The sequence below is a fragment of the Choloepus didactylus genome, chromosome 3 (genome assembly GCF_015220235.1).
Source record: "Choloepus didactylus isolate mChoDid1 chromosome 3, mChoDid1.pri, whole genome shotgun sequence".
Classification (NCBI taxonomy): domain Eukaryota; kingdom Metazoa; phylum Chordata; class Mammalia; order Pilosa; family Megalonychidae; genus Choloepus; species Choloepus didactylus.
Genome location: NC_051309.1, coordinates 71,201,149 through 71,466,931, shown reverse-complemented (window position 1 = coordinate 71,466,931; position 265,783 = coordinate 71,201,149). Strand labels below are relative to the sequence as shown.

Below are 265,783 nucleotides of genomic sequence, written 5' to 3'. Positions count from 1 at the left end.
CACTCCTCTATCACTTGTTAGTGTTGACTACTAAGGACACACAGTTATCCTTTTCTTCAGAGAAATATCCTCAGCTTAAAGGAGCCAATATCCAGATATGTCTGAGAAATTATACCAGCCCCACCTAGCAGGCAGATCTCAGCCAATGAGTAATTAATATGGGACCACAATTCTATGTTCTCATTCATACTCCAGTGCTCCATGTGGGCTCAGGCTAAGGCTAGACTTTAGCTGAATTCACATCTTTGCCTAGCTCCTTCTTGTGCCCAATCTTGTTTCCTCACTCTCTTATAGGTTTCACCTTAGAGCACTCCTCAAATTACTAGCATAAGAATCTCCATCTCAAGCTCTGATCCTAGGAACTCAAAACAGCGGTTGATTTAGTTTTCATATTAGTTGAAATGTTAGGGGGAACAGTTTTGTTTAATTTTTCCTAAAATACGTAAGTGTACTTTTCTAATTTAATAAATCCAGTATAGTAAATGCAATTGTATCTTTATTGTTTCAGAATATCTTGCCTAAAGTTCATCATGCCTAACATGAAATTTCTTATATTATATTGTAAAGTTAGATGCAGATGGTTAAGCATTTAAATGTAGCTATACCAATTTTAGGACACATTCTTGTGTTTGACAAACCCCTATTATCACTTTGTTTTCTTTTTATTTGTCACATTGTCATGAAAGTACAATGCAAAAAATTTCTAGGTAACTATAATTCTAGTTAGTAGAATTCCAGTTAATTCAGTTTTATTGTTCAAAGACTTCTGCTTAAAAAGCTCTTCACTTGTCCCTTTGGATGCTTTGGTTACCTAGCAAGGAAAAAATCTACATAACAAATAGCACTACATTGTTTATGGATCCCTATCTATAAAATTACTCTTTATGAAAAAAAGGCCTTCTATACATGATATCTGCATTATAAACCAGGAGAAATAAGCAAGGGATGAAATTTGTTTATCTTCAACTTCCTATTATCATCCCTGCTTTTGAATAATAGTAATAATAGATTTCCAAACTACAAATTCTAACAAAACAACAAACCAAAAATTTCAGATAAGAGGAAGTATGAATATCACTTACTTGACTAAAAGTATCTTTTAAAGAACTTGTTAAATAACTACAGCACCTCTGAATGTCAACTCTCTTTTAACCTTGAGTCCTAAAGATTTATAAACATAATTTTTAAAAATATCAATTAAAAACTGCATTTTTAAAAATTAGTCATAAAAAATTAGTGTCATTATCATGAACTCTGACATGTATATTTATGTTTTCTGGGGAGAGAAAATCAGGCTGATAGTGGCTTCTTGCATGAAGTGGTACTGGATATGGAGCCAACTTATCTGGATTCAAACTTTGATTCTGCCACCTCTTAGCAGTGTGACCTTGTACAAGTAACCTAACATGTCTACTATTCAGTTGCCCCATCCATAGAATCAGGGTAATATGTCTACAAAGTACTAGAATAGTTACCAGCATGTAATAATTTCCATATCAGTGTTTATTAACCAAAGTCTTTATTTACAACAGTTTGATATACTTGAAAAATTGGATAACTATTTATTTTATATTATTTCCTCCTGTTAGAGGAATGTAATTTACAAAAGCAAAAAGAAAAAAATAATAAAATGGGAATTGTTTACATCAGTATACTCTTATCCTTATGAAATATTCTGTATAGGTTTGTGGGATATTATTCTCATTATTGACTAAATAGTAATTAGGAAATAGTTCAGTCTTACTCATAAAGAGAAAGTCCCCAGCTCTCTATAGAAGTAGCATGGGGAGCAAAATGATTTTTTTTAATTTCTTTACTAACTTTCCAGAAGAAATTACTACATATTTATATATTTGTTAAATTATATTAATTATTTCTAAGCTAACTCCAGTGGCACTATAAGGTCCTGTAAGATTTGGAAATCTATGTAATTCTTCTCCTAAGAATAATTGTAAGGCTTATTTAAACAGTGAGGAGAATATACCATAATTTAAAGCAGGAAATGTTGATTTTTAAAAATGTTTATTGAAAGGAGCATCAAGGAATTATAGCAATAAAGGAACCACTTTTAGAAACATCAGAGACTTAATACAAACATTTTTAAAAAGTAAAATAAGAAAAAGAATAAGAATGAAATAATAGTCAGTGTGTTACATAGGAATTAATAGGATGCCAATTAATATCATGTGAGCCCAGTCTTACAGAAAATTTCAATAGAAGCAGATAATACCAATAATTTACTTTTCTAAATTGTATTTTTAAATCTTATATTATGCTACACTTGCTTCATAAATTCTTAATTAAAACAATTATTGGAAATCTAGCTTTAAAAGTTCCAATTTCAAAGAAGATGGGATTAAGAAGTATTGTGTTTTAGAATTCAATTATTTTATGAATTAGAAATGCTGTGTCAACAGATTATAAGTCAAAAAATAATAATTATACTGTTTTTAATAACCAACCACCCTTATGAATTTTATTGGAAATAAAAATATATTACCACACTAAAATTATGAAAATTCTTGTGTTGTTAGTTTCTGTTTAGTTATATATTCTTAATTATAATAAAAGTAAAATAAATTACTGCTTTCATTCTTATTAAACATATCAATTTTCACAAATAAACATGATCATTAGGCTTCTGCTTTTTCATTCATTTTATAACATTGATGATTTATTTTATCTACTTTTTTCCTTAATCTACCTCCAAAATCTTACGTCTTTTTTTTTATTGTTTTTATTTTTTTTAATTCAGTTTTCTTGGGATACATTCACATACCATTCAGTCATCCACAGTATGTACAATCAGTTGTTCACAGTATCATCACATAGTTGTGGATTCATCACCACAATCAATTTTTGAACATTTTCATTACTCAAAAAAAAATTAAATAAGAATAAAAAATAAAAGTAGAAAAGAACACCAAAAGTATCCTATCCCACTCTTTCCCTGGTATTATTTAATTTTGTCTCCATCTGTCCATACACTAGATAAAGGAAGTGTGAGCAAAAAGGTTTTCACAATCACACAGTCACTCTGTGTAAGCTAAATAGTTATACAATCATCTTCAAGAATCAAGGCTACTGGGTTGCAGTTCAACAGTTTCAGGTGTTTCCTTCTAGCTATTCCAATACACTGAAAACTAAAAAGGAATATCTATATAGCGCATAAGAATAACCTTCAAAATGATCTCTTGACTCCGTTTGAAATCTCTCAGCCACTGAAACTATTTTATTTCATCTTGCTTCCCTCTTTTGGTCAAGAAGGCTTTCTCAATCCCATGATGCTGGGTCCAGGCTCACCCTGGAAGTCATGTTCCATGTTGCCAGAGAGATTTACACCCTTGGGAGTCATGTCCCACATACGGAGAAGGGCAGTGAGTTTACCTGCAGAGTTGACTTAGAGAAAGAGGCCACATTTGAGAAAAAAAAAATAGGGGTGACTCAGGCACAATTATAAGTAGGCTTAGCCTCTCCTTTGCACTAACAAGCTTCATAAGCGCAAGCTCCACAATCGAAGTTTCAGCCTTCTATGTTGGTAGTCCACAGTACTTGTGAGAATATCATAATTATCCAAGTGGGGAAGTTTAATATTTCCACATTTTCCCCAGTCCCTTAAGGGGGCTTTGCAAATACATTTTTTTTCTCTGCCCAAATAACTTTAGGATGTATCAGGACTTCACACTAACCTGTTCAAACCAACCAGATCTCACTCCCTATTCAAAGTTTCATGTAATTACAGTGTTTGAATAAACTGATGATACTAGTGAAATACATAGTGTGCTACAGAAAGTATAGATTTTGCACCAAATACTTATCTTTTCCTTTGATCTCACATGGAAGTTGAAGCTTTAAAACACCATCAATATTGTCCTTTACCCTTTAGTCTGATTTGCATTGGTCCTAACTAGATTGGCTTCATTCGTATCTCTAATTGAAGTCTGAACTCTCTCTCAGGTAATACTGTCATTCATAACTGCTGAACTTTAGCTCTGAGTCTCAGGTGTCACACAAATACCCGAAGTTCCAGGAACTGACCAGGTTATACAGAAAGCACTCAGCATCTCAGAATTTAGAGATAACCATTGTGACTCAGGAATAGACGTGGCTGTTCTAAGAGCTTACAATCTAGAAACCTTTACAATAAGCCTTCCCCTAATAACTTATGCTCTAAGATTCAATTCTCAGACTTTGCACATTATAGTTAGTCCATATTACTGAGACTTTATAATGTTTGTCTTTTCTTTTTGGGCTTATTTCACTCAAAATGCTGTCCTCAAAGTCCATTCACCCTGTGCATGCCTCTCAACTTCATTCCTTCTTGCAGCCACTCAGTATTCTATTGTATGCATATACACAGTTCACCATTTCACTCATCAATGTACCCTTTGGCAACCTCTGTACATTACAAATCGTGAATACTGTCACTATAAACACCAGTGTGCTATTGTTCATTTGTATTCCTGGTCTCAGTTCTTCCAAGTATATACCCAATAATGGGGTTGCAAGACCTTATGGCAACCCCATGTTTAGCTTCCTGTGGGAGCACCACACTGCCTTCCAATGGGCAGCACTATTCTACTTCCCAAACAATAGTGAATAGGTACATTTGTCTCTCCACATTTTCTCCAGCACTTGTATCCTTCTGTATATTTTTCTCATGTAATTTTATTGAGATATGTTCACATATCATACAATCATTCACAGTGTACAATCAACTGTTCACAGTATCATCATATACTTGTGTATTCATTATGATAATCAGCCCTTGAACAAATTCATTACTCAAAAAAAATTTAACTAAGGATAATAAAAAAGAAAAAATAAAAATAAAATACAATAAGAAGATCAGACAATGACAACAACACCGAGAATCCCATACCTCTCCCTTATATCCCCCACTTACAGACAGTTAGCTTTGGTATATTGCCTTTGTTACAATTAATGGAAGTATATTACAGTGTTACTGCTAACTATAGACTAGTTTGCATTGATTGTATTTTCCCCCCAATATCATCCCATTTTCAACACCTTGCAAAGTTGACATTCATTTTTCCTCCCTCATGTAAAAAACATTCTTATATTTGTACATTTAATCACCATCATTGACCACAGTAGGTTTCACTAAGTTATACAGTCCCAATCTTTTATCTTCTATCTTTCCTTCTGGTGTCATACATGCCCCTGGACTTTCTCTTTCAACCATATTCACAATCATCTTTGTTCAGTGGCCCCTAGACTTTCTCTTTCAACCATATTCACAATCATCTTTGTTCAGTGTACATAGAATATTGTGCTACCATCACACAGTATTGTGCTATCCATATCCAGATCTATAAAATCAATCCTGCTGAATATTCTATACTACTTCAGCATCAAATACCCTTATGTCTACAGTGAGTCTCTCATAGACAGCATATAGATCAGTCCTGTTTTTTAATTCATTCTCCCAATCTAAGTCTTTTTATTGGGGAGTTTAATCCATTAACATTTAATATTGTTACTGTAAGGGCAGTACTTTCTTCTACCATTTTGCCTTTTATATGTCATACCTTACTTTTTCTCTTTCTCCTTTTATCCTTCCTGATAGTCTTCATTTCTACACTCTTTCCCAAACCTCTTTCTCTTTATCTTTTCCTATCAGCCTGTGGCACTCCTTTTAATATTTTTTGTAGCGCAGTTCTCTTGTTCACAAACTCTCAGTGTCTGTCTATCTGAAAATACTTTAAACTTTCCCTCATTTTTGAAGGACAGTTTTGCCAGATATGGAATTCTTGGTTGGCAGCTTTTCTCTTTCAGTATCTTAAATATATAATACCATTGCTTTCTTGCCTCCATGGTTTCTGTGGAGAAATCTGTACATAGTCTTATCAAGCTTCCCTGGTATGTGATGGGTCACTTTTCTCTTGCTGCTTTCAGAATTCTCTGTCTTTGACATTGGACAATCTGATCAATAAGTGTCTTGGATCTATTCTGTTTGGTGTTTGCTGTGCTTCTTGAATCTGTAATTTTAGGTCTTTCATAAGAATTGGGAAATTTTCCATGATTATTTCCTCCATTATTCTTTCTGCCCCCTTTCCCTTTTCTTCTACTTCTGGGCCACCCTTAACAAGTGTATTCATGCACTTTGTGTTGTCATTCAGTTCCTTGAGACCCTGCTCATATTTTTTTCATTCTTTTCCCTATCTGTCCTTTTGTGGGTATGATTTCAGATGTTCTGTCTTCTAGTTCACTGTTCCTTTCTTCTGCCTCTTCAAGTCTGCCGTTGTATGTCTCCATTGTGTATTTCATCTCTTTTATTGTGACTTTCATTCCCAAAAGTTCTGCATTTTGTTTTTTCAAGCTTATGAATTCTTCTTTATGGTCACCCAGTGTCTTCTCTATATCCTTCATCTCTTTTGCCATATTTTCCTTCAGCTTGTTGATTTGATTTAGAAGATTTGTTTGAACATCTTTAATTAGTTGTTTCAACTCCTGGATCTCAAGTGAAGTGTTAGTTTTTCTTTTTGGTGGTCCATATCCTTGTGCTTCTTAGTATGACTCATGATTTTTTGCTGTCTAAGCATTTAATTTTCTTGATTAGTTTATTCTGGAGTTTGTTTACACTCTTTTACCTAGGGTTTTCCTGTTGGTTGGCTTTGTTCTCTATCTGTTCTTTGGCATTCAGTTCAACTTATTCTAGACCTCTAGCAGAGCTTCTCTTTAGTTGATCAGAATTTTTCAGCTCTTGTTTTTCTGGTTCTTGCCCTGCCAATATGTAACCTTTTTATGAGGGGGTCTCCCCAGATATGTTCTACCCCAATCAGATTTTCACAATCCAGACAGGCCCAGGTCTCTGGAGAAGGGTTTAATCTGTACCAAGTTTCCAGTTCTTTGCTGCAATCTCACCCATTCCATCCATTCAGGACTGATGTACAATGTGTGTCCAGTCACAGAAACCCCCTGAAATAGTTGTTCCAGACAGTTCCTGGCTATTTACCAGCTGCCCTAGAGGAGTAACTAAATTCCACACCTTATCACTCTTCTGTCTTGCCTCTCCACCCCTCACATCAATTTTTAACTATAATTTCCTATCATTTACCTTTGATACATCTATACTGAAATGAGAACTATAATAAAGTCTTATGGTATGACTCATCAAAGAAGATACATTTTCAGAAAATGAAACTGAATCTGCCATTTAGATGGCTATACATAACCTAATATGGGTTAGATAAATTTGTAACACTTTAATAATTTGTTCCTTATCTCTCTGACAATTTTGTATGAGCACTTACTTACAATCAATAGTCCACATTCCTTCCTCAAATCCCTCACCTCATTTTAAATGCTCCCTTTTTACCCATAACACAGTTGTCACAGACACTATCATTCTTGCTTAAACAATATACATTGTATATGGAAAACAGAAAAAAATATATATACTTTTTCTCCAAATATTGTGTGGCTTCTCTTTTCTCATTATTAGATACAAAATTTTCTCCCAAATAATCCTTTTTCACCCACATATTTCTCCTCTGGAAGAGTTGCGTTCTTCTGTTCTTACATTCATATTGATAAAATAAATGAAACCCATTTCTTGTTCCCCTGAATCACTTCCAAACCATCTTCATTCACGTATCCCCCTCAATAATATCACTCAATAATATCTCTCTCCTTTAACTCAACAACCAACCAGGCACTGAGGATTCAAAAATGACACTCACAGCTTAAGATGAAGAGAGACAAATAATAATCAGGTCAGTTTGATAATAAAATGCATGCAAAAATTGAGGTATGTGCATGTTTGTGTTGGAGTCTTCTCAAAATATGTCACCAAAGCATGAGTGCCTCAAAAATTGATGAGGGTATTGTGACATTAAGTACATTGATAATATGGGTAACTTTCACCATGATCTTTTTCCAGAATATTTTTATTATCCCAAACCAAAAATTGTACTTACTTAGTAATAATTCCCAATGCTCCCTCCCCTCACTCCCACCACTATTCTGCTTTCTGGCTCTATGAATTTCCTTATTCTAAGTATTTCATATAAGAGAAATCATACAGTATTTGTACTTTTGTCTCTGGTTTATTGCACTCAACATGATGTCTTCAAGGTTTGTCCATGTGGTAGCATGTACTAGCACTTCATTTCTTTTTATGCTGAAGAGTACTCTGTTGTGTGGATGTACCACATTTTGTTTCTCCATTCTTCTGTTGATGGACACTTTGTTGCTTCCACTTTTTGTTTATTGTGAATAATGCTGCAGTGAACATTGGTGACCAAATATCTGTCCAAGTCCCTGCTTTCAGTTATTTGGAGTATATACCTAGGAGTGGAATTGCTGGTTCATATGATAAATCTGGGTTGAAGTTTCTGGTGAACAATCAAACTGTTTTCCACAGTGACTGCACCATTTTACATTCCCGTCAACTATACATGAGCATTCCTATTTCTCTTCATCCTTGCCAACAATTACTAATTTCAGTTTTTTAAATAATAACCATCCTAGTGTGTATGAAGTGGGATCTCATTGTGGTTTTAATTTGCATTTTGCTAATGCCTAATGATGCTGAGCATCTCTTCATATATGGATTAGCCATTTGAGTATCTTCTAGGGAGAAATGTCTGTTCAAATACTTGGCCCATTTTTTAATTGGATTGTCTGTATTTTGGTTGTTGAGTTGTAGGAAATTTATATATTCTGAATATTAAATCCTTGTTAGATATGTGGTTTACAAGTATTTTCTCCCATTCTGTAGGTTGTCTTTTCACTTTCTTCATAATGTCCTCTTTTGAAAGTTCAGTTTTATTGAGATACATTCACATACCATACAATCATCCACAGTATACAATCAGTTGTTCATAGTATCATCATATAATTGTGCATTCATAACACAATCAATTTTGTGAACACTTTCATTACTCAAAAAAAAGAATAAAAATGCAAGTAAAAAAGAACACCCCCTTTTATTCACTTAATATTTGTTCCCATTTTTCTACTCATCTGTCCATACACTGGTTAAAGGGAGTGTGAGCCACAAGGATTTTTCACAATCACACAGTCACACCATGAAACCTATATAGTTATACAGTCATCTTCAAGAATCAAGGCTGCTGGGTTGCAGTTCAAAAGTTTCAGGTATTTCCTTCCAGCTATTTCAATACACTAAAATCTAAAAAGGGATATCTATATAATGCATAAGAATAACCTCCAGAATGACCTCTCAGCTCCATTTGAAATCTCTCAGCCGCCAAAACTTTATTTTGTTCATTTCTCTTCCCCCTTTTGCTCAAGAAGGCTTTTTCAATCCCATGATGCTGGACCAAGTCTCATTCCTGGGAGCCATGTCCCCACATTGCCAGGGAGATTTCACCCCTGGGAGTCATGTCCCATGTAGAGGGTAGGGCACTGAGTTTACCACCAGAGTTGGCTTAGAGAGAGAGAGACCACATCTGAGCAATGAAAGAAGTTATCAGGGGGTGCCTCTTAGGCACAATTATAAGTAGGCTTAGCCTCTCCTTTGCAGTAACAAGTTTCATGAGGGCAAGCCCCATCAAGGGCTCAGCCTTCTAAATTGGCAGTCCCCAATGCTTGTGAGAATATCAGTAATTCCCTAAGTGGGGAAGTTTAATATTTCCACATTTTTCCCCAGTCCCTCAAGTGGTCATTGCAAATGCATTTTTATTCTCTGCCCTAATTACTCTTGGACGTTATTGGGGCTTCACACTAACCTGTACAAACCAACCAGATCTCACTCCCTAGTCAAAGTTCCATGTAATTATGGTGTTTGAATAAACTGACCATGCAAGTTATATTATATAGTGTTTTAGCACGCCTTTTAGGGCAGGTCTTCCAGTAATGAACTGCCTCAGTCTTTGTTTTTCTGTGAATGTCTTACTTTCTCCCTCATTTTTGAAAGAAAGTCTTACCAGATACAAAATTCTTGGTCAGCAACATTTTTCTCACAGTACTTTAAATATTTTAACCCACTGCCTTCTTGCCTCCATTATTTCTGATGAGAAATTAGGACTTAATCCAATTGGAATTCCCTTGCACCTAACACATTTCTCTTGCAGCTTTCACAACTCTTTCCTTGTCCTTTGCACTTGACAGCTTGACAGTTATGTGTCTAGACCATTTCCCTTCAAGTTTATCCTGTTTGATGTTTGCTGAGCTTCTTAGACGTGCATGGTCATATCTTTTGTTAAGTTTGGGAAATTTTCTGTCATTATTTCTTTCTATATTCCTTCTGGCCCTTTTTTTTTCTTTCTTCTCCCTTTGGAATTCTCATACATGTATATTGTTATATTTGATGGTGCCACTGAGGTCTTTAGGCTATTTTCACTTTTTATAATTCTTTATTCTTTCTACTCCTCAGCCTGGCTCCTTTCAATTATCTTGTCTTCAAGTTCCACTGATTCTTTCTTCTGCCAGCTTCAATCTTTTTGTTTTTTGTTGTTGTTGTTGTTGTTGTTTTTGACATTAATAGTACACCAGAATGTATTTTTTTATCTTCATTTTATTGAGATATATCCACATACCTCATAGTCATACAAAACAAATCATACATTCGATTGTTCACAGTACCATTACATAGTTGTACGTTCATCACCTAAATCAATCCCTGACACCTTCATTAGCACACACACAAAAATAACAAGAATAATAATTAAAGTGAAAAAGAGCAATTGAAGTAAAAAAGAATACTGGGTACCTTTGTTTGTTTGTTTGTTTCCTTCCCCTATTTTTCTACTCATCCATCCATAAACTAGACAAAGGAGAGTGTGGTCCTTATGGCTTTCCCAATCCCATTGTCACCCCTCATAAGCTACATTTTTATACAATTGTCTTCGAGATTCACGGGTTCTAGGTTGTAGTTTGATAGTTTCAGGTATCCACCACCAACTACCCCAATTCTTTAGAACCTAAAAAGGGTTGTCTAAAGTGTGCGTAAGAGTGCCCACCAGAGTGACATCTCGGCTCCTTTTGGAATCTCTCTGCCACTGAAGCTTATTTCATTTCCTTTCACATCCCTCTTTTGGTCAAGAAGATGTTCTCCGTCCCACGATGCCAGGTCTACATTCCTCCCCAGGAGTCATATTCCATGTTGCCAGGGAGATTCACTCCCCTGGGTGTCTGATCCCACATAGTGGGGGAGGGCAGTGATTTCACCTTTCAAGTTGGTTTAGCTAGAGAGAGAGGACCACATCTGAGCAACGAAGAGGCATTTGGGAGGAGGCTCTTAGGCACAATTATAGGGAGGCCGAGCCTGTCCTTTGCAGCAACCATCTTCCCAAGGGTAAAACCTATGGTAGAGGGCTCAACCCATCAAACCACCAGTCCCCTATGTCTGTGGTCATGTTAGCAACCATCGAGGTTGGGTAGGCCAATACCCGTGCATTCTCCACAGGCTCCTCAAGGGGGCACTACACATTTTTTTCCTTGTTTTTTTTTTTAACTTTTTTGTCTTTTTTAAATCAACTGTATAAAAAAAACTAAACACAAAAACAAACAAACAAAAAAAAAAACACAACATACAATAAAAGAACATTTCAAAGAGACCATAACAAGGGAGTAAGAAAAAGACAACTAACCTAAGATAACTGCTTTACTTCCAACCTCTTTGTACTTTACCCCAAGAAAGTTACCTAATATAGCAACATTTCTGTGAACTTGTTCCTACTATATCCATCAGAAATTAACAGACCATAGTCATTCCTGGGCATCCCAGAATGTTAAATAGCTTATCTGTTCTTCTTGGAACATTGTTTCCCCTTCCTTAATTGCTCTCCATTGCTAGTTCCCCTACACTCTACACCATAAACCATTTGTTTTACATTTTTCAAAGTTCACATTAGTGGTAGCATATAATATTTCTCTTTTTGTGCCTGGCTTATTTTGCTTAGCATTATGTCCTCAAGTTTCATCCATGTTGTCATATGTTTCACGAGATCATTCCTTCTTACTGCCGTGTAGTGTTCCATCGTGTGTATATACCACATTTTATTTATCCACTCATCTGTTGAAGGACATTTGGGTTGTTTCCATCTCTTGGCAATTGTGAATAATGCTGCTATGAATATTGGTGTGCAGATATCTGTTCATGTCACTGCTTTCCGATCTTCTGGGTATATACCAAGAAGTGCAATCACTGGATCGAATGGTAACTCAATATCTAGTTTTCTAAGGAACTGCCAGACTGACTTCCAGAGTGGCTGAACCATTATACAGTCCCACCAACAATGAATAAGAGTTCCAATTTCCCCACATCCCCTCCAGCATTTGTAGTTTCCTGTTTGTTTAATGGCAGCCACTCTAATAGGTGTTAGATGGTATCTCATTGTGGTCTTAATTTGCATCTCTCTAATAGCTAGTGAAGCTGAACATTTTTTCATGTGTTTCTTGGCCATTTGTATTTCCTCTTCACAGAACTGTCTTTTCATATCTTTTGCCCATTTTATAATTGGGCTGTCTGTACTCTTGACATTGAGTTGTAGAATTACTTTACATATACAAGATATCAGTCTTTTGTCAGATACATGGTTTCCAAAAATTTTTTCCCATTGAGTTGGCTGCCTCTTTACCTTTTTGAGAAATTCCTTTGAGGTGCAGAAACTTCTAAGCTTGAGGAGTTCCCATTTATCTATTTTTTCTTTTGTTCCTTGTGCTTTGGGTGTAAAGTCTAGGAAGTGGCCCCCTAATACAAGGTCTTGAAGATGTTTTCTTACATTATCTTCTAGGAGTTTTATGGTACTTTCCTTTATATTGAGATCTTTCGTCCATTTTGAGTTAATTTTTGTGTAGGATGTGAGGTAGGGGTCCTCTTTCATTCTTTTGGATATGGATATCCAACTCTCCCAGCCCCATTTGTTGAAAAGACCATTATGACTCAGTTCAGTGACTTTGGGGTCCTTATCAAAGATCAGTCGGCCATAGATCTGGGGGTCTATCTCTGAATTCTCAATTCTATTCCATTGATCTATATGTCTATCTTTATGCCAGTACCATGCCGTTTTGACTACTGTGGCTTTATAATAAGCTTGAAAGTCAGGGAGTGTAAGTCCTCCCACTTCGTTTTTCTTTTTTAGAGTGTCTTTAGCAATTCGAGTCATCTTCCCTTTCCAAATAAATTTGATAACTAGCTTTTCCAAGTCTGCAAAGTAGGTTATTGGAATTTTGATTGGGATTGCATTGAATCTGTAGATGAGTTTGGGTAGAATTGACATCTTAATGACATTTAGCCTTCCTATCCATGAACATGGAATATTTTTCCATCTTTCAAGGTCCCCTTCTATTTCTTTTAGTAGAGTTATGTAGTTTTCTTTGTATAGACCTTTTACATCTTTGGTTAAGTTTATTCCTAGGTACTTGATTTTTTTAGTTGCTTTTTCTTGAGTGTCTCTTCAGTTTGTTCATTTCTAGCATATAGAAACATTACTGACTTATGTGCATTAATCTTGTATCCCACTACTTTGCGAAATTTGTTTATTAGCTCTAGTAGCTGTATCGTCGATTTCTCAGGGTTTTCCAGATATAAGATCATATCACCTGCAAACAATGACAGTTTTACTACTTCTTTTCCAATTTGGATGCCTTTTATTTCTTTGTCTTGCCGGATTGCCCTGCGTAGCACTTCCAGCACAATGTTGAATAACAGTGGTGACAGCGGGCACCCTTGTCTTGTTCCTGATCTTAGAGGGAAGGCTTTCAGTCTCTCACCATTGAGTACTACACTGGCTGTGGGTTTTTCATATATGCTTTTTATCATATTGAGGAAGTTTCCTTCAATTCCTACCTTTTGAAGTGTTTTTATCAAAAAGGGATGTTGGATTTTGTCAAATGCTTTTTCAGCATCTATTGAGATGATCAGTTGATTTTTCCCTTTTGACTTGTTAATGTGTTGTAATACATTGATTGATTTTCTTATGTTGAACCATCCTTGCATGCCTGGAATGAACCCCACTTGGTCATGGTGTATGATTTTTTTAATGTGTCTTTGGATTCGATTTGCAAATATTTTGTTGAGGATTTTTGTATCTACATTCATTAGGGAGATTGGCCGGTAGTTTTCCTTTTTTGTAGCATCTTTGCCTGGTTTTGGTATTAGATTGATGTTAGCTTCATAAAATGAGTTAGGTAGTGTTCCATTTTCTTCAATGTTTTGAAAGAGTTTGAGTAAGATTGGTGTCAGTTCTTTCTGGAAAGTTTGGTAGAATTCCCCTGTGAAGCCATCTGGCCCTGGGCATTTATTTGTGGGAAGATTTTTGATGACTGATTGGATCTCTTTGCTTGTGATGGGTTGATTGAGGTCTTCTATTTCTTCTCTGGTCAGTCTAGGTTGTTCATATGTTTCCAGGAAATTGTCCATTTCCTCTACATTATCCAGTTTGTTGCCATACAGTTGTTCATAGTATCCTCTTATAATTTTTTTAATTTCTTCAGGATCTGCAGTTATGTCACCTTTTTCATTCATTATTTTGTTTATATGGGTCTTCTCTCTTTTTGATTTTGTCAGTCTAGCTAGCGGCTTGTCAATCTTGTTGATCTTCTCGAAGAACCAACTTTTCGTGATATTAATCCTCTCTATTGTTTTTTGTTCTCTATGTCATTTATTTCTCCTTTAATCCTTGTTATTTCTTTTCTTCTACTTGGTTTAGGGTTGGTTTGCTGTTCATTTTCTAGCTTCTTCAGTTGATCCATTAGTTCTTTGATTTTGGCTCTTTCTTCCTTTTTAATATATGCATTTAGTGCTATGAATTTCCCCCTCAGTACTGCTTTTGCTGCATCCCATAGGTTTTGGTATGTTGTGTTCTCATTTTCATTCGTCTCTATATATTTAGCAATTTCTCTTGCTATTTCTTCTTTAACCCACTGATTGTTTAGGAGTGTGTTGATTAACCTCCAGGTATTTGTGAATTTTCTAAGTCTCTGCTGGTTATTGACTTCTAATTGTATTCCATTGTGGTCAGAGAATGTGCTTTGAATAATTTCAATCTTTTTAAATTTATTGAGGTTTGTTTTATGTCCCAGCATATGATCTATTCTGGAGAAAGTTCCATGAGCACTAGAAAACTATGTGTATCCTGATGATTTGGGATGTAATGTTCTGTATATGTCTGTTAAATCTAATGCATTTATCAGATTGTTTAGGTTTTCAATTTCCTTATTGGTCTTCTGTCTGGTTGATCTGTCTATAGGAGATAGTGATGTGTTGAAGTCTCCCACAATTATTGTGGAAACATCAATTTCTTCCTTTAGTTTTGCCAGTGTTTCTCTCATGTATTTTGTGGCACCTTGATTGGGTGCATAGACATTTATGATTGTTATTTCTTCTTGTTGAATGGCCCCTATTATTAGTATGTAGTGGCCTTCTTTGTCTCTCAAAACATCCCTACATTTAAAGTCTATTTTATCTGAGATTAATATTGCTACACCTGCTTTCTTTTGGCTGTAGCTTGCATGAAATATTTTTTTCCATCCTTTCACTTTCAGTTTCTTTGTGTCCCTGTGTCTAAGATGAGTCTCTTGTATGCAACATATTGATGGTTCATTTTTTTTGATCCATTCTATGAATCTGTATCTTTTAATTGGGTAGTTTAATCCATTTACATTCAACATTATAACTGTGAAGGCATTTCTTGAATCAGCCATCTTATCCTTTGGTTTATGTTTGTCATATATATTTTTCCCCTCTCTCTATTAATATCCTTTATTGTACCCATACTGAATCTCTTTAGTACTGAACCTTTCTCCAAGTCTCTCTCTCCTTTCTTTGTTTCTCTGTCTGTAGGGCTCCCTTTAGTATCTCCAGCAGGGCAGGTCTCTTGTTAGCAAATTCTCTCAGCATTTGTTTGTCTGTGAAAAAATTAAGCTCTCCCTCAAATTTGAAGGAGAGCTTTGCTGGATAAAGTATTCTTGGTTGGAATTTTTCTCTCTCAGAATTTTATATATATTGTGCCACTGCCTTCTCGCCTCCATGGTGGTTGCTGAATAGTCACTACTTAGTCTTATGCTGTTTCCTTTGTATGTGGTGAATTGCTTTTCTCTTGCTGCTTTCAGAACTTGCTCCTTCTCTTCCGTGTTTGACAGTGTGATCAGAATATGTCTCGGAGTGGGTTTATTTGGATTTATTCTATTTGGGGTTCGCTGAGCATTTATGATTTGTGTATTTATGTTGTTTAGAAGATTTGGGAAGTTTTCCCCAACAATTTCTTTGAATACTCTTCCTAGATCTTTACCCTTTTCTTCCTCTTCTGGAACACCAATGAGTCTTATATTTGGATGTTTTATATTATCTATCATATCCCTGATGTCCATTTCGATTTTTTCAATTTTTTTCCCCATTCTTTCTTTTATGCTTTCATTTTCCATTCTGTCATCTTCCAGGTCACTGATTCATTGTTCAACTTCCTCTAGTCTTGTACTATGCGTGTCCAGAATCTTTTTAATTTGTTCAACAGTTTCTTTAATTTCCATAAGATCATCTATTTTTTTATTTAGTCTTGCAATGTCTTCTTTATGCTCTTCTAGGGTCTTCTTGATAACCTTTGTATCCCATACTATGGTCTCATTGTTCATCTTTAGTTCTTTGAGTAGCTGCTCTATGTGCTGTGTCTCTTCTGATCTTTTGATTTGGGTGCTTGGGCTTGGGTTATCCATATCGTCTGGTTTTTTCATATGCTTTATAATTTTCTGTTGTTTTTGGCCTCTTGGCATTTGCTGAACTTGATAGGGTTCTTTTAGGATTTGTAGACCAATTGAAGTCCTTATCTCTAATTTATCAGGTCTACAGCTTCGTGGAGTACACTTTCTCTAAATAACCAGCAGGTGGCGTCCACGAGCCACCTGTTCTCCACAAGCCAGTTCTCCCCTGCTTTGCCTTTGTGATGAGTGGGGGAGTGAGTCTTGTGGGGTCCAATTGGTGTACCAAGCTTGCGTGTGTAGTTGGTATTGCCCGCCCTGTATATGGGACGTGTTTCTGGGCAGTCAGGGAGGTGGGGTGGCTCTAACAATCAAATCTCCCTGGTGATCCTGGAGTTTTAAAGCTGCTGCAATAGTCTAATCCTTCAGTTCAGTCCTGCCACAGTTTGTCTCTGCCACTGACCCACAAGTCCTTGGTATTGGTGTGTGGCTCCTGAGACTTGCAAGTGGGTCCCTCTTCCAGACGGTGCACCCCCGGTCCTCTGTTGAGGGATGACTGTGCTATGTCACAGGTGAGTGCCATCCCACCAGGGTGGTTCTGGGCTTCTGCGCTGTGTAGAGAGGCTCCCAGTCTGCTGAAATGATGGCTGAATGGGGCTTTGTTAATTCACACTGCTCCACCTTCCCAACTCTGGGACAATCAGCTGAGGTTGCAGGGAAGGCTAATGTCCACGCCCAGTTTTGTGGTGTGTGCCTGTTATTTGAAGTACTTCGGTCACACTGGGTTGTCTGGGGCAGCTCTGGGCTACGGGGCTGGCGATGGGCAGGAGTGTTTCCTGTCCACCAGGATGATGGCTGTGAGTGGACACACCCCTTTTCTTGGGAAGTTGTGGTGCTCAGTGAATTTTCTCAGCCACTGGATTATTGCCTTTTGTCTCAGAGCTCTCTTAGTTCTGCTCTTGTCTTGACCTGCCCAAATTGCAAGTCTTTGAAGCTTTCTGTATTGGGCTTCTTAGAGTAATTGTTTTAGAAAAAGAAAAAAGGATTAAAAAAAAAAAAAGGGCCCTCCTCACAGATCTAATGGGTTATTGAAATGCCAAGAGACAAAGCAATTAGGGCCATTAAGGAAAGGTCCACAGGGCAGAGAGATCAGCTTTTCTTCGGGATTTGCATATGAGCCTCAGGGCCTGAGCTCTGCCCTTCCCCTCTCTATGTTCACCAGAACTCCAAAAATCCTCTGCTTTTATTTTGGAGTTTTTTGTGCTGTTTTTTTTCTATGCCTGTCTCCTATCTGCTGGGCTGGCTGCTCTCAGATTCTCTGGTGTCTGGTCTCAGTCTATCTATGGTTGGACTTTGGATCAGTAGAATGAGTTTCCGATAAGGGCTGCTACTGAAGTTCTCCCTTCTCCTTCCTGGAGCTGACAGCCCCTCCTCCCATGGGACTGAGCCTGGCAGGGAGGGGTGCGGGTCCCCTGGCCACAAAAACTTACAGATTTTGCTGATCTCAGCAGTTCGACGTTTTCATGAGTGTTGTATGAAGTATGCCCAAAGTCAGATTGCTCTGTGGTGTCCAGTCTACGCAGTTCCTGGCTTTCTACCTACTTTCCTGGAGGAGTAACTAAAACATACAGCTCACCAGTCCGCCATCTTGCCCCGCCTCCCAGAATGTCTCCAATCTTTTTGAAACCCAAACTTTTGGCAGTTCCTTTGAAAACCCCCTGAGAATTTTTCATTTTAGCTATTGTGCTCTTCAACTCCAGTAGCTCTTTTCGGTTTCCTTTTTTTTATGTGTATTTTGTAATTCAGTTTTATTGAGATATATTCAAATACCATGTAGTCATACAAAGCGTACATTCAATTATTCATAGTACCAATATATAGTTGTGTTTTCATCACCAAAATTAATTTTAATATATATTTTTATTGAGATTGTTCACATACCATACAACTATCCAAAGATCCAAAGTGTACAACCAATTGCCCATGGTACCATCATACAGCTGTGCATCCATCACCACAATTAATTTTTTTTTCAATTTTTAGAACATTTTCATTACTCCAGAAAAGAAATAAAGACAAAAAAAGGAAACTTAGATCCTCCCATACCCCCTCCATTATTGATTCATAGTTTTGGCCTAGTACATTTGTTACTGTTGATGAAAGAATGTTAAAATACTACTAACTAAGAAGAGAACCTAAGATGGCAGCTAGGTGAGACAGGGGAAAAAACACCTCCATGAAAAATGCTAGATAAAAACCAGAAAGTGACCCAGAACACCACTTCCAGAGTAGCACCAGCCAGACAAGTTTTGCCAAATCCACAGGGAATGTGCATTTGGTGAAACCAGGAGTCTGCAGTCTGAAATGAGTGAGTGAGTTGGCTGAGAGTCCCTCAGCCATGCTGCAGTATGGGGAAATGGTGGGTTGGCATTTGGAGATGGACTAGTTCTTTAAAAAAAAAGAAGCCCAGGAGCAGCTCCAGATACGATGGGAGCAGGCTGGGCTAATGCCTTGGTGTCTGGCATGGAGGATAACCCTTCCCACACCCATGCTGATTGTCTTGGGCCCAGGAGAGTAAAGGGGAGCCAAAATGAGAAAAAAAATGCATGACTTGCAGCCATCTCCCTGGTGGGCAGGGGCACTCCTGCCCAGGGCTGAACCCACAGCACAGAGCTGTGCCAAGAAACCCAATGTGACAGGGAGTCTTTCCCACAGCATCACTCACATGCCACAATATTGGCCATGGACAGTGGCCTTTAATACACCCATGGCTGACTGTCCCGGAGCTGGGAGGGTGGAGCTGTGCAGAAAGGGGGAAGTTAATGCCTCCCATTCAACCATCTTTGAAGTGGGCTGGGAATGCTGCTGCACAGCCCGGTGTCCCAGGGCTTCCCTGGAGGCTGGTGTGGACTTGTGAGATGGGCATGGCCCTCCCTCCCTCAGCAGAGGTCCTGGAAGAGCACAGCAGGGAAGGGGGAACCACTCAGAAATCCCAGGGAACCTATGCCAATACCAAGGACTTTTGGGTCAGCATCAAAGAACAGCCTTAAATCTCCAGGAACACCAGGGAGGTTTGATTATTAAAGCTGCCCTTCCTCCCTAAATGCTCAGACACAGGCCTCTCATTCAGGGCAGACAGCACTGACAACACACCCAAATTAAGTGCACCAATTGGACCCCACAAGACTCAGATCCCCACACACCACAAAGTTGGGGAGAACTGACTTGAGGGGAACAGATGACTCACGGACACCATCTACTGGTTAGTTAGAGGAGGTGTATGTCACCAGGCTACAGTTCTGTCAAATTAGGGATCAAATAAAGCAAATGCCAAGAGGCCAAAAACAACAGAAAATCTTAAAGCATGTGATAAAACCAGATGATATGGACAACCTGAACCCAAACACACAAAACAAAAGATCAGAAGACACACAGTATTTGGCACAATTAATCAAAGAACTAGAGACAGGCAATGAGAGCATGGCATGGGATATAGAGGACATGAAGAAGAGCATAGCACAGGATATAAAAGACATAAAGAAGACCCTAGAAGAGCATAAAGAAGATATTGCAAGAGTAAATAAAAAAATAGAAGATCTTATGGAAATTAAAGAAACTGTAGGCCAAATTAAAAAGACTCTGGATACTCATAATACAAGATTAGAGGAAGTTGAACTCAGCCTCCTTGAGGACCAAAGAACAGAAAATGAAAGAACAAAAGAAACAATGGAGAAAAAAATTGAAAAAATTGAAATGGATCTCAGGGATATGATAGATAAAATAAAATGTCCAAATTTAAGACTCATTGGTGTCCCAGAAGGGGAAGAGAAGGGTAAAGGTCTAGAATGAGTATTCAAAGAAATTGTTGGGGAAAACTTCCCAAACCTTCTACACAATATAAATACACAAAGCATAAATGTCCAGCAAACTCCAAATATAATAAATCCAAATAAACCCACTCCAAGACATATTCTGATCAGACTGTCAAATACTGAAGAGAAGGAGCAAGTTCTGAAAGCAGCAAGAGAAAAACAATTCACCACATACAAAGGAAACAACATAAGACTAAATAGTGACTTCTCAGCAGCCACCATGGAGGTGACAAGGCAGTGGCATGACATATTTAAAATTCTGAGAGAGAAAAATTTCCAACCAAGAATACTTTATCCAGCAAAACTCTCCTTCAAATTTGAGAGAGAGCTTGAATTTTTCACAGACAAACAAATACTGAGAGATTTTGCTAATAAAAGACCTGCCCTACTTCAGATACTAAAGGGACCCCTATTGACAGAGAAACAAAGAAAGGAGAGAGAGAGAGAGAGAGAGAATTTTAACAGACATATATAGAATATTACATCCCAGGTCACCAGAACACACATTCTTCTCTAGTGGTCATGGATATTTCTCCAGAATGGACCATACGCTGGGACATAAAAACAATCCTCAATAAAATAAAATAAAATAAATGAATTTGTTCAAAGCACATTCTCTGACCACAGTGGAATACAAATAGAAGTCAATAACCATCAGAGACTTGGAGAATTCACAAACACCTAGAGGACAAAAACGAGGGGGAGATGAAAACATTCTCAGATAATCAAAAGCTGAGGGACTTCATCACCAGTAATCAATTCTATAAGAAATGCTAAAGGGAATTGAGCAGGCTGAAAGGAAGGGACACTAAACAATTGACTGAAACTACGTGAAGAAATAAAGATTTCCAGTAAAGATCACATGGTAAATATAAATACCAATACTACTGTATTGTTGATTTATAACTCCACTGTTTACTTCCTTCAGGATCTAAAATACATGAACTGTAATGATAATCAGTGGTCTTGGACTCAATGTAAAATATGTAATTTTTGACAAGAACTATGTAAAGGTGGGGGAATGATGGAGTATAGGAACACAGTTTATCTGTCATATGGAAGTTAAGTTGGTATCAAAGAAAAACAAGATTGTTATAGATTTAAGATGTTAAATTTAAGCCCCATTGTAAATACGAAGAAAGTATCAGAGAATATGACCATAGAGATGAAAAGTAGAGTAGGGGTTCTGAGAAGTGGGGGAAGGGGCAATGGGGAGTTAAGAAATGAGAGTGGGGTTTCTGTTTGGGGTGAAGGGAAACTTCTAGAAATTGATGGTAGGAAGGTGATAGCATTGCAACATTCTAAATGTGATTAATACCACTAATGGAATGCTAGGGAGGGGGTAGAATGCGAAGATTTAGGCTATATATATGTATCCACAATTAAAAAAAAAGGCAGTCTAAATAGATAACAATTAAATGCCAAGGATGATCCTGGATGGGATTTGAGGATGGAGGAGAGGAGGCTCAAAGGGACAAAGAAGGGACACAAGAGAAAAAAAAAGGAAATATGGAATGTAAGCCTTGTATCAATGTTGAATTTCTTGAACTTCTTAGCTGCACTTAATGGGATTGCATAAAAGAGTGTTCTTGTCCATGGGAAAGGTATATGTGAATTATATTTTTTGTTCCAAGATATGTGCAGCTTGCTCTCATATGTTCAGAGGACAGAGCAATAGATGATGGATGATAGATAGGGAGGGAGGGAGCAAGGGAAAGAAAGAGACGGTGGTGTGACGGGATCTTAAAGGTGATGGATTGGGGTATCGGGGAGGGGGGTCAGAATATGATGGAGTTCTATGATGAGGTTTGTGCTGTTTTTGCAACTGTTCCTATAAGATTGAATTTATTTCAAATAAAATTTATTAAATTAAAAAAATACTACTAACCATAGTTTATAGTTTGCCATAGGTATATATTGTTTTCCCATATGCCTCTCCATTATTAACTTCTAGTTATAGTGTCATACATTTGTTCTAGTTCATGAGAGAGATTTCTAATATTTGTATAGCTAATCATGGACTTTGTCTACCACAAGATTCACTGTTTTATATATTCCCATCTTTTAACCTCCAACTTTCCTTCTGGTAACATACGTGACTCTGAACTTACCCTTTCCACCACATTCACACATCTTCCAGCACTGTTAGTTATTCTCACAATGTGCTACCATCACCCCTGTCTATTTCCAAACATTTAAGTTCACCCTAGTTAAACATTCTGCTCATAATAAGCAACCACTCTCCATTCTTTAGACTCATTCTATGTCCTGGTAATTTATATTTCATGTCTATGAGTTTACACATTATAACTAGTTCATATCAGTGAGACCCTGCAATATTTGCCTTTATGTGTTTGTCTCATTTCACTCAATATAGTGCCCTCAAGTTTTCTTCAACAACCCATTTCTTTTGAGATGGTTTTGTTCACACAACATACATTCCATCCTAAGTAAACAATCAATGGTTCCCTGTATTGCCACGTATTTATGTATTCACCACCATCCACACTACCTATATAAGGACATCTCCATTTCTTCCACAAAGGTGGAGGAAGAATCAAAGAAAGCAGAGAGGCAAAAGAAAAAGAAAGGAGAAAGAAAAACAAACAAAAAAAAAACAAAACTGGATAGCTAGAAAGTGACAAAAGGAAAGATAGCATTAATCTAAAGTAGAATAAAGAGTCAGACAACACCACCAATACCAGGAGTCCCATACCCTTCCCCTATTCCCCACCCCCCTGTTAGTATTTAGCTTTGGTATATTGCCTTTGTCATATTAAAGGAAGCATAATACAATGTTTCCATAAACTATAGTCTCTAGTTTGCATTGACTATATTTCCCCCCCAATCCCACCCTATTTTTAACACCTTGCAATGTAGACATTCATTTGTTCTACCTCATGTAAAAATATATTTGTGCCTTTTATTATAATCGTTGAGCACCCTATGTCTCCCTGAATTACACAGCCCCAGTCTTTATATTTCACCTTTTGTTCTGGTGTCCCACATGGCCCCAACCTTCCTCTTTCAACCATATTCACAGTCATCTTTGTTCAGTATACTTACACTGCTGTGGTATTATCTCCCAAAATTGTTTTCCAAACTGCTCACTCCTGTCTTTTCCTTTCTGTCTGCAGTGCTTTCTTTAGTGTTTCCTGTAGAGCAGGTATCTTGTTCACAAACTCTGTCATTGTCTGCTTGTCAGAGAATATTTTAAGCTCTCTCTCATATCTGAAAGAGAGTTTTGGCAGATATAGGATTCTTGGTTGGTGGTTTTTCTCTTTCAGTATCTTAAATATATCACCCCACTTCCTTCTTGCCTTCATGGTTTCTGCTGAGAAATCCACACGTAGTCTTATTAATCTTCCTTTGTATGTAATGGATCGATTTTTCTTGCTGCTTTCAGGATTCTCTTCTTATCTTTGACATTTGATAATCTGATTATTAAGTGTCTTGGCATAGGCCTATTCAGATCTATTCTTTTGGGGTATTCTGTGCTTCTTGGATCCATAATTTTATGTCTTTCATAAGAGATGGGAAATTTTCATTGATTATTTCCTCTATTATTGCTTCTGCCCCTTTTCCCTTCTCTTCTCCTTCTGGGACACCAATGATATGTAAGTTCTTGCTTCTCAATTTGTCCCTAAGTTCCCAGAGACATTGCTCATATTTTCCCATTCTTTTCTCTGTCTGTTCTTTTCTGTGTAGGCTTTCAGGTGCCTTGTTCTCCAGTTCCTGAGTGTTTTCTTCTGCCTCTTGAGATCTGCTGTTGTATGTTTCCAATGTGTCTTTCATCTCTTGTGTTGCATCTTTTGTTTCAATGGATTCTGTCAGTTGGTTTTTTGAACTTTCAATTTCTACCTTATGTCAGCCCAGTGTTTCCATTATATGCTTCACATCTTTTGCTATATCTTCTCTAAATTTTTTTAATTGACTTATTATTAGTTGTTTCAATTCCTGTATCTCAGTTGAAGTGTAAGTTTGTTCCTTTGACTGGGCCATAACTTCATTTTCTGTTGTCTAGGCATGGTTTCCTTGGTTATCCCAATCAGGTTTTCCCAGACCAGAATGGGCTCAGGTCCCAGAAGAAAGAAATATTCAGGATCAGGATGTGTCTTAGAAAATTGGCACACCCTGTGAGGCCTCAGGTCACTGTGCTTTTCTGCCAACAGGTGGCCCCTCTCAGGAGGTGTGGCCTGTGGCTGTTTTCCCCCAAGCTCTGGGGTCTAGTTCTGAGTGGAAGGTGGGTAGTAGAGCTGGGCCTCACCCCTTTCCTCTTAGAGAAGATAGACCCCCTAGGGAGAGGTCATTAGCATTTCAATGGTCTCTCTCTGCTTGTGCTATCTCCATCTTTGTCTGGGTCAGAGCACTGGGAACTGAAAATGGCTGAGGCTTTCTCCACTGAGCCAAAACAGGGACAGAAAGTCCCCTTCAGGGCTAGTCCATGGTGACCCTCCAGCTCTCCAAGCTCAGTTTTCACCCAAAGCCTCTGTCTGCTTTTTGGGGATTTGTAGCTTGTAGTAAGCAGTCCACACTTGCTAATTAAAACCCCAATTGGATCTCAGCTGAGCTATATTTGCTTGCTGGGAGAGAGCTTCTCTCTAGCACCATGAGGCTTTGCAGCTGGGGGGGGGAGGGTTCTCCCAGCTTGGATCCACAGTTTTTACTTACAGATTTTATGCTGTGATCTTGGGCATTCCTCCCAATTCAGGTTGGTGTATGATGAGTGGATGGTCACGTTTGTCCCCCCAGAGTTATTCTGTGTTATTTACTAGTTGTTCCTCATTTTTTATTAGTTGTTCCAGGGGGACTAACTAGCTTCCACTTCTCTGTATGCCACCATCTTAGATCCTCCCCTCTGGTTCTGTTTTTATAATTACTATCTTTTTATTGAGATTTACATGTTGTTCATTCATTGTTTTCCTGATTTCCTTTAGTTCTTTCTCTGTATTTTCCTTCATCTCCTTGAGCATATTGAAGATCTTTTTTTTTAAGTCTTTGCCCAGTATTTCCAGTCTGTTCTTATCCATTGATGTTTTCTGGATTTTTTCTTCTTCCTTGGGATTTCCTGTTTCTTTGTATTTTGTAATCTTTTGTGGCACCCTGTGCATTTTAACATTCTAAAATGTTAACTCTGAAAATTATTCCCTGAGCTGTCTATTTCATGTGCTTTATCAAGCTAGTGATATGATAGAGATTTTCTTGAGTGCCAGGAATTAACAAAGCCAAACAAACCAATGCAAAAAAAAAGCGTCTTTTAAAAGTCAAATTGCAATTGGCTTTCTTTTGCAAATTGGCTTTGCAAATTTGCTTTCTATTGGCTGGCGCTCTCCTTCAGCATTCAGCCCTTCTATCAAGAAGGTCAGCCCTAGGTTAATGCAAAGTGCAAGTTCCCGCCTGTCTTTTCCAAGTCTATGTCTGGACCTGGGCTTGTACTTGCTAGTGGCATTAGGAGTTCCCCTAAGGAATTTGAATGCCCCTTGTACTCCCTAGGAAACAGCTCTTCTCCTTTTCCCAGTCACTCCTCCAGGGCAGGACTTAAAGCAGATAAGCTTTTGCCCCAGGCCACCCAACTCATTTGTTTCTTGTACTGCTTTAGCTGTGGGAAGCTGCTTTTGCCTGAAGGAAAAATTCTTGGAGGAGGGGCAAGCCAGAGAGGAGTTTCCTAAGTCAGTCTTTCCCAGCTTGAAGGAGGCCAGGGACCCACAAAGGGAGGTCTGGTCTGTTCCACACCACCCTGGAGAGGGAAAGAAGGAGGGATCAGCAAGGGTGCCAGGAGATTCTCCTACATTTCTTTGAAGGTGCATTTTCTTTTCTTTTCTTTTTTTTAATTCATTTTATTGAGATATATTCATATACCATGCAGTCATACAAAACAAAGCATACATTCAATTGTTTACAGTACCATTATACAGTTGTGCATTCATCACCAAAATTAATTTTTGACATTTTAATTACCACACACACAAAAACAATAAGAATAAAAATTAAAGTGACAAAGAACAATTAAAGTAAAAAAGAACAGTGGGTGCCTTTTTTTTTTCTTCCCCCATTTTTCTACTTATCTGTCCATAAACTAGACAAAGGGGAGTGTGGTCCATATGGCTTTCCCAATCCCACTGTCACCCCTCATAAGCTACAGTTTTATATAATCATCTTCAAGATTCATGGGTTCTGGATTGTAGTTTGATAGTTTCAGGTATTTACTGCTAGCTATTCCAGTTCATTAGAACCTAAAAAGCATTGTCTTATTGTGCATAACAGTGCCCACCAGAGTGACCTCTCGGCTGTTTTTGGAATCTCTCTGCCACTGAAGCTTATTTCATTTCCTTTCACATCCCCCTTTTGGTCAAGAAGATGTTCTCCATCCCATGAAGCCGGGTCTAGATTCCTCCCCGGGAGTCATATTCCACATTGCCAGGGAGATTCACTCCCCTGGATGTCAGATCCCACATAGTGGGGAGGGCAGTGATTTCACCTGCCAACTTGGCTTAGCTAGAGAGAGAGGGCCACATCTGAGCAACAAAGAGGCATTTGGAAGGAGGCTCTTAGGCACAATTATTGGCAGGCCTAGCCTCTCCTTTGAAGCTGCATTTTCTTGATTCAGCACTTGTACAGTAAATTCAGCCCTTTAATTGTTTTCTGTGGTTTTGAAGAATGGGACTATCTTTAAGACCCCTCTGCCACTCTTGCTTGAGGTGAGATGGACCATTTGCCACCTCAGAGCCTAGTCCTCAGCAATCTGAAGTAGCTGATCTAAATCAGTGATCAGTAATCAGACAAAACACCTCCAGATCTTGGAGACCTAGAACTTTATATTCCATTGTGGTACCAGCAAGCTGAATTAGGACCTCACTGCTGCCTATCAAGAGGCTGGAGGATGGGCAACAGTAGCTGTCAAACCGAGAATGAAATTCGCTGGTATTTACTTCAATTTACCATCCTCTTTCTCCCATTCTTCCCTGGATAGTTCACAGTGTTCTACTAGACTACAGAGTTTCAGAATAGTCATTTCCAACAGCCCCTACCTCTTTAATAGTTGTTCTGGTGGAGAGACTGATTCCTGGAGATTCTTACTTCACCATATTCCCACAATCCCAGGAGTGATATTTTTTTAAATAAAAAGACAGGAGTAAACATCAAAGCCTTAGCCCTACTAAGCCTGCTGTGACATATTAACATTAAGTAGACAGACAGGTTCAAGCCTGGATAATGCTTCTAAACAGATGTTTTTTTCTCTTGCTGCTCCAAATCATTCTGACAACAGCTTGGTTGCCGCTTCTTCCAAAATTATCAGACCATCATTAACAAAGTAATGAAAAGGGAAAAATATAGAAAGAAGGAAGGGAAGGTAATGAAGGTGTCAGGGATTGATTTAGGTGATGAATGTACAACTATGTAATGGTACTGTAAAGAATCGAAAGTACAATTTGTTTTGTATGACTGCGTGGTATGTGAATATATCTCAATAAAATGATGATAAAAAAAAAGAAAAAAAAAAAAAAAAGAAGGAAGGGAAGGGAAGGGAAGGGAAGGGAAGGGAAGGGAAGGGATGGGACTAATACTGGAACATTTCTGTTCTAGTTTTTTGGGTTCTTTTAATTCATTTAATGTAGATGTCAAAGTGCAAAATATACTTCAGTTGAGATTTTATTATGAAGGTTTTCTTCCTTTGTTCTTTTGGTTGCTGGTCCACATACAATAGTTTTTCAGATTTGTGAATCTATCTACTGGTTATCTTGTTTTGTTTTGTTTCAAGCACATGGCCCAGATCAAATCAACTGATGAAAATCCTTTTGAGTTCTTCAGAAAAATAAACTGTTTTAGTCAGAACTGTATGGTTATAAAGAACCTATTATGCTATTGTGAGTGGTGCAAATTTTATGGACACAAACCTCAAATGTGAAAAAAAGGTTTTCTTTAATATTCTGTATAAATTTATTTCATTGTCTCTCCTAAAATCTCAATAGCTTTTATGAACCGAGGACTAAAAAAATAGTATTTCTTTCCATCTACTGTGACTCTGAGTTAAAACACTAATTTTTTAATGTTATAAACATTTTATTTTTATAATACAGTTTAACTTATTTGGAAGGTCTAGCAGCAATTTAAAATTTTCTTTAACATATGATTTTACTTATTTATTCTTATTTATGTGTTTGTGCTGTAATTGTGCTTGAAGATAGATGTGTTGCATTCTAATCTATTCCAAAGTACACAATTCTCATAATTTCTGACTCATCTATTCTTCCCCTTAATTATTCCAAAAGAATAAATTTCAGAAGCAAACTCCATTAGAAAACATTCGCATGCCATTCAGAAAGTCACTTGGGAAGCCAGATCCCAAGCACTGCAATATAATTTATCCAAGTCTGTGAGTGGTGACAGGAGCCAGTAATTCTGGGGATGTGGTGAAAGCCAAGAGTGGGCCCAGATAAACAACTGGTCTCAGCTGCTCAATATCCAGGACAGCACAGAGGGAATGAGGAGACATAAGATATTTCCAAAATGGTTACTTCATCTTCTATAATACCAAATAGACTCCTTAAGGGCCTTGATGTTGCCTTATTCACCTAGGTATCACCTGCAAAGGCTAAGAAAGTAGCATATTTATTCAGTAACTATTTATTAAATAAGTGAATACAAGGCTGAGTGAACAAATAAATGAAGCAACACACCTAAACCATCTAAGTCCAAATAGCCCCTTTACCCTTGACATTGTTCCTGCTTTGACTGCCACAAAAACAAACTTGTTGGCATAGGATAAACCAAGCTGGTGATTTAATAAGTTCCAGTGTAAACTATAGTGTTATCAAATAACATCATCAAGCACTCACTATGAAAGTTAGACAGTAACACAGAAAATGTTTGTAAGTGGCCCAATGTGAAATGATCAGATAATAAAGAAATATAATTATTTATTCATATTATATTGTGTATATATATAAATATACATAAATACAGTTATAGCATTTATACAGTATTCTCTCCAATCTCTAGTTACCCTATGCAATAATGGCAAGCATAATATTTAAAGTTATAAAATCAAGACAATAATCAAAAAATGATTAAACATTTTTATTCTAATTTAAGTATAGATATTCTAACCATTTTTATTGATTGCCAAACTTGAATGCAGTCCAATTTATATTACATCACATGTTAATCTAAGAATCAAGTATTAATTTTGATGTTTTGTGGAGGGTGGTTTTAAATGAAAATATTTGTGGTCTTGTGTTTAAATGCTCAACAGTCTATATTTAAAAAAGGAAACAAAGACATGTTTTTGAGAAATATATTAATTTCTTAAGACAGAAGATTTTAATTGGATCAGATTCTTCCACTTTTTTTCACTTTCATTTTGCATATGCCTATTAGGAAGTACACTGACAGTAAGTTTGTAGAAAATGTCTTCATTAAAGTTAATTGAATAATGTCACGAGTAAATTTTAAATTCTAAATTAGGCTTCAAGTGTCCTTCATCACTAAAGAAAAATGTTGTGAAAACCAGGCCATCTGCTGAGATGCTACAGTTACATGTGGCCCTCAGAATACGTTCGGCTTGATCTCTTTCAGCACTCTGATGGATTATGAACACACAAAGCAAGTTCACCTTGATCTTTCACATAAGTCCAAAGTATCTCAGGGTCAAAATCTGACATAAATCTAAATCCGTGACATTTCCATCTAAAGAAGGCAGAAATAAAATGGGACTTTGGGTTCAGTTACAGCAAAACATCAGAAGTACCAGAAATACAAATCTTGAAGATCTATTAATTGGGAAGTATGGCAATCAGTGCCTCTCCTGAACAGAGTCAAGATCACTGCCCAGCTGTCAACAGCAGCTTCCCACTGATGCAGGGCAACCTCCCCACCCTGACCTTATCCGGAAAGATCCGAGCGACGGTGACTTTCCTCCTTTTACTACTCTCCACAGCCTTTAACACTTCTTTCTTGTTGAAACTTCAGAGATGGACTCAGAAGAAAGAGAAAGGGAAAAAGCTCTCGAGAATGAAGGTGCTTTTAAAACATCTGACCTTAGCCAACTTATTGGAGACTCTAATTGTCATGCCACTGGACGGAATGTGGAACATTACAGTCCAATGGTATGGTGGAGAATTCCTCTGCAAAGTCCTCAGCTATCTGAAGCTCTTCTCCATGTACGCCCCTGCCTTCATGATGGTGGTGATCAGCCTAGATCGTTCCCTGGCCATCACAAGGCCCCTCGCTGTGAAAAGAAACAGCAAAATAGGACAATCCATGATTGGCCTGGCCTGGATCCTCAGTGGTATCTTTGCTGGACCACAGGTAACTTGTTAGGGTATGGAGATCACAGGATTCCTACCTAAACTTGAGTAAAGAGCTTGTCAAGAACAATATTGTACTATCTTTAAAATTTGGGGCTCTGAACATCAGAAACTGGCATTTAATCTGACTCTGCTGTATTACTTTGGGCAAATTATTTAGCCTCCTTGGCTTTTAGTTCCCATTTATAAAATGGGAGTAATACCTACCTCTTGAGGCTTTTGTATTGATTAAATGAATAATGTATTAAAGTGTTTAGCATAATCTTGAGTATACAAGTGCTCCCAGAAAAGGTAGCTATTCTCAAAATTGATCTCATTCCATTCTATGCTTCCATCTATTTGTCCTTTTATTCTAGTTGAATGGATTTAATGGTTAGTTGAGAGAACTTTTAGGAATTGTGGAATTCACATATGTAGAAAGTATTTGCAACTTGTCTTATTTGAGATTTCTCGAATGGAAACTGTAAGAATTCTGTCAGTATGGCTTAGGGAGACTTATTCATGATTAGTATGCTGTTCTGATGTTTGCATTTGGGTAAGATTGAATAAAGAAGAAGTGTGGAAAATCTTGGACTTTTGGAAACTCGAATACTTCTCTGAGATTGGTGTGAGTTTTGCTGGAGATAGGTTGGACTGTGACAGACTATTGACTAAACTATATGCCCACTCTGTAGGGACAGGTCTTCATCAGAAGCAGAATCTGCCATTTTCAACAGTCAAATTTTTGAGAAAAAGTATAAATTCTTGCAAAAGCCATAGATCTTTTAACAACAGATGAACAGGTTGTCAACTATGCTTATAAATATACTGTAAGGTGAGCCCAGAGAACAAGGGTGTGTCAAGAATTAAAGCCACAAGGATGTGATTTTTAAAAAAAGAAAGAAAGAGAGTCAGCAGGCCTGGAAAAAAAAAAAAAGCAATGAGGTGCTGACTCATACAATACAAATGAATCTTGAAAACATTATGCTATTGGAAAGAAACCAGATACAAAAGCCCATATATTGTATGACTCCATTTATATGTAATACTGACACTAGGTAAGTATTGAGACAGAAAGTATATTAGTGGTTACTGGAAGTAGGGGGTAGTAGGAGGGAAGGAGGAATGGCTGTTAGTGGGCATGGGTTTTTTTTGATATCTCAAGAGTTGATTATAAAAACCATGGCAAGAAAAATGGGAAAACTAAATGTTTTGATTTCCCTGGAAAGAAAGTATATTACAGTTGCTTTCACAGGGACTGAATATATAAGATTAGGTCAGTGACATAGCAAATATGTATCTTGAAATGATGTGTTTTAGCCAAGGCTTATACTTCTGAAATTTCCCATTTTGTTACTTTGAGGTATGAGTTGCTCATTGGTTGGTCTTCTTAGAGAAGCTAGTTAAACACAGGTTATTTTCCTAACACTAAGCCAGGTACTGATGAAACAAGAAGCAGCCCTCCAAGAAAATGTAATTCAGTTGTGGAAAAAAAAACTTATACAAAACTAATACAACTAGATAACAAAAAAAATTTTTAAACCTATTAAAAAGATAAGAAGAAGGATATAGATGAGTATGGGTAGAAATGGTGAAGGAAGGTTTTAGGGTAAAGATGGGGGTAACCTGAGCTACTAATGATGAATGTATTTGCATGGAAACTTTTCAGCAAAGGCTGAAAAGTGTGATTAATTTTTCTAGGAAACCTGTCTGGCTGAAGTGAAAGAGTAAGAATTGGGAGTAGTGGGGAATTAGACTTGGTAGTTTGTTCCCTTTCCTTTGATCTTATAGAATACTATTTATTTGTTATAAAATATTGTGATTATTGTTTATCTTTTATACAATTAAAATGTAGGCTACTAAATGGTGGGGACTCTATTGTGTTCAATTTAATTATATTTACAACACCTAATATGATCCCTAGCAAAAATAGAAATTACATCATGTTTGGATAAATTAATGAATTAATGAGGGGTTTAATATATTTATATTATAGCAGACATTGAAAGCCAGGGAAATAACAAAGTTAATGTGGGAGCTGTATAGCTCTTTTGAGTCTTGTGCAAGGAAAAAAAATTACTTTTTTAAATAAAAAGTATTTTAAGAAAATTTACCTATGCCTGAATGGGTAGGGAGTGGCGAGAGCTAAAGAAGCCTTTTCAATCATCTGGCATTGAGGTGATTAAGTTGGGGGCTAGGGTGTGTAAAATGAAATTGATGGTAAGAGGAATATTTTAAACAAACAAAAGAAACACAATTTGGCAACATATTGGATTTAGGGAGTTACTTATGGAGCAGAGTAAAATAAGGCTCCAATAGTTTTAGCCAAGGAGTTTAAAGTAAAACCATTGAATTAAATGTATTGAAAAGAGGGGTATTTTGTCGGTCTATCTGTCTGCCTGTTTATTAGCATGTTTCCTTAGTTGAAAGGAGAGAGAGGGCAGGCTATGAGAGAAAGAGGTAAAAACATTTGCTTTAGGACATAATATCAGCAATATAAAGTCTTCATGTAAGTATAGCTATGTGGAAAGTAGTGGTAGTTTGGGATTCTGATGTAGGTGGAACTCCAATCAGCAATAGAAATAGGTCAAATTGTTATAATGATTGAAAAGCACACCCACAATTTTACTCTCCTATAAAGAATTCCCCCAGAAGTTTTAAATAAAGTACTGACTTAATAATTCCATTATTTTCATTTAAGTATATCACAGCAGTAATTGAAAGATAATGCCAACTACTTACCTTTCTTTATGTAGTGAAAAGAAAATACAATTTAGCTTTGAATAGATTAGGAATTTCATGTAACAGCCTAACCTCAAATACATTACTCTTCCTGAGAGATTTATGTGACAGTGATGGTAATATTTTACTTTATAAAACAAATGACTCATCCTCACTTCCAACAGCACTTTAAATTTGTAAAGCATTTTGCTGAAGTTTCCTGGAAAACATCACGTATATAATCTTATTTGATACTTACATTAACTCTATGAGGTACAAAGGAGTCATGTTATTATCTCCATTTCACATTTAAAATAACTAAGGTATAAACCTTTGAAAGCAATTACCTTCAAACATTTTTGGCAGTAATTCAATGTAAGAAATGCATACTACATCGAGACCTAGTTTGTCTCTCTCTCACACACAAATATAACGAGAAAAAGTTTTCACAAAATAAATATTCTATCTTATTACATTTAAATTTTTAATGTTGATTTCAGCTCACTGATGGGCATAAACTGCAATTCAAACAACACTGATTTAAATGGATTAATTGGTTTCCCAATGTCACTTGGTCTGCTAGACTCACATCTTTTTATTAAATCCTGTTTTATTTTTATTGTGGTTTTCTGCTTTCTCCCTGAATAAAAGAGGTTCCATCCCTGTGAGTAATGTTACATATAGTTGATGGGGAAGACAAGAACTAGAGAAGGCCCTTTATTTCTAGACTATGACAAACGGTGAGTATGCCTCATGCTTCACTACGCTTGATGGATCAGCCATTGACAAAGGAGCATCATGTTTAGGCTAATTTACATTGAAAAGGCAACTTTAATCTTCATCCTTTGATGCATGTATTGATTTTGTATTCTTGAGTAATTCCTACATCGTTAAAAAAAAAATTAATAAGCTAGATGTTACAACTCGGGGCTGGGAATTCATGACATTTTGCCAGAGTTCAGAATGACCAAATCTCAATTTGGCCACATTAGTTTATAAACTTTCTGATTACTAACCTCAGAAGCTAAATTCTGTGATTGTTTTAGGATATGTTTTCCGAAGTTCCAGCATGGTAAAGCATAATAACTTTCAAACTTTTTACCAGTAATGGAATTCTTTAAAAAAAAAAAAATCCTATGTGGAACCCCAATGAATGAAACGGTTATAAATAGAGCTGCTCTGGATAAAATAGGGATAAATGAGGCCCAGTACTCTGCTTGAACTTTCACTAACCCCCAGTCATGGTCCCTTTGAAGAACTCTGAGCTCCCACAATAAAGTTTGAAAGCCAATGGGATAACAGAAATGGCGTGGGTATTGGTTTCAAACAAAATTGGGTTCAAATATTAATAGTGTCTCTTACAGCTATCTGTAAGAGCAAATTATTACACTGAACAAACTACTTAACCCAAGTCTAAAAGGATAATTGTAAACAATAAATTGTAAATAAGGTACGTAAAATCATGTTGTATAAGACTTGATACTTAATGTTCATTTCCTTCTTCCCCTCCTATATTCCTTTCCTCCTTCCTTCAAAATAGAGTTTTTGATGTCAGATGAGAAAAAAAAATAGGGAAATATGAGCAAGATAATGTATGGTTAAGAAACAGCAAAGAAATATGCTTATATAAAAGTTGATCATTTCAGATTTCTGAAAATTACTGCTTTCATTCTGACTGATAAATAAATTTGACAAACCAATTCCCTAGTCACAAAAACTATCCTACTCACTCTGAAAGCTATAGTTGCATATTACGATTGGGAGGCACTCTTTCTAAAAGCAGGATTAGAAAGAAAGAAAGAAAAATGCAACAAACGTGCCCAGGGATCTGATTTAAGACCTTCTGTGATTAGGCTGGCAATTGCATGAAGAGGAGAAAACATTTCCTAAGTTAGGAGTCACCTAATACACCAGAAGGATTCCAAAGAAGCAGATTATTTTCAGTTAATACCACTAGCTTATCTGTGTTAGTGTGGAACATTATATATTGACAGCTTTTAAATTCTATAGTTAGCTGAGGCCTACAGGCAAGATATATGAGTCACCTCAGTGTAAAGATGTGTGGAGGCTTGCCTTGATACAAAGAATTTACAGAGGTAGAATGCACTTCTGAACTTGGCAAAGAATTTAAATTCACTAAATACTTACTACACGTGTATAAAATGCCAGGCAGTGTGTGGGAGCATAGTAGTAGTATATTATGCAGCAGAAATAACGATGGTAATAATAACAATGATGGTGATAAATAATAGTTATTGAGGACATAAAAAACAAAGTATTTACCAGGAATTGTGCTAAGTGCTTTTGCATACATTATTTCATGTAATCCTCCCAACAACCCTATAAATCAGGTACAATTATTATCTTAATATTATACATGGAGAAACTAAGGCTAAGCATGTTATATAACGTGCCTAAGATACATGCCTAGTAAGTGCAGTCTGTCTACTAAGTAGAGGGATCAGTAAGTCAAGTTAACTCCACAGTCAGAGCTTTCAACGACTACACTATACCACACTATGAAATATTGTATATTTCCTTATTTCCTGTAGGAGGTTGGGGAAGGAAAAAAGGGAAAAGCTTAAGGTGAGAATAGATGGTTAAGAGACACCAGGAAAAAGCATTTTATACATTTTTTAAAATGAAAATACATGCATATGCATATATATTTATAAGTTGTATACCTCAGTTTTTTAATCACAATAATGGTTAAGATTTGTATACTGCTAACTGTGTAGCAGGCATTAGTCTAAGTGCCTTACACATTAGATTCTCATGACAGTCCCTAGAGGTAGATACTATTATTGTTTTCATTTTATAGATAAAGGAGATGAGCACATCATCTGAAGATAATTACCTTTGGAAAAGATTAGGTAAAGGTGTAATTAGTGTGACATCAGAATATTATCTTTAACCCTCTAAGAAGAAATGAGCATCCAAAGTTTACTGCAGATATGAATAGTAGAAGAATGCTCTAGTTTATTGTGAAATAAAGTAAGCAGTGATGAGAACCTGGGCAAGGGATAAGGGAGGAGAAGCATAAAGAAATTGAAGAAATACCATCCAAGGACAAAGGAACCACTGAAAGTAGAGTAGATTCCTACATTAATCATTCGAATGAATATGGCCTTAGAGCACAAAATAAATTGAACCAAGCCAAAAACAAATTAGTTTATGGGCAAGAAAGATTCTGAATTTCCATAGCACTTAATCTATACTTCTTTTTTGAACCTTACCACAGCCTCTCTTTTACAGATGTCACATGCATGCTCCCTACCAGATATTAAATTCCTTGAGAGCAGGATACATATGGTTCATCTTCTGTGACAGAGAACACCTAATGTAGTTATTTTTACCAAGAAGTTGCTTTAAAATAAGCATTTATTAAATAAATAATGATGACAAAAGTTAACTCAAATTATGTACTGTGTTTCAAATTCATTGCTATTGCAAGTTTCACCATTATGACTTTAAAACATGAAATATTGCAGTGAAATGAAGACCCAGTGCAGAGTAGAAAGTCAAACTCAAATCATTTGATTCCAAATCCAGTTGGGAAGTAGGGAGGAAAGTAGTGGACTTTAATGAAATATAAGGCTCCATGTCACATTCTATGTGAAGTCTTCCAAAGACCAGCTCACAACAACTGTGGAGTTAAATTGAAAACTGAACATTAAATAAGGTTGGGTTGCAAAGAAGTATAGAAACTGAAAATCTGGGAAGAGTTGGTCTGGATAATGAGGCAGAATTAGTTGAATGCACTTGTTTGGGTTTTTCCTAACTTTAAAGGTGCTATTTTGATCATTGTACGCCCTCTAGTGGATTAACTTATTAATACTTTTTTTCCTTTGTAACTGAGAAAAAGGCCTGAACTTTGGTATTTCCATGATGAAACAGATCAATATTTCAATTACAATGATTAGGAACTCGGTTATTTCCCCTACTCTACAGAATGAAGAAATGAAATATTTCATACTATTCTTTATTTTAAAAGGCATACATCATTCCCACTCCCACCATGCCAAAGAGGAAAGAAATCCCAGGCCTGTTTAATTAATTTAATTTAATTTAAATTTCTCAATTTTATAGTAAAAATAAACACTATGAGTACTGCCATTCATTTGCTTAAAATAAAAAGAAACACTGTAACCTTTGTGTTTGAATTTACTTGCCATTGGTTTAAAAATGCTTATGCCTTCATATTTTCTCATTTGAATAATGTAAGTCTCACAGTAAAATGAAGTTTTTCAGAGGAAAAGTTGGGAAATCACCAGGTAAAAAGGATGCTTGATGCATGGCAAAAGAATGAATAAATATCTACTAGAATTTGATTTTGAAAACCTACTTGCAAACTTTCCTTAATAATTGATTCAATCTGTGTTTTAAAAGCCCTAGACTAAAGGCCTTTATTTCTTTTACATAATTTCACACTTTGAGGAGGTTTGCAAAAATAGTATAAATAATGCCTGAATACCTTTCACCCAGATTCCCCAAATATTAACACTACTACATTTGTTTATTTGCTTTATTTCTTGTGTTTTGTGGGGGAAGGGATATATTCTGAATTATTTAAAAGTAGGTTGCTTATATAACTACTTGTTAAAGTATACTTTGAAAGCTTTTACCTTTATATATATATATGTTATATTTCACAATCATGAAATAACTGAAACTGTGGAACTGCAACCTATAATAGTCTTTGAAATTTGTTCTCTAATTACTTGTTAAATTTCACTTGAAAAGATAAAAAAAAAAAAAAAAAAAAAAAAAGTAGGTTGCAGCTGTAATGCCCCTTTACCCTAAATACTTCAGTATGTTTCCTAAAGACAAAAACTGCTTTCATATAACCACAGTACAATACTCCCAATCAAGAAATTAGCAGTGACTCGATACAACTCACAGGTTATCTGTCCTGGTAATGATCTTTGTAACAAAAGAAAATTCAAGATCATGTGATATAATCGGTGCTGTATTCTTTAGTCTTTTCTAATCTGGAACCCTTCCTTGGTTTTTCTTTGTATTTCATGACAATGGCATTTTTGAAGAGTACAGGTCAACTATTTAGTAGATTGCCCCTCAATTTGGGGTTTTTCTGATGTTTCCTCGTCATTAGATTCAGGTCATGCACTTTTTAGCAGAAATGCTAATGAAACAATACTAATTTCTTCTCAGTAGATTATATAAGAAGGCAGATGCTGTCAGTTGAATCTCATTAGTGACGTGACTTGATTATTTGGTTTTGTATCTATTGTGAAGTTATTATCTTCCCTGTGGGTAGATACTTCCAGACTACGTAAATATCCTGTTACTCCTCAAACTCTTGCGCGCCGCTTTTCTCATCCACTAACCATTCTTGCCTGAATCAATTATTTTTATAGTGATTATAAATGGTAATCATTAATTCCGTTATTCCTCCTACATTTATTTAGTTAGCTTTCTCCCTCCCCAATTTATGTTTTTATTTTGTAATTTATATCCGCATGCGCTCATGGATTCTTAATGTATTCAATAGTTTATCATTCTCTATCACCTTTTTAAAATGTTGATGCTTCCATTGTCCCAGATTTGACCAGTGGAAATTCTTTCAAGCTAGCACCTTTCAAGCTAACATGCTCCATCATTCTTTGAACACACTTCTTGACTTTTTGGCACAACAAATTGTTTCAGGCACATATTTTGCCTCTCCCAACCCTGAAGTCACTCACTTCTCCAATGAGTGCTGGTTCCTGTTAGTGGAGAATGGTATTTAGAAGACAAGATCTAGGTGCTAAGTGTGTTCACTACTATGGAATATCAATGTTTCTAGGCCCTCTTAGCAGACAGAGCTAGGAAACAGATACACACATACACACACATTTATTTATGAATACACACATATACGCATAAAGATTTCCCTCACTATTTTTTACAGACATATCGTACTCCATTGAGTGGTTGCACCATAGTTTATTCAGCTATTGTTTTATGAATCAATATGGAGGTTATTTTCAAGTTTTTCTATTACAAACAATGCTGCAATTAATAAGCTTGTGCACATATATTTTCATATGATGAGGAGGTAAGTACCTTCAGGGTAAATTCCTGGAAGTGGGCTGGGTCAAAGGTAAATGCATATGTAGTTTTGCTAATTACTGCCAATTTCAATGGTTGTTCCAATTTGCATTCCCACTAGCAGTGTATGAAAGTATCATTTCCCCATAGCCTTGCCAACAAACTGTTATCATACTTTTGATTTCCGTAATCTGATAGTAAAAAAAATGGCATCTCAGTCTAGCTCTAATTGACATGTCCCTTATCATGAGTGAGGCTGAACATCTTTTCTTATGTTTGAGTCATTTTCTGTTCTATTTTTGTTTCTAACTTTTTGAAGTGATATAAAGCACAAAATTTCTCATTTTAACTACATTCAAGTATACAACTCAGTATTATTGATTATATTCACAATATTGTGTACCATCGTTAATATTACCTCTCCTTTGTCATCACCTGAAACAGAAACCAGTCACCCATTAAGCTATAACTCCCTTTTCCTCCCACCCAAACCCTTCCCCTGACAATTTTAACCCACTACCTGTTTCTAGAAATTTGCTTCTTCTAAGTATTTCACATAAGAGATATCATAGAATATTTATCTTTTTGTGTCTGACATTTCACTTAACAGGATGTTTTGAAGTTTCATCCATGTTGTAGCATGCATCAGAACTTCATTCCTTTTTACAGCTGAATAATATTCCAATGTATGTATGTACCACATTTAGTTTATCCTTTCATCTGCTGATGGACACTTGGGTTGCTTCCACCTTTTAGCTGTTGTGAATAATGCTGCTATAAACATTGGTGTACAGATACCTGTTCAAGTCCCTGCTTTCAATTCTTTGGTTATAGACCAAGAAGTCGGATTGCCATATCATATGCTAATTCTATTTTCAATTTTCTGAGGAACTGCCTAACTGATTTCCACAATGACTGCACCATTCTACAGTGCCACCAGCAAGGTATAAGGGTCTCTATTTCTCTGCAGCCTCACCAACACTTAGGATTTTCTGTTGTTTTTTCCGTAATCACCAATGAGTAGTACCTCATGGTGGTTTTGATTTGCTTTTCCCTGATGACCAGTGATGTTGAGCATCTTTTCATATGCTTATTGGACTGCTAGAATATATTTAAAAAACTGTACAACTCAACAACAATTTAAAAGAACCCAATTTAACAATGCACAAAGTATGTGAACAGACATTTCTCTAAAGAAGGGTCATTTTTATGTCTTTGTGAACTGTCTGTCCATGTCTTTTGCCCATTTTTTATTTTTAAAAAAAGGCAGCCATTTTAATGGGGTTTTCTGTCTCTAAAAGAAAATCTAAATACATATTTTATTGGACATATTCTAAGTGCCAGGCACAGAAGCACAGTTTTTACATACTAGGGATATAACAATGAACAAAATCACTGGTAATGAGTTTACTCAGCATTAACTATACCTGAAAATGAAAATACAAACAAAGCTTAAATCCTTAGTTGATGAATATTCTGCAAGGTTGAAATAATTTCCAAAACTTCCAAAATCCTATAGATCTATTCACACTTACCCAAGCATATTTTAAGCAAGCATCCACTTATTACTTTTTATAGAAATGCCAGAAGGATATTATCAAGGAGCTAAGCAATTGCTTTGGGCAACATGTTGGGGAGCTAGCACAACACAGGAGAGAAAACATTCAAGAAAACATTCACATACTGTTTATAAAAAGTAACATAACTTTTTTTCTCTCATACAGTTATACATCTTCAGGATGATCCATCTAGCAGATGGCTCTGGACAGGCAGTTGTCTTTTCTCAATGTGTAACACACTGCAGTTTTCCACAATGGTGGCATCAAGCCTTTTATAACTTTTTCACCTTCAGTTTCCTCTTCATCATTCCCCTTCTCATCACGTTGATCTGCAATGCAAAAATCATCTTCACCCTGACACGAGTTCTTCATCAGGATCCACACAGTATGTATTCCTTGTATTTGGACTTAATGATCGGAAAAGTTTTTAAACAGTGATTTTAAAGAGCAGAGCAGCACTGAATATGTACCGGGTACTGTTCTAACCAGTTTACATATAACTCATTTAATAATCACAATCTCCCCATGAAGTATATACTTTTATTATACCCAATTTACAGATGAGGGAGTTTAATAACTCCTGTTCTAAATTTGGCACCCTAGAATTAAGGATGAAAGGACAATTGCCTCATTTACCAGGATAAGCATTGCTAAATTACTCATTACAATGCTATAACACCTGATTTCTAGAAGGTAACAAAGTACAACCTGTCAAATGCTAGCCAATAGAATTGTTAAGCTATCAGTTTCACATTCAAATCCCCTATATCCTCACAATCCAAACTACGTACAGTTACGTATATGTGTGAGTGGGTGTGTGTGTGTATTGGATGTGTGAACTTAGTTACATATGTAATTGACTATTTCATCCAAAATCTTCATATATGTGGTGCTGCCTTTTTTGTTTTGATAATTTGGTGCATTCCTGAAAGCTAAAATTTATGAATTTACAAAGTAAGCATGTTAAGCTGTGACATTCAAAAGACACATTATCAGTGGCATAGTGCATATGTTATACCTGGTACAAATTAACAGGGAAATTGTAGTAATTATTATGGGGTTCTCACTCTCAGTAGATTATCTTCTTTCAAAAGAAGATAATTATGGTGATGCTTTGTAATGGGTACTTAGACAGTTTCCACCTGCCAACATAAAATGATATTTGATATTTGCAAGGAAGTGTACTGCAAAAACAATTTGCCTTCAAAATATTATCCTAAAAAATTCAGTTTTATTGGGGATGTCAAAGAAGAGCACAGAGAAAATAAGAAGTTGGATTCCAAATAGGGGTTTATCTAAAGAAACGTGAGCAGTGCAGAAGCAAAAAAAAAAAAAAAAATAAAGGGAGAGAGAGAGAGGGAACAATAAGATAAAAGTATTTATTTAATCTTTTATTTATTTGACTAATATGTACTGACTACTCATTATTTCCGAAAACTGTGTTAGGTGGGGATCCTGCTCTCATGGAGCTTACAGTTTAGCAGAAAAATCAGATCGTAAACAGTAAACCAATAATCAAGCGTGGTGATATTTCAAAAGAAGGAAAAGTACAGCCTGTTGTGAGAGTCCCTATATTTTTTTTCAGATTAGCCATCTGGGCTAAACCAAGATGCTTTCTAATATGTTCCCACTCCTATTGATTGCTTTATTACTTATTTGTTACTTAGCTTTACAGATAAAATGAAATAATATGTGAAAAGAGCAAGGCCCATAATAAGATACTTGGTACATGGAAATTTGGTTTGTGTTACAAAAAATCTATAATCAAACTGTGTTCCATAAATTACCGATTTTAACATTTTAGTCAAAAATTGATTTTATAGTTAAAATGTCATTCATGTAAATTTTTCCCTCCATATTTCCACTCCCTTGGTGATCAATGAATAAGAAGTTGCAGAGTAAGTATTTCTGAATTAGCATTATCTGTTTCTCTCAAAATACAGTATATGAAGAGTGTTTTTTTTTTTTATTTCAAAACAGCAGTTCTGGGTTATGAAATACAAGAACAGGCTATGAGCATTTCAAAACTGTGACTTTTTCCTTTTGGAACAAGTCCTAAATTTCATGTAGGCAATCAGATTATTAAAGTCAGTGATTCCATTAAAATCTAGTGAATTTCTTCACAAAGGGAGTAACCTATGAACTTTAAAGAATGTATTGATATAAAAAGTGAAATCATTTTGGACATCATTAAAAGAAGTACATGGTGAAAGTATATAAAATGCACAGTTCTTATTACCTTTTGTGGCAGAAATACTCACATAGTGAATATAAGTCTGTGTAAACTCAGAATTCCACTCAGATCAGACATCATCTACTCTTAAGTTTTTATTTCAAGGATTTAAGTGCCCTCACACATCAAACCCAGATTAGTTTGATGGAAACAACTTTTAAGAGCACTGTCATCCTTTGTCTTTCCAATTCATTATATGACATTGTGGAAAACTTGGAATAAAATCATGCATTTCAAACAAATTATCATTGTTCAATTGTGGAAATTTGCTTTCATTGTTTTGATTACGTTCAATTAGTGATTCTCTCATCTTTTACATCTATTCTAGTTTTGTGAGAAAGCTGGTCATTAAACACCTATTGTTTTCTCTATCTAATAGAACTACAGTTGAATCAATCCAAGAACAATATACCAAGAGCACGACTGAGGACCCTAAAGATGACGGTTGCATTTGCCACTTCATTTACTGTCTGCTGGACTCCATACTATGTCCTAGGAATTTGGTACTGGTTTGACCCTGAAATGTTAAACAGGGTATCTGACCCAGTAAATCACTTCTTCTTTCTCTTTGCTTTTTTAAATCCATGCTTTGATCCACTTATATATGGATATTTCTCTCTGTAGTTGGTAGACTACATAGGAAGTCACGCAAAAAAGAGCAAGTTAATAAATTTTCCCAACTGGACATGATGAATTCAAAGGTTGTGACACAGCTCCATTAAAAAACAAAACAGGATTTGAGGCCCTATTTTCATCCTTATTCTTTTAGAAGTCACCCTGTAAGAGCCTCAATTACAAAAAGCAAAACAAACAAAAAGAATACTGATACATATGCTCTTAATAGTAAATATCTGAATTAATCACTGTTCTTTCTGAACACCTATAAAAAACACATTGTTTTTCATCAATTTCTACTTCTATAATATAAATATAAATATTCAAAATAGCCATGACCAAAGACAGAGTGACAGGAAAAAGTAAGGCAGAGAAACCACAACAGAGTACTACACTCAGCGTGCCTTGGACAGTTTTTAGCCAAACATGTTTTGCAGCAATTACAACCTTATGCTATAACTATAAGTAGAGCACAGAAACAGTATTTCCTCCATCCACAAGATCGTTTTCCCTCCTGTGGTGTATTAAAAAAAAATGGATGCAATTAACCTAATTTTCTCTTTGGCTTCAAAACATTCTGAGGTTAGGAGTACTTGGCAATCAACTCCACCATCCACTTCACCAACCTGACAAAATTTATGAGTTGTTGTCCTTAATCTCTCTCTTTACAAGGTACAGGTTGTGAAGTGCCTTCACATAAAGGAGGATTTTAGAGGAGTTAAGATTTGTAGAGGGGTTTAGATTATTTCTCTAGGTTTTCCAGTCAATGGGGTTTGTGGTAACCAACTGTGGTAATAAAAGTATTTTTAAATACAATCAAGAAAAGACCTATACTGATTGTTCTATGTATAACAGTCCTTCTATATTAACAATATGGTGGATTTTTTCAATCTCCTGATCTTACTAAATCCATAATCCACAGATTGCTGAATAAATTAATAAGAAATCAGAGTTATGCATGTTATGGTGCCCGTGAGTTAGAGTATGAGACAGCCAAACAGAATTTAAAGAGCCTTTATTTAACCGGCCAGTGACTGCCCCTGTCACTCCGCGCAGGGAGTTCAGCAAGCAGCAGCCCCCACCGGAGAGTGCTTGAGACTTATATAGGCAGAAATCACATCCTGAAAATGCAAGCAAGCTACTTTGACAAAAGCAGAGTTGGTGGTTAATTAATGGGTGCTTAAGATCTTTAGCAAGCTTGAGAAGTTTTCTCAAGGCTGGTGCAATGATTAATTATTGAAACGGTTACGCTTGGCTAATGCATACATCTGCAAGTCTCACTCCCTAAAACAGCACAGTTTCACTCCCTCCTTCTCAGGGCTTAATGTTTACTTTGCAGTCCTTACCGGTTGTGGGGGAAGGGGACTCTCTTGTTACAGATTTAGGGGAGGGAGCTCACTTTAGGGCCCCACTTCATGCACAAGTGAAAAGATGTTTGATACATAAAAGGAACTCTGAAGAGAAAATTATACAGTTTTAATCTATACAGGTCAAAGAAGACAATGGGGAGAACTGAAAAAAAAAAGAGAAAGAAAAACTCTGTCAACATGAAACACCAACTGATTTTCACATTAAGCAGTACAGTTTCTCAAGTATTTCTGCACAAGATCACCTCTTTTAATTCAAGCCTATGTTAAGCCATTGAATGCAAAAAGGGGATAAGAGAAAAATAATGGGACTATAATATCTATTAAATGAGAGAAGCATGATAAGGAACTTAAAGGAAATTCAGCCATTATTTAACTTCTTAGAAATCAGGTAAAATATCATTATATTCATCTGAGATATGTAGTGCCACACAAAAGATGAAAGATAAATTCCAAATATTCTCAGGTAGGTGGAATTGTGAAACATAAATTGCTAGCTAACCTATTGGTAGGTATTTCTTTACTTTTTTTCCTCATATTTTCAGTTTTCTTAGTGCTGTGTGTTTTTTTTTCCCAACATCCTACATTTTTTTCCAATTCTGTCTCCATTGATCCTATTTTTGTCTCCAAGGAACTCCTTCCTTCTACTCTTCCACTCATTACTTTCTATTTTACTAGACTCATACCTTTAATGAAGCAATTCATGGCCCAACTGAACAGCTGAATTGGGCAAAGCTCAAAATTTATAGTGTATTAAAATGCTCAAAGTTAGCTTGAAAGGCAAATACATTGGTGTCAAGATTTTATCATCCTTCTAGGTGATAATAGGAATGTAGTTAAGTCACAACAAAACCAATCTTCTGCAAGTATTTTTATCATGTACTTATTCCTAAATGAATAATTCTTACTTCTGTATTTAAAGGCAAAAATAATACATACAAACAAGATGCAATCTAAGGGCTTTAGTACATATGCTTGGTTCTTTTATATTCAAGAACTATTCTACTTGGGTATTTTCCTCAGGCATTTTTTGATACAAAGGGCTATTCAAAATCTTAATGTCCAGATGTCCTTAATCTATGGCCCATGCATAAAACTAGATTTCAATGTATTTGTTTTTGTTTTATTTAGTCCTATTTGTATTACTTTAAGCATTTTAAAACATTATTCCAAGAAGGGGTTTATAGGCTATACAGATTGCCACAGGGGTTCCTCACACAAAAAATGGTTAAGAATCCTTGGTTTTTAAATATTTATTAAGGAAGCATATTACAATAAAAAATGTACCAGAAGGTATTCCTTTGTTTATGTATATGAACAGTAATTTTAATATTGACAGTAGATTGTTTCAAATTATTTGAGCACCTTTTTCAAACCCAGAAAATCACTTATGCCCAATATAAAAGGCAAAACCTCATTCTATGAATATTATGATCCATAAATTATAATGTGGATATGGATTTAAACTAAAACTCAAAGCCCAAAAGGTAAATATGCCTTTATTTTATTGTAATTGGTTAATTTTTAAATGCAATTTTATTAAAGTATGTTCACACACCATACAATCCATCTGAAGTATATAATAAATGGCTCACAATATCATCTCATAGTTGTGCATTCATCACCGTGATTAATTTTAGAACATTTTCATTGCTCCAGAAAAAGAAATAAAAATTTAAAAAATGTTCATTCATGTCTCTGCCCCTTAGCCCCTCTTATTCTTATTTTTAATTAAATGTAATTTTATTGAGATATATTCACATACCATACATTCATCCAAAGTGTACAATCAATTGTTCATTGTTCACAGTATCATCACATAGTTGTGCATTCAGCATCACAATTTTTTGAACATTTTCATTACTCCAAAAAATAAAAATGAAAATAAGAATAAAAATAAAAATAAAAATAGAAGTATGAAAGAGCACCTAAAACATCTCACACTCTTTCCACCCTCCTATTATTCATTCACTTTTTGTCCCCCTTTTTTCTACTCATCTGTCCATACACTGGATAAAGGGAGTGTGAACCACAATGTTTTGACAATCACACAGTCACACCATATAAGCTATGCAGTTATACAATTGTCTTCAAGAATCAAGGATACTGGATTGCAGTCCAACAGTTTCAGGTGTTTCATTCTAGCTATTCCAATACACTAAAAACTAAAAAGGGATATCTATGAAATGCATAAGAATAACCTTCAGAATGACGTCACAACTCAATTCGAAATCTCTCAGCCACTGAAACTTTATTTTGTCTCATTTCTCTTCCCCCTTTTGGTCAAGAAGGCTTTCTCAATCCTACAATGCCAGGTCCAGACTCATCCCCGAGAGTCATGTCCCACGTTGCCAGGGAGATTTACACCTATAGGAGTCATGTCCCATGTAGGAGGGAGGGCAGTGTTGACTTAGAAAAAGAGGCCAAATCTGAGCAATGAAAGAGGTTCTCTGGGGGTGACTCAGGCACAATTGTAAGTAGGCTTAGACTCTCCTTTGCAGTAACAAGTTTCATAAGGGCAAGCCCCAAGATCAAGGGCTTGGCCTACTACAATGGTAGTCCCCAGTGCTTGTAAGAATATCAGGAATTCTCTAAGTGGGCAAGTTTAATATTTCCAATTTTCCCCCAGTCCCTTGAGGGGGCTTTGCAAATACTTTTTATTCTCTGCCAAAATTACTCTGGGATGTTATCAGGGCTTCATGCTAACCTGTGCAAACCAACCAGATCTCACTCCCTATTCAAAGTTCCACATAATTATGCTGTTTTAATAAACTGAACATACCAGTTAAATTATATAGTGTGCTACAGAAAATATAGATTTGCCACCAAATAAACATCAATTCCTTTGGTCTCACATAGAAGTTAAAGTTTTAAAACACAGTCAATATCATCCTCTACCCTTTAGCCTGGTTTATTTTAGTCCTAACCAAGTCCATTTTGTTCATATCTCTAATTGAAGTGTGATCTCTTTTTCAGACTATTTAACATGTGCTTTGTGGGGTAATGCTGACAATCATAGCTGGTAGTCTCTGTCTCTGAGTCTCAGGAGTCACACAGATATCCCAAGTTCCAGGGACTGACCAGGTTATACACAAAGAGCTCATCATCTCAGAATTTAGCAACAACCATTACATCTCATGAATAGATGTGACTGCTGTGAGAGCTTACAGTCTAAGAACTTTTAGCATAAGCCTTGCCCTGATAACCTGTGCTCTCAGATTCAATTCTCAGAGTTTGTACATTACAGTTAGTCCATATTAGTGAGGCATTATAATGTTTATCTCTTCAATTCTGGCTTATTTCACTCAACATACTGTCCTCAAGTTCCGCTCACCTAGTTGCATATCTCATAAATTCATTTCTTTTTGCTGCTGCTCAATATTTCATTGAATGTGTACACCACAGTTCACCAATCCATTTATTGGTGGTCTATTTACCCTTAGGTTTCTTCCTTCCATTGCAATTCATGAATACTGCCACTGTAAACACCAGTGTGCAATGTTCATTCATGTCTCTGCCCTCAGTTCTTCTAAGTATATTCCCAATAATGGGGTTGCAGGACCATATGGCAACCCCATAGTTAGCTTCCTGTGGAACCACCCCACTGCCCTTCAGACAGACTGCACCATTCTACTTCCCCACCAACAGTGAACAGGTACATCCCTCTCTCCACATTTTCTCCAGCACTTGTATCACTGTTTATTTTTTAAACAGTTGTATTCACAACCGTACAATCCATTCTAAGTAAACAATCAATGATTCCCGGTGTAATCACATAGCTATGCATTCACCTCCATGACCTACACGAGGACATTTCCATTTCATCCACAAATAAAGAGGAAAAGGAGGGGGGAAAATGAAGTATAAAGATATACAGCATAGAAGAAAAATAAAAAGAAAGTAAAATGCAATGAAAAGGTCAAACAGCAACACCACCACCAAGAATCCCATATCACTCCCTTATAACCCCCTCTTACAGACATTTAGCTTCGGTATATTGCCTTCGTTACAATTAAAGGAAGCATCTTACAATGTTACCATTAACTATAGACTCTAGTTTGCATTGACTGCATTTTATCCCTTGTACCATCCAATTTTCAACACCTAGAAAGGTTGATATTCATTTGTTCTCCCTCTTTTAAAAACATTCTTATATTTGTACATTTAGTCACCATCATTGACCATTCTAGGTTTCATTAGGTGAAAATAAACAAATTTGTAGGAAAACACTTTTTTAATTCACTTTTATTAAGATATATTCACACAGCATAGAAACCATCCAAAGTTGTACAATCACTGGTTCACAGTATCATCACATGGTTGTGCATACAGCCCCATGATCAAACTCAGAGCATTTTCATTACTACAAAAAAGAAATAAAAATAGAAAAGGAAACCCTAATCCTCCAATACTCCTCATCCCCCTTTATTATTTTTTAGTGCAAAACAATAAAATTTTATTTGTTTACAGCAAACACAAGCAACTGCCTTGACATTTTTGATTATGTTATTGACCCATAACATCAATGTGGTACATTTGCTGCTGTTGATGAAAAGCTATTAAAATATTACTGCTAACTATAGTCCATAGTTTACAACAGGTACATTTTTTCCCATATACCTCTCTATTATTAACTCTTATAGTAGTGTCATAACATTTGCTCTAGTTCATGAATGAACTTTTTAGTATTTGTACAGTTAAACACAGACATTGTCCACCATAAGATTCACTGTGTTATACATTCCCATGTTTTAACCTCCAACTTTCCTTCTGATGACATACATGATTCTAAACTTCCCCTTTCTACCACACTCACACACCATTCAGCACTGTTAAATTGTTAAAATATTGTGTTACCATCACCTCTGTCCATTTCCAAATGTTTAATTTCACCCTGGTTAAACATTCTACACATATTAAGAAACTGCTCCCCATTCTTTAACCTTATTCTATATCCTGGTAACCTATATTCTATATTTTATGTCTATGAGTTTACATATTATAATTAGTTCATATTAGTTAAATCATAAAATATTTGTCCTTTTGTGTCTGACTTATTTCACTTAATGTAATGTACTCAAGGTTTATCCATGTTGTTGCATATTTCAGGACTTCATTCCTTCTTGCTGCTGAATAATATTCCAACAAATGCATATACCACATTTTGTTTATCCATTCATCTGTTGATGAACACTTGGGTTGTTTCCATCTTTTGGCAATTGTGAATCATGCCGTTATGAACATCAGTGTGCAAATGTCTGTTTGAGTCCCTGCTTTCAGTTTTTCTGAGTGTATAGCTAGAAGCGAATTGCTGAATCATATGCCTATTCTACACTTATCTTCCTGAAGAACTGTCAAACCATTCTCCACAGTGGCTGTACCATTCTACAGTCCCACCAGTAGTGAATAGGTGTACCAATTTCTTCACATCCTCTCCAACACTTGTTGTTGCCTGTATGTTTAATAGCAGCCATTCTAGTAGGTGTGAGATGATAGCTCATTGTGATTTTGATTTGCATTTTCCCGAATAGCTAGTGAAGCTGACCATCTTTTCATGTGCCTCTTAGCCATCTGCATTTCATCTTTGAAGAAATATCTATTCATGTCCTTTGCCCATTTTTTAATTGGGTTTATTTGTCTTTTTATTGTTGAGTTGTAGGATTTCATTATATATACTGATAACAAACCTTTATGTGATTTCCAAATATTTTCTCCGATTGAGTCAGTTGGCTTTTCACTTTTTTGACAAAGTCCTTTGAAGCACTGAAGTATTTGATTTTGAGAAGTTCTCATTTATCTATTGTTTCTTTCGTTGCTTGTGCTTTGGGTATAAAGTCTAAGAAACTACCACCTATCACTAGATCTTGTGATGTTTCCTTACATTTTCTCCTAGGAGTATTATGATACTGATTCTAATATTTAGCTCTTTGATCCAATTTGAGTTAATTTTTGAATAGGGTATGAGATAGGGGCCCTCTTTCATTCTTTGGTTATGAATATCCTGTTCTCCCAACACCATTTATTGAAGAGACTATTCTGTCCCAGGTGAGTGGGCTTGGGAGTCATCAAAAATCAATTGACCATAGATCTGAGGGTCTATTTCTAAGCTCTCAAATTGACTCCATTGATTGACATATCTATCTTTATGACACTATCATGCTGTTTTGACCACTGTGACTTTATAATATGCTTTAAAGTCAGGAAGTGTGATACCTCCTGCTTCATTCTTCTCTTTCAAGATGTTTTTGGCTATTTGAGGCCTCTTACCCTTCCAAATAAAATTGATAATTAACTTCCCATTTCTGCAAAGCAGTCTGTTTGAATTTTGATTGGTATTGCATTGAATCTGTAAATCAACTTTGGTAGAATAGAATCTTAACAACATTTAGCCTTCCAATCCAGGAACATGGAATGTCTTTCCGCTTACTCAGGTCTTCTTTGATTTCTTCAGCAGTGTTTCATAGTTTTCTGTGTATAAGTACTTTGCATCCTTGGTTAGATTTATGCCTAGATATTTGATTCTTTTAGGTAAATGGAATTTTTTTTTCTTGATTACCTCCTCAGATAGCTCATTACTAGTGTATAGAAACACTATTGGTTTTTGCTTTGCTGAACTTGCTTATTAGCTCAAGTAGCTTTGCTGTCATTTTTTCTGGATTTTCTAAATATAGGATCATGTCATCTGCAAATAGAGAAAGTTTTACTTCTTCCTTTCCAATGTGGGTGACTTTTAGTTCTTTTTCTTACCTAATTGCTCTAGATAGAACTTCTAATCACAATATTGAAGAGCAGTAGTAACAGTGAGCATCCTTGTCTTGTTCCCAATCTTAGAGGGAAAGTTTTCAGTCTCTCACCATTGAGTATGATGTTAGCTGTGGGTTTTTCATATATGCCTTTTATCTTGTTGAGGAAGTTTCCTTTGATTCCTACCTTTTGAAGTGTTTTTATCAGGAAAAGATGCTGTACTTCATTAAATGCCTTTTATGTGCCAATCAACATCATGTGGTTTATCCCTTTTAATTGGTTAATGTGGTGTATTACATTAATTGATTTTCTTGTATTGAATCACCCTTGCATACCTGGAATAAAATCCACTTGGTCATGATGTATAATTATTTTAATATACTGTTGGATTCTATTTGCAAGTATTTTCTTGAGGATTTTTGCATCTATATTCATTAAAGAGATTGGTCTGAAGTTTTCTTTTCTTGTAGTATCTTTATCTGGCTTTTGTATTAGGATAATGTTGTCTTCTTAAATGCCTTAGGTAGTGGTTCCTCCTCTTCAAATTTTTGGAAGATTTTGAGCAGGAATGGTATTAATTCTTCTTGGAATGCTTGGTAAAACATGCTGCAAAGCCATCCAGTCTGAGGCTTTTCTTTGTTGGCAGGTTTTTGATGACTGATTTGATCCCTTTACTTGTTATTGGTTTGTTGAGGTCTTCTATTTCTTCTTGAGTCAGTGTAGGTTGTGTATTTGTAGAAACTATTTCATCTAAGTTGTCTAGCTTGTTGACATACAGTTGTTCATAGCAATGACTTATAATCTTTTTTATTTCTTCAGGGTCCATGGTAATGCCCTGATTTCTGATTTTATTTATTTGCAGTTTCTCTCTTTTTGTCTTTGTCAGTCTAGCTAAGGATTTGTCAATTTTATTGATCTTCTCAAAGAACCAACTTTTGGTTTTATTTATTCTATTTTTTTGTTGTTGTTCTCCATTTCATAAATTTCTTCTCTAATCTCTGTTACTTCTTTCCTTCTGCTTGCTTTGGGATTAGTTTGTTGTTCTTTTCCCAGTTTCTTCAGTTGTTCACTTAACTTGTTGATTTTAGCTCTTTCTTCCTTTTTAATGTAGGCATTTAGGGCTGTAAATTTCCCTCTCAGCACTGGCTTCACTGTATCCCGTAAGTTTTGATAGGTTTGCTGTGTTCTCATTTTCATTTATCTCCAGATATTTACTGATTTTTCTTTCCATTTCTTCTTTGATTCACTGATTGTTTAAGAATATGTTGTTTAACCTCCATATATTTGTGTATTTTCCTGTTCTCTGTTATTTCCAGCTTCATTCAACTGTGGTCAGAGAAAGTGCTTTGTATAATTTCAATCTTTTTAAATGTATTAAGAGCAGTTTTGCACCCCAGAATACGGTCTATCCTTGAGAATGTTTCATGAGCACTTGAGAAGAATGTGTACCTCCTGTTTGGGGTGCAGTGTTCTATATATGTCTATTAGGTCTAGTTCATTTATCATATTATTTAGATTCTCTGTTTCTTCATTGATCCTCTGTTTAGTTATTCTATCTGTTGGAGAGTGTTGTGTTGAAGTCCCCCATTATTATGATAGCCATCTATTACTCCCTTCAATTTTGCCAATGTTTGCCTCATGTACTTTGGGACACCTTGATTAGGAGCATAGATATTTATGATTGTTATTCTTCTTGTTGAATTGCCCCTTTTATTACTATATAGTGCCCTTCTTTATTGCATAACATTTTTGCATTTAAAGTCCATTTTGCCTGATAATAGTATAGCTACCTGTATTAGTTAGTGTTCTCTAGGGAAACAGAATCAGTAAGAGATATCTGTAAATATGAGATATTATAAAAGTCTCTCATGAAACTGTGGGGATGCATAAGTCCAAATTCTGTAGGGCAGGCAGCAAACTGGCAACTCTGATGAATGTGTTCGATGAACTCCTCCGGCACTGAACTGGCAACTCCAATGAAGGTGTTCAATGAACTCTTCAGGAAATGCTTCACTGACCAGCTGAAGAATTGAAGGTCCTCTACTTTTCCCACTTAAAAGTCTTCAAGTGATTGGATTAAATCCAGCTGATTGAATTCTCTCATTGCAAAAGACATGCCCTTCATTGATATAATCAGTCACAGCTGCAGCCAATTGACTGATAATTTAATAAACCAGTCTTCAGGTTTATTAACGAGCCACAAATATCCTTGCAGTAATGGTTAGGCCAGTGCTTGCTTGACCAGACACCTGGACACCATCACCTGGCCAAGTTGACACATGAACCTAACCATCACACTACCCCAGCTTTTTTGGTTATGACTTGGTGTGGAATATCTTTTTCCATCCTTTCACTTTCAATTTATTTGCATCTTTGGGTCAAAAATGAGTCTCTTGTAAACAGCATATAGGGGGATCATATTTTCTATTCCATTCTTCTAATCTGTCTCTTTTGATTGGGAAATTTAATCACTTAACATTCAAAGTTATTACTGCAAAGGCAGTTTTTAATTCAACCATATTATCCTTTGGTTTTTATTTGTCAGATCTATTTTTTCTCTCTCTCTTTTTATCCTTTAAGTTACCCTTACTAATACTCTTCAATTCTGTGCCCTCGTCCAGACCTTTCTCTTCTGTCTTTTCTTTTCATCTGGCAGAACTCCCTTTAGTAGTCTCTTATTAACAAACTTTCTCAGCTTCTGTTCACCTGTGAATATTTTAAACTCTCCCTCATTTTTGAAGGCCAGCTTTGCTGGATAAAGTATTCTTGGCTGGCAATTTTTCTCTTTCAGTATCTTAAATGTATCATACCACTGCCTTCTTGCCTCCATGGTGTCTGAAGAGAAATCAGCACTTAGTCTTTTTTGTTTGTTTGTTTGTTTATTTTTGTTTTTGTTTTTGTTTTACCATTTTTATTGCATATGTACAGTATTTCATTTATTTCTATAGACTAGTCAGGGAGCCTAATCACTATTTATAGTATTGTTTTTTTTTATTTTAAAATAAATTCAAAATTATAGGAACAGTTGCAAAAACAATACAAACCCCATACACAGAACTCCAGCATACCCTGACCCCCCATCCCCTGATACCCGAATCCACCAACTTTAACATGGTGTCACACTGCTATTTCTTTCCCTCCCTCCCTTCCTCCCTCCCTCTCTTCCTATCTGTCATCCATCATCTATTGCTCTGTCTTCTGAATATATGAGGGCAAGCTGCACATATCCTTGAACAAACACTATAATTCACATATACAATTCCCATGAACAAGAACATTCTTTTATGCAATCCCATTAAATGCAGCTATGAAGTACAAGAGATTCAACATTGATACAAAGCTTACATTCTATATTTCCTTTTTTTTTTCCTTATGTCTCAACTGTGTCCCTTACAGCCTCCAGTCCTCCATCCTCAGATCCATCCAAGGTCATCCTTGACATTCAATTGTCATCTATTTAGACTGTCTTTTTTTTTTTTTCTCAATTGTGGAAACATATATACAGCCTAAATCTTCCCATTTCCCCCCCCTCCCTAGCATTCCATTAGTAGGATTAATCACATTTAGAAAGTTGTAATGTTATCTCTTTCCCACCATCCATTACTAGAAATTTCCCTTCACCTCAAACAGCAACCCTACACTCATTTCTTAACTCCCCATTGCCCCTTCCTTCATTTCTCTTAAACCATACTTTAGTTTTCATCTCTATAGTCATAGTCTCTGATAATTTCTTTGTGTTTACTGTGGGGCTTAAAATTAGCCTCTTAAATCCATAACAAACTTGTATTTCTTTGATACCAACTTAACTTCAATAGGACACATAACCTATGTTCCTATACTCCTCCATTCCCCCACCTTTATATGGTTCTTGTCAAAAATTACATATTTTACAATGAGTTCAAAACCACTGATTTGTCATTAGAGTTTGTGTATTTTATATCATGTAGGAAGTAAATAGTGGAGTTACAAATCAAAAATATTGACTTCTATTTCTATTCCATTGTGGTCGGAGAATGTGCTTTGAATATATTCAATTTTTTTTTTTTAATTTATTGAGGCTTGTTTTATGTCCCAGCATATGGTCCATTCTGGAGAAAGATCCGTGATCACTAGAGAAAAATGAGTGTCCTGGTGATTTGGGATGTAAGGTTCTATGTATGTCTGTTAAAATTCTCTATCTCTTGTTCTCCTCTCTTTGTTTCTTTGTTGGTAAGGCTCCCTTTCGTATCTGAAGTAGGGCAGGTCTTTTATTGGCAAAGTCTCTCAGCATTTGTTTGTCTGTGAAAAATTTAAGGTCTCCCTCAAATTTGAAGGAGAGTTTTGCTGGATAAAGTTTTCTTGGTTGGAAATTTTTCTCTCTCAAAATTTTAAATATGTCATGCCACTGCCTTCTCGCCTCCATTGTGGCTGCTGAGTAGTCACAACTTAGTCCTATGTTGTTTCTTTTGTATGTGGTGAATTGCTTTTCTCTTGCTGCTTTCAGAACTTGCTCCTTCTCTTCAGTATTTGAGAGTCTAATCAGAATGTCTCAGAGTGGATTTATTTGGATTTATTCTATTTGGAGTTTGCTAGGCATTTATGCTTTGTGTATTTATATTGTGTAGAAGGTTTGGGAAATTTTCCCCAACAATTTCTTTGAATACTCTTTCTAGACCTTTACCCTTCTCTTCCCCTTCTGGGACACCAATGAGTCCTAAGTTTGGACGTTTTATTTTTTCTATCATATCCCTGAGATCTATTTCAATTTTTTTTTATTTTTTCTCCATTCTTTCTTTTGTTCTTTCATTTTCTTTCTGTGGACTTCTAGGACACTGAGTCATTGTTCAGTTTCCTCTAATCTTGTATTATGAGTATCCAGAGTCTTTTTAATTTGGCCAACAGTTTCTTTTATTTCCATAAGATCTTCTATTTTTTTATTTACTCTTGCAATATCTTCTTTATGCTCTTCTAGGGTCTTCTTTATGTCACTTATATCCTGTGCCATGGTCTTCTTCATGTCCTTTATATCCTTTGCCATGTTTTCATTCCTCAATTGTAGTTCTTTGATTAATTGTGCCAAGTACTGTGTCTCTTCTGATATTTTGATTTGGGTGTTTGGAATTGGGTTCTCCAAATCATCTGGTTTTATCATATGCATTAAGATTTTCTGTTGTTTTTGGCCTCTTGGCATTTGCTTTGCTTGGTAGGGTTCTCTCAAGTTGTAAAAAAAAAAAAATACTAATCTAATTTTTCAGAAATACAAGTTGCTGGTGTATACTTTCTCTAACTAACCAGCAGATGGCATCTGCGAGTCACCTATACCCCTCAAGTCAGTTCTCCTCAACTTTGTCTTTGTGGTGTGTGGGGAAATGATTCTTGTGGGGTTCAGTTGATGAACTCAGTTTGGGTGTGTTACTGGAGCCGCCCTCCCTGAATGTGGGGCATGTGTCCAGGTGGCTAGGGAGGCAGGGCAGCTTTAATATTCAAATCCCCCAGGTGTTCCTGGAGATTCAAGGCTGCTGCAAGAGTCTAAGCCTTCATTTCAGTTCTGCCCCAGACCCTCTCTGTAGCTGACCCACAAACCACCAACATTGACATAGCATCCCTGGGTTTTCCAAGCGGGTGCCCCTTCTCAGCTGTGATTTTTCAGGACCTCTACTGAGGGAAGGCTGTGCTACATCACAAGTGTGCGCCATCCTTCAAGGGAAGCCCCGGACCACCAGGCCATGCAGGGGCGCTCTCAGCCTGATGTAAAGATGACTGAACAGGGCATCTCAACCTCCCCCCTCACGCAGTTCCTCCTTCTCAGCTCCAGGACAACTGGCATGGCACTGAGCTGTGGGCACAGCCCTGGGCAGGAGTGTCTCCAGCCCACTGGGGAGCCAGCTGCAAGCCGTGGGTTTCTTTCTCCTTCCAGCTCTCCCCTCCACTCCTCTGGCCCTGAGGGAATCTGCAGTGGGCTATCCTCCAGCCACTCCTGGATTTTCCCCTTTTTTTTTTTTTTTTTCAAAGAACCAGTCCATCTCCAAATGCCAACCCCTGGCTTCCCCACACCGCATCATGGCCGCGGTTCTTTCCACCAGCTTACTCACTCATTTCAGAATACAGACTCCCAGTTTCACCAAGTGTATGGCCCCTGTGGTTCTAGCAGACCTTGTCCAGCTGGTGCATCCCTGAAACCAGTATTCTGGGTCACCTTCTGGTTTTTATCTAGTATTTTTCACAAAGGTGTTTTTTGCCCTGTCTCAGCAAGTCGCCATCTTAGGTTCCCCCAGCACTTAGTCTTATGTGACTTCCCTTGTATGTGATGAGTTGCTTTTCTCTTGCTGCTTTCAGAATTTTCTCCTTCTCTTTGGCATCTGACAGTCTGATTACTGTGTATCTTGGAGTGGGTCTATTTGGATCTATTCTGTTTAGAGTATATTAGTCTTCTTGAATTTGCATATTTATGTATTTATAAGGATTGGGGCATTTTCAGCCATTATTTCTTTGAATATTTTTCCTGGCCCTTTTCCCTTCTCTTCTCCTTTTGGGCACCCATGATATGTATATTTGAACACTTTGTGTTGTCAGTTATTTCCCTGAGACCCTGTTTCAATTCTTCCATTTGTTCTTTTGTCTGTTCAAATTTGGTTGATCTGTCTTCTAGCTCACTGATTCTTTCTTCTGCCTCTTCAAATATGCTATTGTGTGTCTCCAGTATATTTTTAATTTCATTTACAGTGTCTTTTGCTTCCATAATAACTGTTATTTTTCTATGTATTCTTTCAAAGTCTTCTTTATGCTCTTCTAGTGTCTTCTTAATATCCTTTATTTGTTTATACACATTTTCCTTCATTTCTTTGAATTGATTCAGGAGATCTGTTTGCACATCTTTGATTAGTTTTCCAGATACTGTATCTCCTCTGACTTTTTGATCTTTTCCTTCAAGTGGGCCATTTTTTCTTGAGTTTTGGTATGTCTTGTGATTTTTTGCAGCTATCTGGTCTTCTGATTATCTTGATGGGTCTATTCTGAAGATTGATTTCTCTCTCTTTTCCAGGGTTTAGTTGTTGCTTGGGTTTGTATTAGGACACTGTTTGACAATTGGGTTGTCTGCATGTCTCAACCAAAACAGAGCCAGATAACCATGCAGGGGTGTTGACCAGCTCCAATGGACCTGGGATAGGGTTTGGAGAGACTCTGAAAAGCCCTGCAGTTTTCACCTGCACTATCCAGTCTGTCCAGCAGATGGCATTATTTGGTGTCTTAATCATCCTCAGAAGCTGCGGATATCCTAGAGCCCTGCAGTGTCTGACCGGGTGGGACTGAAACTGCAGAGCTCCTGTGCCCTCACTTCACCAACCAAAGTCTGGCTCATTGTGGGGCTATGTCCTCCACATTGTGGTGGAGTATTCCCCCAGCTGCCCCAGTCTGCAGCCTTCCCCCAGGCAGGGATACAGCCTCCAGCTGCTGTTTTCCTCAAGGACAGGGGATTGGGAACCAGGAGCCAGTGCTGGAAACACAGTCTTTGTCCACATTTTCTCAGACTCTTTATCCCTCACTGACTTGGGCCTTGAAATGTCCTCCCCTGACCCCCTGGGTCCCCAAACAATTGATTCAGACTGTTTCTGCCTAGCTACTTGCTGCTCATAGGGAAGATTTTGCAGTGCCCACCATGATCCTCCAATTTGAAAGATCTTCCTTACTGCCCTTTTGTATTTTACCCTCCCCCATGGGTCCCTGTGGGTCCCTGTGGGTCCCTGTGGGCTTGGGTCTGTGCCTGGATATAGGGGATCTGTCTCACTGCTGTGAGAGATTTTGTAGTCTGTGTCCCTGGTGAGAGGTGAGATGGATCCCAGCTGCTGCCTCTGGGCACTTCCCAAGCTGTGTGAAGGAAAGCGGAGAAGAAGGAAAGGGGAGAGGAAGTTTTCTACCTGATATTTTTCTCTTTCTTCAATTCAGCATTTGTAGAATCCTCCTCCAGTCTATACTTTCCTCCAGAGTTCTGAACAACAGAAAATAATCCATTTTTTTTTTCACTGAAACTTCAGGGAGAGGTTTTCAGTAGCTGTTTATGTCACCATGTTGATGACATCACTGGAAAACATGTTTTATAGGTGTTTATCTCTTGGCATTCTGAAATTGTCATTTCACTGCTTATTCAACACCACTACCTAGTTTGTTAGAGATGATGACCTTGACTCGGTGTCTACTTCCACACCTTTGCTTCCTATCCCTGCCACCTAGCCACATTGCTGAGGCTATTGTCTGGATTGGCTATACCTGCTAGAAGCTCAACTACCTGGAAAATAGAACCTTGCCTCATGCCCAAAGCCAAGTGTTAAGAGTATTGTGAGAGAATATGACTCACTCAACACCTTCTTCAGTGAGGCTGGTATTGTCAAGCATGTGTCTTCAGGATATTTGTGAAGATGGAACCAATTGTCAGTATAAAGTTTACCTTGGAATACAATCACTGGCTAAGGAGATGTTTCAAATGAATGTGCCTCTAGCCACTATGTCATTGAAATGTAAACTACTGACTTAATATGGGATAGGACTCAAGCTGGCTGACCTATGTACAGGTCTGTCTTAGTTTTGCTAAGTGGCAATCACAGATGCCACACAAAGGATTGGTTAACAATGGAAATTTATTGGCTTAGTTTCAGAGGCTAAAAGGTTTACTTCCTTCTTGGGTTGGTAGCATTCTGGCCTGCTGGCAATCCTTGGGTTCTTTGGCTTACCCATCACAGGCAATGTCCTCTCTTTTATCTGCTGACTTACTTCTTGCTTCCAGCTCCTCTCTTTGGCTTTGGCTTTCTATGTTTGAATTTCTTCTGCTTATAAAGGACCCCACTAATCTGAATGAGGGCCCAACTTCATTCAATTGTGTCACACCTTAACTAAAAATAACATCTTCAGGAGATCCTATTTATAATGGGCTCCCACCCATAGGAATGTGGACCAAGACCAAGAACACATTTAAATTGGGTTACATAATTCAATCCATCAGAAGGTCTTTGGGCTTTCTTGAATTTTTCTTGGTTGATGATAGAAAACAGTTTTTATTTCAGGACATTCCTTCATGCTGATGGAATTTTTATTTGTTAATGACCAAAACAAAGTTTTCCATTTACCCAGTTTTTTAGTTTTACTTAGCTGTAGTTGAAGTCTTCAACTCCATCTACCTTGGAGCACTCTGATTGTGCTTTATATCAGATAATGGAGCGATACATGTTTTGTGTCAGAGATTACTAAATCTGAGCTGGCCAACCAGCTAATGATATGTGACCCTTACAATGATAAATATATTGCTCACTGACTATTGTATCATGGGAATATTCTCAAAAATATGAAGGCTGCCATTGCCACCATCAAGAACAGTTTATAGATACCCCTCTGACTTCAAGTTGGCATCAATTATTAGCCTCCTACTTGTTTCCAGTAGATATTGCCAAAGTAAAGCAAGCCATGTGCTCATTGAGCAATGCTGCCACTCTAGCTGAGCCTGAGTTTATCACATGTTTGTAATAATGCCAACAGTGCCTTTGTTCACTGTGTGTATAGGTGACAAGATGGAATAAGGAGAGCATTCTGTAGCATAGAGAGATATTATGAGGAGGTTGGTATGGATTCAAGAGGATAGAGTAAAGAAGATAAATGCCAGTTATCCATTCTCTTTAGTTTGTCATGTCTACTAATCTTTAGCTTAAATCACAAGCTAACTGATAGTACAGTATCCGGAAAGATTGTCTTTATTCTCAAATTTTATCATGTCTAAATAACCCATGTGCACCTGTAAAAAAATTTCTATTTTTGTCTATGAAAGCAAAGGCTTTAAGAAAGAAAAGAGACAAAGAAATAGAGAGAAAGAGAGACAGACAGACAGAAAGTCAAAGAGAGACAGTAGGTTTAGAAAGGAAAAGGAATCACTCCCAATCTTAAACCACCTAAAATATGTGTTCTACCTACAAAGTTCCAAGTGACTGGCTCATAGCTCCTTTCTAACTTCCCCTTCTCACTGATTCATTATAACCGCACTAGTCTTCTGCCCTGAAGATTAGCTCTTACTATTCCCTTTGCTTAGCACACCTCTCTCTCAACCATTTGGAAGACTAGTTTCTTCCCATTTCTCAGATATAACTTCAAGGCACTTCCTCAGAGAGTCTAACCCTAATGGTTGGTAATTCCAAATTAAGAAGATTTTTTAATGGAACTTAACTTATTTGAAAGATTTGAAATTTACTGTGATACTTTCTTTCCCTGTGGAGTAACAGCCCCCTCTCCCACTCCATAATTCCATCATATAACTATGTTTACCTCCTTCATAGCCCTTATTAACATCTATATTGTCTTGTTTATTTTTATTTTCTCATGTCTTGACTTAATCCCCCAATAGATATGAAGATCCATGGATCCATGAGGGCAAGGACTTTGTCTGTCTTATTAGCTACTATATGTCCACTGCTTAAAAGAGTTCAAGGCTTTATAAGTGCTTAGTATATATTTGTGTTGTATGAATAAATTCCTTCAACATGTTACTACTGTTCAATAAAAAGATCTCAACCTCTTAAATTCCTCAGAAAATCTAACCACTAGTAACACATAACAGTGAGTCAAATGATAAAATAGGGTATTAAATCCACACAATCCCAAAATATCAGAAAAAAATCAAATTTTTTTGAGAGCTGTGAAGTGGGAGACATGAAGTAAATGAGCAAGTTATAAAGAGAAGGGGAGATGAAAAGATAAATTGTTTATTTCCTAGGACTTAATGTAAATACACCAAACATAATGAGGTCTATAGTGTATATCTACCAATTTTTTGTCTTTCCAGCATCCTTTCCAATATTACTTCAATTTTCCCTGAACCAGACCATTTGCTACTTTCAGTTCATATACTTTGGGTGGGCTTTCGATCCAGGCATGGCCAATTAGAGTATTGTAGCTCCTGGCCAGAGCAATTGTTTCAGGTATTATTACATGATCCACACCCAAGTGAATTAGAGCTAAAAAGACTCAGTACTTTCTGTTCTCAGACTTTAACAGGAGCTATTGCAGAAGAGTCTTTTTCTCTACTGGACTACCAAAAGACCAAAATATGATTCTGGAGAAGCTGGCTGCTAATGTGGAAATGGGAATGCCTAACCAAAAAAAAAAAAAAAAAAAAACAGAACTTAAAATATTAAAAAAAAGGCATTGAGAAATGCAAAGATCAGGACAGAGTTCTAAAGACATTATTTGGACCCATAAATCCAAGCTTTTTAGTTATATGAACTACTAAATTCTCTATTTTGCTTGAGTCTGTTGAGTTGGGTTTCTGTCACTGTAACTAAAGGAATTCTGGCTAATACAGGGAGCAAGAATTGTAATAAATGCCATAAAGGAACTACTCTGCAATATGGTGTGCCAGTTTGAATGTATTATGTCCCCCAAAATGCCATTATCTTTGATTCAATCTTGTGTGGGCAGATGTATTAGTGTTGATTAGACTGTAATTCTTTGATTGAGTGTTTCCATGGAGATGTGACCCACCCAACTGTGGGTGATAACTCTGGTTGGATAATTTCCATGGAGTTGTGGCCATTCCCATTCAACACAGGCCTTAAAAGTTCACTGGAGCCCTATAAAAGCTCAGACAGAAGGACCAAGCTTGCTACAGCCAAGAAGGACACTTTGAAGAAGGCACAGGAGCTGAGAAAGAAACATCCTGGGAGAAAGACATTTTGAAACCAGAACTCTAGAACAGATGCCAGCCATGTGCCTTCCCAGTTAACAGAGGTCTTCTGGACGCCATTGGCCATCATCCAGTGAAGGCACCCGACTGTTGATGCATTACCTTGGATGCTTTATGGCCTTAAGACTGTAACTGTGTAACCAAATAAACCCCCTTTTATAAAAGCCAATCCATTTCTGGTGTTTTGCAAAAAGGCAGCATTAGCAAACCAGAACATATGGGGTTTCATCATTTAGTAAACATTTTTTTGCAAATTTTTGGAATTCTTTACTAATGTCCACATATGTCCATCATACTCCACAGTCCTATGTCACTTGGGAAAAATACAAGATCACTGAGAAGTTTATTCCAAGAGGATTGTTTTATTCACCTCCTCTTTATTACATTGGGGAGGGAAGGATTCACACCATAGGGTTATAATAATGGATGAAGATGTGACACCAGCACTGGACACATGAGACTGACAATAGTTTATAAGTCACATACACTTACAACTTAAGGGAGGAGGACACCACACTCCACAAAGGACCACATGGGAGTTTCACTCAGGAACAGAATAAACAAGCATGGGTGTGGGAAGCAGACTTTGAGTGCCAAATCTCCATGTTTCCCATGGGAGATTATGATTGGCTTGTTTGAATAATTATGTTGGCTGGCAGGTAACTGAAGCCTGTTATTCACGGATAGATAAGCAGAAACTGTGGCTGGTCTCCATAATAAGGAGGATTCTTTGGCTAGAGGACAGACTAGGGAGGGGAACTTGGGGTTAGGCCATTCAAAGCCCTCCCAGTTTTCCTCAGATGTCAAGGTACACAATATCAGGCTTTAATTTTAGGCCTTATACCACAAGGACTTAGTTCCTTTTGAAAAATTATGAAGGAAATATCATTCTACCAATTAACATTGTTTCTCCTTTCATTCATTCCTACTATTTCTTCTTGCTACTCTTTCATCTTAGTGAGATCATTGGTTACATTGCATAGAGTTTAAGAATGGCTGGATCATATATGTAAAAACTAAAACCTGAAAGCTGAATGAAGCCTTGTATGATTGTTATCCAATAATTAAAATTTTGATGTTGTTCTTTATATTAAATATAACAAACAACATAGATGCTGCCACAACACCATTCTATGCCCAGGCCAAATATTTCTGTATTGATCTTTGCACTTTTTCACACAGAACCCTAAATATAACCTTAGCATCTATATTACTTAGCATTCCAGATAGCCACTAACAATTGATCATATAACACAAGAAGAAACTTATTTGTCTTCTCACTCCAGAAGACTCCAATGCCTTTTACCTTTCTCAAATTAGTAGCCCTAGCAATATTCCTTTGGTAATCCCAGTCCCTAAGAAATCTATGTTTGAGAAAATTTGAGGAGAACTGAGAAACATTATTCCTTGAATACAGAACACATGTTATTTAATCGCCCTTTTTAACATCACATTGGCCAATTTTTCCTCAGAGTCTGTAAGTTACTCCTGTAGCCTACTCTTTGCCAATAAAAACTATTTTTGGTAGGTTTCTATCACTTTCAACCAAATAATCCTAAACCTATAACCCATTAAAAATCTTCAATAGAGTCTGCCCAATTCCACTTAAAATTGAACTGTAATTAAATTACATCACAGACATAAAGTCCTTAATTTGGAGCCAAAAGAAAAGTATCACAAGAGATTTCAAATCTTCCCAATAAATTTGATTCTATTTACAGATCTCCCTCATTTGGAATTGTCAACCATTTTGAACATCTAAAAATACATCTTCATTGTTTTCACAACACTATACCCTACTCATTCACTACCTCTCTCTTATCCCTTAAGTTGTTTTTCTTTCCTCACATCCCATTTGCCCTTAATTATCTGTGCAGGATTTCATTTGTTTATTCAAAAATTATTTATTGAGCACCTACTATGTGCCAGGCTGTTGCAACACTGGAGATAGAGAGGTGAAGAAGACAAAGTCTTGGCCCTTTGGGAGTGAAGGGTTCAAATAAAAAATAGATATACAAATAAATTAATTATATACTTTGAAATAGGTGTAAGTGCTTTGGAAAAACTAAGCTAGATAAGCAGCTAGAGAGTAAGTGGAGTGAGGAGTAGTCAGAAAATCTTTTCTAAGGAGATAATAGTTGAGCAGAAGCTTGTATGATATGAAGGAATAAGCCATACAGAATGTGATGGCTTGGCTAGGCTATGGGGTACAGTTGTTTGGTTTAACTCTACCCTTGATGTTGCTGTGAAGGTATTTTACAGATGTGATTAGCTTCTACAATCAGTTGACTTCAAGTAAAAAAGATTACTGTCAACAATGTGAGTGGGTATCATCCAATCAGTTGAAGACCTTAAGAGCAAAGAATGGAGGATTCTAGAGGAAGAAGAAATTCTGCCTCAAGGCTACAATGGTCAACTTCTCTCTGAGTTTGTAGCCTGCTGACCTCCTCTATGGATTTCAAGCTCAAAATGGCAACATCAACTCTTACAGGAATTTTCCAGCATGCTGGCCTGACCTACAGATTTTGGACTTGTCAGCCTCTACAATCACATAAGCTAGTTTCTTAAAATAAAACTTTTAATACATATGATCATATATTCTGCTGGTTTTGTTTCTCTGGTGAACACTGGCTGATAAAAATGTTGGTACTGGAAGAGGTTCTAGAGGAACAGAATCATAATGATGAATTTTCTGAATTGGTTGTGAGGTTTTTGGAATAGATTTTTAAAAATGATTGGCTATAAAGGCCTAGTGTCTCTATTACCAGTGTTAAAGAGGGCATGGATAGCCCATGGCATGATGTGATAATAGAGCTATTCAAAATATCACCACTGGATACTCCGAATCATATACTGATAAGAGGAAAGGTTTTGAATGCTCATGTTTGATACCTTAGAACATTTTTGCCAAACTGATGAATACAGTGAGATTGGTTGACTGCAGTGTGTGGCTGAAGTAGGATGGAGTGGATCACTGGAAGTGAGACATTTAAGGAACTGAGAGACAAAGATAATACATGGTGATATAACAGGATGTTGAAGAGAACAAGAATGATGACAGGAATAGGGGAGAGAAAGGCAGTGGACCAGATGCTAAATTATTCAGTGACTGAGGAAGAGAGAATGGAAAGCCAGTAGAAGATTACTACTAAGAAGAGTGACAGGCAGTATAATTTGAAATCATGCACTTCCAGAAAGGAGCTAGGATTTCTGAAGGAGGTAGAAGGGAAAGATGAGAAGCAATCTGGAGGTAACAGTAAAGAGCAAGGAGAACACATACTTCCCCTGAGAAGGTAATGAGGTATTTAGAAGTGGGAGATGCATTAGATTTTTCTGATAAGCCATAATTTCAGAGGGTACCATGGAAGAGTTTAGGAAGTCAAGGAGAGATGGAATGTTGAAAAAATATGTGGAATATTCAGGGCCAAGTATAGATAAGTTCAGCTTACTCAGGTACAAGGCATTCTTTCATCCCTCTTTTACTATCTTCCTCAGAGTTATATCCATCTTCACAACTCCAACTGTTACCTCTACACTGGTGATTCTAAAATCAGTCTATGGTCCCGTTTAACTGAGGTCCAATTTCAAAGGTCCAAATGTATATATAACATTTCCTCTGGATTCTCTGGCAAACATATAAAATCCTAACTACACTTCTTTCATATTACCAAACCTACTTCCAACTTCCCTATACTATCTTTAAACAAAACAAAGCAAAACAGAACATAAAATTCTATTTATTTTGGCAGCAACAAAGCTCCATGCCACCCAACAGCACTTCAATCCACCCACAGTGATATCAGCAAATCCCTTGGCTGTCCCAGCCTGTGCTCCTCAACCAGGGAACTGGTGGGCAGATCAATTCCTACAGTGTCAGCAGTGAATCCCCTACCAGGTGACTCAAAACCCACCTCTCACTGGGGGCACTGGAGGGTGAGCCAACCCACGCATTTGGTGGATCAACAGAGCCCTGCATCTCTCTGCTCTCCACCCAGTGGCATAAGGATACCCAGACCCTGTGGCTTCTGGATCCCCACATAAAGGAGCAGAAGTTGACCCAGTAACACCAGCCCCAGAGGGAAATGACTTCTGCTCCCATTGGCAACACCAGAAGAGACTGAGCAACAGTGCCAGCATCACCAGAAGAATCAGGCAAATGAGAATAACACTGAAAGAGTTCTGAGAACAAAACCCCACAACAGTAGGCCAGAAGCTACACACAAAACCTAAACAGGGTGACTGGTTTCTAAAACAGAAGATTTAAATGAGATCAAGAGATACATAACTAACAAGAAAAATGTCCAGAATAAAATAGAAGATCATTTGTCATACTAAAAACAAGGAAAACCTCCATTTGAATGAGAAAATCAACTTATTTGAATGAGAAATTCAACTCATTCTCAACAATCAACTGATGCCAATACCAAGATGAAAAAGACACTGGAACTATATGACCAGAATTTTAAAATAGCCATCATAAAAAATGTATCAGCAATCAATTTAAAATTCTCTTAAAATGAATGAGAAGATAGAAAATCTCAACAAAGACATGGAAATTACAAAAAATAACCAAATAGAATGTATAAAACTGAAAAATACCGCGACTGAAATAAACCATTCATGAGATGGACACAGTGAAATGGAGATGACAGAATAAAATCAGTGAACTTAAAGAAAAGATAAATAGAATTTACTTAATCTGAAGAACAGAGAGAAAATAGCATGACAAAAGGAACAGAACATTAGGCATCTGTGAGACAATAACAAAAGATCTGATATTCAGGTCATCAGAATACCAGAAGGAGAGAAAAAACAGAGTGACTAAAACAGTATTCAAAGAAATAATGGATGAAAACTTACCAAATTTAGTAGAAGATACAAACAGATTCAAGAGGGTGAACAAACCCTAAATAAAATAAACCCAAAGAAATCTACACTACAGCACATAATAATTAAACTTTAAAAGCTAAAGACAAAAAGAAAATCTTAATAATAACAAGAGAGAATTGATGTTCCTATAAAGGAATATCAATTCAAATGACAGATGATTTCTAATTTGAAACCAGAGGCGAAAAGTGTTACCATCAAAAACATGGTCCTAAATAGTCAGGCCTGCCTGATCCTGCATCAAACAGAGAAACAAGTCTCTTTGCTTTGGTGAGAAGGTGAGTTTATTGAAGACCAGTTCCAAGACCAGTTCAGAGTGAGAAGAGTGGTTTGGGCTTTTATAACACCAAACAGACAAAGAAATGACCAGGATCCAGAAGAAAGTAGAAGGGGAAAAAATAGAAGAGAAAAAATTGGTCAGAGTTCCTGTTATCTTGAAGTACCCTCCCCGCCCACTTCATTCAGACTTGTTTTTTCAAGGAGAAGGTTGAGCTGGTTATCAGACCATATGGTGATACCCTTGAATACGCCTACAGGCAATGCTGGGAGAGTTCTTGGGAACAGAGAGTAAGTTTTGTTGTTGCTGAGATTAGATCTACAGCAAGCTATTTCAACAAGGGCCTTTTATGCTTAGAATAACTCAAGGTTGCTTGAGTGAAGTGACCATAATAAATAATTTCTAGCTACTGAACACTATACTAAGATTTTTGAGCTAAAGAATTATATTCAGTATTTTTTTCTACTTATCCAGCTATAAAAAGCAAGTAGCAAAACATTTTCAGTGCTGAAAGAAAAGAATTGTCAACTGCAAATCCTACAACTAGTGAAAGTGTCCTTAAGAAATGGAGGGAAAATAAACATACCACAGGCAAAGGGAAATTAAGAGAATTTGTTGCTAAGACTTACTATGAAAGAATGGCTAAAAGTAGCTTTCAAAACACAAAGAAAATGACAACAGAAGAAGTCTGAGACCTTCCAAAAGGAAAGAAGAACAACAGAATGTGTACAAATGGAAATAAACATGATACGCTATCCTCTACCTCATGAGTTTCTTAATTATATTTTGTTTGAACATTGTGGCGCAAGTTGCTGTTTGGTGACTTGTTGGAACACAAGCTCAGGAACAACAGATATTTTCAGCAAATGACCACTTCACTAATTACACAGCACAATGGGTCCAAAAGAGCAGGGAAAGAGACCCCACAGTGGTTAGTCTCCTGGAGAGGCCAAGCTGCTTGGGTCAGGCAGTTCTGCATACCCCACTTCACATTGGAAGAGAGAGACCTGGTGCTGTTTGAGTGTGCAGTATTTATCCACCCCAGGGGGAGGGGACCCTGCCATTGAGAATTCCTGCCCTGATACGCAACTGGGGCTGTTTGTTCCTAGTTTCTGGGTTTAAGGTCTAGACAGGCCTTTTCCTTAAACCTTACATCTCCCCCTAGTTGTGGAATGGAAACAGACTGAAACATCTGCACACAAGACAAACAGGAGGCAGGGGAGGGTAGGTAAGGGCTAGGAAGTGACTGCTGAGTGTGTCTGTGATTTCCCCAGCAAACACTTAATGTGGTGCTCAATGTAGGTAGAGGAAATATTAAGACAACTGCATTTAAAAAGTGGGGAGGGTAAAGGGGCCCACATGGAAATAAGTGTTTTACCTTACCCTAGAAATGGTAAAACGTTGACACCAGTAAGCTGTGATAAATATGTATTTATATGGTAATACCTAGAACAACCACAAGGAAAACTTTACAGAACAGTATACTCAAATGGAACTCTAACCAAAATGGAACAAATCAAAATGAAACTCTAAAAATGTTTCAATAAACCACAGGAAGGCAAGAAAAGAAATAAAGAACTAAGATACAGAGGGAACAAACAGAAAACAGATAATAAAATAACAGATCTAAGCCCTAGCATATCAATATTTACATTACATTACAATACATTGGTGTATTAAATTTAAATATACCAATCAAAAGACACAGATTGTCAGACTGGATAAAAAGACATGACCCAACTATTGCTTTCTGCTAGAAACCAAGAAACTTACTTCAAACATAACAGCATTGGTAGGTTGAAAGGAAAAGGCTGCAAAAACATTAATAATAATAAAGCAGAATTGGTGTGTGAGGGGACCTTCCAAGTGCAACCTGCTACCTTTCCCTGTAACCCACAAATAAATCCTGGGCTCAAGACTGTGTTAGCTTGGCTCTTAGGATGGAATGATAACTGTAGGCTAACTCCTTTCTTGGATTGCCTTGAGGTAAAACACATACCCTACCATATATTGGACTACCTGCATATTCCTTCTCTCCTTGCCCTCAGCATATGTAAACATTTACTAGAGACAGTCTGACTAAAGCATGTCCATTTTATGGCACCTGGCTCACTCCCACTGGTATATCTATTCCTGATGGAGAGGGGGTGAAGTCTTCCCACCATGACACAAGAAGTGTGCCTGGATCATCTCCCTTCATTGATTGAGGATTGAGACCTGCTGGCCGTGGGGGACTGTTCCAGTTTGCTAATGCTGCCATTATGCAAAATACCAGAAATGGATTGGCTTTTATAAAGGGGCTTATTTTGTTACAAAGTTATAGCCTGAAGGCCATGAAAAGAGTCCAAGGCAAGGCATCAACAATCAGGTACCTTCACTGAAGGATGGCCAATGGCATCCAGAAAGCCTCTATTAACTGGGAAGGCATGTGGCTAGCATCTGCTTGCTCCCAGGTTGTTTCAAAATGGCATTCTCCAAAATGTCAGTGTCAGCTTCCAATGGCTGTCTTCAAAATGTGTCTCTCAACTGCAGCTCCTCTCCAAAATGTCACCTCAGTTGCTCTCCAAAATGTCACTCACAGCTGCTCTGCATCTGGGCATGTGTGGTTCTTTTTAAAGTACTCCAGTGATCCAATAAAGACCCACCCTGAATGGGTGGGGCAACACCTCCATAGAAATAATCCAATGAAAGTTCTCGCCCATAGTTGATTGAGTCACATCTCCATGGAAACACTGAACCAATAGGTTCCAACCTAATCAACACTAATACATCTGCCTCCACAAGACTGCATCAAAGATAATGGTGTTTTGGGGGCCATAATACATCCAAACCAGCTCATGCTCACTAGTGAAGCTGATCTTGCTTGGTCTCTTGTCTATGTAAGTAAACATTCCATCCAGTGTCTAGCTGAGTCATGCTTTTGTTGGCAACCCCAACACCTGCAAACTGTAGAATGACTTGGGACTCGAGGATGGCTTTCCTGTTAGCAGGCATTGTAATGCACTTGCTACCCTTTGTGTGTTGAAACTTCTCCCCTGGAGTTGGTAATAGATGTCTCTCCTTCGACTGATAGTTTGACCCAGCAAGCATGGTGACAACAATATGGCACAGTGAGCAGGATTGCCATGACATGCCATGGCATAGTGAAGGCATAAGAGATCATCATTTCAGTTACCCCAGGGTAGTGCTGGCTTCCTGGATTGTAACAGACTAACTGAGATGCTTGCCTCCCTCTGACTACTCGGGGACAACTAGGAAGTAAATACCCCCACAGTGTTACCAGAGCAAGCTGGTGGATTCTTTGCCTGATGCACTCAAATGACCAATTCCTGAGACACCAGGGTTTCAAAGAGAGAAAGAGTTTTATTACTAGGCATGAAGGAGAGCAGATGGCCTATCAGTCCAAAATCTGTCTCCCTGAACTTTAGTAATTTTGATAATTTTATATCAAAAGATGGGCAAATTTTAGGATAATGAGCACAATGGCCCCAGATGATGTACTTAGGGGTGATTTTATTATTGAGCATGCGCAAATTGATTTCATGCTTAATCACAGAACATAAGTAGAAAATTGCGGCCTTAACTCTTACAGCAGTCAAATCTATTCCTGAATTGTAATGGCTATCTCCAAACTCTGCAATGCTGACCCCTTTGTGTATAACCTGATTGGTCTCTGGAACATTGGGTATATGTGTGACACGTGAAACTCAGAGCTAGAGTTCCACAGATATGAATGTCAGTATTAACGCATACAGCAACAATTAAAAAAAAAAAAAAAAAAAGCTGAAAAACAGCCCAGACTTCAATTAGAGATATGAATGAAGCAGATCTGGTTAAGACTAAGGCAAATTAGGCCAAAGGGTAAAGGTTGAAACTGACTGTGTGTTAAAACTTCAACTGTGTGTTTATGTGGTGTAGGATCTATATTTTTTAAACAATATAACTCCTACAGTCAGTTTGTTCAAACACCACAATTACATTGAGCTTTGAATAGGAAGTGAGATATGGTAGGCTTACATAGGTTAGAGTGAAATAGCAACACATCCCAAAGTAATTTGGGCAGAGAATAAAAATATATATGCATGGCCTACCTGAGGAGCTGGGGGAAAATGCAGAAGTGTTGGACTTCCTCACCTGGATAGTTGCTAATGTTCTCACAAACACTGAGGACTGCTGGCTTGGTATGATGAGCCCTCTGTCTTGGGGCTTGCCCTTATGAAGCCTGTTACTGCAAAAGAGAAGCTAAACCTAATTATAATTGTGCCCAACAGTCTCCCCCTGAGTGCCTCTTTGTTGCTCAGATGTGGCCCTCTCTCTCTAAGCCATCTTGGCAGGTGATCTCACTGCCCTCCACCCTATGTGGGACCTGACTCCCAGGGGTGTAAATCCTCCTGGCAAAACATGATATGACTCCCGGGGATGAATCTGGACTGGGCATCACAGGATTGAGAATATCGTCTTGACCAAGAGGGGGATGTGAAATGAAACAAAATAAAGCTTCAGTGGCTGAGAGATTTCAAATGGAGTTGAGAGGTCACTCTGGTGGACATTCTTATGCACCATATAGATAACACTTTTTAGGTTTTAATGTACTGGAATAGCTAGAAGCAAATATCTGAAACTACCGATCTCCAACCCAGTAGCCTTGACTTTTGAAGATGATTGTATAACAATGCAGCTTACAAGGTGTGACAGTGTGATTGTGAAAACCTTGTGGATTGAACTCCCTTTATCCAGTGTATGGATGAATGAGTAGAAAAATGGGGACAAAAACTAAATGAAAACTAGGGTAGGATGGGGGGGGATGATTTCGGTGTTCTTTTTTACTTTTATTTCTTATTCTTATTCTGATTCTTTCTGGTGTAAGGAAAATGTTCAAAAATAGATTGGGATGATGAATGCATAACTATATGATGGTACTTGAATAGTTGATTGTACACCATAGATGATTGTATGGTATGTGAATATATCTCAATAAAACTGAATTGAATTTAAAAAAAAATTGTGGCCTCAATATGATGACGGATGTGATTATTTAGTATTATAATGAGGTATAGGTCACTTGTAGGTTAAAGTCTAAGCTACTGTGCATATAGGCCCATTTTGATTAGATCTAGCTTTGGTTATCAAGGTAACATTGGACTTCGGGTGGGATAGTTCTAGGCTGACCCAAGACCCTTTATTAACAAACATTAGGGGCTGTCTTTAGTGGTCATAAGACTCCAAAGTTGAAAAACTAAATAAATGGATACAAGTGAAGTTTAGTCACAAGGTTTCCACAATTACTAGGGCACAAGATAAAGGCTATACAATCATTATCAGAGATCAAGGCAGCTGGATTACAGTTCAGATTTCAGGTATTTCCCTCTGTCTACTTTAATATACCTGAAAGTAGAAAGGAATACCTGTATAACAATTCATTAATCATAATCATCCCCTAAATCCTAACTTCTCTGTCACAATAGCGTCTCAAGGGTTGCAAATGATAGTCTGGGGCCCTGTTCGGGGAGCTCCACCTGGTCTGGGATGTTTGCAGGCCCCAATTGTAAGAGTCTAAGGGTGGGGAGGAAGACATCATTAGAAGGTGCTTGGGGATTCTGTGGGGCATTCTCAGGAGGTGCTAACAGATCTCGTGGGGTGTTTCTTCAGCCATGCCAGTGGGTTTGGAAGAATGCTAGAAGAAACTGTGGGGCATTCTTGGAGAATGTTAGCAGTTTGAGATTTGTGGTTCCAAGGGGGAACATTGTTCATTCTCTTTAGCCCCCTACTCCCTGGCACAGTTTGGCCCTGGAGGTCAGATTAGAGATCCAGCAGAGGGGTTTGAGGAAGTGTAGGGGAGCAGTTCTCCAACCACTGCTTAAGCTCTCTGACAATGGGACAGAGACAATGGGCATGTGTTCTGGTTTGTTAATGCTGCCGGCATGCAAAACACCAGAGATGGATTGGCTTTTATAAAGGCAGTTTATTTGGTTACACAGTTACAGTCTTAAGGCCATAAAGCGTCCAAGGTAATGCATCAACAATTGGGTACTTTCACTGGAGGATGGCCAATGGTGTCCAGAAAACCTCTGTTAGCTGGGAAGGCATGTGGCTGGCGTCTGCTCCAAAGTTCTGGTTTCAAAATTACTTTCTCCCAAGATGTTCTTCTCTAGGCTACGGTTCCTCAAAAATGTCACTCTTAGTTGCTCTTGGGGTGTTTTTCCTCTCTTAGCTTCTCTGGAGCAAAAGTCTGCTTTTAATGGTTGTCTTCAAACTGCCTCTCATCTGCAGCTTCTCTCTCAGTTCCTGTGTGTTCTTCAAAGTGCCCCTCTTGGCTGTAGCAAGCTTGCTCCTTCTGTTTGAGCTTATATAGTGCTCCAGTAAACTAATCAAGGCCCATGCTGAATGGGCGGGGCCACATCTCCATGGAAACTATCCAGAGTCATCACCCACAGTTGGGTGGGGTGCATCTCCATGGAAACACTCAAAGAATTACAATCTAATCAACACTGATACATCTGCCCACACAAGATTACATCAAAGATAATGGCATTTTGGGGACATAATACATTCAAACCAGCACAGGGTGGCTCATGAGCTAAGCAACGCAAACAGGTCCCTGGCACTAACAGGCACCCCATGACATAGCAATTTGTTGAAGCTTCAGAGAAAAAGGGTGCGGGGAGTCTAGAGCCCTTTAGAATGGCTTTACCCAGAAGCCCTGAAGAGAACTAAGAGACTTGGGGAGTTTGTCTCTACTTTAAGGGGGGTAATCTGATTAAAATTCATGAGAAAAAAAATTTTACCTTGAGGGGGCAAAGTACATTGTCCCCTTTGGAGCCCTGAGAGGAAATACCAACCAAGACAGCAATGGCAGCAGCTGCAGCAGGAGCAGTCTTTCCTCATATTGTCCCATGGCAGAGGGACCTGTGCCACACTCCTTCATCTGTGGCCTCAGCAATGGTATCTGCCATAACAAGAAGTTGAAGTGGTCCCTAACATGTGTGCATGGGTGCATGCCCACCATCTCCAATATTTAAGAGAAAGAGCGGGGTAAGGATGGTAACCATCACCCCTCCCTTCCTGGGAAGCCTGCACTTTGCCCAAACTGGAATGTGCCACCCTGCACCCTAGGGGGCCTGACCACACAATAGCCACTCTGCAGGCTCTCTGCTCTCTCTGCTAAATAAATAGGTGTCACTGTTGAGGTCTGCCATGGTGGCCCCTGTGACTGATTTGGGTGCTGTTCCTTCCACCCCAACCTATAGACTTGGGATTAGTCAGAGGGCCCTACTAGCTTTTTCACAGGACCTCTCCATTGAGGTCTCACTGAATCCAGTAGGGAGGGACATCCTACGCTTAGGCTGGAGTTAGGTGGGAAGGTGGGAGAGTGTTGCAGTTTTGGGACCTTTTAGCTACTGGTGCACAGGTGACTGTGATTCCTATGGCCCCTAGCACCAAGATGGAAGGAGAACAAATAATGATGTCAGGTTTGGACCTGACATTACCACCAAGACCATTGTACAAACTGACTTTGAGTGTGTCCCTTTGGGTCCCTACAAGCTTCCATGGTATGGCCCCATCACTGAATGTATTATTGATACTGATATATTGTCCCTATGTACATGTCCTCCAGCCCTGATGGAATTGCTGCAGTTACGGGAATGTGCTGGTATAGATCTCTTATGTACTCCATAAGAGGCCATGTTCTTTTAATCCAATCTTGTAAGGGCAGACCTATTGTGGGTGGGACCTTTTGATTCTATTGTTTCCATGGAGATGTAACCCCACCCATTCAAGGTGGGACTTAATTCTTTACTGGAGCCCTTTAAGAGAGCTCACAGAGAAAGAAGCAGAGGGAAGCTGAGAGAGATCTTTTGAACAGAAGCTAAGATGTGTAATCCAGAGTTCGCCCCCAGGAGAAGCAAGAGGGACTCACAGGAGCTAAGAGAAACTAAGAGAGATGCTTAGACAGAAACGCCCTTGGGAGAAACAAGCAAGGAATCCCAGATGCCATCGGCCTTTCTTCAGAGAAGGTATCATCCAGTTGATGCCTTAATTGGGAACTATAAATTTGTGAACTGATAAACCTCCATTGTAAAAGCTGATCTATTTCTGGTATATTGCATTTCAGCGGCTTTAGCAAATGCAACAGGGCATTTTAGTGGTGCACTGAAAAACTGTGAAATTTCCTCCCTCCTGGGTTGTGGCTAATAGCCTGGTCAGGCCTGGCAAGTCTTGGACTGGCATATGAAGCAGGCCCCCTGTAGGGACTAGATATTTTGAGGGAAATTAGTTCTATTCCTAGTAAGTTTCTTGGTGCCCAGGTGGATGCTCACCAGAAAACCCTCTATGCTGATGAGGCTTAACAGAGCCGATTAATAGACTGTGCTTGCCAGTCAAATACAGAGCCTGAAGTGTCCTCTGCCCAGAAGAGCAGATGTATGACCTATCACCTCCTTGACCCATGAGAATATGGCCCATGGGAAATCAGACACCACCCAGGATTGAGCCTGCATGTATGTAATGTCATTGTAATCAGAACAGCTTGAAAAATTAGTTTCATCTTCCAGACCCTGGGTCTTGCTGGATTCGGATGGCAGTTGACACTTTCTGTGGGTTTGGCCTACCTATTGCTGTGAGTTCCCTTGGCTGGGGCCACACTAAACAGGAAACAAGACCATATTTGTTTCCTGTTCAGCTATTTCCTGGACACTTCACTTCTGACAACAGCCCTGGATTTGCAGCCCAAGCTATGTTTCAGTGGGCCAATCAAAGAGCATATGATATACTCTCCATGCTCCATATCACTCCCAAGCCACAGGGGTGATTGAGCATTTTGTTGAACAATTATAGGACAGGCTTAAGCAGCTTATGAGAGGGGCCAAGATAAACTCAGCCTGGAATACACATCTCAGGCAAGCAGCCTGGGGTCTCAATGCAATTCTCCAAAAGGAGCTTCCCATTCATTAGGTGTGGATAACATACACAGATAAAGCCAAGGGTAAAGTTAACAGAAAATAATATTTCTCTCAAGGACATTCTGTAAAATGTCATTAAGCACCCTTCCCCTTAGAGTCACTACTGCTTTTTCACTTACTGAAAAACATTTTCTCCAGAAACCTTGTTGTTTGAAATCCTACCATTAAAATTGAAATATCCCATTCTTGCCTAGAAGATCTAAGTCATTTTGATACAAAGGAACAGCTTCTATTTCCAATCCAGAGGCAGAGCTTCAGAAAAGGGATTTCTGGACACATTCCACTTTGTAGTTTCCAAGAAAAGAGCACCATGGGTCCACTTTGCAGTTCAGACCTAATGAAGACCTGTAAACACACAGCCTTCCCTTCTTTTGACCCAATCAAAAACTGCTCCATTTTAATTTCCACTAAACTCTACCCTTCCCCAAATTCCTATAACAAATCTGTCTTTTGTTTGGGGAGGCTCTCCATGATTCCTCTGGAGAATGGACTCCCTGTTTGCAAAGAGCCAAAAAACCTGACTTTCTTGGAATATAGGTTTGTCCCTGTTGGATTTAGGTTGTTTGAATTAGGAAACCTGCCTCATACTAAAAGTTCAGAAACTAATTTCACATAAAAATTAGCAACAGAGAAGTACCATGGTCAAATCCTACACAAAGTTATTATAAGAAAAAAAGAGAATAAGGAGCAGAATTGCATCATTACAGTCATGAAAGCATGCCTGAAAGATGTGCCCAGAAAATGGATCGAAACTATAACTTACTTCTTTCCTAACTAGCTAAAAGCCATTAAGAAAATGATACAAGATGAGAAAGAACAACATGATTCAGAATGAGAAAACTTCAGAAATAAGGTGACAGAACTCAGAAGACTTGGTAATGACGAATAAACTAGAGGGGACACAAAGCTGAAAAACACAACATACTACGTTATTATGTGAGGAACCCAAGTCAGTCTTTATATGTTCATGTTTCTCTAGTAATTTTGATTGTCTGAAGATCCTTTTTTAGTAATTCTTCAAGAAGGGCTCATGGGAACAACAGTCTTTGAGTTCTTGCATACTGATAATAATTTGTCTCCACCCTTTGTACATGAGAGTCAGTTTTGCCAGATACAAAATCCTTGGTCCACACTTTTTTCCCTTGGATATCCTAAATATGTTATTCTACTCTGTTCTGGCATAAAGCATCACTGCCAAAAAGTCTGGTGATAATCTATTTTTCTTTCCCATTTTGCAAATGTTAAATATTAAATGGTTAAACATTAAACATTAAAATCTGTTAAATCTGGGTGTCTGTTATATTGGATGTTTGAAATACTTTTTACCATATTTCATCAAATCAAAGATGCCTTCAATTTTAAGATGCACTATTATTTTCTGTATTAATAAGAAAGAAAAAAAAGCATTCCAATTTCAAGAATGTTAAAATGTAAAGATATGTGGGTCTTAGATGAAATACAGTAGATTAGGTTTTGATTGCTGTGTAACAAATTAACATAAGCTTAGCTTAAAACAAACTAAATTTGTTAGCTCACAATTCTGTCGACTACACGTTAGGGCATGTGATAGCTGGGTTCTCTCCCCAGGCTCTCATAAGGCTACATTCAAGCTATCAGTTAACTGTACTCTGATACGGTGCTCAGGGTTCTTTTCCAAACTCACTCAGGTTGTTGGCCACATTTAGTTTCGTGTAGCTGGAGGTTAAGGTCCCTATTTCCTTGTTTACCTTCAGCTGAAGGCCAGTCTCAGCTCTTAGAGACTGTTTCCATTCCTTGCTTCATGGCTCCCTCCATCTTCAAAGTCAATAATGGAGAATCTCCCTCATATAGAATATCCCTCACACTTTAAATCTCTTTCTCTAGGAACAGCCCATTCCCTTTTAAGGGGAGAAAGGCAACATATAAACAAACAAACAAATATACCAGGAGGTGATAAATAAGAGGGAAACAAAAGAAGGTAGCATTGCTTTCCCTCTGTCGAGAACACTCTTCTGCTAGATCTTCACAGGGCTCACATCATTTAGGTTTCATCCCTGACTTCTCTGTCTAAAATCATCTCCCTTCCTCCTGCAAAACTCTTTCTCCTTACTCTCTTTTATTTTCTTCATCATGCTTATGACTTAATGAAATTATCTTACTCATTTCTTTATTTCTTTTTTTTTTGTTTGTTTTCCTTCAATAAGATGGATGAAATTAGGATCACTGTATCTCTATCACTTGATCATTGTCTAATCATTAGCTCCAACTAAATAAACATTTAAGAAAGGAAAGAAATGTGGGAGATTAGAGGGAAGGGAACAGAGAAATTGGCAGTGTCTGTGGGGTGGGCCAAAGATATTTATATATATTAACTTTAGCATTAGCAGAAAAGACAGGGAGGTGATAAGCCTAGTGTTAGAGCAGAACCTTGAAAGAGTAGAACATAGACCAAATTAATTTTAATAATTATGTAGAAAAGGTTCACAACTGGGTTGAGGAATCTGAGTGATGCCACCAACGAGAACCTTCAAGTTTTCAGGTATTTGGAAATGTGAAATTCTGAAGAGATTAGAACACAAAGGATAATGCACAGTTTGGCCTAGACCTAGTCTCCACACTAAAGAGGAAGAAAAGCTAATTAAGAAACAATGTCACACATTCCATTACATGATACAATACTCAAAATACATACCAATTTTTTTTAATCCTACAGATGTTTCTTCAAATATGCAGTGGTGTTTAGAATGAAAGACAAATCATGATTAGTGTCCAATTGATTCTTGTTTTCTAAGAAGGGTGAAACAGCGGAGCCAGTGGACAGAGAAATAGATGACAGCTCCTTAAACGAGTTCTGGCATTTAATCTGATGGTGACTAGCTCCATAACCTGATCAAGTCACTTATACTGACAGGAAGCTTCTCACCCATCAAACTGGGAGAGGGGGCAAACTAAATGACCTAACGTCATTTATAGCTCTAAAATTCACACAATTCTATGAAATTTGTGACAGTTTGTACTAGATTTCAAGCTTTTTAAGGGAAGGATTACGTCTGTTTTATTCACCAAAGTGAATGGCGCCGAACACATGTAGATGTCCAAAACTATTTATCAAATGGGGAACTTTTTAAACTGGAAGTCTGGAGGTATCTATTACTAGTCTTCCGATATCTCATCTATAAAATGGAGGGGTTTCCTCTCTTTTGCTATAATAGCCAAGGACTTTGCCATTAAATTCCGTGATTTCGCTGGTCACTACAGTCCTGTGGGCTTGATCGTAAATCCACAAAGGTGACGTGGAACTCAATATTTCGAACCATTTACGTCTGCGGGATTTCATCCCCGGCAACTAGCGAGTTGTCGCCACCTGCAGAAACCTCCGTCCTGTGGCCCCACCCAAACCGGAAACCATGGCGCCCCTGGGATTGACGGGAAGGCGCGACGGGGCTCTGCACTCCCTGGGCCCGCCCCCTCCGATGACGCAGCCGCCCGCCCCTTGACCCCGCGATCCCGCCCCCTTCCCTTCCTCCCGGTAGCCGGCGGCTGTTGCGTGTGAGGCGGCGATGGAGGAGACCGAGAGGGTGGCGGCGCCCGATAGGGAAGAGGCATCCTGCTCTTCCTGGGGGGTCGGCAGGTGAGAGGACAAGTGTGGGCTCAAAAGAGCGAGGAGTCGCGGACTATACCAGGGCTCCTGCTTTCTGTTTCTCTCGCCCCGTCGGACAGGGAGAGGCGTGAGAGGCCGCGGGGTAATCCCGAGCCGGCTCTGGGAGGCAAGGGGAACGCGCCTGGTGGGTGTGGCGGCATGGGCTCGGATCCCTGCGGCTCCCGGCTTCTCTGAGGAGAAAGTCCATTTCCCGCCCCTTTCAGCGCTGTCTCAGTTCCGGTTGGGGTCCTCTCGTCACCGGACGTGGGGTTCCGACCGAGAATCCTGGCCCCAGTCGCTTGATGTTGTCTTCCCAGCCTTGATGCCAAGCGCCCTCAACCTCCTTTCAGTAAAATGGACGCTAAGAGCTCTACTGTGCGCCATCGTCCACCGAGACATTCCTTTGAAAGCTATTACCAAAGGGAACTTGGTAATGATGAATCATTGGCGGGCTGGACGCCCTGAGGCCTCTGTTGCCCCTATAGTTAAGAAAAAAAAAAAAAAAATCTAGGGAAAAAATATCCGACTTACCCATTCTTATTTTCCACTTCATGTTGAGATTCTCTTTCCCTTCCCTCCCCTGCAAAATTAGGGGGCGTGGGCTGTCTGTGGGCTAGGCCCGGACCAATTTCTTGGTAGTAGTTCCTGTTCTATACAGTAGAAACATTATTTTCAATCATCTCATAATTCATAAAGCGAGTAGTTATATCTTTGCGTTCTACCAGAATGCAATATGCCAAAATTAGAAGTGATGGATATGTTATTTTCATCTACAGTGAGACTATCCATAAACCGATAGCTATTTGGCTTTCTTCAGTTTGAAGGGATGCTTTTGGGGCCGTCGTATTGTCTGATGTTACCCACACTGCCAAATGTCCTTGGAGATTATTATGTAATACAAACAAAATCCCCGTTCTGTTATTTGAAGCATTTTTTATTGCCTTGTAGATCTTATCATAGAAATAATTCTCTGGGCACTTCAGTGAGGTAGAACTTTTGAAAAGAAAGTGCTAGTCATGCTATTCATTGGCCGAGCTGGTTCAAATGTAGCTCTGGCATTTTTATTCAAGAGTTTTTCCCACTAGACTATTGCCCCATACAAGGAAGTCAGCAAGTAAAAGTGTAATAGGGATATGATAATAGGAAACTATAATTAAAATTTTTATTTTCTTTTGTTACAATGCCAAAATCAGGTTGTGTGTGTGTGTGTTTGTGTGTTAATTAGATAGGTGATCCCTTAAAACATAGCTATCTTCTGGTTCACTTTCGTAATTGCACTCAGGAGTTTTTGTAATAGTTATCCATTTAGTTAGCTAGAAGCTGATATCATTTATGATACCAGTTGATGTTGGTTAAGGTAAATGATAGCATTTTAATCACGTATGTTTACAAATGCTTTGATTTATTAATGCCAGGCCTAGAAAAATGGATTCTAAAACTGATTTGTGTGACTGTCACATTGTTTTTACCAGTCCTGTTATTGATAATTAGTGCATTCCAGAGCCTGGAAAGGATTACACATTTGCCAAGATGATATTGATCTCAACTCTCAGAGTGGCTCAGGCCCAAGTGTCAGGCTGGTTCCCTCTGGCCAGGAACCAACTCAGATGCCTAGTTTCCCTACAGATATCATTTTTCTTTGCATGCCATGCTAAAAAAATCAGGATGCACCACTGCAAATGATAAAGAATAAGATAAATACACTTTTTCAAACTAGTATGTTGAACTTTTTTTTCTCACTTCTAAAATTCATTCATTTAACATATATTCCATAAATGCTTCTTTTATGTCTCCTGTGAGAGGCAATAGGCAGTATAATGTGGTGGTCAAGAGCTAGACTGTCTAGGTTCAGATCCTGACTCTGCCATCTACCTGCTCTTTGAACCCAGGCAAGTTAAATAAGTTAGCCACTCAGCCTCGGTTTTTTTTTCCATCTGTTGAATGGAGATGTTAATAGTACCTATCTCATAGACTGTTGTGAGGGTTGAGTTAGTACATCTAAAGCACTTAAACAATGTGTGACACAATATTAGCTATTATTATTATTAGTCAGGTACTGTTTTAGGTATTTGGAATACAGTAGTGAATTTTTAATGGACCATATATTCTAGTGGTGGAGAGGCAAACAATAAACAAGTAGGCAAATCTATAAGTAATAATATTTCACTTGAAGAAAATACCCCAGGTTAATGAACTAGAGAGTGACCCATGAAGAAGGGGAGACATTTTATTAGGGTGATTCAACAGTGTCCTCCGTGATAAGGCAGTATTTTAATAGAGGATTGAATGGTATGGAATCAGCTGTGCAAAAAATCTGAAGGAAGAATATTCCAGGCAGAGGGAATAACAAATGTAAAAACCTGAAGTGAATGCAAGCTTGGCTTCTTTAAGGAGTAGCAAGTAGGCCAGTGTGGCTGAAGATAGTGAGCAAGTGGGAGAATGATGGAAGTTGAGATTGGAAAAGTGGAAGACAGAACATATAGGCCCACGGAGGCATGGTAAAGTGTTTGATTTTTATTCTAAGAGTAAAGGAAATCCACTGAAGGGTAGTTCTTAGGAAGAGAGTGATATCTGACTATGTTTTTAAAGATTCAGGCCATTGTTATGTGGAGAATAAACTGAAGGGAAAGGGCAATAGTAGAAATAGGTAGACTAGTTAGGGGCACTTTCAGGTGAAATATGATGATGGTTTGGTCTAAAATAGTACTGGTTGAAATAGTGAAAACTGATCAGATCCAAAATGTCTCTTGAGATCTGCCTTGATGGTAGAGCCAGTAGCACTCACAGATGGAAAAAATAAGGCAATCAGTTAAGTAAGAAGACTCCTAGATTTTTGACCTGAGCATGTGAAGAAATGGTGATACCAGAAACTGAATTGGGAAAGACTGGGGAAGAATAGTTTAAGCTAAGGGAACTGAGTTCTGTTTGGGGCTTGTTAGGTTTGTGATAATAGATGTCAGAGTAGAGATACTCTTTTGGCAGGTGTATAACATCAGGGGATCAGAGGAGATAATAAACGCGGAGAAATAAATTTTGATATGTAGTCATCGTATGGATGGTATTAAATTCTGTGGGACTAAACGAGATTATCAAGGGGAGCATGTACATAGAGAAAAAAAAGTGCAAAGACCTCATTCATGGGTCACTGTGACAAAATTGCTAAAATGTAGATCCATCAGAATTTATGTAGCAGTGATAAAACACCTGAGAATAAAACATAAACCGTGGGCTCTATAATTTTACAGTACATGCAGGACAGAACAAGTAATCATTTAATTTAATTTTGACACACTTTAAAAATCGTAAATAAGGTGGTGCACAATAAATTAAATGGTTTGTGAAACCTCCTCTAGTAACTGGTGACTCTGATCCCATTTATTATCGAATGTTACATTATGAAATATGAGTGTTTAATAATTATACTTGCCTTTATAAAGTTAGGTGTTTTTGTTTTTCAGTATAAATACAAATTTGCCCATTATGTCAGCAGAGTCTGTGGAGATCGATGATACATTATACAGGTAAGAACCTCATGGGAACTGAAATTTATTTTTCTCACATTTCGGCCTCAAGTAATGGAGTAGTCTGCTTGAAGATGCCATTAGGCCTGCACAGAAATTTGTAAATATATCCTAAGAGTGTATTCTTTTTATTTTTACTGTAGTCTAAAAGCTTTAATAATATGTAAATCTCAGTTTTTCTAGGTTTAGGTGATATGACTGAAAATGATTTTGCTATCCACTACAAATTATATCTCTTGTTTTTGGACAAGAGTATATAGTTATGTTCTTAAGAAAAACAGGAGTCTTAAAAAAAAAAGTCCAGTTCACTTTATTTAGTTATAGAGTAGATTATATCAATATACTTTCATTAACAACTTTGTATATTTGCAATATATAGGCAGTAGAGAAATATTGTGTGTTTAAAGAGCTGTGATTTGAATGGAATAAGGTGAGTTTTTTTACCATACTTTTTTCATGAGAGTACTGAAATATGAATACTTTTTTTTGATATTAAAGAAAAAATAAAAATCCATATGTTGCTTTCATTCTTATTTTTTTTTCATAGTTGGAGTTGTTTGTATGGAAATAGCATAGTCTCAATTTAAAAGTTATTATCTTTCCTCTTCAATTATCATGAGAAATTGACTTTTTGTATATAGGATTTGGAAAGATAGGTTCACTATGTATTTAGAATCCCTCTATTTATTTTTTATATAGGATACAGAATCAAATAAAAGCACTTTATTAGGAGCTGATATATACCATCTGGTATGTTGCTTCCAACTCTAATTTGTTGTGTTCATTTGGAAAAAGAGGTAGAAGACTAATACTTAATTTTGTTTATGTGAAAGTTGTTTTACCATATGGGCTCCTGATTATAAAATATGCTTCAGAAGTCATTCTAGGTTTGCCTTCTTAATCTGTTATTTTCTTAATGTCCATTTGATCATGTTCTTCTTGAGATAACAAATGATAACTCCTTGAGATAGAAGAACATAGGTTAATTTCATTTATTTAGTTACAGTCCTTGTAAAACCTCTTATTATGTCTCTCCAGCCCTGTATTACTGATTAATGAATGTAATTTTCAATAGACCATTCAGAGACTAAATTTCCCATTTACAATGCTCTATAACTAGGCTACAGTTTGCTTGACTAAAAGTTTCAGAATATAGCAGTTTCACTGTTACTAGAATTAAGCTATTTTCTTCTTCCTGGCAGAGAATATCTTTTGGTGTAGTTGTTTCCTCTTTGGATGCATGACTAATTACAAATATTTTCTGGTTGTTGGTACCAATGTACTTATTGAAATTTGAATATCTTTCCTAAGAATTTGTCATAGTGAGTGCAGGTATCAAAAAGAAATAATAAATGAATTATTTATTATTAATAAATAAATGAATTATTGTTGTTAATGACATTATATTGATGTAATCTACTGCATAAGAATTTGTGTGGATACTACTAGTGAATGATAAAATGGTTACTGACGACTACAATTATAAGTTTCCTTACCAGAAATGCAAAATATATATATTACAAAGGCAAAAATGTGGAATTTCCACAAAATAGAATAGCTTTTCTTTTCTTAGATTTTAAAAATTAATTATTTATGAATGTTCTGGAGATTTATTATTGTTAGGGTAGAATATGAAGATTTGGGAGATGTATTTTTTACAAATAAACATCTAAATGGGAAATGTTCTACTGTATGTATGTTACCACAGTAAAAATTAAAAAACAACAAAAAAAGTCTGCTTACTGGGGACTTCTATTAGATTCAGAACTTTGAACAAAAATTTATCTTAGGGCCAGTGCATGAAGTGAGGTTCTTTAATACTTGACCAACTTAGAGAAATGCTCAGGGAGGTAGATTTAGGAGTAAGCTGGGTAAAGATAGAGTAGAATGAAGATAGATTCCAGAAGTTCTCTTTTCTTTCCATTCTCTTTCACACAGCCACACACCAGACAATTTTGTCTCTTGATGAAAGTCCCAGTACTTTCAGATGGCTTACCTTTTCTTCTTAATTCACTGGCCATACCAAACTACTTTCAGCTTACCAAACCTAGTTTATACTTCTGCACCTCAGTTGTTGTCTTTGCCTTGAGTGATCTTTTGTGTTTCAAAGCACCGTGTACTTATACTTTAAGACTTACTCAAGTATCTGCTTTGTGATGTCTTACCTGAGTTTCTTCTAATCCTTTCTGCTTAGCCTAAAAGACTTTATTTTGTTGCTGTTAAATTATGCTTCATATTTTCCTGTAATGGCTGTTTACTTATCACTCTATTAGGCTATGGTCTTCTCAAAGTCAAGGACCATGGCACAGTATCTAACCCCTAGAAGATTCTCATTAAATGAATACCAAATGACTAGAACAAGACAAAGAGTTCAGATTGACTTGTGATCTGGAACCCAAGAGTAAATACACAGAGGCAAAACAAGATGGTTGGCAGTGCACTGGCTGGGCAGGAAACTACCAAGAGTATAAGAATCAAAAGATATGACAGAAAAGCCTGAAAAGGGCATGCAAGGTATTAATAATAGGAGATATCGATATTGTGCCAGTTTGAATGTATTATGTACCCCAGAAAAAGCCATATTCTTTGGTGCAATCTTGTGGGGCAGACAGAATAGTGGGGATTAAGTTGGAATGTTTGGATTAGGTTGTTTGCATGGAGATGTGCCCCACCCAGCTGTGGGAGGTGACTCTGGTGGGATACTCCCATGGAGGTGTGGCCCCACCCATTCGGGGTGGGCCTTGATCAGTGGAGCCATATAAATGAGCTGGCTCAAGGAGAGGAAACAGAGTGCACCTGTGAGTGACGTTTTGAAGAGGAGGAGCAAGCTTGCTAGAGAGGAACGTCCTGGGAGAAAGCCATTTTGAAACCAGAACTTTGGAGCAGACGCCAGCCACGTGCCTTCCCAGCTAACAGAGGTTTTCCGGATGCCATCGGCCATCCTCCAGTGAAGGTACCCGATTACTGATGTGTTACCTTGGACACTTTATGGCCTTACGACTGTAACTGTGTAGCCAAATAAACCCCCTTTTTATAAAAGCCTATCCATCTCTGGTGTTTTGCATTCTGCAGCATTAGCAAACTAAAACAGATATTAAAAAGGTCCTTAGACATTTCACCCTGCAGTAAAAAGGAGTTTCAAGGGAAGACGCAGCACTCCTCTCTGCTGGACTCTGTGACTTGAGGCCGCTGCAATAGCATAGTCTTTTACATTTTGAAAATTGTGACAGCTGGAAAAATAGAAAAACAGGAAAGTTTCTCTTTTCTCTGGTTAAAGTTAAAAAAGTGTGTAACTTTTCTGGCATCTTTGATGTTGAGGTTTGTAACGTCAGTATTTTGGACGTTGTTTATTTCCTCCTAGCTACTAAGATTGAAATTTGGTTATTGTCTTCTAGTTATCTAGGTACGAAAGATAAATGAGTCTCAGATTATAAGTACTTCTAAGCAATTAAGTTCTTCTATAGAACTGTAACTATTTAATATTAACTAATTTTTAATATTTGTATATGTATTTAAGTATATTAATAAAAAATTTTAGAGCTACTTTGGTACCCAATTGAAGAAAGTGTCATTCTCAATAAATTTCATTTTTTTTTTTTTTTACTGCTCAATCTTAGTCCACCTCAGTTACTGATCAACTGAATTTGAACTTTTTCTCATAATCTGAAGGTTTTGGGGGGGACTGCCTCTTACAGCATTCTGAGCCAGGTCACTATTTATTTTTTCATCTTAATTGCCTGCAAATTGTTGGATGAGTTCGACTTGAGCCAATCTGCAGATCTGGCCATTTCTTTTGTTTGTTCTGAAGATGTGCCTGACCCTTTTGTTCCGAAGATCTATCTGAAGAATTGAACAAGTCCCAATTTATGGTTTCAGTCAAAGATCTAACTCTACTTATACCAAAGAGCCAATGGCTGATTCAGATAATAATAAAATGGTACTTTAATGTCTTCTTTTCTGTTATTCATTCCTATGTAGAAATCACTCTATGAAGGAGGGATGATTCAAGGCATTCCAAAACCTATGTTTATTTTAATGATTCTCACCCTGATTGATATTAGCTTTTAAAAAACAGATGTGTGGTTTAATAGTTTCCTTTGGCTGTTGTTATGACATTTAATCTCTTAAAGTTCTAGAAGTTAGAAGTCTGAAATCACTTTTACTGGGCCAAAATCAGGGTGTCAGCAGGGCTGCTCTCCCTCTGGAGACTAGGGAAGAATCTTTCCTTGCCTTTTCCAGTTTCTAGAGCTGCATTCCTTGGCTTCTGGCTGCTTCCTCCTCCTTCAAAGCCCACAACGTAGCATCTTGCTTCAGTCTTTACATGCCTTCTTGTCTGTCTTCAGATCTCCCTCTGCCTCCCTCTTACAAGGATATTTGAGGTTATATTTAGGGCCCATGTGGATAATTCAAGATAATCTCCCCTCCTCAAAATCCTTAACTTAATCACATCTTTTGCCATATAAGATAACATTCGTGGGTTCCAGAGATTAGGACCAAGATATCTCTGGGGCCAATTATTCAGCCTACCTTAGCTAGATAACACCCCTCAGAGTTATAATGGTCTGGGTTATGATCTAGTATTGGGGTTCAGTAGCTGTATGTATGCTTTCTTTCCTGGGTTTCTAAGATATTTCCCTACTGAGAACTTCCAAATGTAAAACTTGTGTTATAGGTTTTCCCCTTTGGCTGGCTGCTTCCAACCTCAGCCAGACCAGAGTCCCTTTTACAAATAACTCCAGATGTCTCTCCGCCACTTGCCCACATCTAGTCCATAGAAATACTCATACATCCAAGCTGTGCAGCCGTCTTTCTTTATTTCTTACTTGCCGTCTCAGGTTGATTTAGCTGTAGCTCCGCATTCTGGTCTTGTGCTACTCTCCTTGAAATGCTCTCAGTCACTTTTTTTTTTCTTTTTTTTTTTTTTTTTTACTACATTTTACTTCATACATATTTAGTGAGAAAAATACGTACAAATTGTTAATTATGAAGAACAGTGCCTGATAAATATTAAGAGCTCAGTAGTTTACAGTTATTCTCAAACCTTAACATATTTATTGTCAGGGTCTGGGATTGATTTTACTCTGCTTACAAGCTACAAGTTAGTGTTTAGTGGATGCTGACAAAAGACATGAAACTCCTGAGTCAGTGACAAAGGACTTTATTACTTATGGTACAGAAAGTAGCATGAACATCAGCATGTAGAATTCTCATCGAAGCTCTCTGTCCTTAGAGTTTTCTCTAAGGAAAGTTTCTAACTATAAATTCAATGTCTTTAATAGATATAAGCCTATTCAAGTTATGTATTTCTTCTTGAATGAGCTTTGGTAGTTTATGTCCTTGAAGGACTAGGACTAATTATCTTACCAGTAATATAAAGTTGTTTGTAATATTCCCTGAATATCCTTTTTAACGGCTGTAATGCTCCTCCCTCTCTCATTCTGGATATTGGTCATTTGTGCCTTCTGTTTTCCTGGTCATTGTTAATGTCTTTTCAAAGAACCACCTTTTAGTTTCATTGATTTTTCTATATTGTTTTTCTGTTTTGTGTTTCATTGACTTCTTTTTGTGTTTTTTTCCCTTCTTGGAATTTAATTTTCTTTTTTTTTAATTTCTTAAGATTGAAATTGAGATTATTGATTTTTGAGAACTTTCTTCTTTACAAATACATTTGTTTCATGCTAAAAAATTTTCCTCTGAACGTTGCTTCATATGTATTCCACAGATATATTATGTTTACATTTTCATTTAATTCAGAATACTTTATAATTTTTTTTGATTTATTTGATCAATGGGTTATTTAGAAATGTGTTATTTTTTCAAATATTAGTGATTTTCAGATGTCTTTGTTATTGATTTCTGATTAATTCCATTTTGACCAGTGAAAATATTTTGTATCTCTTGAATTTTTTTTTTAACTTATTGGTGTTTGTTTTATGGTGCTGAATAGTGTTAATCTTAATCAGAGTTTTTTTTTTGCATTTGAAAACAATATGTTATTTATTGGAGTGTTTTATCATTGTCAGGTGAAACGGATTGATAGTGTTATTCAGGTGTTCTATATTGTCACTGATTTTGTCTTTATACCAATTGTTGGGAGAGGGGTGTGACTATAATTGAAGGTTTGTATATATATATTTTTTTAATTTTTAGTTTTCTTTATTAGAGAAGTTGAGGGTTTACAGAAGAATCATGCATAAAATACAGGATACCACCCCACCTCCAACACCTTGCATTGGTGTGGAACATTTGTTACAATTGATGTTGCACATTTTGATAAAAGTCCATGGTTTAAATTAGGGTTCACTGTTATTGTGTAGTGTATTATAGGTCCATGGATTTAAAAAAAATTACTGTTACCATCTATGCAATCTAACATTCCCCTTTTAATCATATTCAGATATATATTTCATTGCTATTAATTACGTCTATCATTCCAAATAAGAACCTGTACTTTTTAAGCCTTAACTTCCCATTCCATATCCCAATCCCATCCCCTGTAACATATATTCTAGATTCTGACTCTGTGAGTTTGCTTATTCTAATTATTTAAAATGAGTGCTAAAATTGCATTAAATAATAATAAAATAAAATAAATGAGATCATACAATAGTTCTCCTTTTGTATCTGGCTTATTTCGCTCAACATGATTTCTTCAGGGTTCATCCATGTTGTTGCATGTGTCAGAAATTCATTTCTTTTTATGGCTGAAAAATATTCCATTGTTCATATATACCACATGTTCTAGTTTGCTAATGCTGCCGGAATGCAAAATACCAGAGCTGGATTGGCTTCTATGAAAGGGGGTTTATTTGGTTACACAGTTACAGTCTTAAGGCCATAAAGTGTCCAAGGTAACACATGAGCAATCAGGTACCTTCACTGGAGGATTGCCAGTGGTATGCAGAAAACCTCTGTTAGCTGGGAAAACATGTGGCTCGTGTCTGCTCCAAAGTTCTGGCTTCAAAATGGCTTTCTCCCAGGATGCTCCTCTCTAGGCTATAGTTCCTCAGAAATCTCTCTCAGTTGCTCTTGGGGCATTTGTCCTCTCTCAGCTTCTCTAGAGCAGGAGTCTACTTTCAGCAGCTGTCTTCAAACTGTCTCTCATCTGCAGCTCCTCTCTCAGCTCCTGTGCATTCTTCAAAGTGTTCCTCTTGGCTGTAGCTCCTCTTCAGAATGTCACTCTCAGCTGCACTGAGTTCCCTCTGCCTGTCAGCTCATTTATATGGCTCCACTGATCAAAGCCTACCCTGAATGGGTGTGGCCACGCCTCCATGGAAATACCTCATCAGAGTTATCACCTACAGTTGGATGGGGCGCATTTCCATGCAAACAACCTAATCCAAAGGTTCCAACTTAATCCCCACTAATATGTATGCCCCACAAGATTACATCAAAGAATATGGCTTTTTCTGGGGGGCATAATACATTCAAACCGGCACACCACATTTTATTTATCCATTCATTGGTTGATAGACACTTGGGTTGCTTCCATCTTTGGGCAATTGTGAATAATGCTGCTATGCACATCTGTGTGCCAGTATCTGTTTCAGCTCCTGCTTTCAGTTCTTTTGCATTTATACCTAAGTAATGGTATTGCTGGGTCGTATGGTTATTCCATACTTAGCTTTCTGAGGAACTGCGAAACACTCTTCCGCAGCATCTGCACCATTTTATGTTACCACCAGGAATGAAAGGAGTGTTCCTATTTTTCTGCATACTCTCCAACACTTGCTTTCTGTTGTTTTTTTTTTGTTTTGTTTTGTTTGTTTTTAAATAGCAGCCATACTAATGGGTATGAAAAGATATTTCATTGGTGTTTTTGAATTGCATTTCCCTGATGGTTAGTGATGTTGAGCATCTTTTCATGTGCCTTCAGGCCATTTGTATATCTTCTTTGGAGAGATGCTTGTATAACTCTTTTGCCCGTGTTTTAATTGGGCTGTTTGTCTTTTTGTTATTAAGTTGAAGGATTTCTTTAATATACTGGATATTAATCCTTTATCCACTATGTGGTTTCCAAATATTTTGTCCCATTGTGTAGCTGGTTGTTTTACTTGCCTGGTAAGTCTTTTGAGGAACAAAGGTTTTTTATTTTGATAAGGTCCCGTTTCTCCATTTTTTTTCTTTTATTGCTTGTGCTTTGGGTGTAAAGTGTAAGAAATCATTTCCTCACACAAGGTTCTGAAGACGTTTCTCTGTATTCTAGTTTTATAGTTCTAGTTTTTATATTTAGGTCTTTGATCCGTTTTCAGTTGATTTGTGTATAGGGCGTGAGGCAGGGGTCCTCCTTTTTTTGCCAATGGAGACCCAGTTTTCCCAGCACCATTTGTTGAAGAAACTTTTCTTTCCCAATTGAAAGCTCTTTGCTACCCTGTCAAAAGTCAGTTGGCCATAAATATGTGAGATGATTTCTGAGTTCTCAGTTCTATTCTAATGGTCCTTGTGCCGTAATACTGTTTTGATTACTGTGGCTTTGTAATAAAATTTAAGGTTGGGAAGTGTGAATTCTCCAACTTTTTTTCAAGATGGTTTTAGCTATTCAGGGCCTCTTACCCTTCCATATGAATTTCGTGATTTGTTTTTCCATTTCTGCAAAGAAGGTTGTTGCAATTTTGATTGCAATTGCATTGACTCTATAAACTGCTTTGGGAGTATTGACATCTTAATGATATTTAGTTTTCCATTCCACGAACACAGAATATCCTTCATTTATTTAGGTCTTTAATTTATCTGGCAATGTTTTGTAGTTTTCTGAGTGTAAGTCCTTTACGTCCTCGGTTAGATTTATTCTTAGATATTTGATGTTTTTAGTTGCTATTGTGAATGGAACATTTTTCCTGATTTCTTCTCATTGTTCATTGCTTTTATATAGAAATTGTACTGATTTTTGGATGTTGACCTTCTACTTTGCCACTTTGCTGAATTCATTTATTAGCTTTGGCGTGAATTTTTCAGGATTTTCTGTATGTAGGATAATATCTTCTGCAAATAGAGAAAGTTTTACTTCTTTCCAATTTGGATGCCTTTTATTTCTTTTTCTTGCCTAATTGCTCTGGCAAGAACTTCTTGTACAATGTTGAATAACAGTGGTGATTGTGGGTATCCTTGTCATCCTGAACTTAGAGGGAAAGCTTTCAGTTTTTCGCCATTTATGTAGGATGTCAGCTGTGGGCTTTTCATACATGCCCTTATGTTGAAGAAGGTTCCATCTATTCCTAGTGTTCTAAGTATTTTTATCAAGAGGGTACTGTATGTTGTCAGATGCCTTTTCTGTATCAATTGAGAGGCTCGTGGTGGTTTCCCCATCATTCTGTTAATGTGCTCTAATACATTATCTGATTTTCTTATGTTGAACCAACCTTGCATACCAAGGATAAATCACACTTGATTATAGTGCGTAATTCTTTTAATAAGCTGTTGGATTCATTTTGCTAGTATTTTCTTGAGGGTTTTTGCATGTATATTCTTAGAGATACTGGTCTGTAATTTTCTTTTCTTGTGTATCCTTATCTGTCTTTGGTATGAGGGTGATGTTGGCCTCGTAGAATGAGTTAGGGACTGTTCCCTCCTCTTAAGTTTTTTTGGAAGTTTGTGCAGAATTGGAGTTAAGTCTTGAAATGTTTGCTAGAATTCCCATGTGAAGCCATCTAGTCTGGCTTTTCTTTTTTGGGAGGTTTTTGATTATTGGTTCAATCTCTTTATTATAAACTGGTTGGTAGAGATCTAGTTCTTCCTGAGTCCATGTCGCTAGTTGGTGTATTCCTGAGAATATGTCCATTTCACATAGGTTATCTATTATATTGGCATATAGTGGTTATAGGCCTTTTAATTTCAGAGGTGTTGGTAATAATGTTCCCCTTTCATTTTTGATTTTCATTATTTATATCCTCTTTTTCTGTAAGTCTAGCTAAAAATTTGTCGATTTTGTTGATCTTCTCAAATAAGCAACTTTTGGTTTTGTTGATACTATTTTTTATTTTCTGTTTCATTTATCTTGGCTCTGATCTTTATTTCCTTCCTTCTGCTTGCTTTGTGTTTAGTTTGGTCATCTTCTTATAGTTCTTCCATTTTATGAAGTTAGGTCTTGATTTGAAATATTTCTTCTTTTTTATTATAAGCATTTAGAGCTATAAATTTCCCTCTCAGCACTGCCTTCACTACATGCCTTAAGTTTGGGTATGTTGTTTTTTCGTTTTTACTTGCCTCAAGATATTTCCAAATTTGCTTCTGATTTCCTCTTTTACCCACTGGTTTTTTAAGAGTATGTTGTTTAAATTCCGCATACTTGTAAATTTTCCCTTTCTCCCTCTGTTACTGATTTTTAGCTTCATTCCATTGTAATCAGAGAATGTACTTAGTATGATTTCAATATTTCGAATTTCTTGAGACTTGTTTTTTGACCCAATATATGGTCTGTCCTGGAGAATGACCCTTGTGTACTCGAGAAGTGTGTATTCTATTTTTGTTGGGTGTAGTGTTCTATAAATGTCTATTAGGTCTACTTGGTTATGTGTATTCTATTTTTGTTGGGTGTAGCGTTCTATAAATGTCTGTTAGGTCTAGTTGGTTTAGTGTTTCCTTGAAGTCCTGTATTTCCTTACTCATCTTCTGACTAGATGTTCTACCCAGTATTGAGTGAGTAAAGTTTCTTTACTGTTAATGCAGAACCATCATTTTCTCCCTTCAAATCTGTCAGTATTTGCTTCATATATTTTGGCGCTCTGTTGTTAGGTGTATATATATTTACAATTGTTACATTTTATTGTTGAATTGTTCCCTTTATCAATATCAGTGACCGTCTTTGTCCCTTGTAACTGTTTCTGACTTAAAGTCTATCTTACCCAATCTTAATTTAGCCACCCCCCCCCCCCTTTTGGTTACTACTTGCATGATATATTTTTTTTCCATCCTTTCACCATCAGCCTTCCTGTGTCTTTGACTTTAAGGTGAGTCTCTTGCAGACAGATATAGTTGGGTCATGCTTTTTTTTATTCATTCTGCCAATTGCTGACTTCTGACTGAAAAGTTTAATCCATTTACATTTAAAGTCACTACTGTAATACAGGTCTTTCTTCTGCCATTTTGCTATTTAGCCTAAGTCGTATACCTTTTCTGTGCCTACATCTGTTAAAGCCTGCTCTCATATTTATTTGCTTTCTTGTTTGCATGAGAAATATTGAGTGCCTTTTCTTTTCTATATGGTATATTTTTCATCTGTTTTCCCTGTGGTTGCCATAAGGTTAAAATTTAACATCCATCAGGAAGATCTGCCCAAGGTAAATACAGTGTGTATGGTTTTCCCTATCTTAACTGGGCAGCTGTCTTGTCTTGGGCTTTTGATTGTTCGTTGTTTTGGAGTTCTCCTGTACATGAATTTGGTTGTCCCCTCTTTTTCCCGGGGGACAAATCTCCCTCTCCTGGGTTTCTGAAGCTGGCAGACCTTTGTCCCAGACTGTCTGCCTCTAGTTTTTTACACTTATTTCATTGTCTCAAGCTGCTTTTGCTTGGAGGACAAATTCTGGTAGCAGAATCTCCCTGAGGAGGAATTTCCCAATTTAGTCTTCCCCAGCCAAAACAGGGTCAGGGACCCATGACGGAGGCATACACTCACTCCAGAGTGCTCTGTGGAGGGCGTAAGGAAGGGCGCCAAAAACTTTTCTGACAGCTCCCCAAATCTGAACTTTCCTAGCCTGCCCAGCAATGCAGACTTTCTGCTAACTTTCCTCCTCAGCCCTGAGGAAACTTGCATCTTTAAATTTCCACCACCTGCTCCCTTGTCTGGGGAGGATTGAAACTATGGCTCCTGCTGCCTTTGTCCAGGGCATGTTGAAAGAGTAGCCGCCCTCAGAGCCAGGACTCAGTGACACAATTTAGCTAATCAAGAACTGTGATCTGTGATCAGCCATGCACACCCCTGTTCTTGGGGAAGAGGATTTTTGTGTTCACCAGCCGCTAATCAGGGACTGCACCCTGTGGCAGCCCTCCACAAGAGTGGTGGATGGGCACTGGTGGCCACTACCAGAGCAATTTACATTTCTTTACTGCAATTTATCATCCTCTTCCTCCCATTCTGTTCCCTGAAGACTGTTACAGTGTTCTTCTGGTCTCTGGAGTTTTAAACTAGTTGTTTCAGACAGTTCCTGCCTGTTCTATCGTTGTTTTGGTGGAAGGGCTGAGTTCTGGAGCTCCCTACTCTATCATCTTTCTCGGAATTCCTCCAGGTTTTTATATTTATTTCAGTTTAGTCAGTTTTGCTTCATGTAGATTTAATTTCTGTTATTAAAGAACATAAACATTTCGAGTTACGTTCCCTCAATGTATTGACTTCTTTATCATTATGAAATGGTGCTCCTCAACCTGCTAGTATTCTTTCCTCTATAGTCTGTCTGATACTAATACAGCCACTCCAGTTTTCTTTTGATTAGTGGTAGCTATCATTTTCTGCTCTTTTACTTATAACCTTTTTATGTATTCATATTTAAAATGTGTTCCTTGTAGATAGCATGTAGTTGTGCTTTTTTTTATTCACTCTACAATCTATTTTATTTTGAGTGTTTAAATAATTTTCATTTAATGTAAAATATTGATATGGTTAGGTTTAATCTATCATCTTGCTATTTTCTATTTGTCTCATCTATTCTTTGTTATTTTTCCATTTTTTCTGCTTTTTTAAAAATAATTAAGCATTTTTTATTCTTCAATTTTATCTTTGTTTACCTATTACTGTAGCTTCTTCTTTTGCTATTTTTTGTGATTACTTTAGAGTTTGTGGTATACATGTTTATCGCAGTGTACATTCAAGAAATATTACTTCCCTTCCTGTATGATATAAGAACTTTACAATAGTATACTTCTGTTCTTCAAGAATTTGTGTTATTGTCTTGACATTTTACTTCTACATATGTTAAACTTAAAAAACATTGATATTATTTTTGCTTTAAATAGTTATCTTTTGAAGAGACTTTTGAAATAAAAAAGGTATTTGTTTTTATCCCTAAGTTGTTCATTTCTGATGTTTACCATTCCTTAGTGTAGATTCAGATTTCCCTCTGGTATCATTTTTCTTCCACCTATTCATGTTATTCCTTTAATATTTCTTATAGTGAAGGCCTGCCAGCAGTGAATTCTTTCTGCTTTTGTATGCTGAAAAGGTCTTTAGTTTACCTTCTTTTTTGAAAGATAATTTTCCTGGGTATAGAATTCTAGATTGACAGTTTTTTTACTTTGAGTACTTTAAAAATGTTGCTCCAGTGTCTTATGACTTGCATTGTTTCCTGGGTGAAAGCGGTCATTCTTACCTTCATTCCTCTTAGCATAATTTGCCCAGTTTTCTCTGACTGCTTTTAATATTTTCTTTTCTTCCCTGGTTTTCAACAGTTGTGTTGTGTCTTGGTGTAGTTTTCTTCATATTTCTTGTTCTTGGGTTTGTTGACTTCTTGGTTCTATAACTTTATAGTATTCCTGGAAAATTTTTGGCAGTTCTTCATATATTTTTTTTTCTGTCTCCCCCACTCCCCCATCTCCTTTAGGACTCCAATTTCACATATATTCGGCTATTTGAAGTTTCTCACAGGTCACATATACTCTCTTCTCCTATTTTCAGTCCTTTTTTGGCATCTCTTTCTATATCTTAAAGTCCATTTCTGCAATGTGTAATCTACTAGTAATTCCAGTGTATATTTCTTCTTAGATTTTATAGTTTTCATCTCTAGGAGTTCTACTTGGATCTTTTTTATATCTTTCATGTCCCTCTAGGTATGTGCTTTCTTCTACCTTCTTGAGCATATGGATTATAACTTTGTCTGCTAATTCTATCATCTGGCATTTCAGAGTCGTCTTCTATTGATCGATTTTTCTGTTCATTACAAGTTGTATTTTCCTGCTTTTTTGAATGCCTGATAATTTTTTAATATATGCAGACATTGTGAATTTTACCTTTTGTGTGCTAGTTAACTTGATATTCCTTTAAATATTTGTGAGCTTTTTCAGGGACACAGTTAAGTTACTTGGAAACAGTTCAGTTCTTTCCAGGCTTGCTTTTAAGCTTTGAGCTTTGTCAGGGGAGAACAGAGTTGACATTAGTCTGGGGCTCATTTTTCCCCACAACTGATGTAATACCCTTCTTAGTGTACTATTTGATGCTCTCTGTATTATGCAATTTTCCACTTGGCTCAAGAGGAACACAAACCATTTCAGGCCCTGCATAAGTGACAGAGATTTTTCCACCTACCCTTTTCAGGTGGTACTTTTCCCAACTTCAGATTATTTCCTCATATGCATGTCCTGATCTGTACACAGCTGAAGACTAAAGAAAACCCTCTCCAGATTTCTGGAGCTCTATCTGTTCAGTCCTTTGCTCTTCAGTATTCTGTCCTGCAAATCCTAGCCTCTTTAATTCCTAACTCTGTCTCTTCAGCTTAGGGTGACTACCAAACTGTGCTTCTCTCTCTGAACTGCAGCTTAGAAACTTTCCACGCAGCAGCTAGAGCAATCATAAGGCTCATCTCATTGTTTTGTTTTTTTATTTCCTCACAGTGATTACTCCCCTGAATTGCCTGGTATCCAGTGTCTGAAATTGGTTGTCTCATTTATTTTGTCCATTTTTTTAGTTGTTTAAAGCAGAAGGGTAAATTTGATCCCTGTTACTTCATCATGGCTGGAGTTGGTAGTCTTACGTATATGTTTCTCATATTCCATTCATTTTCATGTCTTACGTTTCCCTGGCCTGTAATGCTTTTCCTTTTTTGATTAATTTTGGCATGCCTGTTGATTCTTCAGAATTCAGCTTAGATGAACCTCACTTGTGAAGCTTTCCATGACCTCACTGATAGAGATAATCACTTCCTCCTCTGTATTCCATGTTCCATTAGTTCCTGGTACATCTATGTATTTCTTAATCATACTGCAGAACTATTTGATTATCTATCTCTTACAGTAACAACTCACAGGTATTCTTCTAGGTGTTTTATATAGTTTATCTTACTTAATTTAATCCATATAGTACCCATATGTGGTTGTTGCTATTATGATCTCTACACAGTGAACCCAAGCCAGCACCTGACTTGAAATAGGTACTTAATACGTATGTGAATGCATGACAAAGATAATTGAAATGCATCCAGAAGAAGGTGAGTAGAATGTTGAGGGGGACTCAGAATGATATTATGTTTGGAATTAGTTAAGGAACAGGAGATGTTTAGCCCAGAGAAAGAAGACTTTGGAACCTGAATACCATCTTTGAATGTTTGGAGGTCTTTCACATAAAAGAGAGATTGATTAGACAAGTTTCCTGTGGCCCCAAGGAGGTAAAATTAGGTCCAGTGGGTGAAAACTGTAGGGAGATAGTAAACCTTCATAAAAGGGCAAAGTTTTAACAGATAGGGCTTGCTAAAATAGAGTGGACTGCCTTAGTACATTTTTTTTGGCTGGATGCATCTGCTAATATGTGCATGTCCACTTAATAAACTCAGGCGTAATATAAACAATGTGGACTTGAAATTATACTCTTAGCTCTTCAGATGCCATCTCCACTACTTACTTAAAATATGATCTCCATAAGATTAAATGTCAGTTAATTGCAAAGTACATGACACATTGCTTGGCACAAAGTAAACACTTAATTAGTCCTCTTCCTATTGGTGGCCAAATATTGGAAAGGTAAGTGATTTAGGTGACTGTTCAAACTCTGTCTGAAATTATATGATTCTTTGGAAAACCTTGGTTCATAGGTCTTCATTTTATTGTTTTCTCTTTATTTTCCTCTTGCCATTTATAACCACATTTATGACATCTTTATTCATTATTTGCCTAAGTAACCGTAAAAATAATTCATGAGAGGCACAACATAGTTATTTTGGGCTGTGAACATAGAAAAAAGAATTGAACTCCTCTATTTGGTAGAGCATAAAAGTATTATTCTTGTTCTTTTGTGCCAATTCATTTCTTTTCATTGCTTCAACAAATTGTTATTATGTGCCTATAATGTGCTAGGCCCTGTTAGGCATTGGAGATACAGTGGTAAATAAGACAAAGGCCGGCTTCAAGGAATCCACATTCTCATGGGAAAGATGGACAAATAAATGTGAAAATATGCTGTAATAGGTGTAAATAGATTGAATACTTGGTGTATAGATGTACATAAACAATGATCCAACACTGTCTTGAGAAAGGATAGCTGAGACATAAAGGATGAGTAGGAATTATTCATGCTTAGAAGACTGGAGGAGAGGAATACTCCAAAAGTCTAAAGGCCAAAGAGAACATAGCACATTTGAGGAACTGAATACATTCAGTATAGCTGAAGCATGGAGTTTGATGGAGGAGTGGCAAAAGATAAGACCATAGAGGTAACGAGGGGCCAGATTTTGAATGGCCTTGTGACTTGTGTTAAGGAGTTTAGATTTTATACTAAGGGCAACCACTGGGGTGTTTAAAGTAGGAGAAATTGACCAGATTTGTACTTCAGAAAGATCCTTCATCTTTAATAATAGGAATTTATCAGTAATATATAAAACTAAAATATCAAGAAATAGAAATGTAAACATTAATTTAGGAATAAGGAGGTAAATACTGGAAGAAAAGCTAAAGTATTGTCCTTGGGGATTAGAATCAGGGTAGGGAAGAGTTAGGGTAGGGAACTGATTTATTTCTCATATATAAACTTTGTAGAATGATTTAACTTTCTTAATCTACATGTAGCGTAGCGTAATAGCTAAGATATGGATGCAAAGGCCAAACTTCTCTGTGCTTAAGATTTCCTATCTGTAAAAGTAGGAATAATTATAGAACTTACCTCATTGAATTTTTGTGAGAATTAAATGAGTTAATACATGTTCAAAACTTAAAATAGTGCGTGGTGCATGGTAAACACTCAATAAGTGTTAGCTATTACTGTTATTATATGTCAGGCACTGTTTAGATAGTGGGAATACAAGGAAAAACAGATAATTTTACAGTCATAGTGGGAATTTTTTTAAATATAGCTTTTAGGAATCAAGAGAATAAGCAGACAAAAGTCAGAAAGGTATAGGAGATTTATAAGTTATAAACAGGATTAATAAAATTAATCCAATGCATATATAAATAATATTATACCCAACAACTGTATACATTCTTTTCAAGAACATGTGGAACATTTGTAAATATGACCAAAGATATTCTCAAATATTGAAGAGTGAAATCATACAGACTGTGGTATCTGTGCACAAAGAATTTAAAGCTAGAAGTTAACACAAAAGATAACTAGAAATTTCCCTCACTTAATTTGAACCTTAAAAATGCACTTCAGATTAACTCTTAAATCAAAAAAGAACCATGATTGAACTGAAAAATAATGAAGTATTACATATTGAAACCTGGGATGCTGTTAAAGAACAGTTAAAGTTTTACATGTGTATTTTAGGAAAAAAAATCCTGAAAACTAAGGAGTAAAATAAGTTATTTCAAGAAATTAAAAAAAAGGAAAACAAGTAATAATATTTAGAGAATTTATCAGCATAGACAACATTTCAAGGGCCAGCACTGGAAGTGAGGTCCTTGTAAAGATTAGGACTACTATGTTAACTTTTCCTGCACAGTAAGGATGTGAAACAATAGGAGCTTTCGTACACTAACAGAAGGAGAATAACTTTGGAAGTTTGGCATTATCTAATAAAGTTGACTTTGACCCTGCATTTCCCATTGTAGGTATATATACAAGAGAAACTTGTAAATATGTACCAGGAGACATACATAAGAATGCTTTTAACTCCATTACTGGTCACTCTCCCAGACTGCAGAATAGATAATAATATATTATAATAGTAGAATACTATACAGAAATGAGAATTAATGAACTCCATTCAATAATATGTATAAATATCACAAATATAATTTCTATCAAAAGAAGACACAGAAGACAAACAGTATGATCCCATTTACATAAAGATCAATAACGGACAAGATTTAAGTATATTAATTATATTGGTGGTACACAAAGGTGATGAGACTGTATAATACACTGTTCCATACATCATTGTAGATGTTCAGTAAATATTTCATGACTAAATGGATATATTTACTTTCTGAAACAAATGAATGCCGATTTAAAAAGAGAAGTCTAGGTTTTACTGTATTTTGTAGAGAATAATGATGGAAATGACAAAGATAGCTTATATTTTTAAAGTTCCTTCTGATTAATCAAAAAACCTTTTTATACTTTTATATTGAATATGAAAAGATGAAGTATCCAAATTAAATAGTCATTATATATTAAACAAGTTTGTGTGTGTATGTTAATTCCAAAAGGAAGCACTTGCAGCCCAAGGGGTTCTGGAATTATTTGTTATTTATACTGAATTCATCTTTTAAAATGACTCTCGTAAGAATCCATTGGGATATCCATTATCTTCAAGGGATCGTATAACATCATTTTCCACTATTCTTTCAGATAAAATTTTACCATGTACTTTAGTATGTCTGATTTTGTAAAATTGCCAATGTGTATTTTTTGAAATGCTCAGCCTAATACTACCTTGCGTCTATTAAGATGCATAACTTAACAAGATCCTTTATATACCTTAATCAGTTTTACATTTAACATAATGTTCAAAATTACTTAGTTTTAAGTCATCTGAACTCTGCGTAGAAAACCAATTTTTTTTGCTTCAGAAATTCTGTTTATACTGGAAGTTTTAAAGTGAAAATGGCAAACTCAAATGCCTGTCAGAGCCACTGAGGTAATAAATAAGAGGAACAAGATGAGAGTATGGCAGACTGTAGAGCACATCCTTTGCCCTGTCCAAACAGGGCAACTCTTATTCCACTGCAGCTGTCTCTTGCCATGAGGGAGTGTAGACCATGGTGCCAAATTATCTAATTTTTCAAAATATGTCATATATTTGGCAGTGAATTCAGAATTTATAAACATTATTCTAGTCATCCAAAACAGGTCTGTGGGCAGGATCCTTTTCCATAGTTTGCAAACAAGTGTTAAAGGGATGTATAATTTTGATGAAATAATTTTTTTTGTTTTTTGTTATGTTTTGCCTGTAGTCGACAGAGGTATGTTCTTGGAGACACAGCAATGCAGAAGATGGCCAAATCCCATGTTTTCTTAAGTGGTATGGGTGGTCTTGGTTTGGAAATTGGTAAGCTGTGTTTTTATTCATCATTTTATGTAACACTTTTGAGCAGCATAAAATTGTTGATAAAAGAACTTAACTCCTTCCCTTATATTTCATATAAAGGAAATTAGATCTATAAGCCTGATCACATTCAGGTTTGTTTCTTTTGGCAAGACTCTTTCATGATACTGTTACCTTCTTCCTTTAGGAAGCAGTAATGATTCATTGCTTCTCTTTTTCTGATGAAACAGCCATTAATAATCATTGTCTATATCCGTTAATTCATTAGGGTAGCACACATACATATATTTGTAGGAACATGGGTGGAGCATGTTTAATATTTTAAGAATGGTTATTTCAAGGTGGTGTGGTTATGGACAATGTTATTTTTTCTTTTTTGTTTTACAAGGAACTTGTATTTCTTGAATACTAAAGTTAAAATTATCCAATCAGAGATGTGACCAAGCCTCTATGAAGACAGACCCGATACACATTCCTAATATTAAGCGATTCCTTTCTCTTTTTCCTTTATAGCAAAGAATATTGTTCTTGCGGGGATTAAGGTAAGTGAATAAATGTCGTTGGTAAGAACAATCATTTGTTAGGAACTTTTTTTTTTTTTTTTTTTTGCTCATTAGTTGTGCTGATATTTTTACACTTTGGTTTAGTTTTTCTCCATTTAATATTAAAACTGTTTTAATGCTCTATTTTACCTCTTTGTAAAAAAAAATTTTAAGAAAAATTTCAAAAGTTTACTAAAGTAGGGAGAACAGCTTAATAAATGCTGAGGTAATTGTGTAGCTAAATTATCAACTTGTGGTCAAATTTGTTTCTCTCATCTTCTTTCCATTCTTGACCTCTTCCCTACCAACTGGCAAATAATTTCAGTTTAAATTTCAGACATCCTTATCATAGCATTCTTGAATATTTTAGTATATATTCTAAAAGATAAGGGTGCCTTTAAAAAAGTAACCAGCATAACATTTTTACCCCTAAAAATGTAACAATTCTTTAATGTTGTTGTATTAGTTATCTATTGCTGCAAAACAAAGTAACAGAATTTAGTGGTTTAAACATTTATTATCTCATGGTTTCTGGGGTTCAGGAATAAGGCATGTCTTAGCCGGACCATCTGTTTCAGGGTCTTCCCACAAGGCTGCAATCTATGTATGGGCAAGGCCTGCAGTGATCTCAAAGCCAGACTAGGGAAGAATCTGCTTCCCAAACTCTCTCACGTGATTCATTGCAGAATTCAATTCTTCATGGGTTGTTGAACTGGGCCGGGGCGGGGCGGGGGGGGGTGGGTCTCAGTTCCTGGCTGGCTGTTGGCCAGAGGCCACCCTCACTCATTTCCTTGCTCTGGCCCTCTCTTAGGACACCCCACGATATGGCAGCTTGCTTTATCAGAATAAATAAGCAAGAAGATAAGAGAAGGAATGTGCTAGCAAGATAAATCAGTCTGTTGTAACCTAATTTCAGAAATGACATGCCATCACCATTGCTGTATTCTGTTTATTAGAAACAAGTTGCTAGGTCCAAGCTACATCAAGAGGAAGGGATTATACAAAGGTCTGAATACCAGGAAGTGGGTGGGAATCATTGGGGCCATATTAGAAACCTGCCTACCAAAGTCATCAACTATTTAGTTAGAGTTCAAATTTTCCCAGTTGTCTTAATGAATTTTTTTAAAAGCATGTTTTTTCTAATCAGGATCCAAGTATGTTCCATATATTGAACTTGGTTTCTTTTAATCTGTAAATTTCTCTTCCTTGATTTTTTTCTCCCTTGCAATTTGTTGAAGAGACCAAGTCATTTGTACCTCTACCCCTGTGTTTCCTGTAAACTGGCAGTTATATCCAGAGAAGCATATTCAGATTTGATTCTTTTGGCAAAACTGTTTCGTAGGTGGTGATGTGTTCTCCCATCAGGAGACAGTAATATTTCATTGTCCCTCTTTTGTGATTATTTTTAGCCATTAATAATTATTGCCTAGATTTGTTATTTCATTAGGGACAGCAGTGATATTCTGTCATTCCTTCTTCATTTAGTAGCTAGAATGTTTTTAGAAAGAAAGTTTTCTACTTATCACTTATTTGGTTTCACTAATAGGTAGTTTGTACATATATGAAAAGCAGGGTAAATACTTGTTCCACCCTCCCTTTATTTGCTAGTTTTGGAAAATGGGTGGTTTCTTCTTATCCCCTGGTAGTGACTAGTGAGCTTGCTGGTGTGTGTGTATGACTATAAATTCATGGATTTAAATACATTTGATGTGTTTTCCATCTATTGTAGTTCTAATTCTTTTTGCTCAAATTGTTCCATCTTTGGTCATTGGGATTCTCTTCAAGTTATTGAGTCCTTTTGACACAACCCTAGTAGTCTTCTTGATAGTCACTGTAAGTCTTTGGTGGACAGAGCTAGTTCATCATGATGGAACTGAAATTTCTGAATTTCGAGTTTAGGATTATAGGGTATTACTAAAATTTCTGATTCACATTTATGATTAGAGGATATTTACTTCTTTGATTTTGTATTTATATATCTTCTCAGTCTGAGGATCTTGGCTCCTAAGAACATTAACTGAATTACTTATTTGTTTTATTCTACATTATATTCTATGTATGTATGGCATAGTTTCAGAATAACAATTCCAATATTAATAGTATGATTTTGAAAATAAGATTTCTTTGCAATTCTTTTTATACTTTGGATATATCCCACCTGCATTATGCAGAAAAATTAACTTCTTTTTAAAGTCACTTTTATTAAATAATTCCTCTGGGTGGTTAAGCAATAAACTTAATAGACAGTTTGGCCCATTTGCTCAATTCACTTTGGATTTTTAGGGATTGCTTTTTATTATTATTATTTTATTTAGTTTTACAATTATGTGAGACTTATGATTCAAAGTCAAATGTATAAAATAAGGGTTGTTAATAAGTCCAGCTTTTGTCTGCCCTATTCCCTCCCTCCCCTGATTAGGTCACCCCCCCCCCCTTTTAATATGGTTTATTCTTCATTAATTTTTTTTAATTGACTGGAAAGTTTATTGGGAAATCTATGTCAAGTGCCATAATTTTAAAAATTATTTAAAACAAAATTTAAAAACATCTATAAAAGGTCAGAACATTCAGTATTTTAAGATAAAACTAATTTTAAAAAATTATGTCATAGTTATGAAAATAATTATGGCAAGCTATACGTTTTTAAATTATTGCAAACATTAAAAACATCTAACAAAATATGTCTTGCTAAATTTTTAAGTATAAACAAATACATATATTCATTTATGCATGCATATGTGTATATGTGTGTGTGTACATATTTATCCCACCTGCCTTTCCTAGATGAAGTGCCATACTTGTCTCCACCTTGCTTATCATCACTTAAACAGCATATCCTGAAGATCTCTCCATAATCTAAATAAAGATGTATTTCCTTCCTTTTTTTAGCTGCATGGATATACATTGTGTGGAAGAAAGTATTATTATATATTTTTACACCCAGTTTCCCATTGATGGACGTTTTGGTTGTTTCTAGTCTTTTGCTGTTATAGATAGTGCTACAGTGAACACCCTATATACGTATGTGTGTGTGTGTGTATTTATATTTTTCCCAGTGTGTCTTTGGGATAAATTCTTAGAAGTGGAGTTGTGTCATAGGATAAATGCATATGTCATTTTGCTAGAGATTGCCAAATTCCTTTCCACTGAGTTTGTTTCACTTCTCATTCTACTAGTAATGTTTGAGAGTACCTGATTCACACCACCCTCACCAATAGAGTACTTTGTCAAACTTCTGTATTTGTGCCAGTCTGACAAGTGAGAAAATGTATTTCATTCCTATAATTATGCAGAAGAGCCATAACATTTCTTTTTCAATATGTTCATGTTCTTATATCTTGCCACTTTTCAGTAAGGTTTGTGTCCTGTGATAAAAGTTACAACTGTTTTTTTTTTCCCCGTTAGTTATTTTTCTTGCTTTGATCATGGAACATTTTGAAGTTTATATATATGAATTTTCTTGATTTTTTTATGTTGATTTTTATAAAATGCTCCTTTCCTAAATTTAAATTCTCTACTATGTAAAGTTTTCCATCGATTCTTTTGGGTTTTCCAGTAGTCATCTGCAAAAAGAGGTAGTTTTTACATCCTTTCCAATTTTTATACCTTTAATTACTTTCTATTGTTTAATTACACAGGATAATACCTCCAATACCATCTAAATAGTATTGGAGATAGTGAGCATCCTTGTCTTATTCCTGACTTTAACAGATCCTTTTCTCTTTTTTTGAAGGCACTTACAATTCACGATACAGAAAAATGTCAAGCATGGGATCTAGGAACCAACTTCTTTCTCTCTGAAGATGATGTTGTTAATATGAGAAACAGGTGAAGATAAGATATTTTGATGTGGTATCATAAGATTTCTTTTTATTCTCAACCACTTACAGAATATTTCTGTACCCGGAATACTTGTCAGTCATAGTTTTTTTAACTTACTCACCATAAATCACATTATCAAGTATTTATTTATATTTATTTGATCATTTATATTTGTCATATTTTTGAAACACTTGCATTGCTACCTAAGGAAGAATTGCTTTAAGATGGTTAAAGGAGGTCTTTAGCATTGCTGAATCATTAAGAGACTTAAGGGACTTAGAACTTGGAACTAAGGTTAGGAAACAACTTGAAATTACAAAGCTTACTATGGAATACTACATGTCAAGATTTCATAGTTATCCATAAAAACAAGTAAGCCTTGGTTTCTCTTTTTTTCCTACAATTTTTTAAGCTTCCATCAAAATTTCATATCATGTCAAGTTGCTCTGATGTCATTAAAGTGTCCAAATTTGAAAGATTGATTATACTGAGTGAAAGAATAGTAAAGGTTTGTTGTTTGTTTGTTTATTTAGGGCCGATGCTGTACTCCAACATATTGCAGAACTAAATCCATATGTTCATGTCACATCATCTTCTGTTCCTTTCAGTGAAACTACAGATCTCTCCTTCTTAGATAAATACCAGGTTCGTACTCCATTTTACATTTAATGTTATTGACAGATTCCAAGACAAATCAGTAAGTATTAATATGGTATAACTAATTTAACTTAAGTGTGTTGAGTTTGAGAACAAAATTCAAGTTATAAGACTTCCATTAGAATAATACCTTTCAAAGGTATTCTGTTTTAGGGAAAGAGTCTAAGAACTACTGACAAAGTAATTGTATCTGTGAGCTATTTTCACAGTAATGTGAATAACAAATTACCCAGAATTCAGTATTTTGTAGAAACATCGATTTCTTTCTTCCTTAATGCATCTGCATGTCATTTGGAGTTCAGCTATTCTAGGCTGAACTCAGCTTGACTTAAACTCCAAACTGTACATGCTGCTTCATGTCTCTCTTCTGGGATTAGCAAGCTACCCAGGGCATGTCTGTATGCCAGGAACAGAAACATAAAAGGGCAAGTCCAACTACACAAGCACATTTCAAGCCTGTTTGTGTTACTTCCATTAGCATCCCATTGGTCAAAACAAGTCATCTGGTCAAGCCCAAAGGATCAGAGAAGTACATGCTGCCTTTCATAAGGCAATGGGCCAAGGTTGATGTTTAATATAATACAGTTACAGGACGGGTAATGAATAATTCACTCTTCCATAGGTAACAATTCTTTAAATAATAACAACAAAAATTCGCAGTGCATTGGATGCTCTGAAAGTGGCAAGGTTGACCTTGATTTTCACTGGGATTGTCATGCTGCTACTCATTTAAAAAACAGTGGAGATGCCCATTATGGGCTAGATAACTTGAAATCTGTCCTGTTATAAAACACCTATAAATGTTAGACTTCCTTTTAAATGACTGACTGAGCTGAAGATAATGTAAAGGAAATGCTCAGAGACCATAAATGAACAGTTAGCTAAGAGAAGACTAGTGAACTGTTACATTTGGTCCTGCTCAGGGATGGGTTACATGTCTCAGTGACCAAGCTTCTTGGGAATTAATGGTCATATAGAAATCTGAGATGCAGACTTGCATCTATCTACATGAGGTAAGATATAAAGCTGGAACCTCAGATAGAGCTATATCCATAGTGAGAGGATGGACAAGAAAAATCTCTGCCCAGAAGAACAAGAAGCTTGTCTGTTTTTCTCTTGGGCTCTGAGTGAAAAAATAAAGGTCTTTCCTGGAAATTCATAACCATAGGTCTGCCTTTACACAGCTTTAGAGATAAACTATAACCTTTTGTGGTCAAGAAATTCTCAAGCTGAGAAATTAATGTAAAAAGTAAGATTGAGCAGATGATACCCTAGAGTGCCAGACAGAAAACTAAATAGATCTAGAAGAATATACCCATGCTGTCAAATAGGCCACAGTATTTTCCTGTATATAAAATTCCTTTAAAGATGAGTTCACAATCCCAAATAAAAAGACTGAAAAAGCAATTCAACATGTCCAAGAGTTGGTGGATATAAGAAAAATAGAATTAAACCTCCAAGAATTTCAGAAATTATTGGATAAAGAATATAAAATATATAAATCTTTAAAAAAAGGATTGAAATACAATAGAAAAATTGAACACTTGAAAGATATGGCAAATGAAATAAAGAACCAGATAGAACTTTTAGAAATGAAAAACAATCTTAAAAATTAAAACTCAGTAAATGGATTAAACAACAGACATACACAATTGGAATAAGAATTAGTGAGTTGAAAGGTAGATCTGAGGAAATTACTGAGACTACAGCACAGAGAAATAAGAGAAAACATGAAAGAGAAGTTAATAGAAATAAACTTGAATGAAAAGGACCAATTTATGAGATTGTCTTTCTAGAAGAAAAATATTTAGGAAAAGGCAATATTCAGAGTAATCATAGCTGAAAATTTTCCAGGATTAATGAAACATAAATCCTCAGATTCAGCATGTGTTGGGACAAGGATTTGATTTTACCTATTTACAAAAATAGGTTAGCCTGTTGCTATTTTATAGATGTTGGCAAAATAAAAAATTTCTGGGTCAGAGACAAAAGACTATTATTCAGTGCAAAGCAAGAAGTATGAACATTATATTTGCATCCTTTCTTCTTGTCCCCCAAGTCCTACAAGTGTAAAGCAGAGGGCTCAGATGGATCCTGCATATATAGTAGTTTGTGTTAGAGAAGAACATTGAGCTCGGGAACCTGTTGTTTTATAATAAGCAGTAAACAAGCCTGCTGTTTTCCCAGTCAGTTCCTCAAGTTTGTGCGCTGCAGATACAACCCTGAGAAATGGTCTGTCATTTATTGAATGTCCAGCAAGATGTGTAGAACTGTAAGAAACTTATGGAGGAGTGCCTTCTTACTGTAATAATCATATTCTGAGTTAGATAAATAAAACTAAATTCACATCTGGACACATTGTAGTAAAACTAAGTAATCCCGGTCATGGAAATGAACAGTAGAGGAAAGCTCTGGTTTGAGTCCAGCTCTGCTTTTGCTACTTGGTAAGTGGATAACCTTAAGAAAGTGTTTGACCTCTGTGGCCTTCATTTATTTACAATAAAATCTGATTAATAAAACCTCTGCTTATTTCAGAGTGGTCTTTAAAAATTAAAATAAATAAATTTTATTTGCTTTCTATCTTAAATACCAGAACTTAGTGGTTTTACTAATGATATCATAAAGCAAAAGTTTATTGTATTGTAAATCTGTTGGCTCTCAAAAGTAAAAGAAAGCTATGCTAACTACTGTATTTCTTTAAAAAATGTAATTGTCACCCCTTTAAACTAGCATGAAAATAATATTCTGGTGGCTAGATAAGTTAGTATTTCCCAGGCAATAACAGATAAAACAAAATGTCTGATAACTTGGGTTATAAATTCCATGAAAGTTATTAATGTTTGCCTTTAATTGTGACGCCAATGAGGATAATTGAATTTAACGTGGGTAGGTTATTTTTACTTCTGCTTTTCTATATTTCTAAAAGTATTAACTGTAGAATGGAATGCGATATGATTATTTAGGAGGCTAATGTATTTTTGGTATATTGCAAACTGATGTGTTTCAGATGTAGAAGTTGTATATTGCCTAAATAATTATGGATTTTCTATTCTTTTAATTCCTTGTATTCTTCTCAATAGTGTGTAGTATTGACTGAGGTCAAACTTCCATTGCAGAAGAGGATCAATGAGTTTTGCCGTTCTCGATGCCCTCCAATTAAGGTAATATTATAATTTAATTGTAACACAGTTAACCAAAAGAACAAGGACACTTTCACTGTCAGAATCTGTAGTTCATCAGTGGGCAATGTAAGAAGGTCTCTTTACATAAGGACAAAAACAGTAAGACCCTTCTCTTTAATTTTTATATCATGTTCATTTTTTATCTTTAGAAAATTGAGACAAGGGTCTAAATTTTGGTTTAAAGGCAAATTGCCAAAACTGAAGAGGAACTAAGGTTAAGAGTATAAACAATGATAAACAATGAATTCATAATCTAACTTTAAATATGGTATTGATGGTGATTTTCAAAAGGTTCATTGGTTCAGTTAACAAATATTCATTGAGCATCTACTATATACCAGGCAATTTTAGGCACTAGGAATACATTGGTGAACAGGACAAATTTTCCTACCTTGATGAAAAAATTACCTTCTATTAGGGAAGATATATAGTACCAAAAAAAAAAAAAAAATCATGAAGTGTTCTCAAATAGTTTAAGTCCTATGAAGAAAAGAAAAAAGTTGGGTAAAGGTTAGAGCATGATGTCTGGCTGATGTTGGGAGAGGGGACAATGCTGCTTAGATTGGAAGGTTGGGGAAGTCCTCTCTGAGGAGACGATACTTGAATAGTTCTTTGAATGATGAGAAAGAACCAGCCATGTAAATATCTGGCAAGAGGATTCAAAATGGGAGCATTTAGTGTAAAGGCCTGTAAGTATAAAAATGGGCTGAGAATGTTTGAAGAACATCAAGAGGCAAGCAGGATCAGAATAGAGAGAGGTAAAGAAGAAAGGGTGTTAAAAAGATAAGATTAGGTTTCAAGAAGTAGTTAGAGGATCATATCTTATAGAATCTTTGAGAATATTTTGAATTTTAAGCCTGCAAGTTTGATCTGATTTATATTTTTAAGATCACTATGGCTGTGCTCTATAGAGAAAGCAGCAGTTTTTAAAGTGTGGTCCAGGAACTCGGGGGTCCTTGAGATCTTTTCAGGGGCTCTGTGAAGTCAAAACTATTTTCATAAAGTATTATCTTTTATTTACCTTTTTCACTTTGATTCTGTCATGGGGCACATTGGTGTTTTCCAGAGGCTACATGATGTGTGATGATCTCATTGCTTGACAGCTGATGTTTGTGTATTCTTGGGTTTTAAATTTTTCTCAGTTTTAATTTCTAATGCAGTCAACATCAGGGGCTATGATCCACATAACAAAAGCTCTTTGGAGTCCTCAGTGAATTTTAGAAGTGTGAAAGGGTCTGTTTTAGTTTCCCAGCTGCTAAAATAAATACTGTATAGTGGGTTACTTAAACAACAGGAATTTATTGGCTCACGGTTTTGAGGCTAAGAGAAGTCCAAAGTTGAGGCATCAGCAAGGCAAAGACTTTGGCATTCTGGGGTTGGCTGCCAGCAATTCTTGGATCTTTGGCTTCTCTGTCACATGGCAGCACATATGTCAGCCTGTTCTTCTTTCTCTTCTGGGTTCCCTTGACTTGCTGCTTCTCACTGCTTCTCATGGCTTCCCTCTCTGTGCCCAATTTCCTTTGCTTATAAGGATTTTAGCCATATTGGATTAAGGCCCAACCTTATTTGTTTGGGCCTACCTTAGCTAGTAACATCTTCAGAGATTCTGTATACAAATGGGTTCATATCCCCAGGACTAGGGATTGGATCCTGAACATGTAGGGGCCTTGTGTAGGGGACATGATTCAAACCCCAACAGATTAGAGTAGAAGTAGCTTGACCAGTTAGAAGCTTATCACAGTAGTCCAGGTGAGAGATGCTGGTGTCTCAGACATGAGAGGTTGGAATAGAAATTGTGAAAAGTCATTGAATTTGAGGTATCTTTTGTAAAAATGTTGAGAGAACTTGCTCATGGATGAATGAGTGATCAAGAGAGACTCCTAAATTTTTGACCAGAGTAATTAAGGTGAATGATGATGGCATTAATTGAGATAGGAAAGAAAGGGGAGAGATTCAGATGGGAAAATAATTCTTCCTCTGATTTGAATATATATTACTAACTCCACATCTTAACATTTGTTTCTCTGAGATAAGACAGTAAACCAGAATCATAATGTATAATATAGGTGTGCTGAAACTTTTTGGATTGTTGTATTTGCACAGTATATTTACACCCTATAGAACATTTGTGCAATGGTTCACAATTTGAATTAAGTCACTGAATAAGACAGCATATAACAGGGCACAGAAGTTTTGCAATCATGGTAGAAACAAAGCATCTGAGACTTTTGTTTTTAAAGGCCTTCTTTAGGGTATAATTAGATAATCATAAAAGAAAAATTTATAGGTAAAGTTCTTTTAATTAAAGCATAAGATTTGCCATAGATAATTAAAAATAAGTACACAAGGTTATAAACTGATGTCTTTGTTTATGTAATTGATGCATATATCCATACTTCAGAGTTGTTTTTAAATTGAAAAGAAAGAAATAGTTCCTGGATTTTACAGCTTAGTCTTTTAAACTTCAAAAAAAGTCTAAAATTCTGCTCAGTTTCATGTCTCATAAAAAAATGCTAATACCTATTTTGTTCAGTGTTCAATTAGCCATCTGCTACTTCGTATAATAGGTTGTACAAATTATTATAATGGGATATGTTACTATAGCCAAGTGTCATAGACTTTAATTTTAGGTAGGATCAGATGTGCTGCACAATAAAAGTTTCTCTTTGTTGCAAATAGTTCTGAAAATAACTTCGAGCAAAAAAACAATTTTTAGAGAGAAGACAGTTCATGTGTTATAATAATTGCTTCTTAATAAAACATCTATGATTGTGTTTAAGAATCTAATATTTACCTTTAATGACTTGGATTTGCACTGTCACTTCCTCAGCCCTTTTTCTCTTGATTCCACTCGCAGCTTTTAGCTCTATTTTCTGTTAACTCTACTGCTTTTGGTGAATGGGCACTCCATTCTTCTTTTCTAGAATGACAGAAGTAAGAATTCACTGCTAGATAATTATATCGCGTACTTGATTTTTATGGCGCATCAGGAATATTTGTTATTTAAAAATCATAGATTGTATAATTGATGATATGTTGATGTTGCTTATTTCTGAATCTAATTTTGTTACACTAGCTATCCAGGCAATAGAATACTTGATTCATAAACCAATCTACAAACAAATAATTTCTCCTATTTCTGATTCACTTTATATTCCAAAGGACATATTAATTATAAGCAAAATTGTCATGAGAGGACCTAAGATAGTACTTTTTTGTAATATATAGAAGTAAGTAAGCTTCACTTGTTTTTGTTATTTCACAGTTCATCAGTGCAGATGTACATGGAGTTTGGTCACGGTTGTTTTGTGATTTCGGTGATGAATTTGAAGTTTTAGATACAACTGGAGAAGAACCAAAGGAAATTTTCATTTCAAACATTACACAAGTATGGTTGTATTGATGAACGTTATTTTATAAACATTTTTTAAAAGTCGATGTGACTACTGTTTAAATAATAATTATTATATTGTTATTAATATTATAATAATGATAAATATATAGTCATAATAAATAGTAATATTAAATAATAAAATTTTATTATGGTATTTTAAGATAATACATGAGAAAATATTTTGTTAATTTCTTGGTTGCGTTAAATTAAGTTGAGGTTAGAATATTAATTACAGGCATACCTCATTTTATTGTGCTTTGATTTATTGCCCTTCACAGATATTGTCTTTTTACAAATTGTAGATTGTGGCAACCCTGCATTGAGCAAGTCTGTCAGCACCATTTTTCCAACAGCATATGCACACTTTATGTCTCTGTGGCACATTTCAAACTTTTTCAGTATTATTGTTTCTCTTATGGTGATCTGTGATCTCTGATGTTACTACTGTGATTGTTTTGGGGTGCCACGAACCACACCCGTATAAGACAGCAAACTTAAATCGATGAATGTGTGTTTTCTTAACTGCTGCACCGATCAGGCATTTCCCCATCTGTCTCTCCAGGCTTTCCTATTCCCTGAGACACTACTATACTGAAATTAAGCCAATTAATAACCCTACACTGACCTCTGAAGTGTTCAAGTAAAAGGAAGATTCACACTACTCTCACTTTAAATCAAAAGCTGGAAATGATTAGGCTTAATGAGGAACGCATGTCGAAGGCCAAGATAGGCCAAAAGCTAGGCCTCTTGCACCAAACAGTTAGCCAACTTGGGAATGCAAAGGAGAAGTTCGTGAAGGGAGTTAAAAGTGTTACTCCAGTGAACACACAAATAATAAGTAAGTGAAAGTTTTAGTGGTCTGAATAAAAGATCAAACCAGCCACGACATCCCCTTGAGCCAAAGCCTAATCCAGAGCAAGTCCCTAATTCTTCAATTCTTTGGAATCTGAGAGAGGTGAAGAACACTGTAGAAGAAATATTTGAAGCTAGCAGATGTTGGTTCATGAAGTTTTAAGGAAGTAAGCCATCTTTATAACATCTACGTGCAAGGTGAAGCAGCAAGTGCTTATGTAAAGGCTGCAGCAAGTTAATCAGATCTGTTTAAGACAATTGATAAAGTGGTTACACTAAACAGATTTTCAGCATTAAAAAAACAGCCTCATATTGAAAGAAGATGCTGTCTAGGACTTTCCTAGCTCAAGAGGAGAAGTCAATGCCTGGCTTCAAAGTTTCAAAGGACAGGCTGACCCTCTTGTTAGGGGTTAGTGCAGCTGGTGACTTTAAATTGTAGCTGATGCTCAGTAACCATTCTGAAAATCCTAGTGCCCTTAAGAATTATGCTAAATCTGCTCTGCCTGTGCTCTGTAAATGGAACAACAGAGCCTGGGTGATGGTATATCTGTTTATAACATGGTTTACTGAATATTTTAAGCCTATCTGTTGAGACCTACTGTTCAGAAAAAGATTCCTTTCAAAATCTTACTTCTTATTGACAATACATCTGGTCACCCAAGAGCACCATTGGAGATGTACAGCAAGATTAATATTGTTTTAATGCCTGCTAACACAACAGCCATTCTGCAGCCCATGGATCAAGGAGTCATTTCGCCTTTCAGGTCTTATTATGTAAGAAATAGATTTTCATAAGGCTGTACCTGCCACAGATAGTGATTCCCGTGATGGAGCTGGGCAAAGTGAGTTGAAAACTTCTGGAAAGGTTTCACCATTCTAAATGCCATTAAGAACAAATGTGATTCACAGGAGGAGGTCAAAATAGCAGCATTAACAGGCTTTTGGAAGAAGTTGATTCCAGCCCTCATAGTTAACTTTGATGGGCTCAAGATAACCAGCGGAGGATATAACTGCAGATGTGGTGGAAATAACAAAAAAACTAGAATTAAAAATGGAGCCTGAAGGTGTAACTGCATTGCTACAATCTTATGAAAAAAACTTGAACAAACGGATGAGGAGTTGCTTCTTTCTTTTGGATGAGCAAAGAAAGTGGTTTCTTGAGATGGAATCTGCTCCTGGTGAAGATGCTGTGAACATTGTTGAAATGACCAACAGAGGATTTAGAATATTACATAAACTTCGTTAATAAAGCAGCGACAAGTTTTGAGAGGATTAACTCCAATTTTGAAAGAAGTTCTACTCTGGGTAAAATGCTGTCAAACAGTATTGCCTGCTACAGAGAAATCTTTCATGAAAGGAAGAGTTGATCCATAAGACAGACTTCATTGTTGTCTTATTTTAAGAAATTGCCATGGCCATCGAACCTTCAACAACCACTACCTTGATCAGCCAGTAGCCATCAGCATCGAGGCAGTACCCTCCACCAGCCAAAAGATTATGGCTTGCTGAAGGCTTGGATGCTGTTTAGCAATTTTTAGCAGTAAAGTGTTTTCTAATTAAAGTATACACATTGTTTTCTTTAGACATAATGCTATTGCATACTTGATAGACTACAGTATAGTGTAAACAATTCTTTTCTTATGCACTGGGAAACAAAAAATTCATGTGACTTGCTTTACTGCAATGTTTGCTTTATTGTGGTGGTCTGTAACCAAACCCACAATATCTCCCAAGATATGCCTGTAATTAATTGTTAGGAGTGTCTGGGATTCTTTCTAACATGATTTAATATTGACAGGTCAACATTTGCATATGCTATAGAGGGTATATTAAGTGTGTCATCTTAGGCAAAAGCTTTTTTAGTCTGTTATATTCCTAAAACCTTATTTGGAGAGGGAAAAACGTTTAATTAATTAACCTAAATTAATTAATTTGGTTAATTTTTAACCAAACTGTCTTGATATCATATAAGCTTATTTTTTTTTATTTCTTTAAAGAAGTAGAGAAATCATTATGATTGCTTTTTTACTCCTCTTTCTTTTTAGCCTAAATAATTTGCTTCGTTTGCACTTTCTGTAATCAAATTACATTAAAGCCCCAAAAAAGTCAAATATAATGGAATGATAATATGCTTTGACATATTAGTGTTTGGGCTTCTCTTTTTGCTTTTTTTATTTTTTGAAACCCACTTTATGTTGCCTTTCTCATCCTTTTTTAAGAAATATTCATTGAAAAATCATACTATGTGTCTTTCTGCTTATGGAATGATTTATTACACCACCTAAGTTATTCTTTCAGTCATATTAATACTTAGTCGACATTTTACCTTCTCTAATTGGTTTTTAGTTAATCTTTGAGGATATCACAGTGTTAGAATAACGTCTAAGGGATGGTATGTATTCTTGTTTGGAATATACACAATTATGAAAGAAAATGAAAATTTCATTGGATTTTATGTAGATTAAATTATCATCTTATTCATGCAGTGTGTAGAATTACATCTAATTAGAAATTTCCTATCCTGTGACCCGTCCCATCCATCCTCCTTGGAAATATAAAGCTCCTTTCTTCTTTCTTAACATGATAAGCTGGGCTATGCAATATTTATGTACTTTAAAGCATTGGGCAAGCTGTAAGTTACCAGTTTCTCTGCTTTCTATCTCAGTCTTCCATCCTTACATTTCTTTGAAGTTAGACTCATTCTTTTATGCAGTTTTTTAATAACATGACTTTAAAACTTAATGTTCAATGTTTTTTTCAAGTCACAAGCATCTTTGAATCTATGAAATATTTTAAAATTATATGTGTAATCCCTAAGCATTTTTCCTCACACGCAAAAAATTTTTTTCAGTGTTTATAATTTTTAAAAGTTGATCTCTGTTTCATGACAGTTTTTTAGACTTGCTTTTACTAAGGGAGGAGGAGAATGGCTTGCATGCAGTTTTGATTGGGGAATTTTAAAACATGGTCTTTTTAGTGTGGGATTACATAAACTTGTGTCTTTAACAAATTGCTCTTTTATTTTTAGTCTAATCCTGGCATTGTCACTTGTCTTGAAAATCATCCTCACAAACTTCAGTCAGGACAATTCCTAACATTTCGAGAAATTAATGGAATGACAGAGTTAAATGGGTCTACACACGAAATAACTGGTAAGTTGATGTATTTCATTAATTTATATATACTTATTGATTATCCAGTACATTTATAGTTCAGACACTATGCTCACAGTTGGGAACACAACATCAGCTTTGACAGACCTAAAATTGGCCTCAAAACTTTAAGTCCAAGTGAGAAAATGTTAACATTAAATGATGATATAAAGAGAATACCACACATTCTGGAAACTCCAAACTTAACAAGGAAATCTATCCAAGAAACCAAAAGGAATATATAAACAGGGCTGTTGGTGAGAATTGAGTTAGTGAGGGCCTCAAGACATTTAGGAAGAAACTTTGTTTTCTCTTATGGTAGATGAGTGAAGATTCCAGTGTGGTTATCTTTTTTGATTGTGATGCCATTCATTTAGGGAGTGCAAGAAAGGGAGTAGATTTTGTAGTGAGGTTAATAAGTACAGTAGGCTTGTTGAGTGAGGTGACAATGAGATATCCAAGTAGAAATATCTAGATGTTAGTTGGATATAGATTTTTGTTCAGTGGCCTTGGTAAAAGGGAGAAATCGATATGACTGCAGACAAGTTTGTAAGTTTGCAGGAAGAAACTTGAAGATGTCTGTCTTCTCAGTGGACTAAGGCAAGATTATTCACTCCAAGTGAAAAGAGAGGTGACAAGACCAGAAGTTCAAGAAGATTAGATATTTTAAAAAACAGTAAGATTATCAGACATCATTTAGGGCCTATTTGAAATAAAAGAAAATGGATTTGCAATAGTGTTAATCTGCATGGTTTGTGCTTTTTCCTTCAGCCATATTTAAGAGTTAAAGACTGTGCTAGACAACCTGTGACTCGATTATTATAGAATGGTTACACCCATTGAGATGAGGTTTTGTTTTATCTTTAAGGCATTTGAAAATATAATTATGCACTTAGTCCATTAACTAGTAAATAGAATTACTTTTTATTAATGACTGCAAAATAGATCCTTGGAGGAAAAGATCAATTCCTGCTATGAACTCTTTTTTAATGAACAACTTTTGAGTCCCTTTAAGTATCTTTGGTAACAAAAGAATTTGATTTTGTTTCCTGAAACACATCTAACTATCTAAAATACAGGTTGAAATAATTGATACTAGAGAATTTGTATCTGAGTTTTGTAAAAATTGAGCTACTCATTTAGGATTTTCATTGGTTATTTTGGAGTTCATCCTCTGGATGGGGGTGATTGATCAGAATTTTGAGGCTCACCTGTAAAAGGAAGAGCCACTGGATATCAAGGAATGATGATAAAGAAAACCCATATTTTATACGAAAAGGTTCATTGAGGGTAGAAGAAGAATACTCAAATAGAATAACTGTTTATGAAGATTTTTTTTCCTTAATGTTTCTTAATTGATATGTACTGCTTGCAGATAATTTTCTGTTATTTTTACTGTGCCAAAGTATGCACACACATGCACACACATATGTAAGATTTTTTTTCTCTTATGGCTTCTGAATTATTGACTCATAATTCAAAAAGCCTCCCTCAAACCAAGGTTTTAAAGGAATTGTTTTCCCTTGATTTTACCGGGAAACTTTTGGGCATCTTTTTTCACATTTAAAGTTTTGATCCATTTGAAATAGATACTTTTCTATATGGCTTTTTCCCCCAAAAGATTTATCGAATAATCTTTTCCTCATTGGTTTGAGGTGCCACTTTTTTGTTTGTTAACTTCCCTGTGTATTTGGGTCTGTTTCTTAATTCTCTAATCTGTTCCATTTGTCTGCCTGTCCATTTGTGAGTCATGTTAAGTCCTAACAATCTGTCTAGCTACTATTTTCAAATGTAAATAAATACTTTATCACTAATGTTCTGTTGGCTTTTTTTTTTTTTTTTTCCTTTTAGTGGTGTCACCATTTTCTTTTAGCATTGGTGATACTGTAGAACTGGAACCATATTTACATGGAGGCATAGCTGTCCAAATTAAGACTCCTAAAACATTTTGCTTTGTAAGTATTTTTTTTTCTTTAAAAAATATATTTTTACAAGAGAAGCATACCAGAATAGAAAAAAAGTAATAACATAAATGCTTCGTTAACCAAGTAAATAGTTAACTTAAAGAATAAACAGATTTTGCTTTTTAAATTTGTACCCACTTTGAAGAAAATGGGATCAATCTAGGAAATAAACTGATACCAACAAAAACACTTCCACTCTCTATAGCTAGGGTGCATGTGTACATAATTGAGATATATAAGAGTACCCCAAGATACTAGACCTCCCTGAATCATCAGAGTTGATATCCTCTTGCAATTTACTTCCTGAGACAAGGGATAAAATTTATGTATTTTAGAAAGATTTAGCTAGAGTTAAAACAATGTATTTTGCTTTGTTGTTCAGTTATTTAAATTTTAAAGTAAAAGGACTATTTCTAAATCACACTTGTCAATCCAGGGTTTTAAATTTTAATTTGATTTTTAAAATTTCAAAAACTATGTTAGAAGTGTAAAATAATTTTTATAAACTCATGGCATTAAAAGGAAACTGAATAGCTGAATAGAGAGAATATAGAAGGGTCTCCTGCTGCTTATATCCTTAGGCCACTTCTCAGTATAAGCCATTTGTCTGTGCACATCTCTCTTTTGTTCTTGCAAGTTCTCAAGGTTTTAACTTGATTGCCCTTCCATTTTCAGAACTATTAACAACTATTGTCCTCTACAAGGCTTTCTTCAAGCCAAAGTTAGAACAAAACAATAGGTTAAACAGTCAGATATACCCCTGCCACCATCTGCAGGTTTCTAATTGGATAGTTTATGTCTCAGATTTCAGTTTGGGTGGGGTTTTTGAGATGTTTTCGTTTTGGGTTTTTGTTTTGTTTTGTTTTGTTTTGTTTTGCCTTTATGTACTTTACTCCACACAGAGAATGGTAACTTCAGGTATTTATTCAAGGATTGTCAGACATGACAAGTCTTATTAACTTGATATCAGAAAACTATGATAGCTTTTATATTAAAACAATAGAGTTCCCAAGTGTACACGTATTTTCAGCAATTCTTCCCAAATTGTGGTACAGGTTGACTTATTGCATTTAGCATTTAAAGGAAAAGAAGGTGGTAATAAGACAAAGAGATATAGTAACTATTTTATATTTCTATTAAAGCATAGCAGTCCAGCCTTATTTATTTTCAGACCTTTGGAAAAGATCCATTGCTCTGACATACAACCAATATATTTTTTCAGGCTGAGTAATTACTTACTTGCTCTGAAATCATTGTTTTTTCTATTAGGAATCACTGGAGAAGCAGATAAAACATCCAAAATGCCTTATTGTGGATTTTAGCAAACCTGAGGTAAACAAGCACTTTGTTGAGTTGAGAAAGAGGCAGCAAGGTTGGGTACAGAGGTTGATTATAAGATTAAAATGGAGTAACAAAGTATATGTCTTTCTGTCAGGTATTCATAATAAAAGTTGAACTCACATATCTAAAGTTGACCCCTGAGTATTAAAAACAGGAATTTGTGTCATGAAAAATTTTAGAATTCTGGGGAAAAGTTTACTTTTGTACTGATAGATGAGCATTGATACTTAAAAGATTATTTCAATAATTTATAGAAAGATGACATTATTATAAGATTTCTGAAACATTTAGAGTTTTATATATTCCATGTTTCTTCAACAATAACAACATAAAACCCTGGAAGCATGTATTCAATTTTTTTTTAAATCACTGGATATAATTCTGTGGCAATAAATATATTTGTGATAAGGAAAACAATTAACAGTTTCCAAATTTTTAGTGTTGGTAAGGGATAAGGATTAGGTGATGTTATATAAATGTTTTGTTGTTCAGGCAGTATTACTTTAAGTTTCATGTGGTGTGACCTAGTAAAAACTAGTCAGGCCACTTGAGGTTGAAACTTGGATCTATTGCTTAAATATTTTTATGGTGTTGCAGTCAACTTCTTTTTTAACTAAAGAAGTTAACTATGTATTTTAGAAAGATTTAGCTAGAATTAAAACAATGTATTTTTCCTTTGTTATTCAATTATTTAAATTTTAAAGTAAAAGGAATATTTCTTTTCTTTATCATACTTGTCAATTCAGGGTTTTAAATTTTAATTTAATTTTTAAAATTTCAAAAACTTTGTTAGAAGTGTAAAATAATTTTTATAGACTCATGGCATTAAAAGGAAACTATCTTCTATTAACTAAAGAAAATAATAGTGTTAAGCTAATGTGTTTATTGTGATGATTTAATTATGTTCTTTAGAAATTTAGCACAGTGCCTAGCACATAATAAGCATTCAGTGTTGGCTAATTTTAAATATTCTAAATAGGCACCATTACAGATTCATGCAGCTATGCTTGCCTTGGACCGGTTTCAGGAGAACTACAGTCGCAAGCCAAATATTGGGTAATGCTCTTTTTTTAAAGATAACTTTTTTCCTTATTATAAAATCAGTATTTCAGAAATTATAGATTAAAAAAAAACAAATAAAAAGTAGCTAAATCTAACTTAAAGTTGGAACATAACTAGATAGACTACGACCTTATGAGGTTTTTTGTTGGAAATAGGAGGATCAGTTGACAAAAATGGAATCATACAAAATATGGATTTTCCCATGTAAAATCTTAATGCTTTTTTAAAAGCTGCAACTTAAAAAAACAAAATCTTAGAATTATTGCATTGTCAATCACTATTATTTTTCTCTTCTGTCTTATTAAATCAGAAGTTCTGTTGTAAAAGGTTTTTATCTCGTATGTTTAAAACTAAATCTTATTTATGTACTGTCCTTAGCCATTCTTAGCATTATTTTTGAAATAAACATTGAATTCATGACCCTGTTACTTTAAATCAGTGAAGCACTTTGTGCTACCTGTTAGCGAAATTCCACATTGTTTTGTAAGTTTCTTAAATTTTAATTTTGATTATCGCCTACTGTTTTTAACAATTGAGAAAATTGAAGTTGGAGTGCTTTGTATTGTATCCTAGGTGTCGACAAGATTCAGAAGAGCTATTGAAACTAGTGACATCTATAAGTGACACCTTGGAAGAGAAGGTGAATATTTCAAAGTCACAGCCATAAGGATATTTGTTTCTAAAACATCGTTTTATATATTATTATTCTTTATTCCTTAAATCCCAGATAAGCTATTTACTGCCTCTGTGACACTGGGCAAGTTACTTGGCTTCACTGGGCTTTAGTTTAAAAATCTATTAAATGGGATTAATGATAGTACATACCTAGAGTTATGAATATTAAATGATTTAACTTTGTAAAGCACTTAGAAATATTATGTGGCATATAGTAATTTAAATGTTTGCTGCTGCTGCTGTTATATTATTAGGATTATTATTTATCATTCTATTCTAATTCACTTGCTTTGTTAACCTACTAAAACTTAATATATAAAGTTGTCCGGTTTCTTGTAACTCAGCCCTTGCATATATATTCATATCCATTAATTACATTTTGGCTCTTAGATTTGGACTTGAACATATTAACTAGAAAATGGTTTTTTTCTCATGTTATGAAGCCAGTGCCTGCCAGCCAACAGTTTTGTTTTAGCAGCAGTCAGCATAGCAAGTGTTTGTGCAATTTTTTGAAATATTATTTTTTTTTTTGTTCTTATTTTATAAAAATCAGGAGGGAAATGAAAGTCCTGACAGTAGTGAGAAATTTTAATCTCATGCTTTACATAATTAAAACAAAGAAGAAAATAATAAATGTACCAAAAGCCAACTTTAAAGGTGAAATCACTGCTCTCCCCCCTACATGGGATCAGACACCCAGGGGAGTGAATCTCCCTGGCAACGTGCAATATGACTCCCAGGGAGGAATGTAGACCTGGCATCGTGGGACGGAGAACATCTTCTTGACCAAAAGGGGGATGTGAAAGGAAATGAAATAAGCTTCAGTAGCAGAGAGATTCCAAAAGGAGCTGAGAGGTCACTCTGGTGGGCACTCTTACGCACACTTTAGACAACCCTTTTTAGGTTCTAAAGAATTGGGGTAGCTGGTGGTGGATACCTGAAACTATCAAACTACAACCCAGAACCCATGAATCTTGAAGACAATTGTATAAAAATGTAGCTTATGAGGGGTGACAATGGGATTTGGAAAGCCATAAGGACCACACTCCACTTTGTCTAGTTTATGGATGGATGAGTAGAAAAATAGGCGAAGGAAACAAACAGACAGACAGACAAAGGTACCCAGTGTTCTTTTTTACTTCAATTGCTCTTTTTCACTTTAATTATTATTGTTATTTTTGTGTGTGTGCTAATGAAGGTGTCAGGGATTGATTTAGGTGATGAATGTACAACTATGTAATGGTACTGTGAACAATCGAATGTACGATTTGTTATGTATGACTGCGTGGTATGTGAATATATCTCAATAAAATGAAGATAAAAAAACAAAAAACAAAAAAAAAGATCACATGGTAAATATAAATACCAAAAAAAATTTAAAAAATGAAACAAAGAAGAAAATAATAAATGTACCAAAAGCAACAAATCACTACCCATAAATGAAAGACCTTTTATTGTGTATCTAGTGATTAGGGAAAAAAAATAATGTATAAAAAGCTAGAATTAATCAGATTAAGTCTGTGATTAAAAGGAAGATGTGATTAAAGATGTATCAGATTTATTGATAAATGATTTACATAGAATAAATTTCACCCTTTTTAGGTGTACAGTTAGGTATACAAAATTCTATACACAATTCAAGTGTACACCATTACATTCCCTAATTTTTTGGCATTCCCTAATGCCAAAAAATTCCCTCATGCCTCTTTGTAATCATCCCCATCCTCCCCAACCAAACCTTGGTAACCACACTATATTTTGTCTTTTCCGGAATGTCAAATAAGTGAAGTCAGCCATTTGACACTGGCTTCTTTCCCTGAGCATAATGAATTTGAGTTTCATCCATGTTGTTGGGCATTCACGCCTTTTTATTGCAAAGTAGAATTCCATTGTATACTATTCAAAGTATGGGTTAAGGTTTTTTGTCTTGGTTTTTTGTTTGTTTGTTTGTTTTTGGTATATGAATGTACAGCACTCCTAGCCCATTTGTCAAACAAACTACCCTTTGTTTATTGAATAGTCTTGACATTTTTGCCAACAGTTTATTGACCCTGTGTATTTAAGTCTATTTCTGAATTCTGTTAACTTCTTCTGATCAGTGTTTCTATCCTTTTGCCTAGTAACATATTGGCTTGTTTAGTATAGCTTTATCATAAGTGTTGAAATCGGGATTGGTCCCTAGTATATATATATATCTTGCAAAAACAGCTGACAATTATGGCATTCCTTAGTTCTTATGTTTTAAATTTTTTCTATACTTGAAAGGCTTGGCTAGATATAAAATTCTAGGCTCACTTTCTTCTCTCATGTCTTGCTTTGTATCTTGTTGTTGAAAGATAAGATGCCAGGCTAATTTTCTTACTCTTATAAGTAATCTTATCTTTTTATCTTGAGGTCCTATATATTTTTCCTTCATCTGTAAAGTCTCATAGTTTTGCCAGGTATTCTCAGGGTTGATCATTCAGGTGAATTTTCCCAGGTACACCATGAGGCTATTTCAGTATGTAGATTCAGATTTTCTTTTCTTTTCTTTTCTTTTCTTTTCTTTTCTTTTCTTTTCTTTTCTTTTCTTTTCTTTTTTTGGAAGTGTATCTCTCCAAATTCTTATAAAGGATGTAATTCTCTCAATCAGATTTTATCTGTGTTGTGGTAAGTTGGGTGGGAGATTTCCTTTAGCCAAATGAAATATTTTAATTATCATTTTCTTACATTAGCTTTTTATAGTAGATAGCTTTTTCTGCTCATTTTGTAGACAGGGCAAGGGTTTTGTGTGCTTTTTAGAGTCCTAGTTCTAGAATACACCCTTCTCTCAGGATACTGAAAAGGAGTTTCTTCAATGGATGATTTTTTGGGGGGGGCGGGGAGGAAAGTAAAATTTGTCTTGTGAATATCTGATTTCTGCCAAATCCTTATTGTCCCTCTCTTAACTTCCTTCTTTAACCTTCTTTATCGTTGGACATCTCTCCCTTTCTTTTTACATCATTCTCCCCAGAGGAGTTCTTTTTGCCATTGCCAGCAGTGAGGTCTACAGTTTCCATCCCTGTATTTGGTATTTTTGTACTGAGTGTAGAACTTCCGTTTTCTAAGGATGAATTTAACTGCTTTGTCATCCTTAGTCTTTTCACTCTCTTTTCTGTGACATCTTTTCATACCCTTTCTGCTCTGTGTAGGCTTGTGGTAATGTGAAGTGCAGAGATAGCTCTGTTGCAATTTGGTGTTTCTTTCTCTACTTACACTTAATTTGAAGTTGATCATATTCTGTTTCCTAGTAATGCTGAAGACCTGTCGTTGGATTATTTCTCTTCTTGTGGTGGATATGTATGTTTTTTCTGGAGGTTCTGTGGGAAAATTCAGAGTTAGTCATCTGTTGTTATCCTAGAGCAACAAAAATTCCCCAGATTTGTGTGTTTACTGAAAGATAATACAATCTTGGGAGATAGTGTAACCTAATGTTACGAATAAAGCTGTGGAGTGGAGCTTGTTGGGTTCAGCACTTACTAGCTGTAAAATCTTGAGTAAGTTACCTAATCTTTCCAAGTTTCAGTGTTTTCATTTGTAGAATAGGAACTATATTTCCTAGGATTGTTTTGAAGATTATATGAGGACTTATATATAAAACTTGTCACAGTAAGTGCTCAATCAAATTAACTGCTTCTGTTTTCATTTTAGTCATGTTTTTAATATTATCACCACAAGAGTCTCAGCCTTCATAAATAGCACAGTTTAAATCTAAGTAATAGTTAGTCCACTTGAGTTAAGATTAGTGCTAAATAGAAAGAAAGATAAATAGTTGAAAAATAATGAGATGTAGAAAGTTGAAATGAAGTGGGTACAATATTTAGCCCTTTTTTTGCACCACACATCTCTTTGAGAATCTAATAGAAGCCTTCTTCTCTCCTAACTACACAAGTACTATTATTTTACATATGATTTCAGCAGATTAATTGACCACTTGGCAAAGTTTAAAGTTAAGATTAAAGTTGCTGATAGTGAAAGAATAGGAAAAGAGAAGCCAGTGCTCATGAAGTTGTCTTTGTCACAAACAAAAAAAGTGCTAAAACAATAACTCCAAAATCCAATTCTCTGATATTTTCTTTAAAATACTAAAAAAGTTTCGGAAACATCAGTGCCCTTTTCAAAGTTTGATAAATGACAAAAAGAGCCAATGATGATTGCATGTTAGATTAAATTAGTATGCAGTAGTACCATACTATCTTTTTTTCTAAACTACCTTTTAACTAACTTTTTAACAAAGTATAGCCTCTTATTCATCGCAATTTCTCTTTCTCTTTTCCACTTCCAGCACAATCTAACGGCTCCATTTTTTTATGGATCCTTTTGTTTTTATTTTCATTTTATCACGGTCCATCGTTTTTCCGTATTTTTTCATTAAGAACACATTTTTTTTTTCATTTTTATTAACTGTAAATATTGATTTCATGGAACTGTTACTTAATAAAAATTATGAATGATAGATACTCCTGCTAATTCTAAATAATGCACTAGTGCAACATATAGAGTCAAAAAGCAAAACTGGGCAGGTTCTGGTAAAGGAAGATTCTGCCTAAAGTAATGTGTAAATGTGGCATGTTTTTAGGACTTAAAAAAAAAGTTATTTAGCAGAGAAATTGAGTAGCTTATTTAGAAGTTAAGCTGTGATAATTCTCACATTGTCATTGAAGTTTTAAGTGTACTATTTGAATACTATTCATATTATTCTCCTTCATGGTTTGTGTTTCAGCCTGAAGTAAATGCTGACATAGTGAATTGGCTGTCCTGGACTGCTAAAGGCTTTTTACCCCCACTTGCAGCAGCAGTAGGAGGTATTGCCAGCCAAGAAGTATTGAAAGCTGTGACGGGAAAGTTTTCTCCTTTGTGCCAGTGGGTGAGTTGTATTTTAATAGTTTTTTATATTTACTGTGGAATACAATAAAATGAATGCATGTTATGTACTATAATGTATTACTAATTAATATACCTATATTACAGAAGCAGTCTTAAAATATTTTTTTGTGCGTAAGAGAGATGGAAGTAGTGTGCCATCAAAACTTAATTCTGTAAATTGAAATTAATAAAGTCGTATGTTGGAGCTATTGAAATATTACCCAGAGTTGCATTTTAGATTGTATTTCCCTCACCTGTGAGTGTGAGGGAGTGAATTTCCAATCCTTGTATGTTTTAGTTGGTATCCAATACTATTCTTAGCTTTCCAGGGCTCCTTAACTGGTTCCATGGAATCTTTTAACATGATGAATCTTCAGGTTCCCTTCTTAGTTAAAACTTCCAAAAGCAGAGTACATAGAAATGATAAAGGTTTGAGAACTATGTAGAGTAAAGCATCACAAGACATGAAAAAAACTTTGATTTTTGTTACCGGAGGAAAGATTGCAGAGGTTATCAAAGGACGCTCTTCAAGCATTTTCTTTTTACAAACAGTTTAAACATTTTGAATATAACATTTTTTTTAATACTAGTTTAAGAGGTACCCACATAGTGCTGTTTTGCTTTTGTTTTATTTTAACACAGAGTACATGTTCAGTAAAAAGTCTGATTTAGATACATCTGTTAACATAATTAGAAATGTTAATTATTTGTATTATTAATATAGATTCTATGTTGCTATAATTTAAATAAATAACCATGTGATCATGTCACATTTAGTCAGATAAGTTACTTAGATGAAAATGAGAGTGAGATGCAGTACTTTTTTATATTAACTTAATTGTTTGGTGTTTTTAAAAAAGGCTGATACTGTGGCTGGCTCCTAGATAATTTTCTCTGTAATATGTTTAATTATAGATTACATTAATATAGCCAGGCTGGAAAATAAATATAGACTAGATGCTTCTCAAAAAGTAATCAAATTATTTATTCAAATTGAAATTTACTGAACTTGAATGGTGTTTCTAGAATTTTTATGCAATTATGAAAAAATAGATTTGGAGGTGAAATTTCCTTGTGTTTAAGATTAGAATATATCGTCTGTAGGATGGTTAAGTGACATGAATCAAGTTATATCTTTTTTAAACTGTTCCTTCAGGTTTTACCATCATTTTAATTTAAGAATATAGGAATGTATATTGATAAAAATTATATTTGTCACCTATTATTTTTGCTCTGGAATGGCATTTTTACAATTTTTTCCTTGATTATGTAATAACTTATAAACTAGTAGTACTACAGAAGAGAACATTTTTCTAGTGATTTATATTTTATACATAGTAAATTGTTTTTATCTTCTACTTTAAGTTATATATTGAAGCAGCAGATACTGTTGAAGCACTAGACAAAAGTGAATATGAAGAATTTCTTCCACGGTAATACTGAAATTTCTGTTGGCTTTTTCTTAGTTGTATGTTTTTTTTTTAAGAGGCAACTAGATTAAAAGAATTTTTGTCTGAACATGCTTTTGTTTTAGATGTCTTTTCTCCTAACTGCAGTCTTTTCTTCTCTACATTTAGGGGGTTAAGTGTCATAATAATGCCATGCCTTTTAGCCATTTTGTAAATAATATTGAATATAAAGTTTTAAATTGAAGATCATGAAAATGGTTCAGTATTCAAAATACCATATTTATATTAGGTAGAAAAATATTGCTATCTTCAACTTTGTGTGAGTCATCATTCAACATTTTTTGGTTATAAATCTCTGAGAATCTGATAAAAGACTCATTCTCCCCATATTGTGTTTAAGATTAGAATATATCATTCATAGGATGGTTAAGTGACATAAATCGAGTTATATCTTTTTTAAACTGTTCCTTCAAGTTTTACCATCATTTTAATGTAAGAATATAGGAATGTATATTGATAAAAATTATATTTGTCACCTATTATTTTTGCTCTGGAATGGCATTTTTACAATGGCACTGTACATATAACCCAGTCTTCTGCCTTCAGTTTAAGTGGGTTAATAATTCCAAAGCCCATCTGTAGACTCCCTTAAGAATCTATTAATAATCTTAGCCTTAAAGAATTTTTTTTTTCTAGATAAACTAAAGTCACCTTCACTTAAGTCATTTGGATTTAAAATATGTCAACTGGAAAAAGGAAAAACCAGTTTCTTCATGGGGTCTTTTCTCTTTCAAATAAGGTAGTTTATCTGTTAGGTTAGTGGAAATTCTTAATGAGTGTTCTGTTTTAAAGTATACCAAAAAATTGATAAAATGATAATGAAACTATTTTAATAATATTGTATGCCCATCTCTCTTCTTGGTATATGTTGCTTTCCTCAGAGGAGATAGGTATGATGCCTTACGAGCCTCCATTGGAGACACTTTATGTCAGAAGTTACAAAATTTGAATATCTTCTTAGTAAGTATGAATAACGATGGGAATTAGTACATCCAAACTGGTATTGTGTGTTACCAAGTTAATTTATTAAAACAGATTTGAGTCTGAGTACAGTTCTTAATACAGTAGCCACTCAGCAGATGTTTAGAGCAGGGGTCAGCAAACCAGCCCACAGGCCATGTCCATCCTACTGTCTACATTGTAAATAAAGTTTTATGGAACACAGCCAAGTCTGTTCATCTTTGTTTTGTATTGTCTACAGCTGCTTCAGTGCTACAGTAGTAGAATTGAGTAGTTGTAATAGATCATACGGCCTGCAAAGCTGAAAATATTTATTGTCTGGCCCTTTAAAGAAAAAAAATTACCCGCAATGCAATCTTCTATTGTGGGGTTTTACTTAAAACTGATAATAAGGAAATTTTAGAGTAATTTTGTCCCTCAAATGAGTTTTGAAAAATGACTAAAAACAAGGACTCTTTAACTAAGACACTTAAAGTGGCATCAAAAACCTGTTTATGTTAAATATTTTAAAGTTAAAAAATGAGTTACAAATGTTCAAGTTATTTTAAAGAGTATGTATTGAAAAAAGATGAAACTGCTATTTAATAATTAGAAGTTCCTAGTTCTATTTCATCTGATATATTTTACTTTTCCTCTCCATAGGTAGGATGTGGAGCAATCGGCTGTGAAATGTTAAAAAATTTTGCTTTACTTGGCGTTGGCACAGGCATAAAGAAGGGAATGGTAAGATATAAATCCTTAAGAGTTAAAAGTTTATATTTCTGTTGCTGCCTGTTTTGAGCTGTACTTTACTGCATAGATCTGCAGTATTGATTTTTGAGGGTAGAGCATTAAACTAGAAATTGGAAGATTCTGATTCTACTCTGACCCACTACTCAAAAGTTACATGGTTTGTGTAAATTACTTTATTTCTCTGCTACTCAGGTTTCTTTTCTAAAATTGTGAAACTGATTTCTGCACTCCCTACCTCATAACATTATTGTGAAGATAAGCTGTGAAGAGGCTTTGCAAACTTAAAGGACATTATTAGTATTGTTGTTATTTGTGTTGAATACTACTTATTTTTCAAGTTGCAGACTACTAAGAAATAGTTTAAATTGGTGATTATCAAAAGAAGTTGAAATGATACAAACTTTGGTGTACGTTTTAAATTCTTTAGACTATTTATAAAAATGTAAGTTAATGGGAAGCTGTGTTACATATTTAAATAGAAATACTTTTCACTGGTGCTGTTTTACCTTTAAGATGTTAGCTAACTTCCCAGAGTAATGATTTCATAGCTTTATCATGGTGACTAACAGAGTGACTGATTTAATGACTAAAATTCGTATAATATTTCACATTTTATAGTTTATTAAACTTTGGCTTATTGTCCCACTTTGAAAGGGCATTCATTACTAGCATACTTTTAGGCAGATGCCGTGATGGTTTGAAGCTCTATGTACCCCCAGAAAGACCTGTTCTTAATGTTAATCCATTCCTGTGGGTGTGGACCCATTTTAAGTAGGACCTTTTGAGGAGGCTACTTCACTTAAGGTGTGACTGACCTCATTCAAGATGGGTTTTAATCCTCTTACTGGAGTCCTTTATAAGCGGAATGAATACAGAGAGAGAAACAGAAAGCCATGGGTGCAAAAGGCTGAAGGCAGTGAAACCCAGAAGAGAAGGGAGAGACCAGCAGATGCTGCCATGTGCCTTGCCAGGTGAAAAGAGGAGCCAAGGATCGCAAGCAGCCAGTCTTCAGGAAGAAAGTGTCATCTGGATGATGCCTTGATTTGGACATTTTCCTGGACTCTAACCGTAAGCAAATAAATTCCCATTGTTCAGTCCAAATCATTTCATAGTATTTGCTTTAAGCAGCCTAGGAAACTAAAACAGATGATCTATAATTAGATTTTCCCTAGTCATTATTTTCTAAATTGTTTTCCTCAGACTGCTACTACTTTTTATAGTTTTAAAAGATAGTCCTAAAAAACAAAATCCTTGGCTACATATGTTTGGTAATCACCAGAATACTTAACATCAGAGGCAATTCACAATACTTACCGGCATATAAAGATTAGGAAAAGAAATTTAGTGAAGAAACATACTGACTTCAGAAAACAAAATGAGATAAATTTATGTGAACAAGCCTTCATCTTACTGCAGACACACAGACATGCATTCTAAATTGTAAGAAAATTAAAGTATTTATGTACATAGCCAAGCTAAAAGTAGGAAATAAAAATCCCAGGTGCCAGGAACCAAGAGAGAAATTAAATCCTGAGTTGAAAGTCATGGTGACTCATAAGTGTTTCTATCTTGAATATCTGCCCCAAATCTTAAGTGGCAAGGGGAGTGAGTCTGGAGAAATTGAAACTCAGTGCATGCCACAGTGGTATATGTGGTCCAAAATTGTACCGCATAAAAACCCTAAATAGAGAAATGAATAATAACAGATTCAAGACCCTTGAAACCTCCAGGGCCCTGACTTAAGCAGAACTGCATTGTGATAATTACACACCCAGAGCTCATGGGACTATGCAGAAAAATCAACATTCTTTCAAATCAACTCACACTAAAAAAATTACAGTCCACTAGAGGGAACCACCAATAAGAAGAATCAGCAGAGACACAGAAGAATTAGCCGTCTAAGTACCACAGATAATACAAACATCTGCAGATAATTTAAAAAAAAACTTTAATATAAAGTTTAAAATGATTATAGACATAGAGGGTGGAAACGTGAAAAAAACACAAAGCGCTGAAGATTTTTAGAAGAAGCCAAGTAAGAGTTTCTATAACATCATTGAACTTACCTCAGATATAGCTGAGGTAAGAATTGATGAATAGAAAATATTAAGTACCCAGAATGTAGCACAGAAAGATAACTTTTTATAATGAAAGAGGACACATTTTAGACGGTCCTACATGAGTCTAATAGAATTTCCAGAAAGGGAGAATAAAGATAACAAAGAAGATGCAGTATAATCCAGGATAACGACAAAAGTACTCAGAGTTGAAGACAAGTGTGATCAGATCAAAAAGATAAGCCAGTCCAAAGCAAATCAAAGACAAAGATAAAAAAGAGACATTATTTAGTAGACTTCTCGTTAGCAATGAATGCCAGGAGACAGTGGAAACATATCATGGTGCAAGGGAAAATTCCTGTCAACCTAGAATTCTATACTCAGCTAAATTATCTTTCAAGAAAGATGGCAAAGTTAAAAATATCATCTGACAAGTAAAACAGTGCAAGATTGCTGCTTAATGGTTCTGAAAGAGTTGTTTTAGTTTCCTAGCTGCTAAAACAAATACCATACAGCAGGAATTTATTGGCTCTTGGTTTCAGAGGCTAGAAAGCTTGCTTCCTCCAAGAATCAGTTTCTTCTGTCTGGTGGGCAATATTCCTTGGCTTTTTCTGTCACTTGGCTATGCGCACTGGTGGGGTCTTCTCCTTTTTGTTTTGGGTTCTGTTGACTTCCAACTTGTGGCTGCTCCTCATGGCTTATCTCTCTGTGGCCTTTGCTGTAAGGTCTCCAGTAATAGGATTAAGGCCCATCTTGATTCATTTGGGCCATACCTTAACTGAAAGTAACTCATCAAAAGGTCCTGTTATAATGGATTCACACCCACAGAAGTGAATTAAGATTAAGAAGATATTTTTCTGGGATACATGCCTCCAAGCCACCAAAACACTATTAAATAATGTAGGCAGTGTATGAAGCAAGGGTAACCAGAGACATTCACCAATATTCTTTGATTCATTTGAAAACCCTGTAATAAAAATAATGACTTTGCAAGTGGAGTGGTGAAAAATAGGTGTTACTGAAGTGTTATTCTTCAATATCATGGAAAGTGGAAGGGAGAGTTCCATGTCAGATTGTTTAAGAGGAGGATAGAGATTTTAATTAATTTAGACATTAAGTCGTATGTGCATGTTAAAAAAAATTGAGTATAATTACTAAAAATAAAAGTGGACATTTCCCTTTCAACCCAGTTTGAAGTGGAACAGGGATCAAGAAATCCTAATCAGTCCAGTAGAAGGCAGAAATGGGAATAAAAAAGGGTAAAAGTAGAAGAAAAGCTTTATATCAGTAATTATAATTATGAATTTATTAAAATTTTGTTAAAAGACATTTTCTGTTTGGCATTTTTGTGGGGGGGGGGAGCGTGCTGTTTTCTAGAAGAGACACAACACATAATCATGCAAAAATATTGAAAATAAAAAAAACACAGACCAGGGAAATAATAGCTAAAAGAAAGTGAATGTGTTTGTAGAACACCAATCAACATTTAGCGATGGTAACAGTCTGAGAAATACTGTTCTTAGATAACCTTGCTTACAAATACTAGCTTACATTTCAAGTAATAGGTGACAAATACATTATAAATACTCCAGATTGTTTTGGTTCTGTTTACTTTTATCTTGTATGCTTTAGCACTGGAGTCTCCAAGCTTTTTCTCAAACGGCTAGATTGTAAATATTTCAGGTTTGCGGATTATAAGATTTCTTTGACCACTACTCAGCTCTGCTGATGTAGCATGAAAGCAGCCATAGACAATACGTAATGAATAGGCATGACAGTGTTACAGTAAAAGTTTATTTACGAAAGTGGACCACCACCCCATGCTGTACTTTGCAGAATTCTATTTCAGCAGGAGTTCCTTTTAAATTGAATCACAAGCATTCTTCCCAAACTAGTTGAGATGAAGCATAAATATAAATTTAGAAAGAAGTAGTAGCTGCTCTATTGGTAACCCCCTACATATTCCTAAAAGGTAATAGTGCTTTGTAGTCATTTTTTGTTGTTGTTAAGAAAACAATTAGAAAAAAGTTTTGAACAAGAACTGCAATTGGTTCAACTATTTTGTTTGACTTGCTCCTATACTGAACAGTAATTACAATTAAATATAGATGTAAAAAGAGTAGTATTTTAATTATTTTGGACTGTTTGTATCCTTATAACTTTTACCAGCCAAAATAATTTAGGATCACTTATGGGAGTTATTTTAAACATAATGAGAAAAGCAAAATAGAATAAAATTTATCTGTTACATAACTTCAGCTATTTTCCCTTCTTGATATTAGGTTACAGTTACAGATCCAGACTTGATAGAAAAATCCAACTTGAATAGACAGTTCCTGTTTCGTCCCCACCACATACAGGTATGTTGTTACTCTGTTTCAAATTTAAATTATCATGTTATGTAACGGAGAAGATAGTTCCTTAAATAGAAAACGGTGCTTGAACAACCATAATGTGTTCTTTTATTTTATTAGAATCTCTCAAAATGATCAATTAGTGGGAATGATGAAAGGAAAATATTGTTATTTTTTAATGTAAAAGTTGGTTTTTGCATTGATTTTTTTTTTTTTTTTTTTTTTGTATAATTTCATTTATTTTTTTTTTTTTTTAAATCATCATTTTATTGAGATATATTCACATACCACGCAGTCATACAAAACAAATTGTACTTTCGATTGTTTACAGTACCATTACATAGTTGTACATTCATCACCTAAATCAATCCCTGACACCTTCATTAGCACACACACAAAAATAACAAGAATAATAATTAGAGTGAAAAAGAGCAATTGAAGTAAAAAAGAACACTGGGTACCTTTGTCTGTCTGTTTCCCTCCCCTACTTTTCTACACATCCATCCATAAACTAGACAAAGTGGTGTTTGGTCCTTATGGCTTTCCCAATCCCATTGTCACCCCTCATAAGCTACATTTTTATACAACTGTCTTCGAGATTCATGGGTTCTGGGTTGTAGTTTGATAGTTTCAGGTATCCACCACCAGCTACCCCAATTCTTTAGAACCTAAAAAGGGTTGTCTAAAGTGTGCATAAGAGTGCCCACCAGAGTGACCTCTCGGCTCCTTTTGGAATCTCTCTGCCACTGAAGCTTATTTCATTTCCTTTCACATCCCCCTTTTGGTCAAGAAGATGTTCTCCGTCCCACGGTGCCAGGTCTACATTCCTCCCTGGGAGTCATATTCCACGTTGCCAGGGAGATTCACTTCCCTGGGTGTCTGATCCCACGTAGGGGGGAGGGCAGTGATTTCACCTTTCAAGTTGGCTTAGCCAGAGAGAGAGGGCCACATCTGAGCAACAAAGAGGCACTCAGGAGGAGACTCTCAGGCACAAATACAGGGAGGCCTAGCCTCTCCTTTGCAGCAACCGTCTTCCCAAGGGTAAAACTTATGGTAGAGGGCTCAACCCATCAAACCACCAGTCCCCTATGTCTGTGGTCATGTTAGCAACCATGGAGGTGGGGTAGGCGAATACCCCTGCATTCTCCACAGGCTCCTCAAGGGGGCACTACATCTTTTTTTTTTTTTTTTCCCCTTGTTTGTCTTTTTTCTTTTTTTTTCTTTTTTTTTTTTTTTAACTTTCCCTTCTTTTTTCAAATCACCTGTATGAAAAAAAAAGTTAAAAAGAAAACAAACATACAATAAAAGAGCATTTCAAAGAGACCATAGCAAGGGAGTAAGAAAAAGACAACTAACCTAAGATAACTGCTTAACTTCCAACATGTTCCTACTTTACCCCAAGAAAGTTACATAATATAGCAACATTTCAGTGAACTTGTTCCTACTACGACCATCAGAAATTAACAGACCATAGTCATTTCTGGGCATCCCCAGAACGTTAAATAGCTTATCTGTTCTTCCTGGATTATTGTTCCCCCTTCCTTAATTGCTCTCTACTGCTAGTTCCCCTACATTCTACATTATAAACCATTTGTTTTACATTTTTCAAAGTTCACATTAGTGGTAGCATATAATATTTCTCTTTTTGTGCCTGGCTTATTTCGCTCAGCATTATGTCTTCAAGGTTCATCCATGTTGTCATATGTTTCACCAGATCGTTCCTTCTTACTGCCGCGTAGTATTCCATCGTGTGTATATACCACATTTTATTTATCCACTCATCTGTTGAAGGACATTTGGGTTGTTTCCATCTCTTGGCAATTGTGAATAATGCTGCTATGAACATTGGCGTGCAGATATCTGTTCGTGTCACTGCTTTCCGATCTTCCGGGTATATACCGAGGAGTGCAATCGCTGGATCGAATGGTAGCTCTATATCTAGTTTTCTAAGGAACTGCCAGACTGACTTCCAGAGTGGCTGAACCATTATACAGTCCCACCAACAATGAATAAGAGTTCCAATTTCTCCACATCCCCTCCAGCATTTGTAGTTTCCTGTTTGTTTAATGGCAGCCATTCTAACCGGTGTTAGATGGTATCTCATTGTGGTCTTAATTTGCATCTCTCTAATAGCTAGTGAAGCTGAACATTTTTTCATGTGTTTCTTGGTCATTTGTATTTCCTCTTCAGAGAACTGTCTTTTCATATCTTTTGCCCATTTTATAATTGGGCTGTCTGTACTATTGTCATTGAGTTGTAGGATTTCTTTGTATATGCAAGATATCAGTCTTTTGTCAGATACATGGTTTCCAAAAATTTTTTCCCATTGAGTTGGCTGCCTCTTTACCTTTTTGAGAAATTCCTTTGAGGTGCAGAAACTTCTAAGCTTGAGGAGTTCCCATTTATCTATTTTCTCTTTTGTTGCTTGTGCTTTGGGTGTAAAGTCTAGGAAGTGGCCGCCTAATACAAGGTCTTGAAGATGTTTTCCTACATTATCTTCTAGGAGTTTTATGGTACTGGGTGATGAATGTACCACTATGTAATGGTACTGTAAACAATCGAAAGTACGATTTGTTTTGTATGACTGCATGGTATGTGAATATATCTCAATAAAATGAAGATTAAAAAATAAATAAATAAAAAATAAATAAATAAATAAACTGCAAAAAAAAAATAAAACACATGGCAATTAAAAAAAAATCATATATGCTCTTTATCATGTTGAGGAAGTTTCCTTCAATTCCTACCTTTTGAAGTGTTTTTATCAAAAAGGGATGTTGGATTTTGTCAAATGCTTTTTCAGCATCTATTGAGATGATCAATTGATTTTTCCCTTTTGACTTGTTAATGTGTTGTAATACATTGATTGATTTTCTTATGTTGAACCATCCTTGCATGCCTGGAATAAACCCCACTTGGTCATGGTGTATGATTTTTTTAATGTGTCTTTGGATTCGATTCGCAAGTATTTTGTTGAGGATTTTTGCATCTATATTCATTAGGGAGATTGGCCGGTAGTTTTCCTTTTTTGTAGCATCTTTGCCTGGTTTTGGTATTAGATTGATGTTAGCTTCATAAAATGAGTTAGGTAGTGTTCCATTTTCTTCAATGTTTTGAAAGAGTTTGAGTAAGATTGGTGTCAGTTCTTTCTGGAAAGTTTGGTAGAATTCCCCTGTGAAGCCATCTGGCCCTGGGCATTTATTTGTGGGAAGATTTTTGATGACTGATTGGATCTCTTTGCTTGTGATGGGTTGGTTGAGGTCTTCTATTTCTTCTCTGGTCAGTCTAGGTTGTTCATATGTTTCCAGGAAATTGTCCATTTCATCTACATTATCCAGTTTGTTGCCATACAGTTGTTCATAATATCCTCTTATAATTTTTTTAATTTCTTCAGGATCTGCAGTTATGTCACCTTTTTCATTCATTATTTTGTTTATATGGGTCTTCTCTCTTTTTGATTTTGTCAGTCTAGCTAGGGGCTTGTCAATCTTGTTGATCTTCTCAAAGAACCAACTTTTGGTGATATTTATCTTCTCTATTGTTTTTTTGTTCTCTATGTCATTTATTTCTGCTTTAATCCTTGTTATTTCTTTTCTTCTACTTGGTTTAGGATTGGTTTGCTGTTCATTTTCTAGCTTCTTCAGTTGATCCATTAGTTCTTTGATTTTGGCTCTTTCTTCCTTTTTAATATATGCGTTTAGTGCTATAAATTTCCCCCTTAGCACTGCTTTTGCTGCATCCCATAGGTTTTCGTATGTTGTGTTCTCATTTTCATTCGTCTCTATATATTTAGCAATTTCTCTTGCTATTTCTTCTTTAACCCACTGGTTGTTTAGGAGTGTGTTGCTTAACCTCCAGGTATTTGTGAATTTTCTAAGTCTCTGATGGTTATTGACTTCTAATTGTATTCCATTGTGGTCAGAGAATGTGCTTTGAATGATTTCAATCTTTTTAAATTTATTGAGGCTTGTTTTATGTCCCAGCATATGATCTATTCTGGAGAAAGTTCCGTGAGCACTAGAAAAGTATGTGTATCCTGGTGATTTGGGATGTAACGTCCTGTAGATGTCTGTTAAATCTAATTCATTTATCAGATTGTTTAGGTTTTCAATTTCCTTATTGGTCTTCTGTCTGGTTGATCTATCTATAGAAGAGAGTGATGTGTTGAAGTCTCCCACAATTATTGTGGAAACATCAATTGCTTCCTTTAGTTTTGCCAATGTTTCTCTCATGTATTTTGTGGCACCTTGATTGGGTGCATAGACATTTACGATTGTTATTTCTTCTTGCTGAATTGCCCCTTTTATTAGTATGTAGTGGCCTTCTTTGTCTCTCAAAACATCCCTGCATTTGAAGTCTATTTTATCTGAGATTAATATTGCTACACCTGCTTTCTTTTGGCTGTAGCTTGCATGAAATATTTTTTTCCATCCTTTCACTTTCAATTTCTTTGTGTCCCTGTGTCTAAGATGAGTTTCTTGTATGCAACATATTGATGGTTCATTTTTTTTGATCCATTCTGCGAATCTATATCTTTTAATTGGGGAGTTTAATCCATTTACATTCAACGTTAAAACCGTGAAGGCATTTCTTGAATCGGCCATCTTATCCTTTGGATTATGTTTGCCATATTTTTCCCTCTCTCTATTAATATCCTTTATTGTACCCATACCGAATCTCTTTAGTACTGAACCTTTCTCCAAGTCTCTCTGTCCTGTCTTTGTTTCTCTGTCTGTAGGGCTCCCTTTAGTATCTCCAGTAGGGCAGGTCTCTTGTTAGCAAATTCTCTCAGCATTTCTTTGTCTGTGAAAAATTTAAGCTCTCCCTCAAATTTGAAGGAGAGCTTTGCTGGATAAAGTATTCTTGGCTGGAAATTCCTCTCTCTCAGAATTTTAAATATATCGTGCCATTGCCTTCTCGCCTCCATGGTGGCTGCTGAGTAGTCACTACTTAGTCTTATGCTGTTTCCTTTGTATGTGGTGAATTGCTTTTCTCTTGCTGCTTTCAGAACTTGCTCCTTCTCTTCTATGTTTGACAGTGTGATCAGTATATGTCTCGGAGTGGGTTTATTTGGATTTATTCTGTTTGGAGTTCGCTGAGCATTTATGATTTGTGTATTTATGTTGTTTAGAAGATTTCGGAAGTTTTCCCCAACAATTTCTTTGAATACTCTTCCTAGACCTTTATCCTTTTCTTCCCCTTCTGGGACACCAATGAGTCTTATATTCGGACGTTTCATATTATCTATCATATCCCTGAGGTCCATTTCGAGTTTTTCAATTTTTTTCCCCATTCTTTCTTTTATGCTTTCATTTTCCATTCTGTCATCTTCCAGGTCACTGATTCGTTGTTCAACTTCCTCTAGTCTTGTACTATGAGTGTCCAGAATCTTTTTAATTTGGTCAACAGTTTCTTTAATTTCCATTAGATCGTCCATTTTTTTATTTAGTCTTACAATGTCTTCTTTATGCTCTTCTAGGGTCTTCTTGATTTCCTTTGTCTCCCGTACTATGGTCTCATTGTTCATCTTTAGTTCTTTGAGTAGCTGCTCTAGGTGCTGTGTCTCTTCTGGTCTTTTGATTTGGGTGCTTGGGCTTGGGTTATCCATATCGTCTGGTTTTTTCATATGCTTTATAATTTTCTGTTGTTTTTGGCCTCGTGGCATTTGCTGAACTTGATAGGGTTCTTTTAGGATTTGTAGACCAATTGAAGTCCTTATCTCTAATTTATCAGATGTACAGCTTCGTGGAGTACACTTTCTCTAACTAACCAGCAGGTGGCGTCCACGAGCTACCTGTTCTCCACAAGCCAGTTCTCCCCTGCTTAGCCTTTTTGGTGAGTGGGGGAGTGAGTCTTGTGGGGTCCAATTGGTGTACCAAGCTTGCGTGTGTAGTTGGTGTTGCCTGCCCTGTGTATGGGGCGTGTTTCTGGGCAGTCAGGGAGGGGGGGGTTGCTCTAACAATCAAGTCTCCCTGGTGATCCTAGAGTTTTAAAGCTGCTGCAATAGTCTAATCCTTCAGTTCAGTCCTGCCACAGTTTGTCTCTGCCACTGACACACAAGTCCTTGTTATTGGCGTATGGCTCCTGAGACTTGCAAGTGGGCCCCTCTTCCAGGCCGTGCACCACGGGTCCTCTGTTGAGGGATGACTGTGCTATGTCACAGGTAAGTGCCGTCCCCCCAGGGCAGTTCTGGGCTGCTGGGCTGTGTAGGGAGGCTCCCAGTCTGCTGAAATGATGGCTGAATGGGGCTTTGTTAATTCACACTGCTCCACCTTCCCAACTCTGGGACAATCAGCTGAGGTTGCAGGGAAGGCTAATGTCCACGCCCAGTTTTGTGGTGTGTGCCTGTTATTTGAAGCAGTTCCGTCACACTGGGTTGTCTTGGGCAGTTCTGGGCTATGGGGCTGGCGATGGGCAGGAGCGTTTCCTGCCCACCAGGATGATGGCTGTGAGCGGACACCCCCCTTTTCTTGGGAAGTTGTGGTGTTTAGTGAATTTTCTCAGCCACTGGATTATTGCGTTTTGTCTCAGAGCTCTCCTAGTTCTGCTCTTGACTTGACCTGCCCAGATTGCAAGTCTTTGAAGCTTTCTGTATTGGGCTTCTTAGAGTAATTGTTTTAGAAAAGGAAAAAAGGATTAAAAAAAAAAAAAAAAAATGGGCCCTCCTCAGAGACCTAATGGGTTATTGAAATGCTAAGAGACAAAGCAACCAGGGTCATTAAGGAAAGATCCACAGGGCAGAGAGATCAGCTTTTCTTCGGGATTTGCATATGCGCCTCATGGCCTGAGCTCGGGCCTGAGCTCTGCCCTTCCCCCTTCTATGTTCACCAGAACTCCAAAAATCCTCCGCTTTTATTTTGGAGTTTTTCGTGTTGTTTTTTTTTCTATGCCTGTCTCCTCTCTGCTGGGCTGGCTGCTCTCAGATTCTCTGGTGTCTGGTCTCCGTCTATCTATGGTTGGAGTTTGGATCAGCAGAATGAGTTTCCGCTAAGGGCTGCCACTGCAGTTCTCCCTTCTCCTTCCCAGAGCTGACAGCCCCTCCTCCCACGGGACTGAGCCTGGCAGGGAGGGGCGCGGGTCCCCTGGCCGCAAAAACTTACAGATTTCGCTGATCTCAGCAGTTCCATGTTTTCATGAGTGTTGTATGAAGTATGCCCAAAGTCAGATTGCTCTGTGGTGTCCAGTCCACGCAGTTCCTGGCTTTCTACCTACTTTCCTGGAGGAGTAACTAAAACATACAGCTCACCAGTCTGCCATCTTGCCCCGCCTTTGCATTGATTTTAGAGATTATATGAGTTGTAAAGCATAGGCAATTTTTTTATTATTATTTTGTTGTCATCAAGATGTGTTTATTTAATTTTAGAGATTGAGAATGTAGAAATAGGTTTTCTAATTTGAAGTTTCAGTAGATATCACGTATTTGGCACTTTTTTGGTCTTTGTTTCAAAAAGGTAAAATTTAGCACTTGAATTTTTGTGTTTTTTAATCTTGGACTATTTAATTTCTGTTTTCATAGTAAAATAATGCTTGTTCTCAGCCTTCTTTTCTACAGAGATAAAAATACTTAATCAGGGAAGGAAGCATTTTAGTCATGCAAGTTTGTTTTTACTTGAAAAATGTTTTTTCCCCTTTACCCTTCAACAGCTCATTGGCAACTTAGTAAACTAAACTTAGGAATGTCATGAACAGAGGAATAACTAAAGTAGGTGGCATAAAATGTTAAGCCTTACCTGTCTATAAAGAATTAAGTGATAGGGTCTCTTATGAACTAAAATGTGCCACACAATCTATTCGCTTAAACTTGTGCATTTTACTTATAGAACTACTATAAAGGCCTGTTTATTTTTGTTTTACTGAGTTCTCATAAATTTTCACATTTGTATGCTTAGAGTGCTGAGAAATGAAACTGTCAGCCTAACAATATGAGAAGAGACAGAAATGCCAGTAAAACTAGATGCAGAAAGGAGAGACTAAACCTGCTTATAATTATACCTAAGAGTCTCCCCCCTGAGTACCTCTTTGTTGCTCAGATGTGGCCCTCTCTCTCTAGCTAAGCCAACTTGGCAGGTGAACTCACTGCCCTCCCCCCATGGGAGACCTGACTCCCAGGGGAGTGAATCTCCCTGGCAACTTCTGGATATGACTCCTGGGGGTGAATCAAGACCTGGCATCGGAGGACTGAGAACATCTTCTTGAAACAAAAGGGGAGTGCGAAATGAAACAGAATAAGTTTCAATGGCTGAGAGATTTCAAACCGAGTCAAGAGGTCACTCTGGTGGACATTCTTACACACTATATAGATAACCTTTTTTAGGTTTTAATGTATTGGAATAGCCAGAAGTAATTACCTGAAACTATCAGACTCCAACCCAGTAGCCTTGACTCTTGAAGACGAGTGTGTAACAATGTAGTTTACAAAGGGTGACAGTGTGATTGTGAAGACCTTGTGGATTGAACTCGCTTTATCCAGTGTATGGATGGATGAGAAGAAAAATAGGGACAAAAACGAAATGAAAAATAGGGTGGGACAGGGGGGATGATTTGGGTGTTCTTTTTTACTTTTATTTTTTATTCTTATTCTTTCTGGTTTAAAGAAAATGTTCAAAAATAGATTGGGATGATGAATGCATAACTGTATGATGGTACTATGAACAGTTGATTGTACACCATGGATGACTGTATGGTATGTGAATATATCTTAATAAAACTGAATTTAATTTAAAAAAACAAAAACCAGATGCAGGAATTCAAACAGAATGGTCTATAGATACTTTAGTGTCTGAGCCAGTATTCACATATGAACTTTGATAACACCTGAAACTGACACTACATGATTTACTAATGATCACTAAATCTTAAAAAATAAAAGAATGAATTATATTTAGGTTACTCTTTTTTTTTTTTTCCAGTAAAAGATTTCAGTACTCAAAATGGTAAACTCCCAGACTTATAAGAGCTTATTTTCTACAAAGTCTGGATCTCCAGTATTGTACTGTGTATGTTCTCATTTTTTTCTAGGCACTTATCTGATTCAAACATCATTTCTTGGGAAAAAAAAAATGTACTTTTAACTAATATTTTAAGAAATATAAAGCATTTATATTGTAAATTAGTGGTTATTTAGATTTTTATAAATAATGTATAATGTATTACAATGAATATAATTTCCACAAACCAAAAATGAAAATTGATCTCATTACTCTCACCACATATATATAATATATATGTATATTTTCCAAGATGTAAGAATATATACATTTATTAACAGGCTTTTTGTTTAATATTTATTCCTTCTGTTTCTTAGAGAATTTGTTTTTTATTTGCTTAGAAACCCAAGAGCTGCACCGCTGCTGATACAACCTTGAAAATAAATCCTCAATTAAAGATAGATGCACACCTAAACAAAGTATGTCCAGCCACTGAGACCATTTACAATGATGAGTTCTTTACTAAGCAAGATATAATTATTACAGCATTAGATAATGTGGAAGCCAGGAGATATGTAGACAGGTATGTTTTTGAAATTGAGGTTCTTAAAAAGTTTCTTTCTTTTGTTTTTACTTCTGTTTCCCACACCCACTAACTGAAAATTTTTTATTATCTTTATGTTCCTATTGTATTTCTCAAACCCAAACCCTTTAGTGATTTTTCCCATTACACTTAAGATAAAATCCAAAGTCAGTAACATAGACTGAAAGTTTTTCATGGAGTACCTGCCACCTGTCCACTACTCCGATTTAAAATTGACCAGTTCCCCCTAACTTCCCTTATTCCAGCTACACATTCCTTCTTTCAATTCTTACAAAGCATCCTGCACTGTACTGCCTCAGGAACTTGCACATACCATCCTTCAGCCTCAGAATTTATATTTCTTTTCCTCCAAAACCCCTGACCCCAAATCTACTTACCTATACTCTTAAACTGGCTTACTTTTTTTCCTTCATCCTTCAAGTTTCAGCCTAAATATGTTTCTTCAAACAGACTTTCTTTAACCCAAAAATCTAAATTAGATCCTCCTATAGTAATCTTTCACTGTGGGCTATACTTTTTTCTTCATAGCACTTATTTTTATTGGTAAGTTTATTTAATGTCTGTCTCCCTCACTAGACCACTTATTTATGGACAGTTTGTTTTCCCAAACTGTATCCTCAATGTCCAACACATGATGCTGTTAATTGAATGAATAGATGAATGAAAGTATAATATGCAAACTTGACATAATTTTCTTAGATTTTCATATGCATCCTTAACATTAGGATGCTAGAGAAATGTATCAACAGAGAAAAAAAATTATCAGTTGAGAAGTGCAGTGGAAATTTTAGAATCTTGGGCAGAAGAGAAAAAATAAAGAAAAAGAAGTTAAAGTGTATAGAATATGTTTTGTGAATAGTGCGAAAGAGGATTAAATTATTTGGAATAAAGAAAGCATTGAGAAGATAATAGTAGGGTAGAATAATTCTAGTTAGAAAATAACCAAAGAAGAAATAGAAAGTAAGAGAAGAAAGGTAACAGAGTTAAGAATTAACCTAGAGAAAATCATTAACAAAGCTCAAGATTTTGTGATAGAAGTAGAAGAAGGGAGAATCAAAACTTACTAGCTTGAGCAGCAAAATTTGTGAGTGGAAAGTTGAATGAGTTGGTTGGTAGTAGTGTTTCTCTTTCCCAAAATATTACATTCAGGAAGTTTCTGTGAAATGGTCAGTGAAAAGTTGCAGTGAGTCCCCTGCTTACATTGTTATTGCTCAATGTTTCTTAACTGTTTATCTTTTTAAATAGCCGTTGTTTAGCAAATCTGAGACCCCTCTTAGATTCTGGAACAATGGGCACTAAGGGACACACTGAAGTTATTGTGCCTCATTTGACTGAATCCTATAATAGTCATGTAAGTGAACCAAGATTTTTAAATACATGTCTCTCTTGTTTATATCTCTTATTTCTTTTGTCTTCATCAGTTAACAAATTAAATTTATCTTTCCTAATCCTTCTGCTTTTGGCTTGCCAGTGATGTCCATACATACGTGCATATACATTTTTATATAACTAAAATTTATTTTCTTTGAATAATCACAATTTTGTTTTTGGTCTTTCTAGAATGTGTTATGCTTGTATATACTGTTTATTCCTTAGAGCTGCTTGGTTTAGTTTTCTGACAACCTTTGAGCTTAAGAAGATGCTTGATAAAAACAAGTAAACTACTAGATTGAGAGTCAAAGTGTCAGGAAAACATAAAATTTATGTCAGTTTGCTGATATTCTAATTTTATTATGTTAAACATTAGCTGACATATAAAGAATAACAAAAGTGAGTTTAGTCATGTGCACTCATGTCTTCTGTTGTTTATTGAGATTCATGATTCCCATCCCTAGCATGCATATCAGAATTATCTATGAAATTTGATAAAAGTACAAACACTGGTGACCCACCCAAATCTTACTGAAGAATTGGTGTCTCCAATGGTGGAACCAAGGCATCCAACTCAGTTTGCCAAGATTGCTATAACAGATACCCACCAGATTGGTTGGCTTAAACAACAGGAATTTATTATCTCACAGTGTAGGAGGCCAGACATCCAAAATCAAGGAATCGGCAGGCCATGCTTTTTCTGATGTCTGCAGGCTTTTTGTGATGGTTTGCTGGCAGTCAATCCCTGCCTTCATCACGTGATCATCTGTCTGCTTCTGTCTTCTCTCATCATACTTCCATGTCCAGATTTCCTTTGCTTGTAAGAACTCCAGTCATTGGATAAAAGGCCCACCTTGTTTCAGTTTGGCCTGACTTTAATAGGATCTTTGAAGATCTCATGTAGAAGTGAGTTCATATCCACAAGACCAGGGGTTAGGACTTGAACCATGTCTTTGTGGAGGGCATGATTCAATCTACCACAGCATCTGTATCTGTATATACACATACATACATATATGTATTTTATGTAGATACTTTATATAGATAGATCTTATATTTTTTATATAAAATATTTTATACAGATAGATATTGAAGTACCTTTTTTTTTAACCCCCACAAATAATTTTGAAAAACTGCTAAAGTTGGAAACCACTGATCTAGGAAATAATCAGATAATAAACAACTGATCAGATTTTTAAAAAGATCAATCCAAGCAATAAAATTACAAGTAGAATATATTTTACAAGTATTTATTTAATAGATAAGTTTGGTCTGGTAATATTTTAAATGTTTTTAAAGTTCATTGTTCTCCCATTTACTCTCTTGAAATCAAAAGTTTATAGATCTAATGACAACTTGGTAATGGCTAAATTGACAATTTAAAGGAGATTAGATGAAGAAGAAAATCATGATATTCTAGATGTCATGATATTCTAGATGTCATATCGGAAGATTTTCCAAGTAGAGAAATGTTGTAGAATTCTAAATAGTCCCTTGATTCTCTTATTCTATTACATCTTTCCCAAATCTTCATACTTAAAAAAACCAGTTCATAATCCTCTGGTTCTCTCTTTTGCCTTGTAAAATATGTAGTGGTGTTTCTTAGAAAAACAAACTGAAATATGAATCGCTAAGTAGGAAGAGACAGAGTTGTTGATTTTAGATTGGGTAAACCCATAGTCTGAGGCCTAGTGTCTCCTATATTAGAACGTGGATTTCTTCAGCGATAACTTCTTCCACATGAGACAGCATAAAACTGTACCAAGCATTGAGGGCATGCTCACTGCTCCCAAATTTTTTTATCCATGAAGAAACTCATGGTATGCTGAGCAATGTATTGGGGGGTTCTTGAATTACTTTTCAAAGTAGGGAGTGTTCGCTATTAACAAACAGTTTATAGGTCAAAAGAATTAACTTTTCTTCTTCTTATACCTAGAAGAAAGAATATATACAATATATGATTGGGTTTTATTTTTTAATGGTTTTAGAACATTCAAAAGTAAATTCAATCAATAAAAAATTGTCATTGCTTCTCTTAACTATCTTTTATTATATTTTATAAATTAGCGGGATCCCCCAGAAGAGGAAATACCATTTTGCACTCTAAAATCCTTTCCAGCTGCTATTGAACATACAATACAGTGGGCAAGAGATAAGGTAAAAGTTCCTTTTTGAAGGAATTTGTTTTCTTTGAAGTAGGAAAGAAGGTTATTTCCAACTTCTGAACAACCTTCTAGTTTTAATTTTTCTTCCTCTTCTCCTTTGTAGTTTGAAAGTTCCTTTTCCCACAAGCCTTCATTATATAACAAATTTTGGCAAACCTATTCATCTGCAGAAGACGTCTTACAGGTAAAATTCAATACATTTTAATACAAACTTAACACTGTGTTAATGTAATCATATTTTCAAATTGCCTACAAATAGTTTATTTTTACTTCTTAAAGAGATTATAACATTGTGCATAGAAAGTGCGATGATACTTCAGGAATACTGAAATTAGCTCATAAATTACCCACAAAGCAACAATTCATACAGTTCACCATAATAAGAACATAATAATGATAGTAGAGCTACATTAATAAAAAGACCATGTTAACCTCTTTGGGAAAAAACCTGAGATATGTTCTTTACTAGTGAAAATTTCATCAGTGGGCAGTAATCTCTCAGACTTGTTTTCATGATGAGGGCAACTTTCAAGATGTTTCCTTATTTACCTTTAATCCTCTGAGTCTTACAAGGCTAACTTTTTAGTATAAAATATTATTCATATGTTCTTATTCATGGGAAATGTATATGTGAATTATTTTGTTTGTTCAAGGATGTGTGCAGCTTGTTCTCATATGTTCAGAAAACAGAGCAATAGATGATGGATGATAGCTAGGGAGGGAAGGAAAGAAAGAAATGGTGGAGTGACAGGATGTTAAAGTTGGTGGATCTGGGTATCCATGGAGGGGTTTGGTGTATGCTGGAGTTCTGTGTATGGGGTTTGTATTGTTTTTGCAACTGTTCCTGTAAGTTTGAATTTATTTCAAAAGAAAAAAAAAATATTATTCATAATACTTCTTATAGTAAATACATGTATAGAAATAATAACTTACAGGTAGGAAGACATGGGGATAACTAGAGAGAGAAGAAATTGCAGAGTTAAAACTCCATGTGCTAGCAACAAAAGAAAAAAATAGATTAATGGGTCCTCCTCAAAATAGAATACTTCTGTGTTTCCAAGGGCTTTGTCAAAAGGTGAAAAGGTAACCTACTCAACGAGAGAAAATATTTGGAAACTACATATCTGATAAGGATTTAATATCCAGAATATATAAAGAAATCCTAGAATTCAACAGTGAAATGATGTGATGGTTTTGAGGCTTCACGGACACCAGATGATCATGTTCTTAAAAGTAGTCCATTCCTGTGGGTGTAAACTTATTGTGGGTGGGTCCTTTTGATAAGGTTATTTCAGTTGAGGCATGCCCCAGGTGGATCTAAATCCTCTTACTGGAGTCCTTTATAAGAGGATGAAATCCAGAGAAAGAGAGAAAGACTGGAAGCTGAGAGAGAAGGACACAGAAACAGAGAGGAAGCCACTGAAGCAAGAAGCTGAAAGCATCGAAGCCCAGAACAAAAGGGAGAGACCAGCAGATGCTGCCACATGCCTTGCCATCTGAGAGAGGAGCCTGGATATGCCTTGATTTGGACATTTTCATGGCCTCAGAACTGTAAAGCTTGTAAACTGATAAATTCCCATTGTCCATTTCTGGTTTATTGCATTTCTTGAGCTTTAGCAAGCTAAAACAAAAGACAACCCAATTAAAAAATGGGCAAAAGACTTGAATAGGCTTTTTTCTGAAGACTAAATAGAATGGCTAAAAAAGCACATGATAAGATGTTCAACATCACTAGCTGTTAAGGGAATGCAAATCAAAACCACAATGAGATATCATTTCACACCGACTAGAATGGCCACTACTAAACAAACAGAAAACTATGAGTGTTGGAGAGGATGTGAACAAATAGGAACACTTATTCACTGCTGGTGGGAACATAAAATGGTATGGCCACTGTGGAAGACAGTTTGGCTGTTCCCTCAGGAAGCTAAGAATAAATTACCATATGATCCAGCAATCCCACTACTAGATACATACTCAGAAAAACTGAAAGCAGGAATGTGAACAGACATTTGCACACCTATATTCATAGAGACATTATTCACAGTTGACCAAAAGATGGAAACGATCCAAGTATCCATCAACAGATGAATGGATAACAAAAAATGAAGTACATACATATGATGGAATCTTTTTCAGCTGTAAGAAGAAATATTCTTTATAACATTATGTACATTCACCTGTTTTCATATTCTGTGGATACCCTGTAAAGAAATGCTGGAATGGAAAAAGATGTTAAATGTACTGTATTGTAAAGATAAAGGACAAAGCTATGGTTAAAAAGAAGAAGAAATGAAGTCCTGATGCATGCAACAACATGGATGAACCTTGAGGGCATCATTTTGAAGGAAATAAACCAGATACAAAAGGACAAATATTGTATGATCTCACTAAAATGAACTAAATGGAATTGATATCTAGAATATAGGTTACTAGAAGATAGAATCTGAGGGTAGAGAATGGGGAGCTGAAGCTTAATTTTGTGCAGAAATTTTAATAAGCTTGATTATAAATATTTGGAAATGGATAGAGGTGGTGGAAGCATTATTGTGTGTGCTTAACATAATTCTTTGTAATTAACAGCACTGAATCATGAACATGATTGTGGTTGAAAGGGGAAGTTTAGGTTTGTGTCTGTCACTAGAAGGAAAGCTAGAGGATGAAACATGGGGCTGTATAACATAATAAACCCTATTGTGGACAATGAAGATGGTTAATAGGACAAATATAGGAATGTTCTTTCATGAGCTAGAACAAATGTATGTCACAATTACAATGTGTTAATTAGAGGGTAGTACATGGGGAAAAATACACTTATGCATATTATAATATTCTTCCATCTGTTATAACAGAGGTACCACAACAATACCAAGTGTCAATAATAGGGTGGTTTAAGGGATATGGGGTTTTTCTTTTGGGAGCAGTGAAAATATTCTAAAATTGATTGTGGTGATGAAAGCAAAACTGATTATACTGCAAGCCATTGAGTGTACATGTGGGCTGGATTGTATGGTGTGTGAATAAAACTGCTTTAATTTAAAGAAGAAAAAAAAACCTTTTCTAGTGGTCAGAAATGGCTGGGGGAAAAAAAAACCACCAAGTGCTGTCTACCCCATTCTCTTCCTCCAAAAAAAAAAAAATAAACAAGAAGAAAGGAAAGAAAGAGGGAGAAGAGAATGGTAGAGTCAAGAGCTTGAGGTGAAAAAGAAAAATTTAAATCATGAAACATGAACTGGCACTCCAGACTTGCTTAATGCATTTGGGGTGTGTATGTGTACGTGCATGTTTTGAGTGTTAATTGGAAATGTATTAGTATTTTGTTTCTTCTTTTTTTTCCCCTCTCCAATCCTAGAAGATTCAAACTGGACAGAGTTTAGAAGGCTGTTTTCAAGTTATTAAGTTACTTAGCAGAAGACCTAGAAGTTGGTCCCACTGTGTAGAATTAGCAAGATTAAAGTTCGAAAAATATTTTAACCATAAGGTAAGTATGCATTGTGGGCCATTAAGAACACGCCTGAGCTTGGCTCATTTAGTTATTACCAAATTAGTTTCATTGACCTGAAATGTCTACCTTTTCTTTCAGGAAGTTTTTTAGATACAAATTAGTAAGTTGAGTAAGAACTAGTGCCGGGACAATTAATTTCTCTTTAAATGTTATTGATAAGAGAATGCATAAATAATCACTCCTTATTGGCTAGTCAGTTATGCATTTTACTGATCCTTGTCCTTCTTTGTGTAAAGTGGGTTTAAGTAGATTTTCCTCTAGAGAATAAGGAGGACATTTCTTCTATAGTGTTTGTTGGAGTGTAGAGGCTTGTTCAGAGTTCGGACGCGAGAGACTGAGCACATAGAGATACATAGTCAGGAATTCTGTTGGCATTTTGCTCCCCCACCCATATCTCATAATCCTGTTTGGTCTGTTTCCTCATCTGTAAAATGGGGCAAATAAATTGGTACCTACTTCATAGGATAGTGGTGAGGGTCAAATGAGTTAATACATATAAAGGATTTAGAACACAGCCTGACATATAAGTGTGTTCTTAAATGTTGGCTGTTATTCTTATCTACAATTACTTAAAACTTCTAGAATGTGTCCTGCACTTTTCTTCTTTAATCTGTCCTTTTCTTCAGCTCTTACCTATCAGAATATGAAGTAACTTTATCTTTTGTAAAAAAAACTTTCTGATTATACTTATCCCTAGTTTTTTACTTCCTTCATGGTTCCACTTCTTAGAAAAATGTTCTCCACTTGCTGCCCCCATTTCTTCACCTCCTGTTGTTCCTCCATCCAGTTAATACGACTTTTTTTTCCTCATTATTATTCAAATTATTCTTACCATGATTACCAATGTCCTCCTTGTTTCAGAATCCAGAGAACTCTTAGTCCTTATCTTTTTTAAGTTTTTTAAAAACTTTTCAAAGTTTTTTTTTACTATGAAAAAATTCAAGCATAGAAATGTAGAGAAAGTAGTATAATGAACCCCCATGTATTCATCATATACCTGTCACCCAGATTCAACAATTATCAACTCAAAGATGATCTGATTTCATCTGTACCCTGACCCATTTTCCTCCCTTCATGATCTGTAAGCTAATCATTTCAAAATACAGTGTACTCTTACCATTTTCATTTTATATTTTAAAGATTTGCTCTTTGAAAGATGCAAAAGAATATATAAAATATGCCACCATTTGTGTTAAAAGGGGGTGAAATAGTCTATATTCATATTTGCTTGTAGATAAAAAAAAGAAAACTTTAAAAACGTTAATAAAATATAATAAAGGTTACTCCAGGAAGGGGGATATTGGTGGGAGAATGGATGGAATACAGTGGTGTCTGGGAGAATTCACTGTGTATTTTTATTTTTGAACCATGTGCAAAAATGAATTCTTCTTTAAAAATTTATAGCTCTGGTAATATTTTTAACTCATTTTTTTCTTTAGGCTCTTCAACTTCTTCACTGTTTTCCTATTGACACACGATTAAAAGATGGCAGTAAGTATAACCAAGTATTGAGAAGAATTCTTAATGGGGTTAATTTATTCATGGCTACTGTCATTGAAAATGATATTTGTATCTTTTTATTAGGTTTGTTTTGGCAGTCACCAAAGAGGCTCCCCTCACCAATAAAATTTGAATTAAATGAACCTTTGTAAGTATTTATATCCAGCTTTATATATATCGTTCATTATAATTTCTTAACTGTGTATGGGTTTACATTGCCGAGTGAAATCCTAAGGCTGTTTAATGTTAAATGACTGCATTCCCATTAATGTAAGTATTATGAAGTCAGTCTGCCTGGCAAAGCCAGTCACACCCGTTTCCCCTCCTTCCCCATAAAGGAAAATAATTTCATTCTTTATAAAAATATCTACTCTAAAGTGAAACCAAACCCACCTCTTTGGCTTTATCCACTAAATGACAATATATTTTTGTATTTAATGAAGCCAATATATAAGAAACTTTAGTTATAAGAAAAAAAATTCATTATTAAATATCTCCCTCAGTAATCTCAAAGTAGATTTCAAAGGAGGACGTCTGTGAGTCACCAACTGTATTAGATTCACACTTATATGTATATATTTTAATTAAATACTTGCCATTACTAACTTTCCTTTCAACAGATAAGTCTTTACTCAGTTTTCTCATCTGGTACTTCTATTCACCTTAACCCTGAACTGCTTCTCATACAAAACATACCTTTTTTTGTTTTTAAACAAACTCAATTGCTTAGTTTGAACCTGTTACACAGTCTTTAAGACCAAATGTGTAGTATTTTCTTATGAATTAAAATGAATTCTTTGTCATTAGACCAATTTTTCTGCTTCTTGCCATTCCTTTCGTCAAAATTGTCATGATCATTACATGAATTGCTGGTATTTGTAAGGATAAAGATGATGTTTTCTCTTATTTTATAGCTTTCACGTATTTTGGTCTAGATCAGAATTTCATAGCCTAACTTTAAAAAGAATAATTCTGTAACAAGTAAAAATTGTGTGATTATTTTTCCTCAAACAATATTTTAACAGCTATACTTTCTCATCAATAAACATCTTTGAATTGTACATTCAGACTTTTGTTTTATTTAATTTCAATAGGCATTTCAGTTTCATTCAGAATGCAGCAAAACTATATGCTACAGTTTATTGCATTCCATTTACAGAAGAGGTAAGATATGCTTCAAGTCCTGGCAAGTGATACAAAACCAGGTTAGATTTTGATGATTTATTGGCTGATTCTTTCAAAATGTATTAATATGTTGGTAAGAATCATTCTTTGATCTAAACTTTTTATTTTGTATTGTTACCCATTCTTACACAGCAGAAGCTAAAAGCATGTTGCATTATTATTAAATAGAAAAAAGTAGAATTTTACTTTCTAAATTTAAGTAATGAAACAACAGTATTTGTATAAGCAGTCACACTTTATTGTTAACCTGTTTATCAGTTTTATGTTTATAACCTATCGGTTTTATGTTTCCTAATTATTCTGAAAAACCAAAGTGAACAATTTCATAACAACTTTAAAGTAGTCCTTAAAGAGTCTCTAACATTTGTTTGGCTTCTGAGATATTGACATAGATACTTTTCAAGAAATTTTTTAGTTCTACTCTATTTGGAGATTTCTTACACTTATCATCATACCAATTCTTATACATCATCTTCACTGACTAACATCCTAAAGGCCTGATACAGTTCTATTAGAAAAACATGTATGCAATAGTGATTTTTTTACTCACAAATGCATATTAGAGCTAAATAGATTGGTATATTTTTAGATAGGCTAAGTGGGGAAATGGGAGTGGCATTTTTTCTTTGATGTAGTGTAATAGAACCATATCCATAATTAGCATTAGATATTTTGGATCCAGATAAAATTGCCTTTTTGTAGAGTATAATCCTTTTTGGAGTTAATGCATAGTAAAATATGCCATAAATTTGATAAAAAATAGTGGCCAATCAGTCTGGTATTTTTTTTCTAAATTAGACACAATCCGAGTGGTGGTAGTTTACTTCAAAGCAGTATTTCTCAGTTTTCCCAATACTTCTTAATAATGAATGTGGTGCTGATAGCGTTAAATTCATCTAAGTTCATTTTGAACCTTTTAAATATTTTCCTGCTTCTCAAGGTGTGAATTCCACTTGTTTATTCATTGAGTCAATATTTATTGAGTTTAACATGGGCAGATAACTTTGTAAAGCATTGAAGCTAAAGAAATGAAAAAGATGGTCCTTGATCTAAAGACACGCATCTGATATTCCCAACCAGCCTTAAAACTGCCTCTTAAAAAATTTGCAGAAGAAACTAATATTTCAGATTTGTTGACTAATAAGGGCTTTTTCACCCTTCTCATAGTCTTTGTAGGCATTATTTCTATAGAAGTAAAGGTAAATGTCACAAATGGTTGTGGTCCAAATATTCAGATAATAAATTATTGAAATATATGAATATGATAAAGGATGTTTTTAGTTTTAGAGTTCCAGAATTAGATGAATATGTTTGTTGATAAAATTACTTTTTTAAAAAACAGGACTTAACAGCAGATGCCCTCCTGAATATTCTTTCCAAAGTAAGGATTCAGGAATTCAAACCTTCCAACAAGGTATGTTTAGAATTTCATTTATTCAGCAACTAGTTAATTCAACTACTACTTGTGTCAATGGTCGTAATGACACAAAACAAAGTTTTGTGGTAGCAGTGAACAAAACAAAGTTCTTGCCCTACAAGGGGGTAGAGATAGACAATAAACAAAAATGCCAAAAGTATATAATACTGTAATGTGGGAATAAGTGCTAAGAAGAAAAATAAAACAGGGAAATAGTGATGAGTGATGAAGCTGGTGTTGCTGTTTGTGGAATGGAAAGGGAAGGCCTCTTTGATGAGGTAACATTTAAGCAGAAACATGAAGGAAGTGAGGGAGTGAACTATGTTAATATCTCACGGTGAGCAAGGTATAGACAGTAGGAACAAAGCAGAGAAAGCCCTTGAAGGCCAGAAGTTTCCCTGGAGTGGAGTATGCAAGGGGGAGAGTGGCAGAGAAGAAATTAGAGATGTAGTTGGAGTAGTAAAAGTACTTTGGATTTTTCTGTGAAATGAGAGGATAGTGGAAGATTTTGAGCAGAGATGCAATGTGATCTGACTTTTATTAAAAATGATCATTCTGGCTGTTGTGTTAAGAATGACTATATGGGGCAATAGAATATCGCACAGCTGCAAGAAGGAATGAAGCTGTGAGAAACGCAACAGGTGAATGGATCTTGAGGACAGCATTTTGAGAGAAGTACACCATAATGTGTTACTCTGAGAATTGAATCTTAGAGCACAGCTTATCAGGGGAATGCTTATTGTAATGGTCCCTAGATTCTAAGCTCTTAGAGCAGTCACATCTATTCTGAGTTGTAATGGTCATCTCTAAATTCTGAGGTGCTGAGCTCTTTGTGTATAACCTGGTTGGTCTCTGGAACTTTGGGTATCTGTGTGACACCTGAAACTCAGCTAGAGTTTGACAGCTAAGAATGTCAATATTACCTCATACAGCAACTGTTAAAAAAAAAAAAAAATGCAAAATAATACAGGCCTCAATTAGAGATGAATGAAGCAGATCCGGTTAGGACTAAGGCAAATCAGACCAAAGGGTAAAGGATGATATTGACTGTGTTTTAAAGCTTCAACTTCTGTGTGAGACCAAGGGAAGAGATGTTTATTTGGTGCAGGATCTATATTTCCTGCAGCACACTAAATAATTTAACTTGTATGGTCAGTTTATTCGAACACCATAATTACATGGAACTTTGATAGAAAGTGAGATCTAGTAGGTTTGTACAGGTTATCCCAGTATATCCCAATATATCCCAAAGTAATTTGGGCAGAGAATGAGAATATATTTGCAGGGCCACCCTGGGGAATTGGAGAAGAATGCGGAAATGTTGGACTTCCCCAGCCAGGTTGTTACTAGTGTTTTCGCAGATGTTGAGGACTGACGGTTTGGTAGGATGAGCTCTGTCGATCTTGAGGCGTGCACTTGTGAAGCTTGTTGCTGCAAAGGAGAGGCTGAGCCTACTTAAGATTGTGCCCTAGAGTCTCCTCCAAAGAGCCTCTTTGTTGCTCAGACATGGCCCTCTCTCTCAGCCCAAGCGGCAGGTGAACTCACTGCCCTCCCCACTACGTGGGACATGACTCCCTGGCAGCATGGCTCATGATTCCCGGGGATGAGCCTCGACCCAGCAACATGGGATTGAGAAAATCTTCTTGACCAAAAGGGGAAGTGAAATGAAATAAAATCATTCAGTGGCTGAGAGATTTCAAATGGAGTCAAGAGGTCACTCTGGAGGGTATTCTTATGCACTATATAGATACCCCTTTTCAGTTTTTAGTGTATTGGAATAGGTGGAAGGAAATACCTGAAGCTGTCGAACTGCAATCCAGTAGCCTTGATTCTTGAAGACTATTGCATTAACTATATAGCTTACATGGTGTGACTGTGTGACTGAAAACCTCATAGCTCACACTCCTTTTGTCCAGTGTACGGCAGATGAGTAGAAAAATGGGGACAAAAACTAAATGAAGAATAGGGTGGCATGGTGGGATGGAATGCTATGTTTTGGGTGTTCTTTTTTACATTTATTTATTTATAGTAAGAAAAATGTTCAGAAGTTAATGCTAGTGATGAATGCACAACTATATGATGGTACTGTGAATAGCTGATTGTACATTGATTGTAGGGTATGTGAATATATCTCAAAACTATAAAAAAAAAAAAAGAATGAGGCACAAGAGAGAAAGTGGGAAAAGCTGTTAAGTTATTGTAATAGTACAGGCAAGAGGTAATAATGGTTTGGATAAAGGTAGGTAAGTAGCAAGGAAATGGTGATAAGGGGTAGGATTCTGTATATGTTTTCTGGTGGCCTTGAGAGGATTTGTAATGGATTGTAAGTGAAGTGTGAGAGGGGAAAAAAAATTGTTATTTTCTTATATGAAATAAGATTAGCAGCTAATAATGAGGGGGAGAAGATAACCAGAGTTTAAAGAGAGAAAAGAAGGTGTGAGGTGATTGTCTAGGGAAGTGAGAAAGTCAATTAGAAACTGTTGTATAATTGGTAGGCAGCATTGATGATCCACTAAATTAAATGTTAATACACTTAATGTTATCCACTAACTATGGCTCCAGTGAGCACATTTAGTTTCTTGGGTACATCTATAGAATAAATGGAGAATTGATGTTATTAGGATTGGGGTTTTGCCAGGCAAATGTTTGGAAGGAGAAAGAGATAGGGAGTGTTAATAAAGATGGAATTTGAAATTTAGTCAAAGTAAATAGGAAACTTTGAAAATATTTTTTTTTCTTATGTTCAGTATGTAACTTTCTTTTATGCACTCTAAAAATCATCCATAAAACAACCCTCTGTTTCCCTGCCCTTTAAGCTAAACTGTAATAGGTAGAGTGATAACTGCCTCCCTACAAAATTCAAGAAAAGAAGAGTGTTTGCTGTTTTCCATTTTGTGTTTTTATTTTAGAAAGGAGGAAGACTTGTAGGCAGTGATTTTGCACAAGTAAATGGATTTGCTGAATGAAATGTGCACAATTTTATATCACATAAAGAATAAAAGTTCAGTAGGGATAAATAGAATTCCTGTATAAAGAAGGTTCTCGGAGCCCTTTTCTCATGGGCAAAACTCCTAGGCAGAAGCCAAGGAAACATGCTTCAGTAGCTTTGCTGGCCTTTATTGCTTTTGCTTCAATAAAGTTGCTGGCTTGCATTGCTGCTCTTTGCTTTGTATGAAAGTTTGGGGGTAATAAATTATCCATAATGATTTAGCTACAGTTTTAACATGAATTATAATCTTTTTCAAAACTCCTTGAAGCAGCTCACAGTGAAGCTTTCAGGATCTAGCACTTCTAGTTAAATATACCACAGACAAAATTATCAACTACACAATCTGCCAAACAAGTTTCAGCTTCCTCAACTCCTTAATATTTTTTAAATTCTTATAAAAGTGTTTAATCTGTAAAAGCATGGGTTGGATGTATTTTTTAATGAGAAATAATACTTTAAGTTATGATAATGTAAGTTTCTTGGTATGAGAATATTAACTTCACTGACTTCATAAAATGGCTAATAAGTAATTTCTTAAGAAGAGATTACTATTGGTATGTGGTGCCCTACCTAGGCATGCTGAACTTTCTAAATAAAGGAAGACATATAATGTAGAAAAGAACTTCTTGTCATCTAGTCAATAAGTATTCAAAAGATGCCCATATAATATATATTATAGATCTCTTCATTTTCTTTCAGCCACAGTACTAGTGCTAGTGTACAGCACTAGTTAGAGACATGTAATTGGAGTTCAAAATAGACTTGTCAGAGCTAAATCATTGATTAATATTAACATTGTTTTAGTTTGGAATTTTAAAAGAGGTCTGTATGAACTCAGAAATAATAGACTTTTTATTAAATATTTTAACTTTCACTGTGAGCATGTTTGCTTTAGATTTATTGGGGTTCTATCAGTGGAACAAGATAGATAAAGTTCCCTGTTTCCATAGAGTTTACATGCCAGTATGAGGTGATAGATAATAAACAAGTAAACAAGTATATAAATAACAGTATTAGTTACTAAAGAAAGTATGAACTACATTGGACCATAATCATTAATAATCTGTTTCAAATAAGTGGAGGGAATATAATACAGGCCTCTTTCTCTTTATGTGATTTATTTGGTAAGACAGATAAATGGTAATCAAACTTAGATGCAGCATTTGATAACATTAACAAATATATTTAAAGGTTGTTCAAACAGATGAAACTGCAAGAAAACCAGACCATGTTCCTATTAACAGTGAAGATGAGAGGAATGCTATTTACCAACTAGAAAAGGCTATTTCTTCCAATGAAGCTACCAAAAGTAAGGGAAAGTCTTTTTAAAATGTTTTAAACTGAGTGGGATTTTTATATTCACTGAGCTCTATACCCAGAAGCTTGTAGGATTAAATAACAACAAAATATTAGTTGATTTCATGATCATCTGAAAGTCATTATTCATCTTTGTGACTAAATTCACCATTTTTCCCAATACTTCCTCTACCTTCAGAGAAGGAAATCTGATTCTCCAAATCTCATTAACTGCTTTGTTGTTTTGTTTTAGCCCTTGAAATTCTATTTTGTGATTCTTATTTAACTCACCGCTAGTATAAACAAAAATTGGAGCCCTTATGGAAACTAACCCATAGACACAGATAAATGACTTACTGTTAGTAAAAAGAACCCCAGGGATTTCTTCTTAGGTTCCTAGCCCCCATAATTACTGACTGGAAATCCAAATTGACCCATGCACATTCTTGCTAAATGGTTTTAAAAATATCAAAACATGGGGAAACAGAACTTTTTAACTCCTTAAGAACAAAGCTATTCACTCCTTTTCTTCCTAGTCCTGCTCACCATCTTATTTTACCTATTTATTTATTTTACATAAATCAGTGTTTCTCAGACTTTTGGGATTTTATGAAAAGACAAGTAAATTTTCAGGAAAAATGACCTAGAATAGCGAACTGTATATTTTGCAAATAAAAGGTAATTACTTCAATTTAATAATTTCCATTCTAAAAAAAAACTTATTACCTTTGTTTATTTTCTCATTTTATCCCAGATCACACTACAACCTGTCTGCAGAATGATTTTGAGAAACGCTGATCTAGAAAGATTTCCAAAAGATAGATATTTTAATGTGACCAATTGACCTTATGTCAGTCCATTCATTCTTAGTTATCAGAGAGAAAATGTTTCAGAGTAATGTTTATGGGGTAAATTTTTTAACACACAATGTTGACGTTTTTATTGTAAACCACTTTATAGCAGATGTGGTATGTGGCTTTTTTATTTTCCTATTTATCTTGACTGGAAAAGGAACAATATTTTTAATACCAAAATTTAGTGGTATTAAATCCTTTTTTTTTTCAGTAACCTCAATTGCCTGACTCTCCGCCCCCCCACCATCTTGTGTTTTTTAATCTTTTAAAAACAAACAAAAAGGAACCCTCATCATTTTTTACCTAGTAAACCTTTATTACTTGTTATTGTTATTATTAGGTGACCTTCAGATGGCAGTGCTTTCATTTGAAAAAGATAATGATCACAATGGGCACATAGATTTTATTACAGCTGCATCCAATCTTCGTGCTAAGATGTACAGCATTGAACCAGCTGACCGTTTCAAAACAAAGCGCATAGCTGGTAAAATTATACCTGCTATAGCAACATCCACTGCTGCAGTTTCTGGCTTGGTGAGTTTATTATCCTTCAAATGAAATGCTTTTTTTTCATTGCCTCTTCCTTGTCTTCCCTACCACACCATCCCCAACCATCACCAGTCACTCAGAGATTTATTTCTTAAAATCCAGTAGTCTATATTTTGAAGTTTCAGAACTATGTAAACATTTTAAATATAGAAAATAAGCTTAAGATAAATAGATTGTAATTTTTCTTACTGACTATAATAGTATCCTCCATAGAAAACAAGTGCTCTGGTTTTCTTAAATAAAATGAATTGTCCTAATCTTTGCCCTTTGATTACATTGCATTATAGTTCTTTGCCAACCTCACCCCCCAAAAATGCAGTTCCTGTCAGTGTTCAGGATTTTCTTACAATTTAATCTTTTTTTTTTTTGATGATTTAGTATCTTTAGTGCGGCCCCAGTTATACTTTAGTATATTGTATTACAGTGTTATTCTTAGTCTCTATATAGATTTGTCTGTCCCTATATTAAGTAACTATTGTATTGCTTAAGTTTTGGCATCTGCTTTCTAAGCAAAGAGATTACATGGTCAAAACAATATGTTTTTCTGTATAACTGTGTTCACCATGTACAGGAACAGGTTGTAAGTTTGAATGTATAAAAAATGCTAAAAGTGAAGAGACTTATAAATAAGAAATTACGTTAGTATAGTATGTAGGTGCTTGAGAAGAAATTAGGAAAATTAAAGAGATGAATTACAGTCACAAATAGTTCTACTCTACTTGTATTATCACTTTTTATCTAGGTTGCATTGGAAATGATCAAAGTAGCAGGTGGCTATCCATTTGAAGCTTACAAAAACTGTTTTCTAAACTTAGCCATTCCAATTATAGTGTTTACAGAGACATCTGAAGTAAGAAAAACTGAAATCAGGTATGCATTGAAGGTTTATTTCTCTTGTATAATAATGAAATATAGTATTTACCTTTTAAGAGGGAAAAATGCTAGTTTCACTTCTTTCATATGTGTGTGTGTGTGTGTGTGTGTGTATCTCCTAGATGTCACTGGAAGACCAGTTCAAATCCCATCTTCATGAAGCATTTCCTGACTAAACTAGCTAAAATTTCTCATGGTACATAATGTTACACTATATAACATTGTGTTTTCTTTATGGTTTCACGTATGTCCTCCTAACCTAGATGAATTAGGAGGCAATCTACTGTCTTGACTATGGGGATCATAAGATTTAGAATTTAGCTCCAGTACAGACAGCCTGTGTGACAATGCAAAACAATTCAGTTGAGCTTCCAAATTGGCAACAACCAAAATTTTGACAACACCTATCTTGATAAGACTGTGAGAAAACAAGCTTCCTCATACATTGCTGATGAAAATGCAAATTAGTATAATCCATGAGGAGTGAAATAGGCACTATATTTCAAACTTGAAGATAATTTGTATATACCTCAAATGATATACGTACAAGATACTCATTCTGGCATTATTTATGATAGCCAAAGATTGGAAGCAACACAAGTGTACAGCAATGGAGGACTGAATGTCCATACAGTGAAACCCATGCAGTTGTTCAAAAAGATAGAGCACACATGCAGTCTAAGTCATACTGATTTATAATGAGAAACACAGGAAGAATCAATAAGATACTGATAAAATGGTTACTTCTTTGGGGTAATGGGGAAATAAGATTCTGGAAAATTTAAGAAGTTGTATTTTCCTTTTTTCCCCATATTATTTTGAATTAAATCACAAATAGTAGGCTGCTTATTTTTTTGTTTATTAAAGGAAGGAAAATTAAAATATGTTTGTTCTGAATATTTTGCTGTAACAGAAATGGAATATCATTTACAATTTGGGACAGATGGACCATACATGGAAAAGAAGATTTTACTCTCTTGGATTTCATAAATGCAGTCAAAGTGAGAAAATTTATTCACCTGGTTCATTACCAGTTTTTGAGTCTGTTTTCTTTTAGTCTTAGTTTCTTAGTTTCTGATAATGTCAGTTCATAATGTCATCAGAGATTAGAAATATTATTTGGCAACAGTTTGTTTACTCTCTGTTGATGGGTCATAAATCACCGTTGTCATCCATCACCCTTCAATAAGTTGAAAATCATGAATAGTAGCAAACCCCATTATTTAACAAGTGTTTCTTATATGAACATACCCATCATACATTTTTTAATAAATAAGGCAAATAAACACTCTAGTAACAATAACTAAACAAAATTAATCATAGAAATAATTTTTAAAACTTTTAGTTCTCTCTCTTACACAGCCCCAGCAGCCTGCACTGCCCCAAGGTGTCTCCACCCACTCTCCCAGAGGAAAAAAATTGGTAGTAGCCAATGAGAGGCCAGGAAGGCACCTAACATCAGCAATCTAGGGGGAGGGGAGGTGTTGCCTGAAGACACTGACTGGGTCAGGGCTCTGCCGCGCCCCACCCCCTTCCTCCCCGCCCCCGCTGCCTTGCTCTCTGGCTATATATAGGGCTCACATAATAGTGAACTCTGTTATTTAACAAGTGGATCTTATATGTACATACCTATCACACATTTTCTTTATAAATAAAGCAAATAAACACTCTAGTAATAATAAGTAAACAAAATTAATCATAGAAATAATTTTTTTAAATTTTAATTCTCTGCCTTTATTTTTTCTGATTGCCAAACACATATACCTGGTTTTGCATATGTTGAGTTTGTATAAAACAAGTTCCTATTGTGTTTGGATGGAACTTTGATTGCTTCTCTTTTGGGTATTCACTTATAGGAAAAGTATGGAATTGAGCCAACAATGGTGGTACAGGGAGTCAAAATGCTTTATGTTCCTGTAATGCCTGGTCATGCAAAAAGATTGAAGTTAACGTAAGTATTGAACATTTTGTGTGAAAGATTTGCAAGAATTCCAACCTAAGTGGATACATACTGGAAAATTAAACATAGAGGTTTTCGAAGTTTGAATAAAAGCATAAGATTTACTGTTGTCTGATGGCATTAATAAAGATGGTAAATCTGCCAGGTGAAAGCCAACAGACTACCTCTCAAGAACGAGTCATAGTATTACAATACCCTTGTGAATATGTTATGATCCAGAGTCAGCTCTTCAGCTGATAGGCATAGAAACCTGATTTGGTCAGTACATAAGTAAAATTAGATACAGCTCCTGAGTTGAGTCATATAACAACTAGGCTTTTGACACTAAGGTAAAACAAGAATGCCAGATTGTTGGTGTCATTCATTTATTCAACAAATTTTTGTTAAAGAGCACCTGTTAACACATCAAGCACTCTTCTAAGCATTAGGGATACAGCAATGAGCAAAGCAATGTCCCTGCCCTCCTTGAGGAGCTCACATAACAGCTAAACAGACAAGTATGTCAGATGGTGATAAATGCTATGTAGAAAATAAAGCAGAATAAAGAGAAAAGGGAATGTGGGCAATGAGGGGGATATTAAGCTGTTATAAGATATTGAATGGGGCAGAGAAGGCCTACCTGGTAACCAGGTGGCATTAGAACAGAGACCTGAAGAAAGATGGAACAAAAATGTGAATATCTGGCAGAAGAGTTTTCCAGACTGAGGGATTAGCAGAGGCAGTGTCTCCAATTCAAAAGCACTCTTAAGATGCACCCAAAATAGTGAGGATGTTGAAGTATGGTTGGTGAGAGGGATAGTGGTATGAGGTAAGGAAAGTTGGTATAAGGGAAGGATGGGGGAATGGAACAGATTATTATGTTAGTCAGGTGATATGGTTTACCACTTTAAAAGAATCACTGTGGTTGCTAAATTAAGAATAAAAACGTAAAGATAAAAGCAGTGAAACCAGTTAAGAGACTCTTGTAGTAATAAAAAGAAAAGATAGTGGCTTGGACTGGAGTGATAGCTGTGAGGAAGAAAGTGGTCTGATTGGATGTGGGATATGAGAGAAAGGGAGTTGATAAAGATCTTTAACTAATGTCTCCACAATCAATGTGTTACAGGCATATACAAATTCTTGGGATAAAGCTTCCTCAACCTGAGTGTGCATTGTTTAGGCCTTGCCAGTATTTGCCACTATCACTTTTATTTTTTTGTGTGTTACATTCTATAGAATTAAAAGCCATTGTCCTTTAAAGGAATTTTATATCTCTGCTTTGATCTTTTCACTATATGCTGATTATAACATTTAGCTACCAGGAGGCAATCTTATCTTTGTCCTTTTCTTGTGTGTGAAGTTTGCCTCATAATCCCTGAATAATAACAATAGATAATCCCAGAATATATAGGCAAAAAGCATTTTAAAGAATTTTCTTCAAGTTACAATGAACATCTCTTTCCCTCTCTTCAACAGGGGGCCTCAGGGTACATCTGTCTTACCTACTCTACCTAAAGCTTTATTGGATTCCTCAAAAGACATTTTCCAAAGAATAGTCGTATATTAAAGACCAGTCCCTCTTGCCTACTGAGAGTATGTGCTAAGAGTTTTCCCCTCTTTCTCCTGTACATTAGTTTTTCATGCTATACTGGGTCACTTCCATTAGGTAAAAACTTATTTTTTAAAAGTTTTAAAAACTTTCCTTGCTTCTTAAAAAAAATCTTGTCTTCACCCACTTCCCTTATTTCCTATCAGTCTCCACCCCATTTCTTTGCACCCTTTTATTGCAAAACACCTCAAAAAAATTGTCTGTACCCACTTCTACCATTCTCTCTTAAACCCATACTACTTTGGTTTTTGCCCTTACTACTGAAACTGTTCCTTTCAAGGTTGTAGTGATCTTCAATGTTGTTAAATACAGTAGTGATTGATTCTCAGTTCTAAATTTATTTCATCTGTTAGCAGCATTTGACATAGTTGATCACTCCTACCTCTTTCATTTAAGTCTTATCACTTGCCTTCCGTGATTCACTCAGGTTTCCTCCTACCTCCCCGCTTACTCCTCTCTAGTTTTCTTTGCTAATTCTTCTTTTCCCAACCTCTTAATGTTGTGATATCTCCTCCCTGTCTATACCCATTTCTTTGGAGATTTCATCTAGTCCCATGACTTTAAATATCTTCTATATGTTGATAATGTCTAAATTTAATGTCTTTAATTTCAACCTGTCTCACAGACTCTAGATTAATATATCCAATTTCCTTCTGTATATTTTCACTTAGATAGTATTTCAGCTGGGGTCCAGTCAGGAGATAGAAACCATACCATACCAATTATTTGAGCAGAGGAAATTTAATGTAAAGAATAGCTACCTAATAAAAGGTGGTTTAACTACTAAGAGGAGTACCTTATTCCAAAGTAATAAGTGCCCTAAAAAACAAACAAAAAAAAAAAAACAAACTACCTCTGGGCCAACCTCAGCACTAGTGACATTTTGAGTTGAGTAATTCTTTGTTATGGGGAAAGGAAGGAGGTAGCTTTGGAGTTTAGCAGTATTCCTGTCCTCTCTTCCCACTAGATGTCAGTAGCAAACCCTACCTAGTTGTGACAACCAAAAATATCTTCAAAGAGAGAATGTGCCTTCCACAGGAACACTCAGTTGGTCAATGATGACGAAACTTGCCAGGTGTGGGGCAGAACCACCTGCTTTTACCATAATATGTGGGCTGGCCAGAACTGGTTTATAGATTATGGCACACTGGGTAAAATTACAGTTGCTCAAGGGTGTAATTGGAGCTGCCATGAAGTCTCCTGGAAGAGGCCTGGGAAGAGTAGCCTGAGGATGTAGCTGGAGCTGATCCACCAGGGCTCCTGGGCTTCTGCACTGAATCATAAAAATGGGTAAAACCAAGAAGGGAAGTGTCTTTCCGGCCCCCTCATCTTGCATGACACTCCAGTGTCCTCTGTTGACAAAGCCTAACATTGTGCCATCTGGCAAAGGAGAACTTTATAGGATCCAGCCCCAGTATCATGAAGCCGGGCAAAGATTAGTTTCTGAGCAGAGAGACAATGAATTGATAACTGGCATAAATAACTAATAGATACCTCTAATTCCAAAATTAAACTTGTGATCTTCCCCAAGTTTTGCTTAACTGGCACTCTTCATCTCAGTTAACAGTAACACCATACTTACGATTGTACAGACCAAAAATTTTGGCACCATTCTTCACTTCTTTCTTTCGGTCCCTCATTCCATTAGGAAATTTTGCTTTGTCCATCTTCAAATTAGATCCAGAATCTGATCACCTCCCTGGTCTAAGCCACCATTATTTCTTGCCTGGATTACTCAATAGACTCTTCACGGATCACTCTGTTCTACCTTTGTCCCCTTAGAATCATATTCTAAACACAGCAGTTTTAAAACATCAGTTATATCATCTCCTTCTGCTCAAAATCCTGTAATGGCTTCACATTTTTAGAGTAAAGCCAGAATACTTAACAGTGGTCTGCAGGACCCTAAATGATTTTGTTCACAGTTACCCCTCAAAGTTCCTTTCTTCCTTTCCCCTTCACTCACAATATTCCAGCTACACTGGCCTCCTCTCTTCCTCAAACACTCTAGGCATGCATAGGACCTTTGTTCTAGGTGTTACTTCTGGCTATAACTCTGAGATGACAACCTGGCTAATTCACCTTAGTCTTTGTACCTCTTGAAGCAGTCCCCCTGAACCCTATTTAAAACAGCAGTCTTTCCCCTGCCCTAGCCCAGCATCCCCAGTCCCCTTTACTTTGCCCTACTTCTCTTTTTATAGCAGTTATCACTCTCTTATAATTACTATATATTTTACTTTATTTATTATCTGACTCAAACACCAAAACCCACCCACCACCACCCACCACCTCCCCATAATGTAAGTTTCACCATACAGTAATCTTTATCTGTTTTGGTCATTGATGTATCTCAAGCACTTAGACCAGTGCCTGGCACATAGTAGGCATTCAGTAAGTATTTGTCATATGAGTGAATGAATCTTTGAGTACACAATATATGATAGATAGCATTATTAGGCAGGAGTATAACATCAAATTACACTTTAAAAGAATTCTGGTGGCAGTATAGAATTGGAGGTGAGAGAAAAACAAGACAGACAACTGTCTAGAAGCTAACGGCAGTAATCTAAGATGTGTGTAGGTAGCACTTGCTTTTAGACAGTAGCAGTGACAATAGCAAAGAAAAAGTAGAATAGACAGGATAAATGTGAAACAAATAGGGAAGGTAAAACTTAATATATTTTAATGTGATGTTTTTAGCTTGCATAAAGATGTCTCCAAACTTTATAGGGAGTCTAGGAGGTAAATTAGTTTTTTAAATGCATTGTTTATAATACACTGTTTTGGTTTTTTGTCTTTTGGTATATGGTCTGTATACCTTATTGGTACCAGCAGGGTCCAGATTGATTCACTGTTAGGTAAATGAGTGTCTTGAGTTTAGGGCTTTTAGTAAAGAAAAATGAATATAAGAATGCAGATGAATTATTAATTTAAATGTAAGTTTAGAGTCTATATACAAGTCCAGGTTCTCTGGGCAACATTAGTCAGGAAATCACTCCTTCATTTTACAGAATGCACTAAATTATTCATTCTCGTTTATTTTCCTGTAGAATGCATAAACTTGTGAAACCTTCTACTGATAAGAAATATGTGGATCTTACTGTATCATTTGCCCCAGATACTGATGGAGATGAAGATTTGCCTGGACCTCCAGTAAGATACTACTTCAGTCATGAGACTGATTAATAGAAGTTATCTTAGAGTTAGTCCAGAACTACTTGCTTCTGGAAGGAGTGCACTTAAGTTCAGAAGCTAAAAAAATCAGCTCATAATACTATGAATTTCTCTCTGATGAGCTTAATTTAAGGGATACATCATTGGGAAACAACACTGAAGGATTGTAAAACAGATTGGAGTGGAGTGTACACTTGTCTTGTGCTTCCTATGTGGCTGTAATCACAAGCAAGTTTGAACTAGAGTGCTATTTTATAGTGCTTACAACAAATGTGTGTGTTAACTTCTGAATGAAAGGAAGGAGAAGATATTTATCCATGATAGAAGATAAGGATCAAGAAATTGGAATACAAATGCAACTATCCACAAAGTTTAATCCTATTTTGTGAATTTCTTTTTGTTTACTATTTAAGACCTATTTTTCTATCTGTACAAATAGTGCTTGGCACCCTGTACCTCTGATGCTAAGGCTTTGAGAATTTAACACTAGTAGGAAGGGGGAGGGGGTGGATGAAGAGTAGATACTGTAAATTGTGCAGTTCACATTTACTTTCCTGGTACCTCTGTTGTTTAACCAGTTTTCTGTACATCACTGTCACTCCAAAATCATTTTTCCTGTTGGTAGCATCAGTGTTGTAAGCCATGAGCAGTAGGTCAAATGATACATGTTAACTTGGACTCTGGCAAGCCTCTTAGAGAACCCATTAATGTGAACAGATAATTGGCTAAACATTTGATTCTTCAGTATGTGTTATTTTATTTGAAATGCTAAATCTGATTTCCATAGTATATAAGACTAAAAGGTTTTGTGAAGAGTGTCCTTAGAAATAGATGAAAACTAGAAATTAAAAAAATCATCACTAGTTGAGTCTTGATTTTCTTTTCTTCTAGCAGTCTAAGGGACAGTAAAAATATATATTCATTTTTATTTTTAAAAGAAGCTTATTTTATTTTCCATTCCCAGAGAGGGAGAAATTGACTAAGATAAAAATTTATTTTTTTAGGTCTTTATTGATTAAAACTTCCTGTTTTTTGATATGAACTATTATAGATGTTCATATGTGTGCTTTCATTAAAATGATATAAAGTATATTCACTGTAAATTCAGTGAGAAGAGCAAATGGTTCTTTTATTTCTAAGGCTATCATGCATTCTAAAATAATTAATATTTTATAGCTGCAGGAATTTGTCCCTCTCTGCTTTTCTTCTGCCCCTCTATTCATCTCATTAATAGGTGCTTTGATAAATTAAAAAGAAGATTCACATCAGTATTATTTCAATCTGGCATCCTTTATACTCTGTATTTACTTTCCTTTTATTCCATTTACAAATAGCTTAAATTACTTTGTCAGCGAGCTGGAATGTTTCATTCTTTTGTAAAAGTATCATATTAAAACATCCACTTGGGAAAATATATTTGGGTTAGGGGTGAATTTGTATAAAGAATACTCTGTATACTGAGATGTAGAAAGAAGTAGACAGGATAGGTTTAAAAGAAATAGCTATTAATAAGCAATTAATTTTTGTTCACTGTATCCTCCTGTCTCCCTTTGTGCCTATTTCAAGTTTAATGCTAAAATTAATTGTACTTAAATTGAATCCAGGAAGATCAAAGCTCTATGACTTAGAACTTTAGAAGCTAGAAATTATAAAAAGACTTTTGTATAAGAAACCTTTTTCCCCCTTTCATTTTGTTTGCTTTTGGACAGTAACTAGTATATTCCAGGAAGCCATTCATCCATCCCCAAAGATGATCTGATAGCTTGCTTGTATTTGACCTAAGTCTCCAGATCCCTTTAGATGTAAATTTAGAACCATGTTATCAATATATATAAACAAAATCAACAAATGTTAATTGCATTTTGGGATTAAAATCTGCAACCGTTTTGTAATTGATTTTTTTTTTCTGTAGGTAACAGTTATTTCCATCATTTCTTGTCTATAGTTCTCTAAGCCAGAAAGCCAGGCTAAAGTTAATGACAGTTTTTCTTATTGTTTTGTTTATTTTTGTACTGTGGTATACTGTTGGTGATTGAAATACCAGATGTAAAAATTAATGATTTGATTTTGTATGTACCACTGAGTAATTTTTTACGTATTAAAAATAAATTAAGAAAATTGACAATATCTTTATTAATCATGTTCCATAGTTGACTCCAAAAATTCTGATTCTGGTACTCATTTTGTCAGTAATATTGCTTTAGTGTTCCCTAATTTTCAAATGTTGCGGTCAGGTAGATACAACCATCACTGGGTGGTAGAGGAATATTACTACGAAGTGCTTTTGACCTAGAAATTCTGTTAAAACAGCTGGGGGAAAATGGTAGTGACCATGAAAAACTTAAAGGTCAGGTAAATCCCAGACTACTAGTTGGGGTTAGAGTTCAAAGCAATTATGTTACCTGTAAGCTTCTCATAAATTTTACCAAAGGTAGAACTTGAAAGTAGATGTGTATCTTTGTTTTCATTCTTTATTATTATGATACTTCCTGGTGATGCCAGTGACAAGCCATAAAAAAATGACTGTTTAGAGTCCACTATTTTATAATTAGTACAAATGAAGACAGGGAAAAAAAAAATTATTCTCTTGAGATCTTGAGGAAAAATCTCTTAACCTAATATTTCTTTCAACTACAGTGAATATAATCATAAACTTGTCATGATTGCAAATACCAGATCTTTTAGTATACAAGCCCCATGTATGGGTTTGACTAATTTACTTTTCACAGATTCAAAAACAAATCGAAAAGTTCTTATAGCCTAAGTAATCAGTAGGTAGTGTTCATTTTTATCTTGCCATCCCTAGGCATCTTCTTTTTAATTTAGATAATATATTCAAACGAATACATAAAGCATAAATATGGCAATTTAAGGAATAATTTTCAAGTAACTACCAAATACCCTCAAGTCAAGAAATAGAACATTTGACAGCAGCCCAGCAGCTCCCTATGTGTCCCTTCTGAATCACAACCAGCTCCCCACATATAGTCCTGCCTTTTGTGATAATTTTCCTTATTTTTAGATTATGGTTTTACCATCTATTCTGGTTTGGTAATGCTGCCAGAATGCAAAATACCAGAATTCGACTGGCTTTTATAAAGGAGGTTGATTTTGTACAAATTTATAGTCCTAAGGCCATACGTGTCCAAAACTAAGGCATCAACAAGAAGATACTTTCACTGAAGAACGGCCGATGGCGTCTGGAACACCTGTCAGCTGGGAAGGCACGTGGCTGGCATCTGCTCTTCCTTTTAGTTCAGGGTTGTGTTTCAAAATGGCATTCTCCAAAATGTTTCTGGGTTTCTCTTAGCTCCTCTGGGACAAACTCTGGGCTTCATCTTAGCTTAGCACCTCCAAACGTCCTTCTGTCCATATCTCCATCCATCTCTAAGCATCAGCAAGCATCTCGGTCTCTCCAGAAGTCTCGCTCAGCTGCTCTGAGCTCCTTCTGTCTGTGAGCTCTCTTACAGGACTCCAGTGAGTTACTTAAGACCCATCCTGAATGGGCCAGGCCTACGCCTCCGTGGAAATATCTAATCAAAATGTTTCACCTACAGTTGGGTAAGTCACATCTCCATGGAAACAACCAAATCCAAATATCCTGCAAGATTGGATTAAAACATGGCTTTTGGAGCAATATAATATATCCAAACTGGCACACCATCTATGTTTACTTTTGCCTGTTTTTGAAACTTCAGAATTACACTTTATGTATTCTTTTGTGGTCCTCTTCTTTCATTCAGTATTAAGTTTTTGTGATTCATTCATGTTGTTGCCTGTAGCTGTATTTCATTTATCATTACTGAATAATTTACCCTTGCATTAATACACCACAATTTATTCACTCTATTGACTTGTGGATAATTGTTAATTTTTTAGTTTGGGCCAGTTACAGTTCCACAATTATTATTGTAAGTATCTCCTAGCACAAATCTGTAAGAGTTTCTATACAGTATATATCTAGGAGTGGAATTGTTGGGTCGTGGGGTATTTATATCTTAAATTTTATTAGATAATACAGTTTTTCCTAAGCAACAGTGACTTTTCTCTACCTCTTGATCAACACTAGTGTTATCAGATTTTTAAATTTAACCAATCTGGTGGCTGTGCAGTTGTATCACATTGAATTTTTACTTTGCATTTCCCAAGTTACTAGTGAGGTTGAGCACCTTTTCATAAAATTATTGACCATTTGGATTTTCTTTTTTGTATAGTGGCTTGGCAAGTCTTCTGCCCAATTTTCTGTTAGCTTGGCAATCTTTTTCCTCATTGATTTGTAAAAGATCTTGAGATGGCCTGTCTTTTGATGGTTATATACTTACAAATATCTTCTACTCTGTGTATTGCCTTTCCCTCTTTTTATGCTGTTGTTTGATGAAAAGAATTTGTTAATGTTTATGTAGTGAGACATACCAATATTTTGTTTTAGGCTTTTTTGTGACTTGTTTTTTAAAAACTCTTCCCTCCCCCAGATCATAAAGATAATTTCCTATGTTGTCTTCTAAAAGCTTTAGTTTTGCCTTTCACATTTAGGTTTTTGAATTCATGAGGAATTAATTTGTGTATGGTGGGAGTCGGTTCTTTCTCCACTTTGCAGTACTATCACAGTCATATATTATGTCCATATATGCATAGGTCTTCTCTGTCCCTTTGCCAGTAGCATACTGTCTTTATCACTGTACCTAATTCTCTGTTTTGCAGAGCAGATCCTCCCAGTTTATTGTTCTATGAGAATGTCTTGATAATTTTTAGCTCTTTGTAATTTCAGTTATCAAATTTCTAATTGCAAATATGCAATTATGTTACTTGCAGTTTCCAGATCTCTTGCCAAAATTGTCCCTCTTTTATGTACTTGAACATGAAAAGCATATAGTCTGTGTCCAATAATTCAAGGATCTGAAACCCTCCTGTGAGTCTGTTTTTATTCTTTTGTTTCTGCTAGTCCTCGTACTTATTGTCTTGTTCTTGTATGTCTGGGTATCTTTAATTGTGTGCCAATGTTGTATTTGAAAATTTGCTTGTAGAAATAATTTGATGCTCAGGATGATATTTTCATCCTTCATTGGGTTTTTGCATTTGCTTCTGACAAGCACCTGGGCAGGAATATTTTGATCCACTTTCAAAGACAAAGATTTTCTGGGTAGTGTAGATTGTGCTAGTACTCTTACTTCCTGTTCACCTGTATTGCTAGGCTACAACCCTGCAGGGTTCCAAAGTGCAGGGTAGGGTTACTACAACCCTTATCCCTTGGCCAGCACCCAGGACTCTATATTTTGACTCCTGAACCCCTTAGTTCTGCTCAGCTTCAGTGGCTCCTTGCAAGTATGCAAATTCTCTGAGGTCACAAGTGACCCCAGATGAGGGTTCACTTTTTTGAATTTCCATCTTCTCACAAATAGTAATTCTTCACTCACTTATCAGTTCTCTAATGCCTTCCCATGCTTTTTAAATATATAATTTGTCCCTCTTAAATTTTCTAAGTGATAATCCAGGTTGCCTAGCCCACATTTTTTAACTGTTGTTTGTGTATAAAATATAATCAATTTCTCTGTAATCTTTTTATATCTGGAAACTGCTAAACTCTCTAATGATTCTCATAATTTATTTGCAGATTCTTCTGGATTTTTTACATAATCTTAACTTCAAATAGGGACAGTTTAATTAATGTCTTTTCTAAGATCCAGATTTTAGTTTTATTGAGCCTCTCTGTTGTACATTTTCTTCCTATTCCATTAATTTCTCCTGATCAATATTATTGACATTTTTTTATTTTTGGGGAGGTTTATTTTACTGTTCTTGTCTCTAGCTTCTTGAGATGGATGCACTCATTCATTTTCAGCTTGTCTTCTTTTCCATGTATGTAAAAGTTGTAAATACCTCCTTTTTATAACAAACTTATAAATTTGTTTTAGTCAGATTCCACAGATTTTGTGGACTTGTTCTTAAAATTTTTTAATTAAATTTCAGTTAAAATATTTTCTCACTATCAATCAGATTTCTTCTTTGACCTTTGAGTTATTTAGGAGAGTATTTAATTTCAAACATGGGGCTTTTCTAGTAATTTTTTTTTTATTTTACCTTCAGTTTAATTGCATTTTGGTAAGAAAAAAAAGTGACTTTTCTAAATTCAGACCTTTGAAATCGGTTGAAACTTCCTTTGTAGTCCAGAACATGATTAATTTTTATAAAAGTTCTGTGCATTTGAAAAGTATATTTTGTAGTGATTAGGAGTAGTATTCCACTCACATCTTTTAGATCATTTGTTAATTGTTATGTAAATCTGTGTCCTAACTGATCTTCTATCAGTTACTTAGAGAGCTGTGTTGAAATCATCCACTATGGTTGTGATTTACCTCTTTCTCCTTATTTAGCAGTTTCTGCTTGATATATTTTGAAGCTAAGTTATTACGTGCATGTGAATTTTAACTTGTTATATTGTCCTAGGGATTTGAAGCTTTATCACTATGATGTGTATTTCTGTAATACTTTGTCCCTTAACATCTCTCTTCTGTGCAGCTATACCAACTTTGGGTTGATATTTTGTTGGAATAACTATCCTCCATCTTTCAGTCTTTCTGTATTCTTGTGTTTTAGACACGTGTCTAGTAAACAGCATAGAGTATGGATTTTTTAATCCAATCTGACAATCTTTGTCTCTTAACTGGAGCACTCAGTCCCTTTACATTTAGTGTAATTATATTTGGATTTATTTCTGCCACCTTATTTTGTGTTTATATTTGTCCAGCCTGTTTATGATTTTTTTCTGTTTTCCTACCTTTATAATTTTTTATTTATTTTATTCCATTTGTGTCAGTTATTAATTGTCTCTCAACTCCATACTCGCCCTTCTATATTATGGGACTTTGGGACTGGGACTTTTCAAACTGCATTTCTCCTTTGCCATTTGGCTTCTTTTAAGGTTCCACAAATAGAGGACACTAAAAGGAGACTGGTAGGTTTGAGGTGGAAAAAGAGACTTATCCCCCTCCCATTTGTTTCCTGATCGTGTCATCATCACTTAAGCACAACTGTCCTCCCTGCAGCTGTGGTTGGTTCCCAAGATCCAGCTTTGTCTGGCACTACTGGCTTTTTTCTGGCACTCTGCAGAGCATCTCTTCTAGGATTCTAGGTTCTAATAATCCTGCCCTCTTCCCTTTATTCCCACAGCCAATAGCATCGGCAACTGCTTCCTGCACTTGCTGTTTCCATGATACTTGTGACCCTTTCTGACATTTTCAGTTCTCCCAACACCTGTTTAACCAATTCCTTATGGTAAATTATCCCTTAAAATAAATGGTATGGTTTCTGCTTTCTTTAGCTACACACATTTTTTTTTCCTCTACTAGTTTAGCGGTTTCTTTTAAGTATTACCCTGTATTAAAACATGTCTACTCAGATTATGTAAAATGAAAGTTTAACCATTACTTTTACCTTTTGTCAGATTTTATTTTCCAAAAATGACCACAGCAGTATTTCTCGTTCCACATGCTTTTCTAAAAGCTTACCACACCCATCAAAAGACAGAATATTTCCTCTTCGCTTGAATCTGAGTGGGACTTCATGATTGCCTCAACTAATAGAATTCCACCTGTGCTTGCTTAATCTCTCTTCCTTGCACTTTTCTTCTTGCTGTCTTTGGAACCCAGACACCTTGCTGTAAGGAAGCCCAAACTTGCCCACATGGAAAGATACATGAACAGGCACACATGAAGAGGAACAGACCTCAGGCCTTTGGCCAATATCAGGTGCTAGAAATGTGAGTTAATGAACTTTCATGATTCCAGGCCCCTGGCATTAGGGAGCAGAGACAAGCCATCTTGGCTGTGTCCAGCTGAATTCTTGACCCACAGAATCCATGAATGTGGTAAATGGTTGTTTTTAGCAATTAAGTTTTGGAGTTTATTATGCAGCTATAATAACTGGGAAGTATTCTATTGTCATCTATTTCTACCACATATTTTAATTGTTATGTACTTTAATATCTTTTAATTCCATAAAGAATTCTAACTCGACTAGTTTGCTAGAGCTGCCATTATGCAAAATACCAGAAATGAATTGGCTTTTATAAAAGGGATTTATTAGGTTACAAATTTACAATTCTAAGGCCCTAAGAGTATCCGCACTAAGGCATCAACAAGAGGATACCTTCACTGAAGAATGGCTGATGGCATCCAGAACACCTCTTTCATCTATGAAGGCACATGCCTGGTGTCTGCTGGTCCTTTGTTCCTGGGTTGTGTTTAAAAATGGCTTTCTCCAAAATGCCTCTGGGCTCCTCTCTCTCAACTCCTGTGCGTCCTTGCGTCTTTCTCCCAGGGCATTTCTCGCTTAGCTTCTCTGGGACAAACTTTGGGCTTCATCTCTTAAATTAACATCTCCGATCGTCCTTCTGTCTGCATCTCCACGCATCTCCGAGCACCTCTCAGTATCTCTGTCTGTTCCCAAGCATGTGGGGCGTTTTGTCGTCTCTTCTGTCTGTGTGAGTCTCTTTAAAGTACTCAGGTGATCTAATTAAGACCCACCCTGAATGGGCAGGGTCCACACCTCCATGGAAAGAATTCAATCAGAGCTTCCACCCTGATCATCAGACTAATGAATCTGCCCCTACAAGATTGCATTAAAGAATATGGCTTTTGTGGGAGGCATTAGTTTCAAACCAGCACACCTTTATTTTCTTTCAGCACATTGGAGATAGTTTTCCACTCCCTTATAATTTCCACTGTTGCTATTGAGTCAGCTGTCAGGCAAAATGTTGCTCCTTTAAAGGAAATCTATCTCATTTTTCTTTGCTTTGGTTTTATGCAGTTGAATTATTACATGTCTGGATATAGATTTCTTTTTACAAATCAGATTTTTGGACTTCTTAAATCTGGATTTGTATCTTTCATTGGTTCTGAAATTCTCATATGTTATTCTTCCCATTTCTTCCCTGGGGATTCTCTTATACATATGTAACAGATCTTTTTATTCTGTCTTCCATATCTCACACCCTCTCTTCTGTATTCTCCATGTGTTTTTGTATTCTCCATGTGTTTTTGTCTTCTTGTGTTTTATTCTGTATAATTTCTCTGACCCACATTCCAGTTTATTAAACTTCTCTTCACAGTTTCTAATCACTGTTAAATCCATGCATTGAGTATTGCTCAGTCCTAGAAGTTATGTTTGTTTCTCATTTTTAAAACTGCTAGATTCTTTTTATGGTCTTACCTCCTGCAGATATTTTCTATTCTATTATTTTTTAAACTATCAGGGTGTTCTGTGGTTTTGTGTCTCCTAATTTCAATATCTGAGGTTTTTATGGGTCTGTTTCTGTTTCCCAGCTAAATGTGTTAGTGGTCTCCCTATTACATCCTCCCCTTGATTAGGCCCTGAGTTTTGATTTTTTACCTCCATTGTTCATTCTTTCTCACCTTACTGTAGTCAACCACATTGCCTCATGCTGTCTTCAGAAATCAGTTTGTTGTGTGTGTGTTTTTCAAGCTTTCTATATGAAGGACAGTGTTTTATTATAGAATGCAAGAATTCTCTCCAGCCTTCTGAGATATTAAGAAGCTTAGAGCTCTTTAAATCTCTTGTGTCTTGGCTATATTTGGACCAACCCAGTTGTAAGGCTCTTGAGAATAAGGGATATTTATATATAAAAGCTTTTTGATTTTATAACTCTTATATCAAGTAACACAATAGTGAATACATAAGTATTTAATAAATACTTAGATTAATGCTCAGTTTTATGTCCTGCCTCCCTGAATGTGATCCCTTATTAATTGACACTGCTTCTCCATTTAAAAGAAAGTTTTAATCAATTTTGCACATATTTCTAAACAATTTGATATCACAGTACATCTTAAAGAAGTGGTTCTCAAATGTTGTGTATAGCATTTACCTGGAATGTGTGCTGAAAGGGCATATTTTTGGAACCAAACCCCCAAAATTCTAATTCACTAATTCTGAGAAAGGATCATGACTATGCATATTTTCAGGCATCCCAGGTAACTCATGTAATGAATTTTGATAACCATTTTAAGATACACTGTTAAAGAATTGAGAACTCAAGTGTAATAGTTAACCTCAGGGGTCAACTTGACTAGGTATTGTATACAGTGTGGTCAAACAATGGCCTGCTTGTTACTGTGAGGATACTTCTCAAGATGGATTTACATTGATAATCAGTTGGTTACATCTACAGTCAACAAAAAGAGTGCCCTCAGAAGTGTGGGTAGTGTCATCTAATCATTGGAGGTCTTGAAAGCCAGAATTGAGGATTTCAGAGATCAGAAGAATTTCTGTCTTGACTACAACATTGGCTCTTGCCAGGATTTCCAGCCAGCAAGCTTCCTCTGAAGAATTCAGACTAAGGACTGCAACATCAGAGTTTCTAGCTTACAGCCTACAAGTTCAGACTTGTCAGACCCACGGTGTATAAGTCAATTCCTTATAATGAATCTTTATATATATTATAAAACATACATAAAATGTGTATATATGTATCATGTTCTGATTCTATGGAGAATCCTGAGATTAATCCCTTTGTTCCCATGGTCCTGTTAGCTACCACAAGAAGTTTTTTGTTTGTTTTTTTTTAAACTCTGCATCTTCCATCTCCTTTAATACCCGATGGGCTCATCTGACAGTGTAAAAAATACTGAGTAGAGAAAGTGAATTAATTTGGACAAATAGTTTCTATCTCTTGGCCTCAGTGTTTTCACAGAATAATAGAATGTTAGAGCTAAGAGGTCTTTAGGAATCTATTCTAACTCCTTCATTTTACAGATGAGGAAACCAAACATCAAAGTAATTAGGACCAAGAGGAAAATATAGATCATATCTTTTGATTCTTAATGGATTGTATAACCAATTCCCAAATTGGATAACCATAAAAATCAATTTGGAAGCCTGTCTTTAAAAAAAAAAAAAAAAAATTGCATGAAAAAGTATCCCAGAGATTTTGACTCAATAAATCTAGTCTGGGACAGAGAAACAAGTCTTTTATTTAAAGAACTATGAATAATTATAATCAGGCACAAACTATACCTGTGAGATGTAGTGATTGTATTATTTGTCCTTTTACCAACTTTGTAGAATAATGTTACCAGCAGGTATGGGTTGATTTTGAGCTAGCAAAAAGATAACATCAGGGAAAAACAAAAGATATCGGAGGGTGACAAAGTTCATTTATTTTCAGCAACAAAAATACGGCATTGAGTATTTGGAAAAGGGCTTCTCCTAGTGTATTTCATGCCTTTGGCTTCTATATGGATGATTAGAATGACTCTTCTATTTGATAAATTGGTCAAATAAGATTTCAACAAAACCTAGTGAGATTTTTTTTGGAATTGGTAGAATTTAGGAGAATTAGAGGATCTGCTATGGAAGTTTTGTAAAGGAAATACATTTAATTGCATCCCAGAAAAATAAAAACCCCATTTAGAAAGAAATACATGTTTTCAATTTATATCTACCAGTTATTCTACACAGCCATATCCTATGGTTTCCCAGTAAGTTGGTTTTATCTGATAAGATACTAACCTTGTGTGCTACAGTGTTTAATTCTGGTGCCCAGGTGAGTTACTTTTGGTAGTTAAGATCAGAAGAAAGGAAGTAACTGTCTTTGAAAGAGAGATCTTCCTTTTGAAAATATCAATTACCAGATACATAAAGGTAGTTTTTTTCATTTTACTTCATGTGATGTGTGGATTTTTCTTCAGCCTCTCTCTTCTTCCTTCTGTATTGGGTTCTTGGCCTAGAAATTTTGGATACAAAAGCATAATTAATAAAGAATCAGTTTTGAGGAACGAGGAGGTTCTTCTCAATATGAATTAGTTTTTCCACTTGTGTTTGGAGCATAGGAGGTGTTTGATAAATATTAATTAAATGTTGAATATTGAAATGCTTTTTAATTTTACCTTTGACTTCTAACTTGGTTCTTAATAACTTTTTCTCTAGGAAGCATTTATTTATTCTTGGGTAGATTCATATCAGTTCCCCACTCTGCATATTTTAAGGTGGTGTTGAGTTTAAAATGTTAATTTCTGAAGCAGGGAAAGATGAGGAAGTATCTTTGACCACTGTGGTTCCATTGTTATCCTTGCCTTCTCTTATCAAAGAGAAAGCTGAATGCTGACATGGATTTACAAGTATCAAAGAACATTTCGTTTTCTTTTAGACAATATTTCACTGTAAACACCTCAACTTTCTCCAGGTCTCCATTTTTAATCTTTAGGTACTTTACAACTCCCATTTCCACTTTACTCTTCCATCATCTTTCCAGGTTTTGAAAGAAAATATACTCTGCAGAAGACATTCTGATTATTAGAAGACTTTCTACGTGTGACATTTATTCACGTCAATCCTAATTCTTATCTGAGAACAAAGAAATCTGAAATGAGGGAAGCTGAACAATTTCTTCTTCATCACAATGCAAATTGGACCTCTTCAGAAACAGAAAAATAGTAAACAGTTTCTAAAGCATTGACATTTCACGTGAACTGTCTGTTTTAGGTTAATTTTTTTTTCCCCTCTCCTGGCCCTGCCCTGATGGTGGCCCCAGTTAAGGAGCAGTGGCAATGGCAGCAAGGTCCCCTAGAAAATGAAGAGAAAATCCATCGTTTCTGGTCAAAGGAACCAGAGAAAGGGACATTGTGGTCTCACAAAGAAAGGAGGAGAAAGAGGATTGTGGGAATATATTGGTGTGGGTAACTCCAGGAATCAGTACCTTCACCAGAACAGCTATTAAACTGTGAAACTATTAAATTTCAGGAACTGTGTGAAGCAACTATTTTGAAACTCCAGAGTCAGGTAGAACACTGCAGCATCTATGGAAGAGCAGGAGGAAGAGACTAATAATCATATGTACTGATGAACTGCACTCTCCAGGCCATGGCTACTTTCACCTATCCCCCAGTATTGCAGCTGGAGGTACTCACCCTGGCCCCTGGTGCAGCTTGCTGATGCCAAGCTAGGATATTAAGACCTAGTTCCCCAAGATCCAGGTTTGTGCAGTCAGATTGCTGATCACTGCTTTTGATCAGCTACTTCAGATCACTGGGGGCCCAGCTCCATAGTTCCAAGCAAGAGGCAGAGGAGTCTTCAAAGACAGTAGTACCCTTCCTCAAAACTACAAAAAACAATTAAGGGCTGCACTTTCTGGGCAAGTGCCAAATCAAGAAAACACAGCTTTAAAGACCCATAGAAGAAGAAACTCTTAGAACCCTCGCTGGCTGGTCTTATCCCCTCCCCAGGGCAGTGTGGAGCCAGCCGGCACTACCTTTGTGGATCCCTACCCTTGTTCCTTCTGGAAAAGTCTTCTCCTGCTTGCCCTCTGCCCCCGTCAATTTGAGCTCCAGCCAAAAGCAGCTTAGGCAGCTAAGGTTGAGTAAGAAACAATTGAGTAAGGTGGCCTGGGAAAAAGGCTTACCTGCTTTAAGTCCTGTTGTGGAGCACTTGGGAGAGGGAGAAGGTCCGTTTCCTAGAGAGTAGAGGGGCATTCAATTCCTGTAAGCAGGGAAACTCCTAAGGCCACTATGAAGCACAAGTCCAAGACAAGACTCAGGCCCAAAAAGGCAGGGAGGCACTTGGCAGGTGAACTCACTGCCCTTCCCATTACATGGGACATGACTCCCAGGATTGTAAATCTTCCTAGCAATGTGGGACAGACTCCCAGGGATGATCTGGACCCGGCATCATGGGACTGAGAAAATCTTGACCAGAAGGGGGAAGTGAAATGAAACAAAGTTTCAGTGGCTGAGAGATTTTCAAATGAAGTCAAGAGGTCACTCTGGAGGGCATTCTTACGCGCTGTATAGATAACTCTTTTTAGTTTTTAGTGTATCGGAATAGCTAGAAGGAAATACCTGAAACTGTCAAACTGCAAACCCAGTAGCCTTGATTCTTGAAGATGACTGCACAACTATGTAGCTACATGGTGTGACCATGTGATTGTGAAAACCTTGTGGCTCACGCTTCCTTTATCCAGTGTATGGACAGAAGAGTAGAAAAATGGGGTAAAATCTAATGAAACAGGGTGGGATGAGGGGGATGTAATGTGTTGGGTGTTCTTCTTTTGTTTTTATTCTCATTTTTCTTTTTGGAATAAGGAAAATACAAAAATTGGGGTGATGAATGCACAGCTATATGATGGTACTGTGAACAACTGATTGTACACCATGGATGATTGTATGGTATGTGAATAGATCTCAGTAAAACTGAATTAAAAAAAAAAAAAGGCAGGAGGACCTTGCATTTGAATTTGCCTTTGGCTGACCTTAACAGGAGGGCTGAACTCTGAAGAAAAGCACCAGCCAATTCAAAGCCAGTTTGAAAGATGTTTTTTGCAGTGATTGGTTTGGTTTTCTTATTCTTGACACTCAAAAAATCTCAACACTACCTGTATGCAAACTCAAAAAACAGATATCTCAGGGATTAAATCGCTATTAACATTTTAAAATATTAAAACATAAGAGTGTTCAACAAAAGATTACAAGACAAAGAAATAGGAAATGATGGCCAGTCCAAAGGAAGAGGATAAAAATCCAGAAAACTAACAAAGACCAAAGACATTTAAAAAGTGATCTTCAATATGCTCAAGTATATGAAGGAAAATACAGGGAAAGAAGTAAAGGATGTCAGGAAAAAATGAACAGTATGAGAATCTCAATAATGAGATAGACATTTTAAAAGGGAGGAGTATGAAAGTCTTTCTCTCCAGGAACAGGGAGGGGTGGGGGGCATAGTTGAGTGCTGAGTGTGGCTTCTCACCAAAGAGTTTTTACTGCTAGGTTCTGACTCTGAGTCACAGTTCTAGCTTGCACAGAAAAGGAGTCCCCATGGTCACTGTTTCACCAATGCTTGGTGGAGGTTGAAAAAAATCCACTCCCTACTCAGGGCTGCAGCGAAAGGTTTCCCAAAGACTGTGATCTGCTGGGCAGACCAGGAAAGCACAGCTTCAAGGAGGTGGAAAAAAAAAACAAAAACTGTTTGGCATCTTCCTTTGAAAATGGTCTGCACCCCCTTTGTGTTACCCTGGTCCTGTTGTAATCAGTTAAACAGAGGCCAATTCTAAAGCTCTAGAATAAGTTGAGCCAAGTGTCAAAGAGGAAACTTAACAAACCAATCAACATTAATATTCTAAGCAAGAGAGAAAATGACTAACAGTAAACACATCAAGATATCAGATGCTTAGACATCAGCAAAAAAGTTGCAAACGATAGTAAGAAACAGGAAGATATGGCCCAAAGAAGCAAATTAACAAGTTGGAGAAGACACAGAATGTTTGAACAACTATTTGAAGATTTTCAAACAAATCTCCTAAATCAATTCAAGGAGATGAAGGAAAATATGGCTAAATAGATAAATGATACCAAGAAGACGGTGGACATCTAAGATGGCAGCATAGAGGAGTGGAAGCTAGTTTGTCCCCCCTGGAACAACTAATAAAAAACCAGGAACAACTAGTAAATAATTTCGAATAACTGCAGGGGGACAAACATGAACATCCACTCATCATACACCAATCTGAATTGGGAGGAATGACCGAGATCACAGCATAAAATCTGGAAGTAAAAACTGCAGATCCAAGCTGGGAGTCCCCTCCCTCCATGGCCCAAGCTGCAAAGCCTCATGGTGCTAGAGAGCAGCTCTCTCCGAGCAAGTGAATACAGCTCAGCTGAGCTCCAACTAGGGTGTTAATTAACAAACATGGACTGCCCAATACAAGCTACGAATCCCCAACAAGCAGACAGAGGCTTTGGGTGATGACGGACCTTGGAGATCCAGAGGGTGGCTGCAGACGCCCTAAAGGGGGCTTTCCCTGTTTCAGCTCAGTGGAGAAAGCCTCAGTCATTTTCAGTTCCCAGCACTCTAACCCAGACAAAGGTGGAGACAGCACAGGGAGGAGAGCGTCCATTGAAATGCTAATGGCCTCTCCCTATGGGCATCTATCTTCTCTAAGAGGAAAGAGGTGGGGCCTAGCTCTACTACCCCACCTTCCATTTCAGAACCAGACCCCAGAGCCTGGGGGAAAACAGCCAGGGGCCACACCTCCTTACACCAGTCTGGAGTTACAGGCTGACAGGTTGCCACCTGCTGGGCAGAAAAGCACAGTGACCAGAGGCATCAGAGGGTGTACCAATTTTCTAAGACACACCCTCAGGGAAACTGGATACTGAATATTTCTTCCTCTGGGACCGGAGCCTGTTTTGGTCTGGGAAAACCTGATTGGGGTAACCAAGGAAACCATGGCTAGACAACAAAAACTACAACCTACACTAAGAAAAACAAAGCTATGGCCCAGTCAAAGGAATAAACTTACACTATAACTGAGATACAGGAATTTAAACAACTAATACTAAAGTCAATTCAAGGAGTTTAGAGCAGATATGGCAAAAGAGAGAAACGTATAATGAAAACACTAGGCATACATAAGGTAGAAATTGAAAGTTCAAAAAAACCCAACTGGCAGAATCTATGGAAATGAAAGGCACAACACAAGAGATGAAATACACAATGGAAACATACAACAGATCTCAAGAGGCAGAAGAAAAGACTCAGGAACTGCACAATAAGGCACCTGAAAAACACAAAAAAGAACAGATAGAAAAAAGAATGGAAAAATACCAGCAATGTCTCCAGGAACTTAAGGACAAAACAAAAAGCAGGAATGTACGTGTCGTTGGTGTCCCAGAAGAAGAAGAGAAGGGAAAAGGGGCAGAAACAATAATAGAGGAATAATCAATGAAAATTTCCCATCTCTTATGAAAGACATAAAATTACAGATCCAAGAAGTGCAATGTACCCAAAACAGAATAGATCTGAATAGGCCTATGCCAACACACTTAATAATCAGATTATCAAATGTCAAAGATGAAGAGAATCCTGAAAGCAGCAAGAGAAAAGAGATCCATCACATACAAAGGAAGCTTGATAAGACTACATGTGGATTTCTCAGTAGAAACCATGGAGGCAAGAAGGAAGTGGGGTGATATATTTAAGATACTGAAAGAGAAAAAACCACCAACCAAGAATCCTATATCCGGCAAAACTGTCCTTCAGATATGAGGGAGAGCTTAAAATATTCTCTGACAAATAGACAATGACCGAGTTTGTGAACAAGAAACCTGGTCTACAGGAAACACTAAAGGAAGCCCTGCAAACAGAAAGGAAAGACAGGAGTGAGAGGTTTGGAAAAACAGTTTTGGGAGGATAGTAGCACAGCAATGTAAGTACACTGAACAAAGATGACTGTGAATATGGTTGAAAGAGGAAGGCTTGGATCATGTGGGACACCAGAACAAAAGACGAAGGATAAAGACTGGGACTGTGTAACTCAGGGAAACCTAGGGTGCTCAATGATTGTAATAAAAGGTACAAATATGTTTTTACATGAGGTAGAACAAATGAATGTCAACATTGCAAGGTGTTAAAATAGGGTAGGATTGGGGGGGAAAATACAATCAATGCAAACTAGAGGCTAGAATTAACAGAAACATTGTATTATGCTTCCTTTAATGTAACAAAAGCAATATACCAAAGCTAATGCATGGGGGGTGGGGGGTGGAATAGGGGAAGGGTATGGGACTGCTGGCATTGATGATGTTGTCTGACTATTCTACTTTAGGTTAATGCTATCTTTCCTTTTGTCACCTTCTAGCTATCAAGTTTTTTTGTTTGTTTGTTTTTCTCTCTTTCTCTTGCCTTTTTCTTTTGCCTATCTGCCTTCTTTGACTCTTCCTCCATCTTTGTGGAAGAAATGTCCTTATATAGAAAGTGGCAATGGTGCTCAATACATAAATACGTGACTAATACGGGGAACCGACGATTGTTTACTTAGGACAGAATGTATAGTGTTTGAACAAAACCATCTTAAAAGAATGGTTGATGAAGAAATCTTGAGGGCACATATTGAGTGAAATAAGACAGCCACATAAAGGCAAATATTGCAGGGTCTCACTGATATGAACTAATTATAATATGTAAACTCATAGACATGAAATATAAGTTACCAGGATATAGAATGAGGCTAAAGAATGGGGAGCGGTTGCTTATATGAGCAGAATGTGCAACTAGGGTGAACTTAAATATTTCGAAAGGACAGGGTGATAGTAGCATGTTGTGAGAATAATTAACAGTGCAGAAAGGTGTGTGAATTGTGGTGGAAAGGGTAAGCTCAGAGTCACGTATGTCAACAGAAGGAAAGTTGGAGGTTAAAGGATGGAGTGTATAAAACAGTGATCTTGTGGACAATGTCCATGATTAACTATACAAATATTAGAAATCTCTCTCATGAACTAGAACAAATGTATGACACTATAAATAGATGTTAATAATAGGCATACAGGAAAAAAAATATACCTATTGCAAACTATATACTATAGTTAGTAGTATTTTAACATTCTTTCATCAAGAGTAACAAATGTACTATACCATAAGTATGAATCAATAATGGAGGGGGTTGCTTACAGGTATGGGAGGATTTGAGTTTCCTTTTTTTGTCTTTATTTCTTTTCTGGAGTAATGAAAATGTTCTAAAAATTGAAAAAAAATAATTGTGATGGATGCATAGCTGTATGATTGTACCATGGGCATTAATTGTACACTTTGGATCTTTGGATAGTTGTATGGTATGTGAACAAATCTCATAAAAAATTATATACATTAATAAAAAGAAGACACAGGGTGAGCATAAAGAAGAATTTGAAAGCATGCAAGAAAAATGATTCATGGAATGAAAGGCACAATAGATAAGATTAAAAATACAATAGAGGCATGCAACAGTAGATTTGAACAGGCAGAAGAAGGATCAATGAACTAGAACACAGGACATCTGAAATCTTACAGACAGAATAACAGAGAGAGAAAAGAATGGAAAAATTTGAGCAAGGTCTTTGGAATTGAATGGCAGCATGAAGTGCACAAGCATACATATCATGGGTAAAGGAGAAGAGAAGGATAAAGGAGCAGAAAATATTTGAGGAAATAATGGCCAAAAATTTACCAGCTCTTCTGAAAGATAATAAATATACATGTCCAGAAGTGCAACAAACTCCAAACAGAATAAATCCAAATAGACCTACTCCAAGACACTAATCAGAATGCCAAATACCAAAGATAAAGAGGAAATTCTGAAAGCAGCAAGAGAAAAGTAATCCATCACATACAAGAGACACTCAATATTAAGTTTCCAATTTCTCATCAGAAACCATGGAGGCAAGAAGGCAGTGGTATGTTATATTTAAGGTATCAAAAAAGAAAAACTGTCAGTCAAGAATTCCTTATCTAGCAAAACTCTTTCTTCAAAATGAGGGAGATTTTAAATATTCACAGATAAACAGAAACAGAGAGTTCATTAATAAGAGACATCCCTATAAGAAATAATTTTGGGAGTTCTGCAGGCTGAATGGAAAAAATAGGAAGAAGCTTGGAAGAGAGTGTAGAAATGAAGATTATCAGTAAGAGTAACTAAAAGCGTAAAAAGACAAATGTACAGCTACTGTGTGGATACTGCTGGACAGTTCCTCAGAAACGAAAGTGTAGAATTGCCATAGACCCACAATCCCTGCTGGCTAGATATATACTCAGAAGAACGAAAGAAGGGATGTGAACAGACATTTGTACATGAAAATTCATAGTGGCATTATTCACAACTGCCAAAAAGATGGAAACAACCCAACTTGCCCATTAATGAATGGTTAACGAAAATGTGGTATATACATACAATGGAATATTATTCAGCTGTAAGAAGAAATGAATATCTGATACATGGATGATGTGGATGAACCTTGAGGATATTATGTTAGGTGAAATAAATCAGACACAAAAGAACAAATATTGTATGATCTCAATAATATAGAACTAATTATAATGAGCAAACTCATGGAGTTAATATTCAGAATATAGGCTATCAGGAGATAGAAGGAGGAAGAGAATGGGGAGCTGATGCTTAATGTGTGCAGAATTTTTAATAAGGTATTTTTTGTAAATGTTTGATAATGGACAGAGGTAATGGAGCACATTATTGTGAGTGCAATTAACAGTTGCTAAATTGTGCATGTGATTGTAGTTGATAAGGGGGAATTTTTAGGGTCATGTATGTCACTAAAAGGGAAAGTATAGACTAGTGAATGCTGTTGTGGACAATGAATGTGGTGTCCATTACAATAAAGGAATGTCCTTCCATGGAACGTAGAACAAATATAGTCACCATTAGAAGTGTTTTCTAATGGAGTGTTATATGGGAAAAAATACATGTAATTGCAAAATGTGGACTATAGCTAACAGTAATATTTTAATATTCTTTCATCAATTGTAACAAAAGTGCCATACTAATGCTGAGTGTCAATAATAGGGGAGTATGGGGGAGGAGGTTTTTTTTTTTTTTGGAGCAATGAAAGTGTTCTAAAAATTGATAGTGGTGATGAGTGCACAACTCTGATTATATTGAGAGCCATTGATTGTACATTGATTAGGTTAAAATAATTTAAGAGACTTGTGGGACACTATTAAGCATACCAAGATATACAGTATGAGAATCTCAGAGGGAGAAGAAGAGGAGGAGCAGAAGGAATATGCAAAGAAATTATGACTGGGAAACTTCCCAAACTTGGCAAAAAAAAAAAAAAAAAAAAGAATATGCACATACAAGAAACTCATCAAACACCAAACAGGATATACTTTAAGAGAAATATGCACAGACATGTAGTAGTCAAACTGCAAATGCAAAGGACAAGGAGAGAGTTCTGAAAATGTAAGAGAAAAGCAATGTGTTATGTAAAAAGGGAATCCTAAGTAAACTGAGAGAACGATTTCTCATCAAAAACCATGGAGGTAAGGAGACAATAAGTTGAAATCCTTAAAGTGCTGTGAGAAAACAATTGCCAACCAAGAATTTTATAACTAGCAATACTTTCTTCAAAAACAGGAGAGGTTCGGATATACCCAGATAAAAGCTGAGGGAGGTTCGTTACCATTAGATCTTCCCTACAAGCAATGCTAAAGGGAGTCCTGCAGACTGAAAGGCAAATGGATCAAAGTGGAATAAGAAAGACCTTTGAAAAAGTAACCATTTGGGTAATTATAAATGTAAATTATATTTAATTGCATTTTTTGGTATGTAATTCCACTTCTTACAACTTACAGGTTTAAAAACTCAAATGCCTAAAACATAATGATAAATCTATATATGGGGTTGTGGACATACAATGTCCAAAGATATAATTTGTAACAGTTCAAAAAAAAAAAAATGGGGATTAAGGAGTATAGGAGCAGTGCATGTGTATGTTATTGAAGTTAAGTTGGTGTGTGCCAGTTTAAAGTTGTTATGTACCCCAGAAAAGGCCCTGTTCTTTTAATCCATTCCTGTGGGTGCAGATCTATTGGGGGTGAGACCTTTTGGTTAGGTTGTTTCAATTGAGATGTGACCCACCCAATTCCATGTGGCTCTTAATCCTTTACTGGAGTCCTTTATGAGGATAAAAGAAAAAGCTAGAGAGCTCAGAGAAACACCCAGAGATAGCTGAGAGAGAAACAGTACCTAGAGGAGCTGAGGGCACCACTGAAGCCAGAAATTGAAAACATGAAACCCAGGAGAGATGGACCAGCATACACCATCCATGTGACACAGGTATACCAGATGCCAGCAGCCTTTCTTCATAGAAGATATTCTGTTGATGCCATAATTGGGATTTTTCATGGCCTTAGAACTGTAAATTTGTAAACTAATAAATCCCCAATGGCAGCTTTAGCAAACTGAAACAGTTGGTATGAAATCAATAGTGATTATTACAGATTTAGGATATTACATTGTAACTCCATATAGCCATGAAGAATATATCCAAAAATAAATGAGAAGGGACTCAATACAGTGCAATACAAAAAATAAAATAAATATGAAAGTAGACATTAACAGAAGAATTGCTGGTCAAAAAGGTATGAATTGAAAAGACCAAATAGCAAAATGTCAATGGGATTAAAATCTCCAGGCAAATGGCATGGATTGTGAGAATGGATGTAAAAAGCACAGCCCAACTCTGTTTTAAAAGAGATTCACCTTGAACTCAAAGACAGAAGGTTGAAAGGGAAAGTATGGAAAAAAATATACCATGAAAGTAGTAATGAAAAGAGAGTTTGTATGGCTATACTAATATCACATAAAATAGATTTTATATCAAAAACTGTTGCACATATCCCAAAGTAATTTGGGCAGAGTAAAAATATATATTCAGGCCCCCCCGAAGAGCTGGGGGAGGATGCAGATGTGTTGGGCTTCTTCACTTGGATTGTTGCTGATGTTCTCAGAAACATTGGGGACTGACAGCTTGATATGCTAGGCCCTCTGTCTAGGGGCTGGCCCCTATGAAGCTCTTACTGCAAAGGAGAGGCTAAACCTGCTTATAATTGTGCCTAAGAGTCTCCCTGAGTGCCTCTTTATTGCTCAGATGTAGCCCTCTCTCTCTAACTAAGCCATTGGTAGGTGATCTCACTGCCTGACCCCCTATGTGGGACCTGAGTCCCAGGGGTGTAAATCTCCCTGGCAATGAAGGATATGACTCCTGGGGATGAATCTGGACCTGGCATCATGGGATTAGAGAACATCTTCTTGGCCAAAAGGGGGATGCGAAATGAAATAAAATTTCAGTGGCTGAGAAATTTCAAATGGGGCCAAGAGGTCACTCTGATGGACATTCTTACACACTTTACAGATAACCCTTTTTAGGTGATAATGCACTGGCATAGCTAGAAGTAAATACCTGAAAATATCAAACTCCAACCCAGTAGCCTTGACTCTTGAAGATGATTGTATAACAATGTAGATTACAAGGGGTGACAGTATGATTGTGAAAACCTTGTGGATCGCACTCCTTTATCCAGTGTATGGATGGATGAGTGGAAAAATGGGGACAAAAACTAAATGAAAAATAGGGTGAGATGGGGGGGATGGTTTAGGTGTTCTTTTTTACTTTTATTTTTATTCTTATTCTTTCTGGTGTAAAGAAAATGTTCAAAAATGGATTGGGGTGATGAAGGCACAGCTATATGATGGTGCTGTGAACAGTTGATTGTACTCCATGGATGACTGTATGGCATGTGAATATATCTCAATAAAACTGAATTTAAAAAAAAACAAAGCAGAAAAAAAAACTTGCAAAAGACAAAGAAGGGCATTATAAACTGATACAGCAGTCAGTTCAACAAGAACACATAACAATTATAAAAAATTTTTCACTTAACAGCAGAACCACAAAATATATGAAACAGATTTGAAGGAAAACTAGTCAGTTCTACATTAATAATAGGAGTCTTTAACATATCACTTTCAATAATAGATAGAACATCTAGACAGAATATCAATAAGGAAACAGAAGATTTGAATGATTCTCTAAACCAACTAGACCTAACAGACATACATAGAACATTTTACCCAATAGCAACAGAATACACATATTCTCTAGTTTACATGGACCATTCTTCAGGATATACCATATGTTAGATCACAAAAGAAGTCTCAATAAATTAAAAATTATTGAAATCACACAATGTATATCTTCTAACCACTGTGGATTGACACTAGAAATTAATAACAGAAGGAGAAGTGGAAATTAATAACAGGGAGAAGTGGAAATTAATGCGTGGATGAAAAAATCACAAGGGGAATGAGGAAATATCTTGAGATGAATGAAAATGAAAACTTAACATATGAAAACTTATGGGATGCAGCAAAGGCAGTGATGAGAAGGAAACATATCTCTAAATGCTCACATTAAAAAAGGAAAATATCTCAACTCAGACCTAATGCAAAACTGCAGGATTTAGCAGAAGAAGAAGAAACTAAATCCAAATAAAAAGAAGGAAGGAAATAACAAAGATTACAATGGAGATGAGTGAAATAGAGGATAAAAAAACAATAGAAAAAAACAAAACCAAAATTGTTACTTTGAAAAGATCAATAAAATTGGCAAGTATTAACTATACTGACAAAGACAAAAAGTGGACATAAATAACTAAAATTTAAATGAGAAGGGGGACATTACTGCTGACCCCACTGAAATAAAAAGGCTATAAGAGGATACTATGAGCAACTGTATGCCCACAAATTAAAAAACTAGATTAAATAGGCAACTTCCTAGAAAGACAAAACTACCTACACTGACTCAAAAAGAAACAGGAGATCTCAACAAACCAATAACTAGTAAAGAGATTGAATCGGTAAATTTTATTAAAGGCTTCCTACAAAGAAAAGCCCAGAATCAGGTGGCTTCACCAGGAAATTTCACCAAACATTCCAAATTGAATTAATAACAATCCAGCTCAAACTCTTCCAAAAAAATTGAAGAGTAGGGAACATCCCTAATTCATTCTATGAGGCAAACATCAACTTCATACCAAGGCCAGATAAAGATACTAAAGGAAAGAAAATTTAAGACCAATATCATACTGTAAATTGTGCAGTTCACATTTACTTTCCTGGTACCTCTGTTGTTTAACCAGTTTTCTGTACATCACTGTCACTCCAAAATCATTTTTCCTGTTGGTAGCATCAGTGTTGTAAGCCATGAGCAGTAGGTCAAATGATACATGTTAACTTGGACTCTGGCAAGCCTCTTAGAGAACCCATTAATGTGAACAGATAATTGGCTAAACATTTGATTCTTCAGTATGTGTTATTTTATTTGAAATGCTAAATCTGATTTCCATAGTATATAAGACTAAAAGGTTTTGTGAAGAGTGTCCTTAGAAATAGATGAAAACTAGAAATTAAAAAAATCATCACTAGTTGAGTCTTGATTTTCTTTTCTTCTAGCAGTCTAAGGGACAGTAAAAATATATATCATTTTTATTTTTAAAAGAAGCTTATTTTATTTTCCATTCCCAGAGAGGGAGAAATTGACTAAGATAAAAATTTATTTTTTTAGGTCTTTATTGATTAAAACTTCCTGTTTTTTGATATGAACTATTATAGATGTTCATATGTGTGCTTTCATTAAAATGATATAAAGTATATTCACTGTAAATTCAGTGAGAAGAGCAAATGGTTCTTTTATTTCTAAGGCTATCATGCATTCTAAAATAATTAATATTTTATAGCTGCAGGAATTTGTCCCTCTCTGCTTTTCTTCTGCCCTCTATTCATCTCATTAATAGGTGCTTTGATAAATTAAAAAGAAGATTCACATCAGTATTATTTCAATCTGGCATCCTTTATACTCTGTATTTACTTTCCTTTTATTCCATTTACAAATAGCTTAAATTACTTTGTCAGCGAGCTGGAATGTTTCATTCTTTTGTAAAAGTATCATATTAAAACATCCACTTGGGAAAATATTTGGGTTAGGGGTGAATTTGTATAAAGAATACTCTGTATACTGAGATGTAGAAAGAAGTAGACAGGATAGGTTTAAAAGAAATAGCTATTAATAAGCAATTAATTTTTGTTCACTGTATCCTCCTGTCTCCCTTTGTGCCTATTTCAAGTTTAATGCTAAAATTAATTGTACTTAAATTGAATCCAGGAAGATCAAAGCTCTATGACTTAGAACTTTAGAAGCTAGAAATTATAAAAAGACTTTTGTATAAGAAACCTTTTTCCCCCTTTCATTTTGTTTGCTTTTGGACAGTAACTAGTATATTCCAGGAAGCCATTCATCCATCCCCAAAGATGATCTGATAGCTTGCTTGTATTGACCTAAGTCTCCAGATCCCTTTAGATGTAAATTTAGAACCATGTTATCAATATATAAACAAAATCAACAAATGTTAATTGCATTTTGGGATTAAAATCTGCAACCGTTTTGTAATTGATTTTTTTTTCTGTAGGTAACAGTTATTTCCATCATTTCTTGTCTATAGTTCTCTAAGCCAGAAAGCCAGGCTAAAGTTAATGACAGTTTTTCTTATTGTTTTGTTTATTTTGTACTGTGGTATACTGTTGGTGATTGAAATACCAGATGTAAAAATTAATGATTTGATTTTGTATGTACCACTGAGTAATTTTTTTGTATTAAAAATAAATTAAGAAATTGACAATATCTTTATTAATCATGTTCCATAGTTGACTCCAAAAATTCTGATTCTGGTACTCATTTTGTCAGTAATATTGCTTTAGTGTTCCCTAATTTTCAAATGTTGCGGTCAGGTAGATACAACCATCACTGGGTGGTAGAGGAATATTACTACGAAGTGCTTTTGACCTAGAAATTCTGTTAAAACAGCTGGGGGAAAATGGTAGTGACCATGAAAAACTTAAAGGTCAGGTAAATCCCAGACTACTAGTTGGGGTTAGAGTTCAAAGCAATTATGTTACCTGTAAGCTTCTCATAAATTTTACCAAAGGTAGAACTTGAAAGTAGATGTGTATCTTTGTTTTCATTCTTTATTATTATGATACTTCCTGGTGATGCCAGTGACAAGCCATAAAAAAATGACTGTTTAGAGTCCACTATTTTATAATTAGTACAAATGAAGACAGGGAAAAAAAAAATTATTCTCTTGAGATCTTGAGGAAAAATCTCTTAACCTAATATTTCTTTCAACTACAGTGAATATAATCATAAACTTGTCATGATTGCAAATACCAGATCTTTTAGTATACAAGCCCCATGTATGGGTTTGACTAATTACTTTTCACAGATTCAAAAACAAATCGAAAAGTTCTTATAGCCTAAGTAATCAGTAGGTAGTGTTCATTTTTATCTTGCCATCCCTAGGCATCTTCTTTTTAATTTAGATAATATATTCAAACGAATACATAAAGCATAAATATGGCAATTTAAGGAATAATTTTCAAGTAACTACCAAATACCCTCAAGTCAAGAATAGAACATTTGACAGCAGCCCAGCAGCTCCCTATGTGTCCCTTCTGAATCACAACCAGCTCCCACATATAGTCCTGCCTTTTGTGATAATTTTCCTTATTTTTAGATTATGGTTTTACCATCTATTCTGGTTTGGTAATGCTGCCAGAATGCAAAATACCAGAATTCGACTGGCTTTTATAAAGGAGGTTGATTTTGTACAAATTTATAGTCCTAAGGCCATACGTGTCCAAAACTAAGGCATCAACAAGAAGATACTTTCACTGAAGAACGGCCGATGGCGTCTGGAACACCTGTCAGCTGGGAAGGCACGTGGCTGGCATCTGCTCTTCCTTTTAGTTCAGGGTTGTGTTTCAAAATGGCATTCTCCAAAATGTTTCTGGGTTTCTCTTAGCTCCTCTGGGACAAACTCTGGGCTTCATCTTAGCTTAGCACCTCCAAACGTCCTTCTGTCCATATCTCCATCCATCTCTAAGCATCAGCAAGCATCTCGGTCTCTCCAGAAGTCTCGCTCAGCTGCTCTGAGCTCCTTCTGTCTGTGAGCTCTCTTACAGGACTCCAGTGAGTTACTTAAGACCCATCCTGAATGGGCCAGGCCTACGCCTCCGTGGAAATATCTAATCAAAATGTTTCACCTACAGTTGGGTAAGTCACATCTCCATGGAAACAACCAAATCCAAATATCCTGCAAGATTGGATTAAAACATGGCTTTTGGAGCAATATAATATATCCAAACTGGCACACCATCTATGTTTACTTTTGCCTGTTTTTGAAACTTCAGAATTACACTTTATGTATTCTTTTGTGGTCCTCTTCTTTCATTCAGTATTAAGTTTTGTGATTCATTCATGTTGTTGCCTGTAGCTGTATTTCATTTATCATTACTGAATAATTTACCCTTGCATTACACCACAATTTATTCACTCTATTGACTTGTGGATAATTGTTAATTTTTTAGTTTGGGCCAGTTACAGTTCCACAATTATTATTGTAAGTATCTCCTAGCACAAATCTGTAAGAGTTTCTATACAGTATATATCTAGGAGTGGAATTGTTGGGTCGTGGGGTATTTATATCTTAAATTTTATTAGATAATACAGTTTTTTCCTAAGCAACAGTGACTTTTCTCTACCTCTTGATCAACACTAGTGTTATCAAATTTTTAAATTTAACCAATCTGGTGGCTGTGCAGTTGTATCACATTGAATTTTACTTTGGCATTTCCCAAGGTACTAGTGAGGTTGAGCACCTTTTCATAAAATTAATTGACCATTTGGATTTTCTTTTTTGTATAGTGGCTTGGCAAGTCTTCTGCCCAATTTTCTGTTAGCTTGGCAATCTTTTTCCCTCATTGATTTGTAAAAGATCTTGAGATGGCCTGTCTTTTGATGGTTATATACTTACAAATATCTTCTACTCTGTGTATTGCCTTTCCCTCTTTTTATGCTGTTGTTTGATGAAAAGAAATTTGTTAATGTTTATGTAGTGAGACATACCAATATTTTGTTTTAGGCTTTTTTGTGACTTGTTTTTAAAAACTCTTCCCTCCCCCAGATCATAAAGATAATTTCCTATGTTGTCTTCTAAAAGCTTTAGTTTTGCCTTTCACATTAGGTTTTTGAATTCATGAGGAATTAATTTGTGTATGGTGGGAGTCGGTTCTTTCTCCACTTTGCAGTACTATCACAGTCATATATTATGTCCATATATGCATAGGTCTTCTCTGTCCCTTTGCCAGTAGCATACTGTCTTTATCACTGTACCTAATTCTCTGTTTTGCAGAGCAGATCCTCCCAGTTTATTGTTCTATGAGAATGTCTTGATAATTTTTAGCTCTTTGTAATTTCAGTTATCAAATTTCTAATTGCAAATATGCAATTATGTTACTTGCAGTTTCCAGATCTCTTGCCAAATTGTCCCTCTTTTATGTACTTGAACATGAAAAGCATATAGTCTGTGTCCAATAATTCAAGGATCTGAAACCCTCCTGTGAGTCCTGTTTTTATTCTTTTGTTCTGCTAGTCCTCGTACTTATTGTCTTGTTCTTGTATGTCTGGGTATCTTTAATTGTGTGCCAATGTTGTAATTTGAAAATTTGCTTGTAGAAATAATTTGATGCTCAGGGATGATATTTTCATCCTTCATTGGGTTTTGCATTTGCTTCTGACAAGCACCTGGGCAGGAATATTTGATCCACTTTCAAAGACAAAGATTTCGGGTAGTGTAGATTGTGCTAGTACTCTTACTTCCTGTTCACCTGTATTGCTAGGCTACAACCCTGCAGGGTTCCAAAGGGCAGGGTAGGGTTACTACAACCCTTATCCCTTGGCCAGCACCCGGACTCTATATTTTGACTCCTGAACCCCTTAGTTCTGCTCAGCTTCAGTGGCTCCTTGCAAGTAATGCAAATTCTCTGAGGTCACAAGTGACCCCAGATGAGGGTTCACCTTTTTTGAATTTCCATCTTCTCACAAATAGTAATTCTTCACTCACTTATCAGTTCTCTAATGCCTTCCCATGCTTTTAAATATATAATTTGTCCCTCTTAAAGTTTCTAAGTGATAATCCAGGTTGCCTAGCCCACATTTTTTAACTGTTGTTTGTGTATAAAATATAATCAATTTCTCTGTAATCTTTTTATATCTGGAAACTGCTAAACTCTCTAATGATTCTCATAATTTATTTGCAGATTCTTCTGGATTTTTTACATAATCTTAAACTTCAAATAGGGACAGTTTAATTAATGTCTTTTCTAAGATCCAGATTTTAGTTTTATTGAGCCTCTCTGTTGTACATTTTCTTCCTATTCCATTAATTTCTCCTGATCAATATTATTGACATTTTTTTATTTGTGGGGAGGTTGATTTTACTGTTCTTGTCTCTAGCTTCTTGAGATGGATGCACTCATTCATTTTCAGGCTTGTCTTCTTTTCCATGTATGTAAAAGTTGTAAATACCTCCTTTTTATAACAAACTTATAAATTTGTTTTAGTCAGATTCCACAGATTTTGTGGACTTGATTCTTAAAATTTTTTAATTAAATTTCAGTTAAAATATTTTCTCACTATCAATCAGATTTCTTCTTTGACCTTTGAGTTATTTAGGAGAGTATTTAATTTCAACATGGGGCTTTTCTAGTAATTTTTTTTTATTTTACCTTCAGTTTAATTGCATTTTGGTAAGAAAAAAAAGTGACTTTTCTAAATTCAGACCTTTGAAATCGGTTGAAACTTCCTTTGTAGTCCAGAACATGATTAATTTTTATAAAAGTTCTGTGCATTTGAAAAGTATATTTTGTAGTGATTAGGAGTAGTATTCCACTCACATCTTTTAGATCATTTGTTAATTGTTATGTAAATCTGTGTCCTAACTGATCTTCTATCAGTTACTTAGAGAGCTGTGTTGAAATCATCCACTATGGTTGTGATTTACCTCTTTCTCCTTATTTAGCAGTTTCTGCTTGATATATTTTGAAGCTAAGTTATTACGTGCATGTGAATTTTAACTTGTTATATTGTCCTAGGGATTTGAAGCTTTATCACTATGATGTGTATTTCTGTAATACTTTGTCCCTTAACATCTCTCTTCTGTGCAGCTATACCAACTTTGGGTTGATATTTTGTTGGAATAACTATCCTCCATCTTTCAGTCTTTCTGTATTCTTGTGTTTTAGACACGTGTCTAGTAAACAGCATAGAGTATGGATTTTTTAATCCAATCTGACAATCTTTGTCTCTTAACTGGAGCACTCAGTCCCTTTACATTAGTGTAATTATATTTGGATTTATTTCTGCCCACCTTATTTTGTGTTTATATTTGTCCAGCCTGTTTATGATTTTTTTTCTGTTTTCCTACCTTTATAATTTTTTATTTATTTTATTCCATTTGTGTCAGTTATTAATTGTCTCTCAACTCCATACTCGCCCTTCTATATTATGGGACTTTGGGACTGGGACTTTTCAAACTGCATTTCTCCTTTGCCATTTGGCTTCTTTTAAGGTTCCACAAATAGAGGACACTAAAAGGAGACTGGTAGGTTTGAGGTGGAAAAAGAGACTTATCCCCCTCCCATTTGTTCCTGATCGTGTCATCATCACTTAAGCACAACTGTCCTCCCTGCAGCTGTGGTTGGTTCCCAAGATCCAGCTTTGTCTGGCACTACTGGCTTTTTTCTGGCACTCTGCAGAGCATCTCTTCTAGGATTCTAGGTTCTAATAATCCTGCCCTCTTCCCTTTATTCCCACAGCCAATAGCATCGGCAACTGCTTCCTGCACTTGCTGTTTCCATGATACTTGTGACCCTTTCTGACATTTTCAGTTCTCCCAACACCTGTTTAAACCAATTCCTTATGGTAATTATCCCTTAAATAAATGGTATGGTTTCTGCTTTCTTTAGCTACACACATTTTTTTTCCTCTACTAGTTTAGCGGTTTCTTTTAAGTATTACCCTGTATTAAAACATGTCTACTCAGATTATGTAAAATGAAAGTTTAACCATTACTTTTACCTTTTGTCAGATTTTATTTTCCAAAAATGACCACAGCAGTATTTCTCGTTCCACATGCTTTTCTAAAAGCTTACCACACACCCATCAAAAGACAGAATATTTCCTCTTCGCTTGAATCTGAGTGGGACTTCATGATTGCCTCAACTAATAGAATTCCACCTGTGCTTGCTTAATCTCTCTTCCTTGCACTTTTCTTCTTGCTGTCTTTGGAACCCAGACACCTTGCTGTAAGGAAGCCCAAACTTGCCCACATGGAAAGATACATGAACAGGCACACATGAAGAGGAACAGACCTCAGGCCTTTGGCCAATATCAGGTGCTAGAAATGTGAGTTAATGAACTTTCATGATTCCAGGCCCCTGGCATTAGGGAGCAGAGACAAGCCATCTTGGCTGTGTCCAGCTGAATTCTTGACCCACAGAATCCATGAATGTGGTAAATGGTTGTTTTTTAGCAATTAAGTTTTGGAGTTTATTATGCAGCTATAATAACTGGGAAGTATTCTATTGTCATCTATTTCTACCACATATTTTAATTGTTATGTACTTTAATATCTTTTAATTCCATAAAGAATTCTAACTCGACTAGTTTGCTAGAGCTGCCATTATGCAAAATACCAGAAATGAATTGGCTTTTATAAAAGGGATTTATTAGGTTACAAATTTACAATTCTAAGGCCCTAAGAGTATCCGCACTAAGGCATCAACAAGAGGATACCTTCACTGAAGAATGGCTGATGGCATCCAGAACACCTCTTTCATCTATGAAGGCACATGCCTGGTGTCTGCTGGTCCTTTGTTCCTGGGTTGTGTTTAAAAAATGGCTTTCTCCAAAATGCCTCTGGGCTCCTCTCTCTCAACTCCTGTGCGTCCTTGCGTCTTTCTCCCAGGGCATTTCTCGCTTAGCTTCTCTGGGACAAACTTTGGGCTTCATCTCTTAAATTAACATCTCCGATCGTCCTTCTGTCTGCATCTCCACGCATCTCCGAGCACCTCTCAGTATCTCTGTCTGTTCCCAAGCATGTGGGGCGTTTTGTCGTCTCTTCTGTCTGTGTGAGTCTCTTTAAAGTACTCAGGTGATCTAATTAAGACCCACCCTGAATGGGCAGGGTCCACACCTCCATGGAAAGAATTCAATCAGAGCTTCCACCCTGATCATCAGACTAATGAATCTGCCCCTACAAGATTGCATTAAAGAATATGGCTTTTGTGGGAGGCATTAGTTTCAAACCAGCACACCTTTATTTTCTTTCAGCACATTGGAGATAGTTTTCCACTCCCTTATAATTTCCACTGTTGCTATTGAGTCAGCTGTCAGGCAAAATGTTGCTCCTTTAAAGGAAATCTATCTCATTTTTCTTTGCTTTGGTTTTATGCAGTTGAATTATTACATGTCTGGATATAGATTTCTTTTTACAAATCAGATTTTTGGACTTCTTAAATCTGGATTTGTATCTTTCATTGGTTCTGAAATTCTCATATGTTATTCTTCCCATTTCTTCCCTGGGGATTCTCTTATACATATGTAACAGATCTTTTTATTCTGTCTTCCATATCTCACACCCTCTCTTCTGTATTCTCCATGTGTTTTTGTATTCTCCATGTGTTTTTGTCTTCTTGTGTTTTATTCTGTATAATTTCTCTGACCCACATTCCAGTTTATTAAACTTCTCTTCACAGTTTCTAATCACTGTTAAATCCATGCATTGAGTATTGCTCAGTCCTAGAAGTTATGTTTGTTTCTCATTTTTAAAACTGCTAGATTCTTTTTATGGTCTTACTCCTGCAGATATTTTCTATTCTATTATTTTTTAAACTATCAGGGTGTTCTGTGGTTTGTGTCTCCTAATTTCAATATCTGAGGTTTTTATGGGTCTGTTTCTGTTTCCCAGCTAAATGTGTTAGTGGTCTCCCTATTACATCCTCCCCTTGATTAGGCCCTGAGTTTTGATTTTTACCTCCATTGTTCATTCTTTCTCACCTTACTGTAGTCAACCACATTGCCTCATGCTGTCTTCAGAAATCAGTTTGTTGTGTGTGTGTTTTTTCAAGCTTTCTATATGAAGGACAGTGTTTTATTATAGAATGCAAGAATTCTCTCCAGCCTTCTGAGATATTAAGAAGCTTAGAGCTCTTTAAATCTCTTGTGTCTTGGCTATATTTGGACCAACCCAGTTGTAAGGCTCTTGAGAATAAGGGATATTTATATATAAAAGCTTTTTGATTTTATAACTCTTATATCAAGTAACACAATAGTGAATACATAAGTATTTAATAAATACTTAGATTAATGCTCAGTTTTATGTCCTGCCTCCCTGAATGTGATCCCTTATTAATTGACACTGCTTCTCCATTTAAAAGAAAGTTTTAATCAATTTTGCACATATTTCTAAACAATTTGATATCACAGTACATCTTAAAGAAGTGGTTCTCAAATGTTGTGTATAGCATTTACCTGGAATGTGTGCTGAAAGGGCATATTTTTGGAACCAAACCCCCAAAATTCTAATTCACTAATTCTGAGAAAGGATCATGACTATGCATATTTTCAGGCATCCCAGGTAACTCATGTAATGAATTTTGATAACCATTTTAAGATACACTGTTAAAGAATTGAGAACTCAAGTGTAATAGTTAACCTCAGGGGTCAACTTGACTAGGTATTGTATACAGTGTGGTCAAACAATGGCCTGCTTGTTACTGTGAGGATACTTCTCAAGATGGATTTACATTGATAATCAGTTGGTTACATCTACAGTCAACAAAAAAGAGTGCCCTCAGAAGTGTGGGTAGTGTCATCTAATCATTGGAGGTCTTGAAAGCCAGAATTGAGGATTTCAGAGATCAGAAGAATTTCTGTCTTGACTACAACATTGGCTCTTGCCAGGATTTCCAGCCAGCAAGCTTCCTCTGAAGAATTCAGACTAAGGACTGCAACATCAGAGTTTCTAGCTTACAGCCTACAAAGTTCAGACTTGTCAGACCCACGGTGTATAAGTCAATTCCTTATAATGAATCTTTATATATATTATAAAACATACATAAAATGTGTATATATGTATCATGTTCTGATTCTATGGAGAATCCTGAGATTAATCCCTTTGTTCCCATGGTCCTGTTAGCTACCACAAGAAGTTTTTTGTTTGTTTTTTTTTAAACTCTGCATCTTCCATCTCCTTTAATACCCGATGGGCTCATCTGACAGTGTAAAAAATACTGAGTAGAGAAAGTGAATTAATTTGGACAAATAGTTTCTATCTCTTGGCCTCAGTGTTTTCACAGAATAATAGAATGTTAGAGCTAAGAGGTCTTTAGGAATCTATTCTAACTCCTTCATTTTACAGATGAGGAAACCAAACATCAAAGTAATTAGGACCAAGAGGAAAATATAGATCATATCTTTTGATTCTTAATGGATTGTATAACCAATTCCCAAATTGGATAACCATAAAAATCAATTTGGAAGCCTGTCTTTAAAAAAAAAAAAAAAAAAATTGCATGAAAAAGTATCCCAGAGATTTTGACTCAATAAATCTAGTCTGGGACAGAGAAACAAGTCTTTTATTTAAAGAACTATGAATAATTATAATCAGGCACAAACTATACCTGTGAGATGTAGTGATTGTATTATTTGTCCTTTACCAACTTTGTAGAATAATGTTACCAGCAGGTATGGGTTGATTTTGAGCTAGCAAAAAGATAACATCAGGGAAAAACAAAAGATATCGGAGGGTGACAAAGTTCATTTATTTTCAGCAACAAAAATACGGCATTGAGTATTTGGAAAAGGGCTTCTCCTAGTGTATTTCATGCCTTTGGCTTCTATATGGATGATTAGAATGACTCTTCTATTTGATAAATTGGTCAAATAAGATTTCAACAAAACCTAGTGAGATTTTTTTTGGAATTGGTAGAATTTAGGAGAATTAGAGGATCTGCTATGGAAGTTTTGTAAAGGAAATACATTTAATTGCATCCCAGAAAAATAAAAACCCCATTTAGAAAGAAATACATGTTTTCAATTTATATCTACCAGTTATTCTACACAGCCATATCCTATGGTTTCCCAGTAAGTTGGTTTTATCTGATAAGATACTAACCTTGTGTGCTACAGTGTTTAATTCTGGTGCCCAGGTGAGTTACTTTTGGTAGTTAAGATCAGAAGAAAGGAAGTAACTGTCTTTGAAAGAGAGATCTTCCTTTTGAAAATATCAATTACCAGATACATAAAGGTAGTTTTTTTCATTTTACTTCATGTGATGTGTGGATTTTTCTTCAGCCTCTCTCTTCTTCCTTCTGTATTGGGTTCTTGGCCTAGAAATTTTGGATACAAAAGCATAATTAAATAAAGAATCAGTTTTGAGGAACGAGGAGGTTCTTCTCAATATGAATTAGTTTTTCCACTTGTGTTTGGAGCATAGGAGGTGTTTGATAAATATTAATTAAATGTTGAATATTGAAATGCTTTTTAATTTTACCTTTGACTTCTAACTTGGTTCTTAATAACTTTTTCTCTAGGAAGCATTTATTTATTCTTGGGTAGATTCATATCAGTTCCCCACTCTGCATATTTTAAGGTGGTGTTGAGTTTAAAATGTTAATTTCTGAAGCAGGGAAAGATGAGGAAGTATCTTTGACCACTGTGGTTCCATTGTTATCCTTGCCTTCTCTTATCAAAGAGAAAGCTGAATGCTGACATGGATTTACAAGTATCAAAGAACATTTCGTTTTCTTTTAGACAATATTTCACTGTAAACACCTCAACTTTCTCCAGGTCTCCATTTTTAATCTTTAGGTACTTTACAACTCCCATTTCCACTTTACTCTTCCATCATCTTTCCAGGTTTTGAAAGAAAATATACTCTGCAGAAGACATTCTGATTATTAGAAGACTTTCTACGTGTGACATTTATTCACGTCAATCCTAATTCTTATCTGAGAACAAAGAAATCTGAAATGAGGGAAGCTGAACAATTTCTTCTTCATCACAATGCAAATTGGACCTCTTCAGAAACAGAAAAATAGTAAACAGTTTCTAAAAGCATTGACATTTCACGTGAACTGTCTGTTTTTAGGTTAATTTTTTTTTCCCCTCTCCTGGCCCTGCCCTGATGGTGGCCCCAGTTAAGGAGCAGTGGCAATGGCAGCAAGGTCACCTAGAAAATGAAGAGAAAATCCATCGTTTCTGGTCAAAGGAACCAGAGAAAGGGACATTGTGGTCTCACAAAGAAAGGAGGAAAGAGGATTGTGGGAATATATTGGTGTGGGTAACTCCAGGAATCAGTACCTTCACCAGAACAGCTATTAAACTGTGAAACTATTAAATTTCAGGAACTGTGTGAAGCAACTATTTTGAAACTCCAGAGTCAGGTAGAACACTGCAGCATCTATGGAAGAGCAGGAGGAAGAGACTAATAATCATATGTACTGATGAACTGCACTCTCCAGGCCATGGCTACTTTCACCTATCCCCCAGTATTGCAGCTGGAGGTACTCACCCTGGCCCCTGGTGCAGCTTGCTGATGCCAAGCTAGGATATTAAGACCTAGTTCCCCAAGATCCAGGTTTGTGCAGTCAGATTGCTGATCACTGCTTTTGATCAGCTACTTCAGATCACTGGGGGCCCAGCTCCATAGTTCCAAGCAAGAGGCAGAGGAGTCTTCAAAGACAGTAGTACCCTTCCTCAAAACTACAAAAAACAATTAAGGGCTGCACTTTCTGGGCAAGTGCCAAATCAAGAAAACACAGCTTTAAAGACCCATAGAAGAAACTCTTAGAACCCTCGCTGGCTGGTCTTATCCCCTCCCCAGGGCAGTGTGGAGCCAGCCGGCACTACCTTTGTGGATCCCTACCCTTGTTCCTTCTGGAAAAGTCTTCTCCTGCTTGCCCTCTGCCCCCGTCAATTTGAGCTCCAGCCAAAAGCAGCTTAGGCAGCTAAGGTTGAGTAAGAAACAATTGAGTAAGGTGGCCTGGGAAAAAGGCTTACCTGCTTTAAGTCCTGTTGTGGAGCACTTGGGAGAGGGAGAAGGTCCGTTTCCTAGAGAGTAGAGGGGCATTCAAATTCCTGTAAGCAGGGAAACTCCTAAGGCCACTATGAAGCACAAGTCCAAGACAAGACTCAGGCCCAAAAAGGCAGGGAGGCACTTGGCAGGTGAACTCACTGCCCTTCCCATTACATGGGACATGACTCCCAGGATTGTAAATCTTCCTAGCAATGTGGGACAGACTCCCAGGGATGATCTGGACCCGGCATCATGGGACTGAGAAAATCTTGACCAGAAGGGGGAAGTGAAATGAAACAAAGTTTCAGTGGCTGAGAGATTTCAAATGAAGTCAAGAGGTCACTCTGGAGGGCATTCTTACGCGCTGTATAGATAACTCTTTTTAGTTTTTAGTGTATCGGAATAGCTAGAAGGAAATACCTGAAACTGTCAAACTGCAACCCAGTAGCCTTGATTCTTGAAGATGACTGCACAACTATGTAGCTTACATGGTGTGACCATGTGATTGTGAAAACCTTGTGGCTCACGCTTCCTTTATCCAGTGTATGGACAGAAGAGTAGAAAAATGGGGTAAAATCTAAATGAAACAGGGTGGGATGAGGGGGATGTAATGTGTTGGGTGTTCTTCTTTTGTTTTTATTCTCATTTTTCTTTTTGGAATAAGGAAAATACAAAAATTGGGGTGATGAATGCACAGCTATATGATGGTACTGTGAACAACTGATTGTACACCATGGATGATTGTATGGTATGTGAATAGATCTCAGTAAAACTGAATTAAAAAAAAAAAAAGGCAGGAGGACCTTGCATTTTGAATTTGCCTTTGGCTGACCTTAACAGGAGGGCTGAACTCTGAAGAAAAGCACCAGCCAATTCAAAGCCAGTTTGAAAAGATGTTTTTTGCAGTGATTGGTTTGGTTTTCTTATTCTTGACACTCAAAAAATCTCAACACTACCTGTATGCAAACTCAAAAAACAGATATCTCAGGGATTAAATCGCTATTAACATTTTAAAATATTAAAACATAAGAGTGTTCAACAAAAGATTACAAGACAAAGAAATAGGAAATGATGGCCAGTCCAAAGGAAGAGGATAAAAATCCAGAAAACTAACAAAGACCAAAGACATTTAAAAAGTGATCTTCAATATGCTCAAGTATATGAAGGAAAATACAGGGAAAGAAGTAAAGGATGTCAGGAAAAAATGAACAGTATGAGAATCTCAATAATGAGATAGACATTTTAAAAGGGAGGAGTATGAAAGTCTTTCTCTCCAGGAACAGGGAGGGGTGGGGGGCATAGTTGAGTGCTGAGTGTGGCTTCTCACCAAAGAGTTTTTACTGCTAGGTTCTGACTCTGAGTCACAGTTCTAGCTTGCACAGAAAAGGAGTCCCCATGGTCACTGTTTCACCAATGCTTGGTGGAGGTTGAAAAAAATCCACTCCCTACTCAGGGCTGCAGCGAAAGGTTTCCCAAAGACTGTGATCTGCTGGGCAGACCAGGAAAGCACAGCTTCAAGGAGGTGGAAAAAAAAAACAAAAACTGTTTGGCATCTTCCTTTGAAAATGGTCTGCACCCCCTTTGTGTTACCTGGTCCTGTTGTAATCAGTTAAACAGAGGCAATTCTAAAGCTCTAGAATAAGTTGAGCCAAGTGTCAAAGAGGAAACTTAACAAAACCAATCAACATTAATATTCTAAGCAAGAGAGAAAATGACTAACAGTAAACACATCAAGATATCAGATGCTTAGACATCAGCAAAAAAGTTGCAAACGATAGTAAGAAACAGGAAGATATGGCCCAAAGAAGCAAATTAACAAGTTGGAGAAGACACAGAATGTTGAACAACTATTTGAAGATTTTCAAACAAATCTCCTAAATCAATTCAAGGAGATGAAGGAAAATATGGCTAAATAGATAAATGATACCAAGAAGACGGTGGACATCTAAGATGGCAGCATAGAGGAGTGGAAGCTAGTTTGTCCCCCTGGAACAACTAATAAAAAACCAGGAACAACTAGTAAATAATTTCGAATAACTGCAGGGGGACAAACATGAACATCCACTCATCATACACCAATCTGAATTGGGAGGAATGACCGAGATCACAGCATAAAATCTGGAAGTAAAAACTGCAGATCCAAGCTGGGAGTCCCCTCCCTCCATGGCCCAAGCTGCAAAGCCTCATGGTGCTAGAGAGCAGCTCTCTCCGAGCAAGTGAATACAGCTCAGCTGAGCTCCAACTAGGGTGTTAATTAACAAACATGGACTGCCCAATACAAGCTACGAATCCCCAACAAGCAGACAGAGGCTTTGGGTGATGACGGACCTTGGAGATCCAGAGGGTGGCTGCAGACGCCCTAAAGGGGGCTTTCCCTGTTTCAGCTCAGTGGAGAAAGCCTCAGTCATTTTCAGTTCCCAGCACTCTAACCCAGACAAAGGTGGAGACAGCACAGGGAGAGAGCGTCCATTGAAATGCTAATGGCCTCTCCCTAGGGCATCTATCTTCTCTAAGAGGAAAGAGGTGGGGCCTAGCTCTACTACCCACCTTCCATTTCAGAACCAGACCCCAGAGCCTGGGGGAAAACAGCCAGGGGCCACACCTCCTTACACCAGTCTGGAGTTACAGGCTGACAGGTGCCACCTGCTGGGCAGAAAAGCACAGTGACCAGAGGCATCAGAGGGTGTACCAATTTTCTAAGACACACCCTCAGGGAAACTGGATACTGAATATTTCTTCCTCTGGGACCGGAGCCTGTTTTGGTCTGGGAAAACCTGATTGGGGTAACCAAGGAAACCATGGCTAGACAACAAAAAACTACAACCTACACTAAGAAAAACAAAGCTATGGCCCAGTCAAAGGAATAAACTTACACTATAACTGAGATACAGGAATTTAAACAACTAATACTAAAGTCAATTCAAGGAGTTTAGAGCAGATATGGCAAAAGAGAGAAACGTATAATGAAAACACTAGGCATACATAAGGTAGAAATTGAAAGTTCAAAAAACCAACTGGCAGAATCTATGGAAATGAAAGGCACAACACAAGAGATGAAATACACAATGGAAACATACAACAGATCTCAAGAGGCAGAAGAAAAGACTCAGGAACTGCACAATAAGGCACCTGAAAAACACAAAAAAGAACAGATAGAAAAAAGAATGGAAAAATACCAGCAATGTCTCCAGGAACTTAAGGACAAAACAAAAAGCAGGAATGTACGTGTCGTTGGTGTCCCAGAAGAAGAAGAGAAGGGAAAAGGGGCAGAAACAATAATAGAGGAAATAATCAATGAAAATTTCCCATCTCTTATGAAAGACATAAAATTACAGATCCAAGAAGTGCAATGTACCCAAAACAGAATAGATCTGAATAGGCCTATGCCAACACACTTAATAATCAGATTATCAAATGTCAAAGATGAAGAGAATCCTGAAAGCAGCAAGAGAAAAGAGATCCATCACATACAAAGGAAGCTTGATAAGACTACATGTGGATTTCTCAGTAGAAACCATGGAGGCAAGAAGGAAGTGGGGTGATATATTTAAGATACTGAAAGAGAAAAACCACCAACCAAGAATCCTATATCCGGCAAAACTGTCCTTCAGATATGAGGGAGAGCTTAAAATATTCTCTGACAAATAGACAATGACCGAGTTTGTGAACAAGAAACCTGGTCTACAGGAAACACTAAAGGAAGCCCTGCAAACAGAAAGGAAAAGACAGGAGTGAGAGGTTTGGAAAACAGTTTTGGGAGATAGTAGCACAGCAATGTAAGTACACTGAACAAAGATGACTGTGAATATGGTTGAAAGAGGAAGGCTTGGATCATGTGGGACACCAGAACAAAAGACGAAGGATAAAGACTGGGACTGTGTAACTCAGGGAAACCTAGGGTGCTCAATGATTGTAATAAAAGGTACAAATATGTTTTTACATGAGGTAGAACAAATGAATGTCAACATTGCAAGGTGTTAAAAATAGGGTAGGATTGGGGGGAAAATACAATCAATGCAAACTAGAGGCTAGAATTAACAGAAACATTGTATTATGCTTCCTTTAATGTAACAAAAGCAATATACCAAAGCTAAATGCATGGGGGGTGGGGGGTGGAATAGGGGAAGGGTATGGGACTGCTGGCATTGATGATGTTGTCTGACTATTCTACTTTAGGTTAATGCTATCTTTCCTTTTGTCACCTTCTAGCTATCAAGTTTTTTTGTTTGTTTGTTTTTCTCTCTTTCTCTTGCCTTTTTCTTTTGCCTCTCTGCCTTCTTTGACTCTTCCTCCATCTTTGTGGAAGAAATGTCCTTATATAGAAAGTGGCAATGGTGCTCAATACATAAATACGTGACTATACGGGGAACCGACGATTGTTTACTTAGGACAGAATGTATAGTGTTTGAACAAAACCATCTTAAAAGAAATGGGTTGATGAAGAAATCTTGAGGGCACTATATTGAGTGAAATAAGACAGCCACATAAAGGCAAATATTGCAGGGTCTCACTGATATGAACTAATTATAATATGTAAACTCATAGACATGAAATATAAGTTACCAGGATATAGAATGAGGCTAAAGAATGGGGAGCGGTTGCTTATTATGAGCAGAATGTGCAACTAGGGTGAACTTAAATATTTCGAAATGGACAGGGGTGATAGTAGCATGTTGTGAGAATAATTAACAGTGCAGAAAGGTGTGTGAATGTGGTGGAAAGGGTAAGCTCAGAGTCACGTATGTCAACAGAAGGAAAGTTGGAGGTTAAAGGATGGGAGTGTATAAAACAGTGAATCTTGTGGACAATGTCCATGATTAACTATACAAATATTAGAAATCTCTCTCATGAACTAGAACAAATGTATGACACTATAAATAGATGTTAATAATAGGCATACAGGAAAAAAAATATACCTATTGCAAACTATATACTATAGTTAGTAGTATTTTAACATTCTTTCATCAAGAGTAACAAATGTACTATACCATAAGTATGAATCAATAATGGAGGGGGTTGCTTACAGGTATGGGAGGATTTGAGTTTCCTTTTTTTGTCTTTATTTCTTTTCTGGAGTAATGAAAATGTTCTAAAAATTGAAAAAAAATAATTGTGATGGATGCATAGCTGTATGATTGTACCATGGGCAATTAATTGTACACTTTGGATCTTTGGATAGTTGTATGGTATGTGAACAATCTCAATAAAAAATTATATACATTAATAAAAAGAAGACACAGGGTGAGCATAAAGAAGAATTTGAAAGCATGCAAAGAAAAATGATTCATGGAATGAAAGGCACAATAGATAAGATTAAAAATACACTAGAGGCATGCAACAGTAGATTTGAACAGGCAGAAGAAAGGATCAATGAACTAGAACACAGGACATCTGAAATCTTACAGACAGAATAACAGAGAGAGAAAAGAATGGAAAAATTTGAGCAAGGTCTTGGAATTGAATGGCAGCATGAAGTGCACAAGCATACATATCATGGGTAAAGGAGAAGAGAAGGATAAAGGAGCAGAAAATATTTGAGGAAATAATGGCCAAAAATTTACCAGCTCTTCTGAAAGATAATAAATATACATGTCCAAGAAGTGCAACAAACTCCAAACAGAATAAATCCAAATAGACCTACTCCAAGACACTAATCAGAATGCCAAATACCAAAGATAAAGAGGAAATTCTGAAAGCAGCAAGAGAAAAGTAATCCATCACATACAAGAGACACTCAATATTAAGTTCCAATTTCTCATCAGAAACCATGGAGGCAAGAAGGCAGTGGTATGTTATATTTAAGGTATCAAAAAAGAAAAACTGTCAGTCAAGAATTCCTTATCTAGCAAAACTCTTCTTCAAAAATGAGGGAGATTTTAAAATATTCACAGATAAACAGAAACAGAGAGTTCATTAATAAGAGACATCCCTATAAGAAATAATTTGGAAGTTCTGCAGGCTGAATGGAAAAAATAGGAAAGAAGCTTGGAAGAGAGTGTAGAAATGAAGATTATCAGTAAGAGTAACTAAAAGCGTAAAAAGACAAAATGTACAGCTACTGTGGAATACTGCTGGACAGTTCCTCAGGAACGAAAGTGTAGAATTGCCATATGACCCACAATCCTGCTGCTAGATATATACTCAGAAGAACAGAAAGAAGGGATGTGAACAGACATTTGTACATGAAAATTCATAGTGGCATTATTCACAACTGCCAAAAAGATGGAAACAACCCAACTGCCCATTAATGAATGGTTAACGAAAATGTGGTATATACATACAATGGAATATTATTCAGCTGTAAGAAGAAATGAATATCTGATACATGTGATGATGTGGATGAACCTTGAGGATATTATGTTAGGTGAAATAAATCAGACACAAAAGAACAAATATTGTATGATCTCAATAATATGAACTAATTATAATGAGCAAACTCATGGAGTTAATATTCAGAATATAGGCTATCAGGAGATAGAAGGAGGAAGAGAATGGGGAGCTGATGCTTAATGTGTGCAGAATTTTTAATAAGGTTTTTTGTAAATGTTTGATAATGGACAGAGGTAATGGAGCACATTATTGTGAGTGCAATTAACAGTGCTAAATTGTGCATGTGATTGTAGTTGAAAGGGGAAGTTTAGGGTCATGTATGTCACTAAAAGGAAAGTATAGCATAGTGAATGCTGTTGTGGACAATGAATGTGGTTCCATTACAAATAAAGGAATGTCCTTCCATGAACTAGAACAAATATATGTCACCATTAGAAGGTGTTTCTAATGGAGTGTTATATGGGAAAAAATACATGTAATGCAAAATGTGGACTATAGCTAACAGTAATATTTTAATATTCTTTCATCAATTGTAACAAAAGTGCCATACTAATGCTGAGTGTCAATAATAGGGGAGTATGGGGGAGGAGGTTTTTTTTTTTTTTGGAGCAATGAAAGTGTTCTAAAAATTGATAGTGGTGATGAGTGCACAACTCTGATTATATTGAGAGCCATTGATTGTACATTGATTAGGTTAAAATAATTTAAGAGACTTGTGGGACACTATTAAGCATACCAAGATATACAGTATGAGAATCTCAGAGGGAGAAGAAGAGGAGGAGCAGAAGGAATATGCAAAGAAATTATGACTGGGAAACTTCCCAAACTTGGCAAAAAAAAAAAAAAAAAAAGAATATGCACATACAAGAAACTCATCAAACACCAAACAGGATATACTTTAAGAGAAATATGCACAGACATGTAGTAGTCAAACTGCAAATGCAAAGGACAAGGAGAGAGTTCTGAAAATGTAAGAGAAAAGCAATGTGTTATGTAAAAAGGGAATCCTAAGTAAACTGAGAGACGATTTCTCATCAAAAACCATGGAGGTAAGGAGACAATAAGTTGAAATCCTTAAAGTGCTGTGAGAAAACAATTGCCAACCAAGAATTTTATAACTAGCAATACTTTCTTTCAAAAACAGGAGAGGTTAGGATATACCCAGATAAAAGCTGAGGGAGGTTCGTTACCATTAGATCTTCCCTACAAGCAATGCTAAAGGGAGTCCTGCAGACTGAAAGGCAAATGGATCAAAGTGGAATAAAGAAAGACCTTTGAAAAAGTAACCATTTGGGTAATTATAAATGTAAATTATATTTAATTGCATTTTTTGGTATGTAATTCCACTTCTTACAACTTACAGGTTTAAAAACTCAAATGCCTAAAACATAATGATAAATCTATATATGGGGTTGTGGACATACAATGTCCAAAGATATAATTTGTAACAGTTCAAAAAAAAAAAAAAATGGGGATTAAGGAGTATAGGAGCAGTGCATGTGTATGTTATTGAAGTTAAGTTGGTGTGCCAGTTTAAAGTTGTTATGTACCCCAGAAAAGGCCCTGTTCTTTTAATCCATTCCTGTGGGTGCAGATCTATTGGGGGTGAGACCTTTTGGTTAGGTTGTTTCAATTGAGATGTGACCCACCCAATTCCATGTGGCTCTTAATCCTTTACTGGAGTCCTTTATGAGGATAAAAGAAAAAGCGAGAGAGCTCAGAGAAACACCCAGAGATAGCTGAGAGAGAAACAGTACCTAGAGGAGCTGAGGGCACCACTGAAGCCAGAAATTGAAAACAATGAAACCCAGGAGAGATGGACCAGCATACACCATCCATGTGACACAGGTATACCAGATGCCAGCAGCCTTTCTTCATAGAAGATATTCTGTTGATGCCATAATTGGTATTTTTCATGGCCTTAGAACTGTAAATTTGTAAACTAATAAATCCCCAATGGCAGCTTTAGCAAACTGAAACAGTTGGTATGAAATCAATAGTGTTTATTACAGATTTAGGATATTACATTGTAACTCCATATAGCCATGAAGAATATATCCAAAAATAAATGAGAAGGGACTCAATACAGTGCAATATGCAATACAAAAAATAAAATAAATATGAAAGTAGACATTAACAGAAGAATTGCTGGTCAAAAAGGTATGAATTGAAAAGACCAAATAGCAAAATGTCAATGGATTAAAATCTCCAGGCAAATGGCATGGATTGTGAGAATGGATGTAAAAAGCACAGCCCAACTCTGCTGTTTAAAAGAGATTCACCTTGAACTCAAAGACAGAAGGTTGAAAGGGAAAGTATGGAAAAAAATATACCATGAAAGTAGTAATGAAAAGAGAGTTTGTATGGCTATACTAATATCACATAAAATAGATTTTATATCAAAAACTGTTGCACATATCCCAAAGTAATTTGGGCAGAGTAAAAATATATATTCAGGCCCCCCCGAAGAGCTGGGGGAGGATGCAGATGTGTTGGGCTTCTTCACTTGGATTGTTGCTGATGTTCTCAGAAACATTGGGGACTGACAGCTTGATATGCTAGGCCCTCTGTCTAGGGGCTGGCCCCTATGAAGCTCTTACTGCAAAGGAGAGGCTAAACCTGCTTATAATTGTGCCTAAGAGTCTCCCTGAGTGCCTCTTTATTGCTCAGATGTAGCCCTCTCTCTCTAACTAAGCCATTGGTAGGTGATCTCACTGCCTGACCCCCTATGTGGGACCTGAGTCCCAGGGGTGTAAATCTCCCTGGCAATGAAGGATATGACTCCTGGGGATGAATCTGGACCTGGCATCATGGGATTAGAGAACATCTTCTTGGCCAAAAGGGGGATGCGAAATGAAATAAAATTTCAGTGGCTGAGAAATTTCAAATGGGGCCAAGAGGTCACTCTGATGGACATTCTTACACACTTTACAGATAACCCTTTTTAGGTGATAATGCACTGGCATAGCTAGAAGTAAATACCTGAAAATATCAAACTCCAACCCAGTAGCCTTGACTCTTGAAGATGATTGTATAACAATGTAGATTACAAGGGGTGACAGTATGATTGTGAAAACCTTGTGGATCGCACTCCTTTTATCCAGTGTATGGATGGATGAGTGGAAAAATGGGGACAAAAACTAAATGAAAAATAGGGTGAGATGGGGGGGATGGTTTAGGTGTTCTTTTTTACTTTTATTTTTATTCTTATTCTTTCTGGTGTAAAGAAAATGTTCAAAAATGGATTGGGGTGATGAAGGCACAGCTATATGATGGTGCTGTGAACAGTTGATTGTACTCCATGGATGACTGTATGGCATGTGAATATATCTCAATAAAACTGAATTTAAAAAAAAACAAAGCAGAAAAAAAAACTTGCAAAAGACAAAGAAGGGCATTATAAACTGATACAGCAGTCAGTTCAACAAGAACACATAACAATTATAAAAAATTTTTCACTTAACAGCAGAACCACAAAATATATGAAACAGATTTGAAGGAAAACTAGTCAGTTCTACATTAATAATAGGAGTCTTTAACATATCACTTTCAATAATAGATAGAACATCTAGACAGAATATCAATAAGGAAACAGAAGATTTGAATGATTCTCTAAACCAACTAGACCTAACAGACATACATAGAACATTTTACCCAATAGCAACAGAATACACATTATTCTCTAGTTTACATGGATCATTCTTCAGGATATACCATATGTTAGATCACAAAAGAAGTCTCAATAAATTAAAAATTATTGAAATCACACAATGTATATCTTCTAACCACTGTGGATTGACACTAGAAATTAATAACAGAAGGAGAAGTGGAAATTAATAACAGGGAGAAGTGGAAATTAATGCGTGGATGAAAAAATCACAAGGGGAATGAGGAAATATCTTGAGATGAATGAAAATGAAAACTTAACATATGAAAACTTATGGGATGCAGCAAAGGCAGTGATGAGAAGGAAACATATCTCTAAATGCTCACATTAAAAAAGGAAAATATCTCAACTCAGACCTAATGCAAAACTGCAGGATTTAGCAGAAGAAGAAGAAACTAAATCCAAATAAAAAGAAGGAAGGAAATAACAAAGATTACAATGGAGATGAGTGAAATAGAGGATAAAAAAACAATAGAAAAAAGAAAACCAAAATTTGTTACTTTGAAAAGATCAATAAAATTGGCAAGTATTAACTATACTGACAAAGACAAAAAGTGGACATAAATAACTAAAATTTAAATGAGAAGGGGGACATTACTGCTGACCCCACTGAAATAAAAAGGCTATAAGAGGATACTATGAGCAACTGTATGCCCACAAATTAAAAAATCTAGATTAAATAGGCAACTTCCTAGAAAGACACAAACTACCTACACTGACTCAAAAAGAAACAGGAGATCTCAACAAACCAATAACTAGTAAAGAGATTGAATCGGTAAATTTTATTAAAGGCTTCCTACAAAGAAAAGCCCAGAATCAGGTGGCTTCACCAGGAAATTTCACCAAACATTCCAAATTGAATTAATAACAATCCAGCTCAAACTCTTCCAAAAAAATTGAAGAGTAGGGAACACTCCCTAATTCATTCTATGAGGCAAACATCAACTTCATACCAAGGCCAGATAAAGATACTAAAGGAAAGAAAATTTAAGACCAATATCCCTTTTGAACATAGATGGCAAAAATCCTCAACAAAATATTAGCAAATTGAATCCAACAGTATATTAAAAAGAATAATCAAATTCTCACCATAATGGAGTGGGAATTATCCAAGGTATGCAAGGGCAGTTTAACATAAGAAAATCAATTAGTAAAATACACCGCATTAACAACACAAAGCCAAAAACCACATGATCATCTCAATTGATACAGAAGAGGCATTTAACAATACCCAGCACTACTTCTTGAAGAAAAAAAAAAAAACATTTTGAAAACTAGGAATAGAAAGAAACTTCTTCAACATGATAAAGGGAATGGATGAAAAAGCCACAGCTAGCATCATACTTCATGATGAAAGACTGAAAGCTTACCCTCTAAGATCAGGAACAAGACAAGGACTCACCATCACCACTGTTATTCAACATTGTGCTGGAAGTTCTTGCCAGAGCAATTAGACAAGAAAAAGAAATAAAAGGTATCCAAATTGGAAAGGAAGAAGTAAAACTTTCCCTATTTGTAGATGACATGATCCTGTATACAGAAAACCCTGAAAAATACAGAACAAAGTTCCTAGAGTTAATATATGAATTCAACAAAGTTGTGGGTACAAGATCAATACCCCCAAATCAGTAGAGTTTCTAGACACTAGTAATGAAAAATCAGAAGAACAATCAAGAAAAATATTCCATTTACAATAACAACTAAAAGAATCAAATATCTAGGAAAAAATCTAACCAAGTATGTATTGAACTTGTACACAGAAAACTACAAAACATTGCTAAAAGAGGATCAGGGGCTAAAGAAATGGAAGGACATTGCACATCATGGTTCCGAAGACTAAATATTATTAAGGTGTGTTCCACCCAAAGTGATTTACATATTCAATGCAATCCCAATCAAAATTCCAACAGCCTTTTTTACAGAAATGGATAAAATAATCTTCAAATTTATATGGAAAAGGAAGGGGCCCAAATAGCCAAATCCATCTTGAAAAGGGAGAAACACATTGAAGGATTCACACTTCCAGATCTTAAAAGTTATTACAGAACCAGCATGGTACTGGCACAAGGACAGAAATATAGATCAATGCAATAGAATAGAAAGTTCTGAAATCAACCCTCTTATTTACAGCCAGCTTATTTTTGACTGTGGATGCCAAGTCCACTCAATTGGGGGGATATTAATAGGACCCAGAGACTAATGATATAATATTCAAAATGTCCAGGATACAATCCAACATTACTTGATATACAAAAAGCCAGGAAAATGTGACCAATTCTTAAGAAAAAAGGCAATCAATGTATGCCAACAGTAAGATAACCAAAATGTTGGAATTATCAAATAAAGACTTGAAAGCAGCCATTCCATGCTGCGTCACGAAGCAAAGGTAAACACCTTTGAAATGAATGGAAAGACAGACATTCTCAACAAAAAAATTAAAACTATAAAAAGAAACCAAGCGCTTCTTAAAATTGAGAAGTGAAGATGGCAGACTGGTGAGCTGTAAGTTTTAGTTACTCCTCCAGGAAAGTAGGTAGAAAGCCAGGAACTGCGTGGACTGGACACCACAGAGCAATCTGACTTTGGGCATACTTCATACAACACTCATGAAAACTTCGAACTGCTGAGATCAGCGAAATCTGTAAGTTATTGCGGACAGGGGACCCGCACCCCTCCCTGCCAGGCTCGGTCCCGTGGGAGGAGGGGCTCTCAGCTCCGGGAAGGAGAAGGGAGAACTGCAGTGGCAGCCCTTATCGGAAACTCATGCTACTGATCCATACTCCAACCATAGATAGACAGACCAGACACCAGAGAATCTGAGAGCAGCCAGCCCAGCAGAGAGGAGACAGGCATAGAAAAAAAACAACATGAAAAACTCCAAAATAAAAGCAGAGGATTTTTGGAGTTCTGGTGAACACAGAAAGGGGAAGGGCGGAGCTCAGGCCTTGAGGCGCATATGCAAATCCCAAAGAAAAGCTGATCTCTCTGCCCTGTGGACCTTTCTTTAATGGCCCTGGTTGCTTTGTCTATTAGCATTTCAATAACCCATTAGATCTCTGAGGAGGGCCCTTTTTTTTTTTTTTTTTTTTTTTTTTTTTTAATCCTTTTTTCTTTTTCTAAAACAATTACTCTAAGAAGCCCAATACAGAAAGCTTCAAAGAATTGCAATTTGGGCACGTCAAGCCAAGAGCAGAACTAAGAGAGCTCTGAGACAAAAGGCAATAATCCAGTGGCTGAGAAAATTCACTAAACACCACAACTTCCCAAGAAAAGGGGGGTGCCCGCTCACAGCCATCATCCTGGTGGACAGGAAACACTCCTGCCCATCGCCAGCCCCATAGCCCAGAGCTGCCCCAGACAACCCAGTGTGACGGAAGTGCTTCAAATAACAGGCACACACCACAAAACTGGGCGTGGACATTAGCCTTCCCTGCAACCTCAGCTGATTGTCCCAGAGTTGGGAAGGTGGAGCAGTGTGAATTAACAAAGCCCCATTCAGCCATCATTTGAGCAGACTGGGAGCCTCCCTACACAGCCCAGCAGCCCAGAACTGCCCTGGGGGGACGGCACTCACCTGTGACATAGCACAGTCATCCCTCAACAGAGGACCCGGGGTGCACAGCCTGGAAGAGGGGCCCACTTTCAAGTCTCAGGAGCCATACGCCAATACCAAGAAAATGTGGGTCAGTGGCAGAGACAAACTGTGGCAGGACTGAACTGAAGGATTAGACTAATGCAGCAGCTTTAAAACTCTAGGATCATCAGGGAGATTTGATTGTTAGGGCCACCCCCCCTCCCCGACTGCCCAGAAACACGCCCCACATACAGGGCAGGCAACACCAACTACACACGCAAGCTTGGTACACCAATTGGGCCCCACAAGACTCACTCCCCCACTCACCAAAAAGGCTAAGCAGGGGAGAACTGGCTTGTGGAGAACAGGTGGCTCGTGGACGCCACCTGCTGGTTAGTTAGAGAAAGTGTACTCCACGAAGCTGTAGATCTGATAAATTAGAGATAAGGACTTCAATAGGTCTACAAACCCTAAAAGAACCCTATCAAGTTCAGCAAATGCCACGAGGCCAAAAACAACAGAAAATTATAAAGCATATGAAAAAACCAGACGATATGGATAACCCAAGCCCAAGCACCCAAATCAAAAGACCAGAAGAGACACAGCACCTAGAGCAGCTACTCAAAGAAATAAAGATGAACAATGAGACCATAGTACGGGATACAAAGGAAATCAAGAAGACTCTAGAAGAGCATAAAGAAGACATTGCAAGACTAAATAAAAAAATGGATGATCTTATGGAAATTAAAGAAACTGTTGACCAAATTAAAAAGATTCTGGACACTCATAGTACAAGACTAGAGGAAGTTGAACAACGAATCACTGACCTGGAAGATGACAGAATGGAAAATGAAAGCATAAAAGAAAGAATGGGGAAAAAATTGAAAAAATCGAAATGGACCTCAGGGATATGATAGATAATATGAAACGTCCAAATATAAGACTCATTGGTGTCCCAGAAGGGGAAGAAAAGGGTAAAGGTCTAGGAAGAGTATTCAAAGAAATTGTTGGGGAAAACTTCCCAAATCTTCAAAACAACATAAATACATAAATCATAAATGCTCAGCGAACTCCAAATAGAATAAATCCAAATAAACCCACTCCGAGACATATACTGATCACACTGTCAAACACAGAAGAGAAGGAGCAAGTTCTGAAAGCAGCAAGAGAAAAGCAATTCACCACATACAAAGGAAACAGCATAAGACTAAGTAGTGACTACTCAGCAGCCACCATGGAGGCAAGAAGGCAGTGGCACGATATATTTAAAATTCTGAGTGAGAAAAATTTCCAGCCAAGAATACTTTATCCAGCAAAGCTCTCCTTCAAATTTGAGGAAGAGCTTAAATTTTTCACAGACAAACAAATGCTGAGAGAATTTGCTAACAAGAGACCTGCCCTACTGGAGATACTAAAGGGAGCCCTACAGACAGAGAAACAAAGAAAGGACAGAGAGACTTGGAGAAAGGTTCAGTACTAAAGAGATTCGGTATGGGTACAATAAAGGATATTAATAGAGAGAGGGAAAAATATGGCAAACATAAACCAAAGGATAAGATGGCCAATTCAAGAAATGCCTTCACGGTTATAACGTTGAATGTAAATGGATTAAACTCCCCAATTAAAAGATATAGATTCGCAGAATGGATCAAAAAAAATGAACCATCAATATGTTGCATACAAGAGACTCATCTTAGACACAGGGACACAAAGAAACTGAAAGTGAAAGGATGGAAAAAAATATTTCATGCAAGCTACAGCCAAAAGAAAGCAGGTGTAGCAATATTAATCTCAGATAAAATAGACTTCAAATGCAGGGATGTTTTGAGAGACAAAGAAGGCCACTACATACTAATAAAAGGGGCAATTCAGCAAGAAGAAATAACAATCGTAAATGTCTATGCACCCAATCAAGGTGCCACAAAACACATGAGAGAAACACGGGCAAAACTAAAGGAAGCAATTGATGTTTCCACAATAATTGTGGGAGACTTCAACACATCACTCTCTCCTATAGATAGATCAACCAGACAGAAGACCAATAAGGAAATTGAAAACCTAAACAATCTGATAAATGAATTAGATTTAACAGACATATACAGGACATTACATCCCAAATCACCAGGATACACATACTTTTCTAGTGCTCACGGAACTTTCTCCAGAATAGATCATATGCTGGGACATAAAACAAGCCTCAATAAATTTAAAAAGATTGAAATTATTCAAAGCACATTCTCTGACCACAACGGAATACAATTAGAAGTCAATAACCATCAGAGACTTAGAAAATTCACAAATACCTGGAGGTTAAGCAACACACTCCTAAACAATCAGTGGGTTAAAGAAGAAATAGCAAGAGAAATTGCTAAATATATAGAGACGAATGAAAATGAGAACACAACATACCAAAACCTATGGGATGCAGCAAAAGCAGTGCTAAGGGGGAAATTTATAGCACTAAACGCATATATTAAAAAGGAAGAAAGAGCCAAAATCAAAGAACTAATGGATCAACTGAAGAAGAACAAAATGAACCAATCCTAAACCAAGTAGAAGAAAAGAAATAACAAGGATTAAAGCAGAAATAAATGACATAGAGAACAAAAAAACAATAGAGGATAAATATCACCAAAAGTTGGTTCTTTGAGAAGATCAACAAGATTGACAAGCCCCTAGCTAGACTGACAAAATCAAAAAGAGAGAAGACCCATATAAACAAAATAATGAATGAAAAAGGTGACATAACTGCAGATCCTGAAGAAATTAAAAAAATTATAAGAGGATATTATGAACAACTGTATGGCAACAAACTGGATAATGCAGAAGAAATGGACAATTTCCTGGAAACATATGAACAACCTAGACTGACCAGAGAAGAAATAGAAGACCTCAACCAACCCATCACAAGCAAAGAGATCCAATCAGTCATCAAAAATCTTCCCACAAATAAATGCCCAGGGCCAGATGGCTTCACAGGGGAATTCTACCAAACTTTCCAGAAAGAACTGACACCAATCTTACTCAAACTCTTTCAAAACATTGGAAAAAATGGAACACTACCTAACTCATTTTATGAAGCTAACATCAATCTAATACCAAAACCAGGCAAAGATGCTACAAAAAAGGAAAACTACCGGCCAATCTCCCTAATGAATATAGATGCAAAAATCCTCAACAAAATACTTGCAAATCGAATCCAAAGACACATTAAAAAAATCATACACCATGACCAAGTGGGGTTCATTCCAGGCATGCAAAGATGGTTCAACATAAGAAAAACAATCAATGTATTACAACACATTAAAAACTCGAAAGGGAAAAATCAATTGATCATCTCAATAGATGCTGAAAAAGCATTTGACAAAATCCAACATCCGTTTTTGATAAAAACACTTCAAAAGGTAGGAATTGAAGGAAACTTCCTCAACATGATAAAGAGCATATATGAAAAACCCACAGCCAGCATAGTACTCAATGGTGAGAGACTGAAAGCCTTCCCTCTAAGATCAGGAACAAGACAAGGATGCCCGCTGTCACCACTGTTATTCAACATTGTGCTGGAAGTGCTAGCCAGGGCAATCCGGCAAGACAAAGAAATAAAAGGCATCCAAACTGGAAAAGAAGAAGTAAAACTGTCATTGTTTGCAGATGATATGATCTTATATCTAGAAAACCCTGAGAAATCAACGATACAGCTTCTAGAGCTAATAAACAAATTTAGCAAAGTAGCGGGATACAAGATTAATGCACATAAGTCAGTAATGTTTCTATATGCTAGAAATGAACAAACTGAAGAGACACTCAAGAAAAAGATACCATTTTCTATAGCAACTAAAAAAATCAAGTACCTAGGAATAAACTTAACCAAAGATGTAAAAGACCTATACAAAGAAAACTACATAACTCTACTAAAAGAAATAGAAGGGGACCTTAAAAGATGGAAAAATATTCCATGTTCATGGATAGGAAGGCTAAATGTCATTAAGATGTCAATTCTACCCAAACTCATCTACAGATTCAATGCAATCCCAATCAAAATCCCAACAACCTACTTTGCAGACTTGGAAAAGCTAGTTATCAAATTTATTTGGAAAGGGAAGATGCCTCGAATTGCTAAAGACACTCTAAAAAAGAAAAACGAAGTGGGAGGACTTACACTCCCTGACTTTGAAGCTTATTATAAAGCCACAGTTGCTAAAACAGCATGGTACTGGCACAAAGATAGACATATAGATCAATGGAATCGTATTGAGAATTCAGAGATAGACCCTCAGATCTATGGCCGACTGATCTTTGATAAGGCCCCCAAAGTCACTGAACTGAGCCATAATGGGCTTTTCAACAAATGGGGCTGGGAGAGTTGGATATCCATATCCAAAAGAATGAAAGAGGACCCCTACCTCACCCCCTACACAAAAATTAACTCAAAATGGACCAAAGATCTCAATATAAAAGAAAGTACCATAAAACTCCTAGAAGATAATGTAGGAAAACATCTTCAAGACCTTGTATTAGGCGGCCACTTCCTAGACTTTACACCCAAAGCACAAGCAACAAAAGAGAAAATAGATAAATGGGAACTCCTCGAGCTTAGAAGTTTCTGCACCTCAAAGGAATTTTTCAAAAAGGTAAAGAGGCAGCCAACTCAATGGGAAAAAATTTTTGGAAACCATGTATCTGACAAAAGACTGATATCTTGCATATACAAAGAAATCCTACAACTCAATGACAATAGTACAGACAGCCCAATTATAAAATGGGCAAAAGATATGAAAAGACAGTTCTCTGAAGAGGAAATACAAATGGCCAAGAAACACATGAAAAAATGTTCAGCTTCACTAGCTATTAGAGAGATGCAAATTAAGACCACAATGAGATACCATCTAACACCGGTTAGAATGGCTGCCATTAAACAAACAGGAAACTACAAATGCTGGAGGGGATGTGGAGAAATTGGAACTCTTATTCATTGTTGGTGGGACTGTATAATGGTTCAGCCACTCTGGAAGTCAGTCCGGCAGTTCCTTAGAAAACTAGATAAAGAGTTACCATTCGATCCAGCGATTGCACTTCTCGGTATATACCCGGAAGATCGGAAAGCAGTGACACGAACAGATATCTGCACGCCAATGTTCATAGCAGCATTATTCACAATTGCTAAGAGATGGAAACAACCCAAATGTCCTTCAACAGATGAGTGGATAAATAAAATGTGGTATATACACACGATGGAATACTACGCGGCAGTAAGAAGGAACGATCTGGTGAAACATATGACAACATGGATGAACCTTGAAGACATAATGCTGAGCGAAATAAGCCAGGCACAAAAAGAGAAATATTATATGCTACCACTAATGTGAACTTTGAAAAATGTAAAACAAATGGTTTATAATGTAGAATGTAGGGGAACTAGCAGTAGAGAGCAATTAAGGAAGGGGGAACAATAATCCAAGAAGAACAGATAAGCTATTTAACGTTCTGGGGATGCCCAGAAATTACTACGGTCTGTTAATTTCTGATGGATATAGTAGGAACAAGTTCACAGAAATGTTGCTATATTATGTAACTTTCTTGGGGTAAAGTAGGAACATGTTGGAAGTTAAGCAGTTATCTTAGGTTAGTTGTCTTTTTCTTACTCCCTTGTTATGGTCTCTTTGAAATGTTCTTTTATTGTATGTTTGTTGTCTTTTTAACTTTTTTTTTTCATACAGTTGATTTAAAAAAGAAGGGAAAGTTAAAAAAAAAAAAAAAAAAAGAAAGAAAATCAAGGAAAAAAAAAAAAGATGTAGTGCCCCCTTGAGTAGCCTGTGGACAATGCAGGGGTATTCGCCTACCCCACCTCCATGGTTGCTAACATGACCACAGACATAGGGGACTGGTGGTTTGATGGGTTGAGCCCTCTACCATAAGTTTTACCCTTGGGAAGACAGTTGCTGCAAAGGAGAGGCTAGGCCTCCCTATATTTGTGCCTAAGAGTCTCCTCCTGAATGCCTCTTTGTTGCTCAGATGTGGCCCTCTCTCTCTGGCTAAGCCAACTTGAAAGGTGAAATCACTGCCCTCCCCCCTACGTGGGATCAGACACCCAGGGGAGTGAATCTCCCTGGCAACGTGGAATATGACTCCCAGGGAGGAATGTAGACCCGGCATCGTGGGACGGAGAACATCTTCTTGACCAAAATGGGGATGTGAAAGGAAATGAAATAAGCTTCAGTGGCAGAGAGATTCCAAAACGAGCCGAGAGGTCACTCTGGTGGGCACTCTTACGCACACTTTAGACAACCCTTTTTAGGTTCTAAAGAATTGGGGTAGCTGGTGGTGGATACCTGAAACTATCAAACTACAACCCAGAACCCATGAATCTCGAAGACAGTTGTATAAAAATGTAGCTTATGAGGGGTGACAATGGGATTGGGAAAGCCATAAGGACCACACTCCACTTTGTCTAGTTTATGGATGGATGTGTAGAAAAATAGGGGAAGGAAACAAACAGACAAAGGTACCCAGTGTTCTTTTTTACTTCAATTGCTCTTTTTCACTCTAATTATTATTCTTGTTATTTTTGTGTGTGTGCTAATGAAGGTGTCAGGGATTGATTTAGGTGATGAATGTACAACTATGTAATGGTACTGTAAACAATCGAAAGTATGATTTGCTTTGTATGACTGCGTGGTATGTGAATGTATCTCAATAAAATGATGATTAAAAAAAAAAAAAAGAAAAGAAACCAAGCATAAACTCTAGAAATGAAAAGTACATTATAAACAATACACAATTTACTGGATGGGCTCAGAAGAAGTTCTTCAGGTTGAAAGGAAATAATACATCGGAAACTTGGAACTTCAGGAAAAAGAAGGACCAACAGAGATGGTAAGTATTTGGGTAAGAAGCTATTTTTCTCTTAAATTTATTAAAATATTTATAACTGTTAAAAGCTAAAATTGACCATCATCTATTGGTATTTTCAATGTATGTAGATGTAATACATATGACAAATATAAAATATCGAGGAGGGTGTAAAGGGACGTATATAGTTATGAGTCTTCTACATTTTACTTGAAGTAGTAAAAATATTAGCTCCTAAAAGACTGTGAAAGATTAGGTATGTATATTTTAACACCTAGAGCAATCATTAAAATAAATATAAATATAGCCAAAAGCCAATAGATAAATTAAAATGAAATACTGAAAATTATTCAGATTACCCAAAAGAAGGCAGGATCAGGGAACAGAAGTAACAAATAGAAAACATAAAATGTTAGACTTGCAACCAAATCAAAACGTATTAAATATAAATAATCAAACTATTCCAATTAAAAGACATTTTCAGATTGGAATTAAAAAACCTACTTTTTAAATAGAACATTCTATTTAAAAAGGACTAATATATCTTATTAATCAAAAGAACTAATATATGATTCACTCTTGAAATATCTAGAATAAGCAAATTCATAGTGACAGAAAATAGATTAGAGGTTATCAGGTGCTGTGGAGGAAGGGGAGAATTATTGTTCAATGTGTACAGAGTTTCTGTTTGGGATAATGATAAATTTTGAAAATGGTGGTGATGTTTGCACAATATTGTGAATGTAATCAATGCCACTGAATTGTACACTTATAATAATTAAAATGACAAATTTTATGTTTTAATATACTTTACCAAAATGAAGAAAGAGAGATAAGGGATTTAAGAAGATAAACCATGCAAACACAGATCAAAAAAAAGTCTAGATTGGCCTATATTAATATCAGACAAAGCAGACTTCAGGGTAAGGAAAATTACCAGGGATAAAGAGGGACATTACATAATGATGAAGGGGACAATTCACCAAGAAGACATAACAATCCTAACACTGTATACATCTTGTGGTGGGCAGACTTTAAGGTGCCTGAATAATTCCCACCTCCTGATATTTACGGATTTGTGTAAATCCCTCCTCTTGAGTTTGGGTAGAACCTATGAATTGCTTCTAACCAACAGAATATCACAAGAGTAATAAGATGTCGGGCTCATGATTATGGATGATGGGATGTCATTCCCGTGACTGCTACATTATATGGCTCTTGCTAATCTTGTTCTATAGTCCCTCCTTTTCCTTTCCTCCTCTCCATTGCTGTCTTTTAAGAAGCAAACTGCCATGAATCCTACAGCCACAAGGAAATGAACTGTGTCAACAACCTAAGAGAGTTTGGAAGTAACTCTAGCCAACACCTTGATTACAACAGAACTTCTAAATACATGAAGCAAAAATCGATAGAATCAAAAGGAGAAATAGACAAATCAATAATTATACTTGGAGAATTCAACACTCTTTTCTCAGTTATCAATAGAACAAGTAGACAAAATCAGAAAACTATTAGAGACATGAACAACACTATCAACAAACTTGACTATTTGACATTTATAAAACACCACATCCAACAGCCCAATACACATTCTTTTCATGTGCACATAAAACATTCACAAAAATAGGCCATATTTTGAACCATAAAACAAATAACAAATTTAAAAGAATTGAAATCATACAAATAACAAATTTAAAAGAATTGAAATCATATAAATTGTATTCTCTGACCATAACAGAAATAAACTAGAAACCAGTAACACAATGATATTGAAAGTCCCCAAATATTTGGGATCAAAGAGAAAGTCTCACGGGAAATTAGAAAATATTTTAACTGAATCAAAAGGAAAATACAATATTTCCAAATTTGGGTGATGCAGCTAAAGCACTGTTTAGAAGGAAATTTATAACAGTAAATGAGTCCCTTATCATTAGAAATGTACAAACAAACTGAATGGCCACATCTTAGAGATATTTCCTGTAGTGAGTGACTCTATATGAGTTTGTTAGTTTTTCCTTATCTCTCAACCTAATTGATAAAGCCAGGTAGAATGATTGAATGAATTGTCACAATACACACCTAAGAGTTTTATCATTCCCTAGAATAGGCCTATGCTCTACACTTCGTTATACTGGTACTACCTTATTTTCAGAGTCAGTAACAAAATGATTTCCAAATGGATAAGATAAAAGGCTGAACTACAATTCCTTCCTGGCTGGTATTACAAATCATATGCAGAGTTGTTTTGTTGTTCTTTGTCTTGCTTTGTTTTACTTAATATAGCAATAAAATGCAGAACATACCAAGATTTTCATCAGCTGAATATATAAATGGTCTTAAATTTCCTCTAGTTTCCTTCACAAAATAATCAATGACACTGAAAAGGTTTGGGAGTGTCACCTGTATAAAAAGAGAAAGAGAGAAGGCTCAGTGTCACCTGTGTTAAGAGAGTGAGAGAAGGCTCAACTGAAATTTAAGGGAATTATTGTGTCAATACCTCACTTCAGTGGCTTATAAATAGACATGTAAAGTTTTACCTATCCAAGCATCTCATTTCCCCTTCCTAATCATATCTAATTTCCTGTTGAGGAATTATCCGTTGCCCATTGGATAAAGTCTGATGGACATAATTAGCACCCTGCTCTCCCCATTGAGGTATAAGAATGTGACTTGAGTTAGACCAGAAAATCCTCCCTTTCTGAAGTTTGAATCTTGAGTAGAACAAGCAAGAATAGCAGCTTCCTAATCAGATGATTCTTAGCAAAAGTAACTTCTTCCTAGTCTCTGAAGGTTTTCTAGCCTTCCAGCTATTCTGTGTGCTTCCTATGTTCTTAAATTTTTACTTAAGTTAACCATAGTTGTTTCCTTCTGCTTGAAGCCAAATAACCCATAAAATTGGAGAATTTAAGCATTTTGATATCTCATGATAATAAGATACTTAGCTTGGAGTAACTGAAATGTATTGCCACTCACTAAACCAATATTTTCCTACAAGTAAAATCAAGTTATACCTAAATGTCCAATATAATCTCAGAGAGGAAAAGAATTCACAAGAAGACAACCTGGTTGGGAGAGAAGGTCAGTAAGGGTGAAAGGTGAAAAGATAATCTGGGCTGTTAGCCTTCCTTATGTTGTGGACTGTTATCTGTATGAGCTAATGACAAATAAATGAGCCCTATTTCACCAGTTGCAGAGGCACATTCTTCTCTGACCATTGCCTCCAGTCACTTGGTTATCTGTATTATTCTCTAGTAATAATTTCCTGCCTCCTTTATTAGAAATTTTGAAAAAGCCCAGTCAGGCAGGCATGAATATGACAACTGAGATGCTCTAGGAGGTATTTATAGCAAAGGTATAAGGTATGAATTAGCAACTGCCTTGCTCTTGGTAGAGGTCACTCCTACACTTGAAAGGTTATAGTCAAAACATAAGAAATTTAACCATACTGTCCCTGCTTCAATTTGATCAACACAGTGGACCTGGAGAAGCAGTGGATCTAAGAGTTCAATTTAACCATACTGTCCCTGCTTCAATTTGATCAACACAGTGGACCTGGAGAAGCAGTGGATCTAAGAGTTCAATTTCTGGGAAACATAAATTATCTTCAAGGCCCATCAGTTCCTTTTGAGTGGTACCAGACATACTCTTCCTGGCCCCGTCTCCCCGCTACTGTAGCCTAGAATCACAGAGCTATATTCCCTTTTTTCAGCATGTTGGAACAAAGTACCACACGTATATGATATGTGTATATCATGCATGTGATGTTGGAACATCATCACTTTCTCATTGGTTGAGACCTGTATAAATATCAGTTTTATCATCTATTACAGGCATAACAATATCTACACCTCAGGGTGATGACAAGGATTACATTAGATGCTATATATAAAATACTTAGCTCTGTGCCTAATACAGTTTCTGGTGGTAATAATATCATATCAGCCCATGATAAGTTGGGTGGGATGGGAGAGGGGTTGCAGATGAGAGAGAAACCCTTTCTTCACTGTTACATTGCTATTGAGGGATTTCTGAACTGTTATATGGCAGTTGTTAGAAGACAAGGCATTCACAGATTTCTGCCCATTAAAAATAAACACATTTAAATACTTATAATTGAAGGATGTAATACAGATATTTAACAAAAATATTTATCCCCCCTTGAAATAATTATATTGATAAGGACTTGCAGAGAAAGAAAAGTAGAAAGAAGTGTTGGAAGCAGATTATCTTCTACTTAGTCTCATCCAGCTGTTCTTGCATCTCACTTCTCACCCTGGTTACCTGTCACCTTCAGGGCTCCTTAACAAGGCTGTGTTTCTCCAGCACTAGGTTCCTACACAAGAAGTCTGCTTTTCCATCTTTCTTTGGGTCCTGTAAGGTAGGTTTGAAAGGAATCAGGAGAAAGTTTATCAACAACAAAGAAATAGTACTTACAGGTTTTTCCAGTTCAATTGTGTAGTTTTTTCCTATGTTCATCACTTTGTAGTGTTTGATTCTTGGCATGCTAAAATAAAACAAATGGTTAATCTCCATTTGGTTGTACTATTGGGTCAATGCAAACTAAAGTGAATATAAAATGTCACCTGTACAGTCAATGTATGTCTCATGACTGTGGTTTGGCAAAAAAATTTTGGTGGTTTTTGGTTTTCTATTTATCTGGCCCACTGTCTCTTTTCAGGGGTTATACACTAGCGGATTAGGAAATCAAGGTCATAGAGGGTGAATGAGAAAGAGTAACAAAGAGAGGGGAAAAAAGCATCAAGAACTAAAAATCTCTCAAGCAGAAACTTTTTTTAATGCCAATAACTTTCAAAAGACAAACATACAATCCTATGTAGATATACAAAAAATCAAATATATTTACTTTACATTAAAAAGGGAAGTGGGAAAAAGTACTTATTAAATCACAGTAAAATTGCAGTTGGTGTTTTTCCCATTGCACGTACTGATTGCTGCTAATCTTGATTTCAGAGCAATTTAAGGCTAAAAAAGTACACTGGATGCCACGGAATCAGAACATTTGATTGATGTCAAATCAGGGCTGAAGCATTTTGTCCCCGATCATGCAGGGAGTCCATGGCAGAGCCTGTGTCCCAAATCTGGGTGTTTATACATCTAGGTTATCAATGATGACTCAGGCTGTGTTGGAGTTCATTAAATTTTCTCGTGCCATGGACCCTCTGGCAGTCTGGAGAAGCCTAGCTGTGGATGCATAAAGTGAAAAAAACAAAACAAAACAAAAAAACACTTTGGTTTCCTTCTCAGAATAATGATTTTAAATGAATAGATTAAAATCCTTGAACATAAAAACAAAAAAAAACAAAAACAAAAAACAAAAAAAGGGAAGTGGGAAAAAATATTGAAAGCAAATTACTTTCTACTTCACTTCATCACTGGTCCAATCAGAAATCTATCAATGGCTGTTTTTCCCGCCAGAAGTATCACCCTGAACATTTGCTAAGTTTAGGGCTGACTTAGAGATATGGAAAATCCTAAGCATTAGTACTATATAAATATATAGGTGGGAATATAAGTATAGTAGATGAATTTTAATGTCTTCCTCTTCTGCTGTCCCATAGCACTGTAAATTATTACCATCCTAAGCAAACTGTATTTTATTGACTATGAACTGCTTGAGATGAAGAAGCACATTCTATTGAACTCTGTAGTCCAGTATTAGGCACACAAATATTTATGGAAATGAATTTTTTAAATATTAGGAACCCATCTCAGTGCTATCTGTTACCAATTAAGCAAATTTGTACTGAGAGTGGAAGTCAGTGTCCATGCCAGTTTCTTTTGAACAACAGTATGTATTGAAATCCCTTGATTCAGACAGCAAGAGTGTTAGGATCAAAACTTTTTCTAATGTTGAAAAGTTAATGACATTTATTTCTCTGTCATTTGCTTGAAAGATAAAGTAATTCAACATCTGTCCTGCTATAGAGAAGCTGTGTAAGGTACAATTGTCTCTAAGGTTAAACATGACTATAGGGTCTTCCTACCTTCCTCTCTGTTTCCAATCCACATTCCTCTAGGACTGAACTACACAGAAGTCTCCTATTTTAGGGAACACTCTCCTTATCCACCATTATATCCACATCTTCTCTGAATTTTATATCACATTGGAAAACAGCTAAGTTAAATATAATGGCTTTTCCCAGAGTTTTACTTTCTAAACATGGTATAACACATAACCTACCAACTCCCCTCTGAAAAAAAGAAAGTACTCCTTAATGCTGAACTTTCAAGAATTACTGGTGAAGAAAACATTTTTGGAAAGAGGAAGTCTTGCAAGTCCCCGTGAGGTGACTGGCTCTGTTTTTAGTTTTATCCATACAATGAAAAGCTCTTCTTATCAGTAATCATAGTTATTTTTAAAAACTCCCACCATTGCCACAAAGATTCCTGTATTCCTATGAAATGAGTGCTTACTATTCCTTGAAAGACTAATAGAAAGCTTGAAGGATATGGCCTTTATAACCAGAAAGATCAACATTCAAATTCAGATTCTGGTTTGTGACCTCTCTGAGTCTCCTTTCTTCATTTATAAAGTGGAGATGGTAATGCCTGCCTTACAGGGTCGCTGTGAGTTAATGTTTGTAAAGCCCTTTGTATAGTGTCTGGCACATTTAAGCACTCAGTAAATTATAACTGTTTTTTACTGCTTTTTAAATTTATTTTTTTAATTTAGCAATTTCTGTGAATCTCAGCATCTTCATTTTTACAACATGGAAAATACTGTCTGCCTCTAAGAGGTTATTGTTCCTAAAGTAAATGTTTGTCAAGCATTCAACACAGTACCTACGAATGATACTCTATCAATGGGTGTAGTGATTGTTGGTAGTAATAGCCATCATATTATTATTATCATCATCATATTATTCATGACAAAGTAGCAAAGGTCAACACAGTCTCGTGGAACTTCTGACTAATAGGACTAAATTCTGAAGCAGAAAATCAAGTGGAACACAAATTCCATTAAATTCGCTTAGGTTTTGATTCTCATTTTAGACCTTTGGTTTTTCTGTGATATTTTGTGTTGTTTTTCCAAAGGAATAAAAGGAAACAAAAAAAACAATTGCTGTACTAGGGTTTCCTGTTTATGACCTCCAGAAAGAAGTAACCTCTAGTAAATATGTGTGGCCATGAATGTAGTTATAAGTTCTTGCCCTTAGCTTCTGACCCCAATTTTTTAAAAGAGTGAATTTTAGGTTATTATTTTCTAGTGCTTCCCTGATTAATGGCTTTCCAAATTGTCTACACAGTAACAGCCTGCCACCTGGTCATGACAATTTCACAAAAACAAAACAATACCAGGAAGTTTCTTGTAAGAATAGCTTTATGTCATAAATTCACACAACACAACACAGGGCTGGATAAAGGTAGATGATATTAATATCAAAAGAAGAGTCACCTGACAATTTGGCATTGAATGACTTTTGTTTTCTCCTGAGAACTACAACCTTTCTTCTTACCACTGATTTGTTAACAGATAGAGATGATTTTGCTTTCAAGAACTGTTTTGTAAACCAACTTGTCCTTTTCAGCTAGTGTTTTACCAGACACACTCATCTGACTTGCATGACTGAACATTTAACCTACAATCTGTGAAAGAATGAAATGATTTTGTGGGTAACACAGGTTCTTCCTAATAGTCTAGATTTCTGCCAAAATCTTTTCAATTAAATTCTACAGTATAACAAGTTAAAATTCTAACCTTCTCTACAATTGCTATCCTTTAAAATTAAATGGTCTGTTAAACAGAATATATTAATATCAAGCATTCTAAATAACCTGTTTTGAGGCATTAGAGAACAAAAGTAACAATCCTTAACATGATAGATATATCTGGCTCATAGGGAAAAATTGTGCAATAAAAGTTTTCTTAGCCAATTCCAGGTATAAACTATTCCCCAAAGCCTAAATAAGCACAAAGTGACGCCAATGTTAGAATGTTCTAGTTGAAACATTCTACTTCACTTCTTGCTTTCTAAATATGAACTTTTGGGGAAATGATTAGAATTGTCCCAGAAATATTATGTTTCTATGACCATTGTCTATACAAAAGTATGAATTTCCATATGTATTCAAATTGGAAGTGGGTTTACTAAAACTAGAATTTCATAATTTTGTTTGAACTCCTGAACCAGAGTTTTTCTCATGAGTTTGAATACAGCTTAAATACAAGACAAATGTAAGTAAAAATTATGAATTAGATTTGTATCTTAAATATAGAAACTTATTGCATTTCATCAGAAACCACACCCACAGCAGAAAATTCTATACTTCTCAGAGCTCAATTGTATGGAAAATACTATGCAAAAAGTTGGACTACTTTAGACCACCTTAAAAGAGATCAGGCTACAATTTTGCAGGAACTATACAGTCTTTAAAAGAGCCATTAAATCTTAGGACCTTGCTTTTTTTTTTTTTTTTTCTTTTTTTCATGTAGAATAGTACCACAAGCTTCACATGCAAATGGATCATAACATTCAAACTGACCAAGAAAAGAATAAATATGAAGAAAAAAATTAATCACTCTTTTGTGTGATCTAATTTAGCTTTCAAGCCTTTGGACTGTATTTCTTTAAAACAAATCCACTAGATAAATTTTAATTCAATTGTATATCCTCTTATTTTTAAAAGTAGAAGCAGAGATTTAATAAATTCTGTATTTTATATGATACTCTATTTTACTTCCTAAACCCTAATAGGGCAATGTCATTGACCAGAATATATTAAACAGAAAAATTTACTTTTCTCCCAGGAGTTCTAAGCTCACTAACATTTAATATCAATCATTAACTAATTTCTTTTGGATTCGTTTCAAGATAGACAAATTATGAATCAAATAAGTTGTTACTAGATAACCTATGATATTCCACCATATTAGTTGAAAATCCTTTAACTCCAAACGTCAGCCTGTAATAAACATAAAATACAATGAAACCACAAGAACAAGTTGAAACAGACATTTCATTGTGTAAAAATACACACACACATACATACACACATATCCTCTTACACACACACACACACACACAGAGCCAGGATCTGATGTACCATCTAACATTCTTGTCAAATGTTCAGTGCACATGGCTAGCATATAAAGACAAATCTCTGTCTATATAGAGTAATCAGCAAGTGAATGAAACTTATGGGGCAACAGCTTATACTGGCAACGCAGCCATAATGCCAAAATTTAAATTTTCTCCTGTAAGTTATTGTTTTATTTTTATTGACTTTATTTTTACTGTCATTGTCTTCCTATTTAATCTATCTAGAAATACTGATATTTATGGAGTGGATTGATAGGTTCATTGATAGATATGTTATGGCTAAAAAAAATAGAGTAATATCCCACAAGAATCAAAGTTCTGTTCATGCTTTTCTATGAGAGATAATCATTTATTGAATATTTTCATATAGGGCAAAAAGGGAACACAAATTTAAGTAAACCTCTGTATTTTGATTACATTATCAACTGTAAAGTGTTAACTAAGCCAGAGTCCCTGTTGAAATGCAAGCATTCATAGACTCAGAGTTAGAATGAAACTTAAAAGATCCAACCACCCCAGGTACACAGGAAACCTAACTTTTGCATATAGGTGTTATTGACTTTATCAAAGGTAAACCATCGTATCAGAAACATCATTAACCTTGACGAGAGAATCCTTAGTGGTCCTTTTTATAGATGTCAGATGATGTCCCTTCTTTATTCACCATAGTCCAGTGCTTCTTATGTCTTCCAGAGCAAAGCCCTTGTCCTTACAATGACCTCTAAGGCCTTGAGTGTTCTGTCCCCATCTCCACTTCTGAAATCTCATCTGTTACCATCTCCTTGCTCACTCCAGTGAGGCAGTCACAGTGGTCTCTTTTTGTTCCCTGAACAAGCTAAACACGCTCCTGCCTCAGGGCATATGCATTTGCTGCCTGGAGCATTCTTGACCCAGAAAGTGGCATGGTTTGCTCTCTCACTTCTTTCAGGTCCCTGTGTAAATGTCAGTTAATAAAGTAGGCCTTCCCTCACCACTGTATATGAAAGCAATGATAGCAACAATAAAAATTTTATCTCTGCATTACCCTTAAGAGAGCCTATCTCTCTCAGCCTGCTTTATTTTGCTCCATAGACCTTATCACCATACCTACAATATTTTTAGTGATACAATTTTTTTTTAGTCCATGTCTCCTCATAAGAATGTAATCCCCTTGAAAACAGAGGCATTGTTTTGTTTGCTGTTGTATCTTCAGTGCCTACAGCATTCCTTTGTACATAGTAGCTGGTACATAGTAGTTGCTCGATAAATACTGTTTGAATTGAATAAATGAACAATAGAACTGAACCCAGGACCCAAGTAATTTGCTCATTCTTCTTTCCTACTGCAAATATTAGCCAGGGATCCATCTTTAGCATTGCTTATATGACATTCCCTCTCTATCCTTGTGTTCATATTTTTAGCCCTGACAAAACACATATGATATGAACTTGTAAGATTCTGCCTTCTAAGTGATATCATGCTTTTAAATGATTCCATAAAGTTTTTAACTAAACATACTCTATCTCCTGTCGGATAGTGATGGAGTAATTTCCACTGTCACTACCGGGCCTCAGGATCATATTTCCCAGGGAAGGGTTCTTCTCAAGCATCTCAGTTGCTTCTTTCCGGGAAACCGTATAAAAACATCTACAGAGGTGAAGAAAAGAAAACAGATTTTTTTTTTTGAACTGATGAAGATCGTTACATAAAAAAGTGTTATTACAATGGGAAAGATGTCAGTGTGAGATGATTCAGGGCTCCATATCCCCACAGAAGCTTTGAACAACTGGCAAGAATTGGCAGAAGTATCTTTCTCAAAGTTCTGGAAAACAAAGGACTACACTAACAAGGCAAGCACTGAATCAAGAAAAAGACTACTTGAAAGTGATAGGATTTTGTGGTGCCCTGGATGGACCCTCCCCCACCCCTTGCCAGCTCAACACAGAGCCAGCCTGCACTCCTAGTACAGATCCCTGATCCCAGTTCCAGAGGGAGCAGAGTAAGCCTTGTGCACAAAATGGAGCTTATACACATTGCCCAATCTGTCTGGTGGTGGCTGAAGGACTTGCCATCCCAAACTTGCTCTGCATGTAGAAAACAGCTCACAGAACTATCCTACAGAATGCTGTAGGAGAGCTGTCAAGTTGTGCTGCCTGAGGCAAGTGACTACTGACTGTAGGACATAGAGTGCAGTACCCAGGACCATGATGAAAATGTTTCCGAGGGAAGAGGGGACATTCAGAACTGTATAAATGTGGGAGTTCCTAGGGCCATTGTTGCATGCCCAAGAAAAGATGCATGTGTAAAAAGGAACAGGAGGCCCCTACACTTGGACCTGGAGCTAGTCTCTAAAGAATGCACCGTAAGGATAAACCCTGAAGGACAGCACTCTCACAGGTTAATCAGAGGAGGCTGGAAAATGTGTTTTCTTTTCTTTTTTCCTCCTCCTCCTCCTTTTTTTTTTTTTTTTTTTTTTTTTTTGTTAGCTCCTGGCAATCAAGGAAAAGTTCTATCACAATATTAACTGGATACAAACTTAAGGAACGAACCCCTCAAGTCTAAATTCCAGCAATAACACATTAACACATTAAAATAGCAAAATGCCCAGGTTTCAACAAAAGTTTACAGGTGGATGCAATGGTCCAGGTAGAAGACAAGATTAAAGCACTAGAAATCATCAATGAGAAGGACTAGATCTGGGACTTCTTTAAAAATGGTTTTAAATATACTCAAATAGCTAAGGGAAAACATGGAAAAAGAACTAAAGGAAACTAAGAAAATTACAGGTGAACACTAAGAAAATATCAATATAGATATGGAAATTATGAGAAGGAACCACACAGAACCAAAGACCATGGTAACAAATTAAACATTCCCTAAGGGGGTTCAGCAGCACATTGGAATTGGCAGAAGAAAGAATCAGTGCACTTAAAGGTAAGACAATTGAAATCATTCAGTCCATAGAGCAGAAAAAAGAAAGAATCTAGAAAAATGAACACAGCCTGAGGAACCTGTGGACACCATCAAGCATACTAATATGTGCCTTGTGGGAGTTTCACAAGTAGAAGAAAGAGAGAAAGGGGTAGAGAGTACATACTAAGAAGTAATGGCTGAAAACTTCCCAAATTTAACCAAAGGCATGCATATACCCACACATCCAAGACACTCAATGAACAACAAAGATAAACCCAAATAGATTTACACCACAGCATATTATAATCAAACTATTGAATTCCAAAGATAGAGAATTCTGAAAGCCACAAAAAAGAGGTAATGTGTCATGTACAAGAGAGACTCAATAATATGAAGTGCTGATTTCTCCTCAAAAACCATAGAGGCAAGAAGACAGTGGGATGACATATTTAAAATTCTGAAAGCAAAAAATTGCCAACCAAGAATTCTATATCTGGCAAAACTGTCTTTCAGAATTGAGGGAGATATTAAAATATTCCCAGACAAACAAAAGCTGTTGTATTTTTGGTTCATAATTCACTTCTTCCTTCCTACAGGATCTAATTCACTTCTTACTTTCTACAGGATCTAAAAGGCAACTGCATAAAATGTAATAACTAATCAGTGGTTTCGCACTTATATAAATATGTAATTTAGGACAAGAACTCCATAAAAGTAGGGGACAGAGGAGTACAGGAATATAGTTTGTATATACTATTGAAGTTAAGTTGGTATCAACGCAAACAAGATTGTTATAGATTTAGAATGTTAAATTTAAACCCCATGGTAACTATGAAGAAAATATCAGAGAATATGCAAGCTCGTAGAGACAGAACGTAGACTACAGGTTGCCAGGGTTGGGGAGCAGGGGGAATGGGAAGTTAATGCATAATGGGTATAGGGTTTCTGTTTGGGGAGACGGGAAACTTTTAGTAATGGAAGGTGGTGAGGGTACCGCACTATTGTGAAAGTGATTAATCCCACTAAATGGTATGCTTAGGAGTTATTGAAATGGGAAAGTTTATGTTTTATATGTTTCCACAATTTTCAAATTTTTTAAAAAAGAGCAACTAAAGAGATAATGACAATTAAATACAATACATGATTCTGGATGGGATTTTGCAAGGGAGGAGAAAAGGCTCAAAGGGACATTATTGGGACATATGAAACACTGGAATATATACTACAAGTTTTTGATCAATATTAAATTTCTTGAACTTGACAACTGCACTTAAGGTGGTTATATAAGTGAATATCCTGCTCTTAGGAAATATACATGGAAGTATAAAGTTTTAAGGGAGCATGATATATACAACCAACACTCAAATGTTTCAGAGAATAGATTGACAGATAGATAAATAGATGATAGATGTATTCCTACTCTACTAGTTTACAGTAGGCTCTTGGATAAATATTTGTTGGTAGATTATTTTAAGAAATATAAAACATCTCTATCACTGCTTCTCTTATATGGTCATTGTTTTAAACACTAATATTTAAGGATATGTCTAAACTCATCCCTTTGGCGTAATATGGCTTTCTTATGGTATTGTAATGTGTAAAAAAAATAAAGCGCTTTTCAATTTTATAATATATATTACATTCATTGAAATATACAATCATAAAAAAATTCTGACAGGATATATGATACACCAAACTGTTAATGGCATTCATCTCTGAGTGGTGGGAAAAGGGATTATTTTAATCTTCATTTACATGTAATAATATAGTATTTTTAGAGAAAAAAAAGAAAAAGAAGCAATCTTTTTGACTTTCAAGTTTTGTCACTAGATTCAGGTAAAAGTAAAGGCTGGCAGGTTTCTGTGATTGTAGTATAGATAGAATAGGTATCAGAACCTGATGTCAAAGATGGTACCAGGATAAGTTTCACTGACAAGAAGACCAAGATTCCAGGAAGAAAGGGCTCACAAGCTCAGTCACACTTCTCAACAATATGAGCCCAAAAAATGTAGGATATTGCTGAATTCAGCATGTTCTATGACTCTTCATATTTCCAACATCTGAACCACCTTACACAGGACCTTCCTCAAGGTACAAGCTCAATGGCTACTCAATGACTGATTGGTCAATTGACTAGAACATTCCAGGTCTTTTAAATTATTAGCTATAGTTTTCTGATAGAAAATCAGTCACCCACAGAGTTGAATGGTGAAGAAAAAAACGTTTTCCTTCCTTCTTTAGAGTAGTTTTATTTAGGTTTGAGCTCTACTATTTGGTGTAAAGGTGTGGGTGGAAGGGGATTTCCTGTGTGGCAAGAGAATTGGTTCAAATCTGCATTTTGTTGATCATGACATAGAAAAGGAAATGTGGCATGTATTCAGATATGCAATTTATCCCCAAGACAGCTTATTGTTCTTGGTTTAATGAGGTCAAGTGACTAACTCTCCTTGCTAACTGGAAATTAGTCTGAAACAATTTAATGAATAAACTGGAGTTCATTGTGGACTTACACTGGCATAGGGTTCAGTACATCCACATAGTCTTCAACTGGTTCCTTCTCTTTGTCAACAGAGGTACTAGGCAGGCACTCTGTCTCAATCCTCCTTTTCTTTTCTCTCTCTAGGACTTCGTGCAGTCTAATTACTTGCCCAGGTAGGAGTGACACATGTTGGGGAACTGAAAGCTAAAAACCAATTTAAAAAGTAGGCTGATAAGAAAAACAGAAAAATAACTGATTTTAGCAAAGATAAGCCTGGTCTACGCCTAAGGAGCTTTAGTTATCTCTATAGAGGATCTTGGTTTGAGGTAGGCATCTTAGAACTGCCTCTAAATTGACTAGAACCTGCACAGGGTGCCCAACCTTCTTCCAGGAAATCTTCTTTTTGTTCTGACCCCAAAGCAGAGTACTCCTTCCTTGCCCTACAAGCTAATTCAAATCTCACGAAACCTGTCATTTTTCATTCTGAGCTCACTAGTTGGTCACTGTCAGGGAAGTTCCAGAGCACCTGCCAGGTGGGTGCTTGGCTCACACAGGTAACCTGGAAAAAGCTCCACCAGCCATATGACAACATGGAATTGAGGTGGAATGGGTGGAATGATTCTTTAGTTGACTGAGGAACAATAATCATATGTTTTGGTGTGTTTCGTGTGCATTTCAAACTTTCCTACAGACATTAGGAATATGATACTGCTCTACTTTCTTGGGGGTTTTTTTGTTGTTGTTGTTGTTGTTTTTACCTTTTCTAGAGATGTACTGAGTCTTCTACATTCATCTGATCTATATCCATAATCCTGAGTTAGACCACATTATGACCAGCTATGTGGTCTTGGAAAGTACCATGTGAATGGTAGAATATTTTTCTTTGTATGATGCTACCTAGTCTATCTTTGGAGGCAGCCACGTCTCATTATCATCTTGATCCAAACTAAAGTCTCCAAGGGGTGTACAAGACAATCTATTGAAAACATGAGAACTCATTTTATTTTTACTCATTATTCTTTTTAATCCCTAATATTTTTATGTTTCATAATGTATATATGTTCATATAAAATATAAAATAAATAAAAATTCACTAATAGAGATAAGCAATCAAAAAAATTTAGAGACCATTCTTCTAGATAAATGAGCCAACTAATAACAAACAATATGACTATTTTCTCATATACCAAACCAGAAAATAATAAAAATAATAATAATAATGGGGGGGGACTAAGGAAATAGTTACTCCTTATTAATTGCCTATTACATCATAAACATTTTACACGTGTTTATCCTCACAGCAGTGCTACAAGATAAACATTATTATCCCCACTATACAAATAAAAAGCATAAGCTCAGAAAGATAAAATAACTTGTCCTGGATCACATAACTAGTAAGTTGTGGAACCAGGACTCAAACTTGGGTTTATATGATTCAAAAGCAGTGCCTCGGTTCTTTCAACTACAGTCTGTACTTCTCAAACTCTCTCACTAAAGTTCTCCTAACAAGTATACAGTGTGAGTGTACATGAAGAGGGCTCAGGGATCACAGCCCAAAACAGCATTTATACAGCACAAAATTTATTTATGGCAATTTGCCTTCTTTTAAAAGTGCACCTAAATTTTATTTTATGTTCTATATCTACATACATTTTAATTTTAAAAAATAATGTTTTTATCCTTACCTCAAGGAAAAAACTGAAAAAAATTTTGACCAAAAGTCAGGTATAAGCAGTGTACCAGGAATATCCAACAAGGTTTTTCCAGTGGCTTCAGTGTACTCCTTGACACCTAGTCACATACCCTTGGGAAACTTGTACCCCAGTTTGAGAAGCACCAGGCCACACTACGATGAATCTCTATGACAGAGACAGCTCAATTCCCCGAAGAGTTCCTTCCTTTTCCCAAGTGAACATGTCCTTCATGTCTTTAATTGGCCCACTTTTCTAGCCTCCTGTGACTTCCCTATATGGTAGTTGACCTCCAACTTTTACCTGTTAGTGGCTGAGATCAAAAACGAGCACCCGTCATCTCAGTAAAGTATAGCACTTATTTCATGTGACTGCAAAGCCTTTACTTAGAAACTAGCTTGGACAGGATCTGTGTTCAATTGGCCCTAATATGCATGGGTAGTTTATGTATTCTCTAAAATTATTAAAGAATGGGCTGCTCTTTTGTGGGCTGGTTATCAGAGTACCTCATGTTTCCAAAACAGTTAACTACAGTGGCTCCATTTAAAATAAAGAAAGTTATCTTGAGGCAACAGCTAACTATTAGCCATAGATCTTATTATTGGCCTTTGATAAGATGCCACAGTTAAACAAATAAGTATCCTTTTGTCTTAAGACTCATTAACCAAATGTTTAAAGGTCATTTTCCACTTTGATGGTTTCTCTCAGTTATATTGTCTATGTTATCCACAAACCCATCTCAGTTATCATTTTATAAATACATATTACATGAATAAGAAAGGGATCAGAAGGTATTTTAGAAAGCGCTATATAAGCTACAAATAACAGAATATACAGAAGACCACTGTGCCAAAAGGATAAGACCAAAGAGTAGCTCTCCCTGACCACCCATTATTCTCTAGTTTGTTGCCTGGTTTATTTCCTTCAAAATAATTATCACAATATGAAACTATTGTTTGTTTACTTGTTTATTTTCTGTCTCCCACTCCCTTCAACCCACAAAAATATAAATTTCATGGGTAAGGGCAAAGGGTTAGATCTGTCCTTTTCATTTGCTGTATCTTCAGCCCCTTTCACCAAGCATGGCTCATAGTAGGTTTTTAGCCAGTATTTGTTGAATGAATGAATGAATCAATCAAAAGTAATGATCTTCCTACCTCTGTTACTGTAAGAATAAAGCCTCGCCATTCTTCTCCACTTTCTGTGTTCTCTGTCTAAAGATAAAGAAAAACAGATAGTGACAAAAAAGAAAAAACATGTGAATGACTATGAACATTAATACTTTTATTAACTTCAAATAACTTTAGAATTTTAAATGTTTATTTTACAAGCTTCATAATATGTAATCCATTAAAACCAGCAATGCTGACAAAATGCATATCCAACTGAAGCACATTGTTTTAAAAAGTCAATTGCAATTTTTCTTAAATCGCTTAAAATCAGTGGAAAGGAATTTTCTACTTTCCTTTATATTAATGTATATTTGTTATGAAATATCTCAATCCTATTTTCTTTTGTCAGAAGTCAGAAGTATAGAACTCTAATCTGTTTGCTTTCTGAACAAGTAAAATTGTGCAAATTTACTTAACTCAAAAAAAATTTAGATGTTAACAAATTTAACTCTGTAATATGGTAATTCATGGTTATTCTCCCCAGTGATATTGAACATTGATTGACTATTGTGAAAATTAGATTAAGTTTAGCTTTCACACAGGGTGGGGGCAGCTCAGGGGAATGGCAGAGGGTCAAGAAGCCAAGCTATAATCAGTGGCCGGTCCTCCTGTTTATCTGCCCACTGTCTTTGCAAGGTGGAGCCGGGGGGGCGGGGGAGATGTTCCTTAAACAGCTTCATAAGTTGTTACCAAACTAGCTCAGACTGGCTCTGCAGTTCAAGAACAAAGGAAAGAGGGGTGGAGACTTGTTTCAAATGTTCCAAGTTTGCACAGGAGACTTTTTTTTCAAATGTTTCCAATTTGGGTGGGCTGCACTTTTCCAAGTTGAACGGGCTAGTTAGGCTTGTCGAATAGAATGTCACCTCTGAAGTATCCAGCCAATGGAGAAACAGGGGAGGGACTTGCAGTTAGGTGTAGGGAATAAATACTGCTGGGTCTATTGTTCTGCGTGCCAACCCCCTCACATTTTGGTTGAGTGCGTGTTCTTGCAAGATCGTGAATAAATTCTTTTCTACTCCACCATCGGGTGAGCATTTATTCCTTTTAGGAAGAGTACTTGTTTCTCACACTATAAGTTTGGCACAACCAGGTAGAACCAATGTAGTTAGTCCGTAGAGACTTCCAATTCTTAGCTTTTAAAACTACTGCAACTAATAATAGTATCAGTCAATGTCTATTGAATGCTTGTAAGTGGCAGCTACTGTTCTAAGCACTGTTCTCAGGTTAGTTGTTTTAATCTTCATTGCAACTCTCTGAGAAAAGTACCATTTTTTGTTTTTACAGATTTGTTAATTCAACAAATACTTATTGATTGTCATATATGTCCCAGGAACTATTCTGAGTACCAGTTCACATCAGGAAACAAAAGAAAATTCTTGTTCTCATAGAATTTTGGGTCTAGCAAGAGACAATCAATAATAAACACAGTAGGGAGTGATCATGTCAGAAGGAAATAAGTATTATGGAAAAATAAAGTAGAGCAAGGGTAAGAGATCAGGAATGCCAATAGGAGTGGGAAGGGGAAAAGGGTTGTAATGTTAATAAAGTGGTGTAGATAGGCCTCAGTGTGAGCATTACGTTTGAGTCAAAACTTGCTTCTGGGTTAGGAAACTAAGGCACAAAGAGGTTAAGTTTTGCCTCAAAGCACATATACTAAATAAAACATCCAGAATTAAAACCTAGGCAATCTGACTCCCATCAGAATCATTTGGGGACCTTGTATTCCTGGGCCCAGGTTTGGGGGTGGGTGGGTAGAGCTGGATTTCCTATGCATAGGTGATTCTTATTACACTAAAGTTTGCAGACCAATGCTTTCAAGATCAATTAATAATCTGGGAAAGTCTCCAATTACATCTTATTCAAATGTGAGTGGTTCTCTTGATATTGTAGTTATTGATAGACTTGAATTAGCTCACTTTGAACAATGATTCAAGAACAACCTTTGAAAAATACTAGGCAGGATCTCTCAGAAGACAGAAATATATGGTTTCAACTTGTTTATATACTAAACAAGTGAACATGCCCTTTCAAATCCCAATTCAAAACACTGTAGTTCTTGGCAAAAGGTGAGATATACTAATAAAGAGTAAGATTTGGTGTCCCTTCTTGTAATTCCTTTTTTATCTCAGCCACTGGGTTGTGAAGAGATTATACTATTTATAACCACAACTTGTTACAGACTAATAGCTTCTCCTCACTTACCTTAAGTTCCACTTCCTCTATTGGCAAAACAAGGGTGAATTTTGCACAGTTCTTTTCAGTTGAATTCTGGTCAGTAAGGCATGTGAGATCTATTAGGTCTAATTTGTCAGCATACTGCAAAGATAAGGGGAAATCTCATTGAAGTTTTTCATGGGTAATACATGTTCATCATAGAAGGAAGGAAAATATGTATCTTCCTTTCATTTATTTGTACTTTACATGATATCCTGGTTCTCAACTGGGGGTGTCACCCCGTCTCAATCCCAGAGAACATTTGGAAATGTGTTAAGTGATAGTGTGCTGAACCTGGCCATACAGGCTTGCATAAGCCAATTGTTAAATATTCAGGAATTTTGCAAGCTGGTTGTTAAACATAGCCATTACAAAGAGTTAAATTATATAAAAATACAACCAAATAAATTATATTAAAAACAAAGGTAATTAAAACTCAAAACTCATCACTTTCTAATTATATTACATTTTACTATTCACTATGATCTTGAAACTTCTTACATCTTTGTATCTGCCTGCTGAAAATAGTATATAATGGTGTGCTACTGTGTATTTTTTCCCAACTCTGTGTTCAGTGAGATCACATTGATAGATTGAAATCAACCATGATGGGAGTATTTACATCATGGAAATTAGCAAACACTATGGAAATTACAAATCAGGACTTGAGTTAATACAGTCCCTGTCTCATATTCTCGTTTGTTGGTTTATTTTTTGAAAGCCTTTTAAATATCCAAAAGCCATTCTTAGCTCATAGACTGTAAAATATCCATCCACAGACCAGATTTGGCCCAAGGGCAACAGTTTACTGGCCCCTGTTCTAGACTCAAGAAAGTGAAAATATTAATAATGCAGATGAAAAGAATTTGTTGTGTCTGAAACTGTTCTGTTGTAAATAAAATTTTAAAATTGGCAAAATATTCTTCCAGCATTCAAAATCTACTTTCTAATTCAGCAAAGCAGTTGCTCATGTCATTGACAAATGCATGAACTTCTGACACACATAATTGTTGCTTTACTTTCCTCTTACAATTAACGTAAACAAAAATATCAACCAACATTCATGTCACATATCTAATGACAACAAATTTATTAGGGAAACAGCAGATTATAATTTACAACTCTGTATGTCTAATCATGAGTGAATTGCAATCATAGTTGGCTACATATAAAAGAGTTTGGCAAATATCCATGAAAGCTTTCTGTGACAATCGGTTGGCTATATGAAAGTTACAATAAAAGTATGGTGTATTGTATTACTGTTTTTTAAGTGTGTACTACACATTCTTTATAATAAAGTTTTGCACATACAGATATGCATATATTTTTTCCCAGAGAACTGATTGTGAAACAACTACTATACAGTATTGGTTATGATAAGCCTATTAAGAAATTCTTATCTTAAAAAAATATCATAGTAATATTTCTTCTAAGAAATTGGTCTATATGCACTGGTCTGTATGCACCTGACTAGACTTTCCTTTGAGTGCTAGAAGGATTAGAACTACCTGTAATAAGTTTAGTAGGGATTTTATAGTACAATATTTTGCTAAATTACCCTCATTCCTGATTCCTTTTTATCTCCTTCTTCTATTTTGCCCATTTTGGCTTATCTTACTGTATTCTTGTAAGTCTCCTCATTATATTTTTCAGAATAAGGTAGGGCATAAAAATAAATAAGATTTTTCCAGAGCTGCTCCTATATTGATGTGGGTGACTTACTTACTTTCAATGAACAAAGAACAATTCAAAATGATGTAAGAGAAGGAGGGAAGAGTTTAAAACTACACCCTTGAAACCAGAATCTTTTACTGATGGATTGTCTAGATCAAGCTCAGTGAGTTTTGTTGAGACAAAAGAGGAAGCAACAGAGGAAGCATTGACAGAGTTAGATAGAGTGCCTTAAGCTGATTCATTGATTAGATGAAAGGAAGTCATACCTTTGTGTTTATCGTTTTTTAACTGTAGTGTTGAAAAGGGTCTTAACGGTTATCTAATCTAGCGGCCATCTGATGCCTGAATCTCCTCCAGATATCCTTCCATCCAGCCAGCCTATGTTTAAGCATCTCTACCAACTTGGAACTTGTGCCTGTTAAGCAGCTCTGCCTGCTAGCAAGTTTTTTTTTTCTTGTAGTGAGCCACAGCTTTTCACTAAGCAATTTCCATCCATTGGTCCTAGTCTCTTTTTTTCTTGATAACACTAAATTCGGTGACTCTTTCCCATGACCTCCTTATAAGCCCAGTAAATATTTAAAGACAGCTTTAAATTCTTCCCTGCTATAGGCTAAGGATCCATAGTTCCTGCTTGGTCTATCCCTGTGCTTTCTCCTAAGATTATCACCCAAAACATTTTCCCAAAGGGTCTGCATCCTCTTTTAACCAAATAAGTATATGATCTTGTGCACTTTCTTACTCCTTAAACTTGACCATAATCATCTTTAAAACGGGGGTTAAAATAGCACCCACTCTGCAGAGTTGTGAAAAATAATGAGACAATATGGGCACCTACCAAGTGCCAGCTACCCTCCTTACAAATACTATCTTGTTTAATCCTTTCTATAACCTAATGAGATAAGTTGCTATTTTCATTCCTAACTTTAGAGATTTGAAACCTGAGTGTGACAGAGATCTTTCATTTACTCCTCCACATCCTCTTTCATCTCTTCAGCACCCAAAACTCTGTTCCAGGAGGGGAACTGTATGGCCAACATCAATGGACGCCTCACCCTTTGGTTTCCTGTTGGTTGGACCATTGGAGAATACCAGCAGGAGATCAGGGAGGTGAGGAGAGTGAGGATGGTTGTAATAAACAAGTGCTCCAGACTGGCCATGTCCCTCAGTCAAAGGTCATCCTCTTCTCAAGGCAGTCGTCTCCACCCATCTGTCTCCATTACTCTCCCACTCTTTCCTCTCGCTTCTAGGTAACAGGCCACTGCTCTATCCCCTGTTCTATCTACAGGATCTGTAGAATCCTTTGTGGTTTTTCTATACCCTGTTTGTTGTTTGAAAATAACATCTTTATTAATCTCTTTTCATATTGCCCAGTTTGAGATGTCATCTGTTTCCTACCAGTTCCCTGACTGAGACACTGAGATATAGATTGGTGAGACAACTAGCCCAAGATCCCACGGTTAATAATGGCAGGGGCAGTGTAAAAGCCCAGGCAGGCTGCCCGGAGAGACCAAGCTCTCCACCGAGCTGTACTGCCTCTTGCTGTGTACTTAGTGAGCAACAAATGTTAGCGCTGTCACTTACTGTGTATTTTAGAAGGTTTAGACCAAGGAAGGCACAACAGAAAAATTAGTTCTTTATATTTTTGTGGTATTTGAAAACACCCTTATGTAAACCTTGTCCAACCAGAACTCTGATGAAAGATGTTCATTTTAAGTTTGTTTTTTTTTGTTTATTTTAAATGAGTTCTGACTAGTTCACGACTACGGTGCTGAAATACATTCAGGTGGAATGTATCATACTGGCTCAGAGAACAGTTAACTCTTCCTCTGCTTTACTTTTTTCTTTCTTTTTTTCACTAGATCTGGACATTTAACAATGATTTTCTAAGTGTGGGCTACAATATACATAGTCCAGCATGTTTTTATTTAAACAAGTTACTGGCTCATACAATTTCCTATAAGCATAATATTCCAAGGCAGGCAAGCATTTCCCACTAAAATACCGCATCTTGTTTGTGGAAAAATGAAACACACAATCTGAATTTTAAATTAATACAAATAAATAAATCTCAGAAACCTTTTATTGCTAACTTTGTGCTTGAGTTCTTAGAAGCCCTGCTTAGTGGGGTCTGTCTTTGTCTTTCTAGAAAAATTAAACTGTAATATATGATGCTCTGGGATCATCTTGTTCCTCTTAGATTATAACTGCATGCAACAGCAAAAGAAAAAGTAGGGGAAAAATCACATTATCACCTGGTATTAGGCAACTTGTATTCAGATGACGAGCTAAGTTTTTCACTTTCTGACCAAGTTTTTATTAACAGAGAAAAACATAAGTTAATACCTTTTCTCTGAGTTGCCCAGGATATTTTACCATGTGTCTTGTCCTAATCAACAGTCCTCACAGATTTAAACTTACCTGTTTACTTGGTTTTACCAGAACATCTCTACTCTTGGAAGGCAGAATATACAAAATGAATAATGGACTATATGACAAGTGTATATTAGGAAAAAATTGAATTAGCTGAACATATTTACTTACTATTGTACTTTTTTTGTCGATATAAAAGAAAAGTGTAGTTCCTCTCAACTCTGTCCAATAGTGTTTAAACTCCTGTGGGAAAGAAATTGTAAGTATTATTTCAAGTTTACATTCAACTATTTTTCTGCTGATTTTCTCCTTTGTGACTTTAAATAACTTGTATAAGGTTCTTCATATTTAAATCCTCACCTCAGTTTTATGGTTCATCATTTTTACATTTAACTCTCACATTTAACCCTTAAATTTACATTTAACTTCTCAAATTTATTTTAGTGTATACTTTAAGAATATAATTTGATTTGTGTTCAAATAGATCATTCCCCAAAACTCTCTTCTTGATTGAAGACACTTGACATTTTATGAAGTTTCAGTGGAAGCTTGCACATTCAAAATGGGCCAATTCAAGGGGGCAGGATAGGACAGGCATTTAATATCTACCTTGTAGGGCGATTGAAGGGCACATGTAAAGCACTTCACACATTGTTTTGTTTGGGTTCAAGAAATGGTGAATATTATTCTTACAGGTCAAGGAAATGAAAGAAATTGATAACAATAAAAAAAATTTTAACATCACCCACACTGAACCTTGTAGTCCAAGTTTCACTCATATGGTGAATATTTAATTATTAATATATTCATATTACTATCAGTTCAATAGAAATAGAACTTTTTAAGTTAAAAATTTTAATAACATAATCAGAATCCCATTTCACTCAAGTGAAAGTCTATTAAAATAAATGGAACTTACATTTTATGAAGATTGACTATATTACAAAAGAATGGCAAGGGAGTTAAAGAATAAAATCCTTTGAAATCTAAATACTTACCTTCATATCCATATTTTTCCAAAACTATGGTTTAAAAAGTCCAATCTCTTTAAGAGACATGTTAACTATTCCTTCCTTTAGGGTTGAAAAGCTGAATTTTCCAACATGTTGGATCATCATGATGTAAATGGAGGGTTAATGTAAGAAAGCACATCAAACAAATGTTCTCCTTTTCTGTAAACTTGAAGACACTTTCTATTATGGTATTTTGTGCCCCTTCCTTATTGACATATCATTTAGTGCTTTTTTTGACCAGCAAAACATTTGCCACATCTTCAGAATTTATAGATTCATTTTCTCAAATAATAGGAACTCTATAATGCCTATTGCTTTTATTTTTATTTGGTTCTCAGGAAGCTTAAGATTAAATTCACTCTAAATCCCAACAACCGTCTTTTCTCATGCTCCTAATAGAGCTATTTTCTCCCTTCATCTTCATAGTTTCTAATATCTATGTGTTAGCTTTTAGCCCTAAAACTTAGTGCACTAAAACAGCAAAAATTTTCTCTTTCTTACCATTCTGTGGCTAGCTGGTCGTTTCTTCTGATCTGAGTGTTACTTTGGCTACACCTGATGGGTCTAAGGTGGTGTGGCAGTTTACGGTTATATGCCCCAGAAAAAAAAAGTTCCGAATTGTAATCCATTCCTGTGGGTGTGAACCCATTGTATATAGGATCTTTTGATGAGGTTACTTCAGTTAAGATGTGGCCCAACTGAATCAGGGTGGGTCTTAAACATATGACTGGGTCAACAAAGGAGGATTCAAGGGGAGCAGCCAGAAACCGGAAATCAATGGAGCCCAGAAGAGAAAGTAGAGGACATTGCCATGTGATAGAAAAGCCAAGTAACCCCCAGGATGACCAGTAGCCAGCCCTGAACACCAGTCTTTGGGGAGAAAGCATTGCCTTGCTGATGCCTCAATTTTGGACCTCTCTTAGCCTGAAAACTATGAGCCAATAAATTTCTGTTCTTAAGCCAACCCATTGGATGGTACTTGTTTTAGCAGCTGGGGAAACTAAACCAGATGGCCTTACTCATCTGGGACAGGAAGGCTGGGACAACTAAGGCCTCATATGGTCTCATCTTCCAAGAAGTTAGCCTAGACTTGTTTGTATGCTGGTAGAAGAGTTCCCCAGAACAAAAGAGGGTAAAATCCCATGTGCAAGTGCTTTCCAAGATCTGCTTCTGTCACATTTACCAAAGCATGTCATATGCCCAAGCCCAGATTCAAGGGGTAGAAAAATAGACTTACCCTTTTTATGGGAGGAGCAGAAAAGCCACATTTCAAAGGAAGATGCATACAGTGAAGCTTGTACCATTTAGTAGTAGTAATGTAGTAATCTGGCATAGAGGCAAGGTTTCTCCAACCAAGTCCAGTGGTCTTTCCACTCCATCCTACCTCCCAGTTGAGAGCCGACTACCACACATGCCAAACCTACTGATGCTTCATAAATCAAGAACCAATTGCCTTAGAAAGAACAATACTAAATAGCATACAATACTAAATACCAGCCAATTTATAGCCCCTAGAGAAGCAATTACAAAACTGGGCAAAGAGGCTCTACCTCTTGTCTGAAATCTAGATGCCCAATATATTCCTCACACATCTCAGACTCAAGCAATTTAATAAGGCAAGAGAGTACACTTTAATCTAAGTCCCATCAGAAGTCTTTTCCTCATTTTATAAAGGATGCAAGGTGTTATTGCTATTGCAATGGCCCTTTACCTGGTCTGTCTGCCACCTTCTTACAGCCTCCAGTCTATACTGCGTGTTGCTAACAGAGTGAATTATCTCTTCCACATGGAGTAGTACTGATTATTTAATAGGTGAGTTTGGGAGAGGCAGCATGCTCAGCCCGGCCCTTGCCTGTCCTTGCTCAGCTCAGCCTACTAGGAGAGATCTGGTGTTCTGATTTTTTCCTTACCAAGTGGAAACGGCCCTCAAAGAGAGGTAGGCTTGTATCTCTCTAGAGGATTCTGTGACTGGGGCTCAAAGCTACCTAATTCAGGGATAAAATATTAAAAGTTTGTCCTTAAATTGTATATGTGAATTACAGTGTTTGTTCAAGGATGTGTGCAGCTAGCTCTCATATGTTCAGAAGACAGCAATAGATCATGGATGATAGATAGGGAGGGAGGGACGGAGGGAAAGAAATAGCAGTGTGACAGCATGTTAAAGTTGGTGGATTGGGGTATCAGGGGAGGGGGGTCAGGGTATGCTGGAGTTCTTTGTATGGGGTTTGTATTGTTTTTGCAACTGTTCCTATAACTTTGAATTTATTTCAAAATAAAATTTAAAAAAAAATGTATTTGCAAAGCCCCCTTGAGGGACTGGGAGAAAATGTAGAAATATTAAACTTCCCCACCTGGGGAATTACTGATATTCTCACAGGCATTGGGGACTACCAATTTAGAAGGCTGAGCCCTCAATCTTGGGGCTCGCCCTTAAGAAGCTTGTTGCTGCAAAGGGGAGGCTAAGTCTACTTATAATTGTGCGTAAGAGTCATCCTGAGAGAACCTCTTTCGTTGCTCGGATGTGGCCTCTCTCTACAAGCAGGTGAACTCACTGCCTCCCCAATACGTGAATCATGACTCCCAGGGGTGTAAATCTCCTGGCAATGTGGGACGTGAGTCCCGGGGATGAGACTGGACCCAGCGTCGGGGGATTGAGAAAGCTTTCTTGACTAGAAGTGGGAAGAGAAATGAAACAAAACAAAGTTTCAGTGGTTGAGAGACTTCAAATGGAGTCTGGAGGTTATTCTTATGCATTATATAGATATCCCTTTTTAGTTTTTAGTGTATTTGAATAGCTAGAAGGAAATACCTGAAACTGTTGAACTGCAACCCAGTAGCCTTGATTCTTGAAGATGATTGCATAACTATATAGCTTATACTGTGCGACTGTGTGATTGTGAAAAACTTGTGGCTCACATTCCCTTTATCCAGCGTATGGACAGATGAGTAGAAAAATAGGGACATTACTCTAATTTTTATTCTTATTCTTATTTTTTGTGTGTGTGGTAATGAAAATGTTCAAAAATTAATTGTGGTGATGAATCCACAACCATATAATGGTACTGTGAACAACTGATTGTACACTTTGGATGGCTGTATGGTATATGAATGTATCTCAATAAAATTGAATTAAAAAAAAAAGTTTGTCCTTAACTCTAAGCCACTTAACAATAGACTCTAACAAAAAGAAAGGTAACAGCTCAATCTCCATTTGTATGATTCCTGCATCTTAATTTGAAATCAGTTTCAAATTAGGGAGGGAAAAAAGTATCAACAAATGGGTAGAAAATTGTAACAGGCTAGAGGAATGGGAAGTGACTGCTAATGGGATTTCTTTTTGGGGTGATACAAAGTTTCTGGAATTAGATAGTGGTGGTTGCATAACTTTGTGAATAAATTAAAAATCACTAAATTGTAAACAATAATAATAATAATAATTTCTGTGTCTCCTGTGTGAGAATTTACAGTTAAGGGAGCAAAAATAGAAACGGGGAGACCAGCCTCCTGCTATTGCCTCATCAGGTTGTTAAAGGATGGAATGTGATAATAATTTAAGTACAGAGAGTAGGGCCTGCGACATAGTAAGTGTTCAAAAAGTGTTGGCCACTAAAAAAAAAAAAAGAAAAGAAAAAACACTTTGCCTCATCACTCACATTATTGACAGCTACTTTGCATTTTCATTATCTATATAATACATTTTTCCATATGGTAATCCGTGTGTGTGTGTGTGTGTGTGTGTGGTGTTAGTAGTTGGATCTAAAATTACCTAAAATAGATCTTTATCAGTGGGATTATATATAAGGAGGGAATATTTGTAGACCAGAATAATGAAACCCATTGTCATTCCCATATAAAATCACCTTTTCATATTTTCTTAAATAAAGTGGTAGAAAACTGGATTAAGAAATTTGACTTGAGAAGTTGCTAATGCTTACTGTCACTGTGATCAGGCAGATGCTTCATAAAACCATAGGAGTGACTGGTGTCTTACTCTGTCGAAAAATATTTGAACTTCCTCAGATTTGACTTGTGATTAAATAATAAAATAATTCAAATTATCTCGGGAATTTTATCATACTTCTCTTTCTAAAGCTTTCATCCCCTGCTCCAGTAGTGAGCCTCTGCATTGAAACGGGAAGGCCAAGGCTGTGCTGTATTTTGGAAACAGGATGGGGGTGAGGGAAAGTGCAAGGACAGATCAGAATATAGGCCTATTATTCAGGGAACTTAAACACTGGTTGAGTAGTTTTACTAAAGTATGGCATCTAAGATCTAGCTCAATCCCAAGATGCAATAATTCTATGAAACTAGGATTTTAAAAAATGTAAGGGAATTGCCCAAGTTCCACAGTTGGACTGACACATTTCCTGACTCCCTAGTGCCCTTTCCTCAGTGATATAACTAGTAAAAATGGGTCACAATGCAAAATCCAGTTAAGTTCCTGTTTATGCTCCCTCCCCAATAAAAAAAGTCCTCATTACATATTTTTTTCTTTTGCTGAGCAAGCAATGTGAGGGAAGGGATGGTAAGAGAAATCCTGAAGTCAAAGTCTATCATCTGTTCATCTTGATCAGTCTCACTAGTATTAACCTACCATAACACAGAAAAACCAAAACCACCAATGGCCCCTCAGGATTTATTGGGCTCCTGCTGTATGGACATTCAAATAGCCATCTGTAGTTCTGAGAAAAAATATAGACTACACTTGAAAATAGAACAAATATGGAAAAATATTAAACTCTCACAAGCCAACATATAAGTATGAATTATTTTAAGCAAAGTGAAAAAGCAGACAGAGGGGTTTGGTTAGGGGGGGATTATATGAATTGGACAGAGTTAATCAGGGAAAAATGGGAGTTTTTCAGGTAGCAAACACAGATTTGTGGAAAAGATTAAGGAGGACTTATTAGATTAGGGAAAAAGCAGGTATAAAGGTACTGAGTCAAGACCAAAGACTGGCTGGAGGAAAAGTAGGGTTACAAATAGCAACAAGCCCTGTGACCTGCAACCACAACCACATACCTAATGTCAGATTGAAATTGTATTTAGTGTGCAGAGGCCTGTGGTCACAGTCTTAGTGTCGTTTCTGATAAGCACTCATGAATACCAGTATAACTGAGTCATCTATGGATACCAATCTCAGTAACTAACATCTAGGTATCTATTTTCATCCACAGAGATACATAAACATTTTAAAAATTGATTTTGAAGAGCACATCTCTGGAGGAAATACATTCGTGATGAACCACTGTAGTAAAAAAGGAGACTGAAGTGGGACTTCTGAATTTACCACTAGCTTCACAATCATTAGATGATATTTTATTCAGAGTTTAAGGTCACTGTCTCATTTTCATTCAAACAAATGTATTTGAAAGTCTGCCAAGCTTATGATTGAGCTCAATATGATGAGATACCTGGAGATTAGACCACCCCTAACCTTTAGAAGCTCACAAACTGAATTAGAATTTGAGTTCAAGAGGCAACATGATGTCAAATGCTTTTTAATCCAATCCAAGCTAGGCTCCTTAACGGTTGAGGAACCTTGAACACAACCTCTGTGAGCCACAACTCACTCAGCTGCAAAGTGTATAAAATAACTTTTACCCAGAACAGTTTTACTATACAGATCAGAGTGAAAGGACATTAAGAGCCTAGCATAATACCTGCCATATGGCAACTTCTCAAGAAAATGTACTTTTTATTATATAGTCTGTTCGGGCATCACAGCAACTCATTCAGGCATGCAAAAGAGCATTTATCCATTTTACAAAACAAGAAACCAGGATTTTAAAAAATGTAAAGGAATTGCCCAAGTTCCACGGTTGAACTGACACTTACATTTCCTGATTCCCTAGTGCCCTTTTCTCACTGATATAAATAGTAAAAATGGGTCATAATGCAAAATCCAGTTAAGTTCCTGTTTATGCTCCCTCCCCAATAAAAAAAGGTCCTCATTATGTTTTTTTTTTCTTTCACTGAGCAAGCAATGTGCATTTGCCTAAGAAAGTGTTCTGCATAATGATCTTCAAAGCAGGGTGTATAAACCTCAGAGGGTGAGCAACATGACCTATTAGGGAGAAATTTTTAGAACATTTAATTATATTTATTTTATTTCACCCTTCTTAATTTCTTTTTTGTATATATTTAAATTATTTACATGGAGTATTAGCACATGGAAACACATATTTCTAATTAACAATATTAGAATGTTATATTATTATATAGTTGAAATTTAAGCCAAACATTTAATTTTAAATATGCAAAATTGGAATCATTTTTCTGAGCTCAAGGAAGAGAAGAGAGTTTAAATCCAATGGAAACAAGAAGGCCCTTATCACATCACATCATCATGAAATAGTTAATATAACTTTATATTGAGATAGAAGTTTTTGGTTTAACATTATCTTCTTTAGACTTACCTGGTATTCTGACCTCTTGACTAATAGGAAACCTTCAAAGTACAATGGTAGAGCAGTAATCTTCAATCTTTCCTGGAAGATCCTGCGAGGGGCTGGTTTGGGGGGCTTCTTAGCCATCATACCCACTTTTTAATGTGTGGTTTGGTTTCAGCTCTATCCAGCCTCAAACAAAATGAGATCTCCCTTGTGTGAGAGGAAAAAGCAACTGTTCAAAGAGGAAGTCCCAACTTGCTTTTTAACCACCAACACCACCAACAGAACACACACACACACATACACACACACACACACACACGCGCACTTTTTTCCTTTGCTTTTTGTGAGGTGAGAAAGAACAGGCATAGACCAAATTTTAGAGGGCAACCTCTGAAGAAACTACATGTACTTGCATTTACAGTAGCAAAATAAACAGAAGATTAACATCATCCTAGGATGAAAGGAACAGGTGTAGAGATTGTGCACTTTAGGGGAGACATCAAGGACACATTGTGTTTTTGTTCTTTGCTATCCATTTTTATTCCAATAGAAGACATGACTTGAATTATCCTCACTTCATTAAAAATTTATTCATAGGATAATTTTATTAGCACTGCTTCTGTTGGTTATATATTACATACAGGTCCAAGCTTTGTTAAAAAAAAAATTTTTTTAAAGAAAGGATTCTCCTTATCCCGCAACCTATTTTGATGGTTCACTAAATATAAACTACATGTATGGGAACATTAGGATTTTTCACTTTTTTTTTTTTGCTGTGGTGGATTGACACTGTATGTACCCCAGAAAAAGAAGTTCTTAAATTTAATCCATTCCTGTAGGTATGAACCCATTGTAAGTAGGACTTTTTGATGAGGTTAGTTCAGTTAAGATGGTGTGGCCCATGTCAATCAGGATGGGTCTTAATCCTAATACTGGAGTTCTTTATAAGCAGAGTGAAATTCAGACAGAGAGAGAAAGCCAAGAAAGCAAGAAGCTGAGAGCCCATGGAACCAATAAGAGAAGGGAGAGATGAGAATATCCACCATGTACCTTGCCATATGACAAACTAAGGACCAAGGATTGCCAGCAGCCAGCCCCAGAATGCTGATCTTCAGGAAGAAAGCATCACCTTGATGAGACTTGATTTGGACTTTCTTTTAGCCTCAAAACTATAAGCTAATAAATTCCCATTATTTAAGTTGACTATTTCATGGTATTTGCTTAAGCAGCCTAGGAAACTAAAATATTTGTTAGTAATTATTTAGAATATACAGGTTACCAGTGGATATTTGGCAAAGGTCTGGCAGAAAAAGCTGTAAATTTTCAAATGTTTATTTTGTACTTTTATACTTTCTGAGCTGTGGATCACTGATGTTATGGTGCATGAATGGGACATCAAAATGATTTAATGAGTCTGATATAGATAGATTGGTTCCAAAATGCACACAACAGTTGCTTGTGTAAAATTGTCCTTGAGAGACTAGATATGGTCCTGGAAGTGCAGGGAATTATAGAGGAAGGGAACATGAGAGAATTCTAATTTGTCTTACAAACTAGGGGTCCTGAGAAGTTCCACCATTGCCTATGTCACCCTCAGTAGTTGAGAACTACTCTAGCTCTACTATCCCTGGCCTGAGTATTCTCCCCAGTTCAAACAGCCTATTCCCAGAAATCAAGCCAGAAATCTCTAGTCTAATCCTCCTTTCCTAATGGAGAGACCACATGATTCAAACCATGAATCTGTAGCTGTGGATATAGGAAGCCAAACTGTTTACAAAGTAAAGGTAGAATAATACAAAGTGAATAACAGTAAACTAGAGAAGCATGTCCAGGTGCATTATCAGAGTGAAGACAGTTTGAAACAGGAATTGGGAGTCCAAGTAGGCAGGTGGTCTGGGGAACTAGACAGAAGGAGACAAAAAATGTAAATTAGAAAAGACAGGGAATAATCACATTAGCTTGGCTATCACCTGTTCCCAGACTATGGAGTGGGTGTGGATGGGCCAGATCTGTTTAAAGAACCCATGGCTAAGGTGATTTTTATCATGCGTTTTCAGATTAAGCAAAGTACCTTAAAAGGGTTTCTAGTGCATATTGGTTTCTGAATCAAATTAGAAACAAAATCTAGACTAGAAATCGAGTAAGACTAAGCTTCAAAATTACTGCCTTCCCTTTACGTTATGCCTAGACCTGCTTTCCGCTACCAAAACCTTCAACTGATAAAAGTCCAAGTTAATTTTTGAGACAAAACCATAACTATTTTTAGTTATAGTGAACTAAGAAAGTGAGCTGAATGACATAGGAAATCCTCCTGATTTGATAAATGACCTAATCCATCTGCTTGGCAGCTGATAGCTGATGCAATACAGGAAGGAAGAGTAAAGCGGTAGAACTGAGAAATGAAAAGAAGGCAGCAAAAAGGGACATAGGGACATGGAAATCATCAGTGAGTGGAATATAAGAAAAGTTGTCATTGCCTCTGTAGTCAGAGGGCTTCATGGGAGAGAGACAAGAATGCCTCTAGAAAAAATGTAAAGAAGGGAATATTATTGTGAAATAACCATATGATTAACTATGTCTTTCTTACTTCCTTTAAATAAGCAAAATTAAAGGAAAACCAGTTCAGCTAGTTCATCAGCCTCTATAAATTGCTTTGGTTTTCTGATTTTCATGTCAAATTAATCCTTAATATACAAAGGATCAAGTTATGTCTTTCTAAAAAATAATTTCAAAAGGCAAAAATCCTGAAACATTATTAGCCAGTTAGACATATCCACAATTACCAGCACTATTGTAGCACTGTACCATCACAATGGAACTTCTTTTATAGATCTCTCAAGTCTTAGGTGGTAATTAATGAATTTATAGTTAATGAAATGTAGTAGCAAAAGGTGCTTGTGCATGGAGGGAGAGACCCATTTTGCTATTAACCACTCTGAGACCTGGACAAACTACTTCATCTATGAAATTAGAGTATGGACTAAATGACTTCTTGTCTAAAAAGCTGCCTTAGCCTTTTTAAGTAATCTCCTAATTTCCACTCTTTTTCTTCTCTGACTCAATTAAAATGCAGTATGATTAATTTACTCTCCTGTTTAAAACCCATTAACGGGTTGCCATTGCTTTTGAGATTCAGTCTTTCATTTTTTTCATTCAACAGTAAATATTTTTGAGCACCAACAATGTGTTTAAGCATAGCACATCAAGTTCTTCAAAATATGGCCCTTTGAAGTCTCAACTCCTCACAAAATACACTATGCTCCAGTAATTTTGGGTTACTCCCATTTTTCTCAATGTCTCCCTGGTTTTTCCTATATCTTCTTGTCTTTCAAACACTGTACTCTTTTCTTGGATTCCATTTCTTTCCATTGTTTATATGGCAACCTCCTATTCAACCTTCAAGACACAAGATGAATGTGTCCTTGTCTGTGAAGATTTCCTGATATCATGAAGTCTTCCTTGTCCCCAGATGAAATGTTTATCACTCTCATCTTTGCAATTTCATGGCACTTTGGATGTTTGTTTTCTATAATACCAGTCCCATTGTAAATTTGTTATTGTTATACATTCTGTTTCAACAGTAAACAGTCGGTTTTCAAAGTCAGGGACTGTATTGAAGTAGAGGATTATAAGAAATATGTTGCAGCAATCATTTATTAAATAAGTAGCTTCCAGCCCCAAATATTATGATACTAATTTGGAAAGCTCTTAGCCTCCACTCTGACAGGAGTTTCCTTTTTTTCTAATATGTTTGACCATGGATTCAACTTTGGTTTGACTATTGGTTGACACATGATTGTTTTGTTGCCATGTAGAACAATCATGTTAGTATCAAATTATTAAAAATACACCTGTTTTTTTGTTGTTATCACTATGTGTGAGGCATGTGTAGAATAACATTATTGCCCAGTGGAGCTGAGGGGCTGGGAGCTCAACTCCAGTGGCAGTAGCGACAATGATGACAGGGTATAGAGGGAGGACGGCATGCGAGAGACTCACAGAACACCACGTGCCCCACCTCCCCTGTCCTGTCCCTCTATCAGCGGTGACAGGATGACGTAGCTTTGCCAAAGACCTAGAAGCTAAGGAGAAAATGAGCCTAACATCCTGGTTATTGGTCAGCAGTGGAAGCACTTGCCACAGGCTGCCACAAGAAATGATTTTTGTTGGAAGAGATGACAGTGAGCTCATTTTGCAGTCTCATCGTGTGGATAAGCAGCATGCTGTAATCAATTATGATACCTCTACAGATGACCATTTGGTGAAAGATTTGGGCAGCCTAAATGGGACATTTGTAAATCATGTAAGAATTCCAGAAAAGATTTATATCACCTTGAAGTGTGAAGATAAGCTGAGATTTGGATATGTCCCAGACATACCATTCAGTGGATTAAACACATTTACAATGTGGTGGTACCCTGACCATATTCCATTGCTAAAGTTTTACCATTTCCTCAAACAAAAACCCTACATCCAAAGGAACAGGAGAAATGATGGCAGCATAGAGAGGAGTGGAAGCTAGTTAGTCCCCCTGGAACAATTAATAAACAACCAGGAACAACTGGTAAATAATCTAGAATAACTGCCGGGGAGCAAACATGACTGTCCACACATCATACACCAACCTGGATTGGCAGGATAGCCTGAGACCACAGCATAAAATATGTAAGTTAAAACTGTGGACCCAAGCCAAGAGCCCCTCCCCCACAGAGGCCCAAACTGCAAAGCCTTGCTGTAACAGAGAACAGTACTCTCTGAACAAGCGAATATACCTCAGCCCAGCTCCAACTGGGGATTTAATTAACAAATGTTGACTGCTCAATACAAGCTATGAGTCCCCAACAAGCAGAAAGAGGCTTTTGATGATGACTGACCTTGGAGAGCCAGAGGACCTCTCTGGGAGGAAGGAAGAGCCCAGAGTACCAGGTGCTGTCTCTGGCCAACAGGTGAAACTGAGTGTGGCCACAGACTGGCCCTGAAGGGGGGCTTTCTGTACCTTTTTCTGCTCTATGGAAAACCCTCAGCCATTTTCAGTTCCTAGCACTCTGAACCAGACAAGGGTAGAGATAGCAGAGTCAGAGAGACTATACAAATGCAAATGATATTTCCCTAGGGGGTGTATCTTCCCTAAGAGGAAAGAGGTGGTGCCAAGCTCTACCACCCACCTTCCACTCAGAATCAGACCCCAGAGCATGGGGGAAAACAGCCATGTGCTACATCTCCTTATACCATTCAGGGGTGACAGGCTGACAGGAACCACCTGCCAGGCAGAAAAGCACAGTGGCTTGAGGCCTCAAAGAGTGTATCAATCTTCTATGACACACCTTCAGGGAACCCTGATACTATTGCCTCCTTCTGAGACCTGAACCCATTCTGGTCTGGGAAAACATGATTGGGGTAACCAAGGAAACCGGATGCATAGACAACAGGAAACTACAACCTATACTAAGAAAAATGAAGTTATGGCCCAGTCAAAGGAACAAACTTACACTTCAACTGAGATACAGGAATTGAAATAACTAATGCTAAATCAATTCAAAAGTTTAGGGAAGATATGGCAAAAGAGATGAAGCATATAATGAAAACACAGGGCATACATAAGGTAGAAATCGAAAGTTCAAAAAAACAACTGAGAGAATCTATGGAAATGAAAGGCACAACACAAGAGATGAAAGACACAATGGAGACATACAACAGCAGACCTCAAGAGGCAGAAGAAAACACTCAAGAACTGGAGAACAAGGCACCTGAAAGCCTACACACAAAAGAACAGATAGGGAAAAGAATGCAAAATATGAGCAACGTCTCTGGGGAATGAATGACAATTTGAAATGCAAGAACATACATGTCATTGGTGTCCCAGAAGGAGAA

At 36.3% G+C, this 265,783-nt stretch overlaps 3 protein-coding genes and 1 long non-coding RNA gene across 7 annotated transcripts; 2 read left to right on the top strand and 2 right to left on the bottom strand.

Moving 5' to 3' along the window:
* Window positions 1–30,287: 30,287 nt before the first annotated feature.
* Window positions 30,288–43,975, top strand: GNRHR (gonadotropin releasing hormone receptor). 2 transcript variants are annotated; one of them, XM_037828953.1, is made up of 3 exons: window positions 30,288–30,809; window positions 41,284–41,503; window positions 43,731–43,975. In XM_037828953.1, exons 1-3 carry the CDS (start codon window positions 30,288–30,290, stop codon window positions 43,973–43,975), a joined length of 987 nt encoding a protein of 328 aa, XP_037684881.1. The 2 variants fall into 2 exon arrangements, with proteins under 2 accessions (XP_037684881.1, XP_037684882.1); XM_037828954.1 differs by having other exon boundaries at window positions 41,412–41,503; window positions 43,731–43,866.
* Window positions 43,976–81,397: 37,422 nt separating this feature from the next.
* Window positions 81,398–173,337, top strand: UBA6 (ubiquitin like modifier activating enzyme 6). Of its 2 annotated transcripts, none has more exons than XM_037829903.1 (33): window positions 81,398–81,509; window positions 84,977–85,039; window positions 104,072–104,166; window positions 104,677–104,705; window positions 108,439–108,533; window positions 109,061–109,172; window positions 112,265–112,345; window positions 115,632–115,754; window positions 119,641–119,764; window positions 121,616–121,719; window positions 122,998–123,060; window positions 124,049–124,125; window positions 124,705–124,771; window positions 129,548–129,691; window positions 131,056–131,123; window positions 132,041–132,119; window positions 132,762–132,842; window positions 137,191–137,268; window positions 146,591–146,772; window positions 148,039–148,144; window positions 150,232–150,321; window positions 150,433–150,513; window positions 153,685–153,810; window positions 155,274–155,325; window positions 155,419–155,482; window positions 156,429–156,498; window positions 157,862–157,933; window positions 162,117–162,234; window positions 163,416–163,609; window positions 164,367–164,494; window positions 165,411–165,498; window positions 166,354–166,448; window positions 171,096–173,337. In XM_037829903.1, exons 1-33 carry the CDS (start codon window positions 81,439–81,441, stop codon window positions 171,229–171,231), a joined length of 3,156 nt encoding a protein of 1,051 aa, XP_037685831.1. In that variant the 5' UTR covers window positions 81,398–81,438; the 3' UTR covers window positions 171,232–173,337. The 2 variants fall into 2 exon arrangements, with proteins under 2 accessions (XP_037685831.1, XP_037685830.1); XM_037829902.1 differs by having other exon boundaries at window positions 153,682–153,810.
* Window positions 173,338–182,370: 9,033 nt separating this feature from the next.
* Window positions 182,371–184,721, bottom strand: LOC119529464. The gene is made up of 2 exons (XR_005215870.1): window positions 184,634–184,721; window positions 182,371–182,959 (listed from the first exon to the last, which is right to left on the bottom strand). It is a non-coding gene; the product is annotated as an uncharacterized LOC119529464 (long non-coding RNA).
* A 21,532-nt stretch (window positions 184,722–206,253) lies between these two features.
* Window positions 206,254–260,173, bottom strand: STAP1 (signal transducing adaptor family member 1). Of its 2 annotated transcripts, XM_037829900.1 has the most exons (10): window positions 259,937–260,173; window positions 252,676–252,747; window positions 248,449–248,562; window positions 246,232–246,288; window positions 243,415–243,587; window positions 239,510–239,638; window positions 233,385–233,454; window positions 231,254–231,350; window positions 208,515–208,565; window positions 206,254–206,842 (listed from the first exon to the last, which is right to left on the bottom strand). In XM_037829900.1, the coding sequence occupies exons 1-10, from the start codon at window positions 260,054–260,056 to the stop codon at window positions 206,781–206,783; spliced, it is 945 nt and encodes a 314-aa protein (XP_037685828.1). In that variant the 5' UTR covers window positions 260,057–260,173; the 3' UTR covers window positions 206,254–206,780. The 2 variants fall into 2 exon arrangements, with proteins under 2 accessions (XP_037685828.1, XP_037685829.1); XM_037829901.1 differs by lacking the exon at window positions 208,515–208,565 and having other exon boundaries at window positions 259,937–260,172.
* Window positions 260,174–265,783: the final 5,610 nt, after the last annotated feature.

Coding starts and splice junctions, on each gene's coding strand:
- STAP1 (XM_037829900.1), bottom strand. CDS start 260,056: ATGATGGCTAAGAAGCCCCCCAAACCAGCCCCTCGCAGGATCTTCCAG. Junction 252,748..259,936: donor TCAAGAGGTCAGAATACCAG/GTAAGTCTAAAG, acceptor TCTTTCCCACAG/GAGTTTAAACACTATTGGAC. Junction 248,563..252,675: donor TCGACAAAAAAAGTACAATA/GTAAGTAAATAT, acceptor TTATCTTTGCAG/TATGCTGACAAATTAGACCT.
- GNRHR (XM_037828953.1), top strand. CDS start 30,288: ATGGCAATCAGTGCCTCTCCTGAACAGAGTCAAGATCACTGCCCAGCT. Junction 30,810..41,283: donor GTATCTTTGCTGGACCACAG/GTAACTTGTTAG, acceptor TCTCTCATACAG/TTATACATCTTCAGGATGAT. Junction 41,504..43,730: donor TCTTCATCAGGATCCACACA/GTATGTATTCCT, acceptor TCTATCTAATAG/AACTACAGTTGAATCAATCC.
- UBA6 (XM_037829902.1), top strand. CDS start 81,439: ATGGAGGAGACCGAGAGGGTGGCGGCGCCCGATAGGGAAGAGGCATCC. Junction 123,061..124,048: donor TGGATTTTAGCAAACCTGAG/GTAAACAAGCAC, acceptor TATTCTAAATAG/GCACCATTACAGATTCATGC. Junction 162,235..163,415: donor TTCCAATGAAGCTACCAAAA/GTAAGGGAAAGT, acceptor TGTTATTATTAG/GTGACCTTCAGATGGCAGTG.